The 253,551-nt window shown below is 40.0% G+C and overlaps 1 protein-coding gene and 1 long non-coding RNA gene across 2 annotated transcripts; both read right to left on the reverse strand.

Moving 5' to 3' along the window:
- Window positions 1–11,043: 11,043 nt before the first annotated feature.
- On the reverse strand, window positions 11,044–182,865 carry GLIS3 (GLIS family zinc finger 3). The gene is made up of 11 exons (XM_055699359.1): window positions 182,733–182,865; window positions 178,290–178,772; window positions 147,459–147,666; window positions 140,766–141,891; window positions 67,472–67,633; window positions 65,859–65,969; window positions 47,369–47,510; window positions 37,709–37,871; window positions 26,866–27,044; window positions 16,475–16,654; window positions 11,044–15,327 (listed from the first exon to the last, which is right to left on the reverse strand). Exons 1-11 carry the CDS (start codon window positions 182,863–182,865, stop codon window positions 15,191–15,193), a joined length of 3,024 nt encoding a protein of 1,007 aa, XP_055555334.1. The 3' UTR covers window positions 11,044–15,190.
- A 52,546-nt stretch (window positions 182,866–235,411) lies between these two features.
- LOC114016442 (uncharacterized) lies at window positions 235,412–240,496 on the reverse strand. The gene is made up of 3 exons (XR_003560882.2): window positions 240,272–240,496; window positions 238,504–238,564; window positions 235,412–235,537 (listed from the first exon to the last, which is right to left on the reverse strand). It is a non-coding gene; the product is annotated as an uncharacterized LOC114016442 (long non-coding RNA).
- Window positions 240,497–253,551: the final 13,055 nt, after the last annotated feature.

The following is a 253,551-nucleotide window of genomic DNA, read 5'->3' on the forward strand; positions in this document are numbered from 1 at the left end:
TGTTTATGGTGAGAGATTTTTGCTATTCAGTGCTCTCTGTTATTAATATTGCTAGGATGAAGAAGTTCTGGGTCAAAAATCTAGCCTACACTTTACCTCAGTTACTGCCTTTATTCTGCTTTAAAGAGTTTTCTGGGTGCTATACTTACAAAATTAGTGATTTTCCTGTTCTTATTGTCAAAAGCTTCCCTAATCTTGATCTTCATCTTCACCTTTGGCTTTCCCGGATTTTAACTTTCTATTTCTATTTTTACTCCTTTGTGATTGAAACAATGCACTGATTTGTTCTAGATGTTTAAATTCTTTTACAGAAGGATCACAGGGTTAGGGTTTAAGGTTTTTATACATTGAGCATTTACTATTACCTGAAAAATCTGTTTGTTGCTTTCTTGTTTAAGGTTTTTCCAGACTTCCTTGTTGTGGTAATTAGTGCAATCTTGCCCATTAAAAACTTGCCAAGCCAGATTTTACAACTTCATAACTAAAACGTTCAGTAATCTCTTCAACAGTTTAGGAATATGATTCATTGGTCTCTGATACACAAATGTGTCTCCAGGAGATGCTCCATTCAGCAAAAAAAAAAAAAAACAAGAGGAGAAAACTTAAGGAATTAGAAGACATTTCCCCCATTCATACAATGGAGGGAAAATGTGATAAACGTGAGCTTCTGGGAAATGAGACTAAAGATGAACACTTTTTAGCTAGACTCACAAACTCACAACTAGGAGTCAAGCTTGTGAAGTTTTTCAGTAGAAGGAAGCCATCTGCTTGCTTGAAAACTGTCATCCAATTTTATTTCATGGAAGGGGAAGGAGCATCACAGCATGCTGAGTTATAATTCACAGAAAAAATAAGCCTTGGCACCTTCTTCAGTGTTCTAGCCACATTGTTTGCTTTTCCATCCAGAAGAAGTTGTACATGTGTTTTCTGTCACCGCTGCCTGCTTCCAGTTTACCCAACCAGAAAAGTCCCCACACTGACATCTGTTTCTGATTGCACTGGATCTATCTTGCCTTCTTCTGGGAGTGTCCTGAAGCCTAGGGCACTTCTCAAATACACTAAAAGTTTTATTCCATATTTTAATAACACAGTATTATTAGGACACAGAATTTTAATTAATATTTCTGAATACTGACACAACTTGAACATGATCTGACTTGGCGGTCTTGACAAAACCTATCTGCCATGGGTTCTTCCATTCAGGGATTGTCCAGGGAAGACCTTGAGATGTATCTGCCTGCCACTGGTCACTTGATATGCTGGGGCTGATAAGTGAGGCCAGCACAGTTTCAGTGCCAGCAAGTAGGTCCACCCTGGACTCTGCTCTGAAGGAGTTGTCCAGGGCCACTCTCTGAGGTGCTTTACAGCAGCTGGAAGAACATGTTAGCAGGAAGTAGCATGTGTGGAAGGCTCTTTGGGCCTGTTGTAGTTATAAAGAAATTACAGCAGAGCTATACCAAGTAAACTGATAGCTTGTTTTATTTTTAAAAGAAAAAATAGATGTTTTTCCACTTATAAAAAAATGGTGGAAACATCTCCAGCCTACACAGCTTCAAGGCAGCTTGCATTCTTTCTGAAGTTCTTCACACACTAAACTGTGATCTATACCAGTGCACTTTGGCTTCTTAACCATAGATCAACCAATAGGGCATTGCCACTCAGCAGGGCATAAAATCACACCAGAAGAACACTTTGAAAAAACTGTGTCTTTCATGAAAAGGCAAAGTTTTATTGCTTTTCCATGTTTTGCTTCTTTATGTAGAGTAAACCACCAGCAAAACATGCCAGTATGTGGATTAGTAAATAGCTTCTTGAGTAGCCATTGGTGTGCTGTAATCTTCTGCCGTGATGTAAAAGATTCTGCAAATCAAAGACTGGAGAAAATTTTTATTCAGTATTTAGATGTATTCCAGTACTAAATTGTTTAGGGATTTTAAATACCAGCATTGATAATTTTTTGTTTGCTTTGTTGTTTTTGTAATTATATTCAAGTGGTTTAAATGACTAAACATTAAAAAAATCATAAATAGTATAGGAAACAGTAGAAAGCAACTATCATTAGGGAAAGGCCATTGCAATTAAACAACGAAGTTTAAGTGTAGGATTTAGTCTTGGGGCTTGGTCAGCATGAGTTATGCTTACAGACCAATGGTAGTAATGTACCTCAGAAGTTTCTGTGAGGCTTTTGCCAGGTGAAAAAAATCTTTCATTACAACTTGAATTATATCCTTCATGGTTGAGAAAAATATAGTAAGTGTGCTTGGTCAACATTTGCAAAAATGTGCAATAGTTACAACTTTTCAAAAACTACAACAAAGAAGAAAAATAATAGGCTTTATTGTTTTGAGAAAATAGGACAAAATAAAAATCTAGCATTTCTTGGAAATTTTGGAGTGGGGTCAGAATGCATAATGAAAGAACTGTGAAATCTGGACCCAATTTTGCTACAGCTGATCATGACTCATAACAGCCAGAAATTTCAGGGAAAAATTATAATTTTCCCATCACTTGTCATACTGGAGTTTTTAAATCTTTGCATTTTCTTACAGTTGCAGCCATTCTACAAATACATACACCTAGTTTGTGTTGTTTTACAATACAAACTGTACAGAAATATGCCTGGACTTAAACCTAGACAGCTCTTAGAAAAAATAATTGTGTTAAATTCTGCTCCAGGACGCATGACTCAAATGTTCATCAGCATCAGGCTCTTTCTAAATCTCTGTTGCAGAGATTTTGGTACAATAAGAACCTGTCAGATTTGACATCTGCATTTTCAAATCTTTTCAGTTTACAGTTAATGGATAGTAGGCAAAGTTGAAAGATGCCCAGTACAAATAGTTTCTCTCACCATTTCCAAGAGAATTACTTAGACATAGTGTTACTATCATACAGTGATCACAAAAATGGGATTAATGATTAACCATTAAGTATATGAGTCATGAAGCTTTCTTCTGGTGCTTACATCAGAGTCTGTTTTGAATTGGTGTAAAATATGAAAAGAACTGTAAGGTAAAGGATTTCTATCTAAGATCTAATTTGAAAAAGGGGGGCGGGGAGACAAGTAAGAGAGGTCTTTGTCTCTGAGAAGAAGTTACTAACAGTTTTGCCATGTTCTCTCTTTCTCAGCTGAATTTAGGAACATATAATCATGTCAGTCCAGAATTCACTGTAGTTTAACTCTGGAAATGAGCCCATGTTATCCCTTCCTCATCTCACTTTTTAAGACTGCTAAGCAGTGAATTTCTCACTTCATTCACTTTTACACCACCTTATGCTGCCAGGTGTTCCTGTAGCAGGTTTGCTGTTGGAAAGTAAAGAACATGATATTGATGACAAACTTCTATGCATCTGCTTACAGATAGCTTGGAGTTTCTTTATACTCTCTCTACCTTCTTATCCATAACATCATAGAGAAGATTCTCCAAGGAAAGTATAACTGCTACCAGCCATCCTAAAGGCCAAAATTAATCTAAATATTTTTTACAGTAGAAAGAGTGTTCTTTTGAGTACATAAGAGTTGGTGCTCCAAGGGAGTGGTTCTGCACACACTTCCCATCACAGTCACCTTCTGAGCCTGAATGCCTGATTCTGACTCTGCTAATACTGATCTATGTAAACCTAGTTTCAGAGACTTCAGAGAAACTGCTGTGGGATGATAACTGCCCTCATTAAGCAAGTACATAGATGATCAGTACCACCTTAGCATGGAAAGGTGAAAATAAATCCTGTGAGCTCATTTTAAGGTATCACCTAAAGTTTGACTGCACTTTTCTTTGTACTGCTTCAATCTCTTTTCCTTTCTGGGGAAAAAAATTTCAGTCTATCAGTATACATACATACCATCTTAATTTTCCACATCTTATCAGTGCAACCTTTCAAACATTAATAAAGCACACAGCACATTTCTGCTAAACACAGTGTAAGCACAGAATTAATTCCAAGGAAATGGATAGAGTGACACCACTACAAAATTAGGGTAACTTAGCTCAAAACCAGGACCATCAAACATATAAAAAAGGAAGCCAGCAAGCAAAATTAGCATTGTCAAGCAGTACTCAGGACTGAGAGGGTCAGCAAATACAGAAAGTTCACGTACCAATTAGATGAAGCACATCAACAGTTTCAGGAGTGATGGCATGATTTCTTGGAGCCCTGTGACTCAGCAAGGTCATTTGGGTTTGGATTTTTTAAAGAATTTATAGATTTTTATATGTCTCATGCAACTGCCACGAGTTATGAGGGCTGTTACTCTGGAAGACATAGGGGCCTTATCCCTTTTTTTGTTGTGTGTGTCTTTTTTCTTGTTTTTATGTAAAGTAATAAAAGCCCTTGAATGGTAGAACAAAAAAATGTTTGCAACTGATCTGCTGCTGGAAATGCACCTGTTGCTAATTTATCTTTTTATTTTCAGCATGGTACTGAAGTAATTCAGTGGCCAATAACAGGTCAGAGACTTTAATTCTCTTTGTTGTGGATGCTTTTAAAGTTGTTTTATGGAACGAATAGTAAGAGTCTCTGGAGTTCAAAAAGTCATTAAGAAACTTTTCCTGACATTCCCAAGAATATTCTGGAAATGTATGACCCCAAGGAAACAGGCAGGTATGGGGACTGGATCCCTCCTCAGCAAATGCAAAGCCAAGGCAGAACCTGCTGTTACTTTTTTCAGTGCTCTCCTCTTGCTGCAGCCAGATGGAGGGGATAAAGCCTCAAGGTTGTTTCACTCAACTGCATTTTAGACAACAGGTCTTACTGTTTCAACATGTCATTCCATAACAGAACTTACTTACCTTCACTGAAGAGCAGTTGATATGCTCACCAACATCGCTGAGTTTTCCTCAGCTTCTAACCTTCTAGTAACATGAGTAGCTCAAAAAATATGACTTTATTATTTTTAGAGCTGCTTGATGGTGATGACCTTGTATAAAGGATAACGAATCCAGAAGATATTCTCGGCTATATGTCTTCTCAATGTATCCTCACTTAGTAAATGCAGACTCAAAAATGGGAGTAATCTTTGCTCTGAATCAGGTCTGGAGCATAACTTAATTCTGCTCTTCAATTTTGTTTCAAGCTATGGCATGTGTGTATTTTGGGGGGCTGTCACATTTATGCTATGCAAAGAATCCATTAAGCATGTGACCTCCTGGGGAAGTACAGTCTGGCATCCTCTTTCACCCTGTTGTTTCTGGAGTGCCCTTGCACCCCATTACATTTTGTCATTGTGCAGAGATGCTTGTTTGGGATTCCTAGGTACAATTTCCGGGATTAAGTACTGGAGGCTATAAGGAGACTCAGTGAAGCAACGAACCTCCTGACTCCTGCATGTAAAATACAACCCTGCAGTAATAGGGCTTTTTACACTTATGCAGGTTAAGCGTACAAACAGGTGACACACTTCTAACACACTTAGTAGCTGCCATTTTTCATCAGGTGCTGCATATCTTTTGCTGAGAAATAAGACCTTGTTTCAGGAGTTCATGAAATGTTGCACAGAAAGCTTATGCTATCCTAGACATCTGGGTGAATTATTAACATGGCATCTTGTCAGGTGCTCTTTGTCCCCTTTTTCTCTCACTCACTTCTGATAATTAGTTGAAACTCATCATTCAATAATACCTCCTTTGTTAAATGCCTTCAGGATGAGGTAAGGCTATAGGATTAATTCCAACATTTCACAGTCCCACACTCCCACACATGGTTTAGCAAGAGGCAGCCCTGAGAAGCAAAAAAGTTGATTACTCACTTATTCTCTCCTTTGTACCCAAGCTCAACTACATGAAATTCAGATGAGCTTTTACTGTGGCACTTACTAGGCCTGATTTGGTATTCATGCTCATGACATGCTCTCTCTCCATAGCTTTTAGAAGAATCACTCCTTGTTCACTTCAGTGCAAATGGAGCCTGAATTAAAGTTAACATTTTTATGTCACTCTTTTATAGACTTTTCTATTATCATCCACTCTAGCAAAAAACCCCAATGGAACAGAGGATGACAGACATTCTTCCTGGTTTTGGAGTGACGTTTCCCCTACTTCCGGTGCAGAGCAAGCTTGGCAGCGACTCTCAAGGTATTCCCTAACTGCCACAGTGATGCCAGGGAAGACTGCATACCTGGCATTTGAGTTCTCTCGCAAAAAAAAAAATGTTCAGTTATCTCTCTCAAAAAAAAAAATGAGGCAAAGAATAGAGTGAATAAAAGAATAAGAACTAGTGACTGCAAAGCTCTCCTTTGCAGTGTAGTTTGTGCAGTCAGTTGTGTCAAGGAAGAGTGGATGTACAACTCTGCTGTGCCAAAATGGTAGTGCTTTGTGACCATGGCAACTTGCTATTGACAGGTACATATGGTACAGTGACATTCAGAATCTGCTGAAGGGTTTACGCAGAATTGGAAGAGGGCTTTCAAGTGCTGTGAGCATAAAATCAAGGTGAGCAAGACAAATTTAGAAAGCAACAAAGTACCATTGGAAGGTCTTCCAGATTATAAGCAATGTACATCTTCCAATAAGTAGTAGTTTCTGGGTTTGATGATGTTTGCAATGGCTTGATCTGGACTGAAACTATATAACTGATAGTCTTACAAACACTACTGGCAACTCCAACTCCAAATGAAGGTTAATGTTTTAGGAAGGAGTCTTGAGACCTTTGAAAGGGAAAAGCTTTTATCAATTCCTGCATTTCCTTCCTGTGTCTCTATAAATATATAGGGTTTGGTTGTATTTGTACTATAACTGGTTTTGTTCTTTCTTTCACCATTTTTCCCTGAAAAAATTAATGCTCATGAGCCTAAAATTAGTTCCAATTGCCTGTGATCAGTTCCCTGCTACTGCAAGCTTGCTATAATGATACTTCTGTTTGCAATTGAAACCAATTTATTAGGACACTTCTATTGCAGATTAAATGTTTGTTACTATTTTCAAGTGGAAAACCAGGTTATAGATCTATCATCTCCTTTGCCCTTTGATTCTTTAAAGACCTATGTGTTTACCAATGACTTCATCCTCACCGGAGCAATGATGCCTCCTATGACATGGCAGGCCACATTCCACACACTACGCAAGCAAGGAGGTGTAGTTTTCCTATTCACAGGACCCCTGTTTCCCAGTGGATCTTGGTAAAAGCAGCATGACACTACTCATTGTGTTTGAGGTTTTCTAACATACCCTGATCTTGATTCCACAATTAGCTTAAAACCAAAAAATACTATACAAAGTAATTGGATAGAAATTCCATGTCTGCCTTCAGGTGCTTTAGTTGTGGTATGTTTTGAAACAAATTGGCAAAAAGCACCTGAACATGTCAGTGATTTCTTTTTGCTTTTAGGTTAAACCCAAACTTCAATTCAAATCTACCCTTGAGTATGGTTTTCAATCAGGACATAAAGCTTAGGGCAACATCAGTTATTCTAGTTACCTTTTCCTTCAAGCAGAGGGGTAAATTTACACTCATTCACATTTGTGCAGCCCCAAAATGAGTAAAATGTTCAGTGTGATTTGTCAGGAAGATTTTCTGAACAATGAGTTCAGAAGAGACAAGACACATTAGGAAAACTTTTTTCCTCTTCTTAGTGCTAACTTTAGCATAAAAGAATATCCAAAAGCCATCAAACACCAAGAAGCAGCAGTAATAAGTATCCAGCTGTCCAGTGGGAATTCATTTTATACAATCTGTTGCATTTATTGGGCAAAAAACAAATACTAGGTTTCTCCTTCAGTTTTCCCATGAGCCAGCAGTGTGCCCTGGTGGCCAAGGCAGCCAGTGGGATCCTGGGGGTGCATGAGGAGGACCATGGCCAGCAGAGGCAGGGAACTGATCCTCCCGCTCTGCTCTGCCCTGGGGAGGCCACATCTGGAGAGCTGTGTCCAGTTCTGGGCTCCCCAGTTCAAAAGAGACAGGGAACTACTGGAGAGGGCCCAGTGGAGGGCTATGAAGGTGATGTGGGGACTGGAGCATCCCCCTTATGAGGAAAGGCTGAGAGAGCTGGGCCTGTTTGGCCTGGAGAAAGGAAAACTGAGAGGGGACCTTATCAATGTCGACAACTACCTTAAGGGCGAGTGTCAAGAGGATGGGGCCAGGCTCTTTACAGTAGTATCAAACAACAGGTAGGACAAGGGGTAACGGGCACAAACTGCAACACAAAAAGTGAACATGAGGAAGAACTTGTTTCCTTTGAGGGTGACAGAGCGCTGCAACAGGCTGCCCAGAGAGCCTGTGAAGTCTCCTCTGGAGGCATTCAAAATCTACCTGGACACAACTCTCTGCAACCTGCTCTAGATTAACCTGCTTTAGTAGAGTGTTGGACTAGATGATCTCCAGAGGTACCATCCCGCCCTGATCATTCTGTGATTCTGTGATTGTCTAGTACAGGTAGTCAGAATTACATCCAGCAGCTTTGCCTTTTCTCAGTGACCATGAGCCTCCCAAGCCCAGTGTAAAACCCAGCTGGTCAGCTTCCTGAGGATCCTTTCTGTAGTGGCATTCTCAGGTGGCACAAAAAGCCATTGATCTGTGCAGAAAGCACGTTTAGGAGAGCTGCAGGCTGCAGGCTGCCCTGGGCCAGACTGGTCTCCAGTCGCTTCAGCAAACTTTAATCTCTCCATTTTGCAGAAATGTTTTGACTTCTTAATGGGTAGAAGTAAAACTGATCATGAGTTTAGTGCAATAACGGTGCCATCTAACACTATTCTCACTTCCTTGATGGATAAACTGATCCAGTATTACTGCTTTAGCTTTTGTTTAGGATCATCACTCAGGCACTACTAATTTAACTTCCTTTAAAGCAAAGTATCCTTCCTCTTCCTGCAACCAAAGGTAGATATACTGTGCTATGCAAAGCGGTGGGCTAACAAGTGAAATCGTAATTCTGTCAGTCTTGTAATTCTGATTGTAATATATCAGCCACAGTTCTAGCAGCAACTTTGTTTGGTTTTTCCAACAGATTTATGCTGGAATCTTCAGAGAATTTTCAGGGAATGAGGAGGCCAGATCACCCTGTTTTTCATAACCTTAATCAGCCTCACTGTGTCCATTCCTGGAATACCTGAATACGGATGATTTACATGTGTAGCAAAGCCTGCAGTGTGCTTCACTTGGCAGGTTCAAGTACATTTTTAGTCAAAATGGGAAAATGCATGATATTGAGGAAATGGTTATATTTTCTTCTGTCTACCTAGATGTACTGTAATGCTTTGTCCCATGTACCCAGTTAGCCATACATGAGGTCTGCATTTTCTAGTTATAAAAAAGGTATGTTCGAACTTTTAACTGGACACATAGAAACGTGTTCTTTGTTACAGTTCACTGAACTAGCCCATCTCATTTGTGAATCATTAATGATACTGACTGCTGGGTAAATTTGCTTTGCTTGTAAATCTATAAATGGCATGAGAAGATGTGGTAAAAGGACTTTACATACTTACCTTTTAAATGAAAACATCGTTTCAGAAAAGGTAGAGGAAAAAAATTAATTAACATTTTGGAAGGAGACACAGCAACCTTAAAAAGCTAACATTTTTTGTTCTGTAACATTACCATTTTGTTTCCTGTAACTATATATTGCAGGGAGTGAGTATACAGTCATGCAGAAGTTGGCGACTTTAAGCCTGTCCGTTATGGGAGACAGAAGCTTTATAAAGCTGCTTCTTGAGGAGGCGTATTTACAGTGGTTTACAGACAGAGTTTAAAAATCAGGTAATTCAAAATGCATTTGATGTTATTTGGGGTGCTAAAGTGATCCAAGGTAGGAAACCGCATGATTGTGAAGAAGCATTTTCCTGAGGATTATGGCCTAGAACAATGGAAAGTTTTTTCAAACAGACATAGTCACTCTTATTTCAAACACAAGGTGTCTTGTAAGTAGGTGCAGTAAATATGAAAAGATTCATATTCAGAATGGAAGATGTTTTTTCCCTTTTATTGAAGGAGATAGCTATGTAGCAAACAGAGCTTTATTGAACGATTTTCCATTACAGCAGAGTGGGTATAAATTCTGGAATACAGGGCGGCTTTGGCACAGATACACGGGAGAACTCCTATAACTACATAAAAGCAATGAAATGATACTCCCCCATGCCAAATTTCCACCTTGTGAGAAATTCTGGTGTTTCAAAATGGGGGTTTGTTCTGAAATAAGGAAAAAAACAAATACCAACACTTTATAGAATAAAAAGTTCAGAAAACTTTCATTCAGAAATTATGTTCTCTGAAGGAATGTAGTTGTCACACAATTTCTTTATCACAGTTCACTATTTTGCTATAGGAGGGTTTGCAGAACATCATGAAACACTGATACAGCCCAGGCACCCAGAGAAAAGCACATGGCTTTGAGGTACTTCAAGGTATGGTACTCCCCACTACATAGGGAACTTGTACAGTTCTTTTTAAGGGCTTCCTCTCCACCAAGAAGAAAAATTGAGTTCTGAAACACTTGAATTCAGCAACTCTCAGTTCTTCATGGTAGCTTGCAGGATTCACTAACAGTATTTGCTAAACCAAGGGCCAAGTTTCCTACATAAAATTAAGACACGGTGTAAGGAAGAACACACTGGGCAAAGTTCAATTTTTGTAAAGCTCTACTAAGATCACATGTACATCAGTCAGTGAGCTGGGGCTTACTAGTTTTTGTTCTGCTCAACAGAGGTTGACTCAGAACCAACCTTTGTAATATTTTCATACTTAAATCAGCTTGGACCATTATTTTCAAAGGTCCCTTTGCAAACATATAACAGGATTTTTTTGCACTTAATTATTTTATTAGTTTTATTTTGTCAGATTTCTAGACTAATTTATGGGTATAAAAGACAACCTCTTATTTCCTAAGCATGCTGGACTCTTAGGATGCATTTTGGACAATTTGGACATTAGCATGCATCAACTTCTTTCTCTGTCTTTTGTTAGTAATGCACAGTAAAAAGAAATGCTCTTTTCCTTATATTAAATGCTTTGAAATAAATTAATCGCTGGGGTATGTTAGAAACAATAACCAGACAGAAAAGCAAAATCCCTTTGTATTGTAGAACAACATAAACAAAGATGGCAAAAAAAAACTATCACAGCACAAAAAATGTAATTAAATGTTCTTTTTATTTTGTCTCCACCCAGGGTGTAAACACACGCTGAGGCACTCATTTATCTCTACAAATCTCTAGCCTCACTATAACATTAATTAAATACAGACTTCGAACTCTAACCCAAGTGTTTTTTAGAAGAAACTTCTGAGTTGTTTTTTTTCTTTTATATTTCTGTTTCTAATTATAGTAATACATACAAATACTAGTAGTTTTATGGTGAAGGACAATGGCTGGAGCAGTCTAAAGGCATCTCACAGTAAGATGTTCTACTGGTCATGTCATTGAGTTAGTTTTCTGGTTTTATTTTGTCCCATGCACATACACCTTTCAATTTACATTTTACATAAAAAAGCATTTAATGAACCAGGACAAAAATAACTTAGGATTATATGAAAAATAACTGTAACGAATCATGAAATTATACATACTAGTAGAGAAAAAAAGTGTAATAAATTCTTTTTAAAAAATTAATTTTTTCATGGTATGCAATAGATACGTCTTTAGAGCACATATCAGCCAGACGTACAGCATGGCAAATGGAGTTCATATGTGTGTATATAAGCATGTATAAATATGTAGAATACTGTGTAAGGTTTAGGAAAAACATACTCCCACTTTCTCTTCTCACCAAAGTGCTTTTTGTAAAAAAATGTTACACAAGATGCTGCTTTCTGTACAGAATAAAGGGATTATTTTTTTTCAAATATAAGACCACTCAGCTAATTTTAAATTGTGATCTCTCTCTTTTGTTTTATCTGTTCCTAGGAAATATAAAAAACCCAAACCAAACCAACAAAATTTCACACAAAAAGGTGCTGTTTTAAAAATCAGCTATAAAATTTACACAGAAAAAACAGGGAATAAACAGTTAAAATGCAATTTTTTACTCATTCACACCTCTTCAAAGAAAGTTGAAAACAAAATACAATGTGACAGATGGCCTTAGCACTGCAATACTTCAGCATCCGGTATTAGTAAACCATAACACCTCTATTTATGTGTGTGTATATATAAATGTATATATACATAGAAAGGGAGATCCAAGTACACACATGCACTCATACACTCAGCCACGTACACATGCACTTTGAAACTGTATTTTAAACTCCAGTGTAGACCCATTTTAATGCAGATATAAATAGACAATTTGAGTCTGAAAACAAGATAATTGTATAAAATAATGATGTAAATAATTTCATTAGAATATTATTTAATGTCCGTAGTCTAAAATAACTTCATCTCTTAGATATGAATCCCTTTAGAAAGTTAACAATCCAGCAAGTAAAATAGCAACACAAAAATCACTGAGGCACAAGTATTTGCATATAAGACAGTAACTGGCATTATGCTATGTATTTTCACAAGCACCATTTTTCATTGTAACATGTGACAAACATGATTCCCTATTTAAATACCCAAAACACATGAGATAAAATGATTCTTTTTTAAGTAACTGCCCTCAGTGATATGAGCTGATGCCCCAAAGTCAGTCTGACTCCAAAGAGAATAATGAAATAGTCGAAGAATCCTCTTTGTCTTTGATACAGAAGTAAACAAAGGCGTACCTTTTTACAGACTGGTAGCCCACTCTCACATGCTTAAATTGACTACTCCAGCTCCTTCTTTTTAAGATTAAGGCTCATAGAAAGCTGTAATATATATATATGAAGGAATGACTGACTGACTTGCAAAATATTCCTTTTTTAAATATAACTGATGAACCTCCAAATTACGAATACCCTTTTTGAATTCTGTATTCCCACTTTCCCTTTGGTCAGGATCTTTCATGATGTATAAGCTCCCTGTTTACTGGACAGCTTGTATATTGAGATACTAGGAAAAGTATTTCAAAAGATTTAAAAGTCAAGGTACTATAGATCTGAGGTCAGCAACAATATTTCAGATTCATACACAGCAAGTGACAAATTCTGGACAACCATGTAATTAAAAGGAACTTGAGAGATTTATATATACAAAAGTATGTATGTACACATACATGCATATGTCCACACTGGGCCTGCTCCTACCATTACTGACGTAGGTGGAACAAAACATAGCCCTATATACCTTTGAAATTTAAGAGTTCAGGGTGCCTAATTATTCCTGTTTAAGCAAGTTATGCATGTGCAGTGCCCACAGAATCAGCTTTAAGATAGGACATAATTAAAGCTTTATTAAAAAGTGAAACTTGCTGTCAAGGCACTGGGCTAGATCATACACAAATGCAAAAGGACTGTCCTTTTGCCTGTGTATGTTTGGCTGTGTATGGAAGCCTGATGTCACTTAACCCAATGCAAACCACATATAGTAAAAACTAGACCTACTATTGCAAACTGAAACGGGGACACATTCACGTGTGATCTGAGAAACAGAATAAAACGGGGAAGAATTTAGAACAGAATTATCTGTATTTAAGCCATATTACTTCTTATTATACATCATTTATGTGCATGGTTTATCCATATATTCTTTGCATTGGTTGGATGAAAATCTCTCCATTAAATATCTAAGCACATATGCTTGTATATAAGAATATACTTCATGAATGTAAATCTCAAAAGATTGCCAGTGTTCATAAACATCTGGCTGTAAATTAATCTATGCAACATAATGGGAAATTAAATTATGAATTTAATTCAAACTGCATTCATCAACTCTCAAATGCTTCTCAAGATGAAAAAATGTTTTTACAAGCACATTTAAAAATTTATCTTTCTAGACTGATTTCAGAAGCATAGTTATGGTCTAGCTTGTGAGAATGAACTTTGGATTCTTGTCCTTTTTCTTAAATCAGGTCACATGAGAATATTAAGATGCACATTACACAGTAAGTAGTCCACAAAACATATGAACAGGGATTAATAACCTAAAACCTCAGTCTTACATAACGTAAGAGTTGCTCCCAAGGCATACAGGATCACAGTGATAACACACCTCCACTGCAAAACTCATACATGCCTACCTTTCACAAAAGGCCACCTCGTTTGCTTGAATCCTGGACTAAATTCAAGGACCACAGGCTGACACTGAGTAGAAAAATCAAAACCACAAAACCACTTCAGTTTTACATCTATAAACAACCAGAGGGAACACAGCAAACTTAAGAGTAGTTCTTCCTGAAAAAGTGTTATGGAAATGAAAAATGTTTGGGCAACAAGAATTTAATTGAATCAGTACAGATTGTTTTTAAAAAAAACCTGTGGAATTTAAGGAAGAATCTTTTCTATGGGGTAGTTTAAACCTTTCTATGGAGTACTACAGCATATACAGCAATAAAGCTCTACAATATAATTAAAAATCAAGAGAAAGTTAAAATATTCTTATCTAGCAGCTGGACTAAATATAGACAAAGTCCATGTACCTTCTCATGTAGTGCATTTAACTCTTCTTATTCATTGCATAAAGCACTGGGTCAGAAGGAATATTGGAAAAACATCAATAGCCATATTGTATGGCTTAAAATACAGAGGGAAGGAAAAGACGCCTAACCCGAGGCCTGTAAGAGATCCAGTACCAATGATCTTTGGCTCAAAAAAGAAGCCGCACCAATGCCTCCAATGGGTAGCATCAGGATATATGTCTAATTTCTGTTCCTTTTTGATGCTGGTGTGTGTTTAGCTTTGGAAGCATCATATGCAAACAGGTTGTGCAAAGAGCTGTGTGCCTTTGAAATATTGTAATATGCTCTGGCTTCACTTCTTTTCCTTTTTTTTTTTTTTTTAAAAAGGATTTTTCTAAAGCTGTATTCTTCAGTAAGTCCACTCATTCAGCTCGAAAGGATTACATCCAACAAGCAGTTTTCTCATTCAGTCTGTGAATTCCCTTTGATAAATTATAAAGAATAAAGAAGAAAAAAAGTGGAGCTGCTGTACCACAGATGAAAAGAAAAGAAACAATTCCTAAGGTTTTGGCAAAGCTTGCTTTCTCCAAACACTCCTCAGTTGACTGCTTGATTACGTGATGAATGCTCAGTGATTGTTTCTTCCTCTCCATTATGTATGTATATCAACCCATATCCCCATACATACATCGCAGTTTCATAGAGAGAAAAATTTTGTAGAGCAGTATCAGCAGGGCAAGATGAAATGGAATCAAGCTCTTGTAACTAGATTTATTTTACTTTAACCTTCAGTGTAGACAGATGAAAACTGGCTTGAACAATGATCCACTGCATTTACTTGTAGGAAATTGCTATCCTCAGGCATGCTGCAAGCTGAATCACCAAAGACACCTATGGGTCCTGCTGGGAAATCATAAGCTGGAAAAACCACAAAATTAATTAATTAACTAGGGTAACTGTATATCATGGAGAATACCCTAATACTTAAGCAGAGAACTGGAAATGGCTTTTATACAAATAGATAAACAAACCAAACAAGCCAACATATGTATGAAATTAATACTTACATAACTCACTGCTTACCAAGGTGCTAAAATTGTGATAATTTTAAAAATAAACTTCATGCTTGCTTATTGAGTTTCATCATAACCAACACATGATAAGAGGCAACAAAATATGGTAGAGCTCATTCGCTGTAAAGCGGACCCTGGCACAGAAATGACTAACATTTACAAGCAACCGTAGTAAGCACAAGAGTTAATGTTTGCAGAAAAACTCCCATCTTTTGGTTTATCTCTTTACATACTGCAAGATGCCTCTTTGAAGTTATAGGTGCATTGGGTTTTTAAGGCACTCTGAAGGATCAAGACGTAAAAAAGCACAGTAATTGTTAAGTGAAATTATCCTGTGTGGAAGGACAGTAAAAGACTTGGGCATCAATTGTGTGTAGGCCCTAAAATTAGGCCCACTGTCTTGTGCTGATCCTATCTGCACATAGGTAACTTCCGATTTTTCCAGAGCGGTATGCAAGCCCCCCTTTCAGCTAGGGACTGTAATTTTCAGCTAGGCAGAGACTAAGTCAATCAAGAGTGCACAGAATAGTAGGCACCCAGGTAGTTCTTGTCGTGGAAATGTGAGTAAATGAAATTCAAGACTGTGAAAAATCAAACATGCGTGAAGAAAATCAGTGGTTTGAATTATCTCAGGTCCCTGCTACAATACTTACAGCAGAGTGGAGTGGCTATGCAAATATCACATAGGGCTCAAAGGACTGTATTCCAAAGCAAATGCATGAGCTAGTGACTGACCGCTACCAGTCAGAACCTTGAGAAGCCCTCAGCAGTGTGCCGTCTGTACACAGGCCAGATGTTACTGTGACCCATGGTGACTGGGCCCCAGCGCCAACCAATACACAAAGGTCTGAAAACCATCTCCTCTTTGCAAAGGCGCAAGTCTGTCATGATAGGTCCCAGTCACGTATAGAGGTCAAGCAGATCTGCCAGTCTGTACTACTTTGCATACAAACTGTATGCAACTGTCCACAAAGTCCCCAACTATCATTTACCTGTAACACCAGAATGAGCTGAAATAGTTCTATGGAAAATGCCAAGCTCTGCCTGGTCCCCTGATGTGGGAACTAAGCAGTCTTCAAAAGGAGGAACCATATTGCAAGAATCACCGTGTTGCATATTCTTCTGAGTGTCAGCATAATGTGGAGGGTTGAAAGTCTGAAGCTGCCCAAAACCTACAACAAGGAGAAGAAACTGGTCAGTAAAAGACCTGGACAGAGATACAAGAGATAGCATGTGGAACCGTGGCCATGAAAATTATAAAAACCTCAATTGTAGCAGCACCAGGACTTCAATTATTTTCCATCAATAAAGCAGCTTACATATGAAGCTAAGACTTCCTCCAGTTGCTACTAATTCTGAATACAATCCAATTCATGGACATCCTGATTCTAGCATGACTTCTGAGAGGCACTGCCTGGCTAGTAGCTGAAATTTTTCAGGAAATTTCTCCCTTTACTCTGCAGTCCTGCTGTCTGAACTGGTACTCTCCAGATTTTACATTGGCCCGCTGCTAGAAAAAACTAAGAAAATACTTGATCCAAAATTAAGGAACAATACCTAAGGTCTGAATAAAATCTGGAGGCCTGTCACTGATGCCGAGACAGCTGGCTGATAGTGGGGACATGCATACGAGACTCAGAAGGGCTGCTAGCTGGTGATCCATGGAGCCTGCTGTTTCTGCATACAGGGTGAGAGTCTAACACACTCATTTGTAGCAATGAGTCCATATGGAAGAGAACCAAGACCATTGTGTCACATGACATAAAAAATCCCCACCAGGGTTTTTGTTCTTTAAGTTGTTTTTTGTTCCTTAAGTGGTATGTGAAAGAGGCATATAAGCAACGAGTAAATTCACATTGAATCCATACCAAAACAGGGACATCTATGCAATCTAAGAAGCACAGACGGATGTCCTGCATTAGGTTGGCCAGATTTTTCTCATGAAAGGAGGGTCTTCTCTCCCCTTTAAGAAAATTATGCTAGTCTAATCTTTGGAGATTTTGCTCAGAGTCTGAAGGATGGCTTTTATAGGTAAATGACTTGGTATGCATTTATTTCTGTCTTCTATAATATGTTCTTAGAGTATATATCAGAAATGAAACTGTTACAAATTCAGTATTACAATATATACATATTTTTTCTTTTAAGAACAAATGTGAATCAAGCTTCTCTCTGCCAGTGCTGTGGCTTCTTGTTCTCACCACTCTCTTTCCATGCATAAAGGAAAAAGGAAAAAGACAGTGCATTACCTCCAAGGTGTTACACAGAAATTGTATTGACTATCCAGTAATTGGCCCAGGAGTGATACAGCCTCTGAAGATTTTATTAGCAAACAGCTTATTGCCTAAGGGCTGGTGTGCTGTTCTCTCAATGAAGAATATGTTGTGGTAAGTTATACCAAGACACCACTGTCAGAAAAATTACACCCTACCTCAGAAAGCATCTTAAGGAATTTCCTGTGTCTCAAGTTTATTCCAGAGACATTACTGTCAATAGAAAAAACTGACATGCAGGGCTGCCTCCTCTAGCCAGTCTAGTTAACCAACATCCATCTGACAAAGTCCTTCCAGCTGAACTTCCTTTTAGTGTAGAAAGATCAATAAAAAGCAACAACAAGAAAACCCTCCCTAAACACTTAAAAAATTAACATCAGAAAAAAATGTAAAAAAGGCAGAAAAGAGGGGTTGAAAAATACCATTTAGTGCATCTTCTATATTTAAACTCTGTACTGCAGATACTGGCTTACAACTCAGGAACTTGAATTACTCCCCTCTCCTTAGGCATCTGTTTATCGTCTGTTGGACATTATAAAAAAGGAGGAAAGCTTGTGATTATACCTTCAGTATAATCACAGAAACCTTTCAGTGATTATAAATATTCACATATTTGACTTCAAAGAGCATTTAGTACTAGGAGGGAATGAGGAATCCTAATTTGGATAGTTACAGGGACAGCCAACTCAAGTTCATCCTTCCATGTATTTAGGAATTAGCCTCTGTACATGCATACTGTGTAGTTAGGAAAGCATACTTATACCAGACATTTAGCTTCCATGCCTGAGATCAACTGATGTCCTTGAGCAGGACCAAACCACAAGCAGTAAGCAAATTAATTGACAGGATTAAAAACTCATCTCCCTCCCTAAAAGTAATGAGATGTTTGGGTGAGTAGCATATGACAAAAGGCCCTTGGGTACCATTTAACAGTTCAGAAAGATCAAGGAGAACTCCCAGAAGATAGATTATAAGCGGAGAAGATCCTTTTAGGACAAGCATGAGACATGGAATCACAACCTATCTCCATTTGAGAGCGACATGTCTAAATATCTCGTGTATTGTATGACACCTGAACATAACTATTGGCCTATTCATTCATTACTAGTAATCAGCAATGTGTTGCATGGGGCATCTAGTTTTAACTTCTGAATAAAAAGTATTTTAAAAATAAAGATTTTATATTGGTGCAGTTTCACACTGCAATCCAAATAAACTTTCCAACCTCAAATTGCTTTACAGGGATAGTTTATGCTTAGAAACATGTCATGAATATAAGGCACGTGGCAAACATTTTCTGGATTGTGGCTAGGAGCTAGGTGTATTTCCATTAAATTTCCTATGCAAGCACGCACACAGGGCTGTTGTTTACTAAAGCTGCACTAAGTGTTTATGTACAGATAATGCATTTTCATAAGTAAAGCTGGAGACAGGAGAAGGATGCAGTGGAAAGCATGCTGTATCACTTTATGTGACATAACTGATTTTCTGCCAAGCAGGAGGAAGGATGCATGATTTAGGAGTTTCATGATTCTATTATTTTTTCTTTGAGACTAGTTTCTGTGGTCTTCAATGACAAAACACATGCATAATATGTGATTGAATTGAAACAGAAAACTTAGTATTTTAAAGCATCAGAATAGGCCAGGACTATGGACAGAAAAAAACAGTCTGAACCTGCACCCAGGAACTCAGAAAAGGCCTTATGGGGAGGTCTAGCTAACAATGGTGAGCAAAACCATAGTATTTGCATTTTATTTAGTAGACTTGAAAGTTACTTCTGTGTCCACACAGTAAGATAAACGCCTACTTTACAAATAGGTAACAAGGATTTAGATCAGGCAAATAGTTACATAAAAGAACACTGAAACAATTGTCAGTCTTGTGTCTGAAAACCTGCATGAAATAAAGTGTATTTTGACTTCATACAAAAAAAAGGGGGAAAAAAGAGGAAAAAGAGAGAAAAAAAAAAAGAAAGAAAAATAAAAAGTGGGAGTACAGTTCCTCTTCCACAGCAGGCACAATTTGCATTCTGTGCTCACTCTAGAGAGGCTGAACACTCAGTTTTCATTGTCTTTGGCAGGGGCTGTGAGCACTTTGCAGCCCTAGCTGTAACATGACAGTTTCAATCTTTTTTTCCCTTTTAAACATTAACTGCAAAAACACTGAGTCAGACTGCAAAGCATCTTAGGAATTTACGACCCATCAATCCTTAAATATTCAGTCCTGACATTTAAGAATCAGTTGCAGTAAAATAAAATTGAAAGAAAAAACAACAGCAATACAACAACTGGACTTGGAAGCTACATAGCTATTGACAGGTTTTGCCTCCTTAAAAATGTTTTTAAATCAACTTTTCTCTCAACCAGCAATAGGACACACTGTACAAGTTTACTGTTGAGTCAGTCTAGTTACCAGAAACAACCATTTCAATCTAGAGTGGTCTGAGCCAGCTGGCAAGACCCTTCAAGACACATGCTGAAATGTCCTTTCATGTTGCTCTGTGCTCATTCTCTATTTGTGCCTTTCTCCCAGCACCCTGCTCTTGATGTAGAATAATCTGGCAGTAACTTTGACTATGGCTAGCTGAAGTCTTGGCAGAAAAACTACTTACTTGGGGGTGACCTAATGCGAGTCACATCCTCTGTGTTTGCTCATTCCCTACTTAAGCAAAAGCATATTGTCTAGCAAAGTCTTACAAGCTTTGACCCATTGGTACATTAACTGCTACATGGCAGAAAGAACCAGAGAAGTGCAAAAAGCACTTTTATCAACTGATAAAGCCCCAAATAACTTTTTAAGATGGAAAGAGAGCACAGGAAATGAATTCAGCTTTCCTAGATACATGTTCTTTTCATGATTCAGTGTCATAAACACCTGTCTTGTAAAATGGAGAGCCATAAAGAGGAAAGAGCAGAACAAAGCACACATCATTCTCTTCCCCTCAGTTATTTAGCACTATTCAGAATGTCTTTGTCCACCTCTGCAGTGCATCAGGTCACAGCGTAGAAGTCTTTGAACATGTTACAGCAAAATCTAAACTGGTATCAGGAGCTCTTCCCTTTATTCATATGGAGCCACGCCCAAGATCATCTACACTACTGCTGAATGTAGGATAACATAAAACCATATGCAATTCAGGCCCTAGACCCTGACCATAGCTGGCTCCTCATTTGAGATTATCTGTTAAAGAACTACCTGTAGCATCAGTTTTCTGTCTTCATGCAGCATTGGAAAAATAAAAAAGGCGAACAGGTTGGCTAAGGAAGTTCCAGCAACTGAACTTTTCTTCTCAAGACTGCAACTCTGGATTTTATCAGTTGCTGTGTTATTAAGATATTTAAAACACACACACGCACAAGCTTACGTCAATTGTGTTTCTTTGAACCAGTACACTATAGCCAAGGTCCATAATGTCAAAAGACAGAATAAACACTTATTTTTTCTGGCATGATAGCATTATTTCCTTAGGAAAGTGAAAAATTTTAAATATGATAAGTAAAATGGATTTATACTGCAAGAATCTCTTCTAAAAGCAAGAAGCTCTTGTTCTTTGTCACATACCAGCCTTGCCCTGAGAGATACTGAACATCTGAAAATCCCAGGTACACAGTCCACCTCAAATTCACAGCTGAAATCATGATCCACATAAGTTTGTGATAGAGTCCTGATCCCATTGAACTGATATGGACAAAGATTTCATTACAGATATGTAATGAACGACTGCCACAATTGTCATTTCCATAAGGTAGGATGTTTCTGATGGACATCTATTTCCTCCTCAGTCAGCTCTCTGCCTGGCACCACAAACAGAGAATATTTTCTAAAGAAAATCATTATAACTGCCATGAAGAAATACACATCGGGGGTCAGCAGTCTTTAGTGCTAAGGTATGTCAAAAATACAGCTGTCTTTGGCCTGAACTATTTCAAAATAGCATTCCTCTGCAGTATATTTCTACAGTTTCCACTAAGTGAGTTACACAAACGTCAAGTAATCATTTGGTACCATCTGAGTGTGAAGAACAAAAGGAAAAGAAAGAGTAAGACAGAGATATGAGTTATGTATTGTACTGCCAGACTGACTTGCAAATGTGAAAACCTACAAATGTTTCTATTTATTTAAATCTGATTATTTGAAATTAAAAGATAACTGTTACCAGTAGAGCTGCCTGTATAGATACACTAGCATAGCTAACTCATATCAGCTAACAATTTTTTTAAAGAAATAGCAACTTTTTTTCACTGAATATTTTGCATGACTTTTCTATTTCTTGCATTATTCACCCAGCACTGGTTATCAGCTTAACTCACAAACACAAACGACATGAGTTACAGGCACAATTTTAAAAGACAGTCAGGTTTCTAGTGCAAAAATATTCAGTCTCAGAAGCATCCAAAATCAAGTCAGCTACATCCATGCCCAAAGGAGTTTTACCTCACTCTATACTGTAAGAAGCTCACTCGCTGTGGAGGAGGAATTTCTGTTGCCGTTCTTTTCTTTCATACCTCATACCTCATGCCTCTCTTCTGACTTGTCTTGCAGCAGTACCTTATTCTTGCAGCTGCTAGTGCACGGCAGATGCCTTTGTCTTCAGGTACCTCTGCCGAGATCCCTGTAGCTGTTCTCAGCTGAAAAGACTCACCAGTGCAATACAGGTCCTGGACCAATTGTTGCAGATTTCTAGTACCTGTACTGTCTTCTGTTCTGTCTACAAAGACACAGTACAATGGTGTACAGTGGTGTACAATGGCATCAAGCTGGGAAGTCATCACGCCAGTCTCCAGTTCAGGATAGTTTAAGATTTACTGCATATGGTAATCCAATAAAAGACACTACTGTCTAATGAAAGGAAAGAAGAGCTTCACTTAAGCTCAGTCAGTTGTCTAACATCATCACTTCCAAACATCCCACGCAGCAAAGGAAATTGTGATTTTCACAAGAGAAAGGGAAGTGAATATATAGTCTATTATATAACATTAACCAAGGCAGTAAAAAGCCCTCTCTGACATTACTGTGCATCTGATGCTGAGAATGACTCTGAACAAATAATGACATTTGAACACTAAACAATGTTCTTCCAAGAAAAAGCAGTTTCACAGCACAAGTAGATATTAAATGTAAGAGGCTTGTCAGTCTTGGATCTCCTGCATAATTTCTTTCCAAAGGATAGTGCTCAGAGATTTCCATGAGTTTTAAGATGCTTAGGCTTTCAGTAAGGGAGTCTGTTTAGAACTTGTTTTCTTCAAAAAGCTTTTGGACAATGAAACTTTTTCTTCCTCAGTACAGACTATTCAAATGGAGTTGACAAGTTTAAGAATACATATTAAGACAAAGATATCACCATTGTTTGGTAGCAGACTGAGCTGAGGTGGCCATAGCTACAGCACTTTATACCATTAAAAGGCAGGTTCTGAACTGCAGGAGACAGACTATATACCAACTAGTCCAGGCTGATGAGGTAACTCCATAGTGTTTTTCTACATTATAATGATGTGACCAAAGAAGACGGCAATCTTTGTATTGCTGCTGGGAAAACACAACCAAGAACTCTTGAAACATTTGTTTTTGAGAGGGAGAGTTTAGGCAAGCCTTTCAGGCACACAGGGCAGACACTTTCAGTGTAGCACACAGGAGTGAGAGAGCTGTGCTTAAGCTGGAGGGAGTACATTCTGAACAATACCTCTTATAGCAAATATAGGTTACTTAATCTTTGAAAGAACATTTAATACCCAAATGTGGCTATTGTATTGCAATGTGTTATATCTTTCAACACTAAATAAATAAATAAATTAAAAGTTCAGCCCACATTGTCTTCCTACTAGTTTTAAGTGCAGAGATCTTTACAAGTGCAACTGAGTTGCTATCCATACGTATGTAATTCCTGTCAGCAATGTCTCTTTTTAACATAGGTTTTCCGAGGACAGGGAGGCAAACACAGTAATGCTAATGTGGGGCTAAGTAAAGTACGGGTTTGAGGTCCAAGCCCTTGGGGTTATCAGTTTTTTGGTCCACTCAGAAGATAGCGTTAAGCTCTACCTTAAATTTGGATTTGGAAAAGGGCTTCAGTCCATATGTGACATCAGCCCAGATGAGGGTCTCTACTGGGCCTTCATCCTGTCATGGTTTTAATGACTCACGTATTTTGTCCTTTTAAATCCTCTTTGGACTGTAGCAGAGGAAGATAGGACCACAGTAGCATCACTCTGGTCTGCCCTAAAGAGAAGATGCCCAAGCAGACATGGAGCTTGCTGCACCAGTCAGTGCAAATCCTGTGTGGAGCAGCAACTAATCCAAGATGATCTGTGAGCCTCTGAGAGGCAGGATTCTTTGGAAACTGTTCAGCTTTGGAGCAACTGGTTGTGATCCTGGCTTCTACAATTACTGAAGCTCCTGTGACCATGACAGGAAGAGAGCGGTAAAGCCACCTATGCACTCAAAGACAACTTTTGCTTTAGGCAGGAAGACAGACTTTAATGTCCGGATGCCTTTCTGAAAGATGAGTTCTTGCCAAATATTCAGCATAAAAGGGAACTAAGTAAAAGGTTGGAAATAGGAAGGCTAACTTGAGCCCTTCATACCCATACACTAGGAATTTATTGGACTTGTTCTGTCATGTCTTCATATATGTCATATGACAATGAACAGTATATTAATAAATTTCATTCTGTACTCAGCTGGCTCTAGATTATTTGTGCAACTTTAATCAGAGAATAGAGAAAGCCAACAATAACTCTTTACATCCACTGGTAAATTTCATGTTCTAGCACTAACCAGTGATGTACAGGATTGCCAGCTCCTGGAAGAAAAGTACCTGGCTCAGATCTGCTCATGTGTGGTCTAGTATGACAAGAACAAAGCAGGACTGGCACCTTCCTTTCTCTCCCTTACTCTCATAAACTCTGTGAGATGCCTCAGTGTCCTGTCTCATCCCTTTGCTTCAAAAGACTGCTTCCATCAGCGGAAGAAAATAAAAGAAGCCTTAGTGTTCTGAAGATGTTTCCTTGTGGCCCTACCCACAGCTACAATCCCTTCAGAAGTAAATCAGCTCCAGCGTGGCCTTACCCCTGGCTGCCTCCAGGGCTGTACCTCTCTGTCATGGGCTTATCCACAGCCACACACTTTGAGGTGCTCCAGCATGACTCACGCACAGCCACTGATGCTTCAAGGTGAACCTACTGCAGAACGGACTTATCCACAGCCACAGATGCTTCGAGGTGTACCTTCTGCAACATGGGCTTGCTCTTGGGCCACAGTTCCTTCAGAGGTGTATCTGCTGTGGCACAGACATAATGATGGCCACAGACGCTCCAAGATATACCTGCTTGGGCATGGGCTTATTCATGGCCACAGGTGCTTTGGGGTGTCCTGCTCCTACACGGGCTCATCCACAGGTCCCTTTGACTTGAGTTCACACTGGAGTTCCAGCCTGCCCAGTATAGCAGCACAGAAACAGCAGCGATGCCCTGGCCACCTGCCAGCCCCGGCACATCGCCATGGCTGTTATCAGAATGTTCCCGGGCACAGCACAGTGAGATGACAAGCAGTACAGCAGTACAGCAAGCAGCGAAAGCAAGAAGCAGCCAATAACGAGCACTAGGCTCTAATATACTGTAAGGCGAGCAAGCCCCATGGCAATCACAGAAACCTGCCCCTTAATAGCTAAACAGCAATAACAGCTATAAATTCAAACTAGCACATTCCAGTCAAATCTGTTGTTATCTCAGACCCTTCGAGCCCCATGTTGGGTGACAAAAAGGACTGTTGTGGTTTAACCCAGGCCGGCAACTCAGCACCACGCAGCCACTCGCCCACTGCCCCTACCCAGAGGGGTGGGGAGGAGAATCGGAAAGGAAGGTTAAACTCAAGGGTTGAGATAAGAACAATTTAATAGGTAAAGCAAAAGCCGCACACACAAGCAAAGCGAAGCAAGGAATTAATTCACCACTTCCCACGGGCAGGTGGGTGCTCAGCCATCCCCAGGAAAGCCGGGCTCCATCACGTGTAATGGTTACTCAGGAAGACAAACGCCATAATGCCAGAGGTCCCCCCCTTCCTTCTTCTTCCCCCAGTTTATATACTCAGCATGGCATCATGTAGTATGGAATACATCTTTAGTTCAGGTCACCTGTCCTGGCTGTGGCCCCTCCCAATGTCCCCTGCCCCTCCAGCCCTCTCACTGGCAGGGCCCAAGGAACCGAAAAGTGTTGACATAGTTTAAATATTACCCAGCAACAACTAAAAACGTCTGTGTCCTACCAGCATTGCTCTCACACCAAATCCAAAACACAGCACTACACCAGCTACTAAGAAGAAAGTTAACTCTATCTCAGCTGAAACCAGGACAGATATCTATTCTGATAATTCTCAGGAAGCCTGATCAAAAAGCAGAATCCCAAGGCCTATGAAAGACCAGTGTGCTATGTACCTTGTATATGTAAATATGGCAAATGATGTATTTAAACAGTTGAAAGGAAACGGCATTACTTACTGCTGTCAACACATTTCTGGAATGTTAACATAATTACCATTCAAACTACATACCAGCTAGAAAAAAACCCAAAACAACCTAACATTGTTTTCAGCTGCTGTTAATTTTCTTCTTGGCTACAGAAGTTTATACTTGGTTGAACAAAGAGGGAGACAGAAGTCTTGCAGAAGCTGTTTCCACAGTGCAAGCAGGAACACAGCTGTAAGGGATGTATGCTAATAAAAGAAGGGGTCTCAAACATTCCACAAGTGCAAGGGAAAAAAATACTCCACCTCTTGAAAACCTGGTAACACTTTACGTGTAAAGTCAGGAAGGAGTAGAAGCGTAACATTAAAAAGCTAAAAGCAGAGGCCATCACAGAATTATTTGCAGTTCTATTTCAACAACAGCTCTGAAAATGTCTGAAGAGAAACACATAACTCCATAATAAGATGAGTAACAATTAACTAAGCTAAGAATTTTAAGGAAGTCTGAAGGCAGGGCCCTGAAGGCTGCTTTCCAGGGTCTTTCAAAAGGAAAGGTGCATTGAAATAGCAGCACCAGCCTTGAAGCATTTAATTTGAAACCAAGCAGCAGTGATGAACAACTAACATCGGTGATGAAGATTCTTCCTTCTTACCTGGGATGTGGAGTCTATTTGGTTGAAAAGAAGGATTTACTGCTGGCTGGTATGTCTTTAGAGGCATTCCTGCAGGCTGTTGAAGGTGGGGAGGTTGTGGAGTCTGTCTCTGCATCACATGATGTGGAACTGAAATTCTCTGGGGGCTGATGTGGTAAGAAGGAGCCAGAGCAACAAACCTAGGAGTTCAGAAACACAAAACTGTAAAAATCCCAATAGGTAAGAGCTAGAGACTGTTTCTGCTTTACTCAGTTCACTGTAATGCTTAGCACTTAGCATAGATACAGATTTCCAAAAGAACAGTGTGCAGCCCAGATATGGAGAAATTTTCCAATGGTGACATACCATTAGATTTGGCAACTGAGAAATTAAAATAATTTTAATTGCACCCTTATCATGGAAAACTCCTTTTAACTTCTGTGGGTGTGCTTAAGTCTTAATGGGAGGACCTGATGTGGGATCTGATTTCTGAGGCATTGCCAGCTGTCTCATTGAAAGCTTTGTATCATCTGTATCTGTCAATAAATAGCTGTACTTCCTTACTGGAAGTGAGCAGTCAGTTCTGGTCATTGGACACTGCGGAGTCAGGTATTAGGTTCAGGTTTCAAGTTCTAGAAATCTTTTTCTGTTACATAAAGCTATTAAAAAACAAATAAAAGCAATCTGAAGCCAATACAATGTAAATGAAGGCAAGTGTAAATCACTTACAGTTGGGCAGAGTCTGACCACGTCAAAATGTTGATCTAGAATCAAAGCATAAACTTACAAACCTGGCAGAAGAGAACAGTTCAGACTGAACCTGGTGGTGCACCTGCCACAGAGGTTGTTCACTTCAGGGGTATGTTTTGCCCAGCACTGGCACTACAAGGACACACTACTCTGAGGATATTACATGAGGGTCTTTTACAGACTTCTTAAGTTTAACTTTTTTCTACATTTCCTTCAAATTGGGTACCTCAAAGTACACTACAAATAGGTGCTACAGACATTTGTGCAGGTGGAAAGTTGAGGTTATAAGAGCTCTGGTCTGCACCCGCAATGAGCAAACAACTACCCACTTCACCAGTGGGATCCAATTAGTAAATGAAAGCTCAGCCTGGGCTCAGCTCAATACAACAAAAGGTGCAATAGCGCTATAGTAGCACTACAGAACTGCTACAGAACTACAACCTTCTGGACAGGTTGTAACTGCATTTAAATCCAAGGCACCTGAGATCTTTTATGTTGAAGCTCAGAATCTGTATCTGACACATATTATCTGTGTGATTATGAATTAATTTGAAACCTATTTACTATATTTCTGGTAGATCCATAACTTAAATTTGGAGTATAGCAAGTGTCAACTTTGCATGATTTTAAGACAGTCTTTTATTACTACTATTATTTAAAAAATCATGGGATATCATCCTCTGTGTTTTCAAAATTAATTTGTGAATATTAATTTCTGAAAAACTGTTTTAACCAGCAGCCAACAACCGGGGAAAATCTTTTTCAAAACTTAAAGTGGAAGCACAGTTTTACAGATTTCACATTTGTTTTAACATCTGAAAAGCCCTCTTAATAACAACAACAATAATAATAATACTTTTATTTTAAAAATATTGAAAAATTTTGATGATGATGATGATGATGATGATGCACTGCTTTGTATAGCCAGACAGAACTCCTTTTTTGGCAGACTGTAGTGACCTTTATTATGATTTATTAATCACTTAATGAATCCCTGGCTTACTTATATTGGTGACTATAGTTACCTACTTTTACCTCCCTTGTGCCTAACAAAAAAACCCTTGGACTTGTCTCAGTCCAGATTTGTCCCTGAACAAATCAGTGTGTTACTGAGGGTACTTCAAATTTAATTTTGTTCCGGAAACAATCAGGACCATCTTGTAACCACTTGGAAACTGCCATCAAGAATTGTGGTCAAGCCCTGGAGCCGATGCAATTAGGAATCAGCCAGATTTGCAGAAAGGTGCCTTTCCCCTAATGCCTGCTGGACACAAAATCATAGCAGGAATGCTTCTGGAGCCATCAAGTAGTTTCTCCTTTTCCAACAGTAGCCAGGGAAAAGTGTCCTGCTGGGGAATGAGTAGTTGAAGGGACAGAGTGCACCCTCAGCCAGTTTGCTGATGACACTAAACTGGGAGCAGTGGCTGATACCCCAGCAGGCTGCGCTGCCATTCAGCAGGACCGGGACAGGCTGGGGAGCTGGGTGGAGAGGAACCTAATGAAGTTCAACAAGGGCAAGTGTAGGGTCCTGCACCTGGGGCGGAACAACCTCATGCACCAAGTAGAGGCTAGAGGTTGACCTGCAGGAAGGCAGCACTGTGGAGAAGGATCTGGGCGTTCTAGTGAACAGCAAGTTGCCCATGAACCAGCAGTGTGCCCTGGTGGCCAAGGTGGCCAGTGGGATCCTGGGGTGCATGAGGAGGAGTGTGGTCAGCAGAGGCAGGGAGGTTATCCTTGCCCTCTGCTCTGCCGCGGTGAGGCTGTGTGTGGAGTGCTGTGTCCAGTTCTGGGCTCCCCAGTTCAAGAGAGACAGGGAGCTACTGGAAAGGGTCCAGTGGAGGGCTGCAAAGATGATGAGGGGACTGGAGTGTCTCCCTTATGAGGAAAGGCTGAGAGAGCTGGGCCCGTTTAGCATGGAGAAGACTGAGAGGGGATCTTACCGGTGTCCACAGTATCTTAAAAGGAAGTGTCAAGAGCGTGGGGCTAGCTTTTGTCAGTAGTGCCCAGCGGCAGGACAAAGGGCAGTGGGCACAAACTGCAACACAAGAAGTTCCATTTGAACATGAGGAAGAACTTGTTTACTTTGAGGCTGACAGAGCACTGGAACAGGCTGCCCAGAGAGGCTGTGGAGTTTCCTTCCCTGGAGATACTTAAAACCCACCTGGATATGATCCCATGCAACCTGCTCTAGGAGAACCTGCTTTAGCAGAGTGTCATCTCCGGTGGTCCCATCCCACCCTGACCATTCTGTGATTCTGTGATTTGATAGCAAGCAAGATAGACGGCAAAATTAGCAAAGCTTACCTGTTTTGATGAGATTAGTTAAAATGGCACATATATAGGGGTTTTGTTAATGACCAGTACCAGTCATGGCTACATGAAAAAAAGATTTTGCTCTAGTATTTGTTGACTGGAGCTGGCACAATCTAAGCAATATGTGGAAAAGGAAGGGAAGAGGAAAGTTAACAGTACAGTCATATAGTATAAATAGTGTACTTATATAGCGTTTATAACTATTCATATAGTTTGTTTTAGCATGGCTGGCCACCTGTAAAAGAGTCTTTGATGTGGTAGGGACACAACCTTTCAAGTCGCTGTAGCAAGGATAATATATACAAGGTGTTTTTTCACCTATGTCAAGTGCTTTAAGACTCCTCGATTAAAGAACTGGCTGTGATTAATTGTCTGGGCATTAAAGGCTCAAAGGGGTTAATTTTGTAGGTGGAGAAAATACTGAGAAGTGGGTGGTAGAGAAATCCTTTTTTGTTAAAATTCCACCAAGCAGAACTGCCATTGCAATCCAAGACAGTGGAGACAGGTATTGTAACTGTGATATCAAGTTATCACTGTTCAAGCTGATTGGAAACAAGGAAAGCAAGAAGAGAATTACCATTCAAAGCTCTGCCTGACCTATGGCTTTTTGATGGTGCTCCCCTTTTTCCACAGGAATTTGAAAGATTCAATGCCTCAGAATTATCTTGGCTGTTGTTCTTTTAAGCTGGCAGTCTTTCATTTGATTTCACGCTCCCAGCCTCAGGAAGCTCATGGAAGTACATGACTGGCCCAGCAATATGGGACATTGTACTTATACAGGAATCTCTCAGTGGGCTTCTCCCACCTCCACTGCTTGATGCTTTCCCGAGTTGTCAGCTGCATCCCCTTCAGAGAGCTCTCTGTAGCTAAGCAGACAGCTGCCCTTCCTAAAGGGAGAAGGGAGAGCAGGAAATTTGGTCCAAGACTGGAGCCAACGTGTTCATGACAAGAAAAATTCCAGGTCTCTCATGGATTTCAGTGCCATCTTGAAAGGAATTCCCATTGACTCACTGCCTGCTTCACTTAACCACCGTCTGAAAAAGAATAGCATCTCAGAGCTGCAACAAGAAGCTGAGTTTTCCGTGCCTTTTTTTCCCAGGAGATGAGGAAAAGGGCAACAGAAAGAACACAAGGCAGCACAACAGAGCCTTCTGCTGATCTGTCCTCCTCCCTCAATGCTTGAAACCTCACCCTATGTAAGCAAGGAGCACAGGAAGGGTGGGAAGGATGGGAGACTGTCAGTTTGAGGGCACAACTGGGGAATGATTGATTGCAAGATAGAAGTGAGAACCACTACAGCAAAGAAAACCTGGAGTGACATATCTTCTTTTTGAGGAAATCCAGAAGAAGTGGCTAATCTAATTGCTATGTATGCACACATATGTACACATACATACATACAGTGGAAAGAGTAAGCAACACCAGGAGTTCAAATTTCAAAATGCAGACAAAAATTGTGTAGAGTCATTTAAAAAATCTATAATCACATTGATTTGGCATCTAAAATATAATTTCTGAAATACTGTATTTAGCTCTAATGGTACCATTAATCACCCCTGATGCATCTTCTTTCCTCTCTCAAATTCTCCCTCCTGTGTGGCCATATTCATAGGGTATCAGAAAGCACTTTTCAAATGTGGGTATAAAGATTACCTTGAGTCACCAGAAATAAGTGTAAGGGCAAACTTACTTTAAAAAAAACCCCAAACAGTGTGAAGGTAAAATTACTCTGATCTTTTTTTTTTTTTTTTGTAGTCAAAGAGAATCAATTTTACCAAATCTTTGAGAGCTGCTAATGTATTCTAGGAAACAGGACTTAAGACTTTTTATTGCCATTCGCTAAATAAGCCAGATGACACCAAAAATGTCTGATACAACCAATTCTTCATTTTAACAGAAAAAATCAAGTTAAGAACCCAAATACCAAATAACCATTTGGGCTGCAAGACAACAGCGCTGTCAGTTTCATATCCCTAGAGGGTTAATATAGTTGCATTTTCCCTATTTGTACTGTTTCAGAGTTGTAGGGAAAAAAGTTGATTCTTGCTAAATCTAGCAAAATATTATTATTTCATATTACATTAAATTCTGTGTTTCACTCTGCCCAACTAATAGTTTGCTGGGAAAAAGGTTGATTCCAATTATTTTACAGTTTCCAATAAATTCTGCAAGGGAGTAGGAGCATGACAAAAATAATGACAGCATATTGTACTATAGTTGTAATAGTAGCAGGTAAAGAAAACATTTTCTTTGCTTGGCAACAGCAAATAAAATATTTTCATTGCAACTAAATATTTATATTTAAAATGCATTGAAAAGAAAGCAAACTGCAGCTGCATATAAACAAGGCAAGTGAAGACACAGTTAACCTACCATTACTCTACGCTACACTATGGCACAAAATGCTACTAGCAGGAATTAACTAAGATAGGAACTATGTAAGTATGTTGGATGTAGCTATGTCTTCATCCTCTGCTTTTTCTCAACTTTGCACTAAAAAGTAAAGCATGTGCCATCATTTAGACAACATTAATTCTTATGGCTGCTTTCAATATGCTTCCAAAATGGAAATGGAACATAAAAGCTGAAAATGTTGATTTTTTTATTCTTCAGAGGTCACAGTTTTCTTTGAGCAATCTGGAAATACGATTTATTGGGTTGCTGCTCTGTTAATTGGCTGAGTTCTAATAATTTTTATTGGACTGCAACAGTTTGGGCATATATCCAAATGTTATGTAGTTGACACAGCCAGATCAGCCTTTCATCTCATTTCAGTTGAAGTTTTGGCTGAACAGAATACAAAACCATAGGCTTCCTGTAGCTGGTTGCTGTCTCCAGCAGTGTCCTGTACAGTGCTGCACTTTCTGACATTAAGCGAGGAACAATCTATGCTTGCTCCCTCTTGATTGCCTTTGTATTTCTAGGCAAATGTAGAAAATCCAGGGTGCTGTCTCTGTTCCCTGCTTTAAACATCCCTGTCATTCCACTGTGGTCACACATTTTGGTGTGGCTCCATACTTCATGCTGTGTGTGAGTGACTTTGCCGCTCCTCAGTCCACTGTCAGTGGGGGAAACACTCTGTTGTAACACAGTACGCTATAACCTAACTTAGTCCAGCTAGCTATCAATGACAATCAAATAAACATGGTTTTTAAAAAAAACACTTGCAAGGAAAGCATAACTTTTGCCAAGCGTAATTTTGAAAAATCAGATGTTTTCCCCAAAAGTCATGAATGCATTCATTTGACCAAAATAACAAAACCCTAAATTTTTACTTACCTATGATATAACATGTTTCTCTCCAATATTTTTTTCTGTTGCAAATGATTTTTTTTAAAAAAGGAAGGGAATCTTCTCCAATAAAAGAAATATTTTGGCCCACACAAAACAAAATCTTTGTCCATACCAAATTTGCACTTACCAGGCACAGCAATGATCCCACAGCAAGTTTCTATCCCCATGGCGTTTCAGGGGAGTAGATTACATGTGCCTGTAGACTTTAATTTTATATCACTCATTTCAGTCATTAACAAGTGTCTAAAACCCTTTTTCATGCTCAGGCTTCAGGATCACAGGAAGAGCTATTTCAGATCAAACCAGTGGTCCATCAAGACTGAAGAAGGGATGGCAGGAAGAAAGAATATCCAACCTGACCACATGCTCTTTGGTGAGAAGAAAAGAGATTTTAAGTGGAGTTTAAAGTGAAATTTAAGGAAGGAAGCTGTAAGCAGACACCTCAATATACATATTCCTTGGGGACAGAAACACAAATTTAAAATCTCAGCATTTTCTCTGGCTGTGTTGTATTAAGAGAACCCAGTTTCTAGCAAATGCAAAGAAAAGAAGAGTGCCTTTGGAAAACAGAAGCATGGAAACAGGCTGGAGAAAAATTCCAAGCTAGCCTGGCTGTGAAAGGACGTTGTAGTGAGGTGGGTATCGGTCTCTTCTCCCAGGTAACAAGCAAAAGGACAAAAACAAATGTTCTCAAGTTGCACTAGGGGAGGTTTAGACACGGTATTAGAAAAAAATTATTCACTGAAAGGGTTGTCAAGCATTGGAACAGACTGAGTTGGAAGTGGTTGAGTCACCATACCTGGAAATAATATTTAAAAGACACACAGATATGGTGCTTAGGGACATGGTCTAGTGGTGGATTTGGCAGTTCTAGGTTAACAGCTGGACTCGGTGGTGTTAAAGATCTTTTCCAGCCTAAATGGTTCTATGACTTTATGGCTCAGGTTCAGGGTTAGACCTGCTGCCCTCCACTCTAGCGTCTGTCACTTATATGTGTCATTTGCTCACTAACAAAAAGTGATAATGTCTTAGCAGACAAGCCTCTGAAGTGCACCATGCCTGGAAAGAAATTACTGTACTGATTTCAAAACCACACTGCTAAGATATTTAACTACAGACTTTCTTTGAGGCATTTCTTCTTTGAGACTTTCTTCTTGATGCTACATACAAGGGGCTTTCTAATATGCAAAGACTGGATGCCTCAAATCCTTGGTTAGAACTACTCAGAAGCTTTTGCTTCTGGAAGTCTGGCTTGGAGCTACTTATTATTTTACAGCAAAAGCATAAAAGGAATATAACCACACACTCAAGTAAGCAAAAAGAAGCACTGTTGCAGAACTTCTTATAGTATTACAGTAATACTAAACTGAACAGTTCAGCCTGAAGCCCTTCTTTCCAGCTTTAGTCTCTAGAATTTCCTGTCAAGCCAGGATGTGTCATGCTTCAGGGACATACCACTAGCTCTGGTTCACAGGAAGGTGAAAAATCATCTGGAACACCAAGTCAAAATGAAAAATTCTGTTCTGATCTCACATTGGTTAACAGGCTACTTTTTGCACAAAAGCAAGCCTTAAAAGCAAAATGTGTATGTTGGGCAATTAAAAATAAAATAAAATAAAATAAAACAAAACAAAACAAAATAAAATAAAATAAAATAAAATAAAATGAATTATTTCAAGCATTTGGCACCATCAAGTTCGGGGCACTGAGCTGTACAAGTTAACTGTATCATATAAAACCAAAACTTTTAATCTGCGTTTTAATTAGACTGCTTTTTCAGCTTCCTTGAATGCCCATGTCTTCCTTTATTACAAAAATGAGTGAAAAGGAAGCCAAGTACATATTCCGTTTTATACATGTGCTTTTGGATACCATTACCATTTGGTACCTTCATTGAACAGTTGCAGTATTTCATGTTAGGGGAGCACTGAAAATTAGTATCAAAAAGCTGGAACAAACATAAATCTGCATTTTTATTATGCATGTTCTCTCCTTAGATAAATTAATTTTCCTCTTGGATCCAGACTCTCTGTCTGACTTGTAGTCTGTGTACATTGAGTTTTGTACACAGAATGAAGGCAGTGTAAGATCTGGCCCACATTTGCTTCAGTTTTTTGCACTTATAAAGCTTAATGAAGTCCACACTCTCCCTCCCATCATCTAGGTGGAGAAAGGTGCAAAAGAAGCCATCCAATTATTTCTCTATCCCATGGTACCTGCAGATGTAAGGAAAGTGCTTATTTCCTTCCACTTCTGTCACAAACCTGAGTCTGCTGTCCACACTGGAAGGGGCATACGACTGGCCCTCAGAGTCACCAAAGCAGCCAGGCCAGCTTAGATCAGCTTCAAGTGCAACAAACGCAGGCTATTGCGGCAGCGAGTGCTGGTCAGCCAGTCCTAGCTCTGGAATGACCCCAGGTACTCTCAGTGTGTCAGGAACCGCACTGCATGGAGGGGAGCAAATCCCCCGCTTGCACCCCTAAATCCTGCAGTGCTCTCAGTGATGAGATTGGGATAAACAGGATGATTCACACCTTTCCAAGACACTAATTCTGGCACTTTGTACACTGAAGTGTTGGTTTGTTCAGTTCACATTTTCACAGCCATCACCAACCCACAAAGTGGTTCAAATGACGCCTATCTGTTCTAGGGCCCCTCAGCAAGTATACTGTATTAGATTCAAGATGCAGATTCTGCATCAGTTTTTCTTCTAAACATTTCCATTAATTTGTACTATATGTTCTGTAATCAAATCAACACTGCTGTAATACTTTGTGGTTTTCTGAATTTAAGTTGCCACTTGTCAAACTACCTAAATGAAGATACTGGCACCTTTTTTTAAAAAATCCAAAGTAGTTCCACGTATGGGAATTAGCACTTAAGGACTTTTTAGAGATAGTGTATACAGTTGATGTAGAAGAAAGGAGCGTATGGCACTAGCTTTTTGTTACTGTTAGTCTGTAGAGTACTGTAGTATCCTGAGGTCAGTAATGCATTCAAGGACTTAATGAGTAAGTCACTCTAAATGTGTCTGCTATGGTCCTACACTAGTAACTGCCACAGAAATGGGCTAATGGGAAAAATAACTATCAGCATTTAATTTATACCTGTAGTAACTATTGATCTGTCCCTGCCTGTCATGTCAGGCAATTGCTGGGTATGGAGGCTAGACACATCAGGCACTGGAGAGAAAACTATACCAGGAAGGAAAAGCCTCTGGGTCAGGCAAGAGAGCATGGGCAGCCCCAGAGTTTGCCAGGGCAAGGGAAAAAGTTCAAGACTGTTTGGCCAGGAATGGAGAGGAAGAAATGAACCATGAGATGAGTTCCCAATGATCACAAGTTTCATCTTAGAGTCGCGCACAAAAATCTCAACAATTTCCAGTTGCTCCAGAACTGCCTGAATTCACATGTTCAGCCTGAAATCACAAACTACTTTCACACCTGTTGTCAATTCCCTGAGCTATCATGTTATTCCATGTTCCTGATACAAGGGAGAGTGAGTACTGCTTTCCTCCAAAGAAATTATGCTTGTTTATCAGTAATTATAATCTAGTGAATGTTCTTTTCAGGTTTATAATTGGGCACTTTGTGCTCTCCAAACTACTAGCATTTCTGTTACTCAAGGAAATTAAATATTTTTAAATACATTAAGGAAATACAGCAATTTATCATTTAGAGCACTGAAACATAGGCAGATGAACAAAATAATGTTTATGCATCCATATACATAGAGTAAGAATTCAGTATTTTGTGTAATGGTGTATCTTTCCACTTTTCTACTGACTATCTATTTGGTTAAGCCTCTTCAGTTTTGCAATCTGGTAGACTTCTGGTTCAATGAACTAAGTGGAAATCTATAATACCATACACTATATAAACAATTACAAAGATTGCTGAAAATAATTCACTTCCAAGTAATCTGCTTTCACATTCCTGAAATATCTAAAATGGAAACAGCAATGGTCAAAGGTTTGTACCTAGACAGCATAAAATAAATCCTCAGTATAAATCAAGCTTTCAAAGCAGTGATTTAAAGATTCTTTCTTTACCTATTGGTCTTAATAAAAATGTCAAGGAAAACAAAAGCAAAGCTCCTGCAGAAATAGTGTTGAGAAAATATTGACAGAATATGGCTTTCCTACCACATGCAAAGAGAAACATGAATCTCAGGGCCCCCATTCTCTAAGGCACGTCTGGGCTCCTCTGAAGTTTTAGTGTCCCAGTCAGTATGACTTTCTTTGGTCAGGCCATTGGTGGACATAAAGAGGGGATTGGAAGAAGTCCCTGAAATGGAGATGGTTGGAAAGCCTCCCTGCCCAGGCTTGGATAACAGGGTCCCTTTTACCCCTCCTTCCCCTGGTAAACCCATACCCAGAGCAACTGTTACCCAGGGGCTGCCACCAGAGACTTTCTGCACACCAACAATTCAGTTTCCACACATCCTGGCAGCTCTGAAGGCAGTCCTGCCCCAGGCTCAGCATGGGAAAAGCAGGGGCTGGTCTTACCTCTCTGAGTCCACAGCTGAGAGAAGAGGTAACTGGTGGGTTGGATGGAGAGGAGTACCCTGTACGTTATGTCCTGAGGAAAGGTGGCTGCTGGGATGAGACAAGGACACTGCCCCAGTTGCTGTTCCACTTTGAATTGTCTGTGTACTGGGGAACATGGCCACTGAAAGCAAAAGGAGAGAAATAACCCTCATCAGGCAGGTGATAGTATTGATAACTGACCAAATGCTAATGGGTAATACCACCCATAAAGCTATAGTGCCAATTGTTAGAAACTAACCAGTTTTTCTCAAATGTTTTCTGTCCAAAGGGAAGAAATAAAAAAACCCACATAAAAAATAATCTTTGCTGCTCCCAAATGACACTTCTACAAAACAGGTGTGACATAGCTGTGCTCCTTGTCTTAGGAATTTTGTCTGAATAAGGCTGCAAATATTCTATAGCTTCTGTTGTAGAAGAGGTGTCAAATACTTCCTAAGATACATATTTTTAGAGCTAGTGAACACAAAGCACAGTTTCATAAACAGTAAAATATTTTCTACATTTTCCTCTCAGCTGTAAAAAACCCAGAATTCTTAAAGAGGTCACCCCAACCCAAATATTGCTATTAATGCCCCCAGCCTACCCAATAATGCACACAAAAATTTTAAACCAGCATTAATAGTTTCATAATTTTCTGTGACGTAGCTCTTATGTACATTCCAAATAAGGAAAGGTTCTAGATGATTAAAAAAAAAGCAATACAGGACTCCCTCCAAGTGTCCTCATTAGTTGACCCCAGATCCTGTAACCTCATTTTCAGAAGTTCTAGAAATCAGGCAGCCAGAAGGTAACTGATTACCAAATCCCTCTTAAAATCCTGTTTCTTAATTATTTTTAGTGACATCTGTGTCAGGTAGCTTACGTTGATGTTGAAAGGCAGCCAAATACATGCTCTTAAATATTTATGAACTCTGAGAATAAACTAGATAGGCTGTCTACCATATGAAAATGATCTCTCACCAGTTGTCATGTCTTCCAGTTTCGTTATAAAAAGTATTGTTTAGACCTAGTTTACAGAATAAAATTCTACCTAAAAAACATGTGTTGTTTTAGTGAATATGTTGGAGAAAATGATTCAAATTAATTTATAAAATCCTAGAATTCAAACCGGTTCCCCAAAGGGCATTGTCATTGGTAGAAGACCGCTCTAGACTAAAATACCTGCATGGCTGCTGCAGTCCTAGCAGAACAAACACTGCTTTAGGAGTAACCCCACCTTAGATCTGTCTTCAAGAAAATGATTTCACAGGTCACAAGTTTAAATGTTGCTATCCAAGACCAAAAGGGTAAAAAGTCATCTCCCAAGTCCTCAGCCTGTTTCTGGAAAGCCTCTATTGATTCCCACAACAGCCTTTGTGACACACTAGATATTCACCGGGCTAAGGCAGACTTAAGGAAAGGTTCAGGAGTTTAATTATACTGTAGCCTCATTAAAGAGCAGTCCTAGACATCTTTCAGCTGGTGATCACAGACAGTGCAAGATGATAGATAGGAAACCACTCTGTGAATAAACCCACCTAATAAAGATGCTGCAGAGGTAATGTCAAAGCTTAGGGAAAGTTGCATGAGCCACACTGGTGGGCAAAGCTGGAGGAATGGAGGCTGCCCTATCACACATCCAGGAGGACCAACAAAAAAAGCCTGTGGCTGCCCTTGGCACTAGCCTCTACTGTTTGCTAATTCTCATATGGACCAGAGCCTTCTAATCGCAATCCAAGTGACAACAAACATGTGACAGTAGAAGGCATCCCAAACCTTAAGAAAGATACAGAGGATGAAGATCCCACAGGGAGATGAGACATCACTTAAGCTAGCAGCATAACTCACTAAGAAAGGGTTGAGGAAGACACCCCCTAAGACAGATAAAGGTAGCTTTTGTTGTTTTTTCACTTTGCTCATGCACCCCAAAAATCACTCTCTCCACACCAATCTCTCAGAGTAGCATCAAGACAAATTCAGAAGGGAAAACAAAGGAATGACCTTTTGAAATTATTATTTTATGCTTACATGCAGTGTGAAAGAAAATACTGAAAAAAACCAACCCCAAATGCACATTGCAGCAGAATAAGCAGAAAGAATATTCAACAAATCAGTACACTGTAAAGGAAAACCCTAATTACCTAAATAAAAACAGAGACTATTTATATTATTCCTTGCAAAAAAAGGGTAACTTGCAGTTTTCCATGGAAAAAACATTAAAATGTGTAAGAAAATAAAATAACTTACTTTTCCAATACTGTGATCTAAAACAAATTTATTCAAAGCTGTGTTTGAACAGGAGTAAAAAGGCTGGACTATGTCCGTGTTTCCAGCATAAAGGTAGTAAAAGTTGGTTTTCCCTGTCATAGCTGTTCTCTGCCCCAACCATGATAAGCATTTCAGGCAAATACTTCCTAAGTTATGCTTGCACATTTCTAGCTGGTCCAGGCTGTAGTGGTAGCACAGGTTCTCACAGCACTGTCCAAGACCTGGTGACTCTGTCCCTGGGAACAGGTTATCTGCAGCCAGGCATGGGCAAACTCATCTGTCTTTTCTCTGAACTAGAGCAACCTGAATCCCACCGCAATATTTACCATCACAGCAGTATCTGCTATTATAGTACCTTTTGGCTAGGTTTCCCGGCAACTTCTCTCTACATTTTTTCTGTTTCTGATGAAGAGACAGTACACAGTGTAAAGTAAGAGCTAACTATCGCAGGGACTAGAGGGGCAGGTAGGATATTTAAGGAAGAAAAAGCATACATACTGTACAGAGGATACGTTAAATGATCACAGCATGATAGAGGAGTGTAGCTGGGCTCCCACAGTGCCTGGTAATGAAGCCTCCAACAGTAGCACCACAAATGATGGTGTGGGAGACCACGTAAGACCGACGGGCAGTGTCTGTGCCACACAGAGGTACTGTGCTGACAAAAGCACCTCGGTGGGCACACCCAGTGAAGTGAAATTACAGGGCTGGCAGCTGCTTCCCAGTGGAAATGCTACTAGTAAAACTTCTTAGTGTAGACATGGCATTGGTCCAAGCTACTACCTGAAACTTTCAAATACCAGTTGAAGGGAAACATTGTCAGCCACTGGCAGTCTACAGACTACGGCAGTCAACAAATACTGTCAGTGACAGGTCCATTTCCCTAGTAGAGATAGCCTTAAGAGACTGACAGAAAACTTTGGACACTATGTAAGAAACTGCTAGATAACTTGATTACTTCTTCTTGGAGCTGTGTGTGCGGCAAGGTTTTCTAGTGGTTTAGCTGTTAAATGTGAGTTGCTTGCTCAAACTGCTGGCAGGAAATATCCACACAAAGAATGTCTTTGCAGTGCCTGATCCCATTAAACACCTGATTTGAACGGTATAAACCTGAACAAACGTTCACAGCAACCAGCACGCTCACTGACTCCAATATACCACCACCAGGGAGGTACACACAGAAAGATGCAGAATTAAGTGTAAATATCACTTTACAAAAAGGCTCCTACAACAAGGCTTTTCTATCAATACAAGAGAAAATACACTTAAAGTAATTTTCAAAAGATTCAGATATTCTGAAAAAAACCCCACACAAAAACCAACAGAAAAACACAAAACAAAGAACTGCTGATACTGTTCCTCTGTGTCCCTTGAAAAGCCCAAGCTACAACATGATTTACAAGATGGATAAAACATCTTAGTCCTGAATGTGAACATTGGATTGAGTTACACCCACAGAGTTACAGTCACAGAAAAGGAGGATCCATGTTTTCATTTCTGGAGGCTCACCACAAATCAATGTATCAACACATAAGTATTTTCCATGAAAATATCTCTGTAAAGGCTTCTCAATGAGAAGCTAAATTCACATGCATTCTCATAAAGCAATAGGAACAAATTAGGTGGTTGGAAGAGAAAAAGCTGATTCTGAATATGGTTCCTTTTTTAAAAAAAGACAGAAAAGTAGCATTTAAAAAAGATATGTAAAAATGCATACTTTTTTCTTTAATGGAGACAGAAACCTGTAATATCATGGAACATTTTTAAATGCAGAAGAATCATCCTCCCCTTTGCATATTACTAACAATGGTATCATTTACTTTGTTGGATTTATAACTGTCAAATCAGCACTCTTGTCAATCTATTTCTGCCCAAAAATACCTCTTCTCTTACCACTGCAGGCACGAATTTGGAGTATGGCTGAGAATTCTTTCCATATAGAATAAAACAGTGTGAAGATTTCATTTTGTAACTCAGTCAATTGAAATCACATACATTCAAGAGTAGTTTTTTTCTTAATTACTATATTTAACCTTCCATTTCTGTAAGGAATATTTATGCATATCTTGTAAACAAGCAATTTACTAGCTGAGAAGGAAAAATCTGAAATCTGTTTTGCAGTTGGGAGCATCACCTCCATGTATTCTTGCCTCTCACCTCCTCTAGGGAGCCCATACTTCCCTGCAGGATTTTGTGGCCAGGAATATGAGGACATGTGCTGTGTTGAGCCATAAATGGTAAGCCCAGCAAATGTAAAACATGCTGTCTCTGTTGCCTTGATCCTGCCCAGCTCATCTGTAAATCTGAAGACTCCAGTGTGCATGGAACTTGAGAAGTAATCATGTAAGAAATAGAGTAGAAGACAAAATCCCATGATGAAGATAATAAGCCTCCAAAGCGGGTCTGTTGCATGGACCATCTGCACTGATGGTCTCTGTATCTTTCTTCAGATGTTGTGCAGGCAGGTCAGAGATACTGGAGGCATCCAAGTACTGGAGGCACCTAAAAAGCTGAAGGGTTTACAAAGTCCACCCACTCAAGATATTCGGATAGAAGAAGAAAACAAGTCTAGGAAAGCACTTTGTACAGTAATCCAGCTTCTTTATTTGGAGATCTGTTTAATCAGCGCCTGTCTTTTGAGATCCCTTGCCTCAAATATTTAGAAATCTAAATATTTAGAACATAAAGTGGGTTCTTTGGTAAATACCTTCCACATGTGAAAAAACATCCTAAGACACCACACCATCTACTAATCATCTTTTTCCCCTACTCCACAGGTCAGAAAATAGGAGAAGAAAATTTAGAAAGTAATTGAAGAATTGCCAGCTGAGTTAGAATAAAAATATCAGAGTTAGTTTACAGGTAGTTATAGGCCTCTGATAAAAATGGTAAAATGATGCTTGCTAAAAGCCTCCCAATTGCTACCCAAGATGTTTGCACAATTCTGTGACACCAGGGGATACCACTCCATTTATCACACACACAAATTACTAAGCACAGAGAAAAAAATATAAAATGCTCGCATGACCCACTGAGACACCAGTCTAAGGACAAAACTGATTTTTCAAAGAATTCAGCCCCATGTACCACACTGCACACTCAGCTGGCTTGAGCTACAGCTACAGCTTCCAGGTCTTATGTGGAGGTGCATCTAACAGAGAGGTACTTCTAACACAGGGTCTGGGTAGGACTTCCAGATATTTCTGTGCCTAGACTCTGCCTGTGAAAATCTTCATTGAAGCACTGATGCCACCTTTGCAGCGTATCCCCAGTGCTCTGCGCATGTTCCTCCTTTCCCAAATGCAGGATGCCCATGGCAGGAGAGTTGCTGCGCCCACCCTTGCCTTTCTCCAGAAGCTGGCTCCCCTGCCTGCCCATAATGCTGCCACCAGCACCGGAGCCTCACTTCACCTCTGGACCAGTTCTTGCTATTTTGCAAGAGCACCTAGAATTTGAGCCCTGACCACCAGCTGCCCCAGCCTGCTTTTAGGCACCTGCAAACTGAGCACATGGTCTCCCCAAACTGGGCACCTGCAGTTGGACCTCTACAAAATGCCCATCTAGCACTGCTTCCTTTAAAAATCTGTGGCATAATTCTAGGCACACAAATTACAGGTGGTACAACATTGTTGCAGAAAACAAAGTCAGCACTGAGTAATTTCCCAATGCCAAAGGTAACTGTGCAAGAAGCAGGTAATGGTGATTGTGCTTACAGCCCGTCAAGCACCCAGGCACTGGGATGCGTGTGAAGAGGACAGGGTGAGAGACCACCTCAACCAGCAACTTCCACCTTGGGAACTTTTCAGGCACTCTTTCATGGCATAAAATTATCTTCATCTTTAAAATGAAAAGGGAGGAATCCTCAATTCCCAAGTAAGGCCGCTGTGAGAAGGAGACATGGGGTGTCAATGCCAGCACAACAGCAGCGCCAGAGCAGGGAGTGGGGAGCAGGGAGCAGGAGCCAGTCCCTCCATGGGCAGGTGGGCAATGCAGCGCCTGACATTGCCCATGGGCACCAGCAGAGCCCCCCTGGCTGCCCCATTGGGCAGGGCACAGAGCTGTGACACCCTGAGCACAGAAAAGCCAGTGCTTCAGTGGGATGTGCGTTCAGCTCTGAGGCCCCCAACATAAGGACGTAGACTTGTTAGACTGAGTCCAGAGGAGGCTGCAAAGATGATCAGAGGGCTGGAGCACTCTCCAGACAGACTGAGAGAATGGGGTTTTCAGCCTGGAGAAAAGAAGGCTCCAGGGAGACGTTATAGCAGCCTTCTAGTACTTAAAGGGAGCCTTCAGGAAAGCTGGACAGTGACTTTTTACAAGGGCATGTAGTGACAGGACAAGGGGGAATGGCTTTAAACTGAAAGAGGGTAGATTTAGATTGGATGTTAGGAAGAAATTCTTCTCTATGAGGGTGGTGAGGCATTGGAACAGGCTGCTCAAAGAACTGCGGATGCCCTGTTCCTGGAAGGGCTCAAGGCCAGGCTGGACGGGGCTTTGAGCAACCTGGTCTAGTGGAAGGTGTCCCTGCCCATGGCAGGGGGGTTGGAACTGTATGAACTTTAAGGTCCAGTTCCTTCCAACCCAAAACATTCTATGATTCTATATACCCAATGCAGCCTATATTTTAATAAGAAAAGGTGCGTGGTTCTAATTCTTGAACATTCTTTGATCTCTCCTCTGAGCTGGACATGATAAAACTTTTTCTAGTCTTCTTGCTGGATACTTGCAATGATGGGCAGCTGGACTGATTATTAGTTGAGTAAGGTGGCCACCCTGGAAGCACCTGTAGTTTCTGAGATTAAGAAATAATTAAATCCCTGAAGCAATAAAGTGGGGTCTGGATTAGGATTTAAAATTGTTCCTGCCATGACATCTTTACATCACATCCCTGACTTTCAAGACAGATGATTTTCTTTCAGTGTATTGCAGTTTCTGAATTTCTGTTTTGTCATGAAGAAAGCAACTATAAATGGTGCAATTGCCTTGTTACTTACAATGTTTGTACTAATTCAGTAGTAAATGTTCTCTTCTTCACAATGTGAACCTAACCATTAAGTCAATTTTTGGACAACCATTAAGCTGTCTCAATCTGGAAATTATAAACTTAGAAGTAAAACTGGTGAATAAAAGGACAAGTCTGAAGGGAAATAAACTATCCTCCTTAAAATAGATAACATAGTAATATTAACACTTTTCAGCCTCCTGCAGTGTGTATATGGTCCTACCCGGTAATACATCAGATTTAGCAGGAATTCTGAATATGTCTACCATAGTTAAATTCAGCCAAAACGGTGACAACACAGACTCTCTTGATTGTTGGTTACCCTACGTGACCTCCTCTTTTGCATCCATTCCCTATGTATCAAACACAACTCTTTTTCACTGCAATGGCCATCTATACCTCAGTTCTTCTTGGCATTTTTTTTTTCTCCTGGTAACGACTGTAACTACTTACCAAGGCTGTTAATATTAACAGACTGCTTTTTTCTTCAGACATCTCTCACACTGCCTGTGGTGCCTGATGGTTAGGGAGCTCACTCACTGGGTTGATTGCTTTAATAAACTTCTTTCATTTTTCCTGTATGAGTCCTCTGTCCTCTACCTGCCTGTTGTATCTACCTACTGCCCTAACGTTATCTTAGATATAAACTACTTTGGGAATAAATTCTTTGTTACTATGTGTGTAAGAGCACCTAGCTCAGTACTATTTCATTGGGGAAAAAACCCCACACAAGGAAAAGTGTTACTTAAGTAAAGCACATCTTAAGTCATAGGCATAAAAGTAGTTAGGTCAAAGTTTCACAGTACTGGAGCATAATTATTTAAAATACACTTAGAATTGCCAAACCTTCTGTAACTTTCCTGATGTAATTTTATTTTCCAACTTGCAAAGAAAACAAAGCACTTTACAAGCTTTAGTAATATCGTTCACTTGTTCTGGAGCAGAGTAAAGTGTGACAGTAACTATTTATAAAAGTATGGCACATTCCAGTTTATTCTTAAATATGGAATGGTCAAATTTTAACGAAACAGCACAGTAAAAATATTTTTTTAATTGCATTATTTATGATTTTTTCAACTTTAGGGATTTTTTCATCCTATCTAGGGACTTGAAAAGGGAAAGTGAAGTCTTTTTTTCTTTCTCAGGTTTGTGCATTACAGTGGGTAATGCCAATAAAGTCTTTTAAATTTCCAACTCCCTGTCAAAGTATAACATAAAATAAGCAACTGTAACCAACCCAACATTGCTAGAGGTTCTCTGGCCAAAATCAGATCTTTTTCTGACCTGATCACAAAACCTGAAATTTCCTTTAGCTTTCAAAAAACAGCTGCTACACTCAGATGAAAGCATTTAAAAGTTAACAGCATACAATACCAAGTATTTTATAAATTAGGATACAGTCAATCACAGCTTTAAATGTCCTGATTTTTGTCACATAAACCTACATCACCACCAATTTGTGTGTAGCTCACAACAGCCTTGACAAAGATGTATCATAGAATTCATAGGTTTACAAGCCTCACAGTAAAACAGAACCACTTAACTGAAGTGGCCACTACATGTAAGGTCATTTTCAGCACTACATATAACATTCAGCCAATTCTTTTGCTTCCTACATCTCGTCCTCAATTAAAAGTTGAACTGCTAGAAGACTTAATGCATTCTGCCTGAAATTTAAATACAGACATCTTTACAACTACTAAAATACTGCGTTCAAAAATGTTAACATACTGCCCATCGTTGTCTTGAGCTTTGAGATTATTATCGCTCTTAATTTGTCAAATGTTTCAAATTTAGCTGAAATGTAAACAGCAATTTTACATTTGCCAGGTATGACAGTTAGGTATTTTAATATGAAAATCTCAAGATACTTAACTTAACAATAAAACAGAATTATCATATTTATAGCATCAACGGCGTATGTATAGCTTATTGGTGTATTTACAGTCATAATATGAGAGCTCATAATGCAGCATTTAAGTTCATTACTGTAGATCCATTGAAAAACTGATAGGTGATCTATGAATAAGGAAGAGGAAAAATACTCTGATTTTCAATGAAGCTTAATGTATTCAAGAAGTCTGCAAGGAATGGTACAAGTGAATTTCTAGCAGAAGTCAAATGCCTATAGAGCAAAAACACTGCTCTTTTCATGGATAAAATACGGTTTGTCCTGCCTCCCTTCAAAAAGTGTAAGAGTCTGTTAAAAATCTATCTTTTTATATTACTTTGCAGGTTCTGTCCTCCTCATGAGATAGATAGAGATTTCAGAGTACATCCTACTCTGCAAAGTACAACATACACTACAAAATTATCCTAATCTTAAGTGAGCAATAAAATAGCAGCCTGTTTATCTGTCTTTTCTATACCTGGGTAAATACCATGAGCAGACCCTGGGCTGTGTCCCGGGGTATTATCTGCAGCATCATGCAGTAATGGGGCTGGCTGTAGGGGCTGGATTGCAAGGCAGTCATTCAGGATGTCCTGGCCAAGTTCTGAGCTTGATTGCAACTGAAACACAAGAGATAAAAAAGGAGAAATTATTATAACATGGACAAAAAATGGAAATAAATCACAAAACCCCTCAGGACACTGAAAATTTATCATGCAGAAATGTTGAGAGGTTAGAGAAAGAAAAGGAGCAGAAGCAGAATTCTTCTCTTTTAAATCCTGGCTAAACCTTCCATTATAGCAGGCATTTTTCGAATCTGAAGAAGGAAACTCTTCCAGATGCTTAACAAGACTATACTCAGGACAAGGGCTACTTGTACCGACAGGACCTTGGACAGATGGACTTAAGTGTGTTCTCTTGTCATACACTGTACAAGAGAGAAGTGTCCTGATTAATGGATAATAGAGATTTATCAATTGTCTGATGTGTCGTATCAGCAGAAGGATACTACAAAAAATACAAGTATTTTCCTTCTAGTTTAGTGCCCTGAACCGGCTCACTGAAGGATGAGAAAAGCAAAGGTGCTGTGGCACTGGAAACAAGCAACTGGCAGCAAGCAGCCAGGGCTGGTATCACTCAAGATGGTCAGGATGGAAGTGGTACCACTTCATATGGACCAAAGTTTTCTTGTGACCACATTGTTAAAGTAACTAGGATTGCATTTCTTTCTCATTATGGGTGAACTGATGTGAAAGTCAGTACTCCACCACTGCCACTAATCCCAGCTGCGTGCATGGCCACTTGGCTGGTACCTGATCCATCAACAGAAAGTCTGTTTATCTGGCTGATCCAGCAGAAATTTCACTCTGCCAACAATTAATAAACAAATTCATAGTAAGAGATTTCTTTCAGATGAAAGTGGATGAACAGTCTCATCCTGAGGCAACAATACAATAAAATAATGCCTTCTTTAAAAAAAAATCCCCAAACTAAAATAAGGAAAAGGGAGAAAGCCTGCTGCAGCACCCTGATACAAGGCTGCCCTAGCTGTAACACAAAATTGCATTCTCAGCTTTCTGGCAGATGGACGCTGCTGCAGGCTGCTGAGACTGATGCCTGTCTCAACTCCCTGCCTGATGTCACTGTTGGATATATATATGTATATTTTTGTGTATATATATATATATATATATACAAATATTTGCCTGTTATGGCCATTTCGGCTCACAGGTTGGTGTATTCTTTCTTTTGAAAGCATGAAGGAGGGTCTGTGCTTATATGCATGTGGGCCACTGCAATGGCTGAGATGCAGACAAATATCCTGTTCTGTCACCCATGCTGATGAAGGATAGCTCATGCATCATGACGGACAGAAACCTGACCTACTGCAGTAGGATTTGCTGCACTCATGCATCAGAGTCCCGAGAAGCAAATCTCACAGAAGCAACTGGGGCTTCTCCTCTCTGTTTGGTGCCATGAAAGATAAGCAACTAGCAATAACTAGAACATAACTAGCACCTCTAACAAACTCCTAAGGAAAGGAAGAGCAACAAGAGAAATTTCTGTCTATCCTATACCCAGAAATGAAGAAAAAAGAGTAAGAGGGAAGGATTCTGAATGTAACTGTAGAAAGACCCATTACTGTGCCACAAGATACTGATAATCATTCAAATGACTTCTGACAATATGCATTAGTATAAAACTGATGCAACAGAGTTGAGAGTTGGTCTTACACATCATTAGAAGCTGAGGCAGGGTGACATAAGAGGTATATGCAGCCTATGATACCTATGCACACTGTGCGTGCTGTGCATTATTCCTTCTCTTAAAAATTTAGGGAGTCGTCATTAAGCTCAAAGGTACACTACCTTTGTAAGGTATATTTGTTATTCTAGAATTGTACAGACAGAAAAAGAATGGGTAGAGGGGAGAAAAGAGAGAAAGGGAGAAAGGAAGGGAGACAAATGTCTTCCATTTATTATCCATATTTACAACTTGTTATAACTAGAAATGTTTCTTGCCCTGTACTATATATGGCTGTCTATTATCCACTAGTTGTTCTAGTTTTACTGCTAGACTACTTTTACACTAGTAACATGGCTTTTTCATGAAATTAAGTGCATGTGAAATTAAATGACAGATGTATCCAGATTCAAATTCTTATCAGTTACATTATTAATAAGCATAATGTGACTTTAAATTTCTATAGAATTTAATATGAAAGTAAATATGGAAAACATCTGACTTCTATAAAAAAACATAGGATTCTATCAAACAAAATAGAACTTTAATGAGGTTGCTTGTGCCATTGGTTGGGTTTTTCTGTAAGTAAGAAACTGATCAATTATCTATGATTGGATAGCACTTATATGGATGAAACAGTAAGCAGAACAAGGAAACAAGAGCTAAGTATTTACAGATTAGTTACACTTATTATATAACAGCAACAGCCTATTTTACACATTGTTCACTTTTGCACTGTTCAGGAGGTTTGTTTGGCATTTGCAAATTTTTTGATACTGAGAGCAAATCTATCCTGACAACCTACGCTGGCATAAATTTTCTGGCTTGCCCTATGTCAATGCTTATAAAAACAAAACCCAGGGTCAACAACAGAAAACAGGGAAATAAACCGGGAGACAGCTGTGATCTGATTTCTGAAGATAGTTCTTAATCCATGCACTCATCATTATTTGCTCATCATTATTGATTCATATTTAGAACCACAAGGGCTAGAAATAGATTTTATAAACTTACATACACACTCACATACCTGTGTTGTATATCATGACAAGTAATATTAGCATGACCATATATGTATTTAAGATACATACAATAAAATATCCTGAGCAAGAGGTAGATATTACACTGACTTACGCAACTGCAGGCACACACTGTTAATTCAAATTGCCACTAAAAATACTACCACAGGCCTTTTATAAGCCCTCACCAGGTAACAGCTGCTGGGAGTAACTTTAATGCAGGGTATGTATGCGAGTTGGCCTTTAAGAGTAATTACTGTTGCACTGTTGGAAAGGGTAGGGAGCAAGGGGTGGGAGACCTCTTGTCTACTCTACTGCTGAGTAGAGCAGAACCAGAAGCAGGTAAGCTTCCTTTAGCAGAACCAGCCATTAAATCACAGCTGCTTCCCAAACTAGACACAAGTTCCGTAAAACTGCATTCCCCACCATTGCTCTTTTCTCTTAAGAGAGGCAGTAACCATGCTTTGGTTGCTGGGTCCTCCTTCCTCTGCCATCTAAAGCTCATTCTCTGTGTAATGTTTTTTCCAGATCTTTCCTCTGCACCACTAACAGGGCTGGCATAAAAGCTGTGGCCTTTTGGGAACAACATTGAGTGCAAAAACCACACTGGTTCAAATATGGCTGATCAAGGCATTGCTTTTCCCTGTAAAGACATTCAGGTCAAGAAAAAAACCTATCTCAGTCAAATATTTTTGCATATTTTATAGAAAACTTTTAATAAAAAAAATTATCTGAAACCAATGTTTTTCATTTTGTCAAGAACAGGGAAATCCAAGTAACAATTTTTCTTTAGTACGTGAAGAAACACAGAACAGACAATGAAAATACAGATGATCTTAAAAACAAGCAAATAAACCATCCATTCATTAAATCCATAAAATTTTACCTTCAGTTAAAAAAGCTATAAAGGAGAAAGAATAATTGCCCAGATCTAACTGCTGCAGTCTGATTCTTGCTTTGCTCTAATGACAATGCATTTCTTTTCCAGTCTAGACTGTAGGCTAATCAACCAGCTGTAAAAGACAGTTGACACTTTCTTTGACTTCTGCATATAGATCATAGCCCAGCACAAATTTCCCAGCATCCTGGCTGTAATACCTTGCTTGCCCCATGATCATGTTGCTGCCTTCGTGATCACTCAGCTGAGCACCAGTACAATCACAATGGGACCAAAAGCTTGCCAATCAAATATTTTTGAGAACTGTAAGGTTAGAAAGGTACCTGGCTGAATGACGCAATCAGTAACTGACAATTTTGCCATGCTGAGCACAGACATTTTCTGTGTGCTGTAACGTAGACTAAATTTATGACTGACCAAGGGGCAAGTTAATAATCAACTGCTCAGCTCCATTATAACTTCCCTGTACGAAATATTTGTTCTAAATAATAGATTTTCTGTGTTAATAATTCGATTGTATGGAAGACTTGTTAAGTTTTGTATTTGGAAATCTGAGACATTCCTGTTATCACAATGTGGCAGGTTTTTTCTAATACACGAAACAAATCACTGTCAGTCATGATTTACAATTGTTTTACTTCTGCAACAATCAACTAATATTTATCAGCTTTCAGGATAATAGATGGAAATTCTACTCCTGTTCATTCTAGATACGATTAAATAATTACCCAAGATTAAATGAAACAAGCAGAACTAAGGGAGTAAGATTCTATATTCTTTCATTTTCAGTTTCATTATATCTGAATCCAAGAGCAGAGACATGCTGTTGATCTGGTACATGACGTAATTCCAGAGAAAATGTCTCCTTAAAAGAAAAGATCATTTATTCTATATTCTCTAACCAATGTGTGCTTTATCTGACATCTGCATGTTTTTGTACAACCTGGCTATTTTATTCAGCGTTATTCCTATTCAATAGAAATCAGACACCATCAAGGAAAACATAAGAAATGTGTGGTTATGAATACACTTAGTCAGAAGCAAAGTAGTTTAGAACTCCTCAAACATGATCAGTTTCCAAATCACATGAAATAGGAACTCTGTAATTTCAAAACCTGCCTATATGTACTCAGATTAACTCTAGCAATTCTTCGTCTAAGTCCAGACTCCTCCAGCCATTCAAACAGGCCATTTTAAATCTTGCTTTCATGAAAGCAGGCTTAATGGACTGTATGTATTTTGTGCACCTAGTAGAGTATTTCCATATGTAACAAAGCCATTGGTTATAGTCTACTTATCTTGAAGCAGGTAAGATCTGTGTCTGCTATCTTTAAAACCAGCAAAAAAAAAAACCCTAATGCTGATACGTTTCATTGAGAAGAATTGTTTTACGCTAACTGTAATAGCTTTATAAATGTGTTTTGTTTTATTCAGATAGTCTGTGTATTCCGTTTACTAAGTCCTATTTGTCAAGCAGAGAAAAGCCAGTAGTCTTCTGCTCTTTTATTGTGTGTAAGTCAAGTTGGCATGGGGAGAGTGAAGCATGATCTGTCTACATAGCGCTACATATTGTACTAGCTTTCTTAAGGAGTAGCCAGAATTTAATATTTGCTTACACAGTTAGAATAAAATTATGTCCTGTTAACAACATGGCATTGACAGTACACAGATGTGACCATTAGAAAATTACAAGTTCAATATGAAGCCAAGGTATGTGACAACGTTTACTCATATTATAGGTTTATTTGCCAGATCATCCCTTTACTCGTGCAGATCAGCTTCAAGCTCCACTGCTTTCTTGCACAGTGCTAAACTTTTTTGACAACAGACAATAAAAGTTTATGCTTGCTAAAAGTTATGCTTGCTCAGTGTTCTAATTCTTGCTTCTGGAGGCTACAGACATTTTGGGCAAAGATGCAATGCAGACAGAAGAAATTCCTCAATAACCTTTGTTTCCAGTGAGTCATCTGGGCAGGATTTCTAGAGAGCCATAGCATTCACTATTCTGCTAATTGTCTACCACAGCTTTCAGATATATGTGCATGCTATTTTCATCTGCCCCTAGATTCTGCTTCAATTAAATTTTCAGCTGGGAAAACCCAACAAATTTCAAGTTAAATTAGCCTATCTGCACAACAGGGATGTAAGGTTCTATACAAGAAACAGTTACTTTTGCTCCTCTCAGAGTTTTACTACAAACATTTGAGTTCAAATACAAAAATGGCTTCCATCTTTGTGACCTAAATCAGGAAAACATACCATAAATGTTTTTCAGCCTCCTGCATTAAAAATCAAAAGGACCTAGAACCTACACAATCAGCTAACTTTGGCAAATGTCAAGTCAAGAAGAAATTCTGATTTTGAAGCAATACTACAAGAAGAAAACACTGTTACATTAAAATTGATGACCGTGAAATGAATTCTACTTTTATGGCATATAGAACAGAGAATTTTCATTTGATTGGTATTATTCTAAAATTAGAAATACTTTGGGTTATCTCCTCATAAAAATTATATAGAACACCAAGAACATCATTTTATGGGGGAAGATTACAGCTGGGACAGATCTGAAAGGAAACAAATTAAAAAAAATCAAATTGAGAATCTTACTTTAAAGAAGGGAAGTACAGTTTGAATGAGATGTATTCTAAGTGGCCATTTTCTGAAATAAACAAAAAAGCTTGTTTGGTCACAGTTCTGTTGAAAACTGATTATTATTTTGGTCTACATATTTGGAAGTAATGTGTTTTGACACAGAAGACTCCTAAGCATGCTCCTTGTCATGACAGCCACTGTTTTGGAGAAGTCCACATTTTCACAAATTCTGCTTCTGTTTCTTTCTCACTCCAGCCATAGAACTGGAAAGCACCCATAGAGATTCAAGTGCGTGCATGTGCGCACACACAATTACTTCTCTCCCTGCCCCATACCAGATTGCATCAAATCTGAAAACATGCAACTCTTATAAAAAGGCATTACTACATTAAAAAAACCAACTACATTAAAGCTATGGTGCTTTCTCTTTCATCCTCTCTTTCTCACAGTTCTAAGAGGCTTTTAGGTGGTTTTGGTGTGAACACCAATCTAAGAGCTGTGCTGTGCGATTCAAAAAGCAGGGAAAAAATTGCTCTTTTGTGGTGCTTCACTTACCACAAACACATTTTTTTTCCCTGTCACAGCTTACCAGAAATTGCCACTGTAGATAACATCAGCAATTGTTAGTATACAGAAACAAAGATTTTCAGATTTGACATTCTTTTTTTAAACTCTGAAGCATCCTTTATATAACACTGGCCTTCACTTTAATCATTTGATTTTGTGTTAATTTCCACTGGAACTTAAGTTCATGCATGTATCAGTTCCTACAAGGAAATATTCACCTTCTCAAAAGAATACCCTGAATACAGCTTAAGGCTAGACCTGGAAAAACTGTGGCAGCTTTACTAGGAAAAGATCCAAATAATCTGCCTTTAGGTGTATGATTTTTACTCTTGCAAAGATTCCTTAGGACAGTTTCATCTACTGTCCGTGAGTTGTCTGTTTAGTGTGTTTCCTGGCTGGATGATACGATGTGCTGATTAGGCTGGCATTGCTAACTTTCAGAGTTCCTGCAGCCTCCCATTTATTATGGGTCATTTCTGTTTCAGGTTGGGCTTTTTGTTGTTGCTAAACCCTGATTCAGTTTACAGTGCAGTCTCACAAATGACTGTGTCAACAGATGGGGCTGAGCTCTGCAGCACCAGGAGGAAACAAATGGGCAGATGAAGGTGCACATATGGGGACTTCCAGTGAAGCCAGTATATGATTACTTCAGGAGCAGTACTGAGGACTCCAAAATCAGTACCTGCCAATGCAGGCTAGCTGCCAATACCCACCTCCAGCAGCGTGAAATCTGCATGTCAACAATGGATGCAGAAGAGGTCCCAGCTTGGAACAGGGACATTCAATGAGGACAGTCATAAGGACTTGAAGGGTGTTTAGGCTGCTTCCAGGTGGTTAACTGCAACCTTTTAGGCATCCTTTACACAGCTTCAATACTGCTTGCTCAGATGTTGGTGATGCTTAAGTAGCATCATGGACAGGATAGCACATTTAATGCACAGACTGAAGTTGCCTGGGTAATAAGAGTCATAGAACTATAGAATCATAGAATCATTTAGGTTGGAAAAGACCTTTGAGATCATCAAGTTTAACCGTTAACCCACGACTACCAAGTCCATCACTAAACCATGTCCCTAAGCACTGCATCTACATATCTTTTAAAGACCTCCAGGGATGGCGATTCCACCACCTCCCTGTTCCAACGCTTGGCCACCTTTTTGGTGAAGAAATTGTTCCTAATATCTAATCTAAGCCTCCCATGGAGCAACTTGAGGCCATTTCCTCTCATCCTATCACTTGCTACTTGGGAAAAGACTAACGCCCACCTTGCTACACCCTCCTTTCAGGTAGAGAACAACAAGGTCTCCCCTGAGCCTTCTCCTCTCCAGGCTAAACAGCCCCAGTTCCCACAGACACTCCTCATAATAAGACTTGTGCTCCAGACCCTTCCCCAGCCCCGTGGCCCTTCCCTGGACACGCTGCAGCCCCTCTACGTCCCTCCTGCAGTGAGGGGCCCAAACCTGAACACAGGGTTCGAGGTGCAGCCTCACCAGTGCCCAGTGCAGGGGGACAGTCCCTTCCCTTGCCCTGCTGGCCACACTGCTCCTGACACAAGCCAGGGTGCTGCTGGCCTCCTTGGCCACCTGGGCACACTGCTGGCTCATGCCCAGCCAGCTGCCGACCAGCACCCCCAGGCCCTTTCCCACCAGGCCCTTTCCAGCCGCTCTGCCCCAGCCTGTAGCGCTGTGTGGGGCTGGTGTGACCCAGCTGCAGGACCCGGCACGAAGCCTTCTTGAACCTCATCCAGCTGGCCTCGGCCCATCGGTCCAGCATGTCCAGATCCCTCTGCAGAGCCTCCTGCCCTCCTGCAGATCAACACTCCCCCACAACTGGTGTCATCTGCAAACTTACTGAGGGTGCACTTGATCCCTTCATCCAGATCGTCGATAGATATTAAACAGGACTGGCCCCAGCACTGAGCCCTGGGGAACACCACTTGTGACCAGCCACCAGCTGGATGTGACTCCATTCACCACCACTCTTTGGGCTCAGCCATCCAGCCAGCTTTTAACCCAGCGCAAAGCGCACCCGTCCAAGCCATGAGCAGCCAGCTTCTCCAGGAGAATCCTGTGGGAAATGGTGTCAAGGGCTTTACTAGGTAGACAACATCCACAGCCTTTCCCTCATCCACTAGGCAGGTCGTCTTGCTGTAGAAGGAGATCAGGTTCATCAAGCAGGACTTGCCTTTCATAAACCCATGCTGGCTGGGCCTGGTCCCCTGGTTGTCCCACACATGCTGTGTGATGGCACTCAAGGTGATATGCTCCATAACCTTCCCCAGCACAGGAGTCAAGACTGACAGGCCTGTAGTTACCCAGAGCCTCCTTCTGGCCCTTACTGTAGACAGGCGTCACACTGGCTAACCTCCAGTCTTCTAGGACCTCCTGGTTAGCCAGGACTGTTGATAAATAATGGAAAGCAGCTCGGTGAGCTCTTCTCAGTACCCTTGGGTGCATCCCATGTAGCCCCATAGACTTGTGCATGTCTAGTGTGGCAGGTCACTGACCGTTTCCCCTTGGATTATGTGGGCTTCATTCTGCTCCCCATCCCTGTCTTCCAGCTCAGGGGGCTGGATACCTGAAGAAAAACCGGGCATACCATTAAAGACTGAGGCAAAGGCAGCATTAAGTACCTCAGCTTTTTCCTCACCCTTTGTCAGTAAGTTTCCCCCCACATCCAATGAAGGATGGAGATTCCCCTTAGCCCTTTTGTTTCTAATGTGTTTATAGGAACATATTTAATTGCTTTTTACAGCAGTAGCCAGATTAAGTTCTAGTGGGGCTCTGGCCCTTCTAATTTTCTCCCTACATAACCTCAGGGCATCCTTATAGTCTTCCCAATTTGCCTGCCCCTTCTTCCAAAGGTGCTAAACTCTCCTTTTCCCCTGAGTTCCAGCCAAAGCTCTCTGTTCAGCTAGGCTGGGCTTCTCCCCTGCTGACTTGTCTTCCAGCACATGGGGACAGCCTGTTCCTGTGCCTTTAGGATCTCCTTCTTGAGGAACGCCCAGCCCTCCTGGACCCCTTGGCCCTTCAGGACTGCCTCTCAAGGGACCCTGTCAGACAGGCCCCTATATAAAGAAGGGTTCCTGCTCTCTCAAGCCCACCTTCATGCATATGCTGTGGCAGGGAAGTGAAAACTCATAACCGGAGAAAACTGTATTGTTTGCTGCCAAAAACAAACTGAGGAATACAAAATGCTGTGGGCATGCACTACAGTTGTTTACGGAGTTTTGAGACAACCTGGATCTTTTTTTGGCATGTGTGTAAATGCAACGAGGGTGACAATACTCATTCCTTCTGGTACACTTTTCAACATGTCATACTGCCAAAGCTCACAAGAGTACAAGCCTAGGGTAGAAAGCAAATGTAGGGAGGAATCACCATGTGAAATAGCAAATGTTAACATTAGTGAACCAACAATCTCCTGGTTATAACAACTGCCACAGCTGCCTGAGCACCATGAAAACCATACAGGGGTTTTGGTGTTTCCGCCTCCCTGGAGAGCAGAGTTCTACATGCACTGCTGGCAAAGCATATCCCCCACGATGGAGTTACCTTGCAAGACATGCCTCCACAGCGCACTTTGCTGTCACTGCAGCAGCTGCAGGGGAGCGAGTCAGTCACAGCCAGCCCTCCTTCATTTTCAGGGTCTGTTTCCCTGTTTCTCACCAACCACACTCAAAAGAACTGGCCATTTGTAGTTTCAAAAGTTTTCCAACAAATTGAATGATTAAATTCCTTAAACACTGCTACCCATTCCTAATCCCTTTTTTGCCAACATCCCTTTCAGGAAAAACTGCTGCATCCCATGGTGCCTGATTTATATTTCATTTTGAAAACAGGAAGTAAAGGGATGAAAGTCGGGGATTAAAACACTTGGTCTTTACAACATTTTTTTCTGCAGAATAGTTTCTTAGTTGCCATGGGCACTGCTCACCGACCCTTAGCCCCTGAATGCACTTCTTTTTGCATTCATGACATCTTTTAAAAAGACTCCATAGAGAACAAATGAGGGAAAACATCCTTATGTTCAACTGCTCTCAACGCAAGAAATTAGATTTGCTTCTCTTTCAGTCTGTTCTCTCCCTTTTGCAGTTTTAAGAGTGAAATCTGAACTAAGAGTTTGAATAAGGGCAAGTGAAACCTGAAGAACACAGACGCAAAGTGGGCTAATACTACAGCATCTGGCTGTTTGCTCCCCACAAGGCAGGTGTTCACAAACAAAGCAGTTTCTGCAGATTAATATAGTCACATAATGGACAATGTCACTGGTAACCAGCTTAGTGCCCAAATACCAATGATGCAATGCTTTAACCCTTCTTGGCTCCCGCTTCCCTATCAATTAAATATTCTGAGTTAGAAAACAGAAGTGAATTTATTTCCTGTAAGAAACACATTAAGTATTGTGTTTCTTGATTCACAAGAAAGCCTGGTTCAAATACTAAGAAATCAAAGGAAATGAAAAGAAAAACTGGAAATAAATATTGCAAAATTAAATAGACCAATAGCTAAAGAAAATCACCATTGCTTTCTGTTCATGTTCTCCACTAAATCTAAATGCTGGCATAAAATTTTGTTTATTCCAAAATCTTTAAACAAACTGGTAGCTTCACTGATTGTGCCATAAAATCAACAAATAGTCACAGTAAAGAAGCCTGCTTCTCCTATAAAGCAAAATAAACAATGAATGATCAAGAAGTGTGCAGCCCTGTAAGAAGCAAGAGCTCTGCATTATTTTGCTGATGGAATAATGCATTTGCTGACATGACCCACAAAATAGAATGGTTGACAATCTCTCAAAACTTTATGGAAAACTCTACATTAACCTGCAATGAAAACACTTGTATGACTTATGTCCAGGAAATACTGTTCAATAGGGGGACATCATGTCTTGGGTTTTTTCCCATTTCTGTTAACATTTTCATTGCAAGATGGACAGGTTTATATATGTTATGCATAGCAGGGCTCTAAGAGAAAGGAGGTGAACTGTTATAAAAGGTATATAAATTGATGAAGTTTCAGAAGAATTAATTTATTGAGATCTGCCTTTAAAGGTGGAGATTTTATATCCCTTATTTGCTAATACAAGGGGCTGAGAAGTGGCAGAAGTGCAGTATCTGCAGGATCGTAACTAGCTGTGCAAGATGGCTTCTGTAAAGCACCCTCAGTTCAGATGCGAACCCTTGTCAAGGTCAGCACTCTACTACAGTCCAAAGTAAGCATGGATATGGCTGTGATGTCATATAGCTTTGTTCATCTCAGCAGTGCACTGTAGCATCTTTTTGCTTTATTGCAATCAGGAAAAGTATTTGGAAAACTTCCTGCCATTGCTAGCTGATCAGTTTTTTAAAGTGTAATAAATGCAACAAAAGAAACCATGCACAAATAGCAGCAGGATTGGAGAGACGCTGCTTGCCTGTCCTTTATTCCTCCTCAGAATAGTAACACCTGAAAAGATCTCCTTCCAACCAGGCAGCACAGGAACAAATCTTGGAGTCCATCTTCTTTAGGAGAGTGTTTTGACAACTCCCCAAAAGCCACTGTTCAGCCATCATTCTACAATTGACCAATCTGTGTCAAAAATGAAGATTACCAGGCAGAAATGAACCAAGCTGGAAGTCTGGGCATGTATCCCTTATCTCCTGAAGTTTCACCCCCCTTTTCATTTCTTAGTAATTCAGTAGATGTACCATATACACTACAATTCAAGAAACCTTCACCAAGTGCAGACAACTTTCAGAAATGCCCTTCAGACTGCCTTTCCCAAAGCTGTGCTTCCATGATATTTGCTTTCTGGCAGAGACAGTATAAAACTTCCGTCTCAGAATAAGCCAGGAAAATAGACACAAGCACAATTGCTGTGTTAGACTAATACTAAGTACAAATCAAATAAAAAAAATAAGAGGCAAAATATAGTTAAGACTAAACACTGTATGCCTTAGCTGATCTGTACTCCTCTGTAGAGACCTAGGAGTACCACTTACTGTGTTATGCATCTGCTAAGGTGTTAAACTATCTGGTCATCTGAATCTGTGCATGGTTTTCTCAAGATCAATTTGAATGAACTAAGATGATGCAGGTTTCCAGGAGACAGACAGCTTTCAGAGGCAATTGTCAGGTAAGCATTCAATATCTCAAAGTGTGTCTGTATTATGTATCTGATCCGTAACTAATGTACACAAGACCAAATCATGGTCTGGGCACTGTTAAAACTGCCAAAGAATCAAAGACTGATCAACTAAAATATGATATAATTTGGTATAAACTGTCTGTCAGTTCAGGGCCCTGACTAAGACTTTTACATTCCCTTTAGTTGGTCTTGTTTATCTGAATTGCTCAAATTATCTTCTTTTTTCCACAAAGCTGCTGGAGCTAACCAGTTGTATCCTTATCTAGTACACTTTTCTTTAATCAAATGGAAACGATCTTTTAAATCTTTCTTCTTTTTTTTTTTTTTTTTTTTTTTTTTTTTTGGCAGGACACACTGGCCTAAAGAACTATTATATATGACAACAGTTGTTTACTGGTATAATCATGGATAAAATTAAAACCGCATCTAAAAGCATAACCACTGCATTGTTCAGATGATAAGGTAGATATTGCTGAACTGATTCTGTCCTTGCCAAACAGCTGTACAAAATCAAAGCAATATATTGTCCTTTTTTTTATTATCTCTTATCTGCTTGAAAATGCACTTTTTTAAAAGAGAAAAGATCTACACAAAGACAGTACAGGGTCCATTCCATTCACAGTGGGATTTGCACTGTAATATTAAAAGTGACTTAAATATATATTTTAGATTTACAAATACAGACTCCTTCAGCAAGACTTCTGCAGAAATAGCGATTTGTTTTTCATGGTATACTTGTATGAAAAAGATAATGTTCTTATACTTGTACAAGGCTGAGTACTAGCTTGCACAACAAATAGATCTTCATGAAAAGCATAATGGTAGTATTCACGTTCTATAACGGTTTCAAATCACTGGATATGTAATAGTGCAGACTCTGGATTTTGTTAATGATATGTGGCATACTTTAATTTTCACTAATTTCAATAAAAAGACTTACAAACCAGAAGAGCTATGGATTCATATTTTCAAATACAGTATTAACAGTTCACAAATGACAGAAATTTGCTTTTTTCTGAAAACCCAAAGTGGAACCAACTGAAAATAACTTACTTGTGTCAAGTAGCACCCTGTTTTTTGACTAGATACTCTACAGGATGACTCAACAGAACAAAATTACTCCGCCCTGTTGAACCTTCTAAAGCAAAGCTTTCATCTGTAGCCCTCCTTATTAAAATTATTCTCCAAGAAAGAACTATAGGATCTAATAGGCATAAGGATTCACCCTGACTTCACGTCGACAGTATTTCTACCAGTAACACCTGCACCTAATATTATAGGCTGGCAATTTTCAGAGCCATTCTACTCAGAACAAAAAGTATCAATGCTTCAAATATGAAGTCAGAAAATAGTGTTTTGTAAGAAGAATAATTAATATGAAGATTAGCTGAAGCAAATACCTGCCTCCCTCATCCTTCTGTTTTCCTAGACTCTTCTGGTTCTTTGCACTTCCACAAAGCAAGAAAAGTAACTGTGTTGGTTTTACTGTGTATATGGAAGAAGAAATGAAATAGCGATTTCAGCCCATGAACTTTTCCTGCTTGTCCTTCCCTTTCAAAAATCCTGCATGTTTATCATTGATTCTGGGAAACAATTAGTTTAGGCTGTTGTAGCCCCTCTTATTAGAAAAGCTGCTAGTACAGGAAATTATTCACCTGGAAACTTGCTTTCTCTCCTTTCTAGAGCTTCCCAAAAAGGAAAAAAACTCATTCACCTCTCTTTCTGGTCCTGGTCTGCCTTGAAAATGCATGGAAGACTGAAAAAGCTGAACAGTTGTTAAGTAATTATTGATGTGAGGTGATTCACGAGATCCTAAACTACTATGAGGTCCAAGTTAGCTAAAGATTAGCAAACACACAGCATGTCCGGTGTTTAACTGGCATTTGCCTTTATGTACCTATAGGCTTTCTAAATTGAAAATGTAGTTGAACTCTACATATGGAAAAAAATGAAGGCCAGAAACAGAAAGATGAGAGACTATAAGAGTATCTGGGGCAGAAGAAAGTCCTGGGAGTGGTCCTACCATGGCATATGCACCTCAGTTGCCTAGAGATGTTCAGTTTAGGTAGCATATCCCAAAGATCCAAAGCTACAAAGGTGGAATTCAGAATAAGTAAGGAAACTGGAAGAGTAAAGGATTATAAAAATTGACTGAGAGAATGAAAAAAACCCAGGAGAATACATAAAATAAGACCTGAAGAGCCTGGAGGTTATTTTTAAGTATCGATTTAGAAGAAGATGCTTCTTCCAGATCAGGCCCAAGATCCATCCAGACTGCACACTGTGCCCACTAGCAGCTGGCATTTCAGGAGAAAGAGTGAGAACCTACAAATAAGCAGTACAGAGTAACTGCACTTTTTCCTAATCTGTTTTAGCTTGATGCTGACTTCTCCTGAAGCATGATCTTGAAGCACCGATATTCTTTGTAAATATCATGTTTATTTTTAACACTGTCTCATTACCCACAGAAATGTCCAGTCCCCTTTGACTCGCATATGGCTCCTAGCTTCCATTGTATGTTGTGGTAATAACCATTTTTAATAATTACCACATGGTAACTGTTCAACTCACCAAAAAAATCTTTAAAGTTTGTTGGCCTTTCAAAGTTGGAAGGAGATGACTAAGAAAAGGACAGGTTTTAAAAGTAATTTTAGTCTAGAGGCATTTTGTGCATTAGCATTCGTCTCAGCATCACTTTATGCTCTGATTTTGGATGCTATCTAGCTTTCTGTCACTGAATTCCCTGCTTAGAAAGATCTCCATCCATCCTCCCCAAGGGAAAATGAAATCCAGACACATCCACATTTTTAAAATAAGATAGGAAGCACTGCTTTTTATCCCACCAAAATATTTTAAAAGTACAGACTGAATATTATGATGCACAGAGATTATACATAAAATGTTTTGCCAGACATTTTCAGCATCTGTTCCCAGGTGTTTGCAGGCTATTTGTGTACATGTTTGCCCTCAAGTTTATGAAGAATTTTACAAATTACACAAAGATGATTAAAGCAGGCATGGGTCTCTTTATTATTCTGCTTTCCTTTGAAAAGTAAATGAAAGTTTGTTGTACTACCTACTGAACTGCTTGCATTAAATGTATTTGTGTTGGGATCTTCTTAGTTGATAGGATTTCATCCCATTACCCAGACAGATTCCCAATTAAATGTATTCAGTGGATGGCTGGAGGCTGGGGTTTGGAAGGAGAAGTGGAATAGTGGCTGCCTTACAAGATTTGCCAAAAAGGTATTTTTGTCTTACATGGTAAGCCATAAACATGTATCAACAAAAGCTGCTTAAAATAATTCAGAGATGGAAATTTATATCACATTGCATAATCTGGCCTTATCTTAGAGAGCCAAGAAAAGGGTCAAAGCTTTGAAGACAGAGCAACAAAATCTGGGCTGAAGACTCTATGTAAAGTTTAGCACAGCAAATAGCTGATTCCACTTGTGAATATACTTCATCATGCCATTTTAAGTCTATGCAACATCAAAGACACATTTGCAGGTACAGTCTTGGGGAGCCAGCAACTTAAGACACCACAATAATGTCACTTGGTTTGTAGGGGGAGGTTAAAAGGAGGATTAAAAGCAGGCAGGCACAATATATTAAATGAATCCATGACTAACAGGGTGTGACAGCAAAGGGTTTAATTCATTTCAACAGAATAGATCCCTAGGGCTGCAAGTGTTACTCCACTGTGCCTTTATCACCTTGGAATTTTTATGGTTATTTTTTCATTAATTCACATTTTTTTAAAGACTTTTTTGACATTAAGCCAATTTTCACTTTTAATTAAAGTCATAAATAACCTTAATTCTGCATTAAAAGTTTTATTATTACTTTTTATTATTATTACCACCAGGAAATATTTCAAATACCAAAGCATGATGTTAATTAGCAATTATAAGTTCTCAAAGGTCCAGTAACAATTCTGTACCTTGTAAACAAGATACATTCCAAACTTTATCTATGCTTTAAGTATCTGGCTTGATAGATGCCACAATTTTTTGTTTCTTTTTATGGAGGTTTGGCTTATTTATTTTCCCTTCCATATATCAATGTGACCAATGAGCAGAAATAAATCCTTCTCAAACAAGGATTAAGAAATAAGAAATTTTAAGTCTAGAATGTGCTCACAGAGTCAAGCAAGGAGTAAAAAAGGACAGTTTTCAACTGGCAAAAAGAAGGAATGGAGAATGAGCAAAATCAAATATGAATGAAATGCAGTAAGGAAAATCCCACATAGTACTACAACCTGACAAAATGAGAGGAGATAACAGTTTAATAACTCTGTTCAGGCCCATCAGGCTAGTTTAGTTGAGGCATCACACACAAATCACTCAGAATGCAACGTCGTGATTGGCATTTACTTCACATGCTTGTAAAAGTGTCTGGATGGCTGCGTTGCCGTCCTGAGATAGGCACGACAGGGCTCACAGACCTCCTTTGGCAGTCCTGCCTGTGGGCAGGATGCCCACTAGTAAGGGAGCCAAAGCATTATTTATTAAGGTGAAAATGAATGCTCAGTCATTTCACCTCTGATACAGGAGTGGCCACATACAACTTTAAAGGAAATTCCTCAGGAATACTACCGGTCAGTTCCTCAGAGGCTGACATGCTGGTCTCTGCTGCCATGTCCTGCTTCAACAAACCACAAATCAAAACTTAGTCTTCAAATTTGTATACTGTAGCTTTAAAGACTGCCACTTAGTGCTTCCAATGCTGTATGAAGAAAATGTTTTGCTACTTTCTATGAATGAATGCTCATTTAATTTTAAAACTTCTAAACTATGACTTTTTCACATGGGACTGACATCTCAAACATTTATCTACCCCTATACCAGTTCATACATGCTCCCCATTTATCAGGACAACTTTCCTTTAAAATGAAAGCTTACATTTTTATCCTCAATGATTTAAACAATCTAATTAATTCATAGAAGATATGATAAAAAAGCTCAGAAAAAAAAATCCCTTAGGTCACAATTCAGCTTTCCAAGGATATGTTTATACATATAAACAACTGTTGACTCATGGACTTGACATCCACAGGGAAATGGCATCATGAAATCTCCTGGTATTTGGAAGTGTCTGGTACATGGAAATATAACTTAAGAGTTTAATCTCAGATATTGTCCACCCGCCCTCAAAATCCATCCTTCCATCTGAGATTGGCCAAGTAAACTGGATTTTGTATTACTATGTATTTACCTAGTGGCAGAACTTTAAAACCAAAAATTTCTGTTTCCAAAAATTATTTTTTATTTGCCTCATTATGTATGTTTAGTGATTCATCATCACATCAGAAAATAAAAGCATTAAAGCAGGCAGCCTCATTAATTCAAAGATGAAATTATTGTCTGTATAAACCCCATATCTATTATCTCCCATTAGCAGTTTTTCTACTTAACAGTCTGAAATCAGCACAGGTACTTGAAGGAAACATCTAATATTAAAACACCTACTTCTCCACATAAGCTTTACACCAGTCAACATGGTAGAAAATTTACCTTTTTCCTGACTTGTTGGTCTTTGGAAGAATGGGCTTTCACATGCTTTCTCAGGGAACTTGGATCTGTGTATCGTTTAGTACATCCTGGAATCTGACATGCATAAGGTTTCTAAGTCAAAAACAAAAAGGATAAAGCAGCTGTTATATCACAGATTATTTTAACCCAAGATAATCTCTTCTGAGCCTCGGGATGCTGCGAACTACATTACTAGAGAACACAAATGTTCTACATTATTACAAGCAGAACGCTCAGTAATTTATCAGAAAGGGAAAGGAGAAAAGTAAGGCTTATAAGGAAGACAAATCAAAGGAAAGCTTTCATTATGGCACCTTTCATTGTTACCTTTTTTTTTTTTGTAATCAGTACAATGAATGTTGTTAGTTATACTCACAATGTTTCCACCCTCAGAGCAATCTTTGACTTAATCAGAAATTACATTCTTTAGTGAACCAGGTAAAGAAACTGCAGTAAAGGCCCAGACAGACTGTTTAAGATTATAGAAGAATCTGCTTCAGAAAAAGAGAACAAGAAAAAGTGTTAGTCTGCTACATTACAAAGAGAGCAAGGAAAAACCAGAGCAAGCATTGAATATAATTTCAAACATACTACATACAAAAATACACATTTTAATGCAAAGTACAAGACAAACTCCTTCAGCTCACATTTTCTAATAACACATCATTTTAGAAAGGTACCAGTGCTATAATACCTTTATAGTTTTCTTAAAAGGAAGCCAAATAAATCTAATTCACCAAATAAACACTCTCTATAAATACCTCCTTCTGCCTGTTCTAACCTGTCTGTCTTCTCTGAAGACTCATAGGTCCACAATACTCAGTATTAAATAAACATTAAGTCCAACTGTTTGCTGAAATTAGCTACTTTGCAAGTTAGTCATTTATGTTTCACAAAGCATTTCTGAAAACAACTTGTACAAGTGATTAATTTACCAGCCACACACTCGACTCTTTGAAACTGATAATTTAAGCTTGGTGGCAGCCTTTTAATTCAAATGACATTGTTCTCATTTTCTTTCTGCACTTCTGCCCTTTGGAAACTGCTTGCTTCTGATGAAACACAATCTTTCGTTATGAAACAGAAGGTTTTAAACAAATTTCAGCTGTGACTCAAATTCAGAAGCAACAATATGTTGACACAAAAATTTTTAGATCTACAAAATTCTTCTTCCTCTCTTGACTTGCTGGTACATGCTCCAGCCTTAAGCTTAACTGAATTTTTGTCAGACAAAACTCAGTTAATCACATTTTTTGTTGTTATTATTATTATCATCATCATTATTATTAATCAGTTATTATCACAGGTGGCTTCTGCATCTTTTCAGAGTGACTTCAGGTTCCCTAAAATCACCTAAGTGGGAGAAAGTTACTACAGCAAAGCTCATGGAGCTGTAGCCTTTTTATCAACTAGTTTGGCCCATCTTTCATCCATGCTTATATTACTGGGTCACTTCTGAAACAGCTTGAACAGCCTTATCAGACACTTCTCCCTTCTACCTCTAAGATTATGGGCCACCTGCTACCACCAAGCTGGAGGAAAAGGGCACATGGTGTAATAGAGAGGGGACCACAGTGGGGCTTCTGCTTCCTTACAGTGTCCAAGTGTGTCCTCTGGTGCTTGGCACGGTCGCTGGAGTTGCTGAATGCTTTCTGGCAGCCAGGGTGCTGGCAAAGGTACGGCTTTTCACCCGTATGGCTCCTTAGGTGAATCTTGAGATTTTCTAGTCTGGAAAAGGCTTTCTTGCAACCCTCAAACTAGAAAAGAGAAAGAAATTGTTTGAAAGGAAAGCACACACTGCAAATTGCAACAAACACCACACAGGCGCCTGAAAGGACTTTCAGAGACCTCCAGACTGCTATGGCTGGATGCTTCTCCAGAGCTGAGGAAAGCCTGTCTTCTCAGTACAGGTGTTACTGCAGGGCTTAAACCATTTACACCAAAAGCATGTATTTATCCTACCTGTACATGGCTGAATTAGAAACCTGTGTCCTGCTCCCACTTTACAGATGGGACACTAAGACCCAAAGGGACCAGTCAGCTCAGAGCGCAGCACCACTCAGCCCATCTGGGAAATAGCCCTGGCTGATGCTCCCAACAGCACACAGGAAGGTTCTCAGGTCCTGCACTAGCGACCCTTATCTCAGCTCTGGGCTTGTTTGGGTATTAGCAACTGAGCCAAACACAAGCATCTCCCAGAAGTACCAGCCTAACCTGTGAAGCAACAACAAAATCATGCAGGGAAATGTCAGTCTGTTCTGCCCTGCTGTTGGTGAGTAAAAAAAATTCCCTTTCTGTCATGAGTAAATGTATGGAGGTACCAAAAGTAATGGGAGCCCACCAGAACTGGATTTAATACCTACAGATAACCAATAATCATCAGGCACTGTATTTCTAGACAAAATCAAGTACTGCATCAGCAGAGAAACCTACGTTTATAAGAGCAGAAAACCAGTTCTTCATCTGTCATGTTCCCATAGTATACTTTATCCTAAGGGAAACTAAAAACCATCAGTTCTAATTGACGCCAGCATTTTAATGCACATCTGATTTCAGCTAGAGTATTTATGAATATTAGTTAGAAGTACAGGCTTTTTCAATTCTATCAGTAAAGATCAATTAATCTCATTAGCTTCGACTGCTGCATATTCCACTGTGCAACATCTAAAGCATCCGCTGCATAGCATGCTAGTTTGCAGTTCTTGTATAAAATGCAAAAATAATAATGCATAACAGAGATGTCAAACATTTCTAATGCTAACATGAAATTTTCCACCATTTCTCTTCCTAAGCATTTCACTCACTTGAAAAAAAACAGGCCATTTTTCACTGATGTTAGAATAACACAAATACATTTTATAATAAATTATTCAGTGCATATATGTTTACAAAAACACAGGTAGGAAAATAGTGATGTAATACTGAGCATAATTAGCATGCCTTTCTTACAAATCTGTAAGAGCCTCAAAAAAGAGAAAAAACAGGATATAAAAGTGTCATTACTTAACTTTAAAGTTTGTTGTATTAATGCAATACAGAGTTACAACCTCAAAGAAGAGTGTAATATGTGTTACCTATAAAATAGCAATATTGTTTAAGAATCTAAAGCTTGAGAAAGGCGATGAACCACCCCCCACTATATCATAACTGTAATTTTATCTTTCACACATATCAATTTCAGAAAATTTCTTAACCATGAAGCTTATTAATTATATCCCATCCCTTTATCCAAAGCAAACTGGCAGTCCTTTTCAGATTACCCAGTTCTGATCACTAAACATTAATTTATGCTTGTACATACAGTGTTTCCTTTATGTTTATGAAGGTTTAGTATGCAAGCAAAACATTGTTGTAGGTGTATAAATATTTTTACTTTTAGGGAATTATTATTTGAGAACATTCTAGGATAAATTAAAAACAAAAAAAAAAAAAAAAAGAGAGACATATCTCTTACAATTGCCTGGGAAAAAATACTACATTTTTTTAGGAAAATGTAAGGAGTGGAGAAAGCAGAAAAAACATGAGTTAAATGTCTGCTATAACAATTGTCTTTGAAAAGCAAAGTAATTCAAGAGCAGCCATGTTAAAATAACAAAGAAAACTAATGATTAGCCCATCTTATATAGACAGTTGTTATTTCTTACTAAATTCATAAAAGATATGCCACCCTTTCTAATGACAGTAAGCTGCACAGAAGTAAGAAACAGACTGAAATATCTTAAGCAAACTTCAATTTCATAGGATAAAATTCAGCCCATTGAAAAAGTTCTAAAAGCAGGCCTTCTCATTTTTTTATTTCACAAGTTATTAAACTTCAATATGAATCTTCAGGCATGCAAACAAAATTCAACATATTTAAATAATTGTTTACATGATTTTAAAATTAGCTTTCAATTTAAATGGGAAAAAATGTTTCACTGAGCAGAACTGGGGAATGTTATCTTACAGGTTTAAAAGTTGTGATTTCTGATGACTCTGGCATTGCTGACCATAACTTAAAAGCAGATAAGATAATTTGAATTTCTCTCCTCCACAGCCTTAAATTACTGTGTGTCTTACTCACACGGCTACATATAGTCGTATATTGCAGAAAAGGTCATGCTAGCAAAACACAGGAACTACAAGCCTGTATTATTAGAAAGACCATCTTTACACAACATTTAATGAATGTTTACTCTAAACGCCAGACTTTTTGAAGTCTTGGGAATCTCTGATGCTTAAGATAAGGGAATGAAAAACTATTCTTTCCAACAACACAGAACATATATTCTTTGCTGACAACCAGATTTCAATGAAAAGTATTCCAGAGAAGACATGATTACCTATGGGGGAAAAAGTCAGGTGGATGGTTGCTGTATTTTGAAATGGAACTCTTTGTAGTTTCAAAATTATTAACTCTGGTAGAAGAGGAGGATGTAACACATTACAATTAGTCCCTTAAGGACATGGCATGCATCAGGCATTCTGAAGCTGTTCAATAGTTTTAAACATACTCCTGATTAAACCAGATTTTTTTAAAGTATTATATGGAATTAATTTTATAATAAACTGTTCCTAAATTGCAATACCAAAATCATAGTTACTGAGCTTTTATCTTTACTATTGCATGCAAATTGAAACTGTTAAGTAGCTCATAAAGAAAATGTCCTCTCTGTACTTCCAAAACTTGGGAGTTCTTTTTAAACCATATTCACTGGAGTGTCCATATCCATGTTTACTATCTTTTTATAAGGATAATTGTCAAAAGCTAGAAACACAGCATTTACAGTGAAAAGTAAAGCATGTCAATAAAAAGCAAAAGCAGTTCTATGACTTAAAACACTTGTGTTCTTTTAAGTGTACTGTTCATCTTCGCATACACAGAGACGGTGTTCAGTGTACCAGGCAGCCATCCTGTAAAATCACAATATAATTACATCGATTTATATAAAATAACCTGCACAGCAAGTAAAGCCTTGCTGCATGACCATGCATTTCTGAGCCCTGTCTGGAATGAGGCGGCAACCTTCATTATGAGATACATTTAGGCTCTTAGGCTGTAGGAACAGCATGGTAATTTGTGTGAATACTTACGTTAGCAGCAGATGTTCAGTGGCCAACTGTTTAAGAAATTAGTCAGTTTTCACTTGTAAAAGGAACTGCTCTGATTATCTGAGTTGATCACCAGTGTAACAAAGACTGAAGACCTCGCTCAGACAATACCTGTCTGAGATCTGACCCATTGACAGAAGAGTATCTTGTCTTGATTTTAAAAGTTAATGACAGACAGCCCCGCTTCTACTTAATCCAACTATCCCCTAATATTATCTGGTATCAAAAACCTTCACTTTTTTCCTATCTGAATCTGTTTTGCTTCAATATCCAAACAGTGTATTTTCTTCTGCCTTTTTCTGCCATATTAACGTGATAAGTAATGTAAGAGGTAACTTCTGAATCTCAGTATTTTCTGTTATCAAGTCACTTAACTTTCTCCCAAATATTTTTTTTTATATATATATATATTTATATTTATATATAAAATTATTTGCTTTCTCAGACGAACAATGCTTTCTCAGACCTACTTTGAAATTTATTCTAAAACCAAAACAAATAAAATTTAATACTATTAGAAATACTGAGCAGTATTTTATTTTATGGTACTGTTTAATCCAACGCACAACATAATGTTACTCTCTTATACTGAGACTCTCACATTTAGGCTTTTAGTATCTTTTTTAATTTGCATCAGTTATACAGTGATCCTCAAATATTTTTCAGCAACATTGCATTCAGGTGAGGATCATCTTTTGTCTTCTAAGTGTGAAGGATAAGCATTTCCCTAGTCTGTTACTGTGTGTGGGGAAATACTTATGGGATATTATAATGAATACATTTCATTACATGGTCCCAATCTGGTCTGTCTCTAAGGTTATGGGGAGAGGGGTGTTCTTCCTTTTTAAATATGACTTTGCTAAATATCAGCTTTCCCATAACCACTAAATGCAACAGATGGCTTTCTGTGTATTCAAGAGCTACCCACTGTCGACACAGTCTCAGTAACAAACCTAGATACTTCAGTGACCGAATACATTTTGGTCTTCAGTAAAATACATGCCTCAGGCAAGAAGCAGAAGAGACAGAGACCCCCCAGGAGGCTGTGATATAGGGAACTGATAGGTTGAAGTACACCCAAATGATATCAGAAAATTAACTGTGACCTAAGCTTGATGGAAAGGTGAAGAACTGTCCCAGTCTCTGCCAAACTGACTTTGAAGAAGCCAACCCAACCCCATGTATGAACCCACATGTTTCAAATACATTTCTATACCATTGTAGAATACCAGTTTGTTTGACTTATTAACCTATGGTGAACCTTTGATGGTGCAAAAAGAGAAGAAAAAACTGCACCCAGAAACTAAGATGCATATCAGAGGGGAGAAATTCCTCCCGGCATTTACGAGATCAGTAAGGTAAGAGGCTTCACCCTAGCAAACATGCTTTCATGAAAAGGTATCGAAAAATCAACATCTCTATACCTTCCATGCCTTTTCTTCATTAAGCACAATGGATGCTACTTCTGGTCCAAGGACACATGGCATCATAACAGTGTAGGACTGAACCTTCCCCACTACACCCATACAGGTAGGAAAAACAGCAGTTTTAGACGTATGGTTCAGATCAGACCTAGCTCTTCCCTTGTTACATAACCCATGTCTAACCTCCATTAATCCATGATTGATTGCTCATGATTACATAGCTGCATACTCTAAAAACTCTTCACACAATATGGTTTGGTTTTCCATTGATACTTTCTGTGGTCCTCTTCTGACTACCACTACATTCACCTGGGATACAAAATACAGAATCAATTTTTCAGTAGCAGTCTCACCAGTTCTAGGCATTCAGGTAAAGTGACTTTTCTGAATCAAACCCTCTTTTTCACTCATTCAAGCATGATGTTAGCCTTGTTTAAGTCATGGCATTTTACAATGGGTTTTCATTACAGTTGGTATTACTGAATTTCTACTTAAGACTCACTTTTTGCTACGCACAACTTCTCATCTTGTAAATATAAGCTACATGTCTTCATTCCTGCTTGTACTGCTTTGCATTTGGCTGTTTTACAGTGCACCTTTTTGTAACACAGCACTTCAGCAAAGTCAATGATCATTTGTAACTGTGATATCCTCAGCATTTGTAGCTCTGCTAGTTCCTGTTAAATACACAAAGTTTACGTACTTAGCAGCCATATTTTGAGAACAAGTGAGGTGCTCTTATCTATGTCCTACTAATAGAATTTAATTAAAAAATTAAAATCATAGAATCACTTAGGTTGGAAAAGACCTTTTAAGATCATTGAGTCCAACTGTAAACCTAACACTGCCAAGTCCACCACTAAACCATGTTCCTAGGTGCCACATCTACATGCCTTTTAAATACCTCCAGGGATGATGACTCAGCCACTTCCCTGGGCAGCCTGTTCCAGTCCTTGACAACCCTTCTGGTAAAGAAAGTTCTCCTAATATCCAATCTAAGGCTCCCCTGGTGCAACTTGAGGCTGTTTTCTCCCATCCTATCACTTGCTACCTGGGAGAAGATACTGACACCCATCTCATTAGAACCTCCTTTCATGTAGTCGTAGAGATCTCCTTCCACATAAGGTTCAAGAATGTCATGTGGTTCAAACATTAAAAGCCTTGGAGAAACCTAATTACAGTGTACACTGTCTTTGTCAGAGAGAACTGCAGGCATTTCACCTGCAGCATTTTATATTCCATTGCACGATGATCCCCATCAGCACTGGGACAAAATTCAGTGCAAGACCTCCTTTGGAAACTGTATTATCTGCCTATGATTCCACATCTGAATCTACTTATAATTTACAATTGTATTTAATATTTATTTCAGTAATATATCAATACAGAAACAAAGTAGTAGTTTTCTCCCTTTTCGTTCTTCCATGCCAGACTCTAGAAGTAACAGCTTGGTAACACATGCTCCCTGAAAGAGCTGATAGATAGGGGAGAAGAAAATGAAACAAGTGGGACTCTACGAAGCAGAAGGAGGACTCCAAAATGTTTCACAAAGTCTTCTGAGTCTTTGGAAACAGAGTGGGATGACTTGATATAACACGTGCCAGAAGATCCAAACTGGCATGAGTCCACCTGCTTGAGGACAATCTAAAACATTGCCCCTGCCTCACACAGATGTACTGTCTGGACATCGACTTGATCCCATTGGCAACAGCAAGTTACCTTCTCAGATTACTTTGACAAGCTGCTTGACTTCCTTACTTTAGTAATATCCATAAACTAACCATAAGCATGACAAATAAGAGTTTTAAATCCTAAACCTTGGAGAAAGTTATCTGAATGAAAATATAATTTTGGGGAATGCTGTTATACATGAATGGACATTCATCAATGGAGGGAATGGTATCCCTAAAATAGAGAGGAAAAAAACCACAAGGTAGCATATACATAAGGCCTCAAACCAAATCTTCGAATTGTTCAGCAGTCATGTAGCATTTCAAAAAGATTTATTAGCAGATACAGGGCAAATTAATTATTTAGCAATCCACCTGTGAATCAATTTTAGAGTGCTCTGATACGCTGACCAGGTAGGTTCTTCTGTGTCAGAACCAAGGCAGATGGTATGAAAAGGACAAAACATCTCTCCCCAGCTTTGTGTTTATCACAAAGATGTAAAAGCTGTTCTTTATATGGCTTTCAAAGAAGAACAATGCATTTCAAGCATTAATTAACAGTCTTTTAAAACATTTCCCTTCTTCAACAGCACTAGCAAGGTGCTGCTCTACAAGAGATGTAAGGGCTTTCAGAAAATTGAGAGTAAGACCTCATGTGAATATCTTTCAAATAGGTTTTTATTCCCCCAGACTCTCATGCCTGGCAGTCTTGTGAATGACACATAATTAGTGTCAGACATCATTCAAACTGCTAACATGAGGTGCTCACCAACAAGAAGGCTGCATGCCACATCTGAGATTTAAAAGCCCTGGTTTGTTCCATGTAGAAGAAGTGCTGTGCTTTTAACCCTTCAAATGTTCAAATGGGGAGAAACCTAGCAATCAGAGCAGCACTTCATTATAATGCACCCATTTCTGTCTGAACAGAATACATTTTGTGACACAGTTACAAAATGCTTTGGTAAATGCACAGTGGTTATATGCAAAGGATGGGATTTATTTTCTGATTTTACAGTTAAGCTTATGAAATGATACAATGTCTTGGAATACTTTGCTCCAGTAAATAATGACAGAGTATGTTTATGTGTTGCACATAATTATAGTAGATGCATGTTTCCCAGCCATTCAATAACAATTGGTCCAAGTCCATGGGTAATTACTTTCTTTTTTTCCCTCATAAAAAAGGTTTTCTCTACTACAGTATCCTCACTTCAGGTATTTCTGGTAGATTCCATTAAAATTTTACAATCCAGCACTGCCTAAGTATAAATGCAAACAAAAGATAATTACAGACCATGGCAAAGCCTAAATTGTTATTTATCTTCTTTGTACTTCCTACTCAAAACTAAAAGGCTTACTATATTCAATTTATGTACCAGAAAGTTCATATTATGAGTCAGACGTAAGACTTATTGGACTAGTTATTGCCTATGGCTATAAGGCTCCTATTTTCAGAGCTTTTGACTAAGGAGCACATAATGCTTTTTGTGTGTGCGTGTTTATAGAACAAGATTAATAAACTATATCCCAATCCAATTGCAGTTTTCTAATACATCCATCTCTGGGTAGATTTTAAGTAAGAAGAGCTATATACTGCCACTGTAACTGAAAAATGCACTGAAGTCAATGGAAAGAAAGGAGATAATTAATGCAGAGCAGAGAGTTACACATTGGTTAAAATACAGGAAATTGAACTGGGCTACTCTTTCAGACAGACACACTAGACAGGCTAGTCTCTTGCATTCTCTTTGAACAAAATCTCATTTTATTAGTCATACTGTACACACCTGGCTGCATATTTCCATATGTAGACTGATAATTTATCAATAAAATTGAACTTTAATGTCCTTTCCAAGGAGATTAGTATTCACAGAGAACACTCTGCTGTTGGTTCTGGCAGGACAAACAGGAACAGTAAATTAAGGATACCACCAAATTGCAGTAAAAGGTGGAAGAAGAAAACAGGTAAGGAACTATCCCAACCCACAATTCTCTTTTTATTGTGAGATCTGTCTTTACAGGTGGCTCTTTTTATTTGTGTGTTCTTGGTAAATGTAGCATGCTTATTTCTCCTTTTCATTTCAGTAATCTGGAGATCTTCATACTTCTCACATTCTAGAAATCTGCACCACACCACATACTCTTACTTTCACCATGCCTAAAGACACAAATACCTCAGCTGAAATGAAGCACAGTACATTGAATGTTATCCATCCCCTGAAATAATGGTGTCAAGAGATTCACTCACCATGGAAATGTCTCTTGTTTTCACTAGTTTTAGTAAGCATGGCCATTTCAGCCTTGGAAGCTATTTCTGTTACTGTAGAGAAGGTAAATATTATGACAAGTCCCTTCAAAAGAAACTGTTACCAAACACATCAGCTGCTACTGATTCAAAAAACATATGGTACAGTAACCATTAGAGGAAGAACGGACAATTTGGGAATTCTTTCTTTGCTTCCTTTTGGAAGAGAGTACTCCTGATTTTTTCTGGATTTTCTCCTTTCTTTCTATTCTTCCTTGGCTTTTCTAAAAGGCTGTTTGTGACCCTCTTGTAATTGAGGTCACCATCTGTATTCATGAAGCTTTCTCTACTAAAAGTCAACAAGGCTCTAAAATTGTTCACTGGTAAAGCAGCTACCATTATTACCAAACCTCAGAAGTCACCCAGATTTGAACACTTCTTCCTTCCAGTAAACTTGCAAGAACTAAATTACCTTTTGTCAAGTAAAAAAGCAGCTATTTCCTTGCAGGTATTAAAAAAAATATATGCAAGAATATTATCTTCCCCTCCAACACAAATTCAAACATGTAGCTACATCACATTTCTGTAGTTCAGACCTCTACAGGATCTCATGCCAGAGATATGTTACAAATTGAGACCATAGGCTTTCAAACATGGAGATGAGGGAGTGTAAATCATATTCTCACTGAGAAGCACAGGTTGTTTTAGACCATTTTGCTCTCTGCAAATTTCACAAAGGACTAGATTTTGATCTCTACTACTCTAGGGGGTTAAAGGAATAAGAGATCAATGAACCTGTGAAACCAAATGGGTTTGAAATGCCCTAATGGGTAGGAAACATGAGTCTAGTGGGTTCTTCCTCACCAAACGCCATGTCCAAATTACTATTCATGATTCATTCTATTTTCTAGAAATAGAAATAGAAAAGAAATAGGAATGTTCCATTCTGTTCTATTCCATCATATCCTAGTCTGTCCCATTTACACACATGCAAATTGGGACTGAAAAATGCAAACAAACATGCAAGCTGTTCTACAAACACTATTGGAGCATTTCTTCTTACAGTTATTTGAAAATAAATCACTTGATTGCCACTTTTCACAGACACAACGGTATTAGAGAAAAAAAAACAACCCACCAAGACAACCTTCTAGACTAGAGTATTGGTTACCTCTCACATTTATGGTACACAGCTCAGAGCTGACACTAAAAACTTTAGCACAGCTTTTTAAAGACCTCAGTATGAGGTTCTTTCTACCCCCAGCACATGGACACCAGGCCAGCTGCTATCTGGCATGGGCTTTCTTGGTATACTATTGTTTACAGAGCCAAAATTACTTTTTCTTACAGGTTTTGGTTTTTTGGGGTTTTTTTTGTTTGGGTTTTGTTTTTTTTTTTCAACTTGAAAAAAGACATATAGATCACTGTCAAGAGCAAAATAGGCAGTGAGAGATCCATTTGACCTTCCATGACTGTAGCACTTGCCTAGAGAAAATATGCTAGAGTACAGTAGAGTTCATCTATAAACACTAACTTTGTGACCAAAGAAATTATGTATTTAAGTTATCCTGGAAAAAAAAAAGAGCTCAAATAAAAGCTCCAATTTTGACAAACTTACTAAAGGGCCATGTTAAAGAGGTTTTATTAAAGCAAAAGCACAAGGCATGATTTATTTGGCTGCTTGTTTATGTAACGTGCTGTTCAACTTAAAGTGCCTGAGACAGAAAAGCCCGATGCACCATCAGAAGAAAGAAATATGCTTGGAAAAACCTTGACTTGAATTTAGAATTTCAAGGTTCACTGGAAAAATGCACCAAACAATATACTGAAAAAGGCAGCTCTCTTAGTTTTAATACAACATCTACATACCTGTTGCACTTTTTTTTCCTGACAAATTGGCTCAATTGTATGTAACTTCTTATATATGCACAATTTTAATTTACACATATAAACAAGAGTATTTTATTGCTAAAATAACAGAGGACTAAACTGTGCTGCTGTTCCAGTTCGCAATGGTGTGAGGAGTACCTTTTTCTGAGTAATCTGTCTCATAGGTATACACAGAAGCACACCATGATTTCAAGAACTAAAAAGTTTTTGACTCTCCATAATGCAACAACAACCTCATCAGGGGACAGAATTTTTTTGCAATTTCATGACAGAATTTATTTGACCTTTTTTCATCAGGAAGGTAATGTTTCTTGAATGTCTCTTGCAGAATTAATGAGAAGTTCAAGCCACTCAGTCCATGGTGCATTCATGGTCCACTCAGTTCATAACGTGGAAAGGACTGTTTCTGTTACACTCTGGCAGAACCAAGATACATTCAAAGAGATTTAAAAAACTCTTGGAAAATAGTTGGGTTTTTTTTCCCCCCTCTATATTACTAACAATTTATAAAATCACATCTGTGAACCAACCAATCTCACTCAACTGACAAAGAAAAAAGAAAATTAGAACCATCCCAAGTCTATGAAAAAATTAAGGCTAAAAATAGGAATTTTTTTTCATTTTAAATTGTATGTTTTGGAAAAAAGAATATATTTTCTATATAAAAAGGAAATATCTTATCATAGCACTAAGTCCAAAGAACAGCTTCCCAACCTTCTTCAGCTAGTTTCCTCAGAAGGATAAGGGAAACTTGAAATCATACATCCTTTTCATTGGATGCAAGTCCTCTTCTTTTGTTAGAGTATTTAATTCCTTTTATTTATTGAGTAATTCAGGTGTTTCACTATTAAATAGAAAAAGGAACTGAGATGCAATATCAGAGCCACAGTGCTGTTTTAAGGAAAAGTCAATCACTATTCAGTTGTAACATTTCATCACACAGAAGAAAGTACTTTTGCACAGTTAAAGGGAGCGGGCTGGAGAAGCTTTCCTTTAAAACAATCTGTTCACACACACCATTATTTTTTCCCAAAAAAGACTGATTGCTGAATCATAAACCAGAAGAAATTACACCTGTATTTTCAAAAGTAATACTTTAAAATTGAGTATGGCATGTAACCAACTCCCACACAGGAACTTCAGGTGTCTAATTAAATGAAATGTATAGTTTCTTTTTCCAACGTGCTTAGCATTTTCCTTGTAAATAGCATTTCAGATGTTATTCTGTCAATTAATTCCTCCAATGTCTAAGTGAGAAAAGAGGGAAAACATTACTCTTGATATGCTCATACAGTGGGAGTGAGTATGTATAACTAAGCTGAGCAACCTTATCTCTGCCAGTAATAACATTTTATAATAAATGTGCAGTGGTTACCAAAAGGTTGCAGGGGTTGTGGTCCCAAGATAAATCTCCTTTTAAATAAATTATTCCAAAGTTTTATTCCATGCGCTGCCTTTTAGCAGATTTTTTTTTTAAACATAATCTATGCAGCTTTATAGCTAGGGTTACCCACTGTACTTGATTTGGCTAAATTAATTACTTGGCTATCCTCTACATGCTATTAAATACTAATCTAAAGTATTATTAATTTTAAATTTCCACCTGTTTGGGGAATAGATGTAACACATACTAGTTTTTTCTACCTCTGTTGCATAATACTCTCTACCATGATAATGCTCATCTCATGATTTTTCATAGGAGATTTTAATCCTGACAATTGTACATAAACAGCAAACAAAAGTATGTTACCTTGTGACACTTCTAACTATCTGGAGGCATGTAAAGCATACAGAAGTTACACACAAGGCCATATTCATCAGTAAATATTCAGCATTTTCTAGCAGTCCAAGTGGTTAATTTGGGTTTACAGTTGTATCACGTTCACTTGAATGGTCTGAGACCTCCAGAATACAATCTGTGGTACTTCAAATCCAGACCACCCACCCTGAAACTACTAAGAAAAGAAAAGATCATATCATAATGTTAATTTTATGAATTTCAGAACTTTGAAAAGCTACTCGATTAAAATTTGGCAATTTTCAAAACAAATGTGCTATTGCAAAATAAAAATTGAAGTTTGATATTGAAAGTGTGAAAATTATGTTTAGACTTTTCCCATTGTTTTCCTCCTAATTCTGCTGAAGCAGTTTGCTGACTTTGACATAAATCTGTTTATTGCTTTAGCTAACCCTTAGCTGCATTTCCAGATAAATAAAATATTCATCAAAAATACTAGCTCAGAAAGAACAACAACAATTTTTATGGACACCAAAGCGCAACATCTTCTGCCAAACAGTTTTCCTCCAAAGAAAAAATGATAAATAAATGCACTAGTTTTACATCAGATTAATTGATGATTTATTAAAAAGTGTTCAGATTAGTATCTGTATGGCTACAGAAAAAAATATGGAACAGAAAACTCTCCAAAAGTTACTATTTAGCAAAAATTTAAGCAAATGAAAATTGAGCAAATGTGATTTCTTAAACAACCTTAACATGGCTGTATTACTGCCAGCCCATACTATAACAGTTCTGTCATAATAAACAGGTCCCAATTCTATATTCCTAGAATATGCACCACTTCCAGTAAAGTGAGTGGGAATTTTGGATATGCAAGGAATGTAGAATTAGTTTCTTAATCCTGAGGCTACAATCCATGATAATTATAGTGCCTCAACTCAATATTGGTGGCTGAACAGCTCTGCAGCACCCTTTAGGCCCTTAACAGTAGGATTCTGCTGATTTAGTCTAAAAATCATACCAGGACCTTGACTCTGCACTCTTAACTGTAATAAGTAAATTAAACTAAGCAACCAAAAGTTTAGAGTGAAATGCATTTTGAGCTGTTTAGCAATGCAGCCTTGCCTCTTCTTCCCCATATCTCGTTAAAGGGGAAATCAATAATACAACTCAGTATTTAAAATCCTTACTTACACCTTTCATGCAAAGCACAGGACAATATTCACCTCACAGTTTGAGAGAAGGACTGAAGAAAAGAACAGTTGTGGAAAACGAGGCGAAAGTGTTGCACTGTAACCAGTGGGAGTTCATCACAATAGCCAAAAGCTAGAGGATGTTTCTTTCTTACCCCACGAGTAAACCACATGCAAATTTCCAGCAATGTTCAAAATGCATTTCCCAGCTCAGTAAATGTTTTCTATTCTTGGCTGCTTAGCACCCTCAGCTTTTTTCAATTTGCCCTGTTTGTTTAGTTTTAAAAAAGAAGAAGGGAAAAAAAAAAAAAAAAAAGCCCTTAAGAAAGGATTAATGCCCTGTATCTCATGGAGAAAGAACATAAATTAGAAATTCTTTTCGAAAATGGAATATGCATTCTTTAATCTTCTGCCCTGCTGGGAAGTGTAATAAGAATAAAGGCAGAAAGAAGCTTTTTTGCTCCATTTGATTTGTTCAGCTCAAAACATGCTTTTGACTATCTGCAACTAAATCTCAAAATTCATGACAACTCAGACAATACTCCCACATGTTATAAGCCTGTGAGCTAAAAAGAGAGCTGGGAAAGCTTGCAGAAACCCACCTGGTGAGCAAGCTTTCCAGATTCAAAAGGGCAAGACAGAAGGCCACATGGATGTGAAGCAAGCAAGCTGTGATTCTGAGAAGATGGTGATGAGATTCTAGGTGCTGGCAAATGCAGTTCTCCAGTGTGGTGTGGCCTCAGAAGGAAAATAGTTTTCAAAATGACCAACAGATCTGACTGACGGTGATGGGTATGAGTTATCCAGGGATGAGAAAATCAGTGGAAGAGGCCAGCAGCTGGGAAAGTGTTGCTTACCATTTACCATTACTTTGCAGTACAATTAACTGAAATCTAATTGTTATGCTTTGAATTTAAAATAAAAATGAAGAAAATCTGAATAAAGAACAATAAAAGTAAAAAAAAAGAGAATGCCAAACCCAGAAATAGGTACCTTCTTTTTCAGGACAGCAAATGCCCCTGCCTGTATGTTGCATGTCAAATTGTTAAAGAATTTTGCTGTGATGCCATGCCAGTGAAAGCAGCAGCAAGAGGAAACTCTAGAAGCTGTTTTCCTCTTTTTGGTGCAATGTACCCAAGTGCAAAGAAACAAGTACAAATATACTAAAGGAAAGAAAACAAGGCTTCTGCTCCTCCCCTTCCTCTTCCCTCTTAACATCAGAAAAGACACATTAAGGAAGCAGCATGATCTTCAGATAATCATTAGGATTTACAGCTTTCTGACATCCCATTTAATGCCACCAAAGTTCATCTTTCAGTTCCAACAAACAGTTCGTACTGCATCACCTGCAACTCAGTTTATGTGCACAAGAAAGCCTAACCTCTTGCAGCCACACCTTGCAGCGGAGAGAAGACAACATTTGGTCAGCAGAGACCACACTGTGAGAGCCATCGGGGCTGTATCGCAGGCAAGCCCTGCTCAGAGCAGGGCCATGAGCCTGCATTAGGCCATGGCTGCGGTCAGGCTCTCACCAGTGCGTTAAGGCTAATGCCTGAAATAACAGTGCGATGCAGGATCTGGGAGGGCAAGTCTTAGGCCTAGACCTTGGTCTGGAAGCAGGCAGGACCACAGCTAAATTGACAGGTGTGCCTGGGTACCAGGAAAAAGACCAGGGGTTCAGAGCAAAGGCTGAGCACACAGGACATGACCTGAAGGACCAGGCAAGGACAGGAGCTGGCCATCTTCTGGCACAGACTTGTAAAACTATGGTTGGGGCACAATATTTTTTTTTCTAAAGAGCTCAGCAGTCACCAGCTTCTAATGGCTACTGCTGGTCTTTTCTGACTCTACAACATTGCTATTCCTCCTGCCACACAGACCGTACAAAAAGCTTCAAATTCCCCAAACCAGAAGATAAGGTAATGCAAAACCGATGTGGGTCCCCTTGAAAAGCTGCACTCATTTAGGTCACACATATAGGGGCTTTTGGTCCCATCTACTGAGATGCTACCTTATGCAAACAAAATTCCTGTTGACAAAAGGCCTGTTGTGGAGGGAATGTGAGGGATTAATGTAAAAGAGTTTTCTCAGGGTCAGCCAACAAAGCTGCTCACCTCTGAAAAACTTAATACAGGGAAAGTTGAGGAATAGGCAAATAAAGATACTATGGTGTTGATTTTTTTTTCCATCTTTCTAATACAGTTAAATCATTCATACAACATTGCAGCCCACGACCAAACTTTAAAATACCAAAGACATCTACATAGCTTAATAAAGCAAACCTGTATTTATTTCATGTCAGGCACAGCTCAGAGGTGTACTGAACTCTTTCCTTTCCCTGGGGCTCCCGAGAAAAGTGGCACGGCAGTGATGCACAAAGAGAGTTACTAAGTAATTTAGGAATAAACCTGTTTCTCTGCTCTAAAGCACAGACCCTCCAATGCATCTAGCAATGCGTTTCTTTCCCCTGAATGTCTAAGTAGATGAGTCTCTTGTACATCTTACACTTGGGTGGTTCTCACCATGCAGCTGGGGCTTAAGCTGTGATAAACCTCAAGTGATCATTACAGAGCAAAGGCAAGAAAGAGTAAATAGAGGAATTCAGTAATAAATGTAGGGTGCTAATGGAAAAATCATAAGCCTTGATGAATCTAGTAACTTTGTTCCCATCATGCAACAGATGTCATTTCTGAGGAAAGCCTTGAAGGTTTTACACACTTTACAGAAGCTTTGGGAATAAGTCCAAGGCTAGGATGAAAGAAGCCAGTCCAGAGCATGCAAGGCCAGGCAGAAAAGTGAGATGCATAAAATAGGGACAGGAAGAAAAAAAAGATTGGTAAGCATGGCATATTACTAAAGATAAGCACATATGCCTGTTCCTCAAGAGAAGTGTTTGTTCAGTGAATGAGTTACAAGACTTTTTTTTTTTATTTATGTGGTATGTCTGGCATCACAATTGGTTGTAGAATACCTAGAGAACGTGTTAGATAATAATAGATTAATGAGTACAGCCCAAAAGAACAAAACCCGAAATACCTGCAGGTTCAGAAGCACAAGCAGGGGATGAGCTGTGCAGTTTTCTGAGGGCAAGGATCAGCTTTGAATTTCACCAAAGAAAAATAAAAGGATGACTCAGTAAATAACCATCATTAAAACATACCACCCATGCACAGAGTTAAGGGTTGTTTTTTCCCTCTCGGTAGTGGACACTGCATTCTTCTTAGTATTATCAACTTAACATTTACCTCATTTACTGTGAATCATTACAGCATTCAATAGTCCTTGAAAAAAATCTTTTTCCACTGTAAAAGGATGTCTTAGAGAACCTACAACAGATACCAGACTTATTTTTGCACTGTTGGCCAAAATCATTGTGTTTGGGTTTTTAGCTGTCAATAAAAACTTTTTTTTTTTTCCTACTTTAACAGTCTGTACCACTAAGTCAAGGCCAGATGATAACAATACAGGTAAGTGCACAACACAGAAACAAATTGAAAATGAACAGCAGATGAAGCTTACGTGAGCTAATGGAAACAGAAGACTAACTCTGAGCCTGGATTTATGCCCACCTCCTAATTAAGTGCAATGCTAGAAGTGCAGGTTGTTGTGCGCCACAAAACCAGCCGAAAACACAGCAGAATGGTGCTCCATTGCACTTTACCTATCAGGAGCTTCTGTTTCAAAATAACTTTATGTTTACACTGCTATTGAAAAGGTCAACGTCTGGATAGATGTATGTCCAAATGCAAGTTAAGCAAACCTGATATCTGTATTATATTTTAAGACAGATTTGTAAATCTGGCAGGTGTTAGTGATTGATGGCTTTGTACAGAGCCCTGATGATCTTCGAGTAACAACTTCTCTGTTAGAGTGTGTGGGAAGGAGGGAATGATGAGTGAGGGGAAAACTGGCATGGTTTCAGAGACTGGGAAGAACAAAGAAACTAAATTAAATGGGCGATCTCAGGATCAATCCTGGTGGACTGAGCGCTTAACTGACTCCAGTTACAACAGCAACATCTGTATGTTGTTCTTTCCTTTGCATCCTATGTAGCAATAAATTGTTGAAACTGGAATGGTTTATCTTTGAAGATCACCAGAGCTTCAGACCTCAGAGGTGATTCAGGGAGGGCTCAGCGGAAGTTCGGTGAGTACCACACTGGCAGAGAACTGTCCACTTGCAGAAAAAATGAGGGGTTTACTTATTTTTATAGTTAGTTAGAGGGGCAATCAGAGCCCAGCAATGCAGAAGGACGATGGTAATTATGATACTGCTGTTAAGAAGGTGGTGCTACAGATTTTTTTCCTCCAGTAGTCTTAGCTCATATCTAATGACTCTTGCTAGCCCTGCTAGCAGTGACCTTTTGATGCTTACTAACAGCACAAGCTGTAATTGCAAAACCAACATACATTATGGGATCCTGTTGTTAAGGCTATGCCTCTATAGTGATCATATTCGCTTTATGAAAAGTATGTATAGATCAAATATTAAACGTTCTCCATTAAATTCATGTCAGCTGTTACTCTGTTACCTGCATTACTTTATTACTTGACTTTGTCTGCTTTGTCCTACAGTCTGAAAACCCGAGGAAAACCTGAATAAGTCTTTTGCATTTAGCTAATTCAATATACATATATATAACCACTTACCTGAAACACTACAAACTACTATTGTCAAAAAAGGTCTAAAGGGCTCTTAGAAGATTTCCCTTAGATTTCTGCTTCAATTTATAGTATGAACACTGCTTGAAAGGCTTGTTTCCTTCAGCATCCCGATGTCCTATCAAACAAAACTGAATTGATTGTAATACAGCCCATTGATGCTTTTGTATCACTACCGAAGCTGATGGCAACTTTCCACCTCTTTTGCTGAATGGCATAATTGGCCTGCCAGAGAGGATTTAGGATTTTAGCACATTCCTTGTTTGGCTGAGCTAACCAACTATTCTGCAGTTGCTATCAAGGCTGCAGACTTTCCTTCATTGGGGTCATTAAGCTTGTCAAAACTAATTTGTCACCACAACTGCTGACCCTCATTGGCTCTGACAGCAGCACAAGTGTCAAATTAAACAGGCCTTTGCATTACAAGAAAGTAAATGACTGATCAGAGCCCACCAAGAGTCCTGACCGTATGCCACAGTCTGGCCTTCTGACCCCATGAGAGGTGGAAACAGTACCAGCTAAATGACATGGGGTCACCAAGTGACACTACTAATCATTTTGTAGAATAAGTAAAAACAGCCTCAAACAGCTAAAGCGAAAGAACACTTGAAGGCAGTATGCGACCTGCAATGATGATAATAAAGTTTTGAGTTGTTTTCCTTTTAATTAAGAAGAGACAATGAAACTCACCCACTCTGAAACAAAATTCTATGAAAGAAGGGAAGACTTCCTCTCAGTACATTCCTAACCATCTGAGGCACCAATTCTGGAAGGGCCTTTATCCCCAGTACTGAGAGGTCCTACTTGGTTCAATTAAGATGACTTCTACTGCCATAAGCTCATCCCATGAAAAAATCTTAGCAGTGTCATGACCTTCACTTATACGCTGCCCTGCAGTACAAGAAAAGTTCTGTAAATGCAGTGACAGCAGGAGGTGTTCAGTTTTCCCCCAGAAGCCTTCAAATGCCATCATCTTTTCTTCATACTTTTTGCAAAGCAGTATTTTTCTAAGCCTTTGGAAAGACACCCCTTTAATGAAATCAGGCAGATGCAATATACTTCATCAAACAGGATCCAGTCTTAAGAGACAATGACTGCTGGGTTTTTTGACTATGTGAATTACACTCATTTAAACAAGGATGAGTGACTTATGGTTCAGCAATGTAATGACTTCGAACACCACTTTTCCCCTTTAAGAAAGGAAAACTAAAGAAGGAAACGGAAAAGAGACAAAGGAGAGAGAACTGGAGAGTAGTGCCGTACAGGATCCCAGGATTTTGTTCAGTCCTAATGATGTCATTAAATATTTAATCTCTGGTCACAAGATTTTTTTCCCTCTTTTCAACAAGAAAGCAAATTCAACATTAACAAAGCCCCGTTTCTGAAGCCAAGATTGGATGTGAATCTTAAGTTGTTCCTAGCTCTCTCTATCCCTTCCCCTGGACATAGAATAGCCACAACTAAAAAGATACGCCTAAAAAGCCACATAATTCTTTTTAGCTTGTTTTTAATTTATATTTGAGACAGGGTCTTACAAAAAGGCCATGACATTCATTGACAGGAGAATAAATACAGACAATGGTCATTGTGGTATGAATAATTGGGGAACTGCCAAATATTGCAACTTGCCAAGCATCAGAAATTAGAGCTTTTAAAAATATGCACATTCTTTGACTAGAATATTTTGTTGTTAAAATCAGTCATGGGTGAACCAATCAGAAGAGGGGAAAGGGAAATTAAGAGTACAGAAAGAAATGGGTATGATAGTCTCGACATTCCCTAACCACTAATCACTTCTAGAGTGAGACACTCCTCATTTAAAACAAATTGCTTTATTTCTTGATGCTTTTATTTCATGGAACAGCATTAAGAGTTGGTATATGCAGAGAAAGGGGAACGATTTTTTGTTTCCTGTTGTTTTACCTAATGGTTAGCATCCACAGGTGGCTGGATGAACTGCTGCTCTCATGAGAGCTACATAAAAATTTTACGAAGCCCATGTGTTTAGATGGGTCCAGTAAATACCCAAAACAAGTATTCCAAGTTTACATCAGTGAAGCTTAATTCTGAATGTTTTATGATTGTCCACTAGCAGCCTAAAGCAGACAAAGTTCAATGCAAAAATAATGGCTAAGTGCATATGAACAGTTCTGCAAAGGTTCCAAGTAAGGGAAGTGGCTCCTTAAGCTGCAAAGCAGATTTATTTTTTTTAAGATTCCCATAGAAAGGAATAGAAAAAAGAAAACAATTAATACAGTTTTTCTTCTCCATAAAATACTGAACTATACCCACTAAATGGAGATTCTTACCATACTAAGCACAATTTACCTTATGTCATCAATAGGTGTCAGGCACTGACAACATGTTCCAGAGAGAACGGTGCACCATGCAAAAGATGCACAACAAACCACCTACAGGCCAATAAGCCTTAGTCATCCTCTCATAACTCCCCTAATGTGCTCAGAACACACAGTTACAGCCCCAGGATCTGACAGGAAGGAATCACAGTTGGTCAGATTACTGCCACAATTTTAACCAGAAATTGGGACCCATGACTCCTGAAGGCACAGAGAGAAAAGGATAGCGGTAATGAAAATATTGCAGCTTGATAGTAACTTTTTCAGACCAGTCATTCGTCCCAGAACTAGACTAACCAAGTTAAGTCTCCTGATCAAGTTGCCATTACCTAATTAGCATCCTGCAATGTAGAAACACTTTGTTTTCTGTTTGTATGGGGATAAAGAACATATTTTCAGTTTTAAACTTAGAGATTTCTACAAATCCAACCCTTTACTTGGTATGTGGATCTATATTTCACTATAGGAAAGCCACACTTTATAGATGTCAGAATGGACAGAAGCTGACTAAAATTGTAAAGCTGTGAAAGACAGCGCAGTTCAGCTACACATAAAGACTGGGAGTTCAGTTCTAAAGTATTATTTCTACTCAAGTTTAAATCACATCTCTGTTCAGCCTGAACATTCCGGTAGTCAACATACTTTAACAAAAAGATTTATAAAAAGCAGATTTCAAAGTGACATGCATGAGTACCCAGGGAAAACAAACTTTTATCTGGATATCCCTAATTATTTGTGCTATCCATACAAGAACATGAATAATTTTAAGTAACAAAATACAGCTTGTGTACTGGGTCAGAATCATGTCAATAAGATTTAGAGAATAGGGCCCAATGAAAAAGCTTAGGATGAGTATGCAGATATGAGTTAAGAGTGAGTCACTGCTGCTCTTTTATGCAGAGAATTTCATGAGTGAGAAATTGATGTAAATAAAAAAAGATCTGCCTATAAAAGAAGGGGCATCTTGCATTCAAAGGAGCAGGAACATTGAGAATCAAACCTGAAAATGCATAAGAAATATTACCTAATATTCCATATCACAAAATACATCTGAGTCTATGACATGTTATAGCAATGTGCTGTTCTATGAATATAAAAAAATACATGTGTGCAAGGTATTCTATTCTATACTTAGTTCTAGCTATATAAGAAGAACTATATCTACATCTGTATTTTTTTAGAATTATTGAATCATTTAGTAGTGATTGCACTGAAAACAGTTAAAGATCTTGGTGAAAAATTTGTCATTAAAGAGATACCTTCAAACATACAAGCACAAACCAGCAGACTGTAACTCTGAATCAAAAGTATACTTTGCCAGTTAATTTAACCTAGTTATTTTAAAATTCATATCTTCTCACTTGATTGACATGTATGGATGAATTTGTGAGATAAGGCTGCTGATGTGTGCTGGTGCCAGCCAAAGATGACTCCAACTTTAATTGCTCAGTGCTGCCTAATGATTTGGTAATCGCTCCACCAATACTGCTGATGTGATAATGTTAGTGTCTCCCCATCCACAGGCAGGTTAGTTTATATCATCATCATCATCATCAATATTTACGTAAGATGGCTTAACACATACGCACATGATTAGGGAAAACCTGTATGATTAAGACAACTTCCAAAATCAGCAAAACAGAAAAGTGCCAGCAAAATGCAACTACTGGGGAAAGATTTGTTTTCTGCCATTCCACTGCCTGCAAAACATAGTATTTCTGACTATGTCTGAGCAGCCTGGATTTTCTTCAGTGGTATTTACCTTTTTTCAGCTTGTTAGTACTTGTATTGTATTCTCTAGGAATAAAAATTCCTTCCTTAGTATTACATAGTCACATATTTTTCAATAATTTGTCAGCTGCTAACCAGCTCAGTGGAACTGTCACAAGCAAATGACATGGTCAGAAGAGCTATTCATCAACTTCTTGGTGGGTGTGAAGTTACAGATTCATCCCTAGGCATCTGAAATTGACAGGTATCTTTCCACAGATGACAAAAAAGAAAAGGAGCAAAAATGAAAAATCTGCACGTCACTTCCAGGGAAACCATAACATTCATCCTCAGATTCCAATGCAAGTTATTAAGCTTTCACTCTTTCAAATATGAAGTAGAATTTCTTAAAAAATCAAAAAAAAAAGTCTGCAGACAAACTTGACCTCACTCCAAGGCAGGAACCTGGCATCAGCAATGCAGTGAAATCATATTTCTGCTATCACCAAGTTTTTTTTCTCCATCAAGCAACTTGGACTTGATAATCATTATTCTAATCAGCTTGGTATACGAGTTCTCTATAAAGGTATTATTAGGTTGATGTAACCTAAGGTCGCTATCAGTTGTCTAATGAATGCTATAGGTATGTAAGTGTCAATTATATTTCCATAAATGTGTGATTACACCATAGCTAGGCATGCTTCCTTAATAAACAAGATCATTTTTTTGTTGTTTAACACTACTTTCAAGAAAAAAGAAAAAAAAATACTTCAGCTCTGTAATTAAGACCTGTCCACGATTGAAATCATTCATGCCTGTTGAATTTACAAACACCAGATTGCAATGCTGACGTCAAATATAATATGCAAAATTTTGAGGACAAGACAACCACAGGAGAGACCTTAAGCTACCTGACAGGTACCTTTTAAAGGTTGGTATATTTAGGTACATAAAAGCCAGTACTAAAACTTTCTTCAAACAGTTTACTCTTTGGAAATTAAGATGATGCACAATTACAAGTGTTCTGATAACAAAACACTAGAGAAGAGAGAAAAGATCCAACTAATGCTGACTTGTCAGGAAGTTTACAATTTCAGAAGCAGTTTTTATTTCTATTCCAAAACCATTGACGTTTTCCATGTTGTTGCCAAATATCCATTAATAAGAATTACTGTAAAGATTACATAATTAAATGAAACTGAAAGCCTCAGGTTGAAATTATGATTATCTCTATTTAGAATTATATTTCTTTTGAAAATGTATGTCCTAATGTTCTCAACAGTTTGTTTGAAAGCATAAAATTTTATCAGTTTGACTACAAGTCACGAACAGATTTGGGAAAAACTGTTTACTAGTGCTTATGGAGTCTAAAATAATACTAGGATTTTTTTGTTAATCTTCATTATTTAATAATTCAGTCCTTCTCATTATATGAAAACCAAAAAATGTTGCTGTTATACTCAAAAGAAATCGGTAGGTTGTCTTTGATTCACCTTTTACCATTAACAAGGGAGGCCTGCCTTTGACACACAGTGAATTTCAAAGGAATGCTATTCCAGTGAATAGTCCTATTTAATAGCTACTGCTGATGCAGTTGATGTATTTAGTGGAAAATGGTATTTATTTTATTACTAGCAGACAGATTTCGCTTATACTACTATCACAAAGTCGAGCAGTGTTACATCACTGTGAAAAGCATTTTTTTTAGCAGTGGGGAGGTCAGAAAGTTCAGAGAATTTAGAACAAGATCATTATAAGGCTTAAAAAACAAGTCAGAATATTTCTCATATATGGAAAGCTAAAGTGCAGACTGTAGGTGAATGAGTTCTTGGAATCTCCGCTTACAGGTTTTTAATGTATTTGATGTAAAAAACCCTGAGAACGTAACAGCAAAAGAATCTAATTTACTGAAACAATTTCACTTTCCCTAGGGTAAATTAACTGTAGTCTGTTTATTTGCAAAATAAAGTGTGTATTTTTCCAGTCTTTTAATTATCAAAAGACAGCTGGAAAATCAAGACTAAAACAAGAAACATTAATTTTTCAAAACCAGGGTTATAATAACTTACAAATATTTTGTTTTTCTCCATTTAAATTGCCTAAGATATGAGAGAATAAAGACTCTGAAGAATTTTCTCATTACTATTTAGACCATAGAGCTGGATTGCACATCACTGTTTTCTCTCTGTAATGACAAGGCAATGGAGTATTTACTTGATGTGGGGCTCTCACTAACAGGAAAGGGTTATGCACTGTCCATCAGGTATATTTCAGCTAATAAAATCACTACCTTAAATAGGAATCTATACGTAAAAAATACAGCACTTTCTGGACAAAACTGGGCTAGATCTCAACAAGCTAATGCTGATGATGGAAGACACGCAGTCTTATCTCTCTAAATAGTATTTTCCTTGTTCACCACTTCCTTAACAACCCACCACAGATATTCTAGAGTTTGTTTCTAAACCGAGCTTCTTCCAAGATCTATGGCTTTGGATACTCAAGTCATTAGGAGATGGCTGAGTTTTGCAAAATCTGCCTCAGTTTTCAGCTTGATTTGGCTGAATGGTCTCCCTAGAAAAGCATGCTTTTCATTAAAAGTGAACTGAGAAATCTGTAATTACATTTATGTAGCACTGCCAGGAGGAACGACAAACAGCACTCCTGTTGGTTGCTGCAAAACATCCTGTGTGAAAAAAATTATTTAGAAATAAAAATGGGAACAATAATTTATAGTCAATACTTCAGAGTGACAGGTATAGCCCATCAGGGAGTGGGACAGACATTGCAATGTTCTGTTACCCTTTCAGACCCAGTGCAGCAGTACTAGGTGTGATACGCAGCACAGAAAAAGTTATCTCCAGTTTCCTCTTGGAAGTCCAGTGAAACGTGTATAGCAACATATATCAATATAGCTTATGTCAACACAGAATTTATTCACCTTTCTAAACTACTTCAGAGGCACCATTTTCTCTCTTGATTTTTTTCCATACTGGTGTAGTCTGTGGTAAGGTTTTGTTTGGTTTCTTAAATTTGGTTGCCATCTTTTTCCAAGCAGACATGGATTTCTACTACAGTTTCTAACTGTGAAAAGAGTTGATGTATTTTTGGGAAAAGTAAAGCAAACACTAAATAAATTTCCCCTGCAATTAAAGCCAAAACAAAGACACTGTCAAAGAACACAATATCCGTAGTTCCAGGGCCACATCAGCCACTGGTTCAGGCTAGATCAAACCCCATAATTTTAGCTTTGATTTTACAAATTCTCTTGGCTGATTGGAAAACAAGTATGAACGTGTGTTTCGTATTTTGCAAAAACACAGAAAATATTATTCTTAAGCTTGAATATGATGAAAGCAACAATCCAAAAGTGTATTTGCTACTAAAATGTAACTGTTTTAACTTACTTCTTACAAAAAGTTTTACAAATTTTGATTTTATACTTATTTCTTGGTTTTTTAATTACTGCAGCATCTCCTTTCTCATGATGGAAGGATTTGAGGTGAGCCTTCTGAGCCTTCAAAGGACAAAGAGCAGCTGCCCAAGAATGAAGGGGGACAACAACTCACCAGCTGATAAAAAGGAAGACCAGAATAGAAGGAGGCTGCAGAAAAGCCCATCATGGGGCAGGAAACCTCTTCCAAGGCTAGACAGTGTGGTTACAGCCACATTAAAAATATATTTAGGAGTAAAAAATTTTATGATCTGGATGGCTCTTGTTTTCCACAAGTGAGTAGTACAAGCTTGGCACTGTTGAAAATTTCGTCCATTGAGCATACACCTCAAGAGAGTTTACAGTATCTGTGGAAGATTAGCAGCCCTAGAAAACAAACAAGCCCACTGCTTTCTGTAATTTTAAGTCTGTTTTTGCAGCTATGGGGAATCAGGAGCTAAAACCGTTCACCGCCACCACCACACCTTTGGCAGGGAAAAGTGATGCACAACGCCAGGATATCCATGTCTAACCTGCACCTGTTGGCTCCACGTTGTGCTGCTGCTGCCTATGCACTGGCAGCAAAGGATGCTTCTGTGAACAGCTTTTGGAGAGTCTAACACAAACAGAATGGAGGCGCTAATATCTGCTGTGAGTACTAAGTTTCATCTTTTCACTGCTCAAAGAAATTCCCCTTCCTTTCTCAGAAAGTATGTCCTGCATGTTTGTTTCATTCAAACCCATTAAAACCTAAGGGCATAGAAATCTTTGCAAATTCCTACTAACAGTTGATATTTTTGAAATTATCACAGTGACTGTAATGATAAAGAATCTGATGCTTGACCACAGTATCTGAACAATAATTACACACACTAAATCACAGAACTGAAGATGCATATTCCAAGATAATTATCATTAGTAAAATGTAAACAATACATGTGAATAACTGAATATCAAAATGATAAACAGTGTTATTCACAAAACATAGACTAAAAGCCTAGAAAATTCAGAGTTAAGGTCACAACCAGCAAAATAATTTGATTCAGATACAAAAAAGAGCAAACATTACTGAACTTGAGTTCACATAACTAAACATACCAGAAATTCATAAAACATACAAATGTACTGAGAGGTGCACTCTCTCATGCAAATAAAAAAGTATTTAGGAAACATGTAAGATGTCACAGACTTCTCTGGCAATAAGAGTGAATGGTAAGAGAACCTTCTTCATTTTCTAGGATCTTCTAGGAGCTTTACAGATACATCAGTCTGCAAAGGGAGCTGAAGTCAGTCTAGCCTATTCCTCAAAGACATCACCATGCAAAGTTTCTTCAAGGTATCAGTTATATAAGAGACCATAATCTTAGCCCTCAGTGAGATGCTTCCAGCACAATACATTTTTGACTCCTAGCATGTATTATGGACATAAGCCTAGAAAAATTAATAGGGACATTGTTCAACAGCAGTTTAACTCTCACCTTGGCCATCAGAGAAAAATAAGGGTCAATTGTTTGAACAGTATGGAGTACCTGTGCTATTTAGATCTGCGATCATAACATGATTTGTACTTGATATCAGAAAATAGAATGATTCTGTAAAAGCCTGGGGTGTGTGCGCATCAGTTCAAGAAAGAGTATTCCTTAATTCATGTTCTGTAATCAAGTCTGTTGAAAATGGGTTCATGCAAAAGTACTACCGACCCTATCTTCTGTCTGAATTGGTAGAGACTGTCTGCCTCTGTTGCTCTGTTTCTTCCTTGCTTGCTTTCAGAATTTTATTCTCACTTCCCTGTAACCAGCTTCCAGCAAATCAGCTAATTGAATACCACAGTGGTGACAGTGAATTTCAATGAGTACTGTGTGATTACTTTGTGGACTCTCGCCAGACTCCTAGCTCAGCCGACAGACAATTTCTGCACTGTTCAGCTGAATCAAGTTCATCCTGTTTCTGCACATACTGCCTACTGACCTAGTAAAAGAAGGACTGGCATCATACTGCATGCTGTTATGAACAGGGTAGCTAATTGTCCCTGCAAGTACTCCCAATAAAGAAAATAAGCAATAAAGAAAAGGGTATGGCATATGGGAAGGAAAATACCACTTTTGAAAAGATGTCAATGTCATGATTTTCATTTAATAAAAACCCTTCAGTAAGGGAATAACCTGAAGAGAAATAAAAACAAAGGGAGAAGGCTAAGAATATAAAGGAGCAACAACAGAGGTAAAGAAGGGAAGACTAAAGGCAACTTTTGATTTATGCAGGGCAGAGAATATGCAGGGCAAACTCTCCGTGAAAAGATTCTCTCTTTTAACTGTTTCAGCAGCTGCTTCTATCAGTCTGAGTATTTGAATGCCACTTTTAAAGTAGATATGTTTAATTTCTTTTCTAAATTGGATCTGGAAAAAAGCTGTTACCCAACATTGTGTCCTCAAAGTGGTGATATATGTCCACTGCAGGAGTTGGGTTTAGATAACAAAGCTGAGGGAAAGACAGTCCTGTCTGAGTCATGGTTCACTCCAAATGGTCAGCACTGCGGTGGAAGACCTAGAGAAGATCTACCTGGAGACCCTGCAGTCCTCTGATACCAGATTTCTAAGTTCCAAACCCTGGGAAGTGTTCACATCCAAGGTCTTGTATAAAGTACCATCACAGATCCACCCAACCAGACATGCTGCCTACAGGTTTTAGGTGTGACCTGGTGTCCAGCAGTACTGTTTGAGAACACTTCCATAATTTTTTAAACTAGCAGGAAAACAGGAGTTTAAGGAGATACGATAATCAAGACAAGCAAAAGATCCCACTCCCAATTTCTTGGTCAGATATCTGGGTATATTTATGAAGTTTAAAAACCCAATCAAACAAACAAAACCAGTTAAGGATAAATTATCCCCAAGTTTCTAATGAATTGATATATGGTCTTTCAAAGAATCAATGCTAAAGTCCCATGTATGTCATTATACTATGAAAGCATAATACTTAGATACTCTGTGTGCCATTAGCAGGGGCGTATTATGTGTAGGGAATAATTGCAGCTTTAGGATTCACAAACAAGAATCCTCTCAGTCAGAAAGTATGCATTGCCCCTTCCAGGGCTCCAATTTTAACACTTCTGACGACAGGTCTTGGTACAAGTAATTTTGCAGCTGAACAAATGAGATCTGAATCCTTAAAATTATTTCTTTTTCTTTGCAATACAATTGATTTGTTCCTTGGAATTGAAACAGACCTTTGAATAGCTTCTCTAAATAAATACCTGAGAAGTCACAGGACGATTTTTTTACACGCTGTGCTTGGAGCATATTGCTATGCAGATCCTGTATCACCCTTGCAATTACTGTTTAAAAAGAGCTCCCAAGCTCCTAAGCAGACAATATTAGTGCTCTTAACTGTATTCCTGCCATGAAACACTGACTCCTGTTCCTTACTGTGATTCTTGTAATTTTAAAACCAGCTTGTGAAGTTGCAGTTTTTCTTATCTTCTTAACATGCCGTACATGAAACCAACTGGTTTATTGACACTGTGCTCAAGGTATACAACTACTAGCAAAAACAATTTATCATGCAGACCTTATCAATTTGCAGTAATGTTTTCACTGTAAATTCTCCAAAATAGTTTTTTAGGATGTTTTGGATAAACTTTATATAAATATAATTATTACTATTACATGGCAGTATCATATGCCAGTACTGAGTTCTTTGAAAAGAAGTTTTGTTACACTTTGGTCAGGATATATAGACTCCTTGAAAGGCTAAAGACATCTAGCTTCTGCAGCCATGCTCAGTAAAAAAGCCTCACAGATTTGCAGTGTATTTCCTGGGTCATTAGTATGATAGGATAAGGAGTTCGTACATCATGGATACGTCTTCATTTTAACAGAATTCAGAGTATAACTGAGAGAGCGAAAGAGAAACACTATGGTTTTGGCTTTGGCATATTTATGAAACACTCATGGAAAAAGAGGGTCAATATAGACCCAACTTAGGGTGAAAACAGTCCACATGAATGGAGTAATGTCTTCATGGATGGAAAAAGCCAGTGATACCGGTCTAACTTCGGAACGAATATACATTTAGACATTGTGATTTAGCAGAATCAGCCCTGGAATGATTGCAAGAACAGACTCCACATTTAGTCATTCTGAAAATACCATGTGTGAGAAGAACTCTCCATTTGGTATCCACCAAGGATCAGCTTTTAAGCATTTCCGGAGCTTTGTTCCAGTACCCCGCTGTTCTAAATCAGTGATACTGGGCTCAGTGTAAAAACCTTAATCTTTACTTCAACTGCAATACAATTGGTTTGTTGTTGTTGTGGGGTTTTTTAAGTTATTGTGAATAGCCTCTGTGCATTCAGTACTACTTTACAGAATAGCATACATTAATTCCTTTGTTTTGTTGCAGAACTATTGTATTTACTTGCTAATGCAGAGACAGAAAAGGACATGACATTCGTAAATGCACTCTTTCCCATGATTTGTTCTGCCTCTAACAGCAAGTAGTAAGACTACTCCGAATTTTAATAGTGTTGCATAAATAACAAACTAAAAATGTTTACTACAGTACCTGGATGGATAAAATAAGAAGAAAAGGCTAGCATATTAATTACAGCCTACTTCCAGAAGCATCTCAATTTATCATTTGTTCTTGCTGTAGAATGTTTAAATGTTTGCAAGCAGACATTTTCTTTAACACTAGTAGGTTTATTGCCTTCTTTTCCAGTGTCCCTTTACAGTGTCAACCTTTTCTCCTGTCTCTGTGGGCCTCTCCTTGAACTTATGGTACAAAACTGATTCAGGAAATTACAAAAAAATAAACCATACAAAAGCTTCAGACAGCTGAGGAATTTATCTTCTGGAGAGACTTTGCTGATGGAACATATATGTGTAAGTCTGAAGTAGTGTAGGCATCAGGTCTGGATTCACAATACCGTTAGCATCCTAAGAATCTCTACAGTCACTACCCAAACCATAGCTCAGAATGCTTTGGTCTGAACACTGATCTGCTTTAGTGCCATCAGCTGAAATGCATGGCTTTTCCTTCTAACTCCTATGCTGAGGGTGCCCTTGTGTTTTGTATTTTTAATACCTATAAAATTAAAAAATACTAGCTTCTTCCAGTATTCTTCAGCTTAATTTTGTTCATGTTACAAATACACAAATCTTTCTAAATGGACATTGTGAGGTCTAGTCTCCTTGGTTAAAATATTAAATTGGTTTGCAACTGCTATAGTTATGTTATAAATACGTAACTCTTGTGCTTAAGAATAAAAAGTATTTCAATTAGGTGCATAATTTGTAATCTAAAGTGAACAGAATGCAACAGATTTCTATAGTTTAGCTTAGTGCTAAATATCCGCTGTCATATCTCAGACTAGAATTGTAATTTTATACAATTTTATTATCATTCCATTTTAAATCCTATAGCTTGTATTTAGCTTATAAATCTGAGGAATATTATTTCATGGGAAAAGGAAGTAATTCTTCATGGCCTTGTAATAATTTAGGCAGGAGACATCAGAACTGCTAAAGCGCTAAAGACAAGAGTCTAGTTTGAGTATAGGGATACAGGATGTGAAGCGAACAGCACAGCACAAAAAATTATTGCTTATACGGGCAGGCCAGTAGAGTGCTTTTGTAAATAAGCATCCTCATTTGCCAAGATGTTTCACCCAGGTATTTTTTTTTCCATTCATCTCCTCTCAGCACTTTGGGTATTACTTCATGTGCCTGTGATGACCATGCCTTCCCCTTCTATCTACTCTGCCTTATCTCTTCGGCCCTTCCTACAACTCCAGCTCCCTCCCATGACCTGCTTCCCACCACTGGTGGGGCAAACAGCAGGCTGTAGCACTGCAAGGTTGGAATAAAATGCACTGTCTGGACAGAGTGTCTCCACCAATCTGAATGAATGCCTTATAACTGCCTTTCCCTTGACAGAAGTAATGATTCGGGCTCCTAACGTATCCAGTGAGTTTTCTCACAAGCTACAGGAACTTCAGATATGCTCCAGGACAGACCCTGCCCTCCTTGGTCCTTCTCTCGATCAACAGAAACTGCAATAGAGAGGCTTTTCTTCTACTGAAGATGAGAAAGAAAGAAAGAAATAGTTGAGACAGAGTGAGAATGACAAGTTCAGTCTACTCTCAGATTCATGAAATTTCACTTTGTGTATGTATGAGATCTATCTGTTCTCCTTCATTTAGGCTGTATACATCTTAAAACCATTTTAGTTACCTGCAGTCTATGGATTTTTATCCTGTGTATCAATACCAGACCATTATGAACTAAAATGGGCATTTCTTTTATGGTGCTTTCCAACTGTGGTTTAAAATCTCTGTATTTCTTGGAAGCTACAATGCTCATTAGTAAAATATTTCTTTATCCTCACAGTAACATTAATTACTTATTGAAGGCTGGCTTCCATAGGTCTAGCTTACCTAAATGAGGTTTTTACTTCATCCACTAAATTTTGCTTGCTGAGTAATGACAAATCTTTATTCGTACAGGTAACTGCAGGATGTGATCTTGCAATATTTTAGTATTCCTTCCAGCTGTTCTTTCCGTCTCCTTTCTCATCATGAAGAAGTCGCATGGCCTGTCTCATTCTCTCCACTGCAAGGGGTGATTCCAGAAATGTGTACAAACAGCATTTCACAGGCATTTTCTTTCATGCCATGTTCAAACTCTCTATCATTATGATAAGTGGCACATTAGATTTCTTCAGTCAGGGCTGGCCTGGAAAAAGCTACTTCAAGGAGTGTACCCTTTGCAGGGGATGACAGAACAGGTGGCAGAAGAAGTATGGAAGGTGCCTATAAGACAGCATTTAATGCATGTCGCTACCAGACAACATGAACTTGCAGCTTCTGCTGAAAAGTATTGCTGGCTGGCATTTAGCTATTTTTGTCAAAGGCCTCTAGATCTACCAGTGCATAGCTTCTGCTGGCAACCTAGTCCAGAAATTCAGTGCAAAACTTTTCTTACCGCTATTGTTTCCCTAACAATCCCTCCCTTCCTGAAAAGAAGTCTCTATATCCATGACAGACAGATCAAGAAGAATAGATTGATCCTTTTCAATAAAACTTTATGCACTCAAAGAATTTATTATACCTACTTTTCACTCCTCTTCAGTCCTCCACTCCTTAGCTAAAGCTAACACAGCCCTTGCATGTTGTCTAGGTCATGTTTTCTACATTTCTGATCGTTCACACTGGTCTTCCTGGACTCCAGGGGTGATGCCTTTCAACTGGTCCATGTCTACTTGAATTGCAGTGTTGAACTGGACAAATTATCACTGGACCAAGAATAAGCTAAGGAATGTATCCCACATCTTACAGACAGTACTTCTGCCTGTAAGTTCCTGTGCCCTAAAAGTCTCATTTGCAGCAGAACAGTATTACTTAATGATATTCAGCTTGAGGACCATTATTGTATTCTTTCTTTTCCTCCGGAAAATCTGTTACAGGGCCCAATGTTATTTAGGCCCCTACAAAGTTCATTATTCCTGCCCTGCAATGCCCTATACTTATTCTTTCTCAATACTAACTGGAAAAAATATTTCAAGATGGCTTTGTATTCTGATCCTAAACCTTCAGGATACACACAGTCTTCCAGCTTCATCTGCAAACTGAATAAACAGGTCAGACTGCTAAACAAACTACTGACTAGACGTGACAGATCACTTTGAAACCCACTAAAGATACATCTCTTTCTGACACAAATCTTTGGGGTCTGCTGACAGGGTACCTCTGGGAGGATTACTCAGCCTGTTTGGCATTCAGCCTTCAACAGTTCTGTGATTACATTTCTCCATTGCTTATAGTATGTATCACATGCAAACATGAAAAGCTTTCATAAAGAATAGTCACAGTATCTATGAACTCCTAAGTGTCCTCTCGTAAGTGCTACTGGGCTTAGGAAAAAACCTCAAAGCACATCAAGCAATCACTCTTTAGAATGAAGCTGTGCCTTTAATAATAGAGCAGGTATTTGAGAACAAGGATGATGTCATGGACGTTGCTCAGTTGAGAGCATCCAAATTATTTCTTCAGCCGTCTGACTGAAGTCCTTATTTGCACACACTGACTCACAGAGAAAGGAATTTGTGGAGTGAGGAATCAGTTGAATCATGCAGCCTGACTCAGCATCATCCATAGAGCTACTCACTGTATTTTCCTGAAGTCTCAGCTCAACTGTATTTACATGTCTGTAGTGATAACCTCTACTGCTCCCTTGCCTGTCTAGACTGCTACCACATTATTCATGCCAGCAGGATTTTTTCCTACCTCAACATCTAACACCTAAGTAACAGTGACCAAGTATATGAGTCAAGTTCTGTAAACATATTTTCACTCAGTGTCAAAGCACACCTATCCAGTGTCAAATTACTAGCCTATTTTTGGACCCCACACATTTTCAGATAATTTCTTTTTGTTTCTAAAAAGAAATTTTTACAATTAAAAACTCAGATGATTAATAACCACTGGGAATAATGAACACCATGTACTGGAGGACACTTCGTCAAAGAAAACTTTTTGGACAGCAAAATGTCGTCTGATTGGCCAACTAAGATTTCCATGGTAAATATGACCATGTCTGTTGCCTCTGACTGGACCTTACAATGCTATGTGAGACTGGAATGGATGTCCCTAGTCATGGTTCACCATAAGTGAATGTGACCTGCATTCATTTATGTGTACTATTTTTTGGTTTGGTTTCTGGTTTTGTGTTTTGTTTTTGTGGGTTTTTTTTTTCAATTTAGCTGAAGTTTCAAAAGCACATGGACTGAAAGTGTAAAAACAAAAGTGCTTTTCAGCTTCCTTAGTGTTGGTGCCCCCAGGTTAAACACAGGTGCCACCAGCAAGCCCTGCCTCATATGAAGACCGGTTGCAGCTAAGTCCAGCACCAACACTGTTTAAAATTGACTACAAGGTTTGAAGCTTCATTTCATACACTGCAGTCCTCATATGAGGTAAGCTCTGGTTCCTGACTACTTCAGAGCTAAACCTGTGGCTAAACCTGTGGTATTAGAGGCTTGATCCAGGCACTTTCCACCTCACGAATCACACCATGAGAAGTAAAGAGATAATGAACTCGCAGTTGCCTGCTACTGAACAGCACCTATCACTGAAGGCAAAGAGCTTATAGATGAAACCAGTACATCATCATTCTGGGAATTAAGGGTCTGTATATTCAATAGATTCAGACAGGATCTTCTGCAAACCATGGACACCCACAGCTCAGAAGACAACTCATCTCTCGTATAAGAGCTGGAAATTGGTATCTGCCTATAAAGTTCAAATAAACTGTTATTTTTACGTATTCAAAGATGAAGAGGATCTTGATCTTTGACAGTAAAACCTCAAATATATTACAAGGGAAATTCAATGACCAAGAAGCTAGGCCATAGATTTCTAGATAGTTAAATAATTTTCTTCAGTGTTAATTTAAGAGGAGAGCCCAAGCTCAAATATAAGATTTCTCAAAGGTTAAAGAAAAACACCAGGGGAAATCAGAACCATAGTAGACCATGGATTAAGGATCAACAGTTGCAGAGAACTGCAGACCTTCAAGATGGTCTTATAAGACTAGTCTAAAGACTAGGCCTAAAGGCATACAAGAAAAAGAGCTTATAGCAAATACTAATAAAGTTAGTTTAGAAAACAAACAGAGCTCAGAAGGAAGCTTATTATAAAAAAAAATAATATATGTTCAAGAATGACCAAAGCAGTCATTAAGCTGTAATTCTGTAATTCTTTACTAGGAGTAGAGAGACTGAATACAAGTAGCATGAACACCCGGGGTGGGGGTGGGGGTGAATAATATCTTGAATAGGCAATAATACCTAGCTAAGGTATCATATACAGCATAATGCATGGACTGCTTACCATAACAATTGTCTATAAACTCTGAGCATGGGAAGAGCAGTTCAAGGAAAGGACTGAAAACCCACAAACCGGACTACACATCTGCAGGCTGTTTAACTGTGCTTCTGCAACCTTACATGTCTTCCTGACTGCATTATCTGAACACCATGAGTTCTTCATACTGCTTAAAAAGAAGTTTGCCACTTTCTAGTGACTCGCCAAAATCTGCACTGTGATTTAGTGTCACCTATGGATTTGTCCTGATAATTTTTTAGAAACTTTGATATATATATATTTTTCTTACGTGACCACACGGGCTGTAATGTTAGCTCAGGAAAGAGTAATGCACCTGCTCTCTCATACTCAACCCTGCAAAATTTTGCCCTAAGCACCTGCAGGTTTTAACAGGATACACAAATGCAAAAGAGGTACACAGCAAGACAGGGGTTTTCAAGCAGGTGCTATATGCCACAGCGACTGACCTCTGCAGTGTCTGGGAAGCCTAGCTGTGACCAAAGGACACCCCAGCCATCCCCAGCACTACCACCCAGGCATGGGGATGCGGTGATGGTGCTGCTGCGGGAGGGGCCCCAGGCCCTGCGGTCCCTGGGGCGCTGCCTCAGCTGGTGATTACAGGCTTGCTGTCCCTCTTCAGCAACCCTGCCAGCAACGAAGAGGAGCACCAGTTTCCAAGAAGTGAACCAGACATTCAAAATACCCAGCTTCTATTTCTGTTGTTTGGGTGTTTGTCTTTTCTTTAAATGAAATCTCAAAATGAGACTGTGAAAGGCAAAGGCATACCTCCGTCCTCCGAAATGATGACAAGCCCCAGAGGCACCTGTGGGAGCAGCACAGCTTGCCCCAGCCGTGGCAGGGAGGCAGCAGGACTGCTGCCTCTCAGCCTCCTCTCTCAACCATGCTTCCTGGAAGGAACCTGAATTACAGCCTTCAAGACCACCCTGGGCAACATTTCTGCTATGTGGGTGGGTGGATGGATGAGTGACCTCTTCAGGCAGCAGACTAAAATACGGACTCACTGCAGTCAGTTACAGTTTGATTTAAAACTGCCACTAATGGAAGGAGAGTAGAAAAGGCTACTTCAGCAAGGACGTTCTCTCTGCTGTGTTTCAGCCTTGCACGCTGGGCCTCAGCCTGGGCTGCAAGTTTAGAACTGCTGCTGTGTCTCACTTCAACCAGGATGATCAGGAACATCACAGAAGAAAAAGCCAGACAATGCCAACTAGCCAAAACAGAAACTTTTCACGAGAATAAGCAGTTCTGACTACATGCTTATGTGGAATACCCACTTTTTTCCAGTTGCATACACAGTTTCCATATCCTCACACAGCATTTTTCCATTTTCAGTTTGAAAGTATGTATTGAATCATTACACATGTAAATGGGAATACCAGAATAAATGTTTAAAAGTTTAAGAACATTTCAATTTACTGAATTTTAAATGTTCTGCCTAAGCTCTCAATGCAGCTGCTCAGCAAAACCATGTCATCCGCCGTAGTCTGATATAGACTATAATGGGTTTTGTGCTGAATTGTTTGTGCAAAGAATACATACTTTTGGCTTCTAAGCTACATTTCTGGCAGTACAAAACACTGGCCAGACTATGTAAGCTCTGTCATCTCAGCCACAAACTGAGTAGGCTAATCATAGCTACTGTAGTGCTGTAGGTTATATCTGACAGAGAACATGACTAAGAAGCCAGTTCTGGCCTGGAAAGTCAACAGAAGGGATCAAACAGCAGACAGACAGCCCCCATCCCTGACCTAAGTACAGGCCCTTACCCCAGCATAGGTGTGGACCAAAACACTAGCTTAACCACTGACTATATGTGGCAAAAACGTGGATGTAAGAACCACACCCCTAGCCAGATCCCTCTGCTCAAATCTAGTTTCCAGGAGGGTGCTCTGAAGAGGTTGTACTGCCCTGCAGTGCCCAGACTGGCAATATTTTTTCCACCTGTACAAACTTTGCTAAGGAAAAGCAAATGCTTGGCCCCCCTAGCTTGGCAGCATTGTAATGGCTTACTAGACTGTGAAACAGATTAAATAATAGGTGCTATACAAGTCACAAGCATGAACTGAAAAAGTAAGTATGCATTAAGTTTGCATGATGCTGCTTCATCCTACATGAAAAGACCACTAAAAAACTTTTAGAAAAATCTTTTAAAGAAGTGCTATCCTGATGAGGAACCGAACTCCACATAAAAAAGTAATGAACTGCTGCATGTCACTGTTACACCACAGCTCTCTTAAATTCTGGCAAGTAAGTCCGAACATGCACATTTCATTACAATTTATTTTGTGGGCCAGAGAAGTGCTTACGAGGTGCATGACACATGAAGACTTGTTAGGTTCCTGATAGACATAAGGAAATACTTGACCTCTAGAACCTACAGTTCTATTAGGAAGTAAGAGTTGATTTTCCTGCATCCTAGACAGGGTGCAAGAGATAAAATTAATACACTGTACTCACAATTCACACACGTTCAGAAGAAGCCATGTTTTGTTTTAGATTCAAATTTCAACAGCATTCTGTCAGAATTTTTAACCAGTCTTCACCAATTTATCTTGATTTTAACAAACATCTCTGTTACTAAATATCTAATTTTCACCTCCATGCATGTGGTAAATTACTGATTTGACTTGTTGCTAAGGCTTACAGTACAGCATATATACGATACTAAATTAATTAAGCCAAACAATATGTGTTTGCAAAGCTAACTAAAATAAAAAAATAAAATCCCACCCCATAAACAGCTAAATACTGGCCTCAGCTCAAGGGTAACGTGCTATCTAGGTCCTCCTTTCAGCCATCCCTTCCTTCCTTATAGAAAAAGCTAAGGTGCAGTTGGGAGAAATGTTCTGGGATCACACTCAGTTCTTCACAGGGAACAAGGATTAATTTTCCGTTTAACTTAAAGGGCACAGGTATGCAGCAATCAAACTGCAGAGTTTTTCTTAGCCAGGGGTGCACCAGCCTCTGCGCTTGCTACTGTGCTCATATGCAATGGCCCCAGCCCATCCTGTGGCATCCCTGTGCACAGCAGGAGGCTGCAGGAGCTGACCTCTCTAGCACCTTCTTGTGTCTAGTTAGGAAGGACTCCCTTCCTCCTCCTCCTCCTCCTCTGTTGCTATCACCTGGCCCACTGTTACCTGTTGCTCCAGCTCAGCCCCTCTCCTCTCAGACAGGCCTAGTCAGTAAGGCCAGGATACAACTAAGACCGAAGCACGTGTCTGTGCTTCTGTGCTGCTGTTCACTGGTTAAATCCCCACACAGCCAGTTCTCTGTTAGCACTTCTGTGGGTAACTGTTCAGCCTGAGACTCAGGGAAACAATCTTCTAATTAGCTGGTCATTTTACTTTTTGATACAAAATACATGAAATAAGGATCCCTTGTTAGTGCTGCCTTTTTTTTTTTTTCTGTGCTCAAGGGATTAAGTACAGGGGAGCTCAATGACCCAGTTAAACCTTTATAAAGAAAGCGGCATGTATGTATTCTGCAATGAGAGAGCAAAATCCAGGCAGAAGGTTACAATGTGGGCTCGCAGCATTACACTGTACCCCTCAATTTAAGCGCGGACCATCCTTCCTGAGAGTTATGTGGTTCTGTGCATACTTCAGAACTCCCACAGAAAACTGTGCTGAACCACTCTCCCCTTACTTTGAAGATGTTTGGAATGTTACCACCATATAGAAACACTTAAAACAGTGGAAGGGTTGACTGATACCTCCATGGTGGACAATGTAGCTCACAAAATTTTTTGATATATCATCTGCAGCTACAATTCTCAATAAGCAACACTTCTATTGTTGAAGAAATAACATACATGAGCTTGCTCGTATGGCCACATTATCTAGTCTTGAGGGATACAGACCAGAGCTTTTTCTCTCCCTTAGGAAATACTATGCCATTCAGTGTTTCCCTGAGTATTTCAAAGCCACGTATTCTCTTATTAAGACTATGTGCCTGAGAGAAATACATGTCTTTGAATCATTACTATTTTTCACACATTTTATTTGCAATAATATGACCATTTTCCATAAAGACTGTAAACAAGATACACTAGTGCATTTAATCATTAAAAATAATTAGATCTCAGACCTTCTGTAGCTTTTTTTTCTCAGCAGAACTGGTCATTAGCTGAATCTGAATGGTTGAGACACCATGATCAGCACAAGTCAAAAGTCAAAATCTCATCAATCCTAACCTTGAAAATAAAATATTACTGGACACTGAGCATGTCACTTAGTACTAAATCCAGCCAGAGACACAAATACCTTAACAATTTCAATGCTAAGTTTTGGACTTCTATTGTTACATGCAATGCACAGGGAAAAGAAGGGAGCCAAAGCAGCAGCTACCATCGGATTTTCTGCCTGACTCATACACAGGTACGATTGGTATTCCCCAAAAATGCCAGCTTGGCTAAGCCCTCCAGGAACAGACAGAACATCTACTATCTGGACTTGACTGGTGGTTAAGAATGAAAATAACAGGGCTGAGTCACTCAGCTTTGTCAACACCAAATACCTGCACACATCCTAAAACAGAAATGTAGGTGCCTGTGGGAGTTCAAGGTCAAGAATTTGTATGCCTATGGACCTGCCCAAAGCCAGACAGTAGTTTACCAAGGGTTTTCAGGACTGATGCCAACAGGGAGACAGGGTTTCTCCTTCTGGGTCTGAGCCACTTGTTTCTGACCCTCTCTCTGTAACAGAAAAAGACTTGCCCTCTAATAATGCTCTGTGCCACTGAGTAAACACTTCATAAGCTGCACTGGAGGGTGGGTGACACAGCATTTCCAACCCATAAAGAGAAGCAGTTTCCTTCCTGCCTCTTCCTCCATTCCACTGCTTAAAGTTGATATTTCAGGAGTCAGGCTTAGGAGCTAACTCTCCAATCATTTAGTAACATGGTGACAGGCAGAAGATAAAGACAGTCCTGTGAATGAGGTATTAATTACCACTGCATTAGAACTGAAGAAGTCATATATAAATAAAACTGCAAACATTTCCCACACAAAGCAAGAAAGGGTGAGAGGCATATAAAAACTGCAAAATTGCCATATGTTGGCTAGTTTACATGGACAACCAGTAAAAGACTAAATTATGTTTACATAAAATGATACCAAGAATAGCATAATTGCACTGTTTTGCCCTTTACAAGCAACAGAACTCTCAGCTATTTCTCCCTGGAGTAAAAATTTGTACTTCTACAACAAATTCTTTTCAAAATCTCTCCCTCTATGCCAATCTGTCTTTGCATCTGAATTATCAAAAATGCAGGTGGACACCAAAAAGTACATGAAGATGGGAGACTACAGAAGCTGTTCAAAATAATAATAATCTCGCTCAGTTTCAGAAGGGAAGCTGCAATTGCACAACATAGCTTACACATAGTTTTAAGCAAAGGTTTTTGTGTTTTCATGTAAAGAATACCTTTTACTTCTTAACTGAGGGTAGTATTAAAAACGGTTACAGTTAACTTACCAGAAATTCCCCTGAAAAAAACTGAACTAAATCTTTGGGAATTCAGCCTCTCCCAGACACACATAGACACTTGCAAAAGGCACATACATTAAACAAGATCACATGAAAAATGGCAATTACAACCAACCTATCAGAAATTTTTAAAGAGGAGAAAAATACTTAAAAAATACAGATTGAAAAATTGGAAACTACTGGGAAAAAAGTATCTTTTTTTACTAAATGAATTAATGTTCTAAAAAATCCATTTGGTTTCAGCATTTATTTCATTATAAAAGCTCTGTCTCAAGTGTTAGAAACAATCTTCTTTATTTCAAAATTTTTATCTCAACCTTTTAACTTCATTACTGTAGGTTAATTTCCCTTTTCAAATGAACTTTTCATCTAATCTCACTTCCTACTTCACATTTTAATTTCGTGAGTATGTATAGATTTTTTTTTCCCACATTTCTGAGACAGGAAATACAATTTAAGTCAGAAACATTCTTGTAAAACAAGCCAAAATAAGGTTTTGTGACTCACTGCTGTTATTGATCCCTGTTCTGCACTAGAAAGGACATGGGACCATGAAGCCCTTACTTTGAGAAGCTGGATGTTTACCCAGTTCTGTAGGAGCTCATACCTTTTAATGACACAAGCCCCCATTCAGTTATCACTAAGAAGTACAAAACCAACCGGTCAGTATGGGTTGCATGTTCCTTTTGTGACCCCCTCTAGAGAGTGATCTGGAATTAAAGAACTCAGCTGTGTGACAAGCTGTAAAGACTCACATTATGCTGCAGCATTCCCCATACCAACCCTTGTTGCAAGTGATGGCAGCCCTCTGAAAAGCATAAATAGTGGCCTGCGCCTTCCAGCACTTATTGTTCTAATTAGTATGAAACAAGTTTTACAAGTTGGCAGCAGCAGCAAATTAATAATAGCAGCATCACACCAGCAGTAAATAAGGAACAAGAAAAGATGCAGAGAAAATCTGTGCCCGAGTATTTTTATCCTAGCTTGGACAGGAGCTTTGTTATAAGAAGAATGGTCTAGAATAAAAAAGCACATTAAGAGCTCTTTTCCCCTTAGCTGTTCAGTTCCTCTCCTAAAACACTGAAGCATTAGTAGCAAGATTAAGTAGTCGCAAGAGTCTGAACAGCTCTGTGGGCAGTGTAGGAGCAGTGTCCTGTGGATGGTTATTTTTGTATCACGCTCACACAAAATTATAGTAATAGGTGAGCTCAAAAAGCTACCAGTTTATAGCAGCCAGAATCTCCTCTACCCACCTATTTTCTGGAAAAAGTTAGCAGAGACACTGCAGAAAGCTCAGATGTCCTAACCAGTGACTGTTTTAGGATCAGATGAATCGCCCCTTCGGAAATGTCTGTGTCTGCCTGTGTGTCTCCCTCCACTGAATTTGGAGAGCCTAGACAACTTGCTGAGACAAATCCCACCACTGGCATGCAGAAATTACAACAGGCCAAGAACAAACGCAGAGCTGCAGACACAGTCCACATCCCCAGGCCAGCTTTCTTCAGCATCTGTGTAATACAAGAGCTCTGGTTGCAAACAACTATAGATTTCAAGTTACATAGGCAAATAAAAATGAGAAACAGGTTTTAAAACATACTAACCTACTGGTGCTGCTTCTAGAAAAGGTTCATCTACTAACAGTAAGCCGATCACTCGCCATACATTTTATACTTGCTTTGGAGAAAGGCCAAAGTGCACCTATTTCTGTAGCCTAGGAAGAATATCAGTATTGTTTCTATTTGCACATGATATTTTGGGAGATATAAGTTTATCTGAAGTTTTTCTGATACATTATAACTATATTAAAATTTGAAACAGTGTTTAAACTTATATAAGCTAAGCTAATAGGAAAAGTCTAATATGGTAGAAGAACGTGTGTATTAATTTCAGATCATACCGAGAAACAAACGCTACAGTCTACTACTGTTTAGTATTTTATGAACCCTCTTTTCACTTTCTAAAATGTAATATAGTTCTGGCAATCCAGACTTTGGTGAACATTACAAAAAGCGATGCTGTTTTCTTCATTAATTGCTTCAAAAATACTTTAGACAAGAACAAAGGTAGGTGGACAAATCTTCCTTTATGTAACAGCTGACTGGCCCTGCTGAGGAATTGAATTTAGTGCAGTTATCCCTCACTTACTCCTGAGAAAATCAAAGAGATATCAGGCTTTCAGGCTTTCACATCCCTACATACAGGTAGTTGATTTTACAAACTTTATTGTTTCAGTTCCTGCTGACAGGCTGGTACATCACTGCATGCACTTGAGAATAGGTCAAGTTCTGCTTCACTTTAAATGGAAAAACACAATGTTAATGTTACCAGGAGCCTGGGCAGGCACAGCACTCACTCAGACTAGTTACCACACGATGGAGCCCAACAGTTAACTGGTTTCCTGCTAAATCCAGCCTGCTTCCCAGTAACGCTAACCATGTTTTCCAGAGCCTGGGGAAGTGGAAGCCTGTAATTGCTGGTGCACAGATCCCTGGCTGAAAGCAAGGGCAGCTGGAACATCACAGTAGCTGTAGAACTGTGGGACTCAAGAAGAGCCTTGAGAGGTGCTCTAGGATTTCCAAATCTGAAAGTGAGACTTAATAAATCATGTAGATAAAGAGGCCTCTCATAATGTAATTATAAGCAAGAGTATTTTCTTTTGAGGTGATTAACATGCAGTCATCTTCCAGTGTTGACATTCCATAAATATTATTCCTTCATGATTGTTTCTCTTGAAGTTCAAAGAAGTTACACAGCTCATTACCAAGCAATAAAGATTCCTTTTGTTGACACTCATGGGAACCTCTAATTACATGAGTCAGTGGAGGTTTACAACTGAAAAAACAGTTAAGAAAACTGGAAAAAATTAACAAAAGAGATAGTATCTGATGAAAAGTGTGATGCTCAGCCATTTACTCATGTCTTACATGATGCATCTATTTACAAAGGAAATAATTATGGAATGTAAAACTGATGAGATCCTATTAGAACAAATTGTTTGGGTACATCCATCAATGTAATAGCATTGTATTGAACCGTCTTTAAAAAACAGGTTTTTTTAAAAAAGGCATCCCTTGAAGTTTTTTTACAAAATGAATAGCATATTCTTACCAGAAAGCCCCCTTTTGCACTCAGAAATCTGTATTTTGCTACTCTGTGAGCTGCTTCTTTTACTCTTATGCTGGCCCACTGTTTTTTTATATCTTTAGTCTTGGCCTTGAGGACCCGATACAGCATTTAGCTTCAATAACAAGTTTGGTTTAATGGCAGAAATAACTTAAGAAATATTTCCTGAAAACTATTTGGGGTTATGTTGTGAAGTACCTGGATCTTTTTCCTTACTCAAGGAAAAAATAATAATTTATTTTATGCTAAAAAAAATCCTTAAAGAAAACAGAGATCCCATTATGGAAAATTGGAAACAGAGACTCTAAAAGCCTGTATTTTTCACATGATTGGGTATATTCTGATCACTTATGATTTTTATGTTTTACTGTCTCCTCATGCTTGAGCTAGCCTCCTTTAGGAGAAGATGCCAAGAGGGTCACCTCTTCTCTGGCATAGTAATTTCTATCAGCCCTGATCGTAAAAGTGTTCCATCTGATCAACCAAAAGACAACACTAGCTTCCTAGATGGCTTTAAATCAAGGAAGTTCAGTTACCTTCAGAAAACATGGTCTTGTTATTTATTAAATCACATTAATTCCTCCTTTCCAGCTCCTCTTGCTTCTATTTTCATGCAAGCAAGGAGTACATTTCTTCTAGATATAGGGAAGCATTATAAGATTCTCAAGTAAAAAAAAAAACAAAAAAAACCCGAACCAAAACCCAAACATATTAAGGGGCTTAATTTTGCTGGTGTGTATTATCTACAGCTGGGCAAGACAGCCTATAGTCCGTCTGAACTGCAGCTGGGTGTTCTGCTGCTCAGGAGCAGGAGCAACATGCTACACCAGAGGTCATCAGCTAGCAAAGAATGAGGTGGGAAGTAGGAAAATGGAACTAACGTCAGCTGAGATATACTTCACTATAAAAAAAAGGGGCATACAAAATGGAAGTTTAGACAGGCTACACCATATGCTACATGCTACATTAACGGAGCTATTGCTCTCAGTACTGTTAGAATAAAGGCATTTCTGTACAGAAAATCATGCAATATTGCCCAAAGTCACTGTTGATTTCTGGTATCCAGTTTGAGTAATCTCAAATTATCCCCATTTCCAGGAGGCCAGAGAACAATCCTATGATAAAAAAGCTTCTTAAAAGAGGATGTAGTTAGGTACTGAAAAACCAAGGCAGCTCAAGCCATCAGGTATTACTTGTCCTTCCTACACTGCCAACGGAAGCGTAAAACACCACAACACGCTGTATGCGAAGTGCACACCAGCACACTGTGGCATCCTGGTCTCTTAGCCAGGAGAGAGACATAGGGTCCTAGGTTAGGAAATAGAATATGCCCCATATCCTTCCCAGACTGAAATCCCAGGAAATCAAAGTGCTGGAGCACTACAGCGGGACAGGCTGATACAGATGGAATACTCCATTAAACTCACTGCCTACCTATTGTTTCTTGCTATGAGACTGGTATTAACATGTCAAACTCATAAATCATCATGTTATTCTATGGCAATTAATGTATTCTCAAAAGCATTTCAGCCAGAAATATTGCTACCCATGAGTTTATTGTATTCAGGCTACTGAAACAGTTTTCAGGATCATTAACATTTTCTGTTTTTTTCAGAATGCCCTTTGTGGATACTTCTAAAGTTTATAATAAAAGTAGTTAGTCAGTCTTCAAAGCCTGTTATTTTCTACTATGCAATTCCTATTTATTTGGTGGATTAATTTATTGTAGCCCATACAGCTGTATAACAAATTTGATAAGGCTTTAACTACACTTTGAAAGCTCTACTCTGGCTGCTATTATTTACTTAGCAAAAGAAAATCCCACAGACTGGGTTGATATCTCTTTTCTAGTCAGAAACTTCTTAAAAAAATATGTCTCACCAAAACCATTCCTAACAGTATCAACTTCATTACCCATGCAGGTGCTGAGGAGCATATGTACTGTCTTTCTGGAAAACAAGGAGTACCTGCTGCCTGATCCAAACCAGCCTAACTTGTGATCATTGCCTTGGAAATATGACTGAATTCACTGTTTGTAACCTAGGCGATTTCCTTTCCTGATCCCACCATGTATACTTCTCTTTTTTCCAGACAAAGGCACTCTTGGATTATGATGAACTTTGGTAATGACAAAAGGATTTTCCTCTTAAGCTTTTGCTGAAAGCTTCCATTCCTCACTGAAGTATCTTCCTTCCCTCCTACTTTGGACTGGCAGCTGCAACACCATGATATTTGTAAGAGGGCAGCCCAGAAGTTTCTTTGATGCTGTAATGGGTATTCACATGTTTTTCACAAAAATGTCCAGGCTTATTGCCCTGAATGGAGAACAGGAGTCCAGGAGAAGCATCCTTCCTAAAGTACTCATGTCCTGAAGACTGAAAGAAAATTTTTCTGAAGTAAGCCCTGAGTAAAAAAAAATTTACAACAGCATACTAATACTAATACTAACACTAATAAATCTGCCAGAATTATTCATTATTTCCATAGTTTCTAGCACAACAGGCATTGTAATGACTGAAGAAATGAGTGTAACAAAGACAGACACCACAATGTGTTTGTACTTCTGCATACACAGGCTTAGCTGAAGATCGGGAGATGTGAGTCAGTAGCTCCTACAGCAGTTTTCAAACCCATGTATTTATGGCCATTACCAAGCAGGAGCAGCAATACAGTACCAGAAAGATGTGAGAAGGTGTGGTTGAATGGATAAATATTTACCAGGGACATCCTCTAAGACATATAAGCAAAATACAGCAGAGGAATATAATATCCAAATAGAACAGAGTATCTAGGGTGCATGTGTCTATGTTGGTATGTGTAATTAAATAGAAAGTTGAAAAGGAATAACAAGGACAGAATTCACCATAATTGTGGCTACCACCTGCTAAAAGAATACTTAGGTTTTATGATAAAAATTCTGCAATGCTTCAGCTATTAAGACATTTCAGGAAATTATCATGTCTTTCATAGAATTATAGAAAAGTTTGGGTTGGAGGGGACCTTTAAAGGTATGTAGTTCACCCCCCCTGCCATGGGCCAGGACACCTTCCAGATTAGGTTGCTCAAAAGCCTTATCCAACCTGGCCCTGAACACTTCCCAGGGATTGGAAACATGATCTTGAGCTTTCTAGGTAAAGATCCTCTGGGAAATGTAAATGACTAGTGACAGTGTTTCTTTCAGTGTCTGACTGCACTCTGTCCCCTCTCCATACTTACATTATTCTCTCCTTTGTGTACTAACCACGTCTTTCTTTTTTTCCCTTTTTTTTTTTTTTTTGGGGGGGGGGAGGGCATCTGTAGCTATCCAGCAAGTACCTACTCTGCTTGCAGTGTTGAATATTAAAGAGATTAATTACACAAGCTGCCTTGCCATTTCTTATTTAAAATTTCTTTTCCATGGTTAAATATGGAATAAGTTTTAATGTCTGTCTTCTCATAGTTTTTAATGTCTCTCCAACATTCTCAAGCGATGAACATACTTTCATTCTACCTTCTCAAACATATACCAAGACTTAAGAGCTTGCAGAAAGTATTCAATTCTCTTCAAGAATCAGTTTCTAACAGACTGCACAGAGGAAATAAATACCAAATTATTTGCTCTTTACCATAAGATTGGGATGCATACTTAGCAAAGAGTTACCTCACATACCATGAAGAGTGGATTTAATTCCTACTTTGCAAAATGAGAAAGGTCAAGATAAAAACTCCTATTTTTATGCAGCACAACCTTTAAAAAAGTAAGTTTGTATAGATGCAGCAGACAAAGTCCTAGAAGAGATCCTGGAGGAACTGAATCGAGAATGGACCTGCCTGTTCTACTAACCCACATCAATAGCAGCATCTCTGTACTACCAGTAGCCCAAGTGCATATCTGCAAGTGTGTACATAAAAAAACAACTGAAGCTGAAAGTTTTCTGTGTGTTTCCTTAATGAAAATAATCCCTGTGGAAAATAACATTGTAGGTTATAACTGAAGTCTGCAGCATAAACAGAATATCAATGATTTATGCAACACCATCAACTTGGCCAAGCAGCAAGTCCTGCAACAGAAGTAAAAGTATGTTTATAATTAGCGCCTAATGTATTACCAGGGAAGTCTGGAAATTAACCAACTCAGAAATAATCTGCATAAGCCATTATCACATGTTCTCGCACAGACAGATATTCTGAGCCAATAATTACAGAATATACTTTCAAATATCGATTTATAGTTCAGAAACTGCACAAATGAAGTCAAAATATTCAAACAGTAATAAAACCCACCTAATTTCTAGCTGAATCCTGCTCTCTTAGAGTACCTGGATTAGCTCATCTGTTACGAGCCAGAAGGGACTGGGAAGTGTTATGCACTTGGGAATCAGCTCTGGATAGGAAGAACAGACAGATGTGACCTGTAAAACTTTGAAGGGAGAACTGTCTATCACAGCATCTTGTTACCTCAACACATTTTTAGGTATAAAGAGAATACTACTTTTGCTCCATCCTATTAAATGTTCTTTCTGCATTCACTAGGCTTGTGTTGTTCTGGGATTACAGCTGTGCTGGCCCTTTAAATAGGGCATGCAAAAAGAGAGCAGGGTATTCATGTTCTTCCCATACAAAAGCGCACACACCACAAAGGGGTCAGGGCAAACTGGCATCAAAACTTGCTAGCTTTTTTTGGAATAAAACTATAAATGTTTGGGTTTGGTTGGTTTTTTTAAAATATTTGTTTAACTGTGTGCAATATCAGCAGGTCTCTGACATATGTCCATTAGTTCTATTAACATTACTTTCCCATTCAATGGGGTAATGCTGTTAGGACAAAGATACTTTTACACAAACAAAGTAGTAATTTCAGCTGAGGAGAGTCTGGGAAGTTCTGTAATAGGAAAAAAACTAAAACATCTCCAGTTTACCTGTAACAACTGCAGCAACAACTTCACATTGTCAAGCAAAGCTATCAAAGGCAGAAGTTTTGTAACTGACACGGAAGAAATGAACAATGGTAGCATTTCCAATACACAGACTTGGTTAAACACCCTGCAGAAGAATCGTGCCTGAGTGACAGTTATGTGGCTTCAGCTCTGGGAGACAGCAGGAGCCAGTTTAAAAATTAAGAACAGGGTGGGGGGCAGCAGCACACACATACACACACACATACATGCACGCACACATGCGCCCGCACACAAACACACCTGATGGAGCAGAGCACAGAAAGACATGTGGGGGATAGAAACCCAGCTGCTTCCTTATCCTTTTCTAAACAGTCATTGACAGCTGATTATATTTGCAAACCAAGATGAATATATACTTTTCCAGAAATTAAACAATCACATTACTTTGTCCATCAAGTACAAATAGCTACTTACGAGCACTGCACAATTTAACTCAGGTGAACACAGAAGGTAAAAAAAACAGTGAGCTTTGACGAGATACAGTAAGTATGGTCTATGCTGGCTGGGAAGAGAACACAAGATTGGAATATATTTAAACAGGCCAGCTCTTTGGGAGTGTACTTCCCAGTCTCTGTATTTTGGGAGTATGCTCGGGAGTTCAGGTAGCTGTGGGCGTTCCATGGTACTACCCACAATCAGAGCAAATGTTCAGCTTTCTCTGGGAATCTATGTCTATCTTCTGAGGACCAGAAGTAATCTGCAGCAATAAGAAGTCTGCAGCCATGAGGAGCACGACTTTCTGCAGCTGTACAAAGTGGACAGCACAGCTGGTGCAGAGACCAGCACAGAGCCCAAAGGCAGCGAACCAAGTTCAACAGCAACACCGGGACAGCGTTGCAAGTGCAAAGCAGCACATCCCCTCAACTTTGAGAACCAGGGTTTATTAACATGATCTTACCTCTGAAGTGATGTGTCAAAGATAACTGGGTGTATGGCAGTTTACTGCTCATCATTGCACTCTGTAGAAATACCAAGCAGTCCAAGCTGAAATCTCAGCTCTGTGGAGCCAATGGTTAAATAACTGACAGGGAGCTTGAGCTGCTCTGCAAAATTGACTGTCCCTTCATATGTAATTTTGCTTCCCAGTTTGTTGACATGTTGTCAGGCAGTGGTCTTCTTATTTGTCCTTACTAATACTTCAACATGCAGTAATGTAAAACTCTCTTTTCCTTGTGCTGCCAGTACTTTCCATCACATACGAGGAAACAAACTGAAGATGTGCACTTACAAAACACTTTGGTGTTCAATGTAAACATTTTATAGTACCCAAAATATGGCTGAGGTTTATGTATTTTATACGGATGTTTTCATAATACACATGGGGATAGACTTCAAATATTAGTATTCTGAATGTTAATTTTCTGACCCAGCCAGTTTCTTTCATGCATGTGTGAACAGACATAAGCAAAGACTAATGTTTACAGCACCACTTGAGTACTAGTTCCACAATTCCTAGTTTTTAAAGCATGATGGGACCATCACCTGCATATACACTGGCATCGTGAATAACACAATGCACAACCAGTAATTTCTTGAGTATAAGAAACTATTCATGCTCACTTTCTAAGTAAAATTTGCATATTCCATTAACTTATGATTTAAGTAGAAAATAAGTTTTAAAAAGACATCCAATGTCAATGTTATGTTGGAAATGAAAGCGGAAATGAATCTAAACAATCGTATAAATAATTTTCCCCATTGACTTCCAAATTCATTCACTTCAGAAGTGAAAGCATAAATTCTACTTCCAAAAAGGTAGAATCCCTCATGGCATATTTTTTGTTATTTATTTGCTACCTAATACTGACTTACAGCATTGACTATGGGCCACAGCAAAGATGTGAAAGGGTCAGAGCCCACTTTCCCACAGCAGGGTTTGTTGACGTCACTTCTGCCATCATTGCAGGTAGGCACTGAAAACTGTCACTGGCCTTGCAGATGGTACACAAAGAAAGTGGCTTTGAGTTTTTCCCTCACAATCCAAGAGGACATAAAACGGAACAGAACTGTGCACCTAAACTCTGCTTCATGATACCAGTTGTACAGACAGAGTTTGAAATGCATAAATATGTGTCACATTACTGGGCCAGATACATCTGTGGTGCTTATAGATGCAAATATAATAGCAGCTGTAGATAAATTACTTGGCAAGTGAAATAGCAGTCAAGGAGAATACAACTGGAACACTACAACACTTTCAGGGAAGGTGCTCAGTGAATACAACATACATCATTAGGAACAGAAGAGGACTGATACAGAGAACATTATCAGGAAACTGTAAAGCCACATGTATGGATAATTAAGGCCTGTGCTGATCCAGCCGTCCTACAGGCAGCCTGCCCTGGCAAGACCTCTACAGAAACTGAACTAGCACCACTTACAGGAAGGATGTTAAGGGAAAGCAGAATAGGACTGTTTGTCCTTCAGATAAATCCCATCTCCTTTCATGGTAAGGCACCAACCTTCCACAAGAACAATGAACATCATATTAAGAGTTTTGACCACGAGAATTAACATATTTAGCAACTCAAGTCAGGGTTTTGTAACCATTCATTCCTAAATTAGTGGCAAGTGTCACTAAGCTAACATACCCCATAAAACTCTCTTATGAGAAAAGTCTTTTTCCAGCAAATACAAAAACAATGGAAGATTTTCTATTTACTGCCAACAAGCAGAAAAAATAAGCAATGTGTCCTTCAATTAATTAGATTTACCCAGTATGCTGGACTTCGCAATACCACAAGCAGTTAAATTGCACAGAAGTATAATATACGATGATATATTACAGTTTCAGTTAAGAGATATACCTAGTGACCAGGCCAAAAAAAATCTTGATAGGCAAAGCCTTCTATGCAGTAAGTCAACAAATAAGGAAGGCCACTGTGTCTATTATAATGTTCTATCAAATGAAAGTATGTGTCAGTCGAAGATTTTTATACCTATCTACATTGTCATCATGCAACCTAAACAGAAATCATGTGATTAAAGCAGCTGAATGTAATCTATTACAAGGCAAACAAGAAAACAATTCCAAAAATACCTGATATAACAGCACTCAATTTTTGTTTGTTTGCATGGTAAACATGGGGCCAAAATCTTACCCTGGATGTTCCTTCACCACCATTTACATCAACCAGTTTAAATAGTATGGTAGTTCTAATGTAAATTTAACCACTCAGACTAAGAACGTCACATCAGAGCCATGTATCACTCAAATCTGTGTAACCGTAATAGAAGTCAGTGGGTTTATCAGGAGCTTTTAAAGTTTGGTTCCATGATGCCAAAAAGCTAAACAGTCAATTATATGACTGAAGAAAAAAATCCCCCAATAGCCCTCAGTAACACAGCCTGTGGTATCTTGGACACAGTTTACAAGTATACCCTGGGATTACTTACGTTTTTCTTGAACATTTAAAATCTATTTTAAACATTGTTTCAGAGGTCAAAGCATTTTAAAATTATCAGATTGCAACTTCACCTTTCAGGTAATGATATAATATTGTTAAACTAAGCTTAAAATGAACGTATTTAGACAGATGTTATAATATTTTCAGAACAATACTATTGTAAGTAAAGAGAATCAGACATGAGTATCTGCAGTGACAACTACAGAAAACTTGTTATCCCTCCTGAATGATCGAAGCACTCTTTTTAATAATAGACTGTAGCCCACATATTTTATTTCATTGAAGCTATTTAACTGCTTGAAATTTTAATTTCTTCAAGAAAATTTATTTTATATTTCTGTAATAAATATATTTGAGTAAGACTGAAAAGCATTTCTCTTCATCCACCCCATACAGGACTAGTAACACAATACAACACTTAGTGTGAGGTCTTAAGTTCTTGGAAGTATTTACTTGCTATTTAAAGTACACTAATTTGGTCTTAATTTGATTGATTTAGTAGTAATATAATGTCCAAAAGCTGAAACTATACAAATAAAAATTAGGAAAAGGGCACAGTTTTTCCAGCAAGTTTAATTAACCATGCACACAAGCTACCAGCCTAACTGCTGATTCCCATTTCCTGAGATTTTAAAGATTGAATGTCTTTCTGTAAAGGATACTTCAATTATCCATAAGTTATTGGTTCAAAGTTTAACCATATAAAAGTCCTTAGTATATGGTTGGGCCAGATTACGTAACAGACTGTTTTCACTTTACTCTCATCCCATTAACACTCTCTCTTAAAATAAAGTCCCTCTCACCAAAACCAGAAAGATGTCCCTTTGGTCCTGTGGTCTTTTAATATTTACTCATTCATTCGAGAGTCTGCTGTATTGCTTCACACATGTGAATCATTACTGTATCACAGAAACAGCATTTACTCAGAATTTATTGAACCCACCAGTTGCACATCAGCTTTATCTCACAAAAAAATCCTTTGTTTGTGGGCCATTTCCAGGTTTCACCGAATGTTAACAGCAATAGATCTGTTCATGGCATGATAAAGATCGATATTCTTCCTAATGTTCTTAAGCAGAGTAAGAATTTTAAATATTAGGGACAAACAAAGATAGGATTTAGTTCCCACCCCCTTCCACACTTTCAGATTGCTATGCTCCTATGCCTTCAGATGTTAAAAGTATTTTTGGTTTTAGACCACTGGAGTAAACTACACACTAAGCATCCTGAAAATGTAACTCAGCCTGTTCCCTTTCTGGAAAAAAAAAAAAAAAAAAAAAAAAAAAAAAAAAGGCATGTTAGACATTAAGGAATTTAATTCAACAGTCATGTGTGATGCTGAGTTACAGTATTTTTCATTTCTATCTGCTCTGAGGTACAACTGCAGACATTAGTTTTAATGCTGCTGCTGCTTTAAGTGAGACCTTTAGAAGCAGGCACACACATACACTGGCCACATTAGCAAAAATGTAATAAAAGCACCTAGGTTCTCAGTTTGTATGATTCCAATTTGAAGTTACAGTTACAGCTTCATTCGCATTGCAAATTTTCCAGTGCTGTGCATGGTCTTCTTGGGAGCGTGTGATTACACATGCATCTCTACTGATATATCCCATTAAAGTGGCTTCCTCCTCACATAACTGATAGAGCATAACTGAGACAGTACCAGGTATCAATAGAAGTGAAAAATAGTATAGCCAGTAGTTACACACAGCTTTTTTTCTTTTTCCTTTCTTCTTTTTTTTTTTTTTTTTTTTTTTAATAACAGCTGTCAATTCAATACTGTCCTAAATCCCCCTTACAGTGTGGAATCCCCAGTCAAGGCACCACTGCAGACCTTTGGTCCTGTCATCATGTCTAAAGAACTGCCTTCAAGCTGAGAAAAGTGTCTCGTGACATGAGACTAAAAAGCAAAAGATGCTTGAGGATCTAGTCCGTTAGTTATTTAATTAACATGGCAGAAAACATTCTCACATACAGAAGTTAAAAAAATCATGTTAAAGTATGGCATTGCCTCAGAAATAGCGTAGGGTTACACAAAATGTCACCAGATGGCACTATTAACATAGTCTTCAAGATCTTTCAAGCCTGTGAGTGAGCTTTTAGCCTTAAAGAAAGCACACCTATTTTTTTGTTGTTGTTCTGGTTGTGAGGTACCTGGAGAAGTCACCGCAGGGAGCAGCCCCTTGGTACAGCCTGGGGAACACGGTCCCTCCCAGAGAATTAAGCAATAGCAAAGAGGCAGACTGTGACTGCTGGGTGCAAATCGGGAGCGACGCTTGCAAGATTTCCCTGAGGAAAATCCTCCCTTACCGAGGACCACAGACCTCTTTTCGGAGTCTTTCCAGAGGGAAGACTGCTGTCTTCAGAGGCATGGTCTGTTGTCAAGGAGCAGCTGCGACAGCAGGGCTGAACTACCACTTACGCCAAGGCAGCTGTAACAGCATTGCTTTTGCCCATATGAGTAAAACTTAAAATGAAGTACACACAGACTTTCCTTCCCCCCATCTCCTAGGAAAGACTGTATTCTTTTTATTCTGAACATGAAATTCTAACAGTGACAGAGAAGAAGGTACATGCTTGAAACTCATCTAATTTTACACAACTTTTGCAGTGATGTCAGGTGTACAGCAAACCTTCCCTTAAAGCGACATAACCTGGTGCTGCCAGTCAGTGCACAGGCAATTCATGTACTTTAAAAATTTAGAAGAGACTCTGGAAATTATAGATCCTGTTCTTTGCATCGCTTGCATAATGAGTCCTAAATTATCCTGTTTATGCTGAAGGAAAAATATAGCGCAAAACATGTTCTATTGGATGGTGCAATGACAATATTTCACAGAGCTCAGAATTTTGTCTTAAGCAATGTTGACTCCTGGTTTAGTATTTTATTACCCTGAGTCAGAAACTTTGAAGAGGAAAAACATCAATGAATATCCTGCAAGCACAGTCAGCTACTGTTCCTTGCCTCTTAAACACCTTTGCATAGTGGACTCTCCTGGAAAGATACTCCTGAGATACCAAGTTTTGAAAAGAATTTTTTTTTTAATCCAGACTACTATATACAGTAATGAAGACATTCTATATCTCTATGGAAAACTAGCCACTAATCTGAAAACCATCATGCAGAAATATCAGGTTACCATATCTGACTGGGGGTTATTCTACATGCTTCAGATTTATTATAGAAGTCCTGAATCTTCTGACAATCCCCTCATAGACTGTGCTGAGTATAATGAGTAACTCTTTGCATTAGAAAGAGTCACAGGACTTTGATCAGTGTCCCAGGGAAGCATCAGGTCACAATGAACTGTACAAGCTGATTAGGGTCGACCATCATCAGTCTACATGTAAGCGCTGCTGTTGCTGATTGCCAAGTCAACCGTAGCAAAATATACTCAGTAATAACCGTTTGTATCTGATGTGCTAACTAGGAGTTTAGCTACTTAATTTGTATTGAAGTAATTGTGAGATTTTTCAACTCTCAGACTAATTCCACAGAAAATTAAATCAAGCCATAATATCTTGATAAAAGAGACTGTAATGACTTGTATGTTAATGGTTCATTTTGTTGCTCGTTTCATAAGAGAAGCTCAGAACTCATATCTGAAGCTAGCTGGAAAAATTTTTGCATTTTAAAAATCTGAATCAACAGCCATGTGCATTTTAAAGTAAAGGACACAATACTTCCATTTTTTTATTTTTCTCTTCCATTCCATACTCACCCCGTGTGAGAATGAATTAAACATATGAAATATTAAAAAACCTTGAACCTACCCATCTTCTCTTTCTCCCTCCCCAATAAAATGGTCTAGTATTTTTATTATATTCTGTGTTCTACCTATAACCTCTTACTGTATGCATCACACTGAGAATACACAAACCTGTGCAAACAGTACAGAGAAATGGGTAAGGCACATGTCCTGTACAGTCTCTTCTCTCTCCCTGGACTAGGCTCTCTAAAGAGTGCAAACCACTGCAGCAAAGCATAGTTCTCAGACATCCTGAGAAACTGAGGTCAAGGTGAAAGCTACACTTTGTGAGAAAACTTAAGAGCCTCTCAAGAAGTTCTCTCTGTCAGTGCTTTATCTGTCCCAGACAGGCAATCAGTTACACGACACCACATGGCAATGTCTCTTTTTTAATTAGGATCAGCCCAATCTAAATAAAATAACCAAGATAGAGTCGGCCACAGCTGTGCTCCAGTAAATCAATACTCCCAGAGATAAAGAGCAAGCCTATGAAGCTGACAGAGTAGCCTGGAACAGCCAAGACACAGCTCATAGGATACAGCCTCTAGGCTAGAGCGAAGAGGCTCAAATCTGATCCCTGCTTGCCCTGCAAGTCTTCATCCTGTATTGGACAGGAATCAACCCTGTTATAGTTACTGCTTTTTAACCATTGCCCATGGCCTGCTTAGGTTCCCATTCTAGCCCAAATCCAAATTTGCACCACAGGGCCCTCAGATTGCTGGTTTCAGCCACTGGATGCCAGACACTCTTGATGAGGTTTTTGAAACAGTGCATTTCTCAGCTTTGACCTAGAACATAATTTAAGCTGATCACAGCACCCAGTCCTATGGGTTACTGTTGCCTAGGTCTGACCACTAGAACTGACTGTCTATTGTCAACCAAGGTTTCCCACTCACTTCAGTTATTTTAACTTCAGGGACAATATTATGCTTTTTTTGCCCTTTTTTTTTCTCTCCCAACTGGAAAAATGCACTTTTCTCTTGTTTCCCCTGTACTCAAAAACAACTGACTTAATTCTGCTCAAATCTGAACAAACAAGAAAATTATAAGCATAAATTATGAATGTTGTTGATGTATCTACTCAGGCATGCATGAAAAAAGATTCTGTTTCTTGCTGTATTCTGCTTTCCTCTGTATTCTGACATTTTTTATTAGATCCACTTGATGTTTCTGTAGATAAGCACCACTGCAAAAGACCTTTGAAGTGCAAAATAAAGCCCATTATATTATAGAAGCACATGGCAGTCTGATCTATAAGATATGTGGATGTCAGTTTGGTAGAACACAGAGTTTAAAAAGAAACAGAGACCACTAAAAAAAGGGAGCTGCCTCTCACAGGGAATAAAATTCTTATGCAGCTCACATCATCCAGCTGCAGAAACATTTACGGTTTTGGAGCAATGACACATGCCCTGACATAATAAGTTTGTTTTCAACACACAGAAACTTCTGGGGCAAGAGTGCAAGCTGCTTATGCCTTTCCTTAAGAACTGGACTTTTAGCTTGATGGCTGGACCTTTTCTTCTTTTTTTTTTTTTTTTCCCCCCGCAGTGGAGTGCATAGAACTATTTAATACTTCACTGTTTACAAAAGTAGTCACTCTTTGTTAACAGGTGCCTTTCCTTCTTTCCTTTAGTGTACCAGACACCTCACACTTCCCACCACTGTTATACAACTTTTCAACTGGGATAACACAGGACTGTTCGCTTCTAAAGTGCTTAAAATTGGACAGCTAAAAACTGCAAGCCATGGCCAGCCCTTTAGGTGACTTAGTCCTGTTGCACGTCAAAGCCTTTTGAACTTCAGATGCAGTTCAGTGGAGCCAAGGAACAGTCTTCACTCAGCATCTTTCTGCAAAGAGCTAAGCATCGTATGGTATGCAGCTCGGAGACTTTAGATTGTTCATTTACCTAACTGTGAATTCCTATTTGTGAGTCAGAACTGTTCAGCTTGAAAGCCGCTGTAATTAAGCTGACATGCCATTCAGTGACCTTGGCATAATCCTAATGAGATCTAAGTCACAGACAACGATTACTGGAAAAATAGAGGTATGGTTCAAACAAAGGAGAAACCACTAACATTTTCCTTGAGCAAGACCAGTGTACTTTACAGCAGAGAAATATAATAAACTGCTTTATCAGCTAAGTCTCTTTATCCACCACAGAAAGTGGCTTGTACTATCCAGGTAGCAGAATCAGGGAAACAAATTACTCCAGATTAATTGACTACAAACTGAGTCCCTTATAGCATTCCTTTCAACAGAGAAAAGACAATGCAGACATGCCTTTTTAAAAAGTCAGCAATCAATAGTACTTCAGTATCAGCTGAGTTCTGTAGTTACTGTTGTACACTGGCAGGTGAGGAAAAGCACTTATCCATGATGCTGTCATTTCCACTGACGGTCTCCAGGCCAAAGTGAGGTCAGTTTTGTACTCTGTTTGAGAGGTTATCAGCCCTTTAAATACAGATGTATTGTATTGCCTTACAACAAACTGAAAAATGCATTTTGAAAGAAGGTTACCATTGATGGATTTGTATAGCAACACTGAAAAGCTTCTATGTTTAAGAATTGTTTTATATCACTGATGGCAGGTTTTATATTAAAAAAGGAAAATATATGTTTAATGTCCTAATAAAACCAAGAGTTGTTAAGCTCAGAGATTAGTATAAAAATCTAATGAGGTTGTTAAGCAATAAAAGCCATTTTTATTAGAAAGAGTCAAATAGACAGGACAGCATATGCTGTTCCATTATTTTGGCCTTATTTAAAATCTACAAATCCAGCTGTCAACTGGAATTTCAATGCAGGTTTAGCTAGATCAAAGTCTTGTTTACAGCTCTAGCACAGTCAGCTTTAGTTATTCTTAGAGGGTATGGTGATACTTGGGACTTGATTTCTGCTCAAATTCTTTCTGAATCATCCAGGATTTTCAAAAGGAATCTATTATTTCTGTGAAAGAATTAGTGCCTTGCAACTCAGCTATCTGTAGTGGCCTAAACCTGTGTTACCTTCCAATGCACCTCTAGCGATCTAATTAATGTTTTGCCACCCGTATGCCAGATGGCATAATTCCTCTAATGGATGAGAGAAGAATTTGTGATGCTCCCAAACATCTGGGTATTCTGAAAGATTACCGCTTAAACCAAAGGGCACCTACACTAAGGCTAACATATTTTTATTACCACAAACTATGAAGACTATATATACTTGTTGAGTAGCCAAGACTGAGCTATTTTGTTTGCTGTTCTAACAGGCAGTAAATTGAGCCAGCATGTTTTACACAAGGGATATTTTATGAAGAGATATTTATAACAAACAAAACCTGAGCTTTCTGAAATTGCAGTTCTCAAAAATCAAAATGTCTGTTTACATACACCTTATGAAGCAAAACTAAGCAAACCAGGTTTCAAACAGCTTCTTTACATAAGAATGTGATTCGTAACTATCTCCAGATTCTAACACATACACCTGTGTGGAAAGGCAACGAGGCCAAACTTGACATGTGCTGGGACGGGTGCCCTGTGAGATAGGTGTATGGGCCATGTACTATATGTACCCTTGCATGCCTGTCAGGATGCATGTCATTAACTTTTCTTGAATAATGAAACAATGGCATGTTAAAATCCACCTGACCTCCTGAATACCACCAATAAGTTGTTCCAAGTGCTAATGACATTTTCCCTACGAGGCCACATTCAAGGACGGTCAGGTCAGGTGTTTCACTGTGAAGTGCTTCAGGCCCTACAGAAAGTACAGCAGAAACACCCTGGCAATCTTTGTTGCAAGGACAGTGATCAAGCTCTTTGCTGCTTCCCTACCCTTCCATCTCATTTCACAGTTCAGCCACAAAGCCCTTAGCAATGATCAATAGTTGATTTATAGTAAGGTTCAGTTTTTGCACTATGGGAACCAATGTATAAACTTAACAGATTCAAGTGCATTTTACAAGGTCTTGATTAACTACGAAAAAATACTTCCAATTTTTAACAGTTTGGGGTTTTTTTTCCTAGCAATTACAATATCCTCCAGAATGTTCCTATCAAAACCCAGGGCTAATCTATAAAAATTGCCATACATTTTCAAAAGCAGACTTACTGAAAATCACCCAGAATGTTTTACAATTCTGACAGTTCCTTCTCATATGTAGTCAACAGGTACACTTGCGAGCCATTGAGATACTAATACTCCACAAGTTACCACCTATTAGTTCAGTTGTATTAATACTATATTTATATAGCCAGTCTATTCCAAATGCAAAATAAAATGCATTTCTGACCTTAGGAGCTGTAGTGGACTAAGTGTTCAGAAATCATGATTTACTGTGGCTTTGCAGGTGGCGAGTAACATGCAAAACTCTGATAATACAGTCATTTGAAACTGAATGCCTGGATCTGTAGATTAGCTCACCTTCTGACACTACAAAACTTTGTGTATAATTATGTCAGCAAATGAAAACTACCGTATTTCTTCCTAACTTGAGAAGTTCATTAGCTCCTCATAGCAACAATACTAAGAAGCTTAGATGATCAAACATTGCTAGCAACTCTGGTATGACCAGAACCAAAGACAGAATCTCAGAACAAAGCATTTTATCTTATCCCTCAGGCTAATAAAGATGAAAATATTAAAAGAAAATAAAACAAATAAATACAGCATACTGTGTCTGCTCCTTACCAGAGACAGATGTGTTTCATTTACTGTTTTAGCTTTCCAAAAACATAATATTATGTGTCTTTTGTACACAGGTCAAATACTTTACAACTTCCTGTACAACTTTAAGTAACATGTTTAAATTATTTTCTTCATCTGCATTTGTTTTTGAAGTGGTGACTGTTTGGGGAGGAGGGTGTTATGGCAATGACACAATATTTTATTAGATCATTACCCTGAAAAAAATAAATTACTGTAAATTTATACAATGGACAATTGTTTTTCTGGGACTCAAGTCAAAAAAGTCAAAACATTTTTCTTTCTAAAGAATTTAATCAAAAAGGAAAGTCTATCTGTTAATAAATCACGTTCACAATTCATTAAGAGAAACTGCATTTTGTCTAAACTTTTAACTTCAGAAGGAAAAAATATGCAGTTTCTGGAAAGTCTACTGATCAAGCAAGCCAAAATACTAAAGAGTTAATGCAAAGTACCCCGAGTGACATTAAAAAATTGGAAGAGTTAAGCTATTTAATTCAGCTTACTCTTACCATACAAAAGGATTTTAAAAAGTAGTTCTTTAAAAAAAAAATAATAAAAGCCTTTCAATAAAAATGAAAATTCGTGCAATACATAGCACCACAGGGTATATATACCAAACCCACAGCAATGAATCAGATTCTAAAACACTAACAGAACATTTTTTGTATCTTCTCCAAGCTCACTCCAGAGGTAAAACAGAATAACTGAGTTTGTGATTTTCTTCAGAACTTAATAAAGATGACCTTCTTGTTTGTATGGCTTACGTCAGGAGTTCACTGAGGGAGTCTCTAAGCATCACTAAGATCGTACCTATATGGTCTTACATAGACAGAAGTGAGCTGCCTCTGCCTAAACTCTGAGCTTGCCAGATTCATGCCAGAATAGATCCAAATAACACATATCCATGATTAATGTTGTGGACTGCTCCAACTCCACTGAATTTCACAAGGACTGTGAAAAGAAATCTTCACAACTAATACAAAATTAACTTAATCCTGTCTATAAAGGTTGAAAATTGAAAGAAAAAAATGCAAACTGCAGGTATTCATAAAACAAGAATAGCCAAAATTGGTACCTTGCCATCACGTATGATATAAAGCCTGCTAGCCTAATTTTCTTCTATTCCTTGTGACACCATGTCAAAGTCATACTACACACTCAACTCCTTCCTCCTCATCCCCAGAGAAACGAGCAGCAGCTGCAAGAAACACCCCATGCAGTCAGCAGCCTGTCTAAGAAGACACACCACAGCACCTGTTTCCAGTCTCTGCCACCAACACAGTCTGCTGTAGAAATGCTCTACATCTGCACACCCCCAGACATGCTCTCTGTATCCTCATCTGAGGTGTGACTCCTCCATCTAAAGGGGAACATGCAGCTGCCTCACCCTGCTGCAACCTTGTATTGTGTGCTGGGAGCCATTAAAGGCCTCATGCCTCACAGTTAGATTACATGTTACTGACACAGAAAAACAGTACCTCAAGCTAACGCCAAAGAGACAGATAACCTACTTGCTTTTCTCATTTTCTGGGAATATAAATAGAGCGGGTTTGTCTCACTCTCCTTCCTTTATGAAGACTGCATATTTACTGCAGAGCTTCTAATAGTTATTTATCCTTAGTAAAGCAGTTCCTTCCCATCTTTTGTTCCTCTTCACAAACTCCTAACATTTTTAAGCTAAATTTGTATCAGAACTTCACAGTCATGGAAATCTCTAGGGGCTGGATGAACACAGTTCTCCTTCATATAAGCAATCAAGAATTCTCCTTACCCAGCTCACGTTTAGTCTTCTCTGTCTCCCTCAAGTTCAGGGAGCGTCCAGGTATACTGTTTCCTTGCTGACCGTTTTGATACCGGTTTTGCTTCATGGTAATGGAGGGTCTGTCACACCAGCAAAATACAGCATAAATAAGAAGGATATGAACATTTTAGCTTTAATTCATCAAGCCCATAGTGATGGATTAAGTGACCCATCTCTTATACAGCAGGAAAAAAATAAAGTGCCCAGATACTAGTACGATGAAAGTAGTGTAAGAACTGAAGTTAGTGCTATGATGATTTCATTTTTGCTGTCTTCTAAGCCTTGCAAAGACTATCTGCAACATATGACCATTGTTCATCTTGCACTGGTAAGCATAAAGTAAATTTAAAAATAACTCCAAAGCTTCCCATTGTGTGTGGATGAAAGATAAGGGGAGAAGATATGTTTCCAACAAGGCCACCACTGTTTTTCAAATGTGTGATGATTCACACTCAGTATTTGAGATTAGTGTTGCATTCAGTGATCCTTCAGCAACTCTTGACCAGAAGCAGAAGTAGCAGACCTCTGCCTTCAGAGGAAATGTCAGCTCTCGGAAATATACATGACAGACTTTTGAGAACCTTATCACAATTAAAGCAGATCAACAATCTTGCAGATGGCTTACTTTTAATTTGGAACCAAACTCTCCATGATGCACTGAAATGCCATGTTCACAACCCAAGCTTCACAGAGATCTATTTAACTGAGTTTAACAGTCTGAGTCTAACTGGCAATATATTTTATATTATCAATCACCCTGCCTGCAGAGCCATCAACTATAATGATTTCCACAGTATTTGCTCAATCTGTATGTCTTTCCTTTACAAGTTATGCAATAATGGACCCGCTTCACTGGTGCAGACAGAAAATCAGTGTCTCAACTTAGTTAACTTACACAATGGATTCAGACCACATTTGTCCAGGCATTCAAAACCCAAAGTCCTTGTGAGTCAGTCAGAGCTGGGCAGCCTTGTTTCTCAACAGTGGCTCATTTTTTAAAAAAAACACTCTCAATAATCTTTGCAGTCTCAACACAGATATTCCTTAATACAGTTTACACACAGCCCATTTCTTTAAACAAACAAAACAGACCTCATGTTCATGCCATCTACCAACTTCTGTAACAGATAGCCATCAAACACCTTAAACAAGGTTTAAGAAGTGTGTCTGAATCACTTGGAAACTGTAAGATCACAGGACTGAAACTTTGTCATATTAATTATGTAAAGCCACTGGAAAGAAATCCATGCATTTTCGCAAGCAGGCAAAGCAGGCTTTTGATGGAACAAAAGAAGCCTTGTCTTTTTCTATTATCTGATGACTCCTAATTAGAATCAATGATGTTTTATTGTTGGCCCAGATAAGCTTGTTTGCATAGCTGTGATTTCTTACAACAGAAATCTGAATGTTTCTAGGAAAACATACATACATCAGCAGTATGACAGACCTTGAAGAACAGTGGCATTGCTTGATGTTTACATCTGAATAACCTTAGAGGCAATTCTGCAAATGTTAAACAGTAGAGAATACAGTAAAGCCAAAGCAATTTAATTTTGTTTGACTTTATTTATAGAAATGTACCAAGTGTACCCATAAAGGCATGCAGTCATCTTTTCCTTGACCTTGTGCCAGCTGATGACCAACAGAAAGCATTCAAAGAGGGAGAAAACAGAGGGGGGGAATTATTTATAACAACTCTTTGTATCAAGCACACTGCTTCATGGACAGATGAGGAACATCACATTTCAACATTTCACGCAGAAACAGCTCCTAAAAAACTTTCTTGACACAGTGACATCTCTCTAAAATGATTCACTTGTGATTTTCAACTTTGTAATGATGTGCGTTAATTCTCAAAAGCTGAGTACTTATAAAGTTGCTATATATCCTAAAAAATGATGGTAAGAAAGTATCAAACCTAAATCGAAGCAGTCTTTAATAGACAGGAAAAACAAGCACGCTGAGTAGATAAAGGTGGTATCAGAAAACAGTCACCATGTGGCTATACCAATATTTATCAAACCTAGATGCATTGAACAGAGCTAACTGAGTCCCATGGCAGTTCTAGAAAACACAGTCACAGCATCCTCATCAGCTTCTCTCTGAATTTCCTTTTCTCAATTAGTTCAGCACTCTAACATAGTCACAGACTGAACCTTCACAGTGATCACCTCTAAAAAGACCTCCCTGTTTCCATGTGGCCTTGTTCAGAAAGGTCTGTTCAGCAGTTATTCAAGCCCTGTTAACACAAGATCAACAGCAACTGCGTTTCTCTTAACGGAGGACTCCACCGCACCGGCTGTATTAGTAATATCTCTGTTCAAGAAATCATTTTTAAGGAGAGCCCACTATAAGCATGTTATGAGCAGTGCTTAATCCTTATACTGTCCAAGTCCTTTGGAAACCTACCCTGCGAGCATCTATCCATAAAAGTAGGCAAGCTTTTAGCATCTGATGAATGCCACCTCAGCTCACTGGGACTGCAATGGCAGTGGAACAGAACCGCTTCAGGCCTCAGAGCACACCAAGCCAATTCTCGATCTGCCTCAGTGTTTGGGATACTGTGCTGAGGCTGGGAGGAGACCTTACTGCTCCCTACAATCACCTGAAAGGAGGCTGTAGAGAGAATCTTTTCCCAAATAATAAGCGACAGAATGAGAGGAGATGGCCTCAAGTTGCACATGGGAAGGTTTAGACTGGATATGAGGAAGAACTTCTTCACTGAAATGGTTGTCAAGCATTGGAACGGGCTGCCCAGGGGGGTGGTTGAGTCACCATCCCTGGGGATATTTGAAAGACCCATAGATGTGGCACTCAGTGACATGGTTTAGTGAACTTGGCAGTGTTAGGTCTACGGTTGAACTCCATGATCTTTAAGGTCTTTTCCAGCCTAAATGATTCTATGATTCTAAGTAAATATGTGTATAAAGCAGCACTCAAGACATGGCATTGAAATCAATGGCATCACTGAGTTTGTGTCCTGACTTCAGGATTCTGCCTGAAAGAATCCCACTGAAGTCTATGAGACTATGGCTGTGGAACCTACCCTTTAAAAATTCACAGGACCAGTCCCTTCCCTTGATCCCTTTAAACATTAAGTCAGTAAAAATATCTTAAACTAAATCTGAATGCTGAAAAAAATGTCAAAGAATATCTTAGCATCTCCAAAAATTTCAGAATATATTCATTTTGGTTTGCAACATATTTAACTAGTGCAATTATATGTGCACAAAAAGGTACATGGCATTTTCCCATTTCTTAATTACTCTGTACAAATAAACCCATGATGGTTCTATGATGCTTAACTATCAACATTCGTTTTTAAAGGCAAACCATCAGACTTAGATGTTCCGGAAGTTCTCCACAGAGTGCCAGAAGCATTAATTAAACCTCTAATCCTTAGGAAAACAGTGTCAATCACCTAAATAAAAGCCAAGAGTATGTTTATCTTTACTTAAAACTGTATTTCCCTTCGGAAAAAGTAATATTGCAATGCACAGCATAATCTATTAACTAGTTCCCTCTACTTCTGTGTTTGTTTCTTTACAGCAGAATCATTTTTTTGGGCAATGGTTTCTGTCTATTTCTGTTGTGACTGTATCATAACTTGCATCTTGTGTTTTCCTGTGAGATATTGTTAGGCTTTTCTATCAGCAAATGGAAAGCTTTATAATTTACTCACTCTATTCCTGATAAAGGTCCAGTCATCAACCAAACAGGGATGCTGAAAATCAAAATTAAAAGTGGCAGAAAAGAGCAGAAGTTATCTAAAAAGAGCTTATGACTTAGGAGACTAATCAAATTTCCAATTCACACAAACATGCTCCAAAACCACAACCTGAGCATTAGCCCCTCAGTTTTGAATTTAAGTAATTTTGTAATTTAAAACTCTACTATTAAAAAACAAAACAAAATGACAAAATAAAAACAACTTCACATTTTCTACAATTGAAATTTTGGCAGATCAAAAGTTTTGATTTGGGATTCTACATTTCAAGTAGATGAAATTTTAAGGAGTTCATAGTTTTAGTTTACCATTTATTTATAGTTTGGCACAGGAATGAAAAAAAATCTCAAAAATGTTCCATTAAAATTCACAGGAAAATGAAAATAAATAAAATACAATCTTTGTGCCTATGCACAAAGAGGTAATAAATTAGAAACCTTTCCACACAAACACGTCTGCAATTAGGAATGTTCATTGTTATTTTTTGATACTTCACAGTCATATTCTGGCTTACAGTGAAACTAAAAAGATGCCTGTTTGAAAAAGTTCTTTAAAAATCTGTCTTAAATTTTCCAAATATCTAAGTCAAAAGGGAAGAAAAGCTGGTTCAAATACCTAACAGGAAAATCAAATTATTCATTAGAAGAACAAGCATAAAATTACAGGTTTCATAGATTTTATTCTGTAACATGGAATATTGTTCTCTGCTATAGGTTTTCAATGTCATCAGTTCTACATCTGCATGTAGAAGAGTCTGCTTTGCATTTTTGAATGCATGAAGAGATGCTTTGATATTAACGCTCAGTAGTTTGGATAACATAAGCCTTCAGGTGCTCACTGAACTCAAATGGAAGTTCTGCATCTTAAGCAGCCATAGGAAAATACATGCCATTACATTTTTAACTACAGATGCATTATGTATTTCATACTGGAAGTATAATATTAAAGAACATTATACCATTGCTGAGAGGTAAGATTTATTAGCTTGGGCTAGATGCCATCTGATGTGATCACATGAGTTTGAGCTGTTTGCGAAAGCACACCCACAATTCATTATTTGTTTTTCCTTTAAACAGCTAAAACATCATAACCAAAACCAGTAGGTTACCAAGATTGCACAAGACTGTGAGAGTTAGGAAGCCATAGCTTTATGGTTGCAAATTAAATCTCACCTTTTCTGTGTCTATACACCATGATATAGTCTAATTACTCCTACATCTCTGCCTTTTCCATGGTATTTCTGTTTCAGTTAGCTTACCAAATTAGTGACAAAAATGGGCAACAGGCAACTATAAACTTGGTGTTTTCTAACTTTCAGCAACTTGACTCTACTAATAAATTACTATTCTTTCACCATGTTTAAGACTAGGTGCTCAACTGCTACTTTAGCATAGTGAAAAATTCTTCTGCAAGAATGTAAGCAAAAACAAAATAAAAAACGTTTATAGTTTCTATTTTTCTAAGATTTCAGCACAATATAGGATTTGATATGGTCTTTCTTTATCAACAAAAAACTGTCATGTGCTGTATAAAATATATAGTACCATACATATATAGTACCAATATATATGCCATATATAACACACCATTTGAAGGCACACTGCTAAAGCCTGAAGATGGACAAGAATTCCCCATCATTTTTACAGAAGGCATTTCTGGTTTTAATCAAAATTTCATCTTGAATACCATCTTCCAAACATGTGTTCTTCAAATAGCACACACACACCCCCCTACCTAAATACTCATGCTCACCCAAAGATGTTTACTTGTGTCTCAAAAAAGTATTACACAAATGTTTTAAGTTTTATGTTATTTTTTTTCTAACCATACCTTCTGTTTCACATGCTTAGTAGGTTGATGTGTTATAGGATGGTTTCAGATACGTAGCAGATGTTAAATGGATGTCGCTTCAAATCTGACAGGAATACTAGCCATTTTATTGGTTTGAATTACATCAAGCAGCTGTGATAAAAAGTGCAGTGTATGTATTACTATCCCATACGTTAAAATACTAATAGCATTGTGCTGAAGCATAGCTGAGATCTTAGAGAAAGCAAAAAGACTGAATGCAGTTTCAAAAGGGGAAGCATTCCTACTGCACCTGACTGAAACTGCAAAGAGAGGCTAAAATTTATCTCTAGCAACATGCTGTTGTTATTTACACCAGAATAAATATGTTAAGCTTACTGTTTGCACAGCATGACAATAAGGCTAATTAAGTACCTCTTATTGCAGCTGAACTTGAAAAGTACAAGAATACTCACTTAAAAGAAGGAACGCTGAGTAGAAAATAACCTCACAGGTACAGCCAAAGAGAGCAAAAGGTCACCATTTGCCAATTGCTACTGTGGAGTTTCCACAGCTACTGGGAATTCTCTTTTTTTCGAATACAGAGGAAATTTGAGGGAACCTCAGATACCATTGTATGGTAACTGCTTGCAAACATTACAGGTTTTACCTCAACTACTCGTATACTAACTGCTTGCATTTCAACATCAATTCTTCATTCAATTTTTTTCTTTAACTTATTCCTACAAAGTAAAAGCTAATGCATAGATTAATAAATAAATACACAACACATTCAAACGTGCCATACCTACTTTACATAAAGTTTAGGAACAGATACTAAATATATATTACCATGCCATGAACAATTTTTTTAGTCTTTAAACCAGGTCACTGAAAAGAAGAATGCATTCCAGATGTAGTAAGTTGGAACAGAACCTGAAAGATATTTTAATGAATAGTAAGGTAGCCCAATACATTTTAACGGCTATTTAATGAATTCCTATTCCCAACAAGTCAACCTCAGGTGAGGCCTCTTGCATGCAACTTCACGCAACTCGCATGCAACTCTTCAGCTTCACAAATTTCTATGTAATAAAGAAAGGCCAAGTATAGTCACGTACTTTGGCCTCCCATATAAAAGAAAATACAGGACTCTATGAAATTCATGCTTTTTAAAATTAAAGTGCATTTTTTAGAACAAGAACCAGTCTTCTACAAATGGGCAGCAATGAAAAATACACCATGGATTTTCAGTACACAGAGAGAGTGTATTGGATCAAATTGCCAAGACCTAACCTGAACATGCAGCTTCAGCAGCAAAATTCAGTTACAGCTGGAAAAAAAAGAGTGTGATTCACAGGAAAACAGCAATACAAAACAAATCTATCAGGACTAGTATGCAATTATTTTCTACTCCACCCTACTTACCTTTGTACAGAGGGACAAGTATGTTCTAAGTTTTGACCTTAAGAATGCTTGCCTTTAAGTTCGGATCTCATTATCACAATCATCATATGATTTTATGTGCTGCTACCTGATTAATACTCACTCTACAACACCTTTATCTTCCAGAATTGAAGACTGCTCATCCAGAACAAGAAGGAACTAATGACTAGACTATCACTTGTAGCTATAGTTCATCACTTCAAATTTTTGTTACATAGATAAAAAGAAAATAGTTCAGATGTGGCAAAACAAATGCTGAGGTCAAAGGAATATTCTATGTCTGCATGGCTCTGATTTGAACTATAAGCACATCAGGTACTGCAGTCCTAGTTGTTTTTCAAGTCTTTTCTCAAAATACATGATTTCATTATCACAGACCAATAACAGAGAATAATAAAATTATTTTTGAAGTTCAGCTTATAATTAGTTGTGCATCTGATTCCATATAATCTCTATCAGTGTTACAAGGATACAACTTAGAAGTAACCCTGACCTTGCATTACTAAAACTTGCAAAGCTTGCTGAACTGTCACAGCAGTCTATTGGGATATACAGCACAGTATTTACTGGTACACTTTCAACACTCATCTGCACAGAAACAAGTACTGCATGATAAATATACTGCCTAGGACACACTGCAATATAAGCTTTAAAAAAAGAGAAGGTTGCCTCTTGCAAAATGCTAGAAACCAGTAACACATACAATGCTCACACAGTGACTATTGTGTGATGTTACTAGGGTGACTAGTGCAACTGGCTGCCTTTGAATACAGGATGTTTGACACGTCATGTAAGATAGTTCTTCCCAAAGACCTATTACTTCTGCTATACTCTCTGCAGTAAATCTGGTTGGATCACATAATAGGTGTGTATTTGGCGTTTTTCCTTCCTTTCCTGGTCTACTAGACTGCCTCTTATCAGTCGGCAAGCTACACTGGATGTAGACTTCTACTTTACCAAGCTTTTTACAGAAAGAGGCATCCTACACATAGAACCAGAAAATAAATTATAGAAAGACCCTAGCTGGACAAATAAAAGTTTATGAATGGATTGTTCCGATTTATCACTTAAATGCATAAATTGATAAAGGTTTGGTGAAAAGCTTCAGATTTCTTTTGCATACTTTTTTATTATCTTTTATTATCTTGCCCAGAGTGTTCTCCCTAATACCTCACATAAAGTCTCAGCTTAAAATGTTGAATTGTATTGATTGGATTGTGAATTTCACTGCTTGGTGAGAAAGGTATGAAGTCTGGCTGAAGTACAACTTCCTAAATATATTAAGACTTCCAGTCCATGGCCCCTTGGCATTAGAGAGCCAAGTACATTTTTCCAGATTCACACCATTTATGAAATGGTAAAGGATGAAAGCAGCAAGCTGTTTCACTTAAATCCAGCTAAAGAATGCTATTTCTACATGCTTGTTCCAGGAAAGGGGGCCTATATTCCATATTTACACCCATATTATGAGTGTAATTCATATCACTCTGAATATTTCTACATTTCATTACACTTCCAAACATGAAAGCAAGATAAGCATGTGACTGTTGCTTCTGATATGCAGACTTCTTGGCACTATACACAAATACTAGCTGAAGTTCAGTAAAATTAATTACACTTTTTTAATATTTATGAAAGCAATCACTCTTTGAGAAGCTAATATAGACACCCCATTTTTTTGTGACAAAGCATGACTTGGCACAGACTTTACTTTAGGTTTAGTGATATCAGAAACATTATCATATGAAGTACCCTATCTTAAACATTAACATATTTATCGCCACTGAATGACGATTCCTTCAAAGCTAAGGACTTCTCAAGGAAGCTTCATATCATGAGAAGGTCACTGTAAATACCGTTTCTGAACAGGCAGGGCAGGGAGCACAGAGTGCTGCTAGCAGAACTTTTCCCCAGTCTTAATGGATCCCTCATTGTAATTTTCCTAGAAAGCCCCTGGGTACTTGGCATTACTCTTTTTTCAGTGCTCTTTCACCATTCCTTCCCTCTTTTCTTCATACTGTTGTTGCCTGTTCTCACTCATCTGCTGACATCTGTCTCCATCTCTTTTTTTCCATGTGCTATTCCCTTGAAAAATTACTTTCTTGACTCTCTTTCCCCACAAAGCTGATGAGAAATCCCTGAGGAGAAAGTGAAATTAATGGTAAACTCTACTCCAATACAGCTGGAGAGCAGAAAAGAGAATATTATGGAACTTAAAAAGAATATTTGGAGTTCAAGCTCTGGTGTGACAAAAGGGAAGGATGAAGAGTCTTCCTTAGTGTCATGACACAATCTCTACCTGGTCCTTTAAATTCAAGAGAGAAATCTGGGAAAACATCCACTGTTTGTGAAGGAGGTTGGCCCTCTGAAGTGACAAAAGTGAAAGAAAAGAATTTCCTCTATCTATTGTACAAGCAAACGTCTATATCATGATAAGAAAATTACACAACTAGGCACACACTGAAAAGACTCCCAGCACCAATTTATATTTCACAACATGTAAACAATTTCTTTTTCAAGTCTATAGTAATCAGCACTTTTATTGTTCCTAGAAATTATATACTCATTGTTTTGTTATGTTACACTGAGGATTGGAAACAGCATAGGTGAAGCTGCTTTCTGCTGACACTAGATAAGCACTTAGCAAGGGTAAACTAATTGTCAACCAAAATACAGACTATATGTAACGCCAATCAACGGTCTGAATTACAAAGATGATGGATGGTTCACTGGAGTCTAAACACAAACTGATTCTAGGGTTTACTGGTTAGACTGTTAGCCCATGTGATACATATATGACTGACTGACTTGCAGTCACCCTCAGAAAAACAGCAAGAAAACAGGGGTTGAACACTCACTGCTAGAATCTGTGACCAGATAAACTGTTACATGTTTTATTCCTACTGTATTCATGGAAACAGGGCTGTGGGCCTGTTTTTTCTTAGTAATTAAACAAATTTGCCTTAAAAAATACCCAGCCCTTCTCAGTTTCTCATGGTAACATTATGCAAGATCCTAAAAATTCCTCATGTCAAAAAGGAGTGACACAACTAAAGGATATTTCAAGATAAATTGTGCCATTTATTCTGTAGCACTTTTCCTGCATATATCCTTCATGGAGGTACTTAACTACTGATGGAACTTAAGTTTTGCTTTATGAAGATCTACCATGTCACTTTTGCAGTCTACAGTAGAAGTTTATAAATCTAGAAAACAGAATTTTCTTAATCATACCTGTTAGTACATATCAAATTAAAGAACACCTTTCCTTTCTACCTAGGTGGAAAAATGGAGCAGTCATTCATTCACACAGACTAGTTAAAAAAGCACACCATTAACTAGGAAAAACACTTCTCTGTATTTTCACGGGTAACAGAGAGCCTTTTACTGGTAAGAGAGGCAACATTCACACTTACCGTGCATTTGTTTGGCTTCTCTCCTGAGTGGACTCTCATGTGAATCAGCAGTTTATAACGGGCATTAAATGGCTTGTACTTTCGTGGGCACCCTGCCCAGAAGCAAGTGAAGTCCTCTCCCTTCCTCTGATCTACATGGATCTTCTCTATGTGCTGCACAAGTTCCTCTTGCTGGCCATACAGCGCACTGCAGTCAACCCAGTGGCAGCTGTGCTTGCCATTGAAATTGTTTGGCTCACCATCTTCATTGAGCAGGGTGCTGGGGGAAGAAGGAGGCACAGGCAGCAGCTGAATGAGACTGGGGAGGCTGTGTGGATGCTGGTGCTGCTGAGCATGGTACGGTGGGGGTGGCCCTTGTGGAGGTGGTGGTGGCAGCAGGGGTGGAGGAGGCATGTTGACCGTACAGCCTAAGAAGTCATCCAGGTGTTCGTTTTTCAGGATACCCACCACCTCGTTGTCTGCAGGTGGAATGCCCTGCTGGATTACCATGTTACTTGCGGTGGCCACCTGCAAGCTGGCTTGCTCCAGCTGCTGCATCCGCTGATACTCACCAGCCTCATTCTCAACATACCCTGGAAAGGTGATGTTGCCATTAGCCATGAGAAGGTCTTTCTGGGCAGTTGGAATAGAGCAATTTTGGGGTATACAGCTTCCTCTCACTCCCAAAAAATGTCCATAGACCTCAGGCTGTGGGGAGACATTTGCTGGTGACGTCCTGGAGCTGTTGATGTAGGCCACCAGAGAGGTTGGGGATGTACGGATGATTGTATTGAAGTCAATCCCAATGCCGTCAGACAGAGGAGACAGAGAGAGCACTCTCTTTTTGGAGCGGGCTGCTGGAGACCAGGCTGAGGAATGGTGAGGACTAGAGTAAGTGGAATGCCTATTTTCCATTCCATGTAAGTAGGACGGTAATGAGTTAGAGACGCAGTTACTGGACAGAGATGTTCTGGGTGAAAAATTTAAGAAGTCCCCCAGCTCACTGCCATTTTGTAAACCTTGGTCAGGAGGAACAGAAGGAAGTGCGCTGTACCCACGCGACCACTCTTGCTTAACACTCAGTGTGGACTGACTTTCTGACAAGCTTAACGTCGTAGATGCCAGAGACTCACACGACAAGAGAGACCTGCAATAAAGTAAGTAAGCAGTTAGACAATTCAGTGGTGGTTCTTCTATCTTCATACGCACATAAAATTAAAGAAAGGCTACATGTGAGAAAATCTCTCCCTAATTCCTTGTACTCAACTTCAACACTCTCAGTTAATTTAACAGTATGCATAAATGGGCACTACATATATAACAAGGTCACTTAGGAAAACAACTTTAACATTTTGAAGAAAAGTTGCTGTAAAGGTTCCTCATACATCAATGCAGAAATCAATGCAAATTTTTTCATCAGCTGTGGTGTAAATAGGTTTGGGCCTCTGAAGCCAAAGCGTTATGCTCCTGCCTTGTATGAAACTTGTATTTATTTGAGTTGACTATTATTTTTGCTGGCTAAGAACAGGAAGAATACTGATTAATAAAGAATAAATATTTAACAAATTTGCCAATGGTAATGCATACAAATACAAATAGTATTCTCTACAGAAATAGCTCAATTTTATAAATACAGATAATATCTAACTCTACAAAACAAACAAAATAAATGAATAATGTAGAAGAACCAGTTGAAGGGGTTTATTAAGTTTTAATCTGATGATGTATCTGCCTCCAAGTCAGCAATCCAAATTTTTCATGTAAGTGTAATGTTGCTGTTATCATTGGCTTTTCACAGAAATATTATGAAACTTGTTTATGCTGCAAATATCCTACTGGTAGATTTAAAAAAAAAACACTCATAAGGTCTTAAAAACATTGTTTTCTACAGAAAGGTATAAAAAGGGAAATACAATGACATCAGGATCCCTGATTCATGGCTACAAATGTTGGGTAAAGGCCAAGTGGATTTACGTCTTTATGTTTCCAGTTCACATCTTGGCAGACTTGAATTTCCTATCGGTGTATTAATTTCTATTTTTAAGGGGCTCTAACAGTAGAAAGAACCCTGTATGTATCTAGATAAACTTGGAAATCTCACAGACACAGAAGCTTCTGCATCTTTTGCTCTGGGGGTTAATTCCTGGGTTTATTCTTTTCACAGTACACTTTTGAAGAAGCATAGAATTTCAATGGTGGATCAAGCACACAGGAAATCTGATTTCTCATCTAAATCTAAAATGCATTTTTAAGATGAACAACTCAACACTGCAGCTCAGCTTCCCAAATAAAAAACAAGATAGACAATAGCTCATCCTATCACACAAAGACTTCAGGAGGTCAAATTAACTGAAAAAACACCTAATAAGTGCTAATAGGTACCTTAAATACCAGGTGTTGAAAAGTGTTTCTTAAAGCTTTAAATAAACAATATATGAGATATTGACATGCAATAATCCAAAGGAATTGTCATGTAGGCAAGCAATAATGTATTCTCACTTACAAATGTAAGTTCAAATGTATAGTCAAATTATGTATAGTCAGTTATTTATAACTATTTTACTGCATGTTTTTATATGGCTACAAATTTCAAATTTCTAAAAGAGAAAATATGCACTGTAAAGAAATTTAATAAAATAAACAAATCTATCTATCTCTTGATACAAACACAGTTACAGCAAACACCTTTGAGGAGGCACTTCTACCTATTTTACTTGCTGCTTTTTTTTAACAAGGAAGCAAGTTTTGATATTTACTCAGAGTAAGCAATATTGCAGTTGCTTGCGAGTTCTGCAAGATTCTGCACTGCTTCAGGAAGCACAGATCCAGTGGCTCATATGTCTGCACCACAGCCCTACTGCAGGGAGTCCAGCTTCAGCAGAGGCAGATGAAACTACTTAAGAATTGGTGGTAGGTTAAAAGTGGAGATCTGAATCCCATTTAAAACAACATCAATCAACCCAAGACAGCAAGAAGAGATCCTAAATGATGATTTTGGTGATATTTCCAGTGAATATGGCAATATTTACCAAATTTCCATGATTTTTCTTGGGAAATTGACTTTTCACCTCTGAGATCTGTGGACTAACTTACAATTAGATCAGCAATGTTGAAAGAATATATGAAAACACTAAGTTATTCGAGCAAGAAAAAGGTATATAGCTTTCCACATTCAGGTCTAGCTAGAAAGGTTAAAGCTGAAAAATCACAGTGTCTTTGTTATCACTCCCTGAGTGATGGGGGGGTTTCCTACTGCTTTATATTACAGCATTTTCCACCACTTGAGAGTCAACCAACTTGAATTAAGAAAAGTTGTTTTGCAGTGACTGGTTTAAGGGCTGGATCACGCTGCCAGAACACAGCCCAGTCATTCCCTGGGAGCTGGAGGAGGGGAAATAGTGCTCAGGGCATCCTGGCTGCCCCTCAGCCCCCTTTTGCCTAGAGGGGAAGCCTGGCACAGGCTGAGGGAAAGAGGAAGCAGTTTGCAGGTGCTATATCTGTGCACTGAGAGAGATCACAAATAGTGAAAATGTGCCTTTACATATCACCCTGCCTTGCTGTGGTGAGCTATGGGGTAAACGGGTAAATGTTCCTATGCTAAGATACTTGCTTTGTAATGGACGGTGGTTGATTTGCTGTGTCAGAGTAAGAAACACCCTGTTCAGATTGAATGTCAGCATAGGGTACTGCTGTGGAGGTCAGGTTACTCCAGCAGGGTTTAAGAGGCACTTTCAAAACAGAAAAGCACAATTAACATGATGACTAAAGTTTTCATTGAGAGAAATGAAAAAAATAGGATTGCTGTATCAGGTCAATCTTGTGTAAAATTTAGCGCTAAAGGGATAATCTTTTGTGGAAAAAAAAAAAATCAGGCTGTTGGGTCTGTTTATCAATGGGCTTTGTTAAAAGCACAGTTCATTATTGGCCAGTTAAATCATGTTAGTGTGCTGTGACCCCAAATATAGATCTACAGTCTTTAACAGAGCAAGAAAAGTAAGGTTTGATTTTTCCATGCTGGGCTACATATATTTATATATGGAAAATATAAATAGGGTGGGGGGGGTTACCTGTTAGATTATTTAGATTTTTGTTCTCTCTTTTATAAGTAGGGAAAAAAATCATGCATCAATATAATGTCTGTTCTTGTAATGTCACAAATTTTAATCAGATGCATAGTAGGACCATATCATTCAAAAAGCTACTAATGCCTAACACAAAGGGACATATCCATCAGTGAAGCTGAAGAAAAACTGCATTTTAGAAGTCTCATAAGAGGACAAAAATCAAGAGTTGTCTCAGAATGTCAAGTATGCAATAAAAGCCAGATAACCTGAAGAAGTTTGGTTCTCACTTAAGCCTCTAAATTCAAAAGTAACAAAGTTTCCAGCTCCCAAAACAAAGCAAATTTCTTCAAAAGCCTGCCCACACTGTGACTATGTAGTTTTCTGTGGGAAAATAAATATGCCTAATAAGAAAATGAAGGGCCAGCTATACCACTGTGCCAGATTCTCAGATGGTATTATTTGGCACGTCTGCTTATTGTAATCTAAACCGGCTTGAGTTTGGACCAGATTTTTCATGAACATTTACAAGACATTACTTGCAATTACCTTCTGTCCTCTCTCTGCGTAGAGGCCAGTGTCAAGGATAACACAGAACCATAAACATGGAAGAGTGAAACCCATGTTTTCTTATCTTTGTGCATGGTCTTCTGTTTTACTAGCCAAGAACCCTTTGCTCTTTCCTGGGTTGTTTTCTGACTTGCCTCAAAGTAATTGCCAGTTATTGCATATGGTTTCAAGCAGTATAATGGAATATTCTGGAAAAGTTTTTCAGAAACTCTCAAAGAAGATGGGCAAGTTTTTATCCATCATGGTCTATACACCAAAATCTGACGTTATCTGTGGCAAAACTCCAAATCTGCCAACTTCTTTTCCTTCTTCCATCAGTAAAAATCATAACAAGTCATTTTAGTTTGTGTCAATTCAGCAAATACCTTGGTTTGGATTAAGCTGCCAGAACACTGTTCACGATGCCTGAGAGATACAATCCAGAGAAGGCATTCAGCCCATAAAGAATTATGGAGGCATCTTAGGCAATCAATTTAGGCAAATGCAGATTATTGCGGGGGGGGGGGGGGGGGGAGAAAAACAAAGAAGTGTTCCAATAATCTGTGACTTAAAATCTGACTTTAAACCTGTTTTGCCCTATAAAATAGTAAATTTTAATATAGTATATTTTGAGGACAAAATTGCTGAAATGGACATTCTTCATGTGACAAACTGATTTTAAAACATCTTCATTATTAAATCATTAGAAGAACCTCCTGAGACACTACAGCCTTGATTCTGCCAGTTTCAAATTCACTTCACCCTTAGTAAATGTTTCTTCAAAATAAAACCAAAAATGTATAACTCAGTACTGACATAGCACAGCCAGCCACATATTCAGATAAAAATAAGTGTTTGGAACCTGCTCAGGCACACCTGAAACCTATTAGGCAAGCAATAATTACTTCATGATATCTTTATTTCTGCAGTTTTGTACTGTCTCAAAGGCATGTGTCTGGATCTGTCATTTGTCATCATCTTAGCACTGAATGGTTTTCCCTGACACACTTACAGAGGAAGCATAATTAATTTTGTAAATTGTCCCAGGGGACTCAGTCTTCACAAGCAAAGAGAGAAATGTCACAAACCACCTTACAGTAAAGCAAGGTTTTCTTCCAGTTACATACCAACGATTTTAATTATTTCAAGAATGTTCCTTGGCTTGTAATAAAGTGATACAGTAAAATGTAAACTGTTTTGAGAATAAAGGCCCTTGTGGCCTGTTGTAAATAAGAACAGTTACATTTCAACTCAGTAGGCAATTTTTGCACGAATCACATCTACGAAAGTGGGAAGCAGCTTCTGAAATAATACACCAGAATGTTTTCTCACTGTAAGTTTAAGGGATGTGCTTAATGTGTTTGTATGGAGGTTGTCAAATAACTGTTTTCCCTTCATTCATTTTTGTCAACAATACTCACAGGTATAATCTCAAAAGTTAGTTAAGCATTTAAAATTAAGTACAAGTATTTATCTGTGATTTAGAGATCTAAAAAGGCAACATTTAGAGGGAGGCCATAGTTTTTATTAAACTACCCACCAGAGACAGGAAAATGGACAGTTTTCCAGGGACACAAGTTACCTAACAGATAAAGTTAACTGCTGGCTCAGTGCACACTAGGAACAATTGCTCTGATTAACTTGATTATGTAAACAACAAAACAATTCGAAAGCAAAGGCATTTGATGAGGAGAGAGGAATGTTACCAGGGGTCATTTAAGTTTATTTTGTCTGACATAAGTGTTACTTGACAGGCACCAATATAACACTCTTAGCACTAAGGTAAGCTTAAAACAGGTCACTGCTCCCGATGTAACAGGTGGACTATTTCTGCTATCATCCTCCATAACATTTCCTGTCCTTAGCACAAAAACATATTTAAGTGACTAAAAAAACCCTACCAAACACAGAAAATGTGTGGCCAAATTTCACCCATGATTGGAATGATCCAAACAGTATGATTATAGCTGATGTGAATGAAATTACATTTAATTAAATTTCTTGTGGCATGACAGAGAATCATTTAGGTAATTTTTAATCATCAGAAAGGTTGCATTTAAATACTCTCTTTTTGAAGTAGTGAATATAAAAAGTAACTCAGGACCTTGTATCTGATGGAGAAGCACTCAGGCTGGATGCATTCATAGACCTCTGTAAGCTAGGGCTGACCTGGTTGCATGCTGTTGAAACCTGATTAGTAGGAGGTGAAACAGGTCCCAGCTGTTGAACTGTCACAGGGCTGCTGGTGACTATTACATCGTGGCAGCTGCCTTTTCCAGTGGACTTGCCCTGGGGTCCATAACCAAGACCTCCTAAAAATAAACAAGGTAGGTTAGTATTCACCTCCCACGAACCCATGATGAGGCCACAGAACTCACTTCACTTTGCAAAGTAGGAAAAGTGACTGGAATTGAGTATCTTCAGGTAAGGGCAAAACAGGGGACCAATACAAGGACTTTGTAAACTTCACCAGGCACTGAAAAAGCACTATTCTAAAGAAGAATTAATAGATTATGCATGTTTAAAACATGTGCTGAAGTACATAAATGAAAGACCAGGCATCATGAATAAACATCTGAAAAAACACCACTGGAAGAGCCTAGGTAAAAATGCAGCCGCCACCTGACAGATAGCCAAGCCACAAGCCCACCTGTCTCTGAAGAAGGCAGGGAGAGAGAACCCAAGCATGGTGCAGGAACACCACCATGCCTTGAATCATACCAAACCCCACTGCTCCAAGCCACTGCAAGCCCTTCCATTATTCCTACCACTTGCCATCCAAAAGGCAAGGGGACTGCAGGCATGCATGCTAATCACAACCCCTCCAACAGGGCTGGTGTGGCAAAGCACAAAGACTGAGTAGTTTCCCCAGCAGGAGAGAGTTACAGCTGGAAGCCAGCATTCTCCAGAGATCTGGGGAGAGGAATTTGAGCTGCATCAAGCAAAGCCTTCTGGACTTTCTTTAAAAAGCTAAATCTGCTTTTAATCCCTGCTACCATGACAAATTGATGGCTATTACACAGTAGCAGATGATTACAGAGGCAGCAGGCAAGTGGGACGTAGCTGCAAAACGCTCTGCGTACTCTTGTGTTCTGATTTAGGTCACAAAAGGTGGTTTACAAGATCCCCTGCATTGAAACACATCAAGATGAAAAAGTTAAAATGGAAGTTGTTGGATAGTTGTGATGATATTCTCATCACAGTTGGAAATTATTAGGTGATTCACATTTCAAGCTGCTTCCCCATGTTCAGACTCAAAGCAGCATCTCCAAAGCAGAAGAGCAGTGTCAAGACAAATAGTGAAAAGTGCATCAATTTAAACCATTTACTAAATCAGATCTACTTTTTGACTTGATTGTACAAGTCACAAACTAGCTTTTCTCAAGGATGTTCAAAAGGTTTGTGAACTTCACAAAGTATGTTAAGGCATTTATGGCCCTCACAGCCACAGAAAGAAAATCCAAATCCTTCAATCTCCTCCCGATCAGATAGGATTATCTTAAAAATTTGCAAGTCGCTTTAGAAATTTCAAATCATAGCTTGTTTTTAAGGAGAGAATAAAATAGGTATGTTTATACTTGTTTCAGAGGTCTGTGCTTTCCTTCCCAACTACTCTTCTTCTCTTTAACTTATTAAGTATTATCTTACATATATATAAGCATACATGATTCACAGTCTACTGGGATCCTAGGTGCTTTGTAAATTGATGTACAGATGTTACAAGCTGACTGCACAATGCACCACCAAAATGTATTCCTTAGGATAAAAAATGGCAGCCCTTTAAGAAAAACAACTTACTCATTGCTGCTACTTCGAAACATAAGTGAAGAATGCAGCATGTGGCTGAAAACTCAAGGGTAAGGAAGGAAGAAAGTATTTAACCCATCCAGAAATTTAGCTAGAAGGACTGGAAGTTTCCCAGGACAAACATGTAAGGAGAATTCCTTGTACCTTGTATTCCTTCTGGTACCATTGTGGGTACCAGAAAAAAAGGCTTTTAAGCTTTGTGTGATTACTGTTTGCTCTCATCAAAGATGTCTAATCAAATAAAAAAATAAAAGATGGCATTTTATTTTCTTCCCTGTGAATCAGTTTGTATTTTGAACTTACTAAAGCTGAATCAGTGTGCTACTCAGCAGTTGTTTTTGTAATATTAGAGAGAGCTAAAATAGAACCATCTGGCAAAAATTAGGCAAAAAACATAAGCTGTCCATGCTAATAATATGAATGCTACTCCTCTTAGCAAATGGCGAGGTGAAGTTAAAAATTTACATGACACATTCACATTATATAAAATACATAATACTACATAATATGCCCATATGTGCATGTAAGTCACGTATGTTCAGTCAGGTTTTTTTTAGAAAAGTCTCTTTAGTATGTAGAACCAATGGCTTCTGCACCAAAGGATATAAAAGACAGGGAAGCATGCTATAACGACATAAGAAATCCAACTGGTTTTGACCCTGAAGCTTGTACAGCCTATATATATAGACTAGATGTAAACCTATTATTTAGCATTGAGAAAATCAGCTCTGCCACAAAAAATGTACCAAATAGGTACTGATTTTTCCCTAGATAACAACATAATGCCTTTCACTCACAAGCCACTTCCAACAAATTTCAATGGTAACAATAACATCTACTTTCATCATACCCAGGAAGTCAAGGGCTGTGCACTTTTAAGATTTTCATTTAGGGTCAGACCATATGTCAATTCAAATAACAGTCTGCAACCATATATTGAAAATGCTGTTTATACATGTTTAAACCTAAACTGCTTGGAATTTACATGTCAAGGACTGAGAAAAGGCGTGTTTTGGAGATACTGTGTTACTGGGATGACAAAAGTAATGCAAGACTCCCATCCTGATAAACATCTGCCTGGGCACTTCTTTAATGCAGAAGTGGAAGAAAAATATTTTGTTCTTTTTATCATTGACAGACATTTCTGGTTATGGGGATAAAATGACAATTCTTCCACTTAAAGGGCTGGTGGGGTGGGGAGAGAGGGATTATCAAAAAATAACCTATCATCAGCTCCCACCGTTGAAAGAGACTGCAAAGTGAAAGACTACTGCTATGAAAAGCAAAGTTACAACATTTTATCCACTGTTTCATACAGGTGTAAATGTGCCAAAAGACCATCGTTAATACCTCATCTGTGCCCTGCAGGTCACTGAACAGTATTAATTTGATCTGAATCAGGCATGAGCATACAATCACGTCTGCTGAGCTACGCCAGAGCACAAGATAGGAAGCTTATGCTGACTTTGAGCCAGCTGAAGGTGAACTGACCACATCTGATCTAGCATATAGTTCAATGGGTGCAATATGGATATCTGACCTGGCACAAGCCTGCTGCTAAAAGGCAAGCTGTCAGAAAACGGGTTTGAAAGCACTGAATAAATGTGAACTGGCAGAATGACTGCTCCACATCAGCATTTGACATCATATACCCACAGTGTAAGAGTAGCTCTCAGTTCAGGTTTGCTGCATCATTGACCCAAAGCCTCAAAATTCAGGACAGTGAAAGGACAACCAGGAATTCCTTAATGTCTTGAATCCACATCGGCTGAGATAAATAGGAACCTCTTTGGAGGACATCAGTACATTTTGGATGAGACTACAGATTCTAAGAAAAATAAATGGACCTAATACTTAAAATGAGCAAGTGAAGAGATTTCTTTTCTTATATACTAAGATACAAATCAGAAGGTAGTCCAATAAAGACAACAATAGTTGAGGTGGTGGAATCAGTCCTGAGCTGGCTCACATGAAGAGCCATGGTTGATTACCACATCATTTATTCCAAATAAACATATTACACACAAATCACAACTGCTCTTTATCAATAACTAACAGTAATTGTTAACAAGTATAAACAGTAAAAATATTTTATGAAACTATTTTATCCATTCACTTCCTCATTCATTAGTTTGCCCATTTTCTCTGTTTATTCTCTATAGCTGGTTAATAGCTAAGCCTCACTCATCCTTGACATGCAAAAATACTTCACATATTGTAAGACAATAAATTAACTAAAGAGAACACAGGCCAAAGCAGTAAGTAAGACTGTGTAGATGTATTCTTCACATATATCAGAGATAAATCACCAAGGCCTTTTCAAACCAAATCTGATCTTCTTTCACAACATGGTGAATCTTCTGGATGTTGCAGTCCCCAGCTACTATGCACATCTCTGCTGTGTCTCACCATATCTGCAGGGTTGTTAGCAGGCTCCTGAGTTGGAGGGGCTTTGCAGTAACTGCTGACTGAACAATATCAAAGGTTTGCTTGGAAGACTTGTTTCCAGACGGGAAACATTCCAGCCCCTCTCACCTGGGGGCTGTCAAACCTTTCAGGCTTCCCCTCCGCCCATTTCAGTTGTATTATGAATGACTACTAGAGAGCTAGCGCTTGTCCCTTTGCTGTTAAACACTGTGGCCGCTTTTCTATTGCTTCTACAGCCAGCTAAAAGGCACTACAGAATGGCACACCAACTATGTAGACAGTGACACCAGATGCAGCACAGTGGATATCAGACCCTTTGAAAACCTCTTTAAGTGCATTAAACTGGAGCTTCAAAGGGCGAAAAAAGTGCAGAATAGAGGGGACGTTGCCACTTGCCTCTATTAGCATAGGACCTGCCAAAACCTTTGTGTGTTTGGGAATAGACTGTGTTTCTTCACACTGCTACCACCCTCTGAGCCCAAGTTCTTTTTAGAGAACTTGAGGCTTGTAAGTGAACTACACAAAAAATCAGTCAAAATTACTCTAGATATGAACTATTCTTCTATGGCAAACAATTTGGAATTTTCCAGGGTGCAAATTACTAAACTATGGCTCAAAAAGTTGTCAAATTATGATTTTTATTGCAAGCCTTATGAAATACAGTAGTTTCTCAACTACATTACACCACACAGACACTATCTGTAAGTGAAACAGTGATTCTCAACCTTTTCTTAAAAAAAAAAAAAAAAAAGACAAAAAAAATCAAGGCTCTGTGGTCAAGGAGGAAATTCTGAAACTGAGATCCTAAAACCTCACTGGTTTTAACCTCATGGTTATAATCTGAGCTCATGATTTTCTTAACACTTACAATTAGCAATGCCTCATTAGCAAGAAATTTCCTCCAAAGCAGTGTCCACTCTGAACAGCGAGTTAGACAGACCATTAATCTCACTAGTTTGGCAATTCCCATGTTCTTAACTGTTTGCAGAAACTTAATCTTTACAATCAAGAAAAATAATCTGGAGGAAATACACTAAACAGAATTATAGGACCACATTGTATTATGAGAAAATACTATGTGTGCACTTTAAAAGCTCTCCATGCTTTGAATCTTGAAAAGGCAGTTTCTTCACTATCAGAGTACACTTGGTAAATTAGCTTGCTCATTTCCAATGCTATTTGCCAGTCATTGTATGAAGTAATCAAGCATGTACTTTCAGCAAGACAAAAGAGACTATCAAAGCACAATGAAAAACAATGTCTCCCTTCAAGTGGAACCAAGGTAAAAAATTATCCAGAACTCACCCGTGAAAACAATACCTCACAGGTGATTAACTTAGCTGGTTTAAAGCAGACAGCAATGAGATCACCTACCTCTATGGAACACTTTAACTACTAAATTTAAACAAATGAAAACAGTGGTCTTGTAATGACTAAACTAAGAATATATTATGAAACCGTCAGGTTCAGGAAACTTCCAGGAGAAAATGCACACTGTGAAACAAAGATTTTCAATTAGATCTGCAGACATTTATAATATATCAATTTTTATTCAGTTTTACTTGTATCTCGAAGGCCTCCCACTTATTAAAAAGCTATTTTGAAAGCTACTTAGTTCTCTTATTTTGCGTAAAAAGTAAGAAGTTATCAGTTAACTACTGCACAGACCTGTAAATGTTTAACTGAACTAAAATATAAATGTTTTGGTTGCAATGAGTAACTCCTTATTTGTTACCAGTGACATTAGGTAACTTCTGCTTTTGTCCTTGTTAGAATAACATACAGTATGTGCTCTTCTATTGCAAAAAACATACAGCTTTACATCTTCGGTTTATGCTACCACCTCTCTATAGTATTAGTTACTCATACCAGCTTCTGCTAAGTTTCTATCTACAAAACTTAGCCTGACCATTTAGTCTGTATTTCTGGAAAAACAATACATTGTGCAAGCCTCGTGCTCGTCTCAAATAACTGGTATGAATCAAGAGCACCTCCACTAGTAATGTGATATAACATATATTACTCTACTGGTACATTAATGGTGAATAATATCAGGTGAAAAAACCCCAAATTTCATGTTTTAAATTTCAGTATTGTCTAGCTCCTTAAAATACCATTACAATACAGACAGAGAGAAAATTATTATTATAATCATAGAATTACAGAATTATTTAGGTTGGAAAAGGCCTTTAAGATAATCAAGTCCAGCCCTACACTTAACACTGCCAAGCCCACCCCTACACCACATCACTAAGTGCCACATGGTACAGTAAACCAAAATGGAAATACACAGATATTTGAAAGAACCAAATACAGTTGTATTGTAATTAGAGAACACCTTCCAGTTCCAGCGCCATTAGGAAATTAGTGCTTGGATCTGACCTAAATGAACACAGAGCATACATCTCTGTATGTGTAAGAGCACAGACCGTTATTGCAACTGATTTGCAAGTGGCATTACTTGAGGGGCAAACCAAAAAATAATATTGTTAAGACTTCATCATACATTATGAATGGTAAGACTCAAATGAAATCTATAGAGAAATACTTTGTTCATTAAACAGTGTTGCACTCAACTGCAAAATAAGCAGATTCATTCTGGCAGTGTTGTTGGAATACTTCTCTACTGATACTACCTGATTGCAATGCAGAACAGCCAACTACGGAGGGACAGTAAGACAACACTTTAGAAAAATAATTTTCTGGACTCTGTAACACTCCATCTCCCACATTTTCTAGCACTGTTCAACCTTCACTGCACATTTGTGCTTTTTTTCACATTAGAAACACGTATGTAGCATTTTTCCAGCAATTCCTGAAGGTTTCTTCCTCGATTTTAATTGAAAGATGCTCAGATCAGATAATTTTTTATCTCAATATCAACCTTACTGTCTTAGAAAATACCACGCAGAAGCTTTGCTATCTGTAACCATGGGCACATGCAGACCCATTACTGTAAAGACTTTATCACTCCATATTCCAAAACAAGGCAGCATAGCAATGATGAACCCTGTTAACACAATAATCCCTGATTTCTTGCTGTGTTCACTGACTACTATCTAACACAGAGGCAGACTTCCTTGTGCACACCTTATACTCACTTCTGGTTGTGTGGGCAGTGAGTAATGTTGGGAAGAAATAAGCAGACCTGACCTATTCCTTCCTCAAGGCCCCAGGCAAAGGGAAGATCTTTTGTTAGACACAGGGATGCTAGCTCCATCCACCAGAGCACCAAGAGTAGCCTGACAGGCTCTCAGCAGGTTCAGGCCATCATGACTCCAGCGACAACTTCCCCCAGCAAAACCTGCCCCCAGCTGTGCAGGAGTCCCGCATGGAGGACAGAAGAGCGAGGAGGCTGCTCTGCACCTCCAGCACGGGCCAGGTCTCAGTCTTTGCACCGCAACGCATCAGTGCCAGGCTGCATTGCAGGTAACAATCCAGCAGAAGGCATCTGTTCAGCAAAGAAGCATGTGATAAAGGCTTTGTTCACTATTAGACTGTAACCCCATGTGAGGATCTATTTCTAAATCGTTATCCACTTAACCCAAGGTATCTGACCACTGCTTCTAAGAAAAGCATCTTTCCTCCTTTAAGAGACCAAAATGCACAAGCAGGAGAAAAGAAGAATAACTGCCAACCTGCGGAACAGCGCTACTAATTAAGAACAGGTGGCAAATGTTAACATGGCAAGAACTGCAGAAACTGGCTTTGGCAGTATGCAAGCAGGAATGCAACTTGCAATCATATTCAGTACATTTTTGTTTCCCAGATAAAGTCCACTGTTCAAGGATACTAAAAGCTGATTTTTAAAACTGCATTGTCCCTGAGTTTCTGAGAAATACAAACAATTTTCTTATTTTCCTTGCATTAAAAACAAGGTACTGTTTATTGATGTTTCTGTTAAGAGATAATATGAGAATGTTATCCTAGTTGTCAGTTTAACCAGGCAGAAATAACAAGCATACAGCCCACATAACACATGTACTCTAAGAGGCTTTATACTCAGTTAATTAGTTTAACTATTGCGTTCATGGTTCATTTAAAAGTTTCATGCTTCATTAAATATCAATGTATTTTATCACCTCAAAAAACTTTTCAGTAAAAATACAATTGTCTTTTCAATTCATAATCTTGTTAACTGATACATACATCTCAAGCATGTCTATCAGACACTATCAAAGTCTGAATTGTTACAGTAGAGTATCTCAAAGCATCATGCAAATCTCATTTCACACACAAAGATTTTTTTTTTGTCTGAAACGAAAGTACTTTGTCAAGAAAAAGAAAATGGTTTTGACATTACTTTCATCAATAAAAATGTTCCCACACTGACCTCTGGTTGTTCCACCCTCACAACAATCATAGCTTGGATTGAGCAGTTGTGACTGTTTTGTCAAAAGTCCTTAAGTTCAGAAAGTCATAAAGTCATGTCCTTAAGGAAGCATAAAGATCAATGAAACTAACAGTTGCAAAGATATAGAGCCCAAAAGCCAAGTGCAACTCATAGAAATAAACTTCTGTGGTTAAGAGAGCATTTTTTCTACTGAAAAGGTTTACTTACTTAGGCAGAGTGTGCATTTTCTCAGTTCAGGATCTAAGATTATCACAGAGCAGTTTAGAACATTTTCCAGACTGGAAAGTCCACCTGCATGATTACCACAGCTTCCCTGAAAATTTCTACCACTTTCTTCAAACGCAATCTTGTTCTATAAAGTATATGGTCAGTATGGTGCATTTGAATGAAATGACAGTAGTTCTTATTATTTAAACTAACTTTTAAAGGAGACCACTATCAGCATCCTTCATGTTACAGCCTAATTTGATTCCTTGAAAGCTGAAATATTATTTCATCATGGTCCAAACAAAACCTTCCACTTGTCTTTCTACTCTTCAAGTCAATGTGAGGTAAACCCTGGGAAAATTATACAAACAGCCGCAAGTATTTAAAAGCTGCATTGTCACTACATACTTCTACTCCTCTCAAAGCTTTAGACATTTTTCTTTCGATTTTGTTCTTTCATTAGCCCAAAGCATGCTAATTAATTGGAATTTCCTGGGTCTCTTGTTGTTGTGGCCAAAAAGAAAAGACAAAAAAAAAGCTCATTCCATCTTGTTAAAGTGAGTCCATCTACCTTCCACAAAGCCAGAGTAATAAGAGGGAGGATTAAGGCCACTTGAATGGCTTAGGCCCCATAAAGACAACTCCAGGTCCTGCCCTTAGCCGTCATCCTTGCCAAAACTGATTTATGGAGAATGACATCTTAACCACAGCTATTACTCCGTGAAGAGGAGGCTGCTATGTTGGCAGGGTCTGGCACCCGAAGTTGGCCACTGAGTAAAGTCTGATGCAAAGACACAGGAAACCACACTGGCATACCAACGCAGTGGGGTGTGTGCGTCTGCAAGGGCCGTCTGAAGGGCGGAAAGAAGTGCTCATGGACAAAGGCATAAAAAAAGGCAAATGTATGTGTGTTCTGCTGAGCCGAAGCACCTTTGTTAAAGGGTGGAAACCCACACTCCTAACAGAGACTGAAATCTTTTTAAGAAGCTGGTCGTCTCAACTGTGTATCCCTCTCTCCTCCACACCTCTAAAAAAATCAAGCAATACCCATCTTTACATTAGGTTGACAGCAAGGATGTGCTATATAGCTAAGAGTAAAATATTCACAACTGATTATGTCATTTTTGAGGACTTTGTCCCATTGACTTTCAGTAAAGTTAGAGTCCCAAGTACGCAAGTCATTTTTACAAACAGAACCTGGACTAACAAACTGCTTAGGTAATTTTTCAAACTTCTATCATATGCAGGTGTTCAGGCATTCTTCTTAATACAATTTATTGTGTGTTTCTTTGGTATTCTGGTGCAATTTTCATTACATTGCAGGGATCTGATTCCTTGAAATTCAGGGATTGCAATTCCCTGAAGCTGATGTGAATGGGATATAAATCAGCACCTCATAGTCAGCTGTGGTTGTATTTCACTGTTACTGAAGTCCACGCTATTCTAAAGTATGTTTGCGTTGAAGTACTTCTGATGTGCACTGCATGCAAAAGATGCAAAACAAAGCCCATTGCATTTCCGTAAGGCTCCACGACACTAAACCAGGCCAACAGAGAAGAGTTGAAGTGCTTATAATTGAAGAAAAGACAATAACCAGAATAACAGTTATACCATTTTTCCTTTTATATGACTAGGTCCTCTCTATCACGCAAAGTTCAAGAATCAAGTCTGCACAGGCAGGCTGAATAAAGAAGAATGTGGATTTGCAATCTGGATTTGGGAGAGCTTTCCATGCCCAGATGGTGGGTTGACCTTGGCTGCCTGACAGATGCTCACCCAGCCAGTCTCTCACCTTCTCCCCACCTTCCTCCACCAATAGTACAGGGGAACAAAATAAATGGGAAAAGCTCCTGCGTCAGGATAAGGACAGTTCAATAAGAAAAGCAAAAGCTGCATGCAGAGGCAAAGCAAATAAGGAACATATTCACTACTTCCCATCAGCAGGCAGGTGTCCAGCCACTTCTTGGGCAGCAGGGCTTCTGTACATGTAGCAGTTGCTCAGAAGACAAATGGCATCATCACAAATGTCCCTGCATCCTTCTTTCTCTCAGCTTTTATTGCTAAGCGTAACATCATACAGTATGGAATATCCCTTAGGTCAGTTCAGGTCCTGGCTGTGTTCTTTTCCAACCACCTGCTCACCTGCAATCTACTGGCCTGCTTTTTGTGGGGTGGTGGATGGTGGAGAGAAAATCTTGACATGCAAGCACTGCTAACCCTGAGCCAAAATACTGGTGGTGTTATCACTGATGTGTTACCATCAGTGCATTATCAATGCTTGTCTAGTCACAAATGCAGACCACAGCACTGTATAGGCTGCTATGAAGAAAGTTAATGACAGCCAGCCAGGCCCGGTACGCTAGATATGCAAGAAATCCAAAGAAAAGTCAGGAGATTGCTCTGGGAGGGGCAGACGTGTGGGGAACCAGCTCCGTGGGGTGGGGAGGGGAAGCATTTCCCAGTGAATGTCTTGACTTCAGGCATCACTCCAGACTTACTGCTCAAAACGTCATCAGAGACCATTTGGAGAAGAGGCATGCTTTCCTGTTGTGATTTGATTTTTCAATATGTGAGAAAAAGGAAAATCAAACATTGGATACGTATTAAACATTGTTTTCTGTTCAAATAAAGTAGTTGTACGATTTCACAAGGCTTGCATTTTCAGGAAAGCAAGCCACTAGTTTCATAACCAGGGATGTCTCACTGGTTTCAGACAACAGCAAGAACTTTGAATATGATTACTTTCATTCTATTCACCCTAAATAATTCTTTGAAAGCCAATTTCTGCTGATAAATCATCATTACACAGTCTGTGGCTTTTTTAGTCAGCAGGTTTTTTCTAGAAGATGTTTCTACCTGAGAAACCCAAGCAAAGAAGAACCTGAACTGAAACAGACAGGCAGAGGGACAGTAGCTCCACTCTGCAGATTCAGGGCAGTGGGCCAAATGCAGTGGTGGGCTGAAAAGCTGTGACATTGTGGTGGGTTGACCTTGGCTGGACACCAGTACCCACCAAGCCACTCTATCACTACCTTCCTCAGCAGAAGGGGGGGGGGTGGGGGAGGATAAGATGGAAAAAACCCTTGTAGCTCAAGAGAAAGGCAGTTTAATGAAGCAATAGCAAAAGTCACACGCACAGAAGCAAAGGGAAACAAAAGATGTTATACTCCCCATCAGCAGGTGATGTTCGGCCACTTCCCAGGAAGCAGGGCTTCAACGCGCATCACAGTCACTCCAGAAGACAAACACTGTAAATAACGAATGCCCCCCTTCCTCCTCCTTTCTCTTAGCTTTTATATCTAAGCAGACGTCATATGGTATACATGTCCCCTCCCAAGACCTTGCCCACCCCCAGCCTACTTGGCGAGGCAGGGGGGGGGAGAAGGTTGGAGGTAGCCTTGGTGCTGTGTGAGTGCTGCTCAGCAGTAGTCAAAACACTGGTAAACACTGCTGTGTTATCACCACTTTTCTAGCTACCAATACAAACCACAGCACTGTGAGGGCTGCTGTGGAGCTCAGCTGGACCCAATACAGATGTAAATTGCTCCATCGCCAGGACTAAGAGGAAGACCCCAATCACAGCCTGTCCTCTCATTTGCTCCAGAGGACTTTAGCTCTGCACCACAGAAACAGGCACAGGCTGTAAGGTGACAGCCTACCTCAAACAATTTACTAAGAGTAGTAAAAACTAGGACATAAGGCGAGCAGCCCAGAATAATAACTATCTCATAGGAATACGGATGTTTACAGGGGAATGTAAGCCAGCAAGCAAATTTCACATAAAACTTCCAACAATTGCTCAAAGATCTTCTCTTTAGGTCTGGCTTTACTTCAGTATAAATGCATGAAAGTACTAGGCCCACACCCCAGCTAGGTATCCTTCCTTTTGGTAGCTCTGACTGCCTTCAGGGTCAGAAAAGAACAACAGAGAATGCCCTGTTCCCTCTACCTAACAGGCAAGGCAACTCTGACATAGTTCCTAGGTGAAAGGGGCAAAAGCGTATACACTGAGACAGTTTCAATGGGCCTAACAACTGTTGGAGATGCTTTGAATTTGTCAGCTAAGACAACAACTAAGACAAGCCCTTTTACAATTCTTGTTAAAAGTCAGGTGCTGAAATCTGGAAGTCAGCAGCATTTTCTGCAGTGCCAAAAAAATACATCTTACACCGTAACCACATACATTACACTGTGATTTTTTGCTCTTAAGCCTAATCAGTTGCCTACTCAATGGTCCCTTTGATTTCTGGTCCAGAACAGGTACTCATCAGTTTCAGCTCTAAGTGTTGCCATATGCAATAATAGTACAGCTTTCATCAAATTATCTTTGGAAACAAGTTCTTGGGTCATTCTTTTAATCTCACACAAGAAGCGCAACATGATCATAGCCTCACATAACAAATACCTGTTATAGTAACAATGTCTTTGTTTCCTTTAGGTATTACACCTGGGCACTACTAAGAATGCATGTGAAAATAAACCATATTGCATTTTATTACAGATTTTTCACCACCTAATGTACACATACACAGGGGCAAAAGTACTTTACCATGTGTCTTTAACTTTACCAGTTCTTAAATTAACAATTCATAAACAGACATCTATAAAGTTGGAAGCCTTCATGCCTACATTTTGATCTTCTCCATGTTTTCTACTCTTCTATATCCTGTTATGGTCATCACAAACTTTTTAAGGAGATTGCCACCACGTTTTTCAAAAGGCTGCAGCTGGGAGGCAGAAAAAACCCCATAAATATTTCTGAATCTATTGATGGTTAAAGTAGGGTGCTTCACTGAACCCACTACACAATCTTTATGATACTAGTTTGAAAAGATATAATGGGATCGGCCATACTGTCTGGAACAAGCTATCTCACATCAGTAAAGGTGTGTAAATTATAAGTAATTTATGGGGCTGACAAAAGTAAGCCTATACATTTTATTAACCTAAACAACTAAACCATATAAATCTCAATAGTCACAGCCAAGTTTTCTATTTTAAAGAAACAATGAAAGAAGCTTTATTGGGAGCATGTTTGTTAGGATTGTAATTTAGCCTCTGGTTTCTTGTTTGCAACACTTACAAAATTATTTCTTTCTCCATTAATTTTTTAAAACAAAGAAATCTTCACCTAGCTATAACATGCTAGGTAATTGCAAAGGCAAAAAGATTATTATTGTCATTACGTTCAAGTCTGGTTTTAACAAACCCCTTGCAAAAGATTCCAGTATCTAATTTAAAAGACTCATTTCAGCAATCTGTGGGTAAAGAGCTATTCAAATCATTCATTTTGACCATTAATTTACTTACAGTTTAGAATATGGTGAAGGAATTCATGACAAGAGCAATCATGTGGAAAGAATCTGCTCATGACTATTTGTTCTAATTTTGCAGAACTTTTTTGTTTTGGTTTGGTTTGTTTATTTGGTAAATCAAATCAACATGGATTGGTATGTTCTGGTTTAACATACAAGAAAGTGTCTTAAGTTTCTCCAGAGACTAAGGAATTCAGAATTCTTCTTGAACCAGCATCCCCAAAACTGAACATAAGAAGAAATGCAGAATGGAAGATTAACGGTGATTTTTTTGGTTTGCACAGAAGCCATGTCCAAATGTTTGATGTGTGACTGTAGAAAATTAGGGTACTTGCTGTAGCACTTAGGAGAGCATTTTTATTAGTCAAGAATGGAAATGCATTTTTCTTGTATTCTCAAACCTTCCTAATCCTACTTATAAATCAATACCTCTCAACAGATGTCAATTTTTAGAAACACGAACCGGTAGAAAAAAGTTAAAGATCACAATCAACATATTGTTCACCACAGTAAAACACTAGGTCAGAAACATATTTTTTTCCTAAAAATACATACAAAGTTTCACACACATCTTTATCCAGATGATTCTGCTGAGTTACTCATTACACATAGAAGGCATTGCATGCCTCAAATGGTATCAATGACTTCACATCTATCAACTTTTTCAACCACAGAGCTGTCTGTAAATGTACTAATGTACTTTTTCTTTTCACAGTCAAGCTAAGAGGGAATGGCGAGGGTACTGAGAAGACCTGGCTTGACCTCCAGCCTCCACACCAGGCACACTGTCCCACACATTCTGAATTGCCACTTGGTATTTCCCAGCTTACTCATGCTCCTCCTCTACCTGCCATCAGGGGGCAAAACATCGAGGAACCTGACAGGAGTCTTGGCACGGTAACCCACTCGTGTGAACAGAGGTCTAGACTCTGCAGGGACACACTGCTCTGAAGCCCACTGTGGACAAGCCACTGGCGGACAAAATAGGCTCCTTAACTCAAGTTTAGTGAAGAATAGCTTTTTCCTGGGTTCTAGCTCTTGCAGGCAAATGCCAGCACTGCTCTTCACAATATTGTCTAGGCTGAGGAAGCACGTATGTCAAACCATCTGCAAATAGCGGAAAAATCTGCAACCTGCTAAGAAACTACAACAGCGGCAAAACTTGTTCTGATGAGTTTATTCCTAATTTCTTTACCTAAAAACCGATAAGCTGGTATTCTCAAAACCTTCTTTCCATGGTAGCTCATAATCAATGGATTATTACATTATTTAAAAACTGAAAAGGCTGTGCGGTAACTTTACGTGGTTTTGCACAGTGCCAACAATAGCAAAACAGACTATTTTGTTTGTATATACGATTTTACAAACTACTTACATAATGAGTTAACATTTGCACAGCACTTATATGTCTACAGTTAGGTTTTTTTCAAGAGTTGCTCGTGTTTATCAGCTGGCAACATACGAAAAACAAGATCAGGGTGTCTCAGCTGCACTCTGTAGTGCAAGCACCCAACTAAACGTGACTACTGGAGACACGTGTTTTCTACAACAGCAGGGAAATTGCTCAGCCCAGCTCCCTACCTACAGCTGCTCTCAGCAGCACTTCGGTATGCACTTGCCTCACACCTGCACTCCACTCAGTCCCCACTTCTAAAATGTAAAATCAGATTTTCAAGAAGTGCCAATAAGCTTTTTAATTCACTTTCAGTGCACTCAAACCTCAGGATCAAAGTGAGACAATCACTGGAGCTTTTAAAAAAGCCCATCAATGAAATGTGCAAGCAGCTGTAGCAAATTCAAGCCCATCGTCATGTAGTCATTGTTTTCAGACTTCATTTTCCTGACAGTCTTTTGTGAAAACACAAGAAAGAAGGAAAAATCAAACAATTTCTAGGTGCTTTTACACCCCAACACTGTAAGAGTAAGAATTGTACAATGTGTGGTAACATTGATATTTTTCTGCAGGGTATGTTGTGCTTTATGCTGTTTAAAAGGAATAAATCAAGTGCAGGTTTTTCTTGAGGGCTTTTTTTTTTTTTTTCCTTGCAATGCAGACATTCTAGCCTATTTCATTGTCTTTCCTTTATTCTTGGGTTCCATATAGAAATCGACATTTTTTTTCTTCTGAAGGCTATGGAGAATCCAAGTGCAGTAAGCTGGGTCTGGAAATACCGTTATCAGTGGTCTGTTTTCCTCTGTCATGTATCAGGCCATAGACAAATACAATTTGTATTTCAGAGAAGCAAAAGTAAGATGCAACCAGCAGTACCAAACTAACACAGCTATGCTCTTCTCAATGCCCAACAGAACAACAAACAGTCCGAGACTGACCCTGCAGCATCTGGTTTAGACAACGGCAGACAATAGTGAAGTAAAAGTAAAGAAAATAAAGTATAGAAAAGATAGTAAAGCAAAACTACATCTTCCTGGTGAAAACTGTGAACTCTTGAGGCACAATGCTTCCCAGGTCTTCCCTTAGGAAGTACAGCTTTGCAAAACTTCTCAAGTCTCAAGGTCATTTACACAGGTTTGGTACTCGGTGTTCCCCTTGACTTGTAGCAGGGCAATGAGCAGTGTACTCCCTTTGTCCAGCTAGCAGAATTATATTGGGATGAAGTAAACATGGGGCACGTACACTTTTGTTCTCCCTCTTCCTCCCACAGGTACTCCTTCACACACTTTCAGCTCTGACACCCACACAAATTTCTGTCAGTATCGGTCTTAACAGAAGTAAAAGGTATAGTAATAAAAGAAATCTGCATTAAAAAAACCCCAAACATTCCCTTCTTGTGCAAGACAACTTCAACTGTTCACGTGGCAGATACTTCACACTGTAGCCGTACCTGCTCTGTATCTATGTCTTTCTGTAGCTGTATGTATTTATTTTTAACACTAGAATATTGTTGCTTATTGTGAGTGCTGTCACAGTAGCTACTGGAGAATGGGGGCTGGGGTGTTAAACAGTGCTTTGAAAAGTCTGAAAATAAAAGGTAGCAATGATGGGGAAATAACCAGAGCACAATGAGGACTGAAGAAGACAGACTGGAAGCAAGAACACAATCACTGAGAGATTAAAAGGGAGAGTTACACTTACCACTGCCCTCCACCTCATTTCATTTCACTGCATCTGTTAAAGAATCATCTCCCCAAAGAAGCTTCTGACATACTACCTGTTTGAGGAAACAATTAGTACTAACCTGTGTCTACTGCATTACCAAGCCTGCCACGGGCACCAATTTAGAGGTGCTACTACTCATCCATGCTAGGAATTCACCCTCCATGTACAACTACAGGGCTAATGCAAAGAATCACATTGTCAAATTCTGAACAATTCAATGTTCAGCAGCATCTGGAAAATATTTGTCAATATTCATAGACCAGGTACACACCAGACAAAAAGACACATACTGAGGGCATATGACAGGTAATTAAGAGGTATGGCCACAGGCACTGTGCAGACATTAAGACACTTCTGTAATTTCCAGTTGTACATTTTTTTTACAGTCACAGCAGCAGATTTTGGCAGACACCTGTATTTGCAACAACTCAGAGTACCTAGAAGAGGAATTGCTAGTGAGAAAGCAAAACTGGAGATCAGGGAAACGAATGATAACTTTCCACAAAAACAGACAGACAAGAATACGATACAGATATGTCGTTTCATGTGGGGTTGTGGGGATTTTTTCAATATATAAGGGGGGAAAACTGGCATAATATCCAACTGCAATTAAAAAAAAAAAGCAGCTGGTGTGTTCTTTTTGCTTTGGCGATGACAGTACTATCACAAATACACAGCAGTAATCAGTGGCCACTGTTTTTCTGGTCAGAAGTTAGACAGCTACACTATTTGATTCACTTGTACATAGGAGTAAAGGAAGGTTTGCATCTTGTGTTTTGAATCTGTGTTGCACTAGTCATGAGCATATAAATTTAGGATGTGTGGCTATATTACAATGTGAATAGATAACCAGCAGAAATACTGTAAACAATTCAGATATTCACCAGAAAAACAGATTAAAATAGTTGCTAAGAATCAAACCCTAAATCTTACCATACTGCATTAGGAGCAGTATTTCACTTATTTTAAAGAAGTCACCTGAACTTCAGATTGCATCTTTTGCAACCAAGTATTTGGTATGCATGAACACTGATGATCAGTTTTTTCTTTCAATAATTCAAAAGATTATTTTTAAAATGTTTGCAGCTGGAAAATCAGATCCTTTGTCAGTCTTCTACACCTTACTATTGAACAGTATCTTTTTTCTGTTCTAAAATAATCCAGGTCTTTCAAAAAGTTTAGAGAGAGGACAGACAAAAAAAAAAAACCCAAACCCTATATGCTCTTTTTCTCTTAACTTTCAAAGCGAGTATTATTCCTTGGCAAGTGGTTTATCTTTGGCAGTTCGTAATACAAACTCAATTAACTTTCCTTCAACACTATTTTTACCATATTAAGTTCCACAAAATCTCTCATATGAAGAATACCATATTATGGAATTTAATTGAAATTAAATAAATAAATCAGTCTAAACCTCTAGAATCTAGCATAATGTTTTTTTCCTACACTTTCAACACATGCAGAAATACACAGTATAAGCATAGCTTTCTATTAGATTCTATAGAAGTCCAGCATTTTCTAATAAGACTTCCATGACTTGTCCACAAAGGCTAAAAAATAAACTGCTCCAGCAATGTTTCATTCTGAGTTTCAACTTCAGCCTTTGACAGGGAGAAGTTGTTACCATCTAAAAGAAATGCCTTTCCAGCTGCACAGACCCTACCAACTCTCTCAATACAAAAGGTTAATTCAAAAAATCTCCCAATTAAAGAAGAAATTCATGCTGGAGTCAGGGACTGTATATGCAGTATTTTCTGCTAATGAGAATGTACATACTCCTGCTCCCATGACCAACATGGGACACAGACATGCCGAAAGAACTTCCCAGCTCATGTTTCCAGAACTCTCTCAGACAGCACTGGGGCTGCTGACCTTGCCACTCACAAGGCCTTAGCCAGGGTCACCAGCCCAAGAAGGTCTGCCTTTTCTCCTCAGTCCACTTTCCTAGTATCATAGTTATCAGTGCTTGTAACTGTTGTCTACAGAATGCACACAAAATAATTTCCTTTTCCTCTTCTAGGCCAACTTGTACATTGTGGTTTAGGTTTGAAGGCTGAAAATACTTCAGCCATTTGCCTTCCAAAATGAAATGCCTTCCAAAAAGAAAATCTTATTTTTTCCTGTTATAAATGGTGGTGCACAATAATAAGAAAATCCACAAGTCTAAGCAGGTCCTTCACCCTACAGAATATTGAGACCCAAAACTATGAAAATAGATTTACAAACCTGCACAAGAACTGAAGCCAATCTGAATGTGTACTTACAATCAACACAAGTGAATAAGCACTTTCTACATTTGAATCAAGAGCTGAATCAAGGTGTTCATAAATAGAATTATACCCACATTTGAATTACACTTTCAAATTCAATCCCAAATTTCAATTGCCCTACATACACCAACATTTTCATCTTCCATGGTCCAGACTTTACACAGTATTTAGTAGGCAAAAGGAGTTCAGAATCTGTTACCGCAGTGTTTTCCATCTTAAATAATAATTATGTCTGTCAAAGGCAAGATTTAAAATCAAGATCTGTTTAGACTTATTTTCCATATTAGATTTGTCACCGGAGTTGGGGATTTGGTTGGGGTTTTTTCCCTACAAGAGCGAGAATTCTTGCAAGAAAATGTTTTTTTGTTTTGTGAGAAAGGAATTCAAAACAGCCATAGGAAAAAATGAAAAATAATTAATGTTGTTGGTCTTACGCAAGATTCTAGGCAGAGTCAGCAATTTGACTATTAACAACATGAAGCCATTTTATGAAACAAATGCTTCCCATCCCCATCCAAGTTAACAGTAATAAACAGACTGACCAAAAGCTGACAGTCTTACTGGGTTTTGAATACTGCCCAGAGTTTGTGTGATCACAAATGATTGAATGGGTGAGAATACAAAAATTCATGTAAAATTAATTTCCTCCTTCCTTCTCCCTCTCCATGCATTTCTAAAATGCTTTCAATGACCCAAAAATCTTTCATTATGACTTCTCTGCTCCTTCTCCCACCCTCACACAAAAAACAAGCACGGTGAAATAACAATCAGTTCCACTGCAACTAATCAAGATGCCAGAAAAAAACATTTCCATCACATGAATCCCAGTAACTTCAGAGATAAATAAATACTCATGGTTCAGAGCAGAAACTTTGCTATTCTCTTATGAACACGCACGATGCATTCAAAAACAAATGGTTTTTCATATGGAAACAAGAGGTATAACTATATTTAACATCAATGAAAAAACTAGTTGAGAAAGCATACATTAGGTGGGAAAGATGCCAGCGCAGCAAGAAGTCAAAATAGAAAGCTACTTTAGGTGGTGCAGCAAAGCTAGCAAGAATTTAAGCATGGATTAAGCAGGCAAAACCCACCAGCCTTGCACTTCTACGGGCAAAGAAGAGTCAGGCAGCAGCATTAGCCATCCTGCTGCTCAGGGAGCTGGCCAGGATGGGTACACAGGATATCAAAACTGCTGTTCCAGCAGGCCTTGAGGTGCCAAAATGAACAGTATTTCTCTTTCACTACAAAAGATTTTTTAAATATTTCCTCTTATTTGAAAGCCAACTCATTTCTAGCTACATGCTTAAGCAAATGAATATAGAAATACCCAAGTAGTCCTCTCTTAGGGCCAAAAGCATCAAAACACAAGAAACACTGTGGATTGTGTCAGAACGTACATTTAATTAATTGACACCAATGCTCTGTTTTTTAGAACATTTATTTGGGAATGTTGATTGACAGACCAATTATAGTTTGGTTAGCTGGAACTTGAAAGCCAGCCGCAGGTTTATTAACAGATGTTCAAAAAGCAGTACATAATAAATGTATGTTCAATCTAGATCGAATATGCTACTGCTGAACTCTTGACCCATCATCTGAAATCAGCCATTGAAAACACCTCAGTAGGACAGAATCAGTGTGTTAAAGTGTATGTTATGCAATTAAGAACTATATTTAACTGCCAAAGTAACCTTCCTGTTTATAATATCAGCAATGATATTAGTTATGCTATACTGGTATTTAAATAAAGCATGAATTAGAAATTTAGGGAAATATTAGAAGTTATTCTGGGTTTTCTCAAGTGCCTTTTTAGTATGAGTATCTATACTCCTTTTACCTCTCTAAGTCAAAACAATTAAACTCTATATAGAGATTTACATTTTTCTAAAAAAACTTTTGTGCTCAGAACACTTATTTTGGTTGTTTCCAAACCATTCATGGTAAAATTCTTGGTAACTCCAAAGCCTTTCCAGTAGCTAAATATTACTCAAGCCTCAGAAACAGGCAGATTGAGACAAACTCTATTCCTAAACTGGAAAGTAAAGCTAGGGTTTTTGTGTAAAAGGCAGGATGTAACAGTAGTTAAAAGCACTCTGTTTAGCGTTAGATTCTGCATTCAACTAATAGGAAAGAAGTGAAATAAAGAAAAGAGCCATTCAGGTGAAACAAATGGGAATATTTTTCACCAGAATCCCAAGATCTGAGGATACTGAAAAGCAGAGACCCTTTTCATCACTGTATCTCCATCTTCAGTCCAGTCAATACTAAATACCACTTAAACATAGGAACCGGTGATCACCAACCGGTGTTGGTGTTCATAACTAACAAAACCTGAATACATGACATTGTTAATAAAACATAATCCAGCCTAAAGATTCACTCTCCAATTGAATGGAACCTCTTTTTGGAAATTACATAGCAATTCCTCAGCTTTAGAGCTCCTAGAGTGGTTTGCAGGTGTTCAGTCCCACAGCTCCTGAAAATGCAATGAAGCTGTGGCAGCTGAATCAGACATTGCACCCAGACAGCGTTCCTAGAACCTTCCTGGGACTATTCAGCAGAGCTACACAACTTATGGATCACAGACTTGGAAATCATACCAGCCAATTTAGTCACATTTTTAGTATTATCTTCCACCAATAAGAAAAGTGAAGAACATTTTGGGGAAAAAGCGACTTTAAAGTTTGCCATTTCCAGTTGGAATTTGCCATTTCCAGTTTGCTAGCTCTTAATACTTGTCATTGTTTTTTTAGCCACACTGAAAATTTTAATCTACTGGGTTTTTTTTATCCACTAGTTTTATTCTAATGCTAAATATTTCAGTAATTAATTCTTCAAATCTTGATTTCTGTAAAGTTTTTTTACCAAATACAAGGTAGGAATCACCCAAAACTTTTGTAAAATCGGAAGAGCCTGGCTTCTCCTGCAGATGCAACAATACTAGTTCCATGAGACTGCACGGAAAGACCATTATCCCACTGCTCTATTGGAGACCCAGCTATAGCTTCTTTAGTGGGAGACAGATTTTAGCGTAACGGAGATTATTTCCCTGCAGATGAGATACAGTCCAAACAGTAATAGTCAAGCACCTCCAATGCCTTCTCTCTTTTTTAAATATAAAAAAAACCAACCAAACAAAACAAAAAACCCCAACAAAACAAAAAACAAACAAACAAACAAAAAAGCAGGCAGACACTGCAAGGAAGTTAAAATAGAAAAGTATCTACTGATAAAGTACTGCATTCACCTGCAGGGCAACCTGTCATGCCAGAATTATTTCCACATTTTTTACAAGGGGGATTTTTTTCAGTAACTGCTTTGTTGCCAGGGAAGGCACATCTCTTCTGCTGACCTCTCAGGTCACTGCTGTCCTCAGACAAAACATCAGAGTCACTGGCAAACCTGAAGAGATGGTGGTCTCTGCTCATTAAAGCATAACAATCCACTGTAAACAGACTCTCTTCTCATTATCATTTGAAACCTCTTATACCAGAAGGTAAAAGTTGGCGGATCAATACCAGACATGCAGTAAGTCACTTAAAGCAATATCGGTATTAGTATTACACATGCTGATATGCTTTCTCATGACAAACATTTGCAACTGTTGAGAAGACCAGTGATGGCATGTTTCTCACATGTCCTCTTCTACTTTCAGTAGAACTCTAGACATGTGCTTCCAAAAAAAAGAACAAATGCTCAAGTCTACAGACTGTAAGTTTGTATTGTGGAACAATACCTGCATGTAAAAATACACGTGCCATGCTTAAGCGCCACCACTTGCCACCCACATATGAATTTTTAATCAATCACATACTAGCACACACATCATCTGAATGTAGTTTGCAAGCAAACAGCTGTAGGTTTGCACAAGAATAGTTTTCATCTGCAGCCTAGCTCGCACCTTCAAAAATTTTAACTGCAACAGTTTAGGGATATTTCTAGGTACAGATGTAGGAAGATAGTAAGTTCAAAAACAAGGACTAGATCAGTGAACTCAGTTGCAAATGATTGATCGAAGAGGCAAACTTTTTTCATTATTTTAGAAGTATCTCAGCAGCTATTTAGTTAACAAACTTGATTTCTCCTGAAGGTCAGTCTCTAGAAGTGTCATGTATACAAATGTACAATCATTTTATAGACCAAGGGGGAACTCTGAGAACAGAACTGATTATCAGATTCAGCTTCAGAAAGACCAGCCATAACTAAAATGAAAAAGAAGAGAATCTTATTGGTGCAGATATTTCCCACTTTTATTCACAGGGGAATAACAGAATCATAGAATCACAGCTTATCTCAAGGCCCCTAAGTATCAATGAGTTCAACTCCCTGCTCCTTGCATGACTATTCCAGGTATTCACAGCCATGTGAGAACTCTAAAAGTAAATGAAAGACAGGTTTTGCACTTTGTGTACAGAATAGATGTCTGAAGAGCAGATTCTCTTGTCATTGTTTTCCATGGGTAAGGAGTAGGAAAGAGCAGCTGCAACAAAGCAAGCGGTTGGTATGCTTCCTGCTCACCATCACCGAACAGGTCTGCAGCAGTGGGGACCAAACGAAGGAACACATTACCATGGTAAAGATCATATTATAGCACTCCAGAAAAGGCAATATAGTTCCAGAAGAACACAATGGTAACATGCAAAAAAACCCCAACCCACCTGCAAAATTGAGTATTTGCTCACATCTATGCTTAGCTGTGCCCCAGACTGCTTTCTGGCCCTCTGCTCCTCCACGTAAACTCACTAACAATCTGTTCTTTCTCTGTAGGTGCTCACACAGCCCTGAAACTAATTTTGTGTTTGACAGCAATAAATTTCACTTCAGGTGGAGATCTCAAAGCACTATACAAACGTAAAAATAACTTATCCAAAACTTGCCAATGAATAGAAGCACAACAAATTTAAGTGATTAACACATATTCACACCAAAATACTCAAACCTCACTTCACTTAGAGGGAGAGGTGGCCTCAATGCTGTTTGCAGGAATTTTCAGGTACTGAGCTTCCAGAACTTTCGTTTTTCAGCTGGATTTTTATCCCAAATTTCGCCTATAAAAAGGCAACTGAAACATACATCTCTGTATGAAAACGGATTTTGTTAGCGCCACCTCCTGGTGTTAAAACAAAACTGAAAAATCACACGTTAAGCTGAAGATTCAACGTGAGGTGAAAATGTTAACAGTTTGGCCTGGTTTGGGTTGCTTTTTTAAGATGGTTTGACTGGAGGCATCTGCAGATTGAAGGATACAAAATTAATTATCCATTTTTAGGATGACATACGTGCAGATGCGTAAGCATCCTTTAATCAGTGACAATAGAGAGAAAAAACAGAAATGCTACATTCCTGGAAGAGTCACTTCCCCCCCTTCCCCCCTCCCCCCCTGGCCCGGAAGGTGCATCTGCCTTGATTTTATCCTTTGGGAATTTTTCTGGGGAGGGCATTCAAAGGTATACTGATATCTCCATCTGAGGCTGCCCATGGGGTCGTGTCGCCTCCCCCATCCAGCTTGCCCATGCTTTCTTTGCAGTCTTGCAGCTGGATGCTCTTTGGATGCTATTGACAAGAGCCAGCTGTCATCACGGTGAAAACAGGTGTCATAAAGCTCTTGATAAATACACCCCATCATCTTCAACTGGTTTGCCACACTCCAAAGACTAATATTTGGTCTAAGAAAATTATAAAATATGAGCTTTACTTAAAACTTCCCCTTCACTATACTGCATTTTGGATAGCTGTAATTAATTTTAAAGCTCACTGTCCAGGCCCACAAAGCAGAGGATAAAGGTATAAGGCTGGGTATGAGAGAAGTTAAATTACAGTCTTAACACAGAATGGGTAAGTGTTGGCAATATGCCTAATACTCTTGAGGGATTTTACAGTTCCTGCGTAAAGTAGATCCTTTTTGGCATTAAGCCTAACACTCTTCAGGGAATTTTTATAAGTTGCCTGGGGCCTTTATAACACATAGTCCAATGTATGCTTTGGTATCACCAGCAATTTTTATTTTCTTAAAAATTCTGTTCCTCAACAAAATTCTGAATGCTTAAGATAAAGACTCTTAAAAGTGCAGAGCCAAAGTCAATGTATATCATTGCTTTCCCTCATTTGGGTTCAAGAGTTGCCTGAACATCCTCTACATTCAGAATTGAACCATGCCTGAAACGTAACAGTGAAAAAAAAACCTTTAACCTGACATAAGCACTCTAAAGGAATGTCTTGCAACAGGAATCTGTGCACCATCTCTTACATAAAAATGAAGTAAACCTCTTGTACATTGTACGTGCATTCTGTGAGAGGCATACCAAGAAACACAGTGAACCTTCTTAAACCTGACCAGGATTGCTGGTCATCCAGCCCCTAAAACTAACTAGAATTAAGCTTGGGGAGCCTCATGTTCTCAGCTGTGGCCTTTTGAAAAGTCCTAGACCAGACAAAGGAATCAACCAAGACTCATCCCTACTGTCTTCTGACAACTTCCAGAGCTGCAAGTAATGATTTCCTTGCCTTGATGGCTTCTGTGTTGTTTTTCAAGCATATCAAGGCCACTAAAGCATATGCAATGCTGGAAAATGTATCACGTTGGATGAAAACTAAGATCATTATCACTTAATCACATTGCTATACCTCAACACTGTTAATAACTGGGCTTTAAAACTGCTGACAATTGATTATAGAAAACAACTGAAAAAGAAACTAAGTCTTCGAGTCAAGCTTTCTGCCTAAGGAACTGGACAGAATACTGATGAACATCTTTTTTCACGCTGCGCCAACTACCACATTAAAACAGTACTAGAGAGCAAAATAAGTATGTTGAAAAGATTTCAAGTGTGGCTCAAGCTGCTTACTGATTAACACTTCTGCATGTAACACTCCTCACAGACCTGTGCAGTTATTGTTCAAAAGTGTAGTAAGGCTCTTTTGGCAACCAGAGACAAATGATCCTCCCTGACCAAGTTCACAGTTCTCACACAGAGTAGCACTGTTGGAGCTGCTGGGGAAAAAAATAAAAATAAAAATCCCAATCCCAAGATTTAATGCCTGTCAACTATTTCCAGGATAAGGGAGAGCCTTAATGATCTCAAAACAGGAAACATTCTCATCTTACACATGAACATTAGCTAACTGACTGGTATTACTAGAAAACATTTTCAATCACATTTGCAATAAAATAGGAAATAAAATATGCAATGACTTTTCATTTCAGAGAACACCACTGCAGGGAACCACAGAAATGGAAAATGACAGCTGTCTTTTCAATGGCCCTGGAAAGGAGAAAAAAGGGGTCTGTGCCTATCTGCACAAGTTTCTGCATTTGTTACTAACAAGTGTCCAGATTTGCTTCTTCAAGTCCCAGCTGAAGTATTTTCATTTCAGCTCTTCACAACTGCAACAGTCACATACGCACAAGTCGACCACACTGGTTTTAGCAGAGCAGCCAGGGTGGAACAAAAGTCTAGACCCGTCTCCAAGGCTTAAACTCCCCATGTGTGCAGTGGCATCTGCTGCCAGGGAGGATGGGGGATGCCAGGACATGGCTACAGCTCTCACAACTGAGAGCTGCTCCCAACTTCTAGAAAGTCTTGCCAGTCACACCAGCTCAAACCACAATGACAGTAAGGAAGACCAGAAGCCAGGTTGACAGGCTGCCTCTCCATATCCATGATGGAGCTCTCTGCCACTCCACCCAGGTTATGAGTACAGTGGCTGGAGGTGCAGCAGCTGCACCACCTACCTCCACCAACACCTCAGCACGAAATTTTGGTTGCTGTGGAAATTCTCCATCAGCCAAATCCAAGCTGCTTTAAGACTACAATATACTGTCTTACAGAAAAGCCACTCAAACTTTGAATGAACTGCCGTAAGCATGCTAAGTATGATCACAGTGATTCAGACACAACGATACAAGTCCACCAGCAGGACCCTCCCCTCAGCAGTGCTAACAAATAATACTGAGGGAAAAATACACCTTCAGCATCACCACCTTCTGCAGCTACCTACAGGAGCAGGGATATGTTTAATATCTCTTGATGGACTTCAGAAACACATCTTCATTCACTAAAAGAGTAAGAAACATAGGTGTTGAACATATTGGGCCTTTCAGAAAAAGTGTTGTTTTCAGAAAGGTCTGGGATTTTTATTACTACATGGGAGAACGACAACACTCAGGATATGCCTGAACATAGTCCAGCTCACACTCACAAGTCCATTGTCTGCACAGAGAAGTCAAGCAGTAAGAACAGTGACTAGGTTTTCTAGAAAACACAATACTATTCAGATGTGTATAAAGTGCAGATATGCTGGTAATAAAACCTTGAATACATAACTTTTGGATATCACCACATTAGATCATAGTTCTAATTCAAACTATTTGAATAAAAATTACCTCCTTAACTTAATACTCAGTAGAAATATGGATTTTTTAAATTGTATTATTGTTCATTACATAACTCCTGTCAAAAGATTCGCATTGCTGAGAGAAGCTGAAAACCAGTACTGCCCTTGTGTCTTATGCCTGCCTTTACTGTTCTCACCCTCTTCCCCTTTCTGCTCATTCCTGCCTGATGTCTCTCTAGCCCACTTCCACCTCAGCAGATACTGTCAGTAAGATCTCTCTCTAGGCCCGAGTAAATCTAAAAGATGTGAAGCCAATTATTCACAAAATCAAGTACACATATCAAACAAAAAGAAAGACTGTAGATTTCCAATGCCAAATATATGCACTGTTATGCCTGCATTTTGCACTTGACTTCTATATGAAAATATCTAATATGGGTACATAGAAGTGTACACTCCTAAAAAAAAAAACCACACACAACAACAACAACAAAAAGAAAACAAAACCCACGGCACTAGCACATTTTTCTGTACTGACAAAAATCTATCATGATCCTGTTTCATGTTTCATATGCACAACATAGTACTAGAAAGCATATTATACCATCAGTACCACACAGGAGGTAAAGTAACTGAAGTCAGAGATGTTCAACAGTACCCGTTCTGACTTGCTTTTTTTTCCTCCATACAGTAACACAGCACAATGTGCTTCAGGTTCACACCATGCACAAAAGCGTAAGTTTCTCTTAGTGTGACATATGCGGCATCCTTTCTAAAAAGCATCCCCTTTCAAAGTTTTGTAACATTATATAGGATGCAGAGAATTTTCATGCAAAGTGAAGACTGCATGTTGTGGTTACTGTAGATTATTACTGTTCTCTTTTTATGCATTCAGCACCACCTTCTGTCAAAAAAAAACCCAACACCCCTGTATAAAAAGGCGGCACACAATTGGATTGCTCAAAACTATTCTGTTCTTTCCTCCATCCCAAACTGAAGCTCCTGGGTTTTTCTTTAAACTGTTTTAGCCATTATTGAAAGAATGCTGGGAAGCTATTCCAAAACCACCACCAAGTCATTTACTTGTGTATCTTGCTGTTTTTACTATCCCATGTGTTTTAAAGTAAAAAAACACAAAACAACAAAAACATAGTGCAAACCTCTATAACTGGTATTGAGACAACTGCAAAAGGAGAACTGTTGTCTTCTTGAAATTTAGGTTTAATTAAAATAACTACCTACCAAAATATGTTTCCCTCCATGTACTCACCACTAGAAAAGGACAAAATATGCAAGAGCTACACAAGCATAAACTACATAAATAGTTTTATAAGGTTTACAGTCTTATTTGTATACATGCCATGAATTATGCAGCATAGCAAGGTTCAAAGTTTTAGCAAATTATCTGGGCATGACCAAGTGAATGAGTCTTAGCTCTTCTATAGTGAGTAGATTCCCAGTATGCCTGATCTTCAGCCCTGTGAGTGGTCCTGCTAATAAGAGCTCAAAGTATGAGGAAGATACCCCAGTCCACAGAAACACAGAATCTGAAGTCCATCACATCAGAAGTCCACAGTATGTTGTCTAACCAGCACTGTTTATACATAAGCTTTCCTAATACCAGCCCTTCAGCTGAATTGTCTACTCACTGTCCCACAAAACAGCAGACCTAATCAGGCCAAGAAGGAAAGATGGAAATGGCAGAAGCTAGGAACAGGGCAGTCAGGCACAGCAGATCAAAATCCCCAAACGAAAGACATTAAACTAGGTGATGCTCTCTTCACCCTGTGATGCTGCTCTGCAACACATACTGCAGGTATATTAGCTATTATGTTGGGCTATTCCCAGCATGGATTCCCTGGTTTTAGGCATGTAATTTTGAAGATGGCAAGAACTGGGCTCTCTACCTGTAGTGAAAGAGACAGAAAAGTTCCTGCAAAGCTCATCACTTGAGGAGTCCACATCTCTTTGCTGCAGCAGAAGCTTAAAGCTATATACCGCGAATACCACCACCACCAAAGCCAGCACCAGATGGGTGATCTCAGAGGTCACCTAATGAATATGCATATACATTACCACTGGTCTGACTGAGCAGAGCACTAAAGCATGCAGTTAACTTTCAACTTGTTCTGAAATGATACTGGTTTGAAGCCTGCAAGCCTTGCAGAAGGGGGATGAGCTTCCTAAGTTTTCAAAGGGAAGCAGTGAAGGAAAACAGAAAACAGAGAGGACCACCTTGGAATAAAATCAGAAATCTGTCTCATTTTCAGCACTTTCAGTTGGATATCAGCCCAAGCTTTTCTTGGTATTTTAAACCATTTAATTCTTTTCTATGGATTAAATTCTTATTTCTATGTACATTCAGTTCCTAAAGTATGATACCAAAACTCCTCCTAAAGAGTATCCCCATCTCTAGCATGACCAGAGTCAAGTAGTACTGAAAACTTAAAAGTTCTGGTTTGACTTCAAAGACCCAAGAGCGGACATCTCATCTGATGCACAAGCACTTACTCACAGAGGACTAACCTTCACATTTTGTGAGGGCTATGCATCATTATTTTCTACAGCATAAACAGTGGTTCCAAAAATGGATTCCAAATCTATGATAGGGGCATGCTCCAAAGTGCTTTACAGCTTGTCCAGCCTAAGCACTCTAAAAAAAGCATGACTACATTGCTGCTTTTGTCAGTAAGCAGCTGTTAGTCACCAGTGGAAAGCTGTGTTCATGCATTCAAGAAGGAGTATTTCTGATAGCACTCACAAATTTCTGGTGCCACAGAACATAAAATGACTATCTGGATTTGTTGAGTCAAGAGGTTAGGTTAGCAAAGCAAAATCAAACTACACTATTTGTAAAGAATCTAAGGACAACTCAGGGATTCTGAGCAAGTGCAGTGTAGTACAAAGCCCCTGCAAATAATCAAACAATTAATTACTTTTGTGGAAAACAGCAAAACATTTTGTTTCAGTATGTCTTCCTTTGTAGTAAAAGAGTAGTAAAGAGACTGGATTCTGTCCACTAAAACCAACACCATATCGGTATGTGATACTGGAGAAGAAATGCTATTACTAATAGCAATAGAAAAAGGAGTCTTACCTTCACCAGTGCATGGGGAGAAAGTATTTCCAAATTCTTGCTGTTTTGGTTTTAAAGACCATGAGGCTGACATTCCTGGGGGCTGTGGGACTTGTAATAAAGGCTTTCCATTTGTAACCACTTGTTTCCTGGGACTTAGAGCAGGGAGGTGAATAGTACTGTCAGTGATGCTGCTCTGGTGAGCTACCCATCCTCCAAGGGGCATCTTTAAGTATAGGCTGGCAGACAAGTTTCCAATAGCTGGGCCTGGGGTGTTGCTATTTGAAGATGGGCAGGGTGTTCCTGCATGAACTCTGCTACATGGGGTCTGCTGTCCACTGATCATCCTAGGTCCATGAGGAACACCTGTTGTCCGATGGCTCATACTGCAAGACCTCCCATTCATTTTTAAGAAGTTAATGTAATCAAAGTGTGTTTTTACAGACCCCACAGCTATGACTGATATCAATCCAAAGTCTGTAAGTAATCCACTGTGTATTACGCCTGTTATAAAAAAATACATAAATAAAAATAATTTATATTGTAGTAAATTATGCATGAAAAAGGACTGCACATGACTGTTAACTTTGTGACATTACTGGTTACAAGAAACAAAGTACAAGCGCTGTATGGTCTGTCAGGGAGAAAGAGGAAAGCCAAGCAATGACTTAGAGCTCTTACACGGAGAAAACCTGCCTCTTCAAAAGCTGAAGTTTGCAATAAGGTCAGCTGCCTTCACATTAGCTAAACCAGCCATGAAATTAAGTGAATGCTGACCAAGTGCAAGAAGGCAGCTCGGAGTGAAAAGAGCCTCTGGTAAGGAGTCAGGATGACCCTGGGAGTCATTAGGATGAACAGAGCTATCGCCCCTTTTCCTACCATGTCCTCATTCTATTTATGAAAATGGCGTGAAAAGCACACACAGTAGGCCAGCACTATGCAGACACAGACAAAACAGGGAAGATATACCAGTTCATATTTTAAAGCATGTGCACACAACAAAATGAAGAGGGAGCAAAACCATAGAAATGCCTCTATGGCCCTTCAAACTCTGTGGCACTTCGCAGTAGAAAGTATTGCAAGAAAGCACAGCACAGAAGTATTCATAAACATAACTGCAATCACTTCAAAAGTGGATGCTTATTGTAAGCCTATAGATCTGCCACAATTTAAATGTAATCACACAGTAGCAGATCTTCAAGGACACCTTTCAAATTATACCAATAATTTTTGAACTCTGACTTTTTGTGACTTATGTTTTCCTGCAATTTAAATCTTAGAAGACAAGACTGGTAAGCGTTTGAGAGATCATCTCAGCCACAACCTAGCCAAAGGCAGAAACAACTAGATCTAAACATATCCTGACATAAAAAAGATTTGTAGGCAAAAGCTGCACTTGTCAGTGTAAATCACTGGGCTAAGATATCACACAGATGGTGTAATTTCAGCTCTAACTCAGATGAACAGCACATGCCCAACTTTCATCACTAGGTTCATATGTTTAATATTAAGCACATGTTTAAGTAGTTTGTTCAGTCACAGACTCAGTGCCTAATTAACTTGTTCAGACAAACAAAATAAGTTGACAGAAATAAAACTGAAGTACGGTTTCAATTATGTTTTTTTGTTCATGTATATACATTAAGGTTTTAATTAAGTATTATGATCTTGCTGAAGCAAAACACAGAACCACAACTTTTACCTTCAGCACCCAAGATTTTCAACACTGAAGCCAGTAAGATTATAATCAGTACATTCATGATTGAATTTCATGTGAAACCTTTATACTTAACCCCTCCCATACTATGATTCTACAATGTCTCAATTTTGTACACCTGTGAACTGTCAAAAAAAAAACAGACAAAAACATCCCTGTTTATTTTGCAAAACTGCATTCGTAGCACACTTCCAGATTAAAGTCACCCAACTGCCTGTATAGACACGTATGCATAGATATCCACACACACCCTCCAGTTAAAAATTACTAATAATGAAAGGCCTAAGCATATTATCTTCAAAGGCAAGAGCAAAATCCCTACTGACATTAGTAAGACAGATATGCCCTAACCATACTTAAACAGTCATAAAAGGTTTTTTCTACATACTATTTTTCATTGTTACATTTTTGTTACAGGAATAAAAATTGTAAAGCACACCAATTAAAAGCAGTATTATTTATTTTCATGCCTGGCTGAAGCATAAATCACCCTCTGCAATTCAACCAAGGACAGGGAGAGCTGAATGTTCTTAAATTCTCAAGAGTTTGTTTTAAAAGCAGAATGTACCTTGACCTAACACAGGTGACTAGATCCTTAGAAAAGGGCATGCAATCAAAGGCAGTTGTTTTGCTGGCCAGCCTATACACCATGTCACTATAAATTGGCTACAAATAAAAATCATTATTGCCTGTAATTCTTGTCCGCAATTTTAACCACTTTAGAAAAGTACTAATATAATCAAGAAAAGATTACACATGACAAATGCATTAGCTTTACTCAACAAAAGCACCTTTAGTTTGATCAACAGAAGAGTATTTCTACATAGCTTACACAGACCTACCAGCCCTATAAAATCCAGGTCAATATACAACTTGTGTTGTTAGTAGGTTGGTGTGCTTTTCTATTCTCTTCCAGTAATATTATATCTTACAGTAAGTAACAGTGTTCTCAGCTATCGTCTCAATTTTATCATTAGCTGATGCTGGGTTTATTTTACACTTGAAGGCAGGCCTCTGGATCTGTAATTTCTTTCCTCATGCTAGTAAACTGTATTTTCAAATATAATGACCTGGAAGTCCAAACAAACAACCTTTTTTATGAAAGCAGAAACAATTTTTCTACAACTTCCTGTAGTCTCCGTCCTGATTCTATCATGAAAATGTGTAACGCTAACATGCAAATCAGTGCTTCCTTTCTCCAAAATATCAAAGCACCTTGGAGAGCGTAACTTTTCCCATTTTTAAAAAATTATTGTTATGTGGTATTTTCAATATTACTTACTTGTTCATGAGCAGCCTTTCATTAATTAGATTTGTTTAGTGTCAACTTCCATCATGATGTCAGGGGTTGTCAAGCATTGGAACAGACTGCCCAGGGAAGTGGTTGAGTCACCGTCCCTGGAGATACTTGAAAGACATGTGAATGCAGCACTTAGGGACATGGTTTAGTGGTGGATTTGGCAGTGCTAGGTTAACAGTTGGGCCTGATGATCTTTTTCAACCTAGATGATTCTATGGTTCTATGACCTTCTCATATCAGAGTGGCCAAACTGATTCAAACCAAAACAGCAGATTACCTAGAGGTGCATTAAAGTATATATATAACCAACTAAATGCCAACTGGACATGTATTATATTCTAAAATTCTAACTGACTTTTGCATCAGTACATACATAGCTCCCAATTATAGCTACCTGTAATAGTAAAAAGACATGATAAACTTCTAACCAAAGTGATCTTGGAAACTGTAGGAATACAGCAATAAATACAACAGCTTATTTAGAAATAAGCTTAGAAATCCTGAACAGGATTGAAGCTTAATGTGCTATGTTAAAACACAAAAATAACACAGAAAAGGATACTACCCTGAGACTGAATGGCTGTGCTGACAAATTACTTTGTTCTGCCAAAGGAACACAAGCACTTGCCACCTTTTTATAAAATATTTCTGTCCATCAGTGAGATACTGTAGTGACCTTTTCATGCTCCCATGGATGTTAGAGGAAATAAAATTACATCCACTGCTTCTAAAGTCTCTTTTTTGTAAGCTAACATTACTCAAAGCTCTATGAATCTGCATTTATCAACAACAGCATGACAACATGATTACTTAAAATCCATAACAATGATTCATAAATTCACTTTCAGAAAGTCATGTAGTAAAACTAAAATTCAAGGGTCTGAAGCCCTGGAAAAATCCAAACATTAATCCTTCAGAAAGCAAAACAAAAGAGGAATTCACAAATCTATGCCTGCAGCACAATACGCCATATACTCTACTTTTATGGTCCAGATTTGAAAAGTAATCAGAGTTGGTTTACCGCTTCACCCACTGAATTAAGTAGTAAGATACATTTCAACTTCAATAAAACCTGAATTACTCCACTGCAGAGATCAGTTTAAGGAATCCTAGTAAATCCAGCACAGGAGAGGCTTTCACAAAAGTAGTTATCAGACACTGGCACTTTGCACATAGGGTAGCAAGCAGTATCCCAAGCCAATGGGCCCAACTGAAAGACAATGAACCGAACAGTCCCTCCTTTCTATTCTTCCACTGGAGACACTTCACCTCTACAACAACTACCATACACCACAGAAAGCCAACATGAACCGTAACACCCTCTCTTGGGACTTGTGTGCTCAAGGCTATTGAGTGCCTTCCCTCATCACCATGGCCAGGGACAGCCAAGCCTCAATCCATGTTCCCCTCCACGATCTCCTTGGCACAAGTCCAGGAAAGCATTTACCTCCTACTAGGGCTGAGCTATTCACAAGGCCACCCAAAGCAGCTATCTCCCCTTTAAGCTCTGCTCTTCCCAGCCAGTCCTTCCCTCCTTTTGTGGCCATGGTATTTGGAGCATCACCTGTCAGTGGCACCATGGTGAAATACTCAGAAGTCACTCTCTCCGCTATCACACCCCTGATGAGTCAATCTGAGTGGACACAAGGACTTCCATAGAGAGGGAGAAAAGACAGCCAGCAAGAGCCACAGGGATGCCTCACCTCAACCTCACTGACCACTCACTGTCTACACAAATGGGGCGCTGGAGGCTCAGGAGGTTTTTGTGTCTCACAACTGCTTGTGACAAGGACACACCCTAACACAGGTGTAAGCCACCTACTCAACAACTCAGTTTCTAAAAAGCACACACATACATATAGGAAGTGTTGGTATTACAGCTTTTTTACAGTTATCTGGCTATAGCTCACAGACCAAAGCATGCTAATAAATTTTTCTTTGGAAAGGAAAATGACACAAAGATTTAACTAGGAAAAAAAAATTGATAGCCGAGAGCTCAAAGCTAGGCTTGGAGCAATATGCACATTAAGGATCACTGCTGCAATAAAGGAAGACAATGTGCCTTCAAACCAAAACTACAAAATAAGCTTTCCACTCACTTTATAGAGAATCTCTTCCCCACCCTCCATCACAGCCAGCATCTCAGAAGTCATGCACTAGTGAGAATAATAAATTCCTTGCATTAGCATCCACTGCTTTGGTCATTTGTATCCATTTCTTGACAATAGTACTCTTGGACTACCACAGGGGGCTTAATTCCAAACTGCAGTACTCTGAAAATATCACATTTTTCTTAGGCCCAGGTGGCCAGCCAAGGAAAACTAGACAAGGGTCACACAATCTGAGAGTTTCTAGTTCTCAAACACCAGCAGAATGCCTTGTTAATACAACACCAACAAGCAAGGCAAATGAAAGCTAAAGGAGGTCCTCTACAGCACTGTGAGATAATCAGTCCCCAAACATGACTGAGTTTCTCAGAGCTAGCGTAATGAAGTATACTAATTACTTATTACTTGCATCACTATAATTCCTAGGAAGATTAGTCACAGAAAGGAATGCCTTTGTGTGAGGGACTGTACAAACACAGGGCAGAGCATAATCACTGATACTGCTGCAACTGCTATAAAAAGAGCAGCTGTTATCAGTGGACAGGATGATGTATATCCTAGTACAGTTGGGACCAAGCATTTTTACCATTCTGCCAGAAAAACCTCAGGTTTTTATTATGGTAATTAAGATCTCCTAGGCTTTTTCTGTATCAGGACTGTAAGTGTCAGAGCTGTGCTACTGCAAGCAATTGCTGTAACAGAACAGCATGAGCTTTCCAGGAGCAATGTTACTGTCGTTAGACCTAGCTACAAAGTTCAGACAAGCTGCTTGAAAAACCCAGTACCAATCTGGCTGCACAGAGGAACAGTCAGAGGCATGCTTTCTGTTATGCTGTCACCAGTAACGAAAAGCTCCTGCAAACCTTGCCTTGTGCACCTTTTACTCACACTGTTGTCCTGCTAGCTTTGCTTGTAATGACTTTGGTCTTTCCAGGAGCACAGCCACAATTGCTAACGTTGCAGCATCAGCAACAGGGAGAGCTTCAGTGCATGCAGAACACGGGAACCCCCCAACATCGTCCCCAAGAGAGGTGGGGGCAATGCAGAGGCAGAGGGCCAGCACGGGCACCTGCCCTGTCCTGGTGCCCTCGCTGTGACTGCTGCTTCTGGGGCAGTGTGGGCACCCACCACACTGCAGGGCTGGCAGCCTGGGAGATACCCACCGCCACCCTTCATCACACCATGGCTTGTGCCACAGACCTCGCAGCTGAAGCACCAGCAGCTTCCACCAGGACCAAAGGCTAACAGGGGTCTCAGGAGCGGTGGGCACCGCTGAAAGCCATGAACTTCAAGACCATTACGTTTAAGAGACTGGAGTTACCAGCAAAACACACAGGCCCGTGAATGGGGCAGAGCTGTCACCTCCCTGGACACAAGTCCGGGTTTTGTGCCCGCAGGGACACTGCCTGGATGATGACAGCAAGCCCCGGGCAAGACACTGCTCGGGACGGGGGCCATGGGCCTGTGTGGGGCAGCCCCACCGGCCGCGCATCGCTCTGGCCGGCACCCCCGGCCGGCCCCGGGCCCGCCGCCCGCGCTGCCCGCTGCCCTCCCGCTGCCCCCCGCGCTCCCGCCGCCGGAGGGGCGGCCGGCGGCAGAGGCTCGCCGCTCGGCAGCCTCGTCCTGCGGGTACCTATCTCCGCATATTCATCAGCGGGATGACAGATCTCCCGGGCGGGTGTCTGCCCCGTCCTCCCAGCCAGCGCTGCGTCCTCATCTCCGCGTCGGGCGCGTCGGCGAGGTGAGTAACTGCGAAGCGACTTCGCCGCAGGACGGTTTGTTTTGCTCTTGCTTCGCCTCCCTCCCCTCCCGCTCCGCGCGGAGGCCGGGACCCGCCGACTCACCCTCTCCCCGCCCGGGCCGGCGGCGGGGGGCGCGGTGCAGCGGAGCGGCGGCGGGGCCCAGCCACCCCTCGCACGCCCGGGCGGCCGGAACGGGCTGCGCGGCACTCACCTCCGCCTCCCCCGCCGCCGCCCCCGGGCCGGGGCTGCACCGCCGGCCGCGAGCAGCTCCGCGCAGAGCCCTGCCGGGCCGCGCCGGGCCGGCCCGTGCCCCGCGGCTGTCATGTGCCCGCCGGCCCCGCCGTTAACCCTTGCCGCGGCCGGCCGCGGTGGCCCGCAGCGGTCGCAGCTGCGCTGGGCTCCCCTCTCCCCGCGGAGCGGAGCGGCGCTGGCTCCGCCGGGCGGGGGGCGCGGGGAGGTGCGGCCGCCAGCGCGCCCCGTGGCCCTGCCTTGCCCCGCGGGGCGGGGGGGGCGCGGCGGGGGACGGCCGCGGCGGGGCTGGGGGACCCGGCGGCTCTGCGGGCGGTAGAGGGGGACCCGGCGGGGTGGCTTTGCAGGGACTCGTGGAAGACGCTGGGGGGGAAGCTGGGGGGCTGCACCGGCGCTGTAGGGGCTGGGGGTTGCCGAGAGGCTGGAGGTGGTCGCACGGGGGACCGCGGAGGGGCGGCGGGGGGAGCTGCGGGGCGTGCGCGAGCGCTGGAGAGGGGACGTGTGGGAGCGCCCCAGGGACGGCGGGCGGGCTGGAGGGAGCCTGGGGGCTTCGTGCGGGCGTTGTGGGGAATTGCGGGGGGGCTGTATGGGGGCCTACATGGGGCCTGGAAACTGTGTGGTAGGGCAGAGGAGCAGGTAAACACTGCGGGTAGTACCTTGGGGTGGGGAAGAGGGTGAAAGGGCTTGATGCCTGGTGTCACTTTCCCATGTGCATCTCAGAAACCTGGTGGTGAAGGCAGGACCTCTTCTCAGTTATAAGGTGAGGATCCTGCTTGCAAATACCAGAAGACTAGAAGTGGAATAAAGAAAAATTGAAAGGAAAATATTCAGGCACATCTGCTGCCTCCATCCCCAGGGATATTTAGCTCCCAGGCTGATGATCTGCCTCTTGCAGAGACAGTTGCTGCCCAGAGGTATGTGCCGTGAAGAGTACCCGTCACTCAGGAGGAGTCTCCTACCCATTGAGAGGCATGGCCCAGTAACTGAAATGTTGGTTGTTTCAGTTCCCATGGGTTTTATTCCCTGCTGCTGTAACTGGGGAACTGGGAGTCTAAATGAGTTGAAGACAAGCAGCTGAAAAGCCACGCACAGACAGCAGCGGCTTGCCCCGTTAGTCTAATGGGCATGAACATGCAAACCTCATGGCAGGGCACCCTGTCAGCAGAGAGGTCTCCATGCAGGAGAGCCCACCCGCATGCATGGGCACTGGAAGAACGCAGCAGGCTCAGGCCCTTCATGCAAAGCAAGATCAGCCCAGCACTCAGAAAATACGTTAACTGCAGTTTTCTAAGAATGAGAGTGGCGCTGTGGCTGTTGTGATTGCTCCTCCCAAGGAGAAGGGGAGTCTGTGTCCCTGCTGCACTGCGGGGGCCTTTAGGTGGAGGGTTGTGGAGGGGGGACATGTCATGGTGTGCCCAGATCACTGGGCTCCTCAAGGCCAGCCTTGATCTCCTTAGCAGAATAAGCTCTTCTGAGTTAAAGCTTCTTTGCCGTTCACTCATACTACCTCAATTTAATGTGACTGTGAAGTTGCTAAAAGAACACTGTATGTTCTTTACCCACCCAGAAAACATAGTGGAGATGTTGAGGCTTCAGGCTTTCTTGCAGAGTTACACTGCTTTCCAGGCTTTTTGTTTCTGTGTGTATGGATGTTGAGGCAGTGAGTCACTTCTAAATAAAATTACTATAGTTAGCCTATTTAGAACAAAAGTATTTTTAAGCTGTGCCTCACTTTAAAAAGCATATTAGAACTGATAACGGAAGAATGGGTCTTTACCATTTGAAAGCACAGAATTTCCTTGTGAGCCCAATGACTTAAGGTATCCATTGTGTTTACTGTCTTTTTATTGGTACCACATGTCAGAATTTTCTATGCAACTACATATTTTAATTGGAACTCATCACTAAAAATTTCAAGGATTATCCCTGGACTGACATAGTAGCTACTGTAATGATAGTGGTAGATTTACTCATACTGCAAATGAGAATACAGGTTTAGCCAACAAAAAGGCTCATTAAAAAAAAAGGAAATTGTCAAAGTACTCATTGTAATTCAAATCTACCAAAGCAACTAAATAGCTTGCTTTAAATAAATTGGTTTACATAAACACTGTCAATATTGTCAGAAAATGAATTTGACAGCCATTAAAAAAATACATTTTCTTTATTGAGTCATATCAAAAGCAGATTGCCTCAGTTCTTCAACTGAAACAAGTGATGGATCCTAGCTAGCAATGTACCACCTTGAAAAACACATGGTCTAAAACACAAGGTAAAGGCAGCCTTTAAACACAGGATAAGAGTCTTTGCTGGTGTGATTCAAGTCCACTGAGAAATATCTTGAGGAGGGGACAAAAAGGACAATCCAGATCTCTTGTTTCCAAAGTCAACATTAGACACTGCAACTCACATCTAAAGATCATCCTTTATTTTTTGATGTGCTGAAGAAGCAAGTGAAGTTTATACAAAATAAACCAGGTAAGACTAGTAAGTATATTAATAGTGACTACATATAAAGTTTTCTTAGTGGGTAACACCATTGCATGTTCATACCCATCAGTCTAGGCCCATACTTATTCCACACATCATCCATTTTGATGATGAAAAGGCTATGCCTTAGTCCTTCAGAAAGGACTCTATTACATCAAACTTGGTTTTCTCTATTGTAAATTTTCTTCCCTATAGTTAAGAGCATGTATCTAATGGAGGTAGTGGATTCAGAAAAGGACTCATTAAAGTTCACTGTGTCAGAATCCACAGGAACATCAGTGAAGTTACTCTGTCACCCAGCCAAGTCCTGAGGGTAAGAATTGCTTGTTGTCACTTCAGTCCCAACTACATTTTCTGAGTTCAGTAATATCTTTTGGTTGTCTCTTGAGGAAATGTACAGTTACATGCTATATGAAGGTACCGTGAGCCTTAAATCAAGCCTTCACAGAAGCATTTTTACACAAAATTTTTTGAGGAAAAAAGTGCTCTCATTTTTCTGTGTCCCCCCCGCCCCTCATAGACTGCTGGAATAACACAGTCTTCAAAAGTTCTAGCCCAGTCTCTTTCTAGCCTGATTTGGGTTGCATTGTGCAGTCAGGTTTGTTGTCCAAAAGAGTGTTACTACCAGGCATACTGGAAAAGACATCTGCTCATATAATCCTTGTTTCCTTTGTCCTATAAAAAGACCATCTTTCAGGGTGAGCCCTGGAAGGAGATGCTGAGTGGCTAAAGATGACTGAAAAGAGCTTATTCAATGGGGAGAGAGAAACTGCATGAAGAGAGTCCTCATTTTGTTTGCTGGTATTTTTGGAGGGCTATTTGAACAAGGGAATGACTCTGGCCAGTGAAGCATGATTTATGGAAAGTCAAATTATTTCCTTGAGGGCCTGAGGAAAATCATTGTAGCAGAGGGAACAGAGAACAAGGAACATGACAACCTGAGGATACGGCTGGTTTTAGTTTTCCTCATCTCTCTCTTCTGTGTACCAGCAGCAGTACTGAGTTCTTAGGAGAGAAAACTAAGCAGAAAGAATATAACACAGATTAATTTTGTTGCATTTCTGTAGCAAGACTGATAGAATGTTTTGGACCCCAGTGCTTTGGAAACAGTGTCAGTCAGGCTAACTGGAGGACAAGATCACCTCTGAAAACCAGGAGGATCCAAGAGAGTAGCTACAGTACAATTATACTTGGTTAGAGAAAACTAACAGAACTAGAACTGTTTGCTTCTTGATGCCTCAGACAGACTAGAATGAATCTAAGTTTGAACATTCACTGCTCAGATGCAAACAGATCCACAGAAGCTTTTTCAGTGTTTGTAGGGCAACTGAGAAAAAAAATCTCACCAACTAACAATTTCAGTCTAATTCTTTAATTTTTCCTCAGATCTTCCATTTCATATCTATTCTATTTCCATAGTTACTGTGTAACTCAAAACAGTATTTTTGGTAGTTGAGGGGACATGACAAAAAAAGTAATCACTTTTGCATCTTGAATAATATAATGTATAACAGGTATCTTGCGCTGACACTAATATATTTGAATATCATAATATTGGGTTTTCCTGGTTTAGCTGTAAAAGTAAATCTTGCACCTCCCCCATCTTAGCTTAGGCTGACTCCCTGGCAAGAAGGAGCTCTGCCAGCATTCTCTGTTTCCCGTCATCCATGGTCCAGCATCTCAGGGCTGATACCCCTTTCTATTTAGTAGGAAGGTGCAGCAGAGCGGGTGGGATCTGGAGATCAGAGGTCTGGAGGAACAAGTTGTGTATCGTGGGCATAGTTCTGAGCCCAGTTCGTTTTTCTTTGTCTTTCCAAACACAAGTCAAAGGTTGTATTCACCCACTCCTCATATGAGACCAAGGAGGGCTGTCTGACACCACCATGACACAGCAGGGCCACTGAGCTTTGTTTTCTATGTAATTCTATTTCCCATTTCTATATCTGTATTTCATAAATAACACTTTTCTAGTGAGTTTTACTTGCTACACAGGAGACAAGGCAACATATTTCTCTTCCCCTATGCAATACACTATGCAACACTACGAAAGGCATACTGCTAAGATTTCCAAGGCTCCTAACAGCATCTAGAGATCCTTGCAACAAATCAGTTCCTATCCCTGTAGCTCCAGCAACTTGTCCTGCACTGTGATGTGAAGAGATGTATGAAGACGGTTCCATTAACATTTTTGAATGTAAGCTGGCAGGTGGAAAGAAAGTTGTCTGTGGAATAAATACGAAAAAATATATGCATTCTACTTACCTCCTCAAAGAAACAGAGTTGTATTCTTATACAGACGAAACTGGCACTGGTAAACAGGATTCATTTAACTAAAATGTAGTCCAAATATATATGGTATGAACATAGGTGCAGAACTGTTTCAGGACAATGCAGTCACTTTGTGTAACAGCATCTGGTGATACTGTGCAACTCTTTAAAGTCAGAAACTAAAATTATAGGTGAAAATTAATTGCAGGGGAGTTCTAAGTTCCTACAATGTGCCTGAAGAAGCTGGAACTGGTTCTGATGCATAAATTTTCCAACTCTCAAAATAATGTAATCAGGGAAAAGACTTGATAGCAGCAATGCAGTTTAGCTAACACAGTCAGATATTGGTAGTTAACTGACACTTTTCACTAGGTATTTCTTACAATAGTTCTGTTCACAAGGTGTGAACATCACATACATCAACAAATAGGTGAAGAGAACAGAGAGACCACATTTGCCTGGGAACCTCCGTCCTCATGCCTGAACAGAATTTGAAGTCAAATTAAGTTTGATGTGGACCAAATTATAATAAACCAAGCCTAATTTCCATTCAGAGAGTATAAAAGATTTCAGTATCAAGAGCTGGTATGACATATATTCCATTCCCTATTATCTATTGGCACTGCTACAAGTAGCATGATAGGTAGGATGCTAACTGAGGGTGAAGTAAGAAGCAAAGAAGGAAATTTCCCACGGTCCACCTAGAAACCTTAGAAGAAAATGCTGTGATAAAGTGGAGCTACTGTTTGTTTGTCCTGCAGTAAGATCTTCTGATATTAATAATGATTTCTTTTGTAGGCCCCAGCAATTTAAGATTGAACAGCTGATAAGTGCAATGTTGAAACTCACTTTTCTTGTTTGGAGAGTAAGCATTTTATTAATCACTTTTGTGGCATGTACATACCACTGCAGTTTTAATCCAACTCTTGTTTCTGTGCCTGCTCACTTCCACGCTGATTTTTCATGTTGAATTATACTTCATACCCTGTAATAGATACCTACACGTATGTAGTTAGCTTTCATCAGTACAGTGCCTTAGGATTTTTCCACACAAGGAAATAATGTAGTTCAGAAAATACTGGTGGAAAGCACCTTAAAAAGTAGGTCCTTCATCAATCAGAGGAACAATTCACTCCAAGCCTGCAACACCCACATATATGGCTACTCATGGAGAGATCTGTTCCCTTTTTCCAGGTAATGGGCTTCCTGTGGCCATACTATACATGCAACAGCAACGGCTTCATGGACATGCTTTCCCCAAACCCTTTTTTAAATTACTTGTCATCTTTGGGAAGAGGCACACTGACTGCTGGAGGTAGCCCCAGATTTTCAGAAGTCTGCCCGCTGGCAGCAGGAGAAAGTTGTTATGATCCTTTCACACTGTCTAAGATATGTACAGTCTGACCGTGCCCATGTAGCATAGGTTTTGCCTGAAGCCCTAGAGGGAGAACAAGAGTGGGCTGTCACGTCAGGGAACTGATTTGAGATGACCAGTCACCTTTCCTGTGTTTAAATACAGTAGGAGAGGAACACAATGATGTGTCATCCAATCTGGTAGATGAAAAATCTAAAAGGTGTAAAATTAAACTTTTTGGTGGTTTAGGAGCAGAGAGAGGTTAGCCTCATTATAAATAAATATTGTTTCTCAGGCTTGTCCAAACAAAGCTAAAACCCAAGTAAAAGGTGTCTTGACTTTGTACTTTCTACCATGTCTTTAAGAAAATTACCCAGACTCCCTTATTTTCATTGTTTAGTATGTGTCCACCATGGGAAGATGTGCAATTTAAAAATAACGTGAATAATTTGATGCTACCTCTTTTTTGTTCCATTTTACATGCAATTGATTCCGATGGATTGGAAGACTAACTTTTTCCTAGGATCATGTCTTTCACTGCCAGAATTTGCTTCTCTCATGTCTTCTGCTTCTGCATGGTTGAATATACTTCCTGTATTTTTTATTTATATAATAAAGACTTCTGTAGTCTTTATTGAAGTTAAACCAAGTACCAGATATGGGGCTTATCACACAGTATTCTCAGAAGTTTCTGTTTAGACATATGATAGAAATTAGAAAGATGTCTACATGCTAGCCAAGTCTCAAAATACTGACTTTCCTGACTGTTCTTACAACAGTACACAATCATGTGCCCAGCACTATTTATATAACTGTGTAAACATACCTTAATATTTAATTAGCTCTATGAGTATAAGAATCTTAAAGTACAGGGATACAGTGGTTTAGAAACCCAGATCCTAAGTCTTGCCTTGATCTTTGCTTGATAAAGCAACACCAACAACTTACCTCTTTTCATCCATTTGTAGAATGGATATTAAACCAGCTGTGGTGATCTAATATTACAATCTTTACTTAATTCCATTTTCATTTTGTATTGTAAGTTGAAATAGTGTACATTGCATAAAAACCATGTAGCTGTTGCTAATTCCCTATTATACTACTTTGTTCTTGTTAAAAGGACCCTAAACAGAAAAGAGTAAACAGGTCACATGCTCCACTCTTGCTAGGGATATGATGTGTCTCAGAAGTGACCAACAATCCACAAATGCACCTAAATTTATTAGTAAGCTATGGATTATTTAGTGTGACATCAGTAAATTTGGTATGTTTAAAATTTAATACTGTAGTATTCTGCACTGCAGAATTGCAGAAACATAGTTTCTGTAAAAACAGTGAAATAGATGTGTCGTCTTTTACAATAATTTCAAAAGTGCAAGAAACTTTCAGAAATCCATTATTTCCAAATTTTGGGTTTTTTTCAATTGCAAAGGCTTTCAGCTTAACTGTGGTTCAGCACATTTGCATTACAGCAAATACTGGAGATTAGATCCCACTATTCTAGTTTATATTTTCAGACTTCTACACCTATGTTCAGCCTATAACTCTGAGAAGCCATGGTGGAAAGTACTTCACAAGACTTCTAGGCAACAGCATGAAACCACATGTTCATGCAATGAACTTGAAAATTTATCTTAGTCACTTCAACTTTTGAATGCTTCCTGCTGCATTTTTACTTACTATTTCTTACACTACACGAAATTCTGGTTTGATATGTCTATGCAATTCACTAACTTCTGTGAGCATGACAGTACAAATCCATAAGCATAAGTTATTTAGCTACATTTCTATCCATTTTCTCCATATTGCTAAAAACATATTCTTATCCCTCTAATATGCTGCTTTTTTATGTACTTAATTTATTCTGTAAGGACACTTGAAGCTCACTTTTAAAATCTCTTCATTCAAAGTTACTAGTTTTCTGTGCTCTGTAACTGAAGGGGTTTGCACTTCCTCTGGCATTCATAGATTTAAGATGGATCTGACTTGGAAAAATGACATTGTCAGAAAAATTCTACAATATAAGGATTAGAAAAACAAATCTGGTGAACTTTAGCTTTAGAAGAAAACTCTTCCAAGCTCTCCAGAGAAGTGCTGTGATACTTAATGAGATATCTGACCTTTTCTGTTCTAGGTTCCCATTTATACCTGTAAGGAAGACAAGAATCAGAATGCATGCAAATTATTTCTTGTGCAGCTGAATTCAGACTGCCTGTTGTTTCTGGGTAAGATGCAAAGTGTAATACATGCTAAAATGTTTTTTTATTTCTAACAATTCTGACAACACACAATGTTGCATAGCCTGGGGACACATAAATTGTGGAAAGACTTGACCACAGAGAAACAGGAAGATTAAATACTAATAATCTTTAAAAACCATAGTGTCACCTTTTTCTTTCCTATTAGCATCTGAGAGCTCTGGCTCAAGCTATTTTTTTTCAAGAAGAGGTACTGTATCTCTAGAGGGAATATATACACACATATACACATATATACATTCAAGAATCCAATCAAAATTATTCATATTGGTATCTAATGCAAGCCTATACCCATTCAAATAAAGCAATAGTGCATGTCGCTAACAACTGGCAATACTTGTGAACATTTTTGTTGCAATGCATTGCTAAAGTGCTGGGGTTTTTTCTTGGAATTTTCACAGCACTGCATGTTACTATTACTGGGAAATGTTTCTGAGACCTGAAGAAGTAATAGAATTGGTTTGGATTTCAATACAAAAATTGGAAAATATTTAAAATTAAACAAGTTTTAAATGTATAGCTGGATTGCAGCCATGATTTTCTGTGCCTCATAAAGTAAAGATGCTAGCAAAGAAGGAAAATAAAGAAATACAGGCTAGCTAGAAAGCATGGGTGAACTGAAGGGCTTTTCTCAATCTAATGATTTTACAGAGCATTTCTATTTATGTACTAGCATAAATCAAAACCTGACTTCTCAAGTAGATGCTCATTAGCTTTCATTGCTGTGCCATGAAGGGTTCAGGCTGGTTCGGGCTCCTCACTCCATGGAATATATTTGCCCAGGTAGGACTGTCCTACAGGACCTAATATTATTGGGAAGGAAAGACAGTAAGAAAAGGGCACCCAAACATGAGAATGAGGCACTGGGTCTTCCATACTGAGAGTTTGGCATCACATTTTTTCACTCAGGTCTTACTGGAATTCTTGAATAACTGTACCTTCAAAGACCATACCACTTCAGGGCTTAATAGAATGACATTTTACTCTCTCTTTGCTTTGGATGAGTTATTTTGGAAGTTGGCCAACTATTAAACTTCAATGATGAATCTTTTTAAAATTACAGATTGAACTGATAGATTAGTAATATAAACCACATGGTAAAAAAATCCCAGCCACCTCTGTCTTCAATGCCCGTATTGTAATCACAGGTCCTAAGATAATTTCTGTTACATAGCATAATAAGATCATTAGGTGATTTCTCAAGTTCCTATGATTATACAGCTCAAGACGGAGCAGCTGTTACATCATAGCTTCACTCTGAGATTGATCTGCTTCTTACTCTACACCCATTACTGCATGGACCACAGAAGATGGTGACAGCTCAAATAACAGGTGTAAAATCAGTGGATTTATTTTTGCCTGATATTCAAGCATGGCAGACTCTGGAATCACCCTTTGTTATTATAAAGTGGCTATATTCAAGTGTCTTTGTTCAACATTCTGCATTTCACTGTACATTTATTTTTTTTCTATGCTTTAAAGCAAATCAAAAACCAAGAGGGTTTATTATTTAGAATCATAGAATCATAGGATGGTTTTGGTTGGAAGGGACCTTTAATGATCATGTAGTCCAACTCCCCTGCCATGGGTAGGGACATCTTCCACTAGGTTGGGTTGTAAAACCAGACCTTGGACACTTCCAGTGGCAGGGCATCCATAACATCTCTGGGCAACCTGTTGCTGTGTCTCACTATCCTCATCATAAAAAAATGGGTTTTTTATATCCAATTTAAATCTACACCCTTTCAGTTTAAAACCATTGCCCCTTGCCATATTACAGCAGCCCTTGGTACATTGTCTCTTTGCATTTTTCTTACAAGGCTCCTTTATACATTGAAAGGCAACAATGAGGTGTCCCAGAACCTTCTCTTCTCCAGGTGGAACAGCCCCAACGCTCTTAGTGTTTCTTCACGGGAGAGGTGTTCCATCCCTCTGACTGATTTTGTGGCCCTCCTCTGGACCAGCTCCAGGTCCATGTCTTTCCTGTGCTGAGGACCCCAGAGCTGGGCACTCTACTCGAGGTGGGGTCTCACAGAGTGGAGCAGAGGGGGACAGTCACATCCCTCAGCCTACTGGCCACACTTCTTTTGATGCAGACCAGGATACAGTTGGCTCTCCGGACTTCAAGCACACACTGCAAGCTCATGTCCAGTTTTTCACCTACTCTACCCCCAAGTCCTCCTCTGCAGGGCTGCTCTCAATCCCTTCATCCCCCAGCCTGAATTGATACTGGGGATTGCTCCAACCCAGGTGCAGGACCTTGCACTTGGCCTTGTTGAACCTCATGAGATTCACATGAGCCCACTTTTCAAACCTGTTGAGGTTCCTCTGGATGGCGTCCCTTCCCTCAGGCATGTCAAACCACACCACTCAGCTTGGTGCCATCTGCCAGCTTGCTGAGGGTGTACTTGATCCCACCGCCTATGTCACTGATGAAGATACTAAGCAGTACTGGTCCCAATACAGACCCCTAAGGGACACCACTTGTCACTGATCTCCATCTGGACATTGAGCCATTGACTACTACCCTCTAGATGCAACCATCCAACTAATTCCTCATCCACCAAACAATTCACCCATCAAATCCATTTCTCCAATTTAGAGAGAAGGACATTGTTGGGGACAATGACAAAGGCCTTACAGAAGTCAAGACAGATGACATCATAGCTCTTCCCTTGTCCACTGATGTAGTCACTTCATCATTGAAGGTCACTAGGCTGGTCAGGGAAGGCTTGCCCTTGGTGAAGCCATGCTGGCTGTCTCAAATCACCTGCGTGTCCTCCATGTGCCTTAACTAGCTTCTAGGAAGATCTGTTCCATGGTCTTCCCAGGCATAGGGATGAGGCTGACAGATTGGTAGTTCCAGGGTCCTCCTTTCTACCCATATTAAAAATGAGTGCAATGTAGCTACCAGGGACTTCACCTGACTGCCATGACTCTTCCAGTATAATGGAGAGTGGCTTGGTAACTACATCGGTCAGTTCCCTCAGGACTCTGGGATGCATCTTGTTGGGGCCCATGGACTTTTGTATGTTCAGGTTCCTCTGGTGGTCTTGAATCTGATCTTCTCTTACAGTGGGAGGGACTTTGCTCCCCCAGTTCCTGTCTTGTGTGGGAAGACAGGGAAGTTCGGACTAGAAATAAGTGAAAAGTTTTTCACCATGAGTGTGGTCAAACTCTCAGGAACAGAGAAGTTGCGGAGTCTGTCCGCTTGTACAAGGTTGTGAATAACTTGGTGTACTTGACCATGGAGGGTAGACAGGGTGATGTCCAGAGGTGCTGACCAGCTTCAGCCACTGTGGTTCTTTGAAATGGCTTCTACACAAGATCACGCCAGGAAATCAACACTGATTTTTTTAATTTGCTGCTCTTTAGCACAAACCAACAAAAAGAAATACCTATGCAGTTTCTAACTCTAGATTCTGAGAACAGAAGTGCTGCACTGGCAAGTACCATGTGCCTCATGCTTGTGAAACGAAAAAACTTCAGGCAACACTGAGAGTTCAAAGGCTATAAATAACTAAAAGAAAAAACGTTGCATACTTTTCCAGTTGTAATTATCATGAGCAGGCACTCAATTTCAATGAAGATATCCTCAAGATATACTGAATTAGGAAATGCGTATTGAACTGAGACATCTATATCAATCTTGCTTTTACCTCCAACTATGTACCTTAAAAGGTAAGTCATATCAGTGCTGAAAACCCCTAGAGCTATTAGGTGTATTTAAATGCTTTTTCTGTTGAGATCACATCAATTAATGGCAATACAGCTGGTGAAAGGATGATCTGTATTTACAGGATAAAAGCCTGGCTGAGCCTGGCTGTATTTACAGCCTCTCTCAGCAACCTTAAGGTCAGTACTGCGGTCTTTGCCTTGAAAGCTACCAAGGAGCAGGTCTTCAGCAGTCACCTATAACATGAGCAGGAACAGAAAAAGCTAGGTTTTTTGCATCAGCACTTATCTTGCAATTTCACATCATCATGATTCACAAAGTAAATTGCTATTCCCACAGCCATTTGGGTGATCATAGGAACAGGGCGCACACAAGAAAGAAGGGCTTCCTGCAGCACATAGAATCACAGAATGGCCAGGGCTGAAAGGGACATCTGGGAGATCTTCTAGTCCAACCGCCTGCTAAAGCAGGTTCATCTAGAGCAGGCTGCACAGAGTTGCGTTCAGACGGGTTTTGAATGTCACCAGAGAAGGAGACTCCACAACCACTCCAGGCAGCCTGTTCCAGTGCTTGGTCATCCTCAAAGTAAACAATTTTTTCCTCATATTCACATGGAACTTCCTGTGTTGCAGTTTGTGCTGGTTGCCCTTTGTCCTGTTGCTTGATACTACTGAAAAGAGCCTGGCCCCATCCTCTTGACAATTTCTCTTAAGATATCTGTAGACATTGATAAGGGCCCCTCTCAGTCTTCTCTGCTCCAGGCTAAAGAGGAAAGGCTCTCTCAGCCTTCCCTCATAAGGGAGATGCTCCAGTCCCCTCATTGTCTTTGTAGCCCTAACACAGGAAACTGGTGCCTGAATCTTGTTGAAGACCATGTATCTGTTCTTGAATCGAACCCTGTCTCTCCACCTCCACAGACAAGCATGGCAACACCAGCACTGTCCACCCAACAATCTGGATTTCACAGCCTACCATGTTTTCCTTTCTGCCCAGCACCAACTGGGCATTACCAACACATCCCAAAGACCTGCATAATCAAATAGCTCTAATCTCCTCATCAGCCATCAAGGCAGAAGCCCACAACGACATCCACTGAACACAGCCTACTTGCATGGCTTGTACATGAACAGAGTTGCTTCATGCCATTTTGTTCCTTTCCAGCCCCTGTACAGGACACTATCTGGTCCCTGCCCAAGCACATCCCTATCAATTCTCCCACTGGCAGCAGAAGGTGCTGCACCCAGCTGCACCACCGCTGAACAGGCAATAAGCTCTTCACACAGCTGTTGCTCACCTACATTGACACCTACAGGCCAGCTGAATAGTGGGGCTTTTTATCTGAATAAAATACAGGCCCATGCCTCCCATACTTTCTCACGAGTTAGTCAGGGCTCCACATACAAGGGCTTACTGGTTGGAGGGATGTTCCAGGTTGTACATGAAAGAAGTGACTCAGGAACAGCCAGACTCTGGAAGACATTGGCAGGGATGCCACAAGGACTAGTGAAATAGAGGCAGGACAATGTGCCACAACAAAAGATGCTCTATACGGTACATGGTGTTGGCATTGACTAGGGTGACGTGGAAGACTTCAGGGGCTTCAAAAGTGAACACCAATTTCAACATAATGCATACTCATTGGGCTGCAGGTATGATTGGTGAAAAAAAGTGTGGACAGAGAAATGCGTCCAGGGCCATAACCTGTTAGCACAATTCACTTAATAGTGCAAGAGGTGGAATTCAGAGATCCAATCACTTTCACAAGTAATCTTTTAGTTTGTTTGCACACGACTGATTTTTAAAAGCTATTCCTTTCAGAGCTCCCGGGTTATTTTTGGTGGAAATAAAATGTTCTCTTATCAATAAAATGAAGTTACTCAGCAGACTGGGAAAACAACTTGGATCTCTGAGCATAATTTTCCACATTAGAACAACAGATCCACTAATATGTTATTCTACCTTAGCTGACAAACAAAAATATTAAGTTTCTAGTTTTAGTTCCTTTGACATTCAAATAGCCTGCAAGTAGGAATGCTTCACAAACAGCTTATGGTGACCATCATATCTGAGACTGGGCAATGCCTTACTCAAAGTTCCCACTGTGGAATAAACACTCGGCTGATCCTGCAGGAATTTTTCACATTAGGTTCATATCCTCTTTTCTGAGTGGTTGCCTACAACCCTGGGAAGACCAGAAGCCCTACCTGGCCAAGTATCTGAGGTCTGTCCCCTAGCCATGCCCTAATCACATTTATACGGTGCACCTGTATATGTTTCAAAACAGTGTTTTCACTTCCCTGCTGCTTCAAGCTACCTGTGAGACAGCAGTAAAGCCTTCCCTAAATGCTGTTAACTTTTCTTGAGCATCATTGTTCCCAGAGATAATCTCACACTTAATGCTCAATTTCACAGCAGATCTGTATAAAAATCTTTGTAACTTGTCAAACATTTAATATAAAAATTTTCTGTTATATGTTTTAGGCTTTATTCTTTTTTTATTATTTTGTATGGAGACTGCACTGATTTAATGGCTTTAAGGCTAGGCTGTCTTTGTGTGAACAGGTTGGAGGTGGTGTTAAATTTTCTTTACTCAGAAACTGAATTACATCTTAGATGTGGCATAAATGGGGATCCCTGCATGGGCAAATAGTGACAACACGCAGTGGCAGAAGTTTGAGATATCTGAGATGGGAAAGACACTCCTGGCAGGTGAAACAGTCCCTTTGGTAGAGTAGAATGGGGAAGGTGTCCAGCCCGGAGACTCATCTGTACTGCAGCAGCTGACCTGATACTCAGTATGCCTCTGTCAGAATTCTGTTGTGTCATTTTAATTTGATGCTGTTCCCTTCATAGATTTAAGAAAGGAAAAAAAAAAAAAGAGGAAGAAAAGAAGACAAAACTTTATATAAACCAAGTGTTGAACAGTTGGGGAGGAAGGTGTTTCCTTGTCAAGCTAGAGGAGGAGGAAAGTAACAGGAGAGGATGCCAGAATCTACCATTTAGCTCGAGATTTCTCAGGTAAACCCTCAGAGACACTCCTTTAGTTACGTAAAAAGTAACAGGAACCCAGGTATTCCTGACTCATTGCTAGCTCCTAGCTCTCCCATCCAAAAGGAAACACCTAGTACCTGGTGCTGTTCCATTGCCCTGCCAGGCAGTGTTCCCAGCCCTGCCTCTTCAGAGGGGCAAAGAGCAGCTAACCACTGCAGCAGTTGCTTTTGCAGCTGTGAAGTTGCCAGCAGGCCTCACTGACTAAACAGATTTGGAAAGTAATCTGTTAGTTTTCAGCTGCTCTGACACTGTAAACATCCTGAGGTAAATTCAAAAATCCTTCGTACGTGGTTTACTGGCATTTCTTCCCTTGCGAATGGCACAGTGTGACAGGCGTAAGCAGTCAGTATAAGTGCTTAAATCTGTATGTGGGGTAACATATACTATTTATCGTTCTCAGTGTTACGTCTTTGTAGACCTTCAGCTTCTGCAGCTTTGGAGAGCTGCTGTCAGGCAAGGAGGAGCTGAAGGGAGCCATAAGGGTGTGGTGTGGCCCCATGGAAGCCCCAGCAGCTTCTAATGAGCATGATCTCTTGACCCAGAGTGCCTCAAGCCTTGGTTGCAATGGCCTGTTAATTAGGCAGGGCTAAGTGCCCTTTTAGCTCGTGCTTAGTTGAGGCTTAGACCACAGGTCCCAGGGTACAACCAATAGGCACAGCAGTTTGTAAAGAAGAGGGCCTCGGCTGAGTTTGTACCACAGCAACAGCCTCAGACATGGTACCGACATGCCACAGAGCGCTTTCCCCAGCAGGTGTTGGAGTAGTTGTCCCTGTTAGGGTAGAAGCTTTGACACAGGCTGAGCTCTGGATGGCAGGTGGAGTGCGTCTCTATGATGCCAGGTGAGATGGTTCTCTTCCTGCAGGAGGTATGCTGTCTTGGAAGATCTGTGCTGCCAACAGGAGGAGTTACAGGAGGAAGTGAGCAGGCTGCACAGCATCAGGGAAGAGGAAAGGGAGATAGAATCTTCTCTGAGACTCAACAGCTTGAAGAACCACAACCCCTAGCTGCAGTAGAGAAGCTGGCAGTCTTCACCCCTAATATTAAAGTAAGTGCAATCTCTGGAGAAGGGAAAGGATGGAAGCTGGTGACATCTGGCACAAAAAGGAAGGCTTCTACCTCACCTAAGAGCTTGCAACTACAAAAGAGGTTAACCACACTCAAAGATGAAGACGAGCCTCAAGTGCCTTGAAGCAAAGGATCTGGCCCACCTGACCCTAAATCATGAAATACCACTAGATATTTGTATTGGGTGACTCCTTGCTGCAGGGGACAGAGGCACCCATCTGTTGACATGACCTGTCAACTAGAAAGGTTTGCTACCTGCCAGGGGCCAGGACCCAGGATCTTGTGTAGGGACAGCTAAAGCTTGTCTGACTCTCTGACTACTGCTCCCTGTTGATCTTCCATGGAGGCACAAATGATACCACTAGGGGAAACTTGAACAGTATCAAAAATGACTACAGAGCTCTGGGGTCCCAGGTGGTAAAAGGAAGAAGAGGAAGAAGGCACTAAGGGTACATGTCAATAATTGGCTGTGGAACTGGTGTTGGCGACATGGTTTGGGGCTCTACAACCTGCGACCCTGTTTGCAGATGATTCTCTGCTGGGGATAGACAGGATCCACATCGCTAAACAGGGCAAAGCTATTTTTGCCAATAGAGTGACGGACTTCATAAGAAAGGCTTTAAAATCAACAAAATGGAGCATAAGTGGGGTCACATCCAGCATTTGCATATAACCAAGTAACTGCGGACATGCACAATTATGGAGTAATCCCCCAAACCTCTTCTAGGAAGTGAACATGCTGGGATGCCTCTCTAAAGTGCATACTAATGCATGCAGTGTGGGGAATAAACACAATCAATTAGAGATCCATGTGCAGTGGCAGGGCTATGATTTTGTTGGGATGACAGAGACATGGTAGGATGGCTTCCATGACTGGAGTGTTGCAATGAAGGGATATCAGGTCTTTAGGAAGCACGGGAAGAAAAGATGAGAGGCAGTTGCCCTTTACATGGGAGAGCAGCTGGACTGCATGGAACTCTACCTGGGGGATAGATAAGGAGCCAACTGAGAGCTTATGGGTAAGGATATAAGAGTAAAGATGATGTTATACTCTGTGTCTACTACCCACCACCTGACTAGGAAGACCATGTGGATGAGGCCCTCTACAGACAAATGGGAGCAGCTTCACATCTGCAGGCTCTGGTCCTCATGGGAGACTTCTACCACCCTGATATCTGCTGGAAGGACAACACAGCAGTACATGAGCAATCCTGGAGGTTCCTGGAGTGCATTGATGATAAATTCCTCTTCCAAGTAACAGAGAAGCCAACAAGGAGAGGTGCTCTGCAGAACCTCATACCCACTGACAGCTTGTTGGGAATGTGAAAATCAAAGGCAGCTTTGGCTGCAGTGACCATGAGATGGTGGAGTTCAGGAACCTGAGGGGAGGAAGAAGGGTAAAAAAGCAAGCTCACAAGCCTGGACTTAGAAGAGAAGACTTCAGCTTCTTCAAAGATCTTCTTGGAAGAGTCCCATGGGATAAGGTCCTGGAGGGCGGAGGTTTCCAAGAAAGCTGGTTAATACTTGAGTGTCACCTCCTCCAAGCTCAAGAGTGGTCCATCCCAATTAATAGGAAGTCAGGCAAAAATACTGGGAGGTCTCTGTGGATGAACAAGGAGCTCCTGACCAAACTCAGGCACAAAAATGTAGCATACAGAGGGTGAAAGCAAGGACAGGTAGCCTGGGAGGAATATATTCTCCCAGAGAGACACATTCTCCGACCATGCAGGAATGAAGTTAGAAAAGCTAAAGTCCAATGAAATTGAATCTGGCTGGAAATGTGAAAGAGTGTAGAGGAATGAAGCTGGGTTAATTAGCATTGATAATGTACAACTGTGGTTTGGCTTCAGGGGCGGTGGGTTGACCGATGTAGATAAGGTGCAGGTGTGGCTGGTTAAGTTAAGTCGTTGAGAGCCAATGAAGAGACAGCAGCCAAGGAAGAAGCAAGAACACACGTCTTGGATGAGATGAGGAGAAGGCAGCAGAGGGGCTGTATGAAGAGTGTGTTGGTATGAGATGGTAAAAGACCTTGCTGTAGCTTGATAGTTTGGAGAGTGCTGAGACAAAAGAGTAAGAAGAGCTCCTGTAAGTATATAGGTGACAAAAGGAAGACTCTGGAAAATATGGGCTTATTGATGAGTGAGACAGGACTGGTTACACAGGACATGGAAAAGGCTGAGGTACTGAATGCCTTTTTTGCCTCAGTCTTTACTAGCAAGACCGTCCTTCAGGAATCCCAGAGACCAAGGAAAAGATGTGGAGCAAAGAAGATGTACCCTTGGTGGAAGAGGATCAGGTCAGGCAATACTTAGGCAACCTGAAATATACCAAAGTCCATGAGCCCTGATGGGATGCACCCATGAGTATGGAGGTAGCTATCAGATGTCATTGTGAGGCCATTCTCAATTATCATTGAAGATGATCTGGAAGAGCAAGAAGAAGGACCAGGGGAACTAAGGCTGGTCACTCTAACCTCGATCACTGGGATGGTGATCGAACAGCTAATCCTTGAAACTTTTTCTAGGCACACGAATAATGAGAAAATCATCAGGAGTAGTTAGCACAGCTTCACCAAAGGGAAGTCATGCTTGAACAACTTGATAAACTTCTATAATGTAATGACTGGCCTGGGAGGTGAGAGTAGTGGGTATTGTCTACCTGGACTATAGAAAAGGCATTTAACACTGTCTGCTATAGAGAAGCTGTTAATGTGTGGTGTGGATGGGTAGATTGAAAACTGGCTGAATGGCTGGTGTCAGAGGCTGGGTACTAGTAGGCCAAGTTTAGTTGAAGGCCAGTAACTAGTGGTGTACCCCAAGGGTCAGTAGTGGGTCCACTTCTGTTTAAGATCTTCATTAATGTTCTGGTTGACAGGGCAGAGCGTACCCTCAGCAAGTTTGCTGATGATGCAGAACTGATACACCAGAGATTGTGCTGTCCTCCTGAGGGACCTCAACAGGTAGGAGAAATGGGCTGACAAAAGCCTCATTAAATTCATCAAGGAATGAAGGGCAAAGTCCTGCACCTCAGGGGGAAAAAAACCCAACAGGAACCAGCACATGCTGGTGTTCATGTGCAACACCAAACTGAACATGAGTCAGCAATGTGCCCTTGCAGCAAAGGCAGTGAATGGTATCCTGCACTGTGATAGGAGGAATGCTGCCAGCAGGTCGAGGGAGGTGATCCTTGTCCTCTCCTCAGTGCTGGTGAGGCCACACCTGGACTGATGTGTCGAGTTCTGGGCTCCCCAGTACAAGAGAGACATGGACATATGCCAGTGAAGGGCCAGGAAGGTGTTGAAGGGACTGGAGCATCTCTGCTGTGAGGAAAGGCTGAGAGAGCCGGGACAGCTCAGACTAGGGAAGAGAAGGCTCAGGGAGGACCTCATCCATGCATATCAATACCCGAGGGAGGGTGCAAAGAAGGCAGAGCCAGGCTTTTCTCAGTGGTGCCCGGTGACAGGACCAGAGGCAATGGGCACAAAATGAAACACCCGAGGTGCCCTCTGAACATCAGGAAACGCTTTTTTACCATTAGGGTGACTGAGCCCTGGCACAAGTTGCCCAGAGAGGTTGTAGAGCCTCCCACATTGCACATATGCAAGAGCCATATGGACACAGTCCTGGGCAACTGGCTGTAGGTGGCCTTGCTGGAGCAGAGGCATTGGACCAGATGACCTGCAGAGGTCCCATCCAACCTCAGTCATTCTGTGAGATTCATAGGCCAAATCGGTAATATGTCTTTATAACAGAAATGACAAATAACTTCCATTTCTTTTTCAAACTTAGGCCTCACATGATGATAAAAGGCCTAATGCTGAAAATGTCTCTAGCCTCTTTAACCAGTTTAAAGTGCCATAAGAGGGAGCAGCATCAGGCCAGTGAGCAATCCTTATTAGGTGATTTTGCCATTGCTTTCAACGGGGCTAGTATTTAGGTAAACATCTCTGAGAGTCTATTTTGTAATTTACTTCTGCTATCAGACCTAGATCAGATTGCTCAAAACATGAGCAGTTCAGACATGTAGTATTCTGTGCACAAACTATAAGATATAGAATCCCTGATTCTAACACTATTTTTTATTTTTTTTTTCCTTGTGGTCATGCAAAAGCTTTTGTGCAAATGTTTATCTTAATCCTTCTCTGGATTTCTGGTGTTCCCAGAGCAGGGTCAAGTACTCACTCATCATACTGTTTCTGTATATTATATGTTCTCTCACTAGTAAGCCTAGAGTATTTCAGCCCTATATACACCGATGCTTTCTTTAATGTTAGGATGTTACTGGTACCAGCACAGACTGCTATTCCCACCAACACTGATCAGTTAATTGAGCGCTTGGGCTGTGGCTTGGTAGGGGACACTTCAGAGGTCCTCCTCATTAAAATTTCAGCACCTAACTGAAATCCAAGACTACACTGATGTTGCAGGCATTGCAGTTCATGTATTGCTAAGCATAATGCCTCTGGGGAGCTCTTAAAAACACTTCTCAAAAATACATTGTTTGCCCTTGTATTAACTCACAGAGTCAGGTTTCCTTGGTCAGTATTCCTGGGAGCTGCACCTTACTTCCCATTGCCATTCCTAGCCCTCCCACATGTCACTCAAAACATATAGAATGCCAGTGGAAATTGGCTGGAACAACAATAAAAAAACCCCTTAACCACTTTTCCTGAAAGGGCCAGATAAAGCTACCCATGTCACTATGACCATGCCAGGCAGCCAGAAAGTTATTTCTCTTGACAGTTTGGCCTGCTTAACTTACAGTGACACTTCCTTTCTTGTTAGCGATCAGGATAATGTATTTTGGTTTAAGATGGCAAGCAAAAAACTCAGTTTTTTACAGGCTTCATCAGCTGATTTCTCTGTACTGTACTAATGCTGATAGTTCTGGTATACAGTGCGAGTCTGATGTTAACTTTTGGGGAGCACAAAATATCCAAGTCATTTTACTGTAGCCAGATCACACACAAGATAGGATGCTTAGGACTGTGACATTTGCAGTCTCCTTGGTTTGGCAGCTACATAAATAGCTCTCCATCTATTCCATAGCTTTATTAACCAGTCCTCTTCATCAATAAATGTTTAGCTTTCCAGGTATGAATAATGAACTTTCTGGTACACATTACTTAGAGCTATAACTGGTTTGAATTTTTTTCCTCCTTTCTATCTATGGCTGGGGTATGAGATTTCTTTTGACTCTTAACTTACACAGAGCTATAACAAACCAAAGGAAATTTAGCAGCATAACAGGCAGAGAAAAAATTTATTTTCCCAGTATCTGCTGTCTATTAATAAATAACTGGCAGCCAGAAGGATGAAAAGTTTTGCCTAGACTGAGGATGTAAAGGTGTGAAACTCATTTAGTAATCCCCTGCATCAAGTGATCTATCCTTGAAGTTAGTTTGGTAGCATCTCCTAGCAGTCTGAAAAACAGGAAATCTAGCAGAACATCAGTAGTAACTTCAGGTGCCTGTAAGCATTTGGAATGCCACAAGCTGCCAGACTGCTGACTTGACACAGCTGCCTTCCAAACCAAATGCAGTTCCTATTGATTTAGATGGGAGCTGAATGAAGGCAGTGCTGAGGCGGTCATCACTGTTCAGCTGATAACCAAAAGAAGATAATCTTTTGGTTATCTTCTAAACAAAACACAGAGATCTACACAAGCCTACCAGCAATCGCGTGGCCCATGTTAGTATGTTAATAAGCTTATACTAAAATGCTGGCAAGTTTTCTGTCCAGGGACATAAAAAGTATAAGACCTTGCCAGTTTTCACATAATTAGTACCTTTTTGTTACACAGCTTTTATACTGTATCTAGACAGTCCAGCCTGGAGGCCAAGTAAACCCCAAACTACGGAAGAGACAAATCTGAGGTTCCAATTTTGATTATTTTCCACTAAACACAAGCACATCCCTGTTGTTTATTCTATAATAAAAACAAAACAAAAACAAAAATATGGAGAACACTGTAGGGTGCTTGCCAATATATAGACGCCAGAAATCAGCTGTGACGATTCACAGGCAATAACAAAGCATACCGAGACCCTTAGCTAGGTCTTTTTCTTTCCAGTGACCTAAACCAATTTTACTTGTCTACTTTTGTTAAAATATGTACTATCTCACCAGTCTGAAGTTACATACTCCACTTTTATCAATTGCAGAATACCATCACACAGCAATAATCATGTCTCTGCAGAGCAAGGACAGCAAAAGCAACAGGTGTGATTTACCATGAGTCAACTTACCACAAGATGTCACCAGTGTCAAATATAAGAAAGTGTAAGACAACTTCACAGACTTCTTCAGCAGCTGTATTTGCAAAGCTGATTTACAAAATACACATCCTGTCAAAATCATCATTATTGTAAAAATCAGGCCTGTTAAAGGAAGAATTTTTATATACGTACAAGTGACTGATGGTACACCAATGTATATTTTTTTCTAATTCTTTTTTCAATCTTTCTACTGTTGCCTGTTTACTAGGCCAAAATGATTATAAATGTGGTGTTTATTATTTATGCATCCTGCTGAGTACATTCACATGGTGTCAATAATACCGTTGCTGTGAATAACTAGAATAACTAAAAAATCCACTAGGAATGGAAGTTCAAGACATTCAGGCGCATGAGAGGCGCATTTGTTAGCTGAGGGGAAACAGATACCCATCTACCTCCCAAGTTTAAGTAGAAATGTTCTCTTAACTGCATTTTAGATCTGAAAATTTACTTTGGCAATACTGTGAAGTGAAACGATTAATTTTTTTCTAGAATTAATTTGGAAAGGGCAAAGCATATTCCTAGAACAATTTTTAGGGATGAAGGGTGAAATATTTTTCAGTGGTGGATTATGGTACATCCCATTAAGGTAACCATTGCCTATTCACAGTGGTCATCCAAATCAAATTAAATGCTGTTCTCCTGAGGCGTTTGCTGGTAAACACTGCATTCAGTATCACTCAAATTTATTTGGAAAGCACAGTGTTGCAAGGCTGTGGAAAATTTGTCATAGTCCTGAGGTGCTCAGCATGATCACTATATCTCAAGGCTTGCATCTTTATAGGGAGGAGGAATCAGCCACCAAATGTTGCCTCTCAAACTGGCAGTCTTGGTCTTTTTGCAAACCAGCAAGGCAGGGCACATAAGTGTCATGAACAGGGAAAGCCGCAGGAGTGCCTCTTTTCTTTGACATTTGTCTTTTCTGTCCCATGACCTGGTTTGGAGTTGTCTTTAAAATCTCTTTTCCAAATGCCCCAGATACAGTTAAATTGCACAGGGTGCAGTCAGACTGTTTGTTGCTTCCATGTGGCAGCTTGATGAAAATCTAATTCTCTCACCCTTTCCTGATGTCCTAATTACAGCAACATTGTTTGTTCCATAAGATCCCCTATTAGGTATGTTTCCTCCCTTATCATCTACTAAGGAGATATTCAGACGTAAGTTTTACTGACTGAAATTGTCACAGGGGGCCATAATATACTGTGAATACTAGCAATACTGGAATTAATTGGTTTTGTATGAATAATGGGGTGGAAGTATAAGCAACATGAAAGCCCACTTGTAGCTTCGAAGCATAAGTATTCAGCTCTGCGCTGTTCAGCTAGGCACTAATGATAAAATACCTGGGTAGTGTACAGTGGGTGTACTGTGGAGCAGTATGTATTCAATTGTAGTGAAACTCTCTTAGACTCACTTTTCCATATGCTTCACCTTGTTGTTGTACATATGATAGCACAAAGCACAAGCCTTTCACCGGTGCTGCCAGTTTTGTTATGAAGTAATAATCTAATTTTGGAGAATGTGAAGTGACAGTGTAAAGAGAGCTTTTGCTGACATCAGTGACAGACACAGAGAAGAATGCAAAACTTGCAAAACTCTCAGGTCTAGTCCCCGCAGCCTATTACTTACAGCAGTTCTTGGCATTGGCTTAAGCAGTCACCAATCTCTCCCTCTGTCTTTTCTTCTTACCTGAGAGGGAGTCTTTTTACAAACTCATCTTCTTAAAACAAACTGCATACTGCTTGGATGAATATACATTGGCAGGAATATTCTCCATTTTCTGCAGGTAAAACTGTTAAATAAACATATAATATTGACATGACAGGTGTTTTTTCCTTTTTATTTGCATTATACTTGTTTTTGAATTTATTCTGCCAACAGGATTTACTAATGTATTAAATAGAAATATTCAAAGTTCTTGTTGCTTGTTTAGGATGAAGCTAAATGTGAGGATTCAGAGAGTTGTTCCAGTGTTCTTATTCACATGGTGGAGCTGCCAAATGGACATTTGATAAGGTAAACACCTTATCAATAGCATATACTCATCAGTCTCATTCTGTGCCCAGTCTTTCTCCTAGCTTCTGACCTCAGAAGGTAAAATGTTAATGCATTATAATATGCAGTGAGAAGGATTTATCTGTGCAGTGCACCGAGGAAAGAATACTGAAAGGAAATAACTGAAATATAAGGCCAAAGTACCAAGAAATTCAATAACTGGATGTAACATCAACATATACTTTTGAAAAAAGAAAAAGGAAATCCCATCCACATACTGTACAATAAACTTCAAAGAAGGAAGGATTTGCAGGTACTGTACCATTTCTTGTCACTTTGACTAAAAGAAAGCACCCAGCCATAAGTTGTTGAAAGAGTAGATTCTGCAGTAATCTCTGATCTTCTTGAAGGAAGAAGAAAGATGCAGAGGACTGTGAAATCAAGCTACTAAGAAGTTGATGTTGTATGAAGGACAGAATGAAAAATTTTGCTCTTTCTTGCAGAGGAAGAAGCCACCCAAATTTTGCAAGTCAGTGCCAAGAATCACCAGATATTTGTTTTAGAAGTTCCAAGAGCTCACCAGTCACCATTGCTGATTTGCAGGATTTAAAATTGGATTTTAAATGCCTGACTTGCCTCATGTGTGTCATAGAAGTATGCGTGATCTCATCAAACCTGTTGTTCTGCTTTTCTATATCTAGGTATCTGTAGGAGCTCATTTCTCAGCACTGCAGATAGCTAGACCAAGGTCAAATCATGGGGCCTTCATTGACTCAGCATTTCTAGATGACTGGCCTGATCTCAGCTAGCAAAGCTGTGAGGATACTTATTCAGCACTACTGCTATGATGGGTGAATGCCAACAAAGAGGTCTTTGTGAGCCAATTTGCTGAGCACCATCAATTTACTACTTGAAAGTCAAAGGGATTTGAGATGTGCCTGGTTATTGTCTCAAAAACAGTGCCAGTCTCTGGTGCTATGTCAAGAAAAAAAAGGTGTAATGTTGTTATTGGACTGACATATAACATGGTTACATGCCCCTAAATTCATGGACAAAGTGATACAGTGTGATTGCTATGAAGTTCATTACTTCCTTCTCTGATGTAAGGGAGGATGCAGCACCAACTTCTTTCCTATTGGTTTCTTTAAATTTGAGTTGAAGAAGTTGTTCAGACTTGAGTTGATGTTTCTTTCAACCTTGAGTTGGTCCATTATTTCCATTATGCTCACTTTCCTAGGGGTTTTGAGCTTTTTGGTTGTTTTGGGGTGTTGTTTTTTTTTTAAAAAAAAAAAAAAAAAAGTCATTCTGAGAGAAACGCTGTTTAGGAGTTACACAGATTTCCTTACAACAACCAGGCTGAAGAGTGGCAAAACACTCAATGTATTCCAAGCAACTGTCCAAACTAGTTCATTGTTACATTAGATTCATGTGACCCAGATATTTCTGCTTTCCACACATATTTTCTTTGCTTGGTATACAAGAATTTAGTTTACAGTTGCTGCTTGAATCTAAACCAGTTTATTGGTTTTGTTTTTAACCCTTTATCACTTCCTAAAATATGTCTTCAAGATGAAATACTGACCTAACAGTACTGTGAGTAGCCAATATTCATTCTGAACATTGTGCGCTTTGTCAGTGAATTTGTTTCTGAGCATTGACTCTGTGAAAGATTCTAAGATCTATTAAGAGGATTTCCAGAGTAATGTCATAGTAGGAAAGATTTCCTTTTTTTGTAGGCTTGTTTGGGGTTTTCTTTTTTTAAGCGATGTATGCTATGTTTGGAGACACTGCTTGACATCTTGCATTTTAAGGCATTTACATCAGCAGAGTTTGACGCATTATCCCTCTAATCTGCCAGTGGTTTGTACCTGCATCGTGTTAGTAAAGTGAAGAAGACATAACGAAGATGAAAGGTTGTGGAGTTACAGTCAATCTCTTCACAATTCCCTTCTTCCTCTTATATTTCTTTCAAATGGGGGCAAATTCCATGTAATAAATGCATTGTGTTTAAATAATAGCCCTTAACTTAAACTGTACCTATTTGTCTCCATTACAGAGTTGTTCTATATGAAAAGTCATCATCACAGTCATTTTAGTGGCGGACATCTCCATTTTTCTTTGCTGTCATATAAAAATAGGGGAAATAGGGTAAACTGCTCCCAGATGGATATAAACAGGACCCTGTCCCCAGCACTGATCCATCAAATGACTTGAAAGGGGAGGTTCTTGTTCCGCCAGCAACTTCAGCAGGCAAACCAATAAGTTAGAATTCCAGGAATGCAAATATTGTTGTTCTACGTCTACTTTGAAGTCTTTTTCTTCTTCCATACTTTAAGCATATACAGTCATCTCAATAGCCCTCAGTCTTTTCAAAACTCTCCCTCTGGAGGGTTTTGATTCTTATCATCCTCCTTGTAAAGCACTTTGAAAAGTTATTTCCAATGGGGCTGTGCACATCTTTCCATGAAGAGTGTTCTCAAAAGGCACTTGAACATTACAGCTCAAATGGAGATTCGGCTGTACACATTTCTGCCACCAAAAGGGGATGTCCCTGTCTCTCCATTTGGGTGACATGCTGATTTATAATCATCATCATATGACTATGCTGATCCTCAAATGTAATGGTTAAGTATTGAGATATTTCTCCTGATTTTAGAGCTACATGAACCACTCCAAGGTGATCAAAAGGCCAAAAGCCAGAGAAGCATCACTGAAGCAGGAAGTGTATGTGAAAAAAGTCAGGAGCCTCCAGTACCAGCAATCTTCATATCTAACTGAAGATCCTGCAGTACATGACTGGCAAGAAGACATAATACAGACGCCTGGTTTCATAGTAAGATATAGAGCAAAGCCTTGCATGAGTCAAGGGCCAGGGACCAGGGCTCTTGGCTATGGAGAGTACTTTGAGTCTTTCATCCTACATGTCTCTATGCCATGTCTCCAGTGTGGGGTCGTCTGCTACTTGCCTGAGGTCTGGAGGTTAATCTTTCCATCCTGAGCCTGGAATTCTCATTTGGAACTGAGTTCATGGGGGACTGGGCTGAAGTGGATGCAAAGATAGCAAATCCACCTGTACTGCAATCACTGTCACAGACTAACTGTTCACTAGGAAGAGGTTTTTTGGCAGTCACATGTACTAGTCAGAGCTCAGTGGCTTTCTCATTTCATATGGGATCACTGCAGGCTACAGTCCTATTGCTTTTCCTTATTGTTGTCATGTGCATGTTCTTCTGAAATTGACTTTTTATTCTGCTTTTCCATTATTGCAGAAAGTGTTGCATCTTGCAGAACCATACAAAGCCCCAAGTCTGCCACAATAACTCTGCATGACCAGCCTCTAAAGCCAGATGTGGGGGCCTCCTGGTTCAGCTTACTTTGCACATAATGGGATTGCACCAGAGGCCCCTTGGTGGCCTCTTGGAAGAGGTCTGTAGTCCTCAGCTATGTTCTAACATGTTTGTATCCCTCCACCTATTCATAGCCCTCTGCTCTCTTGATGTCTCCTCACTCCAGACATGTAGTGCTTGTTATGGTGCCTGGTAAAGTTGAGAGGCATGAATCCTCCTTTTACTTTTCCACAATTACTTTCCATTCACATTTGTACTTTAATTATTCATTTCATTAGCTATTATTAAAGAACATTTTATCCATTTTATTACTATGCTTTATAGTTATATGCACATAAAAGGTCTTTACCTTTATAAATATATATACACATACCTTTATAGAGTTGTATATGTATAGAATAGTGTATCTAAGTATAAGTAAAATATATATTTATACTATTTTGTACACTATATATGCTTGTACTATTTTGTACACTCCATTATATAGATACATTTTTACATATGTGTAGATATGCCTTGGGTGCTCATGTGTCTCAGTAAGGATGTGGGTGCACAGCAGCCCCTTGGTACCTAGTCATGGCTAATCTGGAAAGACCAAAGGCCCAGGCTTTACTAGACAGCATGATGTTATATGGCATGGAATAGGCTAATTTTAGTTTGATGTCCCAGCTGCATGCCCTCCCAAACTCTTGACTATTCACTCAGGGACATGCAAAGAGAAAACGCTCTGCGTTAACCATGGGATAGACATGGTGGAGGCCCAGAGGCTAAAGCCTTATGCCACCTTCCTTCCATACATTGATGGCATACCATCAGTGCCCTGCTTGCAAGGGGATCCTGCCCAGCCCTCTTCTCCCAGGGTGCAACCAGCTTCCCCCCTCTATAGGGCATAACCATCCCAAGGTTTCTCTTCTTGCTTATGGTCTGGCCATGCCCCTGGTTTATCGACTAGAGATGCCTCAGCCCAGGCATCACCACCATGTGAGTAACACATGCCTCTGGTGTGGATGTGCTCAGCTGTGTTCTGCAGTGGGTCCACTGGAGCTGGTGGGACTGGCTGTGTCTGGCAGGGGGGCAGCCCTGGCCTCAGCCCACAGAGGGTCCCTCGGCAGTCCCCCTGCTGCCAGCACCTGGATGTGGACACCCAATACACTGAGCGAGGGTGTCTGGAGCAGCGCAGGTGCTGGGCAGGGACAGGCAGCAGCCTTGGTGGAGGGACCGCAGCAGATGGAGGAGCCAGGACAGGAACATCTGCACAGGCCTTCCAAGGTTTGTCTTCTGGCCAGGGCTTCTCTTTGCTTGCATGGTTTCTGAATTTCAGTGGCATGAAACTGGCTCCTGAATTTTGCTCACATTGTTCCTGAATTTTATTTGGTCTTCTGAATAGAAACTTAAAAGGAGTTCATTTATGACCTGGGTTTGGGTATTACCTTAATTTCCACAGTGCTAATGGCAAAGCTTCTGTCCATTTCAGTTGAGATCTCTGCAAATTTTTGCCCATTTACTCTTTGGATTACAGTTCATTCTGTCTACCTGTACCAAGGATTGGGGGTGGTAAGATGTGTGCAGTTTTTCTCAAATTCCTTAAGCTTTTTACACGTTTTCTTATATTGCAGCTGTAAATTATGTTCCTTTATCCCAGTTTATTTTTACAGGCACTCAAAACCATGGTATGATACCTTTCATTAAAGCTTTAACCGCCACTTGAGCAATTGCTTTTCAGGTAGGGAATGCCTCTACCCAATGGGATAATTTATCAGTAATAACCAGTAGGTGCTTTTGTCTGTCTTTGGACATGTATCTGTGAAGTCATTTTATAGTTGCTGGAATGACATCCACGCCCAAGGGTACCCTCCTCATCCATCCCCCCACCCTCCATTTTTGGTTTGGGTTTTTTTTGCCTGTGTTTTAGACTTTGCTTTATATTCTGCACATATCTAGCATACTTTTGTGACTTTGCTTGGGTTGATCCACATGCCACCTATGACTGAGACCTGATTTTCTAGATAAGATGGTCCTCCATGTGTCTGACAGAGAAGTTCTCTGACCAAAGGTATCAACATAGGCCTGGGGAGAAAAAGTTTTCCCTCTCATGTCCAGATTCCATTTACTTGCTTTGCTCCCAACCTTCAATTTCTTCTGTGGGTAAGGTTTCATGTTCTCTTTTTGATTCTTCTTCATTTATGGTCACTGTCATTTCTTCTTGTATTTTTAGTTGGACCTGTAAGGTTTATAAGGCTGTAGTCTTAGCCCCACCATTGTTGAGACTGTTTTCTTCGGGCAGATCAGAAGTATCTCACTGGTGGGCTTTGTGGTATAATATTGCTACTTTTTTTGAGTTTTCCAGAGCATGCAGAAGATCCAAAATTTGTTCTTGTTGTGCTGGTTTGTATCCTGCTTACACTAGAAAGCCTCTTTCTTTCCAGATAAGTCCTGTTGCAAACACCACTCCTAGAGCCTATTTGGAGCTCTACATAGATATCAGTGGTTTGATTTTCTGCCAAAACAAGTGCTTGAGTTAATGCTATTAATTCTGGAGCTTTTGCCGTGAGGTGTCCTGGAAGAGCTCTTGCTTCTGGCACCATAAAATGCATGGCAACAGCATATTCTGTAACTTGTCATCCCTTTCCATATAGAATGATCTATTGCAGAATAACACCATGTTCGGGTTATCTAGGGACTGTTCCTTTGCATTTGGCAGCAGTGTTGCTTTCAATTCCAAAATCTTAATTCAATTTCTAGGCAGTCATTAAGGGATCCCTGTCCTGGCTGTAGTATTTCTGGCAGTTAACACATCACACTGTTCTAAGGTAATACTTGTTTCAGTTAGTAGTATCAATTCATAATGGTGCAGACATTGACAGGTAAATAAGTGATCCCTCTGATTTAATACAGCCTTTGCTACATGGGGTGCCATTAGTTGTTACTGGGTGCTCCAGGACAGTTTTTCATGCTTTCTCAATCAACAAAACTGCTGCAGCAACAAGCCAGAGTGCATGAAATCCTGACTTGAATTACAGGGTCTAGTTGTGCTGAGTATGCTATGGCTTGGAGATGTTGGGCTGTTTTCTGGGTGCCATGTCATTGGCTACTCCTTTCTGTTCATGTAAATGTAATAGAAAGTATTTTTTGTAATCTGGCAGGGCTAATGAGGCAGCTTCCATGACTGCTTATTTTAGATCTTTACAAGCTTTTGGGGTTTCCGGAGTCCGTACAGTTTGGTCTGCCTCTTCATCTTTAGGTTATGTTGTCAGGGGTTTTGCTTTTTCCCCAAACCCAGGTACCTAACCTCATCTATTAAATTCACCTGCACCTCAGAATGCTCTGATCTGTCTCTTTATTTGAGGCAAAGGTATCTTTTGTATTGCCTGTATTCATTCTGATGATATCCTTTCCCCAGGCTGAATTATTAATGTACTTGTTACTGCCACAGCTGCATCCTGGTAAGGGAGACTTCATGACCCTTTTCTGCTAAGGCAAATACCGTCTTGGTGTCCCATAAACAAACATTACAGTCTTTGCTTGCAATTAACAAATTATCTACATACTGTATTAATACAGCGTCATTCAACAGCATTATTGCCTGTAAGTCCTGCTTTTATATTAGTGAAAAGAGTGTGGGAGAACCAGTGAATCCCTGCAGCAGTCTTGTCCAGGTATATTGTTGTCCTTTCCAGGTGAAGGCAAAAAGGAGCTGTGATTCTTCGTGAAGAGGTATACTAAAAAATGCAGCAGTTAAATCTAAAACTGTAAAACAATTTGCTTCAGAAAGTATTTTGGTGAGTACCTGTATTGGATACGGTACCACAGGGCACAGGAGATCTGCTCTTTTGTTTAGTGTTCCTGGATCCTGTACAAACCAGTACACAGGTTTTCCATCTGGCCTTAGCTTTGGTCTTTTAACAGCTAATACCGGAGTGTTGCATGGGGATATGCATCTAACTAAAATTCCATTTTCCATTAGGTCGTTAATTACAGGTTCAATCCCTTGTTCAGCTTCTCAAGGAAGGGGTATTGTTGTACTGATGGCCAATCATAATGTTTTACCAAAACTTTTACAGGCATAGCTGATTTTGATAGTCCAGCCTCAATTCCAGCTGTAGCTCATTCTCACTTAGGGACATCTTTCAGTTCTTCGGATATTGGTTGGAACTTCTCAGCCATGATTATCTGACCAATTACTTCTGGCAGTTCCAGCAGTACTCCCTGGTTTTTAAAGATAACTTCTGTCTGTAATTTTTCCACTAAATCCCTTCACAGTAAATTAATTGCACTGCTTTCCATTATCAGAAACTGATGGTATAATAAATATGGACCTACTTCTACTAGTAAAGACTGTTATCCCCAATGTCATGAGGGGGACCTCAATTCCCTGCACTTGTGATTTCTCTTGACTTAATTCATCCAGATGCTGATTTAGCATACAGCAGGTCACACCCATGTCTATCAAAAATTCTGAAGTGTGATTACTGACTTTTGTCATTATTTGAACACAATCTCCTACCCGCTGGTTTGCATGCTGCAAGGGTTACAGGCTCTCCCACCATCAGTCACTGCTGAGAGTCATACTGAGGGAATTCTGCCAATTCCTCAGCATTTTTGCTGCTTGCTGGTTTCCAAACAGGAGGATTCCAAGTCCTCTGGTTGGTTGTGGCTGAACTAGACATCTCTCTTCCAGTGGCCTGGTTACTTACAGTAATGAATTTGCTGTTACCACACCCCTCCTCGGTCCTGTCCTCTCATACTCATTCCTCTTTCTCCCCTTACTAGAGTACTTCCCAATGATACCATCAACATACTTACTTCTTGCTTTCTTCTTTTCTTTCTTTTCTTTTTTTGACCTGCTGCCATACACATAGACTGACAGATACGCTACCTTCTGTAGATCCCCCCCTGCCATCCCAGAGTATGCTTTACAAAGTATTGAGGAGTGTCTAGGGCTGTCTGTTGAATGAATACACTCACGGCCAATTTTTCCTTACAATCATCCTCATTCTTTCCTTCATATTGCAACCATGCTCGCCACAAGTGATTCCAAAGTCGCTTGGGTGTTCACCTGATCTTTACCTCACTTCCTGAACTCCTTCTCAGTTAACACCAGTTTGTCCAGCAGCCTTTATTGTGAGAACCAGATAATGGCAAGCTGTTTCACATACAGCTTGGTCATTTGCATGGTTATAATCCCAGTTAGGTTTTGCTTCTGGCCATGTCTGTCTGTTTCCATCACAATTTGCTTATTCTTCATCTTTTTCCAGTATCCACTCTTTGTCTCCAACCAAAATATTTGCTGGTACAGCACTCAAACATCCCTCCGACAGAAGTGATGTCCCTCTATTATTGCAGACAATAGTTGGTCAGCCTTTTCCAGGTCTCATACTTGGGGCATCTGTTGTGCCCATTGAGCCAAATCTCCTGGAGCCCATGGCCAATAGACATGGGCATGTTATGGAGCAGGTGGTTGCCGTCCTTCTGCCACAAGCATTCCTGCAGCCAGATTAGCCATCACCAGCATGGGAGCTTTCAAAGCAGAGTGTGATTTTCAGGTGGAAGCAGTGAGTACAGCATAGGCACCCGAGAAGCAGGAGGAGCAGGCACAGGGGCAGAGTGAAGCAGAGCAGGGGCAGAGTTTAGACTCGAATATCCCAGCATTTGCTGTGCTAGCATCTGCCTTATCTTAGCTGAATCCCAGCATCCCTTGATCATTTAAAAGCCCAGTTATCCCAGACAAACCAGTAGTCCATTTGCTGAGGTTTCCAGTCCTGCAAGCGTTGACACAGGAAGGTCAACTTACTCATATCACATGAACCTTCCAGGGGCCACTGCTTAGAGGGTGTACCCTCCCGAGTCCCAGCTAGCCACTCATCCTGACAGAGTACTATGGCTCAAATTTTGCTGCATCCTGGAGTACAAACAATTTCGCACCAGTTTTCCAGAATCTCCACCAGCCACTAACCCCGTTTTATCTTACCTATTGACACCGCCCCACACACACACCCCCAACTTATTCTGCACCTAGTTTTAGTACCTCTCTGATTAATGTGAATCCTGCAAGGACAATCAGGTGAACTCACCCAGTACCAGCTGTGTCATATGCAGTAGCCATGCTCACCAGGTTGGGAACCTGCACAGTCTCACCTGGGTCACCAAACTGTTACCAAAATGGATTTGCTTGCATTTTTCTTTTCTTCCAGGTCGTGCATGGGTACTGGGAAAAAAAAACAGACAGCAGAAGTATGCACTAGCTAAACCTTCTTTTTATTACAAAAAAAGTTCCTCTCAGCTGGGAGACAAGGACCCCATGTTACAACTCTTGATTCTTCATATGCAGTTTTCAGAATATTTACATATTCGTTTTTACAATTTACATAATCAATTGGCTTTGGCCATGATACCACCATGAGTTACCATTCACTTTTTACTATTTCTACATGTCAACCCCCTGTGCAAGCACTCTAAATGCATATTTATTAGCTGAGGTTGCATGATTTTGTTGCAACTTTGCCACTTTCAGCTGGTTTGGTCTGGTTTCTTCTAGCAGCAAAACCACTTGTATAGGCAAGGTCACTCTCCATCAAATTCTCTCACACATGCCTTCCAACCATCTTTACATTTGAGCTGTTGTCTGTATCTTACATAACACTGGCCCCAGAGCCAACATGGACACACACAGATGTAGGAAGCGCAGCCAGGAAGATTCTTTCAGACAGGTCCCTTCTGTTTTGGACAGGCTACTGCAGAAGCTCCTGTAACCCATGGGCTTCCTGACCATGTCCAAGTCACTACAGAACCAGTGGTCTCCCAGCCATGCTTCTCCTTCTGTGCTTGCCCAAAACCGCTTGCCTGGTCTGCAAGCCTGTGAGGGGAGGCTTATGTCTGCCCAACTTAGCTGGCATGATCAGAACATGCACGAGAAAGACAGACGGGCAGAGACAGCAGGAACAAACAGCCTGTGCAACTGTAAGGGTAGGTTGGAGAAGGTCCTTCTCTCTCCTGGAAATGAGTGCCAGGTTGTAAGCCCATGCAGGGACAGCCCAGCTCCTGGGATGGTCTACAATGGGTTCTCCAGTAGCCCCTTGCTCCGAGGTGTGTTGGGAGATGCAGAGACAGCGACAGACAGACAGGGCCAGACATTCCCGGATGGCTTGGGAAGAATAGCTGAGCTGAAGTGAGGCTGGCATTGGTGCTCAGCACAGAAGAGAGGGGAAATGGGGCATAGCTGTGGGGCATTAAGCACGCCCAGAAACCAGGAAACTAAGGAAAAGGTCAGCATTTGGAGCCTAGTCATCTCTCTGTCTATTCCCAATGTTCTCAGCAAACCTTTTGACAGTTTGGTATGGGAAGAGACTCTGTGACTACGGGGATCATTAGAAATCTTAGTCAAATAACTTTTTCAGTGACATGAATTACATCTGGTTGCCTGCCTGGGCATGCAACACTACTGTGGCAGAAAGATGGGACATAAGCTTGGAGGAGAGCTTTGTTTCTCCCCAGGTTGAGGAGAACAAAGTCTCCTGCAAGAGCACAAGGGGAACTGAGAGCCCTCTGAAGCAGAGGCCTCACACACTCAGTCACAGGAGAGCTCGGCCCTTGTTCTGCTGGGCACCTTCAGCCCCATGCTGCTGTGGCTGCAGGGTCCTGGTGAGTCTCAGCTGTGGAAGAGGAGCCTCAGGGGGATGTTGGAGAAGGATTGGGGTGGCAAATTTGGAGAAGGGCTATCACTCCCCTATCCCCAAAGAGCACCAGGCCTTCAGAGGGGGCAGGTTGGTGCTATGGGGGCCAGGGATGGGGGGAGCTGGTGTAAGAAGTGGCTGTGCCACTCTTACTCTGCTGCTTCTTCTGCCCTGTCTTGCCATGGTGGGGATGTCTCCTGGCTAGCTTCCCAAAGCCCATCTTCTGGCCAGGGCCTTGTCTCATGTGGCATGGAGGCAGTGCAAAACTGGGCTCCCATCTTTTTTCCTCCCATAGGTGCAGCCCCTGTCAGGAGGCCAAGGACACCAGTCAATGGGGGGCCATCATACTGTTGTGCCAGAGAAAATGGGAGTGGTGGCCTTGCCGAGCCACACGGTACTGTGAGCCACCACTTCCAGGCTGGGAGGAGCACACAGTGGCTGTGTGCTCATAGCAGATGCCCATGCCCCACTGTAATACTTTTGGAGCTCTGCCCTGAGTGGCCTCCTGGGGCAGACAACACTCCTGCAGCAGAAGGAAAGGGCATCATAAGCCTGCATAAGAGCTTTGTGTCTCCTCAAGATGAAAGAAGAAAGGCTTTTCCAAGAGCAAAAGGGGCATCAACAGCCCTCTGAAAGAGAGAAGCCAGCAGCAGCCCCGCCAGATGTGCAGTGGGGCCCACACAGCTCCTAGAGAACAGGTATGTGCATTTACTCCTCCTGGGGACATGAGCAGGTTTGTAGGGCACACACCCCCCAATGCAGGGCTGGGGGAACAGGACAGGGAAGCTGGGCAAAGCAAGAGACGTGAGGCTTGGGAGACCAACTGTAAGTGCAGAAGAAGCTCAGCTCTGCCTGAACTCAGCCTGAGAAAATGAGCATAAGTTCAGCACTGCCTTTCATCCCACGTTTGCACCAAGCCCGCCTGGCTCACCTGGGACCGATGCTCCTGCAGAACCAGCGTCATCCTGCCTGGAGCCACCTAGCCTATGTGACCATGACAAAGCTGGCTACCATGTCCATGTCTACTGCAGTAACCTCAGGATGCCCCAGTACGGTAGAGGCCAAGAGGCCAAAGATTCATCCACGCTCCCTCCCCAGCCATGCCATCAGTGCCCTGCCTGTGAGAGGATGCTGCCTGGCCCTCTGAACCTGGCTCCCAGGGTACAGACAGCACCTGCCCTCTCCGGACCATAACTCTGGCCCTGCCCCACAGGGAGGGAGTGTGTGGGACCAGCGCTCACTTGACTGCAGGGGCCTGGCACACACCCTGATAGGTGTCCTTAAGAAGGGTCCTCAGGGTCTCCTCTGGTTTCTTTGCCCAGGGTTGGTCTTCCGCATTGCTTACAGCCTGGCAGTGGCCATGCTCTGTGTCCAGAGATGCCTCAGCACAGGTATCTCCACCTGTGAGAACAACATGTCTGGAGTGAACAGGAAGACAGGGGTTCTCCATGGAGTGGATAAGGGTGAGCAGGGGGAGATTGGTAGTGGTCCCCACCAGGAGACACTGGCTCCTCCAGATTTGCTGCTTTTCAGCTTGTAAGATAAAATCTCCCTGTGCTCTGCCTTTGAACATTGCTAACATCAGGTCTTACTCTTTTTCAGGAAAGATCAGCACCCTGAAAAAGGAAAGGCTCTTCACTATCCTCTTTTTGAAGAGCTTAGGTGCTTTTGGTGAGTATTTGCACACTGACAGCAGAGGCATGGAGGCGTAGGGTGCAAGCTTCAGCATGAAGGAATGGAGCTGATGAAAGGAAAATGAACAAACAAAAACATTGAATAAGATTGTCACCTTCCCTGTTCAGCAGTGCAGTACTGTGTAAATCTGTCTGAACAGAAGCATGGGCTGGGCTGCATGGTGGTCCCTTCTAGGGCCATGTCCTGAGACAACTGGTCCGATGATCCAGTGTCAAGACTGGATCAACCTTTTCATGCCCTTATTCTGGGTTAAGAGTGCAAGCAAGTGCTTGATAAATATCTTAGTCATCCCTGCAGCAAACGTTTCCTCGTCAGTGACCCATTTTTCCTAATGAGGCTGTTTTCACATTACAGGTTTAACTGAGTATTGAGGCAGGGAGCAGCACCACCATCTGGGCAACACCCCATCAGCCACAGTGGTTTATTATGCATGTAGTAATACTGGTCTCAAAACCTGCTGTCTGTTTTGAGCAAGCTTAAGATACTAGTTTATTTTTGAAGATCATTCCACCTCTTTTTATCGTATTATTTATTGTTTACAACATGGAAGGTGTTCATGTTCATAAAGGTCACCTTAAACTTCATTGCAGTGAGTAAGAAGGGCTACATTGCCTTCAGAGGCATCACAACACAGGTTTGGTGCAGGTTGAGTTGCAGTTTTGTCACAAACTCTGCAACTAGGCAAGTGGCTTTGCAGTCACACTTGAAGGACAAAATAATAGGACTGAGCCCTAGGCAAGGTGCAAATAATCCCCAGACTCTGAGGGTCCCGACTGGTAGCCTTACAACAAACTTTTCCTTCTGCATTCCAACAGCAGGGCAGGAAAGGCAGGCACATGCTGCTGGGACACAATAAGCTCTGCAATGCAGGCAGACTCACCAGAAACAGGCATTTACAGTCCACAAGTGAGTTCCTAGGTCATCTCTGATCTTTCATCCCACTCCTTTCATTCCAGAAATTACACCCAACTTATTTCAGGTTGGATAAAGACTATAAAATGGGGACTTTCCAAGGAAATTAAAAGGAGATAGCACACTAGTCTTTGAGGCTGTACAGCGTTTTATTATAAGCATGAGATAAAGCACATTTTTCTTAGGCGCATCAAGTTTTTATGACATTCTGCTTAAATAAAGACCGGTCATACAATGAACCTTTACAAAGAAACAACTCTGTCTAAACAAGAACTGCCTTTTCCAAGCCTTCGGGTACCCTGTTTTGTATTGGCATGACATTACACACAGAGCTACACACACACACACACACACCAAAGAGTATGTTAGGTCATTCAGTCAAGCCTTCAAAAGACAGGAAATAACTAAAATCAGGCTGGTAACATGGGCAACGATTTCTGGAAAATAATGATGAAAAGTTTGAAACCAGGTGTTTAGTTGATGCCAGGCTGCTCGTATGCAGCCTCCCATAGTGGCAAGTAATTTTGCATTGAGTCAGACCTCTCACCCACTCTGACTGTCTTTCCTATCATACACTTGTCACATGCAGAGTTAAATCTTACAGATTTTTTTTGTAATACATGAGAAAACATGACAGTGTTGAAATTTGGAAGGTTATATGTTGCAACATTAAACAGCATGAATATTGTGGATAAACAGTTCTGGGTACAGAACGCATGACTTAGGGCTTTGCTATTGCCCTGCTTTTGTGCTAATTAGCACAAAGATAAAGAATTAAACTGACGTGTTCCAGGAAGTTTTGTACTACAATCAGTGATAAAGATGTAACTTCAAAGGCATTGATACAAATATCTAAAAGCAGTGTTAACAGTGGCACAGTGCAGTGTGTGGCTATTCTGTTCTGTTTCCTTTCTTAAGATGGTTCCAGCGTGTCTTTTTGTAGTACCGATGTGACATTAGGGACCAGTTCAGCCACTGAACAGAACGGCACAATACAGAAAACAAAACCAAACCCTACATCAAAAGGTGTTTGAGATGTAAATCTCAAGCACTCAGAAGTCAGTAAATACCCACCCTGATTATAGCACCTGTATGGACTGCTTCCCTTCACTGTGGGTGTCCACACCAACAAAAAGCACCACATCTACATTGTGACTGAAAGCACAAAAATGCCTAGCCCTTCACCCCTGGCTGCAGCCTCCTTTTAAACCCCACACGTCCAAGAATGTGGGTGTGGAACTGGCCCAGCATGGTAAGTACGTTGTGCATTTTTCTATTCATTGTGTGCAATGATCCACAATGAACCACTTCCACAAATAAGCAAACCTTGACAGCATCACCTCTCTCTTATTTTTTCATTAGCTTCATAGATACTCTGACAGTTGTCACTGTCACATATCAGCAGTTACTCAATGTTTAAAATAACAATATACAATTGGCATTGTGGGTCCCTAGGGAGAAAAATTTTAGTTTTGAGTGAATTTTGTGGACTCACTGTTTAATTGTCTTCTTTCACACTGGACAGCACATGAAACAACTTAGTGTTAAAAAGTTGCTAAGTCTCCAGACTCATGCATAGCTTTAGTACAAAAGTTTGGAAAAATAATCAGCCACCATGCTGTCTTCTGTTCCCAAAATTGATAGTCATGCATGGGAATGCCCTTCCAGTTCTCTTCATCAATTATGTCTCTTCCCATTTTCATACCTGGTTTGCACACCAGTGCGGGAGAGGCAGGTTAGACAAAACTGTATTGCAAATGTGTCTTTGTATGAACCCCCTTCATTCACAGCCATGTAAAAAGAACTGCAATACCATCAAATTTGCTCTTTGCGCTGCCAAACTATAAATGGAAGGCTACTTTCTAATGCATCCTGTGACAGCAGGAGGTGATGACAAAGCTATACACAAGTAGAATTTGCTTTCAAATAATAATACCTCTTGATGGCTGCAGAAGAAACCAGGAAGATCTAAGCAGGATTCCTCACATCCTTGTGCCTTCCAAGTGCAGTGCATGTAGCCTGGAGGTGTGCCACACCACAGGGCTGACAGGGAGCTCAGAAGGTCATGCAATTCCCCTTTCTGCCTAAGGCCAGCATCAGCAATGCCTAAACCACAGGTGCCAATCTTGAAAATCTTCACAACAGATTCAAAGATGAGCTATCACAAAGGAATGATGGGTTAGCTGCCAAAGTCTCACTAGTAGTAGTTTGGAAACTTGGGTGTTTCCTCAAAACATGTAGCTAAAACCAAGAGGGCATAGCATAAATGCTGGCTGAGAACCTACCGTCTGTCAAGAATAGAGACCTGGATGCTTAACACTGCGAGGAAAGTGACACTACACTTGGAATTAGTTTCACAGCCCTACCATGACTGAAGCTATAGCTTTATCCTTTTCTTGTTCAGCATGCTACCATAACTTAAACATATAAAAATAGCTACAAAAAGACAACCACTTACTGAATTTTGCATAGTGTAATACCACCTTTATTGTCTGCAGCGCTGGCTTTCAGGATTTTCATAGGAATTGTGATGCACAAGAGATTTTAATGTTTATTTGGCAAAACCGACATGCCAGATGGATGAATCATGTGAAGACAGTGGAGCTGTTGTTTACTCTGATGGGAAAAAGTGTTTGATTTCAACAGCAGCATCACACAAAGCTCACAGGCCAAGGGAAGAAGTGATAGCAATTGAGGACAACATCATTTGGTTGAACCAGTGAAAGTACAGTAACATACATCGGTGACTAAACATTAATTCGTCCCTGTATTCCTGTTGAGGTACCGCATTGAACTGTCACGATCTCTGCTCACACAGGAATAGCACCTGACACACTGTCCACATGACTGCAGTGTGGCCATCTGCTGAGCCCTGCATGACTGCCTGGGGAAGCACTGCAATGGGAAAGCTCTGCTGCCTTATTACTGGTGAGACACTGGTGAAAGAAAAAAACACCTGACCAAAAGGTACTAGGAGCAATCTTGCTTGCCAGCTTGCGGCTGGGCTGTGTTCCTCCTCACAGCATCTCTTGTGAAAAAGAGATCCTTTGGTTATTTCAGTTTGCTGATGTTATTTCCCTCTCCCTTCACCAGGGCATGTTGAATTACTGGAATGGGCAGGAGTGCTCACTGTAATGTTTGGAAAAAATTCACTGACAGGGGAAAGGGTGGAGGCAAACAGAATGCAAAAATTATAGAATCATACAATCATTTTGGTTGAAAAATACCTTTAAGATCACAGAGTCCAACCGTTAACCTAGCACTGCCAAATCCATCACTAAACCATGTCCCTAAGAGCCACATCTACACATCTTTTAAATACCTCCAGGGATGATGACTCAACCACCCCCAACCCCCCACCCCCCCATCCCCAGGCAGCCTCTTCCAATGCTTGACAACACTGTCAGTGAAGAAACTTTTCCTAATATCCCATCTAAACCTCTCCTGGCACAACCTGAGGCCATTTACTCTTCTCCTCTTACTTGTTACTTGGGAAAAGAGACCAACACCCACTTCACAGCCTCCTTTCAGGCAGTTGTAGAGAGCAGTAAGGTCTCCCCTGAGCCTCCTCCTCTCCAGACTAAAGAAACCCAGTTCCCTCAGCTGCTCCTTGCAAGCCTTGTGCTCCAGACCCTTCCCCAGCCCCGTGGCCCTTCCCTGGACACGCTGCAGCCCCTCTACGTCCCTCCTGCAGTGAGGGGCCCAAACCTGAACACAGGGTTCGAGGTGCAGCCTCACCAGTGCCCAGTGCAGGGGGACAGTCCCTTCCCTTGCCCTGCTGGCCACACTGCTCCTGACACAAGCCAGGGTGCTGCTGGCCTCCTTGGCCACCTGGGCACACTGCTGGCTCATGCCCAGCCGGCTGCCGACCAGCACCCCCAGGCCCTTTCCCACCAGGCCCTTTCCAGCCGCTCTGCCCCAGCCTGTAGCGCTGTGTGGGGCTGGTGTGACCCAGGTGCAGGACCCGGCACGGAGCCTTCTTGAACCTCATCCAGCTGGCCTCGGCCCATCGGTCCGGCATGTCCAGATCCCTCTGCAGAGCCTTCCTGTCCTCCAGACAGGATCAACACTCCTGCCCAGCTCGGTGTCATCTGCAAACTTACTGAGGGTGCACTCGATCCCTTTGTCCAGATCATCAATGAAGATATTAAACAGGACTGGCCCCAGCACTGAGCCCTGTGGAACACCACTTGTGACCAGCCACCAGCTGGATGTAACTCCATTCACCACCACTCTTTGGGCTTGGCCATGCACCCAGCTGATTTTTTTTTTTTTGGTTGGTTGGTTGGTTGGTTGGGGTTTTTTGATCAGAAAAAGGAAGTATTTTGCCTTTTAGCATTTACCCTTTCCCTGCACACAAAATAGCTGTGCTTTCTTGCTGCATGTTCCAAAGTCAGAAGCTCTGCCCTTTTTTAATTGGTGTACACAGCCTCAAACTGTCTGTTGACACAGCTGGCTGAGAGGTTACACCAGGGTAAAAATGGGATATTGTCAAATAGCTACAGAGTAGAAATCAGGAAAACTTACCATCTGTCTAGGTGCTTGCATTATACTCATCTGAGCTCCCAGGCTGTTTCAACACCAGTACATTTCAGGGGGTTGAGCCTTTGCTACATTGATAGAGAACTCTAAAGTTCTGAAACTTCAAAATGCTTCTGCCCCAGCAGATCCCTCAGAGAAGGTGAGACAGGCTGTTTCTCAACACCTCTTCCTTGAGGAGTTCCCCAGCAAGACTGTCATCTTCATGCAGGACTTCCTTGTAGAGCAGAAGTGATAGACACTATAGGTGATCATAGAAAAGATCTTTGCCAGCCCTTTACTGTGAAATTAAACTGTCTTGTTCAAGGATAGTGTGTTGAGGGCATTCTTCCTTCCCCAAAGGCACACATAACATCCTCCACTCTTAGCGCAAATCAGTTACAAAAAAAGCCTGTTGGAATATGAGGCTGAGAGTGCAGATTAGTTGACCAGCTACTAGGAATGACATCAGAGCATTCTAGTCACTGTGGCAACAGTCCCCTATTAAGAAGCATAATTGTTCTGATCAGTGGAAAATGCTTTCATTTCCTATACCAAAAATCCAATCGCCATTTTAAAAACTATGGCTCGTGACTTTCTTACATCTTAACACTGCTCTATTATGAGCTGTCTGTTATTAAAAAGACACAAGCTCATCATTTACAGCCAATGTCTACATGTTCTTAATACTGTGGGTTTAATTCATAGCATGTATGTAATCACTGTTAGAAAGAACATAAATTAATTAAAATAATCATTTAGACTACCTACAACAAATCTGAAATCCAGTGTTTACTCATCTTACTAGATACTAAATCTAGAAAATGGCTGCTAACTTGATTCCCACTGACTGGCATTACTTTCTTTCCAGATACACTCTCACTTACAGTATCATCTCCTACACAGCACATTGTTTATATTTTGTTCCCTTATACAGTCTTATGAAGTTACAAGGCAAGGTAGGTAATAAGCCAGAGCCATACAGCCCAGTTTGCACATACTTGGTGCAAAAGCTCACTTAATAGCAAGCCATTCCTCTGCTGTCATTGCACTGGGATGTTATGCTGTCATCATCTCTCTGATTAAGAAAAAAAGGGAGGTTTTCCCCCCTTCTATTCACAACTCTTCTGATGTTGCATCAAAAGAGTTACATTCTGCATATGTAAGGACCTCGTTATCCAGTCTGTACTTGGGAAAATCCCAACCTAAATAGCTTGCATGAAACTTGTAATATTTATCTCCTGCCTCTCTGCCCTGCATTTCACCCCTTCGCAGACGAGTGTTGTGCAGCCATCTTCCTGAAATGGGACTTTGAGGGTCAAGGCCACTGACCAGCCTGTTGTGCCAGCACTTCCTGGACAAAAAGGACAAAAATCAAGAGGGATGGTTTGTGGTTCTGGGCCATGAGTGAGAGCATGACACATATGAGGATCTGCACTCACACAAGCCCCACTAGAAAACTCACTCCCGAGGTGGAGCCTGGCTCCAAGGCACAAATTTAGGCACCAATTTTGCCATACTACTCTGTATTGTTAATAGAAAGTGGTTACCTTCTTTTGCTTCTAGCAGTAGCAGCTGTACAGACCGGTGATGGGTGGTACCATGCCCTCTGAGCAGCAGCCAATCCTTCCAAGCAAACAGACTCAATTTTTGGGAAAAAAGAATTAAAATATAAGTGATAACATCTGATTGTCAACACTCTAAAAAAACCACTGATATTCCCACTCATATACACATAACAGGAATAATTCTGTCCATAAGCTTATCAGAAGACTTCTAACTGACCTTAAGTGCAAGCACATTTTTTTTCCCGTATCTGTGATACAGTTTAGAAATGTCAATGAATTAACCTTATTTAAATGATAATAACGTATGAATTACAATGAACATTTCTTACATGAAAGCAAAATTTATGGAACAAAATGTTTTGCAAGGTAGGACAGAGTCAACATAGGATGAAGCAAAACTCTGCAGACCAACTTTTGCAAGCTTCCCAAATAACTCTATTTACTTCACTGAAATACTTTTTGAAGATGTAAATTACCACAAATTGGGGTTCTACACATTTACACTGAAAAAGAGATTTGAATGGATGAACAGTATAGTTCATCATTTCAGCCAAAATAATTGTTACCTCACACAAAAAAAAAAAATAGTGCTGAAGACAAGGAAAATGCCTGAGGCAAGACTGTCATTTTGGAAACAGTGCTTGGAGGAAAAGTACGAACCCCACTCTAGGATTATATCAAGTTCTTCAACAATGGAGAATGTCACCATCTTCAAGGGTGAAAGTAAACCACTAAGGTGATGCCACATACCAAGGACACTCCTCTTAACAGAGTAAATCAAAGAGTATGCAACTGACATATCCAAAGCCAAGAAGTTCAATGATCTGAACAATTAATGAAGCCTCACTTCTTATGGATCTGTCTTACATTGTTTCCCCAGCAGGGCTCTGATGACATCTGTCTCTCACAGACACACAGCATCATGACTCTTGCAGGAATTTTGTATACTGAGACTGTCTTAGCATGTAGCTGGGATCGTCAAGGTGCCAAAGTCATTCCAAGAGGAGAAAAACAAACAGACATACAGACACATACAAACACATTCACAGACATGAATGCAGGACCAGATAAGCCTTATTCTCTAGGAAAGAGAACAACCAAATATGTTCTAGTGATAAGCTCCACAGAAACTCTTTTAAATGAATTAAACAGATGAGCTCTTCTACCCTGATTTTGGTCAAATACCAGTCCAGTTGTCATCTGATACCTGTTTAGTGGCCTCCAGCCCATTTCTACTGAATGGTGGGCTCTAAGCTTCATGAGCTTCAAAAGCTGCAATAGGTATTCTGTTAAGTTATAGCACAGAAAACAGGAAATCAGTGCAATGAAAAGTCAGCTCCCCTTTGCCCCAACATGTCAGGCACCACAGGGTTCCTAACATTGATTGATGTGTCTGTTGGACATAGAGGGTGACACCCCCTCCTCATCTCCCCTGACTGTTTTTCCTGAAGAGCCTGTATCCTTCCATTCCAACATTCCACACATGGGAGCCATCCCACCACATGTCAGTGATGCCAGTAAGATCACAGCCCTGCAGACATGTGCACATCTCTAACTCCTCATGTTTATTCTCTGTGCTACAGGCATTTGCATAGAGGCATTTAAGTCAGGCCCCGACGAAGCTGACTTACTGGCTGGAGTGGCTGGAATTCCTCCATGCTGCTCTTCAGGTGCTCTCCTGCTGACCTGCAATCCCTCTCCAGAATCTGGGCATCTCTTGCTGGCAATGGCATCAAAATGGTAGGAATGGGATGGACTGAAGTTCCCCTCCACCTGCAACTTTAGTTTAAAGCCCCCTTTGCCACCTTGGCAAGCCTATGACTGAAGAACTCTTTGTCTCTGACAGATGGACCTCATCAGCCCCCAGCAGACCAGGTTTCTCAAAGCACAACCCATGACCTAAGCAGCTGAACCTCTGTCTGTGACACCTGCCCTGCAACCATTTGTTGATTCGCTAGATTTGACTGGTCCTTTCAAACCCCCTCCCTTTGAATGGAAGGGCTGATGAAAAAACTATCTGTGCTTCAGAGTCCCTTAGCACCACTCCCAGGGCTCAGTAACCCCTCCTGATATTCCTCTGGCTGCTCCTGGCTGTATCACTGGTCCACCCACATGAAACAATTGCGGCTGATTAAATAGTGGACTGCATGAGGCCTGGCGGCCTCTCGGTGACTTCCCTGACATGCGCCCCTACCAAGCAGCACACCTCTCCAAAGAACACACCAGGTCAGCTGAGGCGCACCTCCCAGGAGAGCCGCCTCTGCTGTCACCGTCGCCTCTCCTTAGCTGCGCTGGCCGTTACACAGGCAGCAGGCCGGGCTGCCTCAGGCGGCGCCGCCATGTCTCCTGCGGTGGCCGCCGCGTCTTTCCCTCTCACTCTGCAGAGCGGTGAGGTGGCCCTGACAGGGCACCGCAGCCTTTGGGGGAATCTCTCCCTCCTGCAGGTCCCTGCTGTTGCACGCTTCCCTTCTTCAGTATCACCGGCCCCCTCCGCCCCCTCTGCGTGTGCCAGCAGGGGTTTTCGGCTGTTACGCCGTGGACCCGCGGCAGGCTGCACCGGGAACCAGCCATCTAACCCCGCCTCCGCCTCCCTGCCCTCAGGCTGCCCTCCCACCGCCTCCTGCCGCTCAGCCGCCCGCTGCGGGAGGGCCCCCCCCGGGCACACCTGTCGCCTGTCCCTGCCCCAGGAGGCGGCTCCAGGTGCCCGCTGCAGGCTCTGCCCTCTGCGGCTCCCGAGGGAAGGGCGGCGGCGCAGAGCCCCCCAGCCGGAGCTGCAGCCTTGGCTCTCTGAACAGTGCCCGCCATTCTGCCTTGAGGCCCAGGTGGAATGAGCGCCCGTCACCTGCGCAGGTGGGCACTGACCGGTGCCCGGCTGCTGCCCTGCGCGCACTTCTCTGCCCCGGCCTCCGGCAGCCGCCCACGTCTCGTCAGCCGCTCTCGCGAGAGCTGCGGCCGCAGGGGGCTGCGCGCCGCCGGGGTCCCCGCGGCGCAGGGTCCCTGTGCGCGCCGGCCGGGCTGCTGCGCGCGGGGACACGGCTGCGGGGCCGGTCGCCTAGGGGAGCGGCTGTTGGTGGCGCTGACACCGCGTTTAACCTGCAGTCTGAACCAACACCAGATTTCGGTGAGACAGAGCTCGGTCTGGGTATAGACCTCCAGAATGCCATGGTTTATCACCACCTGCAGTTGGAAGAATAATTCACAGTTCTGTCTGTTCTTAACTAGCTGCCAGCTAGCTGCCAATATTCTCCCAGGTCCAAAAATTTTGGATCTGGGACCTTTATGCCTTTGGAGAAATTTACAGGCTAGTTATGGCACACTTCGTCAGTCCTTCACACATTGAAAACAAAGAGCCAGCAACATGGTCCTGGAACAAGGTGAAAATAAACACCTTCCCTCCTTGCTGCCTCTCCTCTGCATTGAGCAGCGCTACAGAGAGCTGGCGCACTGAATCGTTTGGCCAGCTATGTTAGCAGCAAAGGTTTTCTCCCCTCAAACTGGGTGTAACTGGAGAGGTCTTAAGTCTGGCCCCACAGCAAGCAAGTGCATACTGATGTTTAGAACGGGATCTAAGCACAGGTTGTATTGCTGCTGCTAAGCATACACATCTCAGTGGTTTAAACTTCCTAATTTAAGCACCTTTGCATGATCTTCTGTATTGGAGAAGGGTAAGTTTATTATTATTTGGAAAATTTATCATTGTTTTGATCTGGAATTTGTAACTTCTGAAATAATTTACATTTAAATGAAGGACTAAATAGCTGCAGAACATTTTCTTCCCATATAGATAACTTAATGAATTAGACTTTAAAGTGCTCGTGCTGGTCTTACATTCACCATGATGGAATTTTATTTGATGGAAACTTCAGAAGAATCTGTATAGGATTTCTGAATTTGTTTCCCTGTCAAGTCAGCTAAAAATACTTTCTGCGTGACACATTAAAGAAGCAGTAAAAATGAAGATAAATATATCCTTGGAAGAGAGGCGCCATAAGCAGAAAAACTCCTTTCCAGGACTTGTGGTTTCCATGCTGAAAGTACTGGCCCTCAGTCTACACATTCAATTTGCTCTCAGAACACCTGAGACAGCACAAGCAGGAGAATGCATTTGTCACTACTGAACTGAGCACTGCTATCCTTTGCTTCTTTTTTTACTTCACCTGGAGCACAGAGACATTTAAAATTTAGAGCCGCACTCAGTAGCCCTCATTTAGCTGATTTGGTACAGAAGGTGTGAGATGTAATGCACTAGGTGGCAGACAAAGAGTATAGACTCAGGTCTGGTTTTCCACAGTAAAGGTAAGCTGACTTGGCTGTGCATTATGTTCCCTTCCTGCCATTTCCTCTTCAGCATCTTCCTGAAGTGTTCATATTTACAAATAAAAGATCGAAAACCCTTCCCACTCTGTAAGTTATTATTCAGCTGGGTTAAGAGGATCAGGAAATGCAGCTAGGGCACTAGTACCTCCCTCATCACATAAATCACAGCCTTCAGACAAAGCAGCATGTTGCAAGGTGACACCTCCTTCTAAATGCTCAAATGTAGAATAAAGCCTGCCAGCCCACTCTAAGCCATTACAGATGGCAGGTAAGAGCCAAACATCCTTGAGACAGTATCCACTGTTCTACAAGTAAAAGAACCACAGTTCTGCCTTGACCTTAGGAGATTCACGCAAAGACAGCTGAAGGATGCAGAAAGGATGCTGTAGACTTCTCTTCGCTTCCACACTACACACCTTTTCTGTGGCTTAGAAACAAGTTTAGCAAGTACTGACCTTTTCTCCTGCTTTCCCATGCATGAAGTTTTGGTCGGTGTCTATAAATATAAGAAAAATTTACCTCAAATAAATGCCCCTATAGCTGCAAAAGCAACATTAATTTATGTTGGCCTGAGCCAAAGTCAGCCATGCACACCACTCCCTGGTACAGTGTTTTCTTGCAAGATTAAGAGTAATTGGTGTAGAGAACTGAGCAGAGGCCGCTGCAGTGCCAATGGTAAAAAAGGATATGCATCCTTTAACCTTCAGAAAATGTCTTAGTAAAGTACAACACGTCTGTCTCCAGCTTTCTTTAAGCAGCTTTGGCCCAGTATTATTTTCTGTCAAACCATCGGGTCTTTTAAGCAGCACAGCTCTCACCTGCTACTCCTTGCACTTAAAACACTTTACAACTAAGCTAATAAGTTCATTCTTCCCACAAGCTTGTTCCATAAAATACATTTTTTAAATGCTGTAAAGACATGAAGAGACACAATAGTGGCCAAAACTATACGCTGTGGACTGGTACACTTGCTAAATTAGCATGCCTTTTCCCATTCTGATGACCTGGCTTTCAGCTTTTCTAGTGCTATTTAAATTTAATCACACAATCTGAAACTGTATATACCAGCTGTCTGTCAAGGACTGATAATTCTTCTTAATTTTAATGACAAAATTTTGTCAGAAGTGTTTTGTTATTTCTAAGAATAGGACTAGAGAATGTGTTGCTTTGCTGAAGTTAAAAAATGCTGGCAACACATCCATGGGGAACTTTAAACTCTCCCTTAAATGGAGTAGAAACATAGTATGTTATGGGTAAAAGGGCATCAGAAGAGAAGGCATATCACAGAACAACTGTCAGCCTGTTTCCCAGCCTTGATGACACACAGTGAGGCAAGAGCTTCTCACATCTGCTGCTGAAGAGCTTAGTCAAGCTGTAGGCACAGCAAGTAAACTGGTATTCCAGTAAGGAAAGTAACCTTCCCCATTCCAGCCAGTCTCAACAGCTTCCTCTTCTGCCCTAGGAGACATGTAATGCTCTCTTTCATACCAGGTAGAAGATGGCCAACAAAAAGAACAGGAAATAAATACAGCTGATAAAATTAAAGCCTTTCTTAACACTTGCCACTGCTTCCATGATATGTTTTTTGCTTTCTATGAACCGTCAATACAAATTCCAAAAAAACAAAAGGTGGCTGTTGGTTTGGAGCAGGCCAGTGCTTGTAAAGCAGGTCTGAATATTTGACTGGAAATGCTGTGAAGAGAGATCATCATATTATTATCTGTGCCTTTAGGGGTCTGTTTATTTCTGTGAAATCACTGCTCTGATGTTCTGTAGGAAAATACCACATCATTGCGATTAAAAACTAGAAAGGAATCAAAGTCCAGTGGAAACTAATCCTGGAAGCTACTGGCTTTTGAAGCTTGATTATGCAACTCTAATAAAACTCTGATCGGGTTGGATCATGTAGCTATAATTGAAAATTTTGGAGGTACAATATTTACTGTATTTGAAGATACATGTATATAAACTGCTCTGTTGTAGTAACTGAATCTGTAGAAATTGTGATTTTTTTTGTTGTTAGTGATAAGCATACATACATACACACACTTCCTTCATTAGCCCACTCAAACACTTCAGTATCAATAGAAACAGATACCTTATCCCAGGTCCACCCTTGAAATCCCTATATTGCAACACAATGGTCTTCCAATTAATTGTCATTCCCTTACCTTATCTACTCAGAGTCTGAATTCATCCCTGGTTAAGCTTGTTGCACTACATTTTGTTTGTGAGGCATCCACTCTGTGATAACCAGCTGTTTAATGATGTCCTACAAGAGGATTTAGGTTCATGGATTTTTGACTGCATCCTAATTACAAGCTAAACACTGCCTAAAATTACAGCTTTGTTTCCATAGCACAAAAATGGACACACCTCTGTGAAGTCCTTTCCTTACTATGTCACAGCATTCATAAAAATGTTACATTATAATCTGCTCACAGTTAATTGAGAGTTGTTTTGATGCTTTCTGTTGCATCTGCCTAGCAGTATGCTGTGGTGTTATCAAGCAATTTACTGTCTTTTGTGTGTCTTTATTTTATAAATTTTAAAATCACTCATTGTTTTCCTTTATGAAGTTACACTTTGCTATCACTGTTTGCTGGGTTAAAAACTGGATGGATGGATGGACCCAAAGAGTGGTGGTGGATGGAGTTACATTCAGCTGGTGACTGGTCACAAGTGCTGTTCCCCAGGGCTCAGTGCTGGGGCCAGTCCTGCCTAAATCTCTATCAATGATCTGGATGAGACGATAGAGTGCACCCTCACTAAGTTTGCAGATGCCACCAAGTTACAGGGAGAGTGTTGATCTGCTTGATGGTAGGAAGGCTCGGCAGAGGGATCTGGACAGGCTGGACTGATGGGCCAAAGCTAAGGATCTCTGCTGTTCCTCTGTACTATAATCCATGTCTAAATGTATTTAAGGTGATACTGGGCAGGTTGCATTTGGCAAGGTAGGAACCTTACAGAGAAACTGAATTAGGTAGGAGTTTATTTTCACAGAATTATGTTTGTTGTTGAGGTTCAAGAAGGCTCAGTGCCAGGTCCTGCACCTGGGTCACACCAGCCCCACACAGCGCTACAGGCTGGGGCAGAGCGGCTGGAAAGGGCCTGGTGGGAAAGGGCCTGGGGGTGCTGGTCGGCAGCCGGCTGGGCAGGAGCCAGCAGTGTGCCCAGGTGGCCAAGGAGGCCAGCAGCACCCTGGCTTCTGTCAGGAGCAGTGTGGCCAGCAGGGCAAGGGAAGGGACTGTCCCCCTGTACTGGGCACTGGTGAGGCCGCACCTCGAACCCTGTGTTCAGGTTTGGGCCCCTCACTGCAGGAGGGACGTAGAGGGGCTGCAGCGTGTCCAGGGAAGGGCCACGGGGCTGGGGAAGGGTCTGGAGCACAAGGCTTGCGAGGAGCAGCTGAGGGAACTGGGTTTCTTTAGTCTGGAGAAGAGGAGCCTCGGGGGAGACCTTACTACTCTCTACAGCTGCCTGAAAGGAGGTTGTAGGCAGGTGGGAGTGGGTCTCTTTTCCCAAGTAACAAGTAAAAGGAGAAGAGTAAATGGCCTCAGGTTGTGCCAGGAGAGGTTTAGATGGGGTATTAGGAAAAGTTTCTTCACTGATAGGGTTATCAAGCATTGGAAGAGGCTGCCTGGAGGTGGAGGGGTGGGGGGTTGGGGGTGGTTGAGTCACCATCCCTGGAGGTATTTAAAAGATGTGTAGATGTGGCACTTAGGGACATGGTTTAGTGATGGATTTGGCAGTGCTAGGTTAACAGTTGAACTCCATGATCTTAAAGGTATTTTTCAACGTAAACAATTCTACGATCCCATGATGGGTAAAAAAAATAATAATTATTACTTTTTTTCAGTATAAGCAAAGCAATTTAGAATACTGCTAATATCAATGTCAAATAAACAGTTCCTTTTCTCCACAACAAGCATTTGATGTGTTCGGAAAACAACAGAGGTTGTAGTTCATTTATATTAATAGAAAGCATGAAGAAAACTGTCAAAAGCTTCTTTAATGATCGTTCCCTGCTCTTTCCCTTCCCACCATTGCTACCAAATAACACAGTCCAGTCGCTTTAACGTCTGTCAGTATGGTTCTGTATTCAAAGCCCAAGAGAAAACAGAATACACATTGGATAAAGACAACTCTGTTAATCACTACCTGCCTTTCATTATAGCTCTTTCATGCTTGTTTTGAAAGCATCTGTTGATTTCTCTAAGCAATGAATAAAAATCCTTGATATTTTTGCAAAGAAATAGAACCAGTTAGTGAAAAGGTACTCCAGAACCCATAATACCTTTTTTCTTGTCTATTTGGATCTCAACGAAGAGACATACGATATAAAAATATAGATGTGTTTTAGCTAAGCCACGGGAGGGAGCTGGTGCGTAGGCTGACAACAGCAACGACAATCCTTTTCACTGCTTTTGCAAGGCTGTTCTTACTGATGCTGCTTGCACACACACTCAAAATCAGCCTTCTTTAAGGAAATTTCCTAGAATTGCATGGAAATCTGAAGAGCAACGACTGCCTACCTGCTCACAGCCTCCACCCTGAGCACATGGATCACACTCCTTGAGCACACCTTCAGGATCACTATCTCTGAAAAGAGCTTCAGGGCAAAATGTAGTTTAAGGCAGCACAGGCTAACTTGCACTCACTTGGAAAACAACCAGCATAGCCTGAACCTGATATTTTCTCACTGTGTGGAGGAAGGAAGACCTGAATGAGACAAAAAGCATAGTTTTTACTTAGGTGTGCACTATGTACTTATACAAAGAGATCTATTTCTGAAATCTGACAACATTCCCATATATGGAAAATATGGATATATGTTTCTTATAAATGTTATATAGAAGATTGTGCAATAAGCACAATTGAAATATATACAGATTACAGGAATGGCTTTGCAGTTAATGTCAGCCTCATTGCCAAGGTCTTGTGAGAATGTTGACAGTTTATATATCTGGCAACAGCAGCATGACTGACTCATTACTTACAAAAGTATTCCCTCTCATTTGTCCTCTTTCAAGTCTGGAGCACATACAGAGGATATCAACTCTTCAACCAAAATCAGATGCTGTTTTCAAGTACTTTGTAACTGATCCCACAGTTAATTCACAATCAGATTCTCTCTTTCTCCAAAAGAACTTGGATCAAAAATAAATAACAATAGCCAAGGAAACATCATTCTGTGAAAATAAACTCCTACCTAATTCAGTTTCTCTGTAAGGTTTCTACCTTACCAAATGCAACCTGCCCAATGTCACCTTAAATACATTTAGACATGGTTTATAGTACAGAAGAACATCAGAGATCCTTCCTGAGTCTCACTGAATAAAGAATTTTACACTGTAGGCGCTAAAGACTTTCTAGTCCTTTGAAACATAAATCTCTTAATCAGGCACTTAAAGAGGTCAGAATAATAGTAGAGCACAATCCAGCTTGCTGAAGTTAGAGACTTCCATGGCAAAATCAAGTGTGGGACTGCCTTGTCTCAAAGACATTCAGAAGAATATACTTCTTTCTTACTGTTTTTAAAGTAGGATGCCTCTGCAGTTATTTCTTAGAACAGCATTATTATTGTGATTGCTTGTGTAAGCTGTTGCGACGCAGCGAGGTGAAACAAGTGCTTGACGGTATAAGGACACTTTCACTGGCCACGAAAAAAGACAGACAAATCCATCATGCTTAGCCAGCAGATCCAAGTGCACAAAGCAAAGTATGCTGAAAAACCTACCACACATGCTAATAAAAGCAACAAATGAAAGCACAACGGATATGCATGGTAGGAAAAAATGAGGAAAATACAGCATTAATGACCATCCCTACTGCTCTCAGGAAGGAGCCAAGGCACAATGGTCAGACCAGTATTTTCAAAGCAAGAAGTGGAGTGTTCAGTTGAAAATACTGAAGCCTAGTTTTCAAAGTGCTGAAGATTAGTAACTCAAAGGCAGGCATAGCATAACAGAAAATGAGCCAATCTAACTGCTGAGAACACAAAACGTAAGCCATTTTGAACTATTTGCAGTTGAGTCCCTATTTTCCAACTACTTAAAATTCCAAGGAACTGCATTTTTAGAGTCCCACTCAGCAATAAGGAATCTATTAAATGATAGGGAGTAATGTAAGCGGTTAGAAGAAGTCACCTTATTTTAAGATGACAGCTTCTAAGAAAAACAGTAATACAAATCTTACTCTTGCATAAAAGCATTAGAATTATTTTATTAGTTACAATTATGATTATATTTATTATCTTACAATTTCAGCAAAATAAATTATACCAAAAATTATGCTATGTAAATAATAAGAAATAAATCAGCACAGAAAAAGCCAACTATTTAAGAACTTCCTGTTGTTATTGTAGTCTTTTGTTGTGCATGCTTACATTTCAACTATATTAAAAAGGGTGGGGGCTAATATACTTACATAGAATTTTCTCTAGTACAATTCCAGTAATCCCACTGACAACAATGAGATTAGTTCTATGATAAAACTGGAAATCAGACGTATGGGACTGGTTCCTAAGCACACACAAAGTCTAAGAAAATAAAACAGGACAGACAAAATAAAATAAAACAAAATAGATACTAAGTTAATTAATATACATCTTTTAATAATGAATTGTAACAATGCCAAATAGTTGATTTTATTGTGTGCATATATTCAGTGAGATTGTCCTCTCACCAAGAAAACAACAAAGGAAAAATTGATACCAGCACGCCTGCAGTGAGCAAGCCAAAGGAAAATATTTTTCTGTCTTCTAATCTTCTTGTTTAAGCTTTTTATTTCTTTACTTTTCTCTTCTGTGGCAAATCCCCTGTCAGTTTTTACTGACACTTCATCAAGGATCACATTGCTTTGCTACAGCCTATTGGATGCATGAAAGGGGCAAATGTGAAAAAGGCGTTAAGATCTTGATATATGCAATGGCAGAAGGCCAGCTGAACCCACAGACTAGAGAAACTGAAGGGTGGCCAACTTACAGGCACCATACTGATAGCTGTACACAGCCACAACTCTGAAATTGACTTGTCAGTCTGCCGCAGACCTGCAAAACCCATAAAACATTTACTGATAATTTAGTATGCAGACAACCCAGCTAAAGACTTTTCGTAATTCCAGCACTATTGGTATTACCCAGAAGGTATCTTCAAACAAATTTTTTATATTTAATTACACACAACAGCTTCACAAGAAAAATAAGTGACCCTGATATACTTACAGATTTCAGATTTGCTACATTGGGCCTGCCAGAGCATGTCCTCACTCTACCAGCAGAAAATATTAAATTTCAAAGACAAGAAAAGTCACGCCATGTCGTTTGTTAAGGCCTTTTTATATGTAAGTGAGGACATGGCAAAGCTGAAGAAGACTGTGCTTTTTCTAACTAGTTCATAAGGAAATTTCTGCAGGGTTATAATGAGCAAGTCTGAAAAGATCTCTTCACAAAGTCTTCTAGCACTGTTAAGTCTATACCATGATGACTGCCCTCATGATACAGGTGTGATTTCCCTAAGAAAATTAGGACCATGTATTCCAACTTGAGTTCACTTGTAATGATACCATCCTTACATTACCTTCTCTATTTATAGCTGTAAATTAAGGCAAGCATTTGTAGGGACTTGCAATTTTCCTCTGGCTCCAGAGTTTTTTATGTCCCATCAGAGAAAATACCATTGCCTATCTTTCTTTGCTGACTAACTCCCACCCAGAGTGTTTATCTTACTTTCTACGTGTACTGAAAGAATAACATGGTCTGTCCTGTAGCAGATACGGGGGGAAAAAAGGGTTCAGTCTAGTCAGTCAAGCTGCCATGGACTAGTCCTCCTATGTTTTGGATCATACATGCAGACCGTGCACTCCCAAGTCGATGCTGACCCTCTGGTCGTTTGATTCACAGGAATGTATTGGTTTGACTCAACTTCCTCTGTTTTGTGTTCAGGTCCTTCTCTTCCAGAATCCAGAAAAACTGTAATAACAAACTTCCAGCACCACACTTACAGCAAAGTGACAGTTAATAGTAATTGGGAAAACACTTTAAACAATGAACTGCAAACCTTCTTGCCAAAAAATTGCCCCTACTGGATATTTAATGTTTCATTTTTCAAACTAGAAAAAACCTAGGCAACCCAATTCTAAATAATAATTAAAAAATGACTGTTTACTCCATTCAGTAGATATTATGGAAATTATTAATTATTTAATAATTAATTAATTATTAAATTGCCTAGTTAGAATAATTTTACCAATAATACTGTCATACAGATCTTCAGAACTTAACTGATTCTTTTAGTTGAGCATATTCAGTTTTTCTCTCAGGACATGCGCTCAGAAATCCCATGTTCTGCATTTTTCTGCCTTGTTCTGTCCAAGTTGAATTTTGCAACTTGTGATTGTAGTGGCACTGGATTTAAAAATTAAGTGACCAGCCCACCACTGAAAGTCCTTTAACTGAACAAACACCTCTGCATATATGTCAGAATTTTCTCCTTACCTTCCTCTAAAGGTAACATGACAAGCCAGTAGAAAGGATTATCAGTCCCAAATTATGCACACATTCATTTACCACAAAGTAAGAAATCATTAAATGCTTATTTTTAACATACAGCCTTTTCCAAAGAAACTTAATACACCTGATTCATTGGCTTTTTCTTGGGATGGTGTCACAGTATAAGCTCTATATCAAGATCCTGCTGTTGACCTTCATACAAAATTTGAGACTAGGCAAGTCAGTGCTGTAACAGACTTCATTCCTGATACCAAATTTTTATTTGGAATGCAGAATGTACTTTTATTTTTAAGAAAACACATGGTCTCAACCTGAAAATAAGAGCATTTAAGGTTAATCAATATTTCTTTAAACTGATGCAACTGGAATACCCCACAGACACATTGAACGAAAAGGAGTTCCCCAGTGTCAGCCGACCTTAGAGGACCATACAATGAAATGGTTCCTGTGATGTGACTCCCACTTTAACAAAGAATATGTTCTTAAGAACTCTGTTCTATAGCAGGTGAAAAGAGGGCAAAAGTAGAGGGACACGCTGGCACAGAGGTCTCCTCACAAATTGGGCTAGAGCAGGGAGAGGGAGGCAGAGTTCAATGTTCACTGCAGCATACACACACACATATATATACACACGTATGAATTTATATACATATAAAGGAAAATGTGCAAAATGCTTCTTGAATACTTTCTGCTGCTGCCATGGGAAAGAGCCATCTTCTGCAGGCTTCTGAACTAGCTTCTGAACTGACGCTGAGCAGCAGTGTGGGGTCACTTTCATGCAGTCCTTTTGCTAGCACAGGACAAAATAAGCTGCTCACTTGTTAAAATACTTCTGAATTTCAGTCAGTTGAAAACCTTACCATGCATATTTGCTGGACTGCAGTTAAGTCCTGATGCGTGGAGGGACTTTGTGTCCTCTAGGATGACAAAGAGATCCCACTGCTCCTTCTCAGAAGAGTTTTGCCTTTCTAAAGGCTGTTTCCAGAAATATTTGTTCATTCTTAGAGGACATTTCTGTCAGAACTGGGAAAATTTGCTTAAACTGCCATGAATATATGTAATTATAAATGTTGCTAAAAACACAGGTTGAAGTCCTGTGGTGAGGTTCCTGCTGGTGACTACAAGTTTTTGGCTGGCTGGAAAATTCAGCTGCTTCAAGCCCAGCAGCATTTCCGTGACAACATGGTTAAAAAACTTGTATTTTAACACTTAAAAAAATAAAAAGGAAACTTGTTATGTTTTTCTTTCTATCTCCTACTTTGTAGTTTACTGATGTCTAGCTAAAGCATTTCTTAGCAGCTAATTACCAGGTAGATGAAGGCAAAGCCTTGAGACTTCTCCTTTGACTACCATCACTAATAAAGTAGAAATACCTACCCCTGTACGGCACTGTTCCCTTACTGAGTGTTAGGTGGACCTCTGGTGAGAAGTAAGCATCATCATCCTCATTTCACAGGCCTAAGAACTGAAGCACTGAAGGTGTAAACAGGATTGAAATAGTTACAAGGTAGAAAAGAAGGCACTAAGAACGACAGTAAGTCCCATGTGTCCTGTGAACTACTATCAACAATATCCCTCACATGATACTGAAACAATGACCATACCAGTGTACAAACTGCCTGCATAACTTGCACTAAAATATAGTCTCATGTATACTAACAGCTGTGTGTAAGATTTACTTACCACACTGACTGAGCATTCAGCTGGCTCCTCTGCACTGCACTGCATTCATTTCTCTTCCTTGTTGCTAGCAGGTTTTTTCTGCAGTTAATGCACTGAGACAGATGCTTGGCCATTTAAGGCAACCATGAAAATTTGGCCTGTGACTTTCAGTGCAGCTGAACCAATGCCCAAAGTCTAAACTTCAAATCTCAAAATAATATTGCCTCCAAACCACAGGAATTTTTCAAATACCAGCTATTCCCTTACAGCTACACCTACTGGTGTTCATTTCATCGCAGTTCCGGGAGGGCTGTAATTTGTCAGCCATCCCTTCACCTAAGTTTGTGGAGGCATGCTAACATGAGGTGGCCACCCTGTTCCTCCTGGGGTGATACATGCTTTGCCAGCTTTTGCCCCCCAGCTCTTGCAGAAATTCTGTCTTTCTCAGAAGAAGTTTAAAAGCATGGAGAATGAAAGCTGTAGGGGTCAGTTTTATCTTCCATTAGCAATCCTTCATAGTTTTGGGAGGGTATATAGAGTCTTCCAAAAGTCTCTGAAGTCTCTATGTTTTAGAGGAGGGCAGAGGTCTTTTCTTAAGACAGAAAAGCTGATCTGCTGCTGCTTCTCGTCCACCTTCCTTCTTTCTGCCATGCATGGTTCCCTGCCATTTCCAGAGCCGTGGTCATACCCTGGAGCTCGATGGTATGGTGTGAAGGTGTTAATACTTGTGAATATCAGTCATCGGATAAGATTGGGTCACAAAAATATTTTTAGTGAGGAAATGTCAAAGGAAAAATCTGCTTCAGACCTCCCCTATAATTTGCCCCAGTAACAAAAGAAAAATGGCTTCTCTGTTTTTCACTCATGTAGCCCTATTAGATAGGGATGCTGCTTCCAATTCCTGTGTGACCCTGACTGGCAGGTAACACTTCAAATGTTTGCACTGTTTTACTAATCCTTCTAGACCTACTTTGTTTTCTAGTCTTTCTGAAAAACACAAACAGGCAGGTATGACTCAATGGCACAGTTCCAATGCAACATCTTACACTCCACCTATGTTTATCCTAAATTTCGAGGATCCATAGTAACCCCAGCCTCAAGTGTACTGCTGAGTATTCTGCAGAAGTTTATTGTCAGAACCCAATTACACAATTTTTCTGAAATCTCCTAATTTTCTGTCTGTTGCAATTGGGCCATTACAGGTATATATTTTCCCAGACAAAAAAGGAAATAATATGCATTGAATTTCAACATGATTTTGCTAGTCAAGCTAGAATTTCAGTACTCCTGGATGAATTCAGCATCATTTTTATTCTGCTGCTCTCCAATTTTTCTGCAAATCCACCTTCATGTACTGATTTCCTGACCTCTGCCATTAGTCAGTACTTGTCTATGCCATAGACATTAGTCAGTACTATGTCTAATAGCAGTGCAAGTTACATATTTTCCCCCGTACTGCAGGCCAAACTGTCTGCCAGAAAACAACATTATCACCCCTTTCAAAGACAAATAATATCTGCAAAATCATTTCAGCAATTAGGGTTTCCTATCGACCTCACCAGTTTCTTATGTTGATAATGCTGAATAAGTAAGGTATTTGGGACACAGAGGCCACTGCAAATGGACTTCCCCTCATTATTAGTTAGAGGATGTAGTAGTAGTAGCAGTAGTAGTAGAAGTAATAAATAATAATAATAATAATAATAATAATTATTATTATTATTATTGTTGCTGTTGTTGTTGTTCTGAAAGTGCACCAAGACGCAGCTGTGGAGCAGGACTGTATTAGAAAAAGCAATACTTAAATACAGACTGAAGTGATGTCCCTTTCACAAAGTCTTTACTGTCTACAACATAAGACTGTCAAGAATAACTACAGTTCTCCAGATGTGTACAGAACAGGACTGCCAACCAAAAGTGTTAAAAAATTGTGATTCCGTAGAAAATGGGGAGGCTGGCTTAAACATCAAGAGATTTTAAAAAATTATAAAAGATGAGTTCTGCTTGCCTTCACAGAATCACAGAACAGTCAGAGCTGGAAGAGACATCTGGGGAGAACATCTAGTCCAAACCCTCTGCTAAAGCAGGTTTATCTATTCATCTAGAGCAGGTTGTTCAGGACTGCATCCAGGCAGGTTTTAAATGTCTCCAGAGAAGGAACTCTACCACCTCTCTGGGCAGGCTGTTCCAGTGCTCTGTCACCTTCAAATGAAACAAGTTCTTCCTCATTTGTGTTTTTTTTTGTGTTTCAATTTGTGCCCATTGCCCCTTGTCCTGTCACTGGGTACCACTGAAAAGAGCCTGACCCCATCCTCTTGACACTTGCCCTTAAGACATTTGTAGACATTGTTAAGATCCTCTCTCAGTCTTCTCCACGCTAAAGAGGCCCAGCTCTCTCAGCCTTTCCTCATAAGGGAGACACTCCAGTCCCCTCATCAGCTTTGTAGCCTCTGCTGGACCCTCTCCAGTAGCTCCCTGTCTCTCTTGAACTGGGGAGCCCAGAACTGGACACAGCACTCCAGATGCAGCCTCACCGCGGCAGAGCAGAGTGGGAGGATCAGCTCCCTGCCTCTGCTGGCCATGGTCCTCCTCATGCACTCCAGGGTCCCAGTGGTCACCTTGGCCACCAGGGCACACTGCTGACTCATGGGCAACTTGCTGTTCACTAGAACTTCCAGATCCTTCTCCACAGTGCTTCCTTCCAGCAGGTCAGCCCCAGCCTGTGCTGGTGCCTGAGGTTGTTCCTCCCCAGGTGCAGGACCCTACACTTGCCCTTGTTGAACTTCATTAGGTTCCTCTCCACCCAGCTCTCCAGCCTGTCCCGGTCCTGCTGAATGGCAGCGCAGCCTGCTGGGGTATCAGCCACTGCTCCCAGTTTAGTGTCATCAGCAAACTGGCTGAGGGTGCACTCTGTGCCTGCGTCCAGGTCCCTGATGAGCGAGTTGAACAGGACTGGAGCAGCACTGACCCCGGGCACAGCGCTGGCCTCAGCCTCCAGCCAGGCTCTGCGCCGCTGATCACAGCCCCCCGGGCTCTGCCGTCCAGCCAGTTCTCAATCCACCTCTGTGTCCGCTCACCTGACCCACACTCCTGAGCTTACCTGGGTGGCTGTTGTAGGAGACAGTGTCAGAAGCCTTGCTGAGGTCAAGGTAGGCAACATCCACTGCTCTCCCCTCGCCTGCCCAGCCAGTCACTCCATCACAGAAGGGTATCAGGTTGGTCAGGCATGACTTCCCCTTGGTGAATCCATGCTGACTACTGATAGCCTCCTTTTCCTTCACATGTTAGAGATGACCTCCAGGATGATCTCATCACCATTCTGGGGATGGAGGTGAAGCTGACCAGCCTGTAGTTTCCTGGGTGTCCCCCTTCTTGTTCTTTTTGAAGACTGGAGTGACACTGGCTTTCCTCCAGTCCTCAGGCACCTCTCCTGTCCTCCATGACCTTTCAAAGATGATGGAGAGTGGCTTAGCAATAACCTGCCAGGTCTTTCAGCATTTGGGGCTGCAGCCCATCAGGGCATATGGATTTGTGGGTGTCAGGTTTGCTTAAGTGATCTCTAACGTCATCCTCTTCAACCAGGAGAAAGTCTTCCTTTTTTTGGTCACCCTCTCTTGCCTTCAGGGTCTGGGAAAACTGATGGCTGACCTTGGCAGTGAAGACTGAAGCAAAGAAGTCATTCAGTAACTCTACCTTCTCTGTGTCCTTTGTCACCAGGGCACCCATCTCATCTAGCAGTGGGTCTGCATTTTCCCTAGTCATTCTTTTCCTGCTGATGTACTTGAAGATGCCCTTCTTGCTGTACTTCAATTCCAAATGGACTTTAGCCTTCCTCAATGCCTTCCTGCATGTTCTGACAACATCGCTCTATTCCTCCCAAATGGCCTGTCCCTTTTTCCACATCCTGTAAAACTTCTTCTTCCACTTGAGGTTTGCCAGAAACTCCTTGCTCATCCATGCAGGTCTCCTGCCCCCTTTGCTTGATTTCTTACTCATAGGGGTGCACCAATCTTGACCTTGGAGGAAGTGATGCTTGAATATTCACTAGCTGTCTTTGACCCCTTTACCTTCTAGAGCCCTAACCCATGGGATTCCTCCAAGCAGGTCCTTAAAGAGGCCAAAGTTAGCTCTCCTGATTGGAATCCTGCCTGTTGTCCTGCTTCCTTCATGCAGGATCCTGAACTCTTGTGGTCACTGCAGCCAAGGCTGCTCCCAGCCTTCACATCCCCAACCTTTGTTTGTGAAGACAAAGTCCAGGAGCATGCCTTGCCTCATTGGTTCCTCCACCACCTGCATCAAAAGGTTATCATCAATGTTCTGCAGGAACCTCCTAGACTGTGTGCCTGGCTGTGTTGCCTTTCCAACAGATATCAGGGTGGTTGAAGTCCCCCATGAGACCCAGGGCCAGCTGACCAGGAGACAACCTCCAGTTGTCTGTAGGCAACCTCATTGACTTCCTCTTCCTGGTCAGGTGTCCCCTGACAGTGTCCCCCATGTTAATCTTTACTCATAAGCTCTTGACTTGTTATGCACCCATCCTTAGGGAGAGCTCGATACTGCAGGTGCTCCCTCACATAAAGAGCAATTCCACCACCTCGCCTTGCTGGCCTGTCTTTCCTGAAAAGCACACAGCCATCCATGACAGCATTGCAGTCATGCGAGCTATCCCACCATGCCTCTGTAATCGCAATGGGGTCATGGCCCTGTGACCACACACAGATCTCTCATTCTTTCTGTTTATTCCCCATGCTGCGTGCATTGGTGTACAGGCATTTCAGAGAGGTCATCAAGCACGCCTGTTGCCCAGGAGGGGTGCAAGAGGATCCACCACAGCCACACGCACCATTGAGGTGGCTGGCCACCTGGCACTCATCGTGGGAGACAGCTAAGGCACAAATATTGCTGCTGTGGTTGGGACGGCTTATTCCACAGTTGGATGTGATGGCGTGAGCATTGCCACATTGGACACCAGGTCCTTCAGTATAAAGCCCACCTCATCAAGCTGGCCAGACTGCTGCCAAAGGTTCCTGTGACTCTTTTAGACAGATGGATTCCATCCCTCCAAACAGGCTATAGTCAACGAGTTTCCTGTTGTCATAGAAGCCAAAAACCAACCACAAAGCCAGACGTTGATGTGCATTATATGTCTATTTCTGGCAAAGTGTTTACAGTGCATTACCATTATATCTTTCAATTTTTTCTTTACATTCTTTTGGGCTAGAATCTTAGTTTACAACTGGATATTAATATTCTAATGTGTTCAGGCAACTAAAAATGCTGAGGCTTAGACACAGCCTGCTAATACTCTGAATCTTGTGATAAAATTCCTGGTGACAAATTGGCAATGCAATGATTGTTCAGCTCTGGCTAGAAAGGATGTCAAGGGCACCAAACATTTTCAGGTTCTTGAAATAAGCCAAAAAGCTCAAATAATCTGCATCTAACTCATTTTTGAGGATTGAATAGCCAATAATTCTGAATGCTTTTCTCCACTTCACCCTCCAGATCTTTGGGTATGTAAGTTAACCTATTTCCTTGAACATGCTCAGCATTCTCCAAATTAGTGTACCCGCTCATTCATTTCAATGTGTTACCAGGAGACCTGAGCCTTAAAATCATTGGGTCATTTACTCTCATTATCTTCTGTCAATAAAGTGTTCTGCTTCATTATGTCTTAATTACAATAAGTCTCCAAATGGCGTGTGGGTGAACAGAGCCCTTCAATTCCATTTATTCCATTTGTGAAGAGTGGTAAAGAGCAGCTGTCTGCAAGAATCACTAATTTTGTAATTACATATGTATTACAGTAGCTACATGTATGATATATCACATATTGAGTCATTCTGCAGAACTGCTGGAGCAGCAGTAGAATATTATCCTGTATTTTGCCCTTTGTTCACTTTGCCCATGTATTAATGCATATGCACTTTGCACACTATGGAGATAAAACAATGTTACTCCAATATGGCAAGTCAATATCATCATCTTCATTCGGGAAATAATTTATTATTCTACTAATAGAATGGTATTGGTTCAACATACTTTTACCTCTCAGTTTTTCAGGATGGAAATAGCTACTTATGGGTACAGTGAGTATCCAGCCTTCTCAACATGTTCCTGGAGGTCAGACACCAGTGCTGCTGTGAAGTAGCTCTTGCTTTTAGGTGGAGATGCCTTGCAGGTATTGGTGTGCCAAACATCAATATTAAATATCTTTCTTACTTTGCAACAGCCAATAGCAAGTCACATCTTCAAACAATAATGCCTGATCCATGGCCCAAAAGTCTTGGAAACATGGGTTAGGGGCAGTTCAAATTCCTTTTAGTCATTTGCCTGAAGCAAGAAAGTGTACATTTCTGAGTCAGCAGGTGGCAAGCTATTGCAGATGTCAAAAGGTTGGCCTCCATTCCAGATGTACGTATCTTCTCTGTCTGAACTTGTCTTACTCAAATCTGGACCCACCCATCAGCTGAGGACAGAATCTTTATGGATTTCTATGAACATTTTACAATTGGTTACTGAATACAAGTTTGCCCATGAAGACATCACCCTTCCACACAAATCTCATCCTTGGCATGCTGATGTTATCTGCCAAGCATTTTTAAATGCCTTGAAGAAACTCAGAAATTTTTAATCATCATGCAAAATCAATTACTTTCTTTTTACTAGCAGAACTTCTCACATGAGGCTAAAGAAGAGTGCGGTGAGAAATATGTATTGTTCATAGCCATCCTTGACATTTTGTGTAATTAGGAAGGAAAACTGTTTGCGATCATGTTGGTCTACCTCTTTCCATGGACACCTAATTGGCTGAATGATTTTTAAAAAAGGGAAGAACCATTTCTAAAATCATTACCACAATATGAACCTGGATTTACAAAGCTGCTGGCTCATGATCACTTCACAGCTATGTCATCATACTTTCTAGGCAAATGAAAACTGTTGGACTTTCAGATGTATCAAATGTATCTACCCTTGACGACTTTCAGAGCATGCCTTTCCTTCAACCCTCTCTAAATGGTAGATGGCTACCGCTTAGATCTCCATTTGTGAAACACTTTTATGCCACCTTCCCACACTGCTTCCTTTCTTATAACGTAAAAGGTCTGCAGCCAGGCAAATGTATAAGCATTGTATGAAATGTTTACACTACTTAAAACAAGAAAAAAAATCAAAACATTTCTCACTGATACAAATTCCTTTAATTATCACAGGGCATGGTCTCTTCCAGCTTTCATCAAAATCTGTGACAACATTCACAGTATTCTTACTGGGACCAGAAACACAACTTAGAAAAAAATAGAAGTGATCTAGAACATAATGTTCCAGGTTTTGAAAGTGTTACAAGTGCATCATTACCAAGGAATTCTCATAGTTTTCATCATTACTCTTTTACATTAGTTGAACACAGGTGGGTTGTTCTGATTTCGCAGTGAAAAATGGCTGATAAAACACTGATATTTAGTTGAGGTGGAACAAAACTGGGGTTTGGTATGAACAAGGTATTCAGCATTAGAGGACCATAAACCAGCAAATAAAAATCCCATCTGTAGTGGTCATCTTCCTCCCAGTTGTGATCCAACAAAGTTGGATCCAACTTTGGAATGGCTCTAATAAAGTTAATAAATCCCATTGATTTGGCACAGGATTTCATTTAATTAAAAAAAAAAAAAAGAAAGAAAGAAAGAAAAAAAACCCCCTCCTTCTTTATTTTAGGCCAAATCCAGACTGTTTTACTTACAATTAATAAATTTTGACCAATAACTCAACAATCTTGAAAAATCTCGTTTGAGGAAAATACAGAGAAGAATGGCTGATTTTGTAAGGTTTAGAGTGTCTTTGGTAAGACAGTAGAAAAAACTATGCAAACAGAAGATAAAGCATCTACTGGTAGTCTTACTGGAAGTTATAGGTAGGTAACAAGGATCCCTCTGTGTATTCAGAACCATAGAAATAGATCTGCCTTCAAAATTAATGCAGTGTGTTGGATTAGTTAAATACACCAATAAGGATCTGGTAGCTTATCTACCTACACTGGATTGAACAGGATCTCTGTGCAAAGACATTACTGCCATAAAACCAACATCCGCTCCAAAAATAAAACCCAGCACCCCTTCAGCTCTGCCCCTGGGGACAGTCAGAGCACCTGTCAAAGAGGTCTTATTTATTTATTTTACAGGTCAGCTCAGCACCAGAATATTCTTCTTTTGGCTTATCCAGCTATATTACCTAGTGTATATGGCAGTTAAGCTTCAAGGTCAGATGTCAGGAGGCACAGGTTCCAGGCTATAAAGAAAAATCCAGCAATTTTGGGTGCTTAGTTACAGTATTCTTATACACATAAGAATGTGCATTTCCCAGAGCCTCATTTGGCTCTTCACTGAACTGCATCCAGAATCACACTTTTCATTTCCATCTCTAATTTCAGCCTTCATATTGGGCTAGAAAGCTAAAGAGTAGAATGAAAGCAAGGCAACTTTGCTAATAGCCTAATTCTGGAATTCAGAGATAAAAGCATTGTGCTTGATGGCTCATGCTTAGTTAACTCCATAAAGATTTTACTCATCAACTTACTGTATTCCGAAGACAGAAGAATTTTGGTTACTTTAATGATAAAAGAAGCCAGTATAGCAACATGGTCCAGTGCCAAAGGGTGACAGCTGGAAATATTCACAGTACTTAGAAATACCATCCTTTTTATTAGATAATTTTCTTATTAAGATGAGATATATTAGATAGGAATTGATCACTCTGTGATTTGAAATTTTGTATGTGCTCCCTGGCTTCATGGTATTAAAAGACAGTTGCAAGCTTCTCATCTGGTGGACTAGCCTGAAACAAAAAAGGCAAACTCAATTATTCTGTCTGCATTCTAGGTGAATTATTAGCACCTTTTTTTAAGATCTTTGCTAAATACTGTTGTTTTACCAAAACATTTAAAAAATGCAATACCCACAGTTTCAGCAATTCTCTGTGATGTAATTTCTTACATATGGTCACCATAAACTATAAGGAAAAGTCACTTAATTAGTTTTCTATGGAGCAAATCAACTGTCATGAAAGCTTATACAAATGACAATAATAGACTGACCTAGGTATAAAAAGATGAAGGACTAAATGAGTAAAACTCAGTTGGTTTTTCCTCTCTTAACTACCATGTCTGAAGATATATTTTAAGAAGTATGAAGAGGCAAGCTCCCACTTGCTACACTGTGCACTACACTGTACTGTACATGTTCCTGTAGGAGCTCTGCCTCTCCCAGCACTGAAACACTCAAATGCCTCAGCAGAAAATATTCCTAGCCAGTGAAATTACTAGCTATGTTCCTAAGAAATTCACTTAAAATGTTGTTAAGACAGCACTACAGATCAGAAATGAATGTTGAGACACAGGTCTATGTACCTATCAGGTCACCATGGGGCAATAACTTGTCAATGTGTTAGTTGTTTATGTATTTATGTATGATCCTAGGTCTGCAACAAAGTAACCTGGATTAGCTTAGCCTTCAAGAAAAAAAATCATGTATGTAAATGC

Source organism: Falco cherrug, chromosome Z (assembly GCF_023634085.1).
Source record: "Falco cherrug isolate bFalChe1 chromosome Z, bFalChe1.pri, whole genome shotgun sequence".
NCBI lineage: Eukaryota > Metazoa > Chordata > Aves > Falconiformes > Falconidae > Falco > Falco cherrug.

Bases quoted from the DNA above. Each gene is read 5' to 3' on its own strand.
- GLIS3 (XM_055699359.1), bottom strand. From the start codon at position 182,865: ATGGTGCCACTGACAGGTGATGCTCCAAATACCATGGCCACAAAAGGA. The intron at 141,892-147,458 runs GTCCTGAGTTAC...ACTTTATTGCAG, and splicing joins GCTTCTCCATCAGATACAAG to GTCTCTCTTGTCGTGTGAGT. The intron at 47,511-65,858 runs GTAAATTTTCTA...CTTGTGTTTCAG, and splicing joins ACCAACAAGTCAGGAAAAAG to TTGCAATCAAGCTCAGAACT.